This window comes from Somniosus microcephalus, chromosome 16, assembly GCF_052327205.1.
Source record: "Somniosus microcephalus isolate GS21.2 chromosome 16, FLI_Smic_1.0, whole genome shotgun sequence".
Lineage (NCBI taxonomy): Eukaryota > Metazoa > Chordata > Chondrichthyes > Squaliformes > Somniosidae > Somniosus > Somniosus microcephalus.
In genome coordinates, this window is record NC_141002.1 from 81488379 (window position 1) to 81776736 (window position 288358).

A 288358-nucleotide genomic window follows, 5' to 3' on the forward strand; every position below is an offset into this window, starting at 1 on the left:
AGTTGAGTACCTGGGGCATGTGATTGACGCTATTGGCCTGCATAAGGCGCCGTCAAAGGTTAAGGCGATCGTGGAGGCCCCAGCACCCCAGAATGTGAGCCAGTTATGTTCATTTCTGGGGCTACTTAACTACTATGGGAAGTTTATTCCAGACTTAGCAACATTGCTGAAGCCGTTACATCAGTTGCTATGTCAAGGCAAAACATGGAAATGGACTGAACTGTGCAACGAAGCTTTCGCCCAAGCAAAGAAATCATTGCTGAAATCGGAGGTCCTGACACACTTCGACCCAAAGCTACCCGTGCAGCTAGCATGTGATGCATCACCATATGGTGTGGGAGCAGTCATATCCCACATCATGCCTTCGGGTGAAGAGAAACCTATCGCCTTCGCATCACGCACCTTGAACAAGGCCGAGAGTAACTATGCGCAGGTCGAGCGCGAGGCCTTGGGAATCGTTTTTGGAATTCGAAAATTTCATCAGTACCTGTTTGGGAGAAGGTTCACACTCCTGACGGCCCACCGTCCATTGACTTCAATCTTCTGGCCCCACACCGGAATTCCGTCTCTCGCTGCAAGCAGGATGCAAAGGTGGGCTTTACTGTTGTCAGAACACACATACGACATCAAATATCGCAAATCAGACTTGCACGGCAACGCAGACGGTCTCTCGAGGCTACCCTTGCCTGTTACTCCCCCAGAGCCTCGTCAGATAGACATCTTCTACTTTAGACAAGTGGAGGGAGCACCTGTCACTGCAGTTCAGGTGCGAAGGTACACCCGCAACGATCCAGTCCTGTCTGAGGTAATGGACGATGTCATTCGAGGGAGAGCTATAGGAGATTCTCCTAGTTTGAAACCTTACGTTTCAAAAAGAAATGAGCTCTCCGTCCAGGCAGGTTGTCTTCTTTGGAGACGCCGTGTCATCATTCCGCCACCTCTGAGGGAACCTATACTGCAACAACTTCATACAGGCCACAGTGGGATGGTTCGGATGAAGGAAATGGCAAGAAGCTACTTCTGGTGGCCAGGTCTCGATGGGAATATTGAGGAGAAAGCCAAAACATGTTCCCCATGTCAAAGGGTCCGGAATGTTCCACAGCTGGCAACCCCTACACCCCTGGGATTGGCCTGCAGAAGTGTAGCAGCGAGTACATGTGGACTTCGCCGGTCCTTTCGAAGAGAAGATGTTTATGGTGGTTGTAGATGCTCATAGCAAGTGGCCGGAGGTCGCTGTGATGAGGTCTACCACGGCAGAGAAAACAATTGAGAAACTTGGTGAGATGTTCAGCCGTTATGGCTCACTGGAACAACTCGTAAGTGACAACGGTTCACAATTTGTATCACAGGAGTTTGCAACCTTCCTGCATGTGAATGGTGTCCAACACATCAGGTCTGCGCCCTATCATCCCTCTACTAATGGCCAGGCAGAAAGGTTCGTGCAAACTTTGAAGCACGCCTTGAAGGCATCGCACGGTCAGGGCTCAATCCACCAATGTCTGAACAGCTTCCTGTTGTCCTACAGGAACGAGCCGCATGCCACAACCAAAACTTCCCCCGCTTCGCTCATGATGAAGAGGCAGTTGCGGACAAGTTTTGACTTACTCAAACCTCCAAGGGCAGAGCAGGTTGTCCATCGTCAACAACAAGCTCAAGTTGAAAAGAGAGAGAAAAGAGCCAAGGAGAGACGGTTTCATCCGGGAGAGCATGTCCTAGCTCGAAACTACAACACTGGACCGAAATGGGTTCCTGCTACGGTGATCGCGCAAACGGGCCCTGTGTCTTACACGACTGCTGAGGACGTCGTCTGGAGAAGACACACAGATCAACTGTTGCTAGGAGCAGAGACAGCCACAGAGGCTCCAACGGCTGGTTGGCCTGAACTGTTTCCGGATGATACCGCAAACCAGCATCCCTTGCCACAGTGCTCTTCTCCAACACAGGAAGTCAAAGAGACTGTTCCACCTGTGCAAACTCCTGACTTTCAACGGACACAGGCACCTTCTCTATCTAGGCCTGTGTCAATGCCTACTGCTGTGGAAGCCAGCGATGACCGCCGGTTTCCTGTCAGGGAGCGGCGGCCTCCAAAACGCTTGGATCTGTAGGCTTAGCGACTTACCCACAAGACTGGGGCAGAATAAACCCCAGGGTAAAGTCAGGGTTTGAGGCAGTCTACATCTACCCTAGGTTCGTTGAGTGCATTGAAAGTAACTTACCTGTTGAGGAATAATGTGGGCCTTCCATTTAAGAGGGGAGGAAATTTTATGTATTGTGTGTTCTCCTCCCACCTGTGGTGGCGCTGTCACAGGAGATAAATGGTTGGGTGTTCTCGGTTAAGTTTAGCTCTCTTTGTTCGGAACTTTCCAGAACTTCCTTTCCTTCCAATAAAGCACTTCATGTTTGAATCTCTGAGTTCTGAGTCCTAAATTGTGTCTAGGTAGAAAGGTACCGACACAACACAGGGGGCCATTCAAGTGGTGGGTGTAAAAAGGAATGTTGTAATGGTAGGAGACAGTATAGTTAGGGTGATAGATACCGTTCTCTGCAGCCGAGAGCGTCAGTCCCGAATGCTGTGTTGCCTGCCCGGAGCCAGGGCTAAGGACATCTCCTTGGGGCTGGTGTCCTGGTGAATTGAATTAGTAGGGCTGTAGATAGGGCTTTAAACTAAATAGTGGGGGGGAGGGTTCAAGCGAGGGGAAATTTAGAAAGTTAAAGAGAAAGGACAGGGCAGGGTAGCGATATGGGCAATGAAAACCAGAGTGTGACAGGAAGGGACAGAGCGTACAAACTAAGAGTGCACCAGCAGAGTAGGAAAAAATGATAAGACAAAATGAAAGGCTCTTTATCTGAATGCTTGCAGCATTCGTAACACAACTGATGAATTGATGGCACAAATAGAAATAAATGGGTATGATCTAATAGCCATCACAGAGATGTGGTTGCAATGTGACCAAGGCTGGGAACTGAATATACAGGAGTATTTGACATTTCAGAAGGATAGACAGAAAGGAAAAGGAGGTGGGGTAGCTCTGTTAATAAAGGATGAGATCAGTACAAGAGTGAGAAATGATCTTGGCTCAGAAGTTCTGGATGTAGAATCAATTTGGGTGGAGGTAAGAAATAGTAAGGGAAAGAAGGCACTGGTGGGAGTAATCTATAGGCCCCCTAACAGTAGCTACACTATAGGACAGAGTATAAATCAAGAAATAATGGGGGCTTGTAAGAAAGGTACTGCAATAATCGTGGGCAATTTTAATCTTCATATAGATTGGACAAATCAAATTTGCAAAAGCAGCCTTGAGGATGGGTTCATAGAGTGCATTCGGGACAGTTTCTTGGAACAATTCATTGTGGAACTGACCAGAGAACAGGCTATTTTAGACCTGGTAATGTGTAATGAAACAGGATTAATTAATGATCTCCTAGTAAAGGATCCTCTAGGGAAGAGTGATCACAACATGATAGAATTCCACATTCAGTTTGAAGGTGAGAAACTTGGGTCTGAAACTAGAGTATTAAACTTAAATAAAGGCAATTACAAAGGTATGAGGAGAGAGTTGGCTAAAGTGAACTGGGAAAATAGATTAGAAGGTAAGACAGTAGAAAAGCAGTGGCAGACATGTAAAGAGATATTTAATGACTCTCAACAAAGATATATTTCAGTGAGAAAGAATGACTTGAAGAGAAGGATGAGCCAACCATGGCTAACCAAGGAACTTAAGGATGGTATCAAATTGAAAGAGAAGGCATACAATGTTGCAAAGATTAGTTGTAGGCCAGAAGATTGGGAACATTTTAGAAACCACAAAGGATGACTAAAAAAATAATAAATAGGGAGAAAATAGCTTATGAAAGTAAACTAGCAAGAAATATAAATCTGACAGAAAGAGCTTCTACAAGTATATAAAAAGGAAGAGAGTAGCTAAAATAAACATTGGTCCCTTAGAAGACAAGGCTGGGAAAATAATAATGGGAAACAAGGAAATGGCAGAGGCATTGAACAAATATTTTGTATCTGTCTTCATAGTAGAAGACACTAAAAACATCCCAGTAATAGTAGAAAATCAAGGAGCAAAAGGGAGGCAGGAACTTAAAACAAACACTATCACTAGAGAAAAAGTACTAGACAAACTTATGGGTCTAAAGGCTGACAAGTCCCCTGGACATGATGGCCTGCATCCTCGGGTCTTAAAAGAAGTGGCTACAGAGATAGTGGATGCATTGGTTGTAATCTTCCAAAATGTCCTTGACTCTGGAAAAGTCCCTGTGGATTGGAAAACCGCAAATGTAACGCCCTTATTCAAAAAAGGAGGGAGACAGAAAGCAGGAAACTAAAGGCCAGTTAGCCTAACATCTGTCATTGGCAAAATGCTCAAATCCATTATTAAGGAAGTAGTAGAAAATCATAATACAATCAAACAGAGTCAACATGGATTTATGAAAGGGAAATCGCATTTGACAAATCAATTAGAGTTCTTTGAGGAGGTAACGAGCAGGGTGGATAAAGGGGAACCAGTAGATGTAGTGTATTTGGATTTCTAACAGGCATTCGACAAGGTGCCACATAAAAGGTTACTGCATAAGATAGGAGCTCATGGTGTTGGGGGTAACATTAGATTGGATAGAGGATTGGCTATCTAACAGAAAACAGAGTCGGGATAAATGTGTCATTTTCAGGATGGCAATCTGTAACTAGTGGGGTGCCACAGGGATCAATGCTGGGGCCTCAACTATTTTCAATCTATATTAATGACTTGGATGAAGGAAGTGAGTGTATTATAGCCAAATTTGCGGACGATACAAAGATAGGTGGGAAAGCAAGTTGTGAGGAGGACATAAAGAGTAAGAAAAGGGATATAGATAGGTTAAGTGAGAGGGCAAGAATTTGGCAGATGGAGTATAATGTGGGAAAATGTGAAGTTATCCACTTTGGTAGGAAGAATAGAAAAGAAAAATATTATTTAAATGGAGAAAGATAACCGAATGCAACAGTACAGAGGGATGTGAGTGTCCTTGTACATGAAACACAAAAAGTTAACATGCAGGTGCAGAAAGTAGTTAGGAAGGCAAATGGAATGTTGGCCTTTATTTCAAGGGGGATAGAGTATAAATATAGGGAAGTCTTGCTACAACTGTATAGGGCGCTGGTGAGACCACACCTAGAGTACTGCATACAGGTTTGTTCCCCTTATTTAAGGAGGGATATACTTGCATTGGAGGCAGTTCAGAGAAGGTTCACTAGGTTGATTCCTGGGATGAAAGGGTTGTCTTATGAGGAAAGGTTGACCCTGTACTCATTGGAGTTTAGAAGAATGAGAGGTGATCTTATTGAAATATATAAGATTCTGAGGGGGTTGGACAGGGTGGATGCTGAGAGGATGTTTCCCCTTGTCAGGGAATCTAGAACGAGGGGGCATAGTCTCAGAATAAGGGGTCGCCCATTTAAGACGGAGATGAGGAGGAATTTCTTCTCTCAGAGGATCGTGAATCTTTGGAATTCTTTACCCCAGAGAGCTGTGGAAGCGGAGTCATTGAATATATTCAAGGCTGAGATAGACAGACTTTTGAGCGACAGGGGAGTCGAGGGTTATGGGGAGCGGGCAGGAAAGTGGAGTTGAGGCCAAAATCAGATCAGCCATGATCCCATTAAATGGCGGAGCAGGCTCGAGGGGCTGAATGGCCTGCTCCTGCTCCTATTTCTTATGTTCTTATCATTCTATGATTCTATAAATACATAGTCATAGAGTCATAGAGTTATACAGCACGGATAGAGGCCCTTCGGCCCATCGTGTCTGCGCCGGCCATCAAGCCCTGTCTAATCTAATCCCATATTCCAGCATTTGGTCCGTAGCCTTGTATGCTGTGGCATTTCAAGTGCTCATCCAAATGCTTCTTAAATGTTGTGAGGGTTCCTGCCTCCACAACCCTTTCAGGCAGTGAGTTCCAGACTCCAACCACCCTCTGGGTGAAAAAGTTCTTTCTCAAATCCCCTCTAAACCTCCCGCCCTTTACCTTGAATCTATGCCCCCTAGTTATTGACCCCTCTACTAAGGGAAAAAGCTCCTCAGCATCCATCCTATCTATGCCCCTCATAATTTTGTACACCTCAATCATGTCCCCCCTCAGCCTCCTCTGCTCCAAGGAAAACAAACCCAATCTGCCCAGTCTCTCTTCATAGCTGAAGCGCTCCAGCCCTGGTAACATCCTGGTGAACCTCCTCTGCACCCTCTCCAACGCGATCACATCCTTCCTGTAGTGTGGCGACCAGAACTGCACACAGTATTCCAGCTGTGGCCTAACCAGTGTTTTATACAGCTCCATCATAACCTCCTTGCTCTTATATTCAATGCCTCGGCTAATGAAGGCAAGTATCCCATATGCCTTTTTTACCACCTTATCCACCTGTTCCGCCGCCTTCAGGGATCTGTGTACTTGCACACCCAGATCCCTCTGACCCTCTGTCTTGCCTAGGGTCTTACCATTCATTGTGTATTCCCTTGCCTTGTTAGTCCCCCCAAAGTGAATCACCTCGCACTTTTCCGGGTTAAATTCCATTTGCCACTGTTCCGCCCATCTGACCAACCCATCTATATCGTCCTGCAGACTGAGGCTACCCTCCTCGCTATTTACCACCCTACCAATTTTTGTATCATCCGCGAACTCACTGATCATACCTTTTACATTCATATCCAAGTCATTAATGTAGACCACAAACAGCAAGGGACCCAGCACCGATCCCTGTGGTACCCCACTGGCCACAGGCTTCCAGTCACAAAAACAACCTTCGACCATCACCCTCTGCCTTCTGCCATTAAGCCAGTTTTGTATCCAATGTGCCAAGGCACCCTGGATTCCATGGGCTCTTACCTTCTTGACCAGTCTCCTGTGCGGGACTTTATCGAAGGCCTTACTGAAATCCATGTATACCACATCCACTGCGTTACCCTCATCCACACACCTAGTCACCCCCTCAAAAAATTCAATCAAATTAGTCAGACATGATCTTCCCTTGACAAAGCCATGTTGACTATCCCTGATTAATCCTTGCCTCTCCAAGTGGAGACAAATTTTGTCCCTCAGAATTTTTTCCAATAATTTTCCTACCACTGATGTTAGGCTCACTGGCCTGTAGTTCCCCGGTTTTTCCCTACTACCCTTCTTGAATAATGGTACTACATTAGCGGTTCTCCAGTCCTCTGGCACATCCCCTGTGGCCAGAGAGGTCCTGAATATATGTGTTAGAGCCCCCGCAATCTCTTCCTTTGCCTCACACAGCAGCCTGGGATACATTTCATCCGGGCCTGGGGATTTATCCATTTTAAGGCCAGCTAAAACCGCCAATACCTCCTCCCTCTCGATGTTAATATGTTCGAGCATATCACAGTCCCCCCGCCCTATTTCTATGTCTACATCGTCCTTCTCCATAGTGAAAACAGATGCAAAAAATTCATTTAGAACCCCTCCTACATCTTCCGGCTCCACACACAGATTGCCACTTTTGTCCCGAATGGGCCCTATTTTTTCCCTAGTTATCCTCTTACCCTTAATATACTTATAAAACATCTTAGGATTTTCCTTTATTTTGCTCGCCAGTGTTATTTCATGGCCCCTCCTTGATCTCCTAATTTCTTTTTTAAGTATCCCCCTGCACTTTTTGTACTCCTCTAGGGCTTCCTCCGTCTTTAGCCTTTTGTATCTGCCAAAAGCCCTCCTTTTTTTCCTAATCCATTCTCGTATATCCCCTGACATCCAAGGTTCCCTGTGGTTTTTGGAACCACCCTTGACCTTTACGGGAACATGTTGCCATTGTATGATCTCAATCTCCCTTCTGAAAGCCTCCCATTGCTCCGATGCGGATTTTCCTACAAGTAGCTGATCCCAGTCCATTTTGGCCAGATCCTGCCTTATCCTATTAAAATCGGCCTTCCCCCAATTTAGAACCTTTATTTCCGGCCCATCCATGTCCTTTTCCATGACCACCTTAAATCTTACCATATTATGGTCACTGTCACCAAAGTGCTCACCTACTAGCACTTTTTCCACTTGGCCAGCCACATTCCCTAGAATTAGGTCCAGTACCGCCCCCTCTCTTGTAGGACTTTCTACATGCTGGCTCAAAAAGCTCTCCTGGATGCACTTTAAGAATTCTACACCCTCTGAGCCTTTCACACTCTGACTATCCCAGTTAATATTGGGGAAGTTGAAATCCCCCATTATTATTACCCTATTATTTGTACATTTCTCTGAGATTTGCCTACATATCTGTTCCTCTATCTCCCCCTGACTGTTTGGAGGCCTATAGTACACTCCCAGCAAAGTGCTTGCCCCCTTTTTGTTTTTAAGCTCCACCCATATGGCCTCATTAGAGGAACCTGCTAATATATCATCCCTCCTTACTGCAGTAATTGACTCCTTAATTAATATTGCGACACCCCCTCCTCTTATACCTCCCCCTCTGTCTCGCCTGAAGATTCTGTACCCCGGAATATTGAGCTGCCAGTCTTGCCCCTCCCTCAACCATGTCTCCGTGATAGCAACAATATCATACTCCCATGTGTTTATCAACACCTTCAGTTCATCCACCTTATTTGCAAGACTCCTTGCATTAAAATAGATGCCATCCAGCCTTGCCCTTATATGTTTGCCCTGTCTACCAAGCTGACTTGTTTTTTTCTCTATAATTGGCAGCACATCACCCCCTATTTCAGCTCCCCTCTGTATCCCATCCCCCTGCCAAGTTAGTTTAAACCCCCCCCAACAGTGCTAGCAAACCTCCCCGCAAGGATATTTGTCCCGCTCTGGTTCAGGTGCAACCCGTCCGACTTGTACAAGTCCCACCTTTCCCAGAAGCAGGTCTAGTGATCCAGGAAAGTAAAACCCTCCCCCCTACACCAACTCCTTAGCCACGCATTCATCTGCTCTATCCTCCCATTCCTATACTCACTAGCACGTGGCACTGGGAGTAATCCAGAGATTACAACCTTTGAGGTCCTGCTCTTTAATCTGTTACCTAGCTCCATGTTTGAGGAGCAGCAATAAGATACACACAGTGCCAATGTTCCCTTCCAGAATGTCATAGGTAAGAGATTGGATGCTTTTTAGGGCTTGATCTAAGGTAATTGCCATTGAGACAACAGAATAATCACACAAGATTCCATTATACAGGGGCAGTCATCCAAAAATGGCGACTGCAGTGGAATCAATGATTCATGGATATAGCAACATCGAGTAGAATTGTGCTATGGTTGTATTAGACAGGGCTTCATTTTGCTAGGCAGGACTAGTTGATATTAGACAGAGTTTGTGATCATCATTAGAGGAAATTTTGACATTTATTCTGGTCTCGGGCAGATAAATAACAGTATTCAGTGTCCAACAAGTGAAATTTTGCATGGTCTGTGACATCATAAACAGGAAAACAGAATGTTGGCTCTTGGGTTAGTGAACTGTCTGTCTTGACACAGAGGCCACACTATATGTGCGTCTTTCACCCCCTTACACACATACACACACACACAGCATTCTGAGTGTAAAATCATTGACAAACTTTGTATCAGTAGTCCTGGAGAAATGAACGAACCTGTCAGATTAGAGTTCCCCTTGTCTCCTTAATGCACATGGACATGGCGCCCTTGTTAAAATTAACAATCACCCCTGATACCTGGATTGACCCTGTGGTCAAGAAATTGATAGTATTGCTGTCAGTTAAACAGCCATAGGCCTCGCCAATTAAGGTGTCAACATTTGACATAACTCACCTTTATTATGGCCTATAATTGAATGGAGGGTTTTCAAAGGAATTAGCCCTCCTTTATGGTGTTCTTCTGTTTTCTGTCACTGTAGAGAAAGAGTAATGCTATGAATTACATGGTGGATACACATAAGGTCTCAATACTGAGGCAGGAGGTTGGGGCTTGTGAGAAATTCCCTTTCATTGTGAAAGTTGGTGGGTTTGGTTCTATATAATGTATATATGTAACCTCACTCTAGAACGGGTTTCATTAAATACACTGTACCCATTACCACTGGAAAATATGTGCATATCACTCTATGCAGTTTCCATATATAGATTAGCATATCTATTTTCAGCAGATACGTTCCACCATTTTCATCTTAAGCTGTTTAATTCTGTTTCTGCATTGATCTGTTTGTGACTTGTAGATGAGTTAACGACTATGCAAAGATTGCTGTCATCAACAAAGATAACTCAGCATTTGATAGCATGCACCAGGCTACTGCTGAAGGTGAGAAGTATAATGGAGGAATGAATATTTTCTGACATTTTGCAATAAAAAGGCAAGCATTAATTATCATTGTTTATCTAAATGATAATAGAAATTTAAGCTCGGGAAGCTATTCAAGCCTACTTGCCTACGTGGGTCCTCTCTTCCCCATCATAGCTTCCTACTCTAATCCTACTTCCATGCTCTATCCCTGTGCTCTTTAATATTTTTGTTCAAGTATTTATCTAATTCCCTCTTAACTATTGTGATTAACTTGGCTTCAGTAGTCAATTGTGGCAAAGCATTCCTTATGCTTGGACAGGTTGGGTGATTGGGCAGAAGCATGGCAGATGCAGTATAATGTAGATAAATGTGAGGTCATCCACTTTGGTGTCAAAAACAGGAAGGCAGATTATTATCTGAATTGCAATAGATTGAGAGAAGGGGAAGTGCAACGAGACCTGGGTGTCATTGTGCACCAGTCGCTGAAGGTAAGCATGCAAGTGCAGCAGGCGGTTAAGAAGGCAAATGGTATGTTGGCCTTCGTAGCGAGAGGGTTTGAGTACAGGAACAAGGATGTCTTGCTGCAGTTGTACAGGGCCTTGGTGAGACCACATCTTGAGTATTGTGTGCAGTTTTGGTTGCCTTATCTAAGGAAGGATGTTCTTGCCATGGAGGGAGTGCAACAAAGATTCACCAGGCTGATACCTGGGATGGCAGGAATGATGTATGAGGAGAGATTGGGTCGATTGGGCTTATACTCACTGGAGTTTAGAAGAATGAGAGGGGATCTCATTTAAACTTATAAAATTCTAACAGGACTAGACAAACTAAATGTAGGAAGGATGTTCCCGATGGCGGGGGAGTCCAGAACCAGGGGTCACAGTCTAAGAATAAGGGGTAAACCATTTAGGACAGAGATGAGGAGGAATTTTTTCACCCAGAGAGTGGTGAACCTGTGGAATTCTCTACCACAGAAGGCAGTAGAGGCCAATTCATTAAATATATTCAAGAAGGAGTTAGATATATTTCTTAAGGCTAAAGGGATCAAGGGACATGGAGAGAAGGCAGGGTCAGGGTACTGAATTTGGTTGACCAGCCATGATCGCATTGAATGGCGGAGCAGGCTCGAGGGGCCGAATGGCCTACTCCTGCTCCTATCTTCTATGTTTCTATGCAGCTAATTATGTGTGTGAAAAAAATCCATCTAACCTTCCACTTTATGTGCCTGGCACTAATGCTAAGTTGATGTCTTCTTGTTACTGATTCACTGAGCAGTGGAAATAACTTTTCACTTTTCTCTGAAACTCTTCTGTTAACATTTTAGGCTTTATAAATAGGGGCATGGAGTAAAAGTGTTGATACATTTGTACAAGGCAAGGTTTAGGCCACAGTTATAGTACTGCTTGGAGTTTTGGGGGCCCCGTTATAGAAAGTACATTAAAACCATAGAACGTGTACAGTGTAAATTCACCAGGATGAGACCAGGAATAAGAAGCTATACTTATGAGGAGAAACTTGAGATACACTGGAATTATTTCCACTGGAACAGAAAAGGCTGACCTGCATTGGCTCCCCGATCCCCGAATCAATTCAATTATAAAAACCTCAGCCTTATCTTTAAATCCCTCCCTATCTTTGCCATTTCCTTGAGCCTGAAGTCATCCCCCTCCCCCCCCCCCCCCCCCGCCCCTCTCCGAACATTCCATTTCTCTGACTCTGAATTCTTATGAATCCCCTATCCCTTTGCTCAACATTGGCCACAGATCCTTCAGCTGTGTGGATCTTACTTTCTGGAAATTCCTCCCTAAATCTCTTCACTCCTCTTCCTCGCTCTCCTCTAATAAAAACCTCAAAAACTCATCTCTTTGACCAGGCTTTTGGTCACATCTCCTCATCTCTCCTTTCCTGCCCTGGTGATATTTTTCCTTCTGTCTTGTCTGTGAAGCATCTTAGGACCTTTTTTACATGAAAGTTGTTATATATGCAATTTCTTATAGGAACAAAAAAAAGTAAGACTTGCATTTGTATAGCGGCTTTCACAACCTCAAGACGTCCTAAAGCGCTTTACAGCCAATTGGAAGCATGGAGGATTTTGCCACAAGGAGTATTTGAGGCAGACACCACTGCATCTTTTAAAGGAACAGTGGATAAATATTTGAAGCAGAGGCTGGTACAGGGTTGTGGGGAGAGAGCAAGGCAGTGGGGTTCGTTCTGTATTGCTCTACCAAAGAGTCAATTCAGATGAGATGGGGCAAATGACCTCCTTCTGCGCTGTAAAAGTCTACGGTTCTATTTTCACTTAACTTTCTCTGCTCCAGTGAAAACAGCCCCAGTTTCTTTGAGTCTCTCATCATAACCCTATTCTCTCATCTCTGCTATCATCCTAGTGAATCAATATTGCACCTTTTCTACAGTGACAAATATGATTTCTATATAGGATGTTGCCAGAACTGCACACATTATTCTGAAGGGACTGTTCCCTCCGTGACACTCTGGTCCACTTCCCCATCATCCCTAACACCCCACCTTCTGCTGGCTCCTTCTCATGCAAATGCAGAAGATGCAACAGCTGCTCTTTCACCTTCTCCCATACCACCGTCCAGGGCTCCAAACACTCCTTCCCGGCGAGACAGCGATTTACTTGTGCAGAGTAAAACTCTTAAATGAATGATGATTTTGCCAAATAATTTTATTCACGTAACCATTCTATTCTTGTATCAGTGTTAAATGTTGTATCAAGTTTGGCAAGAGAAAGTTGCTCGAGGGTTTGCGTGCTACTAAAACATGGGTAAGTTTTAAGCATCACAAGGTTTGAGCATCTGCACCTAATAAGGCAATTTTCATCACTAAACAAAAGCACTCGTCACATTGATTGCCGAAAGGGGTTGCGCCCTAGCACCTGATGAGATGAAAAACACTCTGAAACATCACTGAATTGGTTACCAGGCAGTTTACACACCTCGACAAAAACATTTGTAAAAATAGCCAAACCCATTGAACGATGCTTGTCGTTATTAATGTGCAAACCGGCCAGCAACTTGAGGCGAGCAAGAGATACCCCGTGAGATGTGAATCGCCACAAGTTGCTTCGCGAAAATGGCATCTTGCCCTTAGCCTCCCCATGAGTTTCATGAATTTGTTGGATTTGCACATTAATTGGCCATCATAACCATACTGTTGGGGAACAGTAATGATAAAGTCTAGTCATTAATAGCTTAAGTACCCTTTTAATGATGTGATAATTATTAATGACTGCCAATTAATCGCTGGCCCAGAAAGTGAACAATGAAAAGTGTGGAGTCTCATTCCTTCAGACAGTGAATTGTTGGAGATTTAAAAAATGCAATATGTTCAATTTTTCCAAAAAAATTCTTGCTTTTCCTTTCTGTTTCCTTTTTCTCTCTCTCTTAATCCAATCTTTCTTTCCCTCTCTTTGTTTCTCTTTCTGTACCTGATCCAGGTGTCAGCTATGGCTCAGTTGGTAGCACACTCGCCTGTGAGTCAGAAGGTTGTGGGTTCACAGTCCCACTCCAGAGACTTGAGCACAAAAATCTAGGCTGACACTTCAGTACAGTGCTGAGGGAGTGCTGCACTGTCGGAGGTGCTGCCTTTCGAATGAGATGTTAAACCAAGGCCCTGTCTGCTCTCTCAGGCGGACGTAAAAGAACCCATGGCACTATTTCAAAGAAGAGCAGGGGAGTTATCCCTGGTATCCTGGCCAATATTTATCCCTCAATCAACATCACTAAAAACAGATTATCTGGTCATTATCACATTGCTGTTTGTGGGACCTTGCTGTGTGCAAATTGGCTGCCACGTTTCCTACATTACAACACTTCAAAAGTACTTAATAGGCTGTAAAGCACTTTGGGATGACCGGTGGTTGTGAAAAGCGCTATCTAAATGCAAGTCCTTCTTTCTTATTTGACCTTGAATTCACCTACTCTAATTCACCCTCCTTCTCAGTCCTTTCCCTGTTTATTTCTCAATCCTTAAATCTCATTGGTTAAGGAGATACACTGTTGGTCCTGTCATTCACCAAGGTCCCAGATGCCCTGTTGCCCTCGCCGTGCCGTGATCAGTTTGCACTTCCAGCAACTTTCAAAGCAAAAATCCTTTGAGCTGAAGGGTGCAGGAAAAAGCCGAACTAACCGGGCACGTTGCGAGATGCCCCGCGCCAGCAAATTCCGGCCAATGATTGGCAAAAAGGGCATAACACAGCATGTTTTGCGAGGCAGTTCAGCACTTAATTTAATAAATCCAGACTTTTGCCATTTATTTAAACATTTTATTCACTTCACAGTTACTCATTTAACAGGGGCAGCTATCGGTGAAAAAGATAGAAAAGGGAGTTGTGCATGAAGATTTTATCCTCCTGTTATTTTATCAGTTATTCCTAGCATACTGTATTTGTTGCTCACGATGCAGTCTCCTCTACATCGGGGTGACCAAACGCAGATTGGGTGATTGCTTTGCTGAACACATCCGTTCTGTCTGCACGTGTGACCCCCTGAGCTCCCAGTCGCTTGCCACTCTGACCTTTCTCTCCTTGGCTCTCTACAGTGTTCCAATGAAGCTCAACACAAGCTCGAGGAACAACAACTCATCTTGCTACAACTCATCTGCAGCCCTCTGGCCTTAGCATTGAGTTTAACAACTTCAAACCTTAACCACGGCTCCCATTTTCTCTCTGACAGCAGGTGCCATGCTAGAATGCATGTACTAGTGCTTCTGAGGATGGGGAAGGTTGTGGGTTGGTGCCTGGGATGGGGATCCCTATTAGTACACAGCTGGTGGAGTGATCTGCACCCCTGATATCTACCTGCTTTTTTCTTCCATTGCACTCACAGGCCACTGGAAACATAGAAACATAGAAGATAGGAGCAGGAGTAGGCCATTCGGCCCCTCGAGCCTGCTCCGCCATTCAATGCGATCATGGCTGATCATCCACATTCAGTACCCTGTCCCTGCTTTCTCCCCATATCACTTGATCCCTTTAGCCTTAAGAAATATATCCAACTCCTTCTTGAATATATTTAATGAATTGGCCTCCACTGCCTTCTGTGGTAGAGAATTCCACAGGTTCACCACTCTCTGGGTGAAGAAATTCCTCCTCATTTCTGTCCTAAATGGCTTACCCCTTATCCTTAGGCTGTGACCCCTGGTTCTGGACTCCCCGACCATCGGGATCATCCTTCCTGCATCCAGTCTGTCCAGTCCCGTCAGAATTTTATAAGTTTCAATGAGATCCCCTCTCATTCTTCTAAACTCCAGCGAGTATAAGCCCAATCGACCCAATCTCTCCTCATACGTCATTCCTGCCATCCCAGGTATCAGCCTGGTGAATCTTCGCTGAACTCCCTCCATGGCAAGAACATCCTTCCTCAGATAAGGCGACCAAAACTGCACACAATACTCAAGATGTGGTCTCACCAAGGCCCTGTACAACTGCAGCAAGACATCCTTGTTCCTGTACTCAAACCCTCTTGCTACGAAGGCCAACATACCATTTGCCTTCTTAACCGCCTGCTGCACCTGCATGCTTACCTTCAGCGACTGGTGCACAAGGACACCCAGGTCTCGTTGCACTTCCCCTTCTCCCAATCTATTGCAATTCAGATAATAATCTGCCTTCCTGTTTTTGACACCAAAGTGGATAACCTCGCATTTATCCACATTATATTGCATCTGCCATGCTTCTGCCCAATCACCCAACCTGTCCAAATCATCCTGGAGTTTCTCGGCATCCTCCTCACAGCACACACGCCCACCCAGCTTTGTGTCGTCTGCAAACTTGGAGATATTACATCTAGTTCCCTTGTCTAGATCATTAATATATATTGTGAATAGCTGGGGTCCAAGGACCGATCCCTGCGGTACCCCACTAGTCACTGCCTGCCACTCGGAAAAAGGCCCGTTTATTCCAACTCTTTGCTTTCTGTCTGCCAACCAGTTCTCTATCCAAGTCAATACCTTGCCCCCAATCCCATGTGCCTTAACTTTACATGCTAATCTCTTATGCGGGACCTTATCGAAAGCCTTTTGAAAGTCCAAATACACCACATCCACTGGTTCTCCCTTATCTATTTTACCAGTTACATCCTCAAAAAATTCCAGTAGATTAGTCAAGCACGATTTACCTTTTGTAAATCCATGTTGACTTTGTCCGATCCTGTCACTGTTTTCCAAGTGCTCTGCTATTACATCTTTTATAACGACATCTCTCCACGGATGCTGCCTGGCCTGCTGAGTATTTCCAGCATTTTCTGTTCTTTTTCTTGTGTATATGGTCATATTTTTTCCCTGCCCCTGTAATCTTGCTCTGTTCCTCTTTCTAAGCTGTTCATCTGTAGTAACATCTTCCAGTTCTGACAAAGGGTCATAAGGCTTCAAACATTAACCATTTTCTTTTCTCCTGACACCCCAGCCCGACCTGCTGAGTGTTTCCAGGATTTTCTGTTTTTACTCCAACCCTTCCTAACATAATATTTACATTCTCCGAGATGTGTATTCAATTGAACAGCTTTTCAGAAGTGTATATTTATTTCTTGTATATTGTACTTAAGTTGCATGGATTTCATTATATAATGTATGACATTATAGAATAAATCTAAAGTGTGCAGACCTCAGATTATGACCATAATGGCTTCTAATGGATAAGTTGCAGCCTAGCCAATAAAATGAAACTTAATGTGAAGCACATCTGTGGTAGCGTCGCAATGATGATTATATTCACTCGGCTTCCATTTAAACAACGGTAGATGAAACAGGAAGCCAAGATAGCACATAACAGGGTCAACAGTACAAGTTCCAGAAATGTTTGACGTCTAGAGAAAGTCATAAGTAAGAAAGTTGAAACAAACATGTCCAGCCAGAAAAACACCCAGTGATTTAAGAAGACTGAGTGCTTGACATTTACGTTGGTAAAAGAACACAATTATAAAAATTGCTCTGTGTAGTTTGGTTGTGTCAGAACCAATACTCTTCTGTAAGGGCACAGAGTGACTTAAACTCCGGAAAGAGAATATTTTCCAATTTCACTCCATAGGTTGCTGACGAATGCTGTGGTATAATTTTACAGCTGCTAGCAGTCCTGTGGTCCTTCACCCAGGCAGGTATTTATCATGTGACTCGACAATGCGTGTTGGCAGGCTATTTGATCTTGGGTCATCATCCAAGGCCCACGCGAACACTCTTCGAAATGGAGTATTTAATCGTTATGAGACATTGGGAGATGGTATTTCTGGATTCTTTTCAAAAAGAATTCTAAGCAACCAAGAAAAAATACACTTTTTTTAAGATCAGTATCTCGTAGTGAGCAATTCATACAAAAAAAATTGTACCTTACTTCTAAAAAAAATCTATTCTATTTATGCCACCATGTTTTAATATTAAGATTGTGTTTCGAAAAAGCATTGTGTGTGATGGGGACATAGAGAAACTGACTCCGAACATGTGTTACAAATGTGTTACAAATGCACATATCTAACACATTCATATCTTTCACCCAAATATACTGTGTCTTCGCATTTGTGTGCTTTCCCCCAACTTCTATCCCAGAAGGGGCCTCCTAAATAATAAACATAGAAACATAGAAGATAGGAGCAGGAGTAGGCCATTCGGCCCCTCGAGCCTGCTCCGCCATTCAATGCGATCATGGCTGATCATCCACATTCAGTACCCTGTCCCTGCTTTCTCCCCATACCCCTTGATCCCTTTAGCCTTAAGAAATATATCCAACTCCTTCTTGAATATATTTAATGAATTGGCCTCTACTGCCTTCTGTGGTAGAGAATTCCACAGGTTCACCACTCTCTGGGTGAAGAAATTCCTCCTCATTTCTGTCCTAAATGGCCTACCCCTTATCCTTAGACTGTGACCCCTGGTTCTGGACTCCCCGACCATCGGGAACATCCTTCCTGCATCTAGTCTGTCCAGTCCTGTCAGAATTTTATAAGTTTCAATGAGATCCCCTCTCATTCTTCTAAACTCCAGCGAGTACAAGCCCAATCGTCCCAATCTCTCCTCATATGTCATTCCTGCCATCCCAGGTATCAGCCTGGTGAATCTTCGCTGAACTCCTTCCATGGCAAGAACATCCTTCCTCAGATAAGGTGACCAAAACTGCACACAATACTCAAGATGTGGTCTCACCAAGGCCCTGTACAACTGCAACAAGACATCCTTGTTCCTGTACTCAAACCCTCTCGCTACGAAGGCCAACATACCATTTGCCTTCTTAACCGCCATGCCCATGTGTTCACTTTGTTGAAGACTCCGAGGAACTCATTTCGTGAGGATGGATGATTAAAAGATGACACTGGATGCAAAAGATATCTGCAGCAACATTGCCCGCCCCCACCTTGATGAATATAAATTTCACATGCATCGCTTAACAAATGCTAAAAATGTACATTTATGGATCGTTTGAACTTGTCAGCCATTTTTGGAGTAGTTATGAGCTTAAAAATCCATGGATTTTGACAGATGAAAGGTTCTTCTGCGCTTTTAAAGGATAAAAATAATGTGCACTTTATTCAATTTGTTGAAATCACCTTCTCAAAGGTTCCAAATAAAATGAGGGAAATAAGGGGTAAGTTTGGTAAACATAATTAATGGCCTTCTTAGTGGACTAATGACCTAACGCTCCTAACTACTGAAGTTCTTGTGTACACCATAGCTTGACATTGAAAAATGACTCTCTTCCCTGCGTTGCTCCGGGGTTTTTCCTTTGTTTTGAGGAGGAGTGCATCTGAAATGTGAACTAAAACTTTTGAATTCAGAAAGATGTGGCAGGAAAAAGAAAACACCTAACAATTTAAGGCTTAGATTCTCCGCCTCGTTAATTGCCCCTAGGGCCAAACATGATGGCAGATAAACAATTAGAAATCAAATCGGTGGCTATTTCTTTGGCATCGTTGCTGATGGGGAAAGTCCCAGAGGGGAAAAGGTGACCCTTTTTTCATTGACCATTACCTGCTTTTTATCCATTTTATGTTAACACAAAAATAACAACACTTGTCAAAAAAGCAATTGAAGAACGTGAGGAACATTGGCAATACACTTCACTCCATTTATTCGGGTGCATTTTCAAACTGAGTCTTGGACATAAAGTGCTTTTTTAACCTATTAACTATTCTGATACTAGTAACACCTATATATAATTGTATAAAGTGTTTGCTGGTCTGTTGTGACTTTTAACATAATTCAGCTGCAGAGGACAGGAAATCAGCTAATTAAAACAGCTCCCTGGATGATTAACTATGTGTCTTTTACAATGCAAGTTTTAAACAGAAAGTAGAGAATGATTGTAATGAAGATAATTGTCTTCCTCCCAATCTTAAGATGTCTGAACTTCTCAAATTATTCTCATACTTGCATGGTCCAATTGATTTGCTTCCTGTTGCCATTAAATAATTGAATAATGATCGTTTTCCTGATAAACAAGACTTTTATTTACCGGCATCCTGTATGCCTAGGAGGCTTAAACATACAAACAACCAACAGTGTACAAAAGTCTGTGTATACCCAAGTTCTGGTCATCAGTTCATCCAGCAAGTGCTGATTAAAACTATTTTGTTTTATGTTACTACAACCCTAAACATAATTTGCTCCATTTATAAAGTTATTTCCCCAACTCTGTGTTCTCACTGCTCATGGGTCTCTACTTAGAACACTGTGTAACTTGGCAGGATATGACAATGTGAATTGCTTGGGAACTTCCTGTGCTCCTCCCCTTCGGGAAGAGCTTGTTGTCTATTAAGTTTCTTCCTATAATAAGCTAAGGTTAGGAACCCACCATGTAGAGAATGGTAGATCCTAATGTTCTGTGGTGGTTCCTTACAGCTCTAGGCCCACCACCTGATTACATGCTTCTAAGTATAACAACAATAAGCAATTCTTCATTGTGGAAGTTGTAAGGCCTAGTTGATCTCTGAATTCTTCGACAAGACACCAATAGGCAGCAGCCAGTATGTTTGAGCAATAGATCAAGATTTATTAAGCATACAGCGTAATATACTTAATATTAGGCGATAGGTTTAATGAGTAGCTCACAGCCCTTGGTCTCTGGAACCTCTCGGACACAGGTAACGTCATCTTAAGTCTGTTCCTTTGTTCTCACAGTACGTCTGTGTAAAGTTGTTCTTTGAGTATTGAGGTTTTAACCCTTTTCTTATCAACAGTTCGTTTGGCCAGTGTCCATATAGCCTCTCCCTGTAATAAGCTAAGGTTAGGAACCCACCATGTGGAGAATGGTAGATCCTAATGTTCTGTGGTGGTTCCTTACAGCTCTAGGCCACCACCTGATTTGATGCTTCTAAGTATAAATTCTTTATTGTGGACGTATAGTCGCTGTTGTTCCAATGGCTGGTGTAGCTCATTTTGTAACACTTCTGAATCAGAAGATTCTGGGTTCAAACGCCTCTCCAGCACTTGAATGCATAATTTTGGTAAACACTCTATTCAAAATAATTCTTCGTGAAGCCATTTGCTGTTTGAAGCCTTTACTTGAACAAATTTGTGAAAAGATATTGCGCTTGGCCTAACATATGAAATCAGATTACATTGGATTGTGAAACCCTTATGGAATCCTCCATTGCTGCCAGGTTCTTCCTGGAATTCTACTTCCTGTGTTACACAGGAAGAAAGGTACGAAGGTCAAATGACCTCTCACAGGAAGAAAGGAACGAAGGTCAAATGACCTCTCACAGGAAGAAAGGAACGAAGGTCAAATGACCTCACACAGGAAGAAAGGAACAAAGGTCAAATGACCTCACACAGGAAGAAAGGAACAAAGGTCAAATGACCTCACACAGGAAGAAAGGAACAAAGGTCAAATGACCTCTGCTTCATACAAACACACTGCTAACACAATAACCACCATCAGAGGGTGCTACTGCATGTAAAAATGTCCATCGGTCCAGAACACTCCCCGTCTGGGGTCGTTAACGACTCCACATAGTCCGAACTCTACTTGTCACTAGAGTCCTCTGGCGACAAAAGAAGAACCACTACAGAGACGGTCCGTCGGTGTCGATGATAGGATGCAGCTTCATTAGACTGCTGTGGGGGGCTAGGTTGCGTTCTGCTATGCACAGTTCCAATCTGGGTATGGTGAGGTCTGGCTGGGGCGCCAACTTGCCTCTATCAAAGACAAAGCCGATTTTGCTTTGTCCTTCTTGAGTGGTGACCTTCAGATAAGCCACGCTTGCAATGGCCTTAGCGGATGCGTCTGCAAAGACACAAAGCTCTTTGAATTGGGCATTTGAGGGAGAGAAAGACGTATAGCAGTGAGGTATTCGGATCTCCTGTAAGTCTTGGAATGAGTCTCTCCATCTGTCCCACTCTGCTTCCATCTCTTCAGGGAGAGGTGAATCCCACTCTTCAGCGTGTGTGGAAAATTTCCCGAGGAGCAGCCTGCCTTGGATGGTGACGGGCTAAGAAGCCGAGAGGGTCGTATAGGCTGTTGACTGTAGAGAGCACTCCTCTACGTGTGAAGGGATTCCTGACATCTAAGACTTGGAACGTGAACGTGTCTGTTGCTATGTTCCACGACACCCTTAGGCTACGCTGTAGGGGGAGGTCATCAGTGAAGAGGTCTAGGTCTTTGACATCCTTAGCACGATCTTCAGGGGGGAATGCCTCCATCACTGCTGGCCTGTTAGAGGCTATCTTATGCAGCCTGAGGTTGGATAGTGCAAGTAGTTCCTGGGCTCGTCCGAGGGTACTGATGGCCTCTGCTTCGGTCGGGAATGACTTCAGTGCATCGTCGATGTAGAACTCTCGTTCGATGAACCCTCTCACATCACTGCCAAAGTCGTTGTCTTCTTCCTTGGCAGCCCTCCTTAGTCCGTATATGGCGACAGCAGGGGATGGGCTATTCCCAAAGACATGGACACACATTCTGTAGTCCACAATGTCTCTGTTGGGGTCGTTGTTGCGATACCACAGGAAGCGGAGGAAGTCTCTGTGGTCTTCTCTCACCACGAAGCAATGAAACATGTGCTGGATATCGGCAGTGATGGCGACGGGCTCTTTCCTGAATCTCATGAGCACTCCCAAGAGGCTGTTGTTAAGATCGGGCCCTGTGAGGAGTACGTCGTTGAGAGAGACTCCCTGGTATGGTGCACTGGAGTCAAACACCACGCGGATCTGTTCCGGCTTTTTGGGGTGATAGACTCCGAAGGAAGGGAGGTACCAACACTCTTGGCCTTCCTGGAGTGGAGGAGCTATCTCTGCATGATCGTTGAAAAGCATTTTCTTGACAAATTCTAGGAAGTGTGCTTTCATCTCTGGCTTCTTCTCTAGTGTGCGACGGAGTGAGTTAAGACGATTATAGGCATACCCCCTGTTCGGCAGCCGTCGTCTGGGGTTCCGGAAGGGTAAGGGTACAACCCAGCTGTTAGAGCTGTCACGAGAGACCTCATTGTCCATAATCTGGAGGAACCTCATGTCGTCGATCGATGGAGCAAGTTTGTGGTCGTTGGCGGTGTGACAGAAGACTGACTGACCCGAGTTCTCTCCAGTGAGCATCATCTGTGTGCTGTCTGCGGAGATCAGTGCCGGGGTTTTCTGAGGCTGAGCCGTATGACTGAACTTCTCTGTCACTCGGATCTGACTACTGCATGGGGTAAGGTAGCTTGGACGACCATTCTCCAAGATGGAAGTCTTGAGTGTGCTCACCTGAGATGGCTTGTGAGTGGCCTTGAGGCACACATCTCCAACAACGACCCAGCCGAGGTCTAGCCTTTGGGCGAAAGGGGCGTCATGTGGACCGTTGATCTGTTCCCTTATCTTATGTACCCTCAGGATGTCTCTTCCCAACAACAGGAGTATGCTTGCATCTGGATCAAGAGGTGGGATCTCGTCTGCAATGCGTCTCAGATGACGGTGATGACGAGCTGCATTCGGAGTGGGAATCTCAGAACGGTTGTCGGGGACTTGATTACATTCGATGAGTGTAGGAAGGGGGAGACTAATCTTCCCGTCGGCTGACTCAACAACGTAACCGCAGGCCCTCCTGCCGGCTGTCTCTGAAAGTCCAGCACACGTCTTCAGCGTGTAAGGCGACGGACTTCCTTTGACCTTGAAGATGTTGAAGAACTCGGATCTTGCTAGAGAACGATTGCTTTGTTCATCTAGTATGGCATACATCTTTTCAGATTCCTGGCGACATCCTGCAGGGTACACATCAACGAGGCATATCTTGGAGCATGCTCTTGCGCTCACTCCTTCTCCACACACCTTGGTGCACCTGGATGTAATCTCCGGACCAATAGCTCCCTCTCTCTCCCCGCCGTGCTCTGAAGCGGGAGGAGGCGTCTCTGACTTCCAAGGAGCTGGGCCTGGGTGGAGTGCTGAAATGTGCCGATCACTTTCACATTCAGTGCATTTTGCATCTACCTTGCAGTTCTTGGCGAGATGGCTCGTGGAAGAGCAGCACTTGAAACATATAGAGTTCTCTTTAAGATATTGTTTCCGATCTTCCAGGGACATCTCCCTGAAGCCTCTGCACTTCTTTAAAGGATGGGGCTTGTTGTGGATAGGGCATTGTTTGCTCATATCCTCAGGTTTCTTCTGAATCTTTGTGTGCTCAGTTGAGGACACTTGCATTTTGTGGACAGATATTGGTGTCTTTCCATGTCTGTCGAACTTGTCTCTTCTGGCAAGTGCTGGGTGGGAGGAGAAGAAGTTGAAGCTGGGGTCATTCCTGGCTTTGGCTTCTTTACGGATGAATTTAATGAACGCAGAGAATGGTGGGAACGCCACATTGTGCTTTAGCTTGAACTTTGATCCAAACGTTATCCACTTCTCCTGCAGGTTAAATGGAAGCTTCTCAATGATGGGACTTACCCCTCTGGAAGTGTCTAAGTATGATAGACCGGGTAGGTAGCCGTCCTGCTTTGCGGCTTCGAGTTCCGACAGCAGATCTCCAAGGTCGCGGAGCTTCTGGGGTTCCTTACTCGTCAACCTCGGAAAGTTCTCCAACCTGTCAAAGAGAGCCCTTTCAATGGCTTCGGGTGGGCCGTAGCTTTCTTCCAGCCTCGCCCAAGCCTTCTTCAACCCCTCTGGCAGCTGTCCCACATTGGCCGCTTTTATCCTGCAGGCCTGTCCGGCGGACTCTGGGCCGAGCCATTTGATAAGGAGGCCGAGCTCTTCTCCTGCCGACAGGTCTAAGCCTGATATGGCATCGTGGAAGCAGGACTTCCAAGCCCGATAATTCTCCGGCCTGTCATCAAACTTAATTAATCCCGAAGTTACCAGCTGGGTGCGTGCAAGGTATTTGGCGAGGTCGTAGGTGCTGGGACCTGTGCCAGGGTTGCCTTGGCTAGGGGCTCTGTTGGGGGTCTCAAGGAACCGAGAGGGGATTTGCCTCTGACTTTCTCTATTCAGCGTCCTATTCCTCTGCACCGTGTCTTCCGTTCTGCTGGGGGAGACTCTGCGGCTTGAGGCACGCCGTCTGCTTTGACCTTGGTTGGCAACTTGTGGCATGTTATACGAAGTGCTTGCGTCTGTAGAGATGTGCGGGCCTCCATCCCTTTCTCCTGTAAACTGTATGTCGGCATGGTCGCTCACGTAATCTATGGTGCGCTGTCGTGGACTCTGCCACGGAACGGGAATTAAAGGTTTGTAAATTGTCTCAGGAACAGCTCCCTCCAAAATTGCCTCGAATACTTGTGTCTCGGCTAATGCAGCATCTATCTCTTTTTGTTGCTGCAGAGCGTCTAATGTGGCCTGGAGACGGGCCTGTTCAGCCTGGCGTTCAACTTGGTGAAGGGCCTGTTCCGCTTGGAGTCGGGTCTGTTCTGCTTGGAATCGGGCCTGTTCTGCTTGGAATCGGGCCTGTTCTGCTTGGGGTTCAGCTTGGAGACGGGCCTGTCTTACTTTTATTTCTATTTCACTGTTCGCATGCGCAGCTCTGGCTTGAGCTGCCACTAGCTTAGCCCGTGCTCTGGCGATAGTCACGCTTATTCTAGAACCACCTGATGACCGTGAACCAGCTTGCGATCTGACGTAACCGGAGCATATAGACCGATTGTCACCTTCTACAGTTTCGTCTGCCTGCTTAAGGTCTTCTCCTCGCTGCAAAGCATTTTCGTTATTATCTTCTGACATGTTGATGTGAGGTAGATGTGCTCTACGAGGTTAAGGCTTACACTGGGTTCCTCATGCTCCGCTCTTCACAGCTAGCCGTATTGCTATCTTTTCACTGATATCTTTTCACTGTACTGGTCTCGCTAGACATGCTCCTATCTAGTTATCCAGCAAGTTAAACACTCTATTCAAAATAATTCTTCGTGAAGCCATTTGCTGTTTGAAGCCTTTACTTGAACAAATTTGTGAAAAGATATTGCGCTTGGCCTAACATATGAAATCAGATTACATTGGATTGTGAAACCCTTATGGAATCCTCCATTACTGCCAGGTTCTTCCTGGAATTCTACTTCCTGTGTTACACAGGAAGAAAGGTACGAAGGTCAAATGACCTCTCACAGGAAGAAAGGTACGAAGGTCAAATGACCTCTCACAGGAAGAAAGGTACGAAGGTCAAATGACCTCTCACAGGAAGAAAGGTACGAAGGTCAAATGACCTCTCACAGGAAGAAAGGAACAAAGGTCAAATGACCTCACACAGGAAGAAAGGAACAAAGGTCAAATGACCTCTGCTTCATACAAACACACTGCTAACACAATAACCACCATCAGAGGGTGCTATTGCATGTAAAAGTGTCCATCGGTCCAGAACAATTACAGTGTAGTACTGAGAGGAGACGGGGGTGGGGTTGGGGGGAAAGAGCAAAGGATGGCAATGGATGGCAAAGGAGCTCCCTAGGGAGCTGCCAGCACAGGAGCCATCTTGAAAAACATTGAAATGTTCCCCTGGCTCTAATGGTGTGTGCATTTTATCCCTAACTGCAAGTTCAAGCTGCAAGGTTAAAGTTACCTGAGCCCACTGCCCATCCCCCGACCATGCCTGTTCTTTGTTCTCAGTGAGCACTGGCTCTTCACTTAAACATAGCTCCCAAATTCCCAGACCTCTCTGCCGTCAAGACTACACTTCTCCACTAGACTAATGATCTCATGACTAGTGGAGCTCGGGGCCAGGGATCGCGAGAATATCAGTGCTAATTTGATCCTGTGAGAGACAACATCATTCATGTCCGAGGCCGGGACCCAGGAACGAGGACGAGCCCAGCAGTGAGATCAAGGCCCAGGACTGGCGCAGTGTGGACCAGCAGCTGGGTCGGGGCCCAGGGAAGGTGTGGCACGGGCCAACAGCGAGGTCGGGAGGACCACAATGCATCCTACGAAACTCAGGCAGAGAGGACCTGTGGGAAGGAGGGAGGAGGACAGTAGGAGTATGTTTGTGTGTGTGTGCTAGGCCATTGTAGCAGAGCCTGGTCTCCAATCGTCTTGGATCCCCTTGCCATTGGACCAAGACCATGCTCTGTCAAGCCCGTGTGGTAGCTGGTGTGCAACGGCCACCCCACGTTAAAAGAATTCACGCACAGGCATCTTCCACCCTTTAACTTGAAGCTCGGGACCTGGAACATCAGGACCCTCATGGACAACCCCAACAGTGACAGACCGGAACGCCGTACTGCTGTCGTTGCCTGGGAGCTCAGACGTTTCGACATTGACATCGCCGTCCTAAGTGAGACCCGCCGGGCAGGGGGAAGGCCAGCTCAAGGAGCAAGGTGGTGGCTACACCTTCTTCTGGAAAGGCAAACCTGAAGAAGAACGCAACCTCCATGGGGTAGGCTTCGCCATAAAAAATGAACTGGTTGGGCGTCTCAGAGACTCCACTAGCGGTATAAACGAGCGCCTCATGACTCTTTGGCTCACCCTAGCCCGAAACCAGTGCGCTATGGTCATCAGCGCGTACGCCCCAACATTGGAAGCCACAGACGAGACCAAAGAGGAATTCTACTCCAGCCTCGAGCAATTCCTGTCTCGAGTCCCAACGGGTGACAAGCTGAAATAACAATAGAAAATGCTGGAAATACTCAGCAGGCCAGGCAGCATCCATGGAGAGAGAAACAGAGTTAACGTTCCAGGTCTGGGACCCTTCATCAGTGACAAGCTGATCTTCCTTGGCGACTTTACTGCCAGAGTTGGAAAGGACACGAACCTCTGGGGAGGTGTGATCGGCAGAGAGGGGGTAAGGAAAACCAGCTCCAACAGTACCCTCCTCCTGTTGAAATGCTTAGAACATGGCCTTGTCATAACCAACACCTTGTTCCGTCAGAGAGACAAGTACAAGGCTTCATGGCAGCACCCTCACGCCAAGCACTGGCATCTGCTGGACTACGTCATCATCCGAGCGAGGGACCCCAAGGACGTCCGCATCACCCACGCCATGACCGGAGCTGATGACTGCTGGACAGACCACTGCCTAATTCGCTCTGTCATCTCCATCAATGTAGCCCCAAAACAACGGCGGCAACAGAAACAATGCCGCAGGAAAATTAACGCTGGAGCACTCAAAGACAGCCCTATTCAGCCTGTGCCTCACAAACAACCTGACGACTCCCAGTGATGCAGAGACACAGAGTGTCCACAGTGCCTGGTCTGCACTCAAGGCCTCCATAATCAGCACCTGTGAAGAGACGCTCGGTCACTCAACCAGGAAACACCAAGACTGGTTTGACGAGAATGACCAGGAGATCCAGGAGCTAATAAGCTGCAAGCGCAAGGCATTCCTGATCTGGAAACAGCAACAGAACTAGAGAGCAAGAAAGCAGCTCTACAGAAGCCTGAAGGCCGAGGTCCAACAAAAAACCCGCGACCTAAAGAACAGATGGTGGGTGGAGAAAGCGCAGGAGATCCAGCAGCTAGCCGACAACCACGACGTGCGTGGATTCTTTAGCGCAGTCAAGACCGCCTACGGCCCAAGCAACCAAGGCCCTACCCCACTGCGGGCCAAGAACGGAGAGGTACTCATCAAGGACAGAGAGGCAGTCAGTGCCTGCTGGAAGGAGCACTTTGAAGATCTCCTTAACCATGACTCTGTCTTCGACATGAGTGTCCTCAACTCCATCCCACAGCAGGCTACCCGCCACCATCTCAGCACAACCCCAGCCCGGCATGAGGTTGAGAAGGCCATCCGACAACTGAAGAACAGCAAGGCCTTGGAGCAGATGGAATCCCTGCCGAAGCACTAAAGCATTGTGGAGAAGAATTACTGGCGCGAATTCATGAACTCATTTCTCTTATCTGGAAGGAGGAGAGCATGCCAGGGGATCTCAGACGCCGTAATTGTGACCATCTTCAAGAAAGGTGACCAGTCCGATTGCGGTAATTACAGAGGAGTTTCCCTGCTTTCTGCCACAGGGAAAGTCATTGCAAGAATCCTCCTCAATTGCCTTCTCCCAGTGGCCGAAGAGCTCCTCCCAGAGTCGCAATGTGGATTCCGCCCACTAAGGGGCACAATGGACATGGTCTTCACCGCACGTCAATTACAAGAGAAATGCAGGGAACAGCACCAACTGCTGTACATGGCCGCCTTTGATCTCGCAAAGGCCTTTGACACTGTCAACCGTGAGGGATTATGGAGTGTCCTCCTCAAATTCGACAGCCCTCAAAAGTTTGTCACCATCCTCCGCCTGCTTCACGACGACATGCAAGCCGTGATCCTGACCAACGGTTCCACCACAGACCCAATTCACGTATGGACCGGGGTCAAGCAAGGCGGTGTCATCGCACCAACGCTCTTCTCGATCTTCCTTGCTGCAATGCTCCATCTCACCCTCAATAAGCTCCCTGCTGGAGTGGAGCTAATTTACAGAACAAACGGGAAACTATTCAACCTCCGTCGCCTCCAGTCCAGATCCAAGGTTGTCCCATCCTCTGTTGTCAAATTACAGTATGCAGACGACGTTTGCGTCTGCGCTCGCTTGGAGGTCGAACTCCAAACCATCGTCAACACCTTCACCGAAGCGTATGAGAGCATAGGCCTTACACTAAACATCCATAAGACAAAGGTCCTCTACCAACCTGCCCCTGCCACATAGTACTGCCCACCGATTATCAAAATCCACGACAAGGCCTTGGACAACGTGGACCACTTTTCATACCTCGGGAGCCTACTGTCAACAAGGGCAGAAGTCGACGACGAAGTCCAACACCGCCTTCAGTGTGCCAGTGCAGCCTTCGGTTGCCTGAGGAAGAGTGTTTGAAGACCAGGACCTCAAACCCGGCACTAAGCTCATGGTCTACAGAGCAGCAGTGATACCTGCTCTGCTGTATGCCTCAGAGGCATGGACCATGTACAGCAGGCACCTCAAAGCACTGGAGAGGTGCCACCAATGCTCCCTCCGCAAGATCCTGCAGATCCATTGGCAGGATAGGCGCACCAACGTCAGTGTTCTTGCTCAGGCCAACATCCCCAGCATCGAAGCTTTGACCACGCTCAATCAGCTCCGATGGATGGGTCATATTGTCCGCATGCCCGATACGAGACTCCCAAAACAAGCACTCTACTCGGAACTCTGACATGGCAAGAGAGCCCCAGGTGGGCAGAGGAAATGCTTCAAGGACACCCTCCAAGCCTCCTTGAAAAAGTGTAACATCCCCACCAACACCTGGGAATCCCTGGCCCAAGACCGCACAAAGTGGAGGAGAAGCATCCGGGAAGGCGCCGAACACCTCAAGTCTCTTCAAGCAAGCGGAAGCCAAGCGCAGGCAGCGCAAGGAGCGCACGTCAACCCAAGCACCCCACCCACCCGCCCCTTCAACCACCGTCTTCCCCACCTGTGACAGAGACTGTAGGTCCCGCATTGGACTCATCAGTCACCTGAGAACTCATTTTTAATGTGGAAGCAAGCCATCCTCAGTTCCGAGGGACTGCCTAAGAAGAAGTAGTACTGAGGGAATGCTGCATTGCCATAGATGCTATCCTTTGGCAGAGATGTTAAACTTAAGGCCCCATCTCCCTGGATGAACACAAAAGATCTCAGGGCACTATTTGAAGAAAAGATGATGTCCCGATCAATATTCCTCTGTCAATCAAAACCACCAAAATGGATTAAATGGGCATTAATCTCATTGCTGCTTCTGGGTATACAGAATCACAGTTGGGATCAGGCTCGTGGCTCTTTCTATACTGCCTCCAATGCCTGAATGTCTCTCTTGTTTCTTGGTAACTAAAACTGGAGACAGTCTTCAAGATGTGGGTGTGATCAGAGCACTATAAAGTTTTGATCACTATCTCCTCTGATTGTTTTGGTTCTGTGGGTCAATATTTTATTGGCTTTGTGAATTGCTGTGCTGCATTGGTTCGACATTGCTCAGAATCCTGCGTCTCTTTCAGCTTCATCCTTAGCTGTTTCAGTACTATTCATGGAGTATTTTTCCTTCCTATGAGTAGCACTTTACGTTTGTCTAGATTAAATTTTATCTGGCATTGTTCTACTTACTTACATATCTCGTTGAACTCTTTCTGTCATTTGTGAGCTGCCTCCTCCGATTTCACCACCCCTCCTCGTTTATTATCATCTGCAAATATGACCACTTTGCATTGAGTTTCTGAATATGGGTCCTTTCTGTAAATTAGAAACATTAATGGATCCAGCAGCAAGTCCTAAGGCACTTCAAACCGTACTCCCAGCCCGCCCAAAAAATACTCTGACGTAACTACTTTCGTTTTCTACCTTTTCAGCTAGTTTCTCGTCCAGCCTCCGGGGTTTATCCCTATCTCTGTAACCTCCTCTACCCTCCGAGATATCTGTCAGTACCCTCATAACGATTGTCAGATTCTCACCAATCTCCTCCCTAATCTCTTTCAGTACTCCGTGATAAATACCATCTGCTGTGGAGGAATTATTTGTTTGAAGCACATTTAACATGTCTCGGATTTCCATCTCATTTATAACAACGTTGTTGATTTTTCTTGGTATACCTTTGCTTGAGAACAGCATTGTGCTCAAGTCTTCCCTTCTGAATAGGATATACGGCACAGAAACAGGCCATTCGGCCCAACCAGTTCATGCTCCACTCGAGCCTCCTCTCGTCCTTCCTCATCCAACTCTGTCCGCGTAACCCTCTATTCCCTTCTCCCTCATGTGCTTGGAGGTAGTTGTCATTTTGAATATTTACTATTTACAGCTCATCCTTAGCTTTGAGCTTGTCTACTTTACAGTGGCTGAACTTCAAAGTAATTGTGAAGCACTCTGGGATGTTTCTGAAAGTCTTGATAAGACACCATTAAAATCAAAATCTGTTAATCCATCTTCAACATTTCTCAGGTAATGTATTGAAATATGATATCTGTACGATTTCTGGATTATCATGCTACAATATGGTATTAGTACTTATCAGCATTTTTCAAAGGAGTATCCCCATTAAAACCTGAATTATAAAGGATAATTGTTTAGGAATTTGCACTCTGTGTGGAGCTTTGCCCGCTGGGAATGCCTAATCAGGGATTCGGGCGTAGAGGTCAGTGGGTCAGGTGGGATTTTCTGACCATTCGTTCAATTTGCAAAATTGCCACCTACTGTCGGAAAGTAAAGAAAAAAGAACTTTTGAACATTATCCCTAGTTTCAATTTGAGCTGGACAGCAACCGTTCCACCTTTTTCTGTGATCGTTAATCAAGGCTGCACTCACATTCTACCCTGGCTGCTTATTTTTTGTTGTTGATTGAATTCATAAACAAATACATTAATTCTGAACAATTAGTCTATTCACAGACCAATCACGAGCTTCCCCTTTTCATTTTGAGACAATCTTACTGAGGCTTAATGTTTTCAACAACTAAAAAGGTGGATTTCTGATCAGTCAGGATTTCATTCAAAATGAAACACTTGAAGTATCTGGCCGTCTACTGTGCTTTCCCCACACGAATTTTCTCCCACTAGCCTGCGCACTGCTGGAGGGGAAATGTGCTCTTGGCATGTTTGTTAATAGATGCTGACATTCTTAATAAATCAGCACTTCCTGGAATTTCTCTAGTTGGGGTTGGTTTTAATAATTCACAAAGATTGCTAACTCACTGGGATATATCTCGGCAAGAAAAATCGAGGCACGATTGTTTTTTTATCCATCTAAAGGCACGTCAGGTTCTCTTATGTTTAAAGGATATTCTGCATATAGAGCCAGGCTGCAACATTAAGCCAGAGGCTCTGATTTCAGAAACTGCGAGAACAAAGGTCAAACAGCTGATAAAATGATCATCCTGAGATTGTCTTACAGCCCATAACGCTTTCATACACATGTGATTTAAGGGTACATTTACACTGCAAGTTTAGCATTGGTATGAAGTCGTTCTGTCTTCGTACTGATCCTAAACTTGTAGAGAGTAATTTTGACTTTGTGCGATATTGTAAAAGCGGTGTTAGCGAATCGACAGTAAATCAGGAGCTTGAATTTCCTCGGGGCCAGAGGTGCACTTCAGACTTGTTCCTTGCAACCGTAGGAAAGTGGGGTGAGACCCGAACGTGCTGGGTCCTAACCTAGGATGTCAATTCCCAACAGGACCTGGGGTGGGCGGAACCTCCATTCAGACAAGACATGGTGCATGACATCGGAGGGGGTGGGGCTGAGGGGAGGGATTACTGACGCTGGCAATTTCCTCTGACCTATCATTGCTGCTGTGTGACCTGGACACTAGAATGAACCTGGCGTGGACCCCCATTAAAATATAAGTTCCATTATTCCTACTGCCACCAACCCCCCCCCCCCCCCCCCCCGCCCAATAAGGGGCTTGAGAGGGTTCTGATACACAAACTTCCCAGCCGGTGGTACTGACTTCAAAATGAGCATCTTGCAAGCATAACTTCCCCATCAACCAGGCACCCAAGCTATGACCATAAATGTGCCCACATATGCGGCCATTAAGAACTTAAGAAATAGGAGCAGGAGTAGGCCATTTGGCCCTTCGAGCCTGCTCTGCCATTCAATGAGATCATGGCAGATCTTCTGCCTCAACTCCATTCACCGGCCCTATCGCCATATCCCTTGATGCCTTTACTAGTCAGAAATCTATCGGCTTCTGTTTTGAATATACCCAATGACTGAGCCTCCACAGCCCTCTGGGGTAGAGAATTCCAAAGATTCACCACCCTCTGTGTGAAGAAATTTCTTCTCATCAGTCCTGAATGGCCTACCCTTTACCCCTGGTTCTAGACACCCCAGCCAAGGGAAACATTCTCCCAGCATCCATCCTATCAAGCTCTGTAATCATTTTGTATGCTTCAATGAGATACCCTCTCATTCTTCTGAATTCAAGAGAATACAGGCCTGGTTCACTCAATCTCTTCTCATACGACAGTCCTGCCATCCCAGGAATCAATCTCGTGAACCTTCGTTGCACTCCCTCTATGGCAAGTATATCCTTCCTTAGGTAAGGAGACCAACATTGTACACAGTACTCCAGGTGTGGTCTCACCAAGACCCTATATAATTGGAGTAAGACTTCTTTACTCCTGTACTCCAATCCTCTTGTAATGAAGACCAGCATACCATTTGCCTTCCTAATGGCTTGCTGCACCTGCACATTCACTTTCAGTGACTCATGTACAAGGACACCCAGGTCCCTTTGAGCATCTGCATTCCCCAATCTTTCACCATTTAGGAAATACTCTGCCTTTTTTTTTCTACCAAAGTGGATAACTTCACATTTATCCACATTATATTCCATCTACCATGTTCTTGCCCACTCACTGAGCCTGTCGAGATCCCCTTGAAGCCTCTTCACATCCTCTTCACAACTGACACTGCCACCTAGCTTTGTATCATCAGCAAATTTGGAAAGGTTACATTTAGTCCCCTCATCCAAATCATTGATTTAGATTGTGAATAGCTGGGGCCCAAGCACCGATCCTTGCGGTACCCCACTAGTCACAGCCTGCCACCCTGAAAAAGACCCGTTTTCTGTCTGTTAACCGATTCTCAATCCATGCTAGTATATTACCCCCAATTCCATGTGCCCTAATTTTGTTCACCAACCTTTTATGTGGGACCTTATCGAAGGCCTTCTGAAAATCCAGATACACCACATCTACCGGTTCCCCTTTGTCTACTCCACTAGTTACATCCTCAAACAGGATTTCCCTTTCATAAATCCATGTTGACTCTACCCAATCTTACTATTAGTTTCTAAGTGCCCAGTTATTGCATCCTTTATAATAGATTCCAGCATTTTCCCAACAACTGATGTGAGGCTAACAGGTCTGTAGTTCCCCGTTTTCTCTCTCCCTCCTTTCTTAAATAATGGGGTTACATTTACTATCCTGCAATCTGCAGGAACCGTTCCAGAATCTATAGAATTTTGGAAGATGACAATCAATGCATCCACTATCCCAATGGCCACCTCTTTCAAAACCCTAGGATGTAGGTCATCCGGTCCTTGGGATTTATTGACTTTTAGTCCCATTAATTTTGCTAGTACTGTTTTTTTACTAATAATAATTTCTTTAAGTTCCTCATTCTCGCCACACCCTTGGTTTTCTCGTATTTCTGGGAGGTTTTTTTGTGTCTTCCTCTGTGAAGACAGAAGCAAAGTATTTATTTAATTTTTCTGCCATTTCCTCATTCCCCATTAAACCAATATATGCTAATTATGTGACCCCCACTTTGACCCCAGCACTCCAGCGGTGTCAGGTGCAGAGGTGGCCTGTACCTACACTTGTGTCAGCAGAATGAGGCCGATGATTGGTCATCACCACCCCCCCAGGTGTCAAAGTCTGAACTGACTTCGAAAACAATCGGAATGCCAATTCCTCCCCCAGGGAGTCTCGTTCCACTTCAGCCTGGTGTCATGTTAGACTCTGACTCCCAATTTAGATGGTATTTAAACTATAACTGCAGAGTGATTGCAGTTTAGTCATTAAGGCTCCTACCCCCCATTTTCCTTTTCGCCCCTCTTTTTTTTTTAACCATACCTCAGTTTTGTTCTAGTTATCTTCTATTGCTCTTCGTGGTGTTGGTAAAAGAGGGAGTGCTACACTGTACAGTATTGTGTAAATGAACAAGAACGTAAAGCAGAGGTCATATCTTAAATACATAGTTAGCTTTTTCACTATCAAACATATTAGGGGTGAAATTGGTCAACGGCAGTAGTGCAAAATAGACTGTTAGTGAATCGAGCCACTGGAAAAGAAAATCGGGCGCATGTGAAAGGGGCCGCTGATTCGCTATTAGCCAGTTTTGTGTTAACTCCCGTTGACCAATTTCACCACCATTAACCCTTAGAATGCTGGTAGGTACAGGATAATTCCAATATATGCCAGGATCAAACATTTAAAGGCTGCTAATCTCCCTCTTATCTATAGGCTGACACTCCCAGTGCAGTACTGACAGAGCGCTGCACTGTCAGAGGTGCCGTCTTTCGGATGAGATGTTAGACCGAGGCCTCATCCGCCCTCTCAGGTGGATGTGGAAGGTGCCACAGCAGTATTTCGAGGAACAGTCGGGGTGGGGGGTGTCCTGGCCAGTATTTATCCCTCAGCCAACAGCACTAAAAGAGATGATCTGGTCATTATCACATTGCTGTTTGTGGGAGCTTGCTGTGCGCAAATTGGCTGCCACGTTTCCTACATTACAATGGTGACTACACTTCAAAAGTACTTCATTGGCTCTAAAGCACGTTGGAACATCCTGAGGTTGTAAAAGGCACTGTATAAACACAAGTTCTTTCTTTCTTACCCTGGATTTCATTGAGCTAATTGAGTTGTGATATTTTAATGGAAGTTTTGATACCTGAGCTTAGATTTCAGATGACTTTTCAGTGAATATGGTGTTCATTAACAATGCTTTAACTGCAGGGAAGAGGCACCTGATTTTCTTTCTCTCTCCTCAGATGTGGTCTCTGTGTAAGCAAATGCTCAGTAACAGCTGAGAGAATGGTTCAGCTTGTTCTGAAAACAGGCTAACTGTACCTAAATCAGGCATTTGTTTTTTCCATGACCTTACCAGAGTTCCCTTCTTCACTTAAATATATTGATGTAAAGAAAATATTTTTAAAAATAGATGCGTAATAAATTCTGTATGCTGGAATTATGCCTATGGATATGTTCTCCTATCAACTAGCTAGTGGTGGTAGTAGTGAAGCCAATCAATACACAATTCCATGTTGTTAACTTACAACGAATGGCAACAGATCCAATTGAAGCTTCCGGAAGCATGTGTCATATGCTGCCAACCCCATTGTTGCTGAAACAATGCCCAAACGTTTGCCACATAAATTTGCCACAGGAGTCTTTAAGAGGTTTGGCACATCTTCAAAGGGTGGGGGAGGGGGGGGGGTCACCATGACTCCTGGGCACCTGTTCGATTAAAGGGCTCATTTGTATGAGGAACCAATCTGGCGGCATAGCACATATCCACTGGTCCATGAGGGAGAATGTCGTCGATACCCATGGCCTCAGAACAGAAAATGTTGCATGAAGGCACAACTGTCAAGTTGAGCTTCAGAATAATTTGTTTTCCCACAGCAATGATATGTTGTTTGCCAATCAACATAGTGGGATCAGGAATTACAATTATAGAGTTATATTGGGTGAAGAATTAAAGGTACACTATTCAGCACTTGGGGACGGCCTATCTAGTGCTATTCAGGAGGTACATTAAGTCACTCAAAATCTTTTTTGTCTAATTCTTTATTAATCAAAACATTTCAGCTACTTGTGTAATTCATGAAAAATGGTCAGATCAGTTGCAGCTGTTTTTATTAAACATTGAACTAGCATTGTTATCGACCTAAATGTAATTCACAATTGAAGACTTGATTACACATAAAAGTGGCTAATCTCACCTGTAATCATTGCCTAGAATAACATTCTGGAAAGCATTTCTTACATCACCCATTACCTGTCCTTTGTAATAACAATCAAAATGTTGTGGTTGTTATCACCAGCATTATTCCTTTAAGACAGGAATATTAATTTTCTTTAAGTATAGTACTTATTGAATTTCACTATAATTTAGATTGTGCAAAATGTTGCCTTCTCAGTTTAAAATTGCATCCACAAAAATCAGTTGCAGTCACGTATGTTTTTAAACTCATAAATCCAAGTTGGAACAATAGCCTCAAATGGCACTCAAACTTGTAAAACTTCTCTACAGCCAAGTTTGCTGATGCTGAGCTGGGTTAGTCATTGGAATGAGTTGTGGTGCAGTGTCCTGTTTTAAGAGGGAGGAGAGAAGGGCCCTATTTACACATTGTTGGATGTAAAGTACTTTAGAATGATTGGAATGAAACACTAATACTGTATGTAATAATATCTACTAACTTCTGCTCACAAAATGACCAGCATGAAATATTAACTTTTAAAAGTTCTTTTGAAATAAGTGTGTGTTAGTTATTTTGTTGTTGAAGATATGATTAAAATCTGGAGCAGAGTTCAAACTTTATATAAGATGACAGTATAGTTGTTTTGGGAGCAGCTAGCGACATTCATAACACGTAATTTACAAAGGGGAAGGGACTCCGAGCGGCACGCATAGTAAAAATGTATTCAACAATGTATTGTTTTGACATCTAGCACATCTATTAGAAGATGGCTTTTATTCATAGTGTAATTTTAACAGAACATTTAAACCTGCACAAGTTTTACTTCCTCTCCCTTTTACTCCTAAAGAGATGAAACATATTTTAACATTAAAAATCTTATATCCCTATCTTCTTATCATACATGTTCCTCTATCACTATGACCACAGTAAAAAAATGAGCTAGAATGTTCCGGTTAAGACCCTCTACCTCCAGAGGAGCAACTTCACTGCAGCCCAACCCGTCCAATCTCGATTTATCACATGTAGTGTTAGAAGCAAGAACCTGCTTTCTTTCTCAGTAATGCAAGAACTGCACTACAAAGCCATGACAAGAATAGTAATATAAGAGTTACTGGTAATTTAGCCAAGCTGCATGTTTTTGCTAAGAGCATGGGCTCCATATGCCATTTCTCCAGCCTATCCACCCTTTCCCAGATAGTACAATCACCTGAGGCTCTGCCCATTATTTTCAGAAGTTAACATGCAGAACAAACCATTCTTTGCTGAACTTCACCTTTTTGGAGTATGCATGAAAGAACTTGCATTTATATAGCGCCTTTCATGACCTCCAAATGTCCCAAAGAGCTTCACAGTCAATGAAGCACTTTTGAAGTGTAGTCACTGTTGTGATCCAGGGAAACGTGGCAGCCAATAAGTCCACAGAAAGGTCCCACAAATAGCAATGAGTTAAATGACCAGATAATCCATTTTAGTAATGTTGGTTGTGGATTAAATATTGGCTTGGACAACTCCCCTGCTCGTCTTCAAATAGGGCCACGGGAACTTTTACATCTACGTGAGAGTGGCCTCGGTTTAATGTCCCATCCAAAGTGTCAGCCTAGATTACATGCTCACGCTTTCAAAGCGAGACTTAGACCCACGACCTTCTGACTCAGAGGTGAGAGTGCTACCATTCAGCCCAGGCTGACACCCAAGTCTCGAAGAAATATTTGACTTGCTCTTCCCATGTCGGAGTAATTTATAAAAGACTTTTTGTGCACTCGGAAACCACCAGGCTTAAACTCGTGACTTCAGTCTTCTTTGCAGCTGTGGCTACATCCACTTTCACCCTGTTGCAGTATCTAACATAATAGAAAAGCATACAAGAAAATATAGCAACAGCACATTTTATGAACAATAGTTATAAAACATCTGTTGTTTATTGTGAGTATTTGTTTTAACACGTTCTTCTTTCCTCTGAAATAGAAATTCCAGCAGCCAAACTATTTACAGCTAAATGTTTACATACATTATATACAGCCCAAAAATGAATTCACGGTGATATATTTCTGCTCAGTATAGCACTTTAAAAATGCACAGAAAATGTTACACTCAACAGGAGGGGTTGAATTTATGATTCTGTTCTTCCTGGTAAAGTATTACAAGAATATCTCGTATGGATACAAAATTGGTATTGTCCTTATAACAGAAATAAATACATTTCTTTTATTTTCATAAATGTACATATATTTTATAGACATCTGGATTTAAAAAAAAACTTCACGAGTTACAATTGCTGTTGATGAATATTTAATTTCTAAAACACATTTTGGATTTTTCTCGTTTCTCTAATTGGATTTTGTAAGGATATTCTACTGAGTCTTTTAGGAGGACGCCTTATTTAGTGTTTTAAAACAATTTTTGATACATATTTATAGTTTAACTGTTACTGAACTACTTAAATTTAGTTTTGGAAAAGTGCAGTTCTCTTTACTAAAGATACAATTCTCAACAAAATAAATCACATAAAATGTACATAATTTAAGTAAATACAAGAATGAATATGCAACCTATTCTGTGATTTGAATGGGTCATTTATCTTAGGCCAGGAAGTTTTTCATCATAATATTACAGAACTGTCAAAAAAAAAATGAAGCAATATCTTCAATATCTAAGCAGAATTAAATTTACAATGTCAAATAATAACATGCTGTAGTGATTTAAAGTCTGGATTTAAGTCCCCTGCCCCAATGGATCACTGTGTAAAAAGATATCACTGAAAGAATGCTGTGCGGAGTTTGGCATTTTGACCCATTAAAATCACAAAATGGAAATTCGGATATGTCCCTTTAAGTGATCAGTTATCAGACGTTTTTAATGCAACATGTTTTCAGAAATGTCTCGAGTCATAAGTGCATGTGGACATGCTTTTGTTGACAGTTCCACCTAATGCGACCAGATAGTTTATGAGCTTGATGGTAGGACACAGGCACTTCAGCTATTTGTACATTGAGTGGGCGAAGGGGGAAAGAGGAAATGAAGGATGCACATCACACACCGTGAGTTGCAGGCGAAGTCACATTTTCTTTCTCCCTCTCTCATACACATATAGCTTGGCAGGAGTGTTGTGTGGTTACACTGCATTGTGTCAGTGGGAGAAGTCTTAAGTATTAGAATTTTTTTCTCTTGTAACAAATCAATAGAATGTTCTTGTATGAGGACAAAGTGTTACTAATTAATTAGATACATCAGTCATAACAATTCGAAATTGAAAATATGTAATGAAAGTGCTGCTGTGAGGTGGCTGTATGTAACAAATCCACGGCAGTCTTTACATTTAAAACCAAGTGCACCCAGGACCTGAGAGAGATTATGCAGCACTTGAGTGGAGTTTGAGGCTATTAGGAGACAAAATGGTAGTAATATCACCTATGCTCAAAATAACTTTTTGTGCTCCTTATCTAATGAGATAAGCTGCATCAAGAGAGCTATTAGCTAATTCAAGAGACTGTGCATTAGGATTTGAAACTACCGTGTATATGAATTTATAGAGGACAAGTATTGCTTGGATCTTCTGGTCTGTAAAGGCTTTTCACATAATTTGGTCTGTCTGCCACATCCTTTGTATCTTAAATGTTTTGGTGGGAAGGGGTCATGCATAAATATGTGTCTTTTTAAAAGAAAAAAAATTGTTTAGAACTATCGGAAGCAAACCAATTTAATCTTGCATGAATTATTTTGTTGGTCCGTCACCATTGCAATCTAATGACAGTGAACAAAAGTTACTGATGACTGTTGACAGGTCTCCATCATCTGGTAAGTGGATGGTGCTGAAATATTGTTTACGGAGTCACAGGATGTGCCAGTGACAGGGCTGCTGCCTGGGCGAGTCACCAGTTCTTGAGTAGAATCACATGACTGTTTCTCGGCATCTTCTGAATTTATAGAGGACAAGCTTCTCTGCTTTGATCTCTTCCATAATCGGCCATGCTTCCTCAGCAGTCCAAGATCATCTTTGAAATGTGGGTTAAAAAGAATGTAAAGCAAGGGATTTAGGCATCCTGGCAATGGTAGAATCACTAGAAGTATTGACTTGATTACTTCTGGACTAATAACCGTGAGGTTCAACAAGGAAGAAAATGACAGGAAAGCCACAGGGCAGTACAGAATACAATTACTGAAGAGCAGCCAGGCAACATGTTTTACCATTGAGCAGTCCCAAAGGCTGTGCAAGTCTCCCTTTTCCAAACCGCAGTAAAGCTTTGTGTAGATTATTGTCATTACAAGGAAGCAAAGAGAGTTCAGCAAGACTAAAGCCACAAGGAAGCCTAAAGTGGATGGTTCCCCAAAGGGTAATGGAAAGCAAAGTGGAGAAATCCCGTAATCTCCGATGTGAAAGAGTGGAAGCATTGCTATGATGGATGCCAGAATCACACAGAAGGTAGCTGCTATCTTGATGCTACCCAGGGTTTTTCCTTGTTTTGTATCACATTTTGTGGATAGACTGCGTTCAACTGCTGCAACTGTAAGTAAGAAAATGGACATCTCCGAAGCAAAAACCGAGAGAAAACCTGCAATTTGACAGCCAACTCCGTTCTCCCACCATGCTCCATATTTTGCAAATCTGCCTAATGTCAACAGATCCACAATTGCCAAAATACCACTATAAACCCCCATTAGAGTGTTAACTACTGACATGAGGCCTATTAAAAGTTTTGGTGGGGAAATAAATGCTGGAGATCCAAAAACTGTTGTTGTGACTAAGCCATTGCAAACAAGAGAGAGCAAAACAATGGTCCACACCCCAAGACGTATCATCCAGCTGCCAAACAGGTGATCACAAGGCTTGAAGGGTCCTAAAATTAAGAAGAACTTAATTAAATTCTGTGAATATGTTACCATTTTCACTCCATATCAAGGAAAATCCACATAGTGGGGGTAAATTTGACTTTCTGTGATAGAGCAAAGAGGGTGATAGCGAATCGGTAGCCCGTTTTATATCTCGCCCGATTGAAGTCAATGGAAATAAAATTTGGGAAAGGTACAAAACGCGCTGCCGATTCACTATCACCTGTTTTACACTACTGCACAAAATCAAAATTACCCCCAAGGAAAATTTAGTTCCAGCATGCCTCTAAAGTGAAACCCTTTTAATAAATGGCAACTTTTCAACCTTTTAATGATCTGTTGTTACAATAAAAGCCCATTTTGCATTTGAATAGAATCAATACAATGAAGCTATCCCTAAAAAAATGTCATAGCTATTAGATTTAAATCATTCCTAGTTTTTCCAAAGTCAGTATAAGATGGGGTATACTGAGTCAGACTAGAGTGCTGAGGAGCATAATTTGTTAAATAAAACATCTAATTATATTAAAAGATCACAAGATGGAGAAGGGTGAGGATGAGACAGACCATTTAGGCTTGGCCTAGCTCACCCATTCCCAACATTTAACTGTTTCTTGAATGATTTTGGGGTATTTGCCTCCAATATGTTAATATGTTACCATTTTCACTCCATATCAAGGAAAATCCACATAGTGGGGGTAAATTTGAAGTCCACTCTACACATTGGTCACTCTTTGTGTGAAGAACTACCTGACATCAGTCCTAAATTTACCTTTTGCTAGTTTGAAGATTTTGCTAATTAAAGGTTTTGGTGGGAAGTGAGAACTATGCTGAGTGTTCCCTCCCGAACCCCAGGGGTGGTGAGGGCAATTGTCCTGCCCCCACCGCTGTTGCGGCTGGGATCATTTGGCTCAGCATAGTCCAGGGGTCAAACCTAGACTTTCCTGGTCTCTGAGATCAGCTGTTCATTTGTGGAGTCATTGAGGGATCCCATACTTTATAAAAAAAAAAAAAAAAATTACAAAATAATTATTTATTCCTTTTGAACAAGATTACAAAATAATGACACATTCCTTTTAACTTACCTGGAGTTGGGGTGCACTGGACAGAATGATGGACTTTAGGATCGTCTTCAAAGTCAATTAACAAATCATCGAGGTCCTGATCATCTGTACATTACATATAGTTCAGCAGTCAGTTATGCATTATATTAATTTTGTCTTATGTGTAAAAACATTCAGTAATTGGACTTCTATTTCGTTAATAGGCAATAACAATTTCAACCATATACTGTAAATGGCTTAAAATGCTTCTTTCTTAAGTTATTGTCAATTGGCAGACTGCTTGTCCGACATACAGTTCTGGATGAGCAAAAATGTTTTCCAATTAAATATTGGGAAAACTGAAGCAATTGTTTTCTGTCCCCACCACAAACTCCGTTCCCTAGCCACTGACTCCATCCCTCTCCCTAACACCTGTCTGAGGCTGAACCACACTGTTCGCAATCTTGGTGTCATATTTGACCCCGAAATGAGCTTCTGACCACATATCCGCAGCATAACAAAGACCGCCTATTTCCACCTCTGTAACATCGCCCGTCTCCGCCCTTGCCTCAGCTCATCCGCTGATGATACCCTCATCTGTTATGTATTGGGTGACGTAATAAAGACTCACTACGCACTTGGTTGTACATAAAGCAAGGCTTTAATCGACTTGTAACAAAACATGGAGGTCTAGTTAGTAGTCACTAGCTTCCTGTTTCCAGACTGTTTCTGGCCAAGCTGGGCCCACGCCCTAGTATTTATACTCCTCGGGCAGAGCCCTCAGCTGGCCGTTCAGTAGTACTTCCTGAGTTACTTCTTGTAGAAGTTGCGATTTATGACATTGGGTGTTCTCCTCCCACCTGCGGTGGCGCTGTCACAGCAGATAAATGGTTGGGGTTGTTCTCTTGGTTAAGTTTAGTTCTCTTTGTTCGGTACTCTCCAGAACCTTCTTTTTGAATAAAGCACTTCATGTTTGAATCTCTGAGTTCTGAGTCCTAAATTGTGTCTAGGTAGAAAGCTACAGACACAACATCATCCATGCCTTTGTTACCTCTAGACTTGATTATTTCAACGCACTCCTGGCTGGCCTCCCACATTCCACCCTACGTAAACTTGAGGTCATCCAAAACTCGGCTGTCCGTGTCCTAACTCGCATCAAGTTCCGTTCGCCCATCACCCCTGTTATCCGCAGCATAACAAAGACCCCTGGCTCCCTGTTAAGCAGCCCCTCGATTTCAAAATTCTCATCCTCATTTTCAAATCCCTCCATGGCCTCGCCCCTTTCTATCTCTGTAATCTCCTTCAGCCCCACAACCACCCACCCGCCCCCAAGATATCTGCACTCCTCTAATTCTGCCCTCTTGGGCATCCCTGATTATACTCGCTCAACCATTGGTGGCCGTGTCTTCTGTTGCCTAGGCCTGAAGCTTTGGAATTCCCTGCCTAAACCTGTCCGCCTTGCTACCTCTCTTTCCTCCTTTAAGACGCTCCTTAAAACCTACCTCTTTGACCAAGCTTTTGGTCACCTGCTCTAATTTATCCTTGTGGATCGGTGTCAAATTTTTTGTCTTATAACACTCCTGTGCAGCGCCTGAGGATGTTTTACTACGTTAAAGGCGCTATATAAATATACGTTGTTGTCGTTGTTGTTTATCTTACAAGTTTTTGCCCCCAACAGCCTTCTCAAATATGCTCCGCGGCTGTAATATCCTTTATATTTTTTAGAGAATGTGTAATCAGTAAGACTAATTGTCTCAATGTATAGTATTAGAATAAAGTAAAATTGTGTGAAATCATGGCAAATTTCCTCATTCATGCCTTGAAAACAAATGAAAAAGTTATAACAAAAGTAAAATACTGCGGTTGCTGGAAATCTGAAATAAAAACAGAAAATGCTGGAAATACTCAGCAGGTCAGGCAGCATCTGTGGAGAGAGAAACAGAGTTAACGCTTCAGGTCGATGGTCTCATCAGAACTGGAAATAGTTAGAGATGTAACAGATTTTAAGCAAGTGCGGGGCAGGGAAAGGGGGGTGGGGATGAAAGAATAAAAGGGAATGTCTGTGATAGGGTGGAAGGCAGGAGAGATTAAATGACGAAAGGGAGGTTAGCATAGGGACAAACAGATTAGAGGTTTAAATGCGTGGCTCAAAGAATGGTGTGGGAGGAAGGGCGTTTCAGTTCATGGGGCACTGGCACCAGTACTGGGGAAAGAGGGAGCTGTTCCGTTGGGATGGGCTCCACTTAAACTGGGCTGGGACCAGTGTCCTGGCGAACCGAATAACTAGGGCAGTAGACAGGACTTTAAACTAATGAGGGAGGGTGGTGGGATGATTTAGGAAAGAGTAAATTTAAAAGCAGCGAGAAAAATGTCAAGGCTGTAGAGCAGAGTCGAGTTTTGGATAAAAATAAGCAGAGTGGGTCAGGAAGGGACAGAGAGAGTAACAAAGCTAATAAGGCATCAGTGACTAAGGTGATATCAGGGAAAAATAGAAATAAGTCAAAGCTAAAGGCACTATATCTGAATGTGCGAAGCATTCGCGACAAAATAGATGAATTAATAGCGCAGATAGAAATTAATAGGTTTGATCTAATAGCCATTGCGGAGATGTGGTTGCAATTTGGCCAAGGTTGGGAACTAAATATTCCAGGACACTTAACTTTTAGAAGAGATAGGCAAAATGGAAAAGGAGGAGGGGTAGTGCAGATAATAAAGGATGGGATAAAGACAGTAGAGAGAAAGGATCTTAGCTCCGAAAATCAAGAAGTAGAATCAGTTTGGGTGGAGTTAAGAAACAGCAAGGGACAGAAAACTTTGGCGGGAGTTGTTTATAGGCCCCCAAACAGTAGTTGTAATGTAGGGCAGAGTATAAATCAGGAAATTAGAGGCGCATGTAACAAGGGTAATACAATAATCAAGGGGGACTTTAATCTACATATAGATTGGGCAAACCAAATTTGCAGTAATAGTGTGGAGGATGAATTCATGGAATGTATGCAAGATAGTTTTCTAGATCTGTATGTTGAGGAACCAACTAGGGAACAGGCTATTTTAGATCTAGTATTGTGCAACGAGAAATGGTTAATTAATAACCTTGTAGTAAAGGGGCCTTTAGGGAAGAGTAACCATAATATGATAGAATTTTATATTGAGTTTGAAAGTGATTTAGTTAAAACCAAAACTAGGGTCTTTAAATCTAAACAAAGCAAACTATGTAGGTATGAGGGCGAGTTGGCTAAGGTAGATTGGGAAACTGCATTAAAAGGTATGACGGTAGAGAAGCAATGGCTAGCATTTAAAGAATTAATACATAATTTACAACAAATATCCATTCCTTTATGGCACAAAAACCCCAGAGGAAAAGAGTCCAACCATGGCTAAGAAGAGAAGTTAAAGGTAGTATTAGATCAAAGGAAGAGGCTTATAATGTTGCCAAAGTGTAGTAAGCTTGAGGATTGGGGGGATATTAGAATTCTGCAAAAGAGGGCCAAGAAATTGATAAAGAAAGGGAAAATAGAATATGTAAGTAAACTAGTGAAAGACATAAAAACAGACTGTAAAAGCTTCTATAGGTATGTAAAAAGGAAAAGATTAGCGAAAGTAAATGTGGGTCCCTTACAGGCTGAGACAGGAGAAATTATAATGGGGAATAAGGAAATGGCAGAGAAATTAAACAAATACTTTGGGCTGAATTTTGCTGGTGCTCAGAGTGCGGGTTTGGAGGTGGTTCCACTGTCAAAATAGCAAAGATTGACAGTGGGTAGGAAACCTGCTGTCAACCCACCTCCATGCGAGTCTCCCAGGTGTCGGGGGAGACAACTGAGATCATTAAATGCCTAGTTAAAAGCCAATTTAATGCTATTTTGAGCCTACCGTGTAATTTTACATGCTCCCCTGCAGGTTACCCCCTGCTCGGGGAACACGCCAGCTCAGCCTGGCGTGAGTTGAGTCTGCTCCGATGTATCTGATTACCTGACAGCTACAGAAGTGGTATAAAGGATACCATGTGCAGCTGTTCAGTTGCAGAGCTCAGAAACTGTTGGTTACTGCATTTGTAAGACATTTGGAGCTTTCTGCAGCTTGCAAGTCTTTAGAGCCAACTCTCCATCCAGTGGCACCTCATTGGAAAAACCTCTCTCACCATTGACAGATCGCATCTGTCATCTCAACTGCAGCTGCCATCTATTCCAGCAACATCGGTGCCCCTGAAAAAAATGTCACCTTGGTCCTCTGAATCCTTCCACGATCAGCCCCAACACCAATATCACCAGGCTCACCAACAACAACACCAACCTTCTCCGCCATCACCTGGTGCTGCAGAGGACACTGGGCATCAGCACCCGACAACATTACTGCCCAGGAGGCCAGCAATGGCATCACCGTGGCTAGATTTACTTCACTTGACACTGTATACCCCGGCTGCCACATGATGCACCAGGTTGACACCATCCCACACCAGCACCATAATGCATCCCTGTTATGTCCAAGCCATTCCCTTCACACTCGTTACAATAGCAGGGGTGGGGGGTGGTGAGGTGGGGTGGGGGAGTTATGTCTCAACATTCATTGGAGCTCACAAACACACTTCTCAAGGTGCGCACTGTTGAATCCGTGAATCTTAAGGTATGGTGTTCTTCAATAAATAGACGGAGACTGCAGATCAACAATCAACAGGTGTTTACTGGATGAGGGTAGTCTAAAAACTAACAGTACAGATGCCTGCTCAAGGCTTATATACAGGTGCGGTCACTGCCGGTACTACAGTATACAGGAGCTGTAAAAGTAGTTCTCTCTTAAAGGTACATACACTACACGCTCAGATCTGTCCAATAAGGGACAGTGTTGAAAATATATATTTTCAATGTTTGACAGCACATTAACAGAAACTTCACATGAACATTGGCTAAACCTCTCAAGTGCCTACCCTTGTGTGTTGTTAGTTGGTATGCTTGCAGTAGGATGAGGGTGAGTGTGAGGGGTGGCCAGTGAGATGGGGAAGTGATAATGTAGATAGAGAGGGATGGGTGGAGGTGCAAGGTAAGTTGGTGTGAGTAAGGATGTGCAGGAGTAGGGTAGGGAAGGCAGAGTGATGGGGATGTGATGAGTGACACAGCAGGGTGAGGTCGAGTGTGGCTTTGCAGTAACGTTTCGTGATCTACTGAGATCACTGAAAGGTTTGCGCCACTGCAGCCAGGGACTCCTGATGACATCCCTGCTTGTGTCCTGTGCAATGTGTGACCAGGCTGTGTTGATCTCCTGGGGAGGTCTCTTCCGCCCATGGGAAGGGAAGAGAACCTCCCTGTGTGCTGTGACTCCCTCCATAAGCATATGGAGGGAGTCATGCGTGAGCCTGGGTGCAGACGTGCACCTTTGTGCAGTGCTCGTCAATGTTTGCAGCACCTCAATGCTGCAGAACACTGACAGCACAACTGTCAAAATCAATGTGGCCGTGGTCTCTTTAAGGAAACCAGTTGATTGACGTGTCATCAAATGATGTCATCAGACCCGCTTCCTATTAATTGGTCGGGAATCCCGCAGGGCAGGCTTAACAAGGCCAATCTATGGAAATTCATTTTCAGAGAGCGACTGCAGACGGGAACAGGACCGGAACCCGCCAACCAGCTCTCCTGCTGCCAACCCGCCTCCGCAGGGAAAATCCTGTCCTTTGTGTCTTCCTGGAAATAATGGAGAAACAAGGGTCTAGCGAGAATGAGGAACTGAAAGAAATTAGTATTAGTATTAGTAAAAAAATAGTACTGGAGTAATTAATTGGACTGAAAGCCGATTAATCCCCTGGACCTCATGGCCTACATCCTAGGGTGTTGAAAGAGGTGGCTATAGAGATAGTGGATGCATTGGCTGTCATCTCCCAAAATTCCATAGATTCTAGAATGGTTCCCGTGGATTGGAAGGTAGCAAATGTAACCCCACTATTTAATAAAGGAGGGAGAGAGAAAACGGGGAACTACAGGCCAGTTAGCCTGACATCAGTAGTAGGGAAAATGTTAGAATCTATTATTAAGGACGTGGTAACAGGGCACTTAGAAAATAATAATAGGATTGGGCGGATTTATGAAAGGGAAATTGTGTTTGCTGAATCTGTTAGAGATTTTTGAGGTTGTAACTAGCAGAATAGATAAGGGGGAACCAGTGGATGTGGTGTATTTGGATTTTCAGAAGGCATTCGATAAGGTGCCACACAAGAGGTTATTAAACAAAATTAGAGCTCATGGGATTGGGGGTAATATACCAGCATGGATTGAGGGTTGGTTAATGGACAGAAAACAGAGAGTAGGAATAAACAGGTCATTTTCGGGTTGGCAGGCTGTAACTAGTAGGGTACTGCAAGGATCAGTGCTTGGGCCTCAGCTATTCACAATCTATATCAATGATTTAGATGAGGGGACCAAATGTAATCTATCCAAGTTTGCTGATGATACAGTGCTTAGTGGGAATGTAAGTTGAGGAGGATGCAAAGAGGCTTCAAGGGGATATAGACAGGCTAAGTGAGTGGGCAAGAACATGGCAAATGGAATATAAAGTGGAGAAATGTGAAATTATCCACTTTGGTAGGAAAAATAGAAAAGCAGAGAATTTTTTAAATGGTGAGAGATTGGGAAATGTTGTTGTTCAGAGGGACCTGGGTGTCCTTGTACACAAATCCTGAAAGTTAACATGCAGGTACAGCAAGCAATTAGGAAAGCAAATGGTATGTTGGCCTTTATTACAAGAGGATTTGAGTATAAGAGTAAAGACGTCTTACTGCAATTATATAGGGCCCTGGTGAGACCACACCTGCAGTATTGTGTGCAGTTTTGGTCTCCTTACCTAAGGAAGGATATACTTGCCATAGAGGGAGTGCAACGAAGGTTCACCAGACTGATTCCTGGGATGGGGGGATTGTCCTATGAGGAGAAATGAGTAGACTAGGCCTATATTCTCTAGAGTTTAGAAGAATGAGAGGTGATCTCATTGAAACATACAAAATTCTTACAGAACTTGACAGGGTAGATACAGGGAGGATGTTTCCCCTGGCTGGGGAGTCTAGAAGCAGGGATCACAGTCTCAGAATAAGGGGTCGGCCATTTAGGACTGAGATGAGGAGAAATATTTTCACTCAGAGGGTGGTGAATCTGTGGAATTTTCTACCCCAGAGGGCTGTGGAGGCTCAGTCGTTGAGTATATTCAAGAAAGAGATCGATGGATTTTTGGATAGTAACGGAATCAAGGTGCAGGAAAGTGGAGTTGAGGTAGAAGATCAGCCATGATCTTAGTGAATGGCGGAGCAGGCTCGAGGGGCAAAATAGCTTATGGAAGGCAAAAGGAGATGGCAATGGGGCAAGTAAAGAAACAAAAGATGGGTCTAGAAGAGGTATAAATGGGAATGGCAGAAAAACTTATAACTATGTGCTTTTAATTTTGCTGCAAGAATAGCTACAATAGACTTAAATTCAATGCTTTTGAGCTAAATTTCTGAACATTTGATTTAGCTTGTATCAATTAAATAGCAAGTAGAATGAATGATGGCATTTAACCATTACCTTGACCAGATAGCATTCCAGCATCCCGTTTATGAGTTTCGTCGTCACTGTTGTTCTCAGCTTTCTCCCACTGATTTGTAAGTTTATAGGAATTTTCACAAGATCCATATCCACAACATTGGTAAGCATATGGCATTTCTAGCACCCTGTCAATTTAATCATCAAAGCTTTAAAGTACAGGAATGGTGATACCTAAAAATCACCACAGAAAGTCTTATTTGGTTTTTTTTGGTCACCTTAGAACATGCGTGGAAACCAATAACCATGTTCAAGTGTCTAAGCTACTGAGAAATCCAAAAAGATAGGCTGCAAACACCCGTGGCTCGGTGGTAGCACTCTCGACTCTGAGTCAGAAGGTTGTGGGTTCAAGTCTCACTCCAGAAACTTGAGCACAAAATCTAGGCTGACGCTCCAGTACAGTGCTGAGCCAGTGGTGTACTATCAGAGCTGCTGTCTTTTGGATAAGACATTGAAACCGAGGTCCCATCTGCCCTCTCAGGTGGACGTAGGAAATCCCATGGCAGTATTTGAAGAAGAGCAGGGGAGTTCTCCCTGGTGACCTGGCCAATATCTATCCCTCAATCAACATCACTAAAACAGATTATCTGGTTATTGCTATTTGAGGGAATCTGCCGTGCGCAAATTGACTGCCATATTTCCTACATTACAACAGTGACCACACTTCAAAAGCACTTTGTGACATCCTGAGGTTGTGAAAGGCTTTATACAAATGCAAGTCTGTCTTTCTTACTTATCTAAGTCCAAAGAACTTGGATGCAGGTTAGGCAAAGGTTTAAGGACCCAAAGGTCTTTATCTGGGTGGTTATATACCCTAATCATTTTACATGTACGAAGAGCTCACTATTTCAGTTAAGAACATAAGAATATAAGGACATAAGAATTAGGAGCAGGAGTCGGCCATACGGCCCCTCGAGCCTACTCCGCCGTTCAATAAGATCATGGCTGATCTTCGACCTCAACTCCACTGTCCTGCCCTATCCCTTGATTCCTCTGGAGTCCAAAAATCTATCGATCTCAGCCTTGAATATACTCAACGACTGAGCATCCACAGTACTTTGGGGCAGAGAATGCTGGTTATTGAACTGAGTTATGGGAGTACAAGGCGTGTTACCCGACTGTGCTTATTTAAAATCAAACTATGTGGGATAAATAGAAAAGCTTACAAAATGTGTGCAACTAAATTACTAGTTCAGTGTCCACATTTCATTCATTGTTTCTTCAGATCACAGTTGCAAGATCCATTATAATTTGTAATGTCAGTGACGCAGACATCAATGTTGAAAGCATTTGAGAATTAAAAATACACAAGTGCATGAAAGTTTTGGAAAGATAAATTCATATCATGGGGGATCATACTATTGTGTTTTTTACAAATGCTTTAATTTGGTCTTCAGTTTTCATGAGTTTCAGTCTTAGAGCAGGATACAGCGATGCACATCTATAACCTACTTTACATGATCATAAATATGAGGACAGATCAAGTGTAAAGTGTCACATTTAACATGCAATCATTGCATTTTTACAGTACAATTTGAAAATCTGTGGATTGGCTTTGATTTTTATGGGGTGTCTCTACAGATTGTTTTCATTATACATATCTTACTCTTGCTCATATACTAGTGCAACAAGACATACCCATCTGGTCAATTCTTGTATAATAAACCACAGCCTTTCTTAATTTGCTTTGCATTGTAAAGCCATCTCTTGGTGACTAAGAATAAAGTGGAAATATTGGGTGTATGCGTGTCCTTACCTCAAGTTATGGAGACTTTCTATTGGCAGCAAATCTTGTAGAGCTTGATTGCCTGTTATTTTCAGATGTGTTAATCCACTTAGTCCAGACACAGGAAGAGACGACAGAAGGTTGAAGGTGAGGTCACTGCATGAAATTAATATGAGTAAGTGAATAGATTACAATTTTGTGTATTAAACTTTGGGAGTAACATCTGCTGTCCCATATCTCCATGTACTTTCCTGTGCATGACACAATTGAGAAATATGAGTGCAAAGAAAATTTGATGTAGCCCAAAACTGCCAGCAGTTTAATGCACAAGTAATATTGCTGAGTGATTCATTCATCACATAGGGCGGCAGTAGTGAAAATGTCATACAACCTAAGTTTACACATTGTATAGAGTGACTCGGTAAGTTCACCTGCTGTATCTGCTGCCTTTATATTGGTGGTCTTTTCATTCAGATTCTGGAAGCCTGACATTGCAGCGTTTATGCTATTAGTTCTGTAGACTGGCAGAAGATTTGGAGAATTGGGCCTCGATTTTCACTGAGCCGTGGAGTCGGGATTGGAGGCGTGCGGGGGGTTAAATTCCTGAAATCGGGGGTCCCAACCCCATCCCGTCCCCAACCCGCCTCCATGCCAGTTTCAAAGGAGGCGGGTACCTGCCCCGCACTGGGACCCGCCTACCCGAGGCGGGAAACGATTAGTGCCAATTAACTGCCTGTTAACAGGTAGTTAACAGACAGTTTTTAGCCTAATCCCTATTTTTAAGCTTGAACTGTGGGAATCCCGACTGCTCCAAACCACGCCAAGTTGGAGGAGTCAGGCCATTGGGTTGAAGGGCTTGGAGGGGTCAAGATGTCGGTGTTCAGGTGAGTGATGTGTGCATGAGTGCAAAGGTAAGTGTGTTTGGTGTGTCTAAAGTGATTAAATAAGTTTTACATACATTTTCTTACCTTTTCAGCCTTCCTTTCTTTAGGTTCGGGGAGTTCCTCATCTCACCGGCACAGAAAGCAGAATGGCCGCGAACTGTCAAAAGTGATAGCCTGCAGCTTTCTGTGCAGGAGAGATTTCTAACTGAGTCTGTGGAGAAGGACTCAGGTTAGAAGTAAGACTGTCAGTGTTTGACAGCTGTGAAACACTGATATTTCATCTGTCAAAACGTCTTGACAGATGAAATTTCAGTCTGTGATGTCACATGTTGCCGGATGGCCCTTAATGGGCCTGCTGAGCCCACCCAGTGGGCTCAACAAGGTCAATCAAGTTAAAATCGCGTGGATTGGCCGCATCTCGATGGAGGCAGGACTACAACCCCGAAAGTTGTAGTCCCACCTCTTTCCCGACTTCTGAATGAAAATCACCCCCTTGGTTTTACCTGGGTCTGTGTGGGTTATTTTCCAAATACAGGATAAGTGGGGAGCCTTGCTCAATTGGAAATTCTGGCACGCACTGCCCATGATTTTCCGACCATTGCTGAAAAATCATTCAGTGAAGCGCCTGAATTTCTGATATGCTCTTCTGGTGAACAAGGCTCTCCGCCAGGACTGAGGACGCATAAAATTTTCCCTCGTAAACCTGCTGTGGGTCTATGGAAAACTGATTCAACAGCAGAGATGTTAGGAGTCAGCTCCTGGAATTAATTTTAAAACAATCTAAAAGGCTCAATAGAGTACAATAAAAGGGGTTGAAAATCCACCATACAAGAAGGAATAGCTCAACAGAGATTCAAGATCACCTCTGGCACAAGTTCAATCAGGATTTAAATGTGATCAATTTAAATTCAGGGCCCTAGTCCTGTGCAAATATAATAATTTAATTGACTGAAAATTTCTTAATTTACAGTATTAAATTAATGCTAAAATGTAGGGAAAAAATATAATTATACATCTTAAAATTGTTCCAAATTATTGTTAGCTAGTAAATATATGAGACTCGGAGACTTACAGTTTGATTAAAGATGGTGAAGAAAGAAATGAGTCTTGATGAATAAATGCAATCTTATTCCAGCCAAGGTCACTGTATGTGGATAGATATATAAAGCAATGAGATGTCACCATCTGTGTGAATTTACACATACATTCCTAAACAGTGCAACAAGCTTACAGTGAACTTAAATGGGGATTGTTTATGCAATTTTTGATAAATCTGTTTTAGATTAAAGAAAAATTACACCACGCTGCATTTTCATTGGGAAATGAAAATATAACTTCCCCTTTATCACACATAATTGAATTTATCATAGATGCATTTAAGGGGAGGCTTGACAAGCATATGAGGGAGAAGGGAATAGAGGGTTATGCTGATAGATTTAGATGAGGAAAGACGGGAGGAGGCTCGAGTGGAGCATAAATACCGGCATGGACTGTGTTAAGTATGTGTATTGTATTGAACAATTAACACAAAGACTTAAACGTATAACTCAAACAGGTCTTTACTGGTTGGAGGTAGGGACTATACATAGGTCTTTACTTCATGCCCACAGGCGGGAACTGAGGGGGATCAGTACCCACAGTACTATTTATACCCCTATGGCCAGGAGTGGTACTGCGTATCACTACGCCCAACAAGTAGTGCAGTCCTGTCCATAGGTTCAAAGTAGCACACATATTACATACACAACATTCCTCCCTTCCTAGCTTTACAGTCATCTCCCCATTTAACATAACGTAATAACATATATACATATATAACTTCAGGTTTACATAACAGAATAACATAGATACATAGATAACTTCATGTCACAACAGATCACAGATTCAGTCTCTGCGGAAAACAGTTCACAGATTCAATCTCTGTGGTGTAGTCGGTTCACGTTGCTGGAGTGACTCATTCAATAGTCCTTCCATGGATTTAACAGTTTGAACTTCCGAACTGAATTGGCTCCGTTCGGAGGGACCACGTGTGTGATCTGGTAGAGGTGATAATGGTTCAGATGGGTCATCTTCTGTTTTTACTTTTCCTTTTCTGCTTCTTGGAGACTCTCTGGGCTCCATTGTCAGCTGCCACAGCTGCCAGCTGCATGCGCAGTTCCTCCTTCTCTTCCTCCTGTTTCCGTCGTAGAGCCAGCTTCTCCCGATGTTCCGTAGACTTTTGGTGCTCCTCCATGATTTCTGCACTTTGGGAGTCGAAGTTATAAGCTGGGCAGGACAGGACATCGTAATATTCGGTGTCGTCCTGAGCTAGACCAGTGAGAGGGTCGTCTATTTCCTCCATACCCAGCTGGACGTTAGCCAGCTCTTGTTCCAAATCCAGACATCTTTCCTGAAGAGACTTCTTCATGTGTACCTCTGCATCCAGCTTTTTCTGGGCTTTCAGCAAGTCGTTTACTAGTGACCTCATTTGTGATTTTAATACTTCAACTTCCTTTGGAGATTGATTGATCGGACTATGCAATCCCTCTACCGGAGCAGCTGTTTCAGCGGTCTGTTGTTCTACGTTGACGTGAGTCAGCGTACTTTTGGCATCCAAGGGCTGCTCTGTTGCAGTCATCTCAGTCTGTGTTGCCACCTCAGCTCTTCCAATAACCTTTGAGAGCTCCGAACCCCTTTCGTTTGAATATTGAAGTTCGTGTTCAAGTTTTTCCCATTTCAGAGTCCTGTCCTTCAGCATATGCAGGAGTTGGCTGACCGTTAACTCCTCTGACATCAGACGTTTTGTGTGCTCCTGCTCCATTTTCTCCATCAGCTGCTTCTGTTGTCTTTCCAGATTCTCCAACTCTATATCAAAGAACTCTTTCGTTGCATTCAACTCTTGCTCAAAACGGCGAAGCATTTGTTCTAATTGCTGTTGTAGTTTGAAATGGAGTTGAGTTCGAGCCCGGTGTCCCTCAGAAATGGGCACATCAGTAGACTTGCCAGACTCAGAATCCACAGTTAAACTATGTTGTTGTTGCTCAGTGGAATTCTGTGCTGAAACTTTGTCTTTTGCACCTGAGTTGGGCTTACCAGAGTCTGGGCCGACTATCTTCACCGAGTTCTCACTCGTTATTGTTTGTAGGAAATGCCAGTCCATATTCATTTTCCTAATCCACTCCCGTCCTAATAGTAGAGGACCTCCTTCAGATATCACATATAAGTCCATTATTTGACTGTCTTCGCCCTTGTGGACCACTGCAACCTCTATTTTCCCGATGGGGTACACTCTTTGCCCCGTGTATGTTTTCAATATAATTCCCGTATCCTGTAGGGGAATATGTTGGAATAACTTTCCGTAATCTTTCTTATTTATGACCGTCAATGCCGATCCAGTGTCCAATTCCAGTTTTACTTGGACTCCTTCTATCTGAAGAGTGACCCAAATTGTCTGGAGGTCTGCACCCTTACCAGCGTTGAGTACTCTTAAGCTAGCCAGTTCATTACAGCTTAAGCTAGCCAGTTCATTACTGCTAGCGTCTGAATCGGACTCCTGTTCGGTCACCTTGTGTACCTTTGCGTATTTTCCTTGCGGTGACTTCTTGTTGCTGGTCTTCTTCCCTGACCTGCATACTCTAGCTATATGTCCAAGCCTACCACAAGTTCTACATTCTTGGTTTCTAAACCAACACTGGTTCTGATCATGCGTTGTCTTTCCACAACGATAACATTTGCCAGAACTCACACCCAATTTGTGTGCACTGAGCTCCGGTGACCGTAGCTGCATTACTGCCGTGCCTCTCGCTGCGGCTTCGTGTGCTGCTGCCATAGTGACCGCCTTCTCAAGCGTCAGCTCATTCTCCTCGAGCAGTCGCTTTTGTGTATCCTGTTTAAATAAACCACACACAAATTTGTCTCGAAGTGCCTCTGTCAGTCCCGTTCCAAACTGGCAATATTTCGCTAATTTACGCAATTCCAGCAAATAATCAGCATTGCTTTCATGCTGTAGCTGCCTTCTGTCGTAAAATTTAAATCGTTCCGCTAGCATCAGCGGCGTGGGGTTTAGATGATCTTTCAGGACAGTAACAATCTCATCGAACGTCTTATCCGTCGGTTCATCTGGTGATAACAGGTGTTTCAATTGCCCGTATGTCTTCGCACCCATTAAATTTAATAATGTTAGTGCTTTATCAGCCTCACGAATTTTATTGGCCTTACAATAATTTTTAACTCGTTCAACATATATGGCCCAATCTTCGATGTCACTATCAAAGTTGCTAATATTCCCGTGTTTAGGCATTGTAGTACTTTATCAGATTTGCAATTTCTCAGATTTTTTTTTTTTTTACTGTTATCCAAGATGGCGGCTTCCCGCTCTTGCCGTCGTCCTCCGCCCACAAAATGGCGGTTTTCCCGCTTCTGCCTTCTTCCCCAGCGGTTTTCCCGTGAAAAATGGCGGCTTTCCCGCGCTTCTCGCTCTCCCCGCCCACTTCAATGGCGGTTTTCCCGCGCTTCTCGTCGCTGACTTTCAGCCCGACTGTGGCTCTTATCTCCTGTGCGATCGCTGGTGCGCCGCCCGCCCGAAACGGTTCTCAGCCCTTATCACCGGTGCGATCGCTGGCCCGCTAAGCGCCTCCCGCTTGAAGCGGCTCCCGGCCTCTGGCTCACCCGCTCGGCGGCTCTTGCTCGCTCCCTCCCAGGCTCTGGCTTACCCGCTCGCGCCCTCCCGGGCTCTGGCTTACCCACGAGGTTATGGAGGCTTCAGGGTCCTAATGCTTGTCGCTTCCAGTCGCTGGAAGCTGTCAGGATTTCTGCTGCCCTTCAGTTTTCAGTGGGGTGTTGAGGATTGGAACCTCTCTTCAACGTCCTGTCTTTGGACGAAGCCGCTGTGGAATAACTGCCGCAGGGTTCGAACCGACTCGTCGCCAGTGTTAAGTATGTGTATTGTATTGAACAATTAACACAAAGACTTAAACGTATAACTCAAACAGGTCTTTACTGGTTGGAGGTAGGGACTATACATAGGTCTTTACTTCATGCCCACAGGCGGGAACTGAGGGGGATCAGTACCCACAGTACTATTTATACCCCTATGGCCAGGAGTGGTACTGCGTATCACTACGCCCAACAAGTAGTGCAGTCCTGTCCATAGGTTCAAAGTAGCACACATATTACATACACAACAGACTGGTTGGGCCGAATGGCCTGTTTCTGTGCCGTATATCCTATGTATCATTGGTGTCAGCTTGATTTAATTGGTTCCTTCTGCGTCAGAAGGTTGTGGATTCAAATCCTACTCTACAGTTTGACCATTTGATCTGACACTAAAGTACTGTGAGAGTGCTGCAATGTTGGAGGTGTCATCCTTCAGTTAAGACATTAAACTGAGGCCCTGTCTGCCTGTTCTGGTGGTTCACATGGACGTCAAAGATCCCTTGCACTATTCAACTAAGAAACTTTCCCATGCATTGGCCAAAAATGTTTTTCTTAACCAACACCACCAAAAATGGATCAACTGGTCATTTGTCACATTACTGTTTGTGGGACCTTGCTGTGTGCAAAATGGCTGCACTATTTGCCTACAGGAGAACAAGTGTCAACTGTGACTGAGTCGGTAGCTCCCTTGCCCCTGAGTCGGAAGGTTGTGGGTTCAAGTCCCACTTCAGAGACTTGAGCACAAAAATCTAGGCTGACACTCCAGTGCAGTGCTGAGGGAGTGCTGCACTGTCAAAGGTGCTGTTTGTCGGATGAGACGTTAAACCCGAGGCCCCGTCTGCTCTCTCAGATGGATGTAAAAGATCCTATGGCACTATTTCGAAGAAGAGCAGTGGAACTATCCCCGGTGTCCTGGCCAATATTCATCCCTCAACCATCATCACTAAAAAAACAGATTATCTGGTCATTATCACATTGCTGTTTGTGGGAGCTTGCTGTGTACAAATTGACTGCCGCATTTCCTACATAACAACAGTGACTACATAAAAAAAAAGTACTTCATTGGCTGTAAAGCACTTTGGGACGCGCGGTGGTCATGAAAGGCGCTATATAAATGCAAGTCCTTCTTTAGAAGTGACTTCAAATTAATTCATTATATATGAAGCACTTTGGGATGCTTCTAAGATACATAATAAGATTTCTTTCTTTTTAGTGTTTATTCTCACTATCCTTTACCATATCTAAATTTATTTTTCAAACATCTGATCAGACTATTGAATTCTGACACAAATTATATGAAATAAACATATTTCGGAGTGGGTTAAAATCCAGTAATGTAAGGCCTCCGATAATGGGGGGGGGGGGGCGAGTTTAAACTGACGACTGCCTGCTTTGAGCTGGAAAAATGGGCGCTTGGCCTCCAAATTTTAGGTGTGGATCTTGCTCGCCCAATGTCTGCTGGAAGTGCGTCTGATGCCATTATGAGTCGGGTGTGTTTTAGTCGTCCAGGGCCCTCACCCAAAACTGGCGGACAGCTAATACATATATATGTAAATGAGGCCTCTGCGCTGTTTCAGAATGCTACTGCCATTTTCAACTTCCTCGGCACTGAACTTCGCCCGTTCTAATGCCCGGCCACAAATCCTGGGCGGAAACAGTCAGGAGGGACGCTGCGCCAGAGTTATTTAAAGGGGTCCTCAGCTGCTGTTAGGTAAGTAACCTGGTTCGTCATTTTAAACTGCTAGAGATCTTTTGTCTCTATTTCTGACTGTGTTGGCTGCTGTAGCAGACTGCAAAATTCTCCAGTGCCTCTATCTCCTTTTCGTAATATGGAGACCAGAACTGTGCATAGTATTCTAAGTGAGTACTGAGGGTGGGGGTGGGGCGGAAGGGGGGCAATGATCCCGTTTAGCTGCGGGTCGCCCGGCCATGCATCTGTTTGAAGCGCCCACGCGGGCTGCTTGCCGGTTTCTCAATTGAAAAACCGCGCATGCGAAGACGTTTGAATGGGCCGCGCAGCCCCTTAGAGGGGCCGTGCGACCCCCAAAAAAAATTAGTGGGAACATTGGAGGGGTTGCAGGTGAAGGAAGGGAAAAGGGAGAGAAAGAGGTTTGCTGCCTTTTGCATTTTGGTTAAAAACATTCACCTATTACGTCTGATGGTTTCGATAAGTACTGGCCACCCTCTGTTAGCTCAGCCAAGTGACCATTCTTAACATGTGAGCCTAGACGGTGAGGGTCAGCAGGCAGTTTAACCAGGAAGGCATCAGCACTGAGAGCAATCCTATCATCAACGTCCACGCACACACATTTTCAGGCAGGGGCCATTGATTGGCGGTCGAGAGATAGCTTTAGAGAAAATAAACACACCAAGTCTCCTAAGCATGTTTGTAATCTGATGCCACAAAAGAAGAACTCTAATTAATAGTTGTTTTAGAAAGACTCGAGAAGTAAAGTTCTTAAGCCCAGTTTTTTTTTAAAATCTGGATTTGTCTACCAGCAGTAGTGCCTAGAAAAAGAAATTGAAAAATTAACTGACAGACCAGTGGTACCACTACCCCACCCTCTTAACAACTACCACCTTTCCATTCAGCCCTGGCAATCGCTTCCTACTGTTGGCACTTGAAGATGGTATAAAATCAGAAACATATTGATGGCTAAACGATATCACGACTGCCAGATAGAAAATCATGTTATTGCTTTCACTGGTATCAATTCTCCCATTGCTGCCAACAAAAAAATTGCTACCAATGCCAGCTGCATAACTCATTCTTGACAGTAATAGGTGGAGTTGGCTTGGCCCTGTGAATGTAATGCTTCAGGGCACACACTTTGTACGTTAGTGCACACTCAAAGCCATTAAAATGACATTTAAAAATCTGTCCTTAAATAAAATTAACACACACCAATTAAAAGGAAAACACAATAAGGTACAGTTTATTCCACTTGTGTAAATTTGTTGCTTGCTAGGCCTCCTAACAGATGAAATAAACTGAGTATTAGCACGGTTTCCCGTTGGATAGCCTCTGTTTATAAATCAACTGTCTCGATTCTTGTACCAAATAAATAGAGTTTCTGTTTCAGTGTTACTAGCTGGTTAGGATGAAAATCTGAGCTCCAATCTTTTATTATTTTGCCTACAGGGAGCAGTGGAGTGCCTCATATAGATAAATGTAAATCTGGAGGTAAAGTTACCAAGTGTTTAATCTCCGTCTGCTTACTAATTGAAAACGTTCATGGCACTTTTTGGAAGTGTTACTACTATTCCAGCTACACGAAGTACTCTGTCACAGGATTGCAGACTTTTGGTGAAGTGCTCTATTTCTGTCAGGCTCTTAAACCGAAGCAGCAGTGAACCCTTACATATTTTTTTTCGATTAGCCGCTGGACTATTTAATTGGGAATAGAGCAATTTTGAACTGATTGTTCCTGTAAACATTCTTTTTCAGAGCTCCCACACTTTGTATTGCATTTCTTTTTTGCAAGGCCCCTGTTGAGCCAAGCAGCTCTCGCTGGGTGTCGTGGGCATCGACTGCTCTGATTGCTCTTGTGTCTGACCCAAGACGGTGCGTGAGAGTGGCCTAATGGAGTAATCTGATGTGATTTTTCCTCTCCTGCCTGACACCTCCAAATGCAGGATGGCTGAGATTGGGAATGTAGCTTAGAATGGGAACTTAGATTGGAAAAAGGGGACCCAATCATCATTTCTCAATTCCATGCCACCATGGAACTAAATTTTAACTTTCTGGTTTCTTCCTTTCATCAAATTCATCAGCAACACCCAACCACCTTGTCTGTGGATATAACGAGACTAGCATTGTGGCAGTCTTGCATCTTCATGCATTCCCTGTAGCCCCATACTTTTGTCATCACACTTTGTGGTCTCAAAGAAAAGCAACAGACTGAAGAGATAGGGAATGTGCAAATCAAAAGTATGGAGAGGGCTACAAAACTACCAATGAGAAACTACTAAAGACTTCTGAAAACAAACATTACTGAATGGCCACTCGGGTGAACTGCAAATTCAGGAAAACAGAAAAAGACCCAATCTAATCACTGACAACATTTTTCGATTTTAAAACGTGGCTGCCATTTTTTCCCTCAGTAACTGAAATTTCTAAGATTAAAATAAGGTTTTAAACAAAATACAAACATCAAAAATTGCAGAGTTCACAATAACACAATTTAATGTGCCCACTATTGTCTTTTGTGTCTTTTAGTGCCTTCATTTTACTTCAAGGCCTCAGTCTATCTCAAATATCTAGGAACATTGGATATTTAATTTCCACTATATGCAGTCTGAGCAAAGTATTCCCGCGTGCAGCAGTAGCTTTCTCTGAGTTAAAGTAGAAAGGCATGTCTTTTTATCATGGGAGGATTCGAGTTTTATTGCTTTTTCCAACAGAATTTGAAACAGGCTTCAGTACGGGCTTGGCGTGTAGCACAGTGGACTTAAGTAATTGGCTTACAAGCATGAGACCCTGAAATTGAATTCCAATAGCTTTCCTCCCATAATAACTCACTAGTCTAAATAGAGAATTTCTTAATTCTATAAAAAGAATTTTTTTTAAAGGGTTTGGGCTTAAGTGGATAGCTTTTTCTAAAAGCAGGCTGTCTTCTGTGCTGAGTCTGTACTGACTCTTTCGAAGAGCAATCCAGTTAGTCCCTCTCCCCCACTCTTTCCTCCTATCCCTGCAATTGTTTCTCCTTCAAGTATTTATCCAATTCCTTTTTGAAGGCTACTGTTGAATCTCTATCCACCACCCTATCAGGCAGTGCAGTCCAAATCCTAACCACTCGTTGCATAAAAATGATTTTCCTCATATACATTATATACATCAATGACTTGGACTTGGGGGTACACACCAACATTTTGAAATGTGCAGATAACACGAAACTTGGAAGTGTAGTAAACAGTGAGTAAGATAGTAATAAACTTCAAGAAGACATAGACGGACACATGGCAGATGAAATTCAATGCAGAGAAGAGTGAGGTGATACATTTTGGTAGGAAGAATGAGGAGAGACAATACAGGCTAAATGGTACAATTTTAAAGGAGGTGCAAGAACAGAGAGACCTGGGGGTGTTTGTGCACAAATCTTTGAAGGTGGCAGGACAGGTTGAGAAGGCTGTTAAGAACGCATATGGGATCCTTGGCTTTATAAATCGAGGCATAGAGTACAAAAGCCAAGAAGTTATGCTAAACCTATATTCAGAGGGGCCTGGGTGTCCTTGTACACGAATCACAGAAAGTTAACATGCAGGTACAACAAGCAATTAGGAAAGCAAATGGTATGTTAGCATTTCTTAAACAAGGATTGGCATACAAGAGTTAAGGGCCTAGAAATTCAGTATAGCCACTTTTGGGGCGGTAAAGTCGGGCGGTCGCTAAAGTTAGCGCCCGCCGGAAAGTGCAGGTCAGTTCGCCGAAATTCAGTAGATTTGGCCAAGAGTTTGGGCGAGCGCTGAAACTGGCGTTGCACTCCTATCTTTAGGCGCTAAGCCGGCGGTGCGGACTGATAACGCCAAGGCCGGGCGCAGCGCAGGTGCGGTCATGTTTTGATTGACAGCAGACACCCTGACGCCGGCCAGCTCTTAAAGGGGGACGGGTCGACTTGGTCTGCAGCCACGCCCTGGATAGTGGAGCCCTGCAGCTAGGCCTGAACACTGCTGGTGGACCCAAATAGCGCCTGAAGCCATGGAGAAGGCCCGTGAACGAGCGCAGCGCTTCTCCCAGCATGCTTTGAGGGTGCTGGTTAGGGGGTTGGAAAGGTACAAAGAGATCTTGTGCCCGGACAGTGGCAAGAAGGCTCCCAGGAGGCAGTACAGGAGAGCCTGGAGGAAAATCGCCCACAGGGTGTCAGTCAACAGCGATGTCCCCAGGACTGGTGACCAATGCCGCAAGAAGTACAACGACCTCACTCGGATGGTCAAGGTGAGTACCCTTTCCAGTGTCCTCCTCATCCTTGCATGTGCACCTCACATTATGGGCAAAGGGACCTCAAAGGCCTAATGGCCAGCCCTCCTCCCGCAGCTATGGCACTGGCATGATCCTCAATAGCACTTTCTGCACTTAACACACTGGCCAAGCTATTCGACCATGGGAGGCAGTGCACACAACAACAGGGCACCACACTGGCCAAGCTATTCGACCATGGGAGGCAGTGCACACAACAACAGGCCACCACACTGGCCAAGCTATTCGACCATGGGAGGCAGTGCACACAACAACAGGCCACCACACTGGCCAAGCTATTCCACCATGGGAGGCAGTGCACACAACAACAGGCCACCGCAATGTACTTAGAGGCCGTCCTTTCTCTTGCAGGCCAAGATGGCCCGGAATTTGAAGAGCCAGAATGTCACCGGGGGAGGCCGTGCCCAGTTCCAGGAGCTCAGTGAGCTGGAGGAGAGCGTGGCTCGACTCATGCGTGGCCGGGTGACTGGCCCTGTTGCCATTGGAGATACCGACCCTGTGCTGCGACCCAATGGTAAGGACATGACCGTTTGGACCTCTCTCGTTCCCCTAGCGCATCAGATCTACATCCTTTGCCACTGTCCGACCAATGCGCTGAATGCCACCACTCATGCCTCCCTCGCTGACGCCCTGTCCTCACTCTAAAGCTACTCTTGTGCCTTCCTGCTTTCAGCTGGTGAGGAGGAGGTCCTTGAAGCTGAGAGTGCCAGTCCCTCGGAAGAGGAGGACGACGAGGACCAACAGGAAGGCGGCACATCGGGCGAAGCCTCATCCGCGCCAGGGGATGGCAATGGAGGGGAGACGTCTTGCCTGGAGGAGAGCCAGGGGGAAGTGCTGCAGGGGGGTGTAGCTCCTGGGCCCAGTGGCGTCCAGGCACGTGGGAAGGGTCAGGCAGAACGGCGGCCTTCTCCCCAGAGGGGGCAAGTGTTGCAGGGGAGGCCAGTTGCTGGGCCCAGTGGCGTCCAGGCACGTGGGAAGGGTCGGGCAGAACGGCGGCCTTCTCCCCAGAGGGAGAGTCCGGCCTCCAGTCCGGAGACGGTCCTCGCCCAGGAGGTGCGCCTCCTAGATGAAATGTCCGCGGATTCTGAGCGCCGCCACAAGGAGTTCATGGGGGTTGTGGGACAGTTGCCTCAGGCCATTGAGTCCCTGGCTCATAGTGTGGCCGCTTTCGGGGACTCACAGGCCAGGGGTGTCGAACAACTCGCGGCAGCACAGGCCAGGGGTGTCGACCAACTCGCGGCAGCACAGGACAGGGGTGTCCAGCAACTCGCGGCAGCACAGGACAGGGGTGTCCAGCAACTCGCGGCAGCGCAGGACGCGAGTCGCGAGTTCATGAGTGGTGCCGTGCAGACACTCACTGATCTGATGCGGGCACAGACCAGGGCAGTTCGGGCACCCACTTCTGCCACACTCGCTGTGTCGCGGAAGCATCGCCAGGGCACCCGCCGCCCTGCTGCAGCACAGCGGTCTGGCCTCCACCAGATTGCTGCGCTTGCTGCACTGCCAGCCCGGCCGAGTGCCAGTGTCTCTGGCGACCAGCGAGCACCTGGCATCAGCCAGCTTGCCCCCATTGCTGCAGCCGCCACTGCAACTCCCCCAGCCAAGGTGCGACGAGCTGCTGCAGAGACTGATGCTGCCCAGCCACAGCTGCAGCAGTCAGCAGCCGGCCCCTCCAGGGCCGGTCCTCGTCTAGGCCGACCCCCAAGGGCATCTGCCGTCACGCATTCTGCCCCTCAGGAGCCTTCCCCCAGCCTTGCAACACCCACAGGGCCCAGGTTGAGGCGGAGCAACAGGTCGGGCAGGGGCCGCACAAGGCTGCACAAGGACTCGCCCTCTCGGCACACCCAGTAGAGTGTGTTGGCAACGTTTTTTTTATATGGGGGTGTTTGTGTTGTGGGGGGGGCTTATTTTGGTAAGGCCGAGGATGAAGGCCAATTGGATGGGCAAGTTTTGTTATTCCTCCCCAGGTTGTGGGAGTGAGATACTTTTGTGACTGTTTTTTGGGGGTCTTGTCTGTTTTTCTGTTTCATGTGGGAAGGGCCCTGAGTTTGTTAAATAAAGCTTTTTATTTATTCAGCTTGTCCAGGTGTCATGTTTCCAGTGGTTGTTGCGTTAAGCGGCTGAGGGCTTGCGGAGCGGCTGCATTCAGGTGTGTTCATTGCCACAATCCATTCCCTGACAGGGGGCCTAGAAGTGTCATTCAATAAGCCGCCGGCGGACGGCCCTTGGACCTTGTGGCTCCCTCCTGGGCTGGTACTCCTCCTCCTCCTCCTCCTCCTCCTCCTCCTCCTCCTCATGGTCCTCCTGCGCGTCCTCCTGAGGTGGTGGTGCTACGTCAGGTGGCAGTGCCTGAGTCCTGCGGATAGCCAGGTTGTGCAGCATGCAGCAAATGACGACGAACTGGGAGACTCTATCCGGCGAATACTGTAGAGATCCGCCGGAGCGATCCAGGCAGCGGAACCGTTGCTTGAGGACGCCAATCGTTTGCTCTATGATGTTCCTTGTGGCTTGATGGCTTTTGTTGTATGCCTCCTCCGCAGGGGTCCTGGGCGCGCGGAGCGGGGTCATGAGCCATGTACACAAAGGGTAGCCCTTGTCCCCAATAAGCCATCCCCTTGGTGGAGGCTGTGCCTCGAACATGTCAGCCACAGTAGTCTGGCGCAGGATAAATGCATCGTGGCTGCTTCCTGGAAAGCGGGCATTGACAGCTAGGATGCGCTGCCTGTGGTCACACACCAGCTGTACATTGAGGGAATGGTAGCCCTTCCGGTTGCGGTAATTCTCGGCATTGTCGATAGGTGCCCGCATAGCCACATGCGTGCAGTCAATGGCGCCCTGCACCATGGGGAAGTCCGCGATCCTGCCAAATCCGACATCACGCTGCTCCTGCCTCTCTAGGGTCATGGGGAAGGAGATGAATTGGTGTCTCCTCGCGAAAAGGGCATCGGTGACCTGCCGGATGCAGCGATGCGCGGCGAACTGGGAGATGTTCGCTATGTCCCCAGCAGCGGCTTGGAAGGAGCCGCTTGTGTAGTGTATGTATCCGTCTACCTTTAAGAAAACCATTGTATGTAACCGTTCACCTTTAAGAGAACTATTTTAGGTGTGGCACTACTTTGTTGGCTTCTGTATACTGTAATACCGACGGTGACCACACCGGTATATAAGTGCTGCGTCAGGATTTATTTGGCAGATTCGCCCTGACCTTCGAATAGTAAAGTCCTGTTTTAAGTTACTCTTGGAGTCTGTGCATTAATTAACTAAACAACCCACAGACTTTACAGTGGCGACGAGTCCGATCGTACCCTGCGGCAACAATACTTCCGAAGCAGTTAACGAGCGTCGAGAAGAGGCAACCGCCCTCGTCGTTCTGCTGGGAGAAAACTCGAGGCTGCAGAACTAGAAAGGAGGAAGAATTTAGAGACAAAGACTTCCATCAGCAACAGGCACTGACTGTCCCTTCTGCCACGGTGAGGAGTGAGCCGATCAGCACGAGAAGCAAGGCGGCCACGATGACTGTGAGTAAGGGAAAGTAAAAAGAATAACCGGAGGATAAGGGCGGTGCACTCGACCACAGTCGAGGGGGAAAGGAGCCGGACAGAAGTCGGGTCCAGAGGCGCTGAGACTGGGGCAGCGTGGAGCAAGGAAGCCGCGGTACAGACAGGCTGGGGGACGCAACGGCGTCGTGAGACAGCTAGACCGCGACCGGCGAAAAAGGCCGGGCAGCGACCGAAGCCACGAAGCGCTGCGACCGGGAACATAGGCGCGGGAAGAGATAAACTCAGCCGCAGCCGGGGAGGGAAGCACCGGACTGCGAGAGGGCTGGGAGGCGCGATTGGGAGCCGAGCGAGCGGGAGAGGCAGAGCCGACCAAGGGAGACTGAGCGAGAGCCAGTCCAGCGGCTGAAACTGTTCTCCGTCAACGGGGTGTACCCAGCGCCGGTAGAGCGACAGAGCCCGAGCAAGGGAGACTGAGCGAGAGCCAGTCCAGCGGCTGAAACTGTTCTCCGTCAACGGGGTGTACCCAGCGCCGGTAGAGCCGAGCGAGCGGGAGAGAGACAGAGCCCGAGCAAGGGGAACTGAGCGAGAGCCAGCCCAGCGGCTGAAACTGTTCGCCGTCAACGGGGTGTACCCAGCGCCGGTTGCCCTGCCGAGAAAAGGGAAAGCACTGAAGCCGACGCGCAGGCTGTGAACCTGAAAGCCAGCGGCCATCGCCCGTGGGGAAAGTGTACCCCTCCCGCCAGGGGAAGAAACGCGGGAAACCGCCATTAGGCGGAGAAGAAGACAGAAGCGGGGAACCGCCATTGAAGTGGGCGGGGAGAGAAGATAAGCGCGGGAAACCGCCATTTTCGCGGGATCCGCCATCTTGAGAAAAAAAAAGAAAATTTAAAGAAATAATCCGTGGTGTTATCAGGAAGAGAGGAAGATGCCTAAGCGTGGTAACATCAACGATTTTAATTCCGAGGTAGAAGACTGGGCCACGTATGTGGAACGCATTGAGATCTATTGTGAGGCCAATAAAATAGAAGAAAATGACAAAGCTATAACCTTGCTAAACTCGATGGGCGCGAAGACATACAGGCTCTTGAAGCATCTACTATCACCGGCTAAACCGGCGGATCAGACTTTCGATGATATTGTGGCTGTTCTGAAGGATCACTTGAACCCCACACTGTTGATGTTGGCGGAACGATTCAAATTCTATGCGAGAACGCAACGGAAAGACGAAAGCAACGCGGAATACTTGGTCGAACTGCGTAGACTAGCGAAATACTGCCAGTTTGGAGGGAATCTGACAGAGGCATTGCGAGACAAGTTCGTGTGCGGATTGGCAAAGGAAGGAACGCAAAAGCGACTACTCGAAGAGAACGACCTTACACTTGACAGGGCTGTCCTTATTGCAGCATCGCACGAAGCCGCAGCGAAGGGAACTGCGGAAATGCAGCTAAAGACAGCGGCACTCAGTGTGGATCAAATTACCTCGACAACAACAAAATGCTTTCGTTGTGGGAAGACAACACACGACCAGAACCAATGCTGGTTTAAGAACCAGGAATGTAGGAAATGTGGCAAACTGGGTCACATAGCTAAGGTATGCCGGTCAGGGAAGAAGACCAACAACCAAAGGACCAACAGCCAAAGGAAGCCATCACAGGAAAAGTACAACAAGGTATACAAGGTGGCTGAGAAGAGTTCAGACGAACAGAATTCGGACTCAGACCCAAACGGCCAGGAGCTGGGTAGTCTGAGAATTCACAATGTGAGTAAGGAAGCTGACCTACAAACTATCTGGGTCATGCTAAAAATAGCTGGAGTCCAAGTGAAAATGGAGTTGGACACTGGATCAGCTCTATCAGTCATAAATCGAAGGGATTACCACCAGCTATTCTCACATATACCCTTAAGGGATACCAAGTTCGTATTGCAGACATACACGGGGCATAAAGTATACCCCATGGGAAAGATAAGAGTCAAGGTGAGAGATAGGGGTAAAGAACACCCAAGAATGAACTTATACGTACTACCTGAGGGAGGACCACCACTTCTAGGACGGGAGTGGATCAAGAAAATAGACATGGAATGGCACTATCTAAAAGCCATAACGAGTGAGGACTCGGTGCAGACAATCAGCTCAGATTCTGAATCGGATGACGATAAGACCAACCCAAATGTGAAAGACAAGGCTAAAATGGACTTGCCGACTAAGGTTGGAAAAACGAAGGCATGCAGAAAGGCTTGTGCTCCAGAGAAGAACAAAGTTTCAGAACAGATCTCCACCGAACAACGACAACATAGTTTGACAGAGAATTCTGAGTCTGTTCAGTTTAAGGACATATCCATGACGGAAGAACACCGAGCTCGGACTCAACTTTATTTCAAATTACGACAACAATTAGAACAATTGAGTTACCGTCTCGTACAAGAGATGAAAACAATGAAAAAGTTCTATGACACCGAATGGGAGAATCTGGAAAGACAACAGAAGCAGCTAGCTCAAGCAGAGAGCGACCATAGAGCCATCGTGACCAATCACCGATCACATCTCCCTTATGATGTTCAGGAGTTAGAATATTTGCAGAAAGAAGCAAATGAAGAGGAATCTTCAGGAAGCCAGGATTTTATTCCAGTTCTTCTCTACGACTCCTTACAAGCAGAGTTTGAGAAGTTGAAGGAACAGTATGAACAGGCCCAGGCTACAATCCTGGAGGGGGTTAACTCGGCAACCTCCGAAAAGCTAGTTTCAGTGGAAGCATATGAGCAACTAAAGGTTGAACATGAGCAAGGAGTCCAAAGGCTGCAGGAAATTCTTGATGAGCTCAAGGCCAAGACAGACTCATCGGTAGAAGTTCCATCCATAGATGAGAAATTAGAGGTGAAAGACATGGCAGAACATGAAAGTCAAGATGTCCAAGAACTCATAAAAATATTGAAGGAAACCCAAGACAAATATGAGGCGGCAATGACCGAGGTTCAACAACTTGAAGAACAGATTCAACTGGGAATTCTTTCAGTGAAAGAAAAGGCAACTGTAAGAAACACAGAGGCTGTAAGAATGGCCCCTGAACATGAGCTAGAGAGCATCAAGGCGCAACTTCTCCGAGCGCTTAAAGCCAAAGTACAAGAGAAAAAAAAGGTGAAAGCATTGGAGGAAAAGGTGGATGAAATGGAGAAGACTCTGATCCACAGGGTCCCCGTGGAAGAGTTAACGGTCAGCCAACTCCTTCATATGCTGAGAGACAAGACTCTGCAATGGGAACCATTTGAACACAAGCTTCAATCTTCAAAGGGAAGGGGTTCGGAGCTCTCAAAAGTTTGGGGAATAGTTGAGGTTGCAACACAGATTTTACGGGGCTGCCGAAAGTACGCTGAATCACGTCAATGTGAACTACAGAATGTTGAAACAGCTGCTCCAGTAGAAGGATTGAATAGCCCGATCAATCAATCCCCGATGGAAGGGGAAGTATTGGAATCACAAATGAGGTCATTAGTGAAGGATTGGCAGGAAACCCAGGAAGAGCGGGATGAATATGAACGCATGAAGAAGTCTCTTCAGGAAAGATGTCTAGGGAGGGAACAACAGTCGGCTAACGTCCAGTTGGGTAAGGAAGAAGTAGCAGGCCCTCTCGCTAGACTAGTTCAGGACGACACCGAATATTACCATGACCTGTTGAGTGACACAGAATATTACGAGGACTTGGTCTGCCCAGCTTGTGATGAAAACTCCCAAAGTGCAGAAATCAGGATGAAGCACTTAAAGTCTAAGGAACATAGGGAGATGGTGGCGCTACAGCTGGCAGCTGATAAGGGAGCCCCGAGAGTCTCCAAGAAGCAGAAAAGAAAAAGACGAAGCAGAAAGTGATAACCATCTAAATCATTATCACTTCTATCAGATCATGTACGTGGGCCCTACGAAGGGAGCCAAATCAGTTGGCAAGTAGGAAAAATTACCAAGGCAGTCCAGCTGTTTGTAAAAGTCAGCACTGCTGGTTCAGCAGGACGGAAGTTCAAGCTGTTAAGTCAAGGGAAAGACTATTGGATGAGTCACGCTAGCAATGTGAACCGGCTACACCACAGAGATGTTGTTCGGGCCGAGTCAAGACCAGAGACTGAATCTGTGAACTGTTCCCGCAGAGACTGAATCTGTAAACTGTTTCCCGCATAGATTATACCTGTGCATTGTTTTACATGAAGTTGAATATATGTTATGTTTAATGGGGGACTAAGTATGTTGTAAGCTAAAAAGGGAGGATTGTAGTGTATGTATCCGTCTACCTTTAAGAAAACCATTGTATGTAACCGTTCACCTTTAAGAGAACTATTTTAGGTGTGGCACTACTTTGTTGGCTTCTGTATACTGTAATACCGACGGTGACCACACCGGTATATAAGTGCTGCGTCAGGATTTATTTGGCAAATTCGCCCTGACCTTTGAATAGTAAAGTCCTGTTTTAAGTTACTCTTGGAGTCTGTGCATTAATTAACTAAACAACCCACAGACTTTACAGCTTGCATAAAAGTTCAGAGCCACCGTGACCTTCACTTCCACCGAGAGAGACGTCCTGCACATCAGCTGTGGACGCAGATCTCTGTGAAGCAGCTGGCAGATCTCTGCAACTACCTCCCTTCTGAAGCGCAGCCTCTTAACACAATGCGCGGCAGTCATGGTGAGATAGGACACCTGCTGCCGGTATTCCCTGAGTGGGTAAGGCCTACGTTGCCGATGCCTGATGGCCCCTCTGCGTCTAGGCATGGCTGGCCCTCTCACACAGCGTCTGCGAGCCCTTCGCACATAATGCTGGAACTGAGGGTTGGAACCCCATACAGCCCCCATAATAAACTTGCAAACAGTTAAATCACAATGATTCAAATTTCCAAGCTCTGGCCAGAAGCCAAAAATACCTCTCCTATGTTGTCCCAAATCAGTAAGCTCTGTTCCTTGGTCTCTGTCCAGAAATCCAAAGCACTGAAGTCATTGCAGCAAAATGGCTGGGCTTTATAGGTCAGTGTAAGTGCCCTTTAATTAGCGCTCCCCGAGGCCCACAGGGCCTCTGTTGCGTTCCACTTCACAGTTCTTAACAGCGCCACGCCCACATTGGCCGGGCGCCACTGAATTTCCGGTTTGGGGCGCACAAACAGCGTTGCACGACGAAATGACGTCATAAGCTGCGCGCGCAGCTGAGCGGGCGCAAACACTTTGCGCCGGTGCTAAATGTCAACTGAAGTTGGGCGTAGGCGCAGATCATTCTGCGCCCGGGCGCTAAGTGCCTAGCGCTGCAAATCTACCCCTCTTATGGCGTTAGCGGCTGGCGAACGCAACTGAATTTCTAGGCCAAGAAGTCTTACTGCAATTATATAGGGCTTTGGTGAGACCATACCTGGAGTACTGTGTACAGTTTTGCTTTCCTTACCTAAAGAAGAATATATTGCTTTAGAGGGAGTGCAACAAAGGTTCACTAGACTGATTTCTGTGCTGGGGGTTGTCTTATGAGGAGAGATTGAGTAGGCTAGGCCTATATCCCCTAGAGTTTAGAGGAATGAGGTGATCTCATTGAAAAGTATAAAATTCTTAAGGGGCTTGACAGGGTAGGTGCAGGGAGGATGTTTCCCCTGGCTGGAGAGTCTAGAACCAGGGGTCATAGTCTCAGGATAAGGGGTCGGCCATTTAGGACTGAGATGAGGAGAAGTTTCTTCACTCAAAGGAATGTGAATCTTTGGAATTCTCTACTCCAGAGGGTTGTGGAGGCTCAGTCGTTGAGTATATTCAAGACAGATCGATAGATTTTTGGATATTAAGGGAACCAAGGGATATGGGGATAGTGCGGGAAGATGCATTTGAGGTAGAAGATAAGCCAAAAGAACCAGAGGCGACATGAGGAAAACCTTTTTTACACAACGAGCGGTTAGGATTTGGAATGCGTTTTGATAGGCTGGTGGATACAGATTCTATAGTAGCCTTCAAAAGGGAATTGGATACTACTTGAAGGAGAAAAAAATTGCAGGGATATAGGGAAAGAGCGGGGGAGTGGGACTAACTGGATTGCTCTTCAAAAGAGCTGGTGCAGACTCGATGGGCAGAATGGCCTCCTTCTGTACTATACAATTCTATGATTCTGTGTCGCCTCTGGTTCTTTTGCCAATCACCTTAAATCTGTGCCCTCTGGTTATCAACCCTTCAGCCATTGGAAAGAGTTTCTCTTTATTTACTCTATCTAAACCCTTTATCTTTTTAAACACCTATCAAATCTCCTGTTAGCCTTCTCTGCTCTAAGGAGAACAACCCCAGCTTCTCCAGTCTATCCATGTAACTGTAATCCTTCATTCCTGGAACCATTCTAGTAAATTTCTTCTGTACCCTCTCCAACGCCTTCATGTCCTTCCTAAAGAATTGGACACAATGGGCCAGTAATTCCGGTCCCAACGTGTGAGTACGGATGGTGTACTCACGCATGGGCCCGTTGGAAGTGCTGGATTTCAGCATGCACAACGCATGCACGGGAAACCGGCATTTCCTCCAAGGGGTTCAGAGGTCCAACGCGTTTCTGCGCGCACGCGTTGAACTTCCTTCTTTTTGACAGGTTTGCCCGTGTGCAAGGGACTCAACTTTTTAGACATATAAAAAGGAGGCGTAAGGACTTGATTCTTGAAGGTAAGTGGTCTATTATTTAAAATTATAAGATTTTTTCCACAGCTTTATTGTTTTTAAGGACGTTACAGTCAGGTAAGTTTATTTTTAGACCCGATTTCTTAAAAAATTATTTTTTTCAAAAATTTGATTAATTGTTTAAAATAGTTTTTTAAAGTTATTTATAGTTTGTTTAATTATTGGGATGTTTTTTAAAATTTTATTTAAAGTTAAACTAGTCTTTTGGGCGCCTGTACTTTTCATGAGTTTGACAGTTCTTACTATCAAACTCATGAATGAAGTTTCCCCTCCCCTGATTGGCTGCACAGTGCTCACCTGATCCCAGCCGGCACATCGCTGGATCAGGCAAGCACATCGCGCCGACATCTGAACCGGGCCAGTGACAGGAATTCCAAGCAGGCCCAGGCTTCAGATGTCAGCGCGCCGGGTGAGTGCACATCGGGGGCTTGCACGCGCGGCAAGCCCCCGATCCTAATTTCTGGGCCAATATTCCAGCTGGGGCCGAACTGGTGCTTTATAATAGGTTATGCAAGAGACACTGATTTATCAGCTTTGGGAGGTAACGGAACGCCATAATTTGCTGAGACCTTTGCGCTGCCCCACAGAGGCACTCGCCGGAAAAGTTGAACAGCTGATCATCATGGCTGCATCCCCCACCCCCCCCAATTAAAATCAATGGCGAGATCGAATTTGCTGAATTAACATCACTGTGATCGCCACAGCCACTTAGAGCATTGCAGAATGATGCTGCAGGGCGCAGAATCAATGCAGTATTCAATCGCTCAGCAGGTTGCGTGAGGGTAACATTTTTACTGACTTGCTCTGGGAACTTCATTGCAATCTTAAACTTCAATTTAGTAATAAAATAAGTGTTTTGACAACCAGGATGTGTTCTGATTTTCCCTTGACTGATGTTATTTTTATATTAATATTTATCGAGCTTGTGCGTTAAGCATGGATTGTAACCGGCAATGAAATAGGGTTAAAGATTGCTCGCAGTTTGGGAGACAACTCTATGCATATGGGTCCCTTCTTAACACCAATTTATATATTTATATTGTTTCAGTACAAACTCATCAATCAAATTAAACCCGACCTGGGTATTCTTTCTGTACACACTGCGATCCATTCCCCACATTATCAGATCAGTGCCATTGCTTCTAAGCACATCCCTGTTAAATAACCTGTTGTTCTGTTCTATGTCGGGCCTTGGTACTTTGAAGTTGAAGAGAATTTTTGTTGTTGCAACAACTTGTATTTATATAGACTTGACCAATGCGCTCCTGGCTGGCCTTCCATCTTCCATAAACTGTGCTCATCCAAACTCTGCTGAATGTATCTTAACTCGCACCAAGTCCCATTCACCCATCACCCCTGTGCTTGCTGACCTACACTGGCTCCCGGTCCGGCAATGCTTCAATTTTAAAATGATCATCCTTGTCTTCAAATCCCTCCATGGCCTCGCCCCTCCCTATCTCTGTAACCTCCTCTAGCCCTACAAGCCTTCCAGATCTCTACGCTCCTCCAATTCTGGCATCTTGCGCATCCTCGATTTTAATTGCTCCACCATTAGTGGTCGTGCTTTCAGTTGCCTTGCCCTAAGCTCTGGAATTCCCTCCCTAAACCTCTCCGCCTCTCTACCTCTCTCACATCCTTAAGATACTCCCAAAACCTACCTCTTCGACCAAGCTTTTGGTCATCAGTCCTGATATCTCCTTCTGTGGCTCGGAGTCAAGTTTTGATTGATAACGCTCTTGTGAAGCACTTTGGGACATTTTGCTATGTTAAAGGTGCTATTTAAATGCAAGTTGTTGTTTTTTTTTAGCTCCTTTATGGTAGAAAAATGTCCCAAGACGCTTTGCATACATGAAATCAGAGATCTGGAAGTGTGATCTAGGGGTTTGTGAACATGGGAGGGTTGTCAGGATCTGAGAATGTGGGGAAGTCTTGGGGGGGAGTCCTGGCTACCAGGACTGGGGAGGGGGTGATCCAGAAGTAGTAAGGGGTAGGATCTAGCAGCCCATGAGAATGTGGCGAGAACTGTCTTTAGCCCCTTTTGGACCATCGGGCACTCCTCCCCACTGCGTTTCTACATGTCAGCCTCCACCTTTGACCCCTCTGTGGGCCATTTGGTGGCTCACTAACCAGCCACCCCCCGCGTGCCCCGCCCCCCCACAACTGCTTTCCCCACTACCAGCCATTTCATTCTTAAAGCACTTAGTGCATGATTAGTGTGTTTGCTGCATTATAAGAAAAAACAAAAGGTTTGCATTTATATAGCACCTTTCACAACCCCAGGACATCCCAAAGTGCTTCATAGCCAATGAAGTACTTTTGAATTGTAGTCACTGTTGTAACATAGGAAACACAACATCCAACTTGCACACAGTAAGGTCCCACAAACATGATTGAAATAAGTGACCAGATCATAGGTTTTGGGTGTTGGTTGAGGGATAAAGGCTGGCTAGGACATGGGAGATGAAGATGCCAAACCTCGGGCCGTCTGGCTCGCTGGCAGCAGCCAGATGGTTAAGTCCTGGGGTGCGTTAGAGCGAGCAACGTTGGGGGGAGTGGTGGGGTGAGCACTCCTGCTCCTCCGGGCTCCACAGGAATGTTTTTGGAACATTTAAATTTGACAAAGACTTGCCTCATGTTGGCGGCCGCAGGGGCAGCTGAAGAATGCCGAGTGAGGCAGGCCCAATCCCTGCTCCACTCGCCGTAAACAAATTATCCAGAGGGGTCCTTCAACAGGCGTTGGCTCTCTAATTAACACATGCAAGGGGCTAACGCCTGTTTCAAGCGGTCGCCCGGGGTGCTTATGAAACGAACCCGGCGAATTTAGCAGTGGCCCGAACGTATGCGCAGGTTGGGTGTGGGTTGTCCCACTGCTAAATCTGTCGGCGTTTCACGCATTGTTCGCCCAAAAGATAGGCTCAACACATACCAGATTCTGCCCCAGAATGTGCAAACCAATTTCTCAAGCTGCATACCTGCAAAGCAATGTGTTTGTATTTTTGAAAATGTGACGCAAGTTTAAGATCAAACCTCATTTTGGAAAAAAAAATTGAATGCCTCGATCCAGCATTTTATAAGTAGCTTTATCTATTATAAGATTAAAATTTATTCAGGATATAAAAAAATTATATATTTGGTTTAAAAACAGAAAATGCTGGAAATACTCAGTAGGTCAGCCAGCATCTGTGGAGAGAGAAACAGAGTCAACGCTTCAGATCGATGATCTTTTCTCAGATCTGAAACGTTAACTCTGTTTCTCTTTCCATAGATGCTGCCTGACCTGCTGAGTATTTCCAGCATTTTCTGTTTTTATTTCCGATTTCCAGCATCCGCAGTATTTCTGCTTCTGCTTATACATATTTGGTAAATTTAATTCATCTTTTTGCTCACTTACATCCAAAGTAAAACTGTAATTTTATTACAGGAAACTTTCGATTTACCAGCACCTAAATAACTGGAAATCTTGGTTAACCGGCAAAATTCAGGAGTACGTTCAGTTAAGTTTTACTTCATATTACTTGCCTTCCTCGATCTGTTGCTATGCAATCGGGTGTGGCTGCAGCTGTTGCTAAACTACAGAGACGCTTGGAACTTGTGGCCATTGTTCTGCACCTGTTACTAAGCAACAGGGTTTGTTGCTTTATACGGAGCTCTCAGCTCTCCGTATCTTTTACTATAGCTCTCGGTTATCCAGAATTTTTGATGAACCGGCACCACGTCGGTCCCGTCGGTGCCGGATAAAAAAAAGTTTCCTGTAATGGTATTAAAACCAATCTATCACAGAGCTGAAACAAAACACGTGGGGTACTCACAGTGATCGCAGGGCAGTGAGCTGTCGGAAAGTGTCACGTTGGATTTCAGGAATTTTGTTGTGATGCAGGTCACTGAAAATGGAAACAGACAGCAAAATAAAGTTTAAAACGCAGTCTCTCTATTGATGGGAACAGAATTTATGAGTGGATTTTCCTTACATGTGCCATCAGTTAACAGATGAACCCTTAACTCAGGTTTGCTACAAAGAAGCACAAAACAATTTTCTATCACCATAGGCTTTGAACTTACAGCTTCTGAAGCTTTTGGCAGCCAAAGAAACTTGGGAGTTCCTCGATCCAGTTGTAAGACAGATCTCTGTTAAGCACAAGAACACACAATTAAAAAAAAAAGTTTTTGTTTCGTCAACTAGGCGGCTGACTCGTCATCTTGGAGCCATCTCAAGCGCATAGACACAGTTCGCACATAATAGATGGGCACACAATCAGAATGTTTTTTTTTAATGGGCAGATGACGTACTTTGAAATCACCACAGCAAGTAATCCGGTAACATTGAAATTTACAATTCCACTCTTGGGCAAAAGTGGCAGCCAGTTTTACGTTTTTCCCAATTTTCATTTCCCTTGTGTTCAGTGGAAATTCGTCATTGACTTCAATGGAAATGAAAATAGAGAGAGATGTAAATGGGCTGTCGAGTTGCTATCTGCTATTTTACACTATCGCGTGAAGATAAAATTACCCACCCCGGTTTCTCTATTTGGTAATGAGTGGACGACAGTTTTGCTAATGTTCTCTGCTCTCTCCAGAAACCATGGACTTTTGCTGAGAGATAGGGGTACGAATTTATTTTGGGCGGTCGCCAACGTTCCCTTTAAGCTGCCCGGCCGCGCAGCTGTCTGGAGCTCCCGCGCAGGCCGCTTGCCGGCGTTACAATAGGAAAAACCCCGCATGCGCGGGAATTTGATTGGGTAGTGCAGCCCGTTAAAGGGGCCGTGCACCCCCCAAAAAAATTAAAGGGAACATTGGCGGTTGCGCAAAACGGGCAACAGTGCCGTTTACACTCCGCCTGATTTTCTTTTCCGTTGAAGTCAATGATGAATTTATACCCCACAATTCCACAATCATCCGCAGCCCGCCAGTAATTTGCCCAAGTTCCCATACTTCTGCAAGGCAGTTGAAGGCTTGATGGCAACTATCTCTTTAAAAGGTTGTCCATGAATTCAGTTCTTTAGTACCGAAACTTCCAGGCAAGACACATAGTTTACTTGTTCCAAGGTCATTAACACAGTACTAAAACAGGATTAAGAAATGCTAATGCATTTTGATGAAGAGCTCTCGAAGGCATTCTAATTTGTGAAACTCTTTAAAACATTTAAGGTTTTGTCTGCTTAATTCTAATTCCAGGAATTATTAATAGGCTGTGTGCAATGGTTGAGTCATTTATAACTTACAAGACTTGCAAGTTAGGTAACTGCTTGCAAACAGTGCTTGGAAGAGAGGCAATTCGTGTTCCGGTCAGAGTCCTGATAACACAAAAGATGTTACTCTTGATAAGTTTATTATCCGATCAGTTTTTTTCTTATAAATATATTTTGAAGTATCAGTTAACATTGTTTAAAGTTTGATAGTGGAAAACGTACAGGCTTTCTAGGCTTATGGTTCCAGTAAGATCAGGAAATTCAGTTATTTCTGTGGCTCCATTGAGTGAGCTAGAAAGAGAAATGGGATTGATATTTAAGAAACTAAGAGATTTTTGGCCTATAAATCTTTCACAAGATCTCAATGATATGAGGGCTTCATTTTACAGATATACTTACAGCATACGTAACTCGGGTAGATTTTGAAAAGCAGACTTTCCAACAAACTGAATGGGATTGTCGTAGAAATGACTGCAAAGAAAAAGACACTTTAATCATATCTATGCTTTCAACTGTGTGTCTTTGGAATGGTTGTTGGCTCAAGAACTTCAGGTTGCGAGCTTTCAACTCATGTTTGACTTCGGTCAGCCCAACTTAGACTAGTAATGAGTTGCAAAGTTTAACACAGGGCTAAATAAAGCTTGTTCAGTGTTGTTAATTTGATATTTTACACCTTGTGTTTATGATTTTTTACTTCTATTAACTTCATATTTTTAATGAAACTACTTAGTATATCCTTAATGTATTAGGCATGTTCTATACTATAATTTCCTAAACCCCCAATCTGTAACAAGCAATAGGCTAAGAGCTGTGAGCTCGCACCTCTGCTGCCCCAGCCTACTTTGTGATCAATTCGACTACACGCAGACTATGCACGGATCTTTGCAGTGCAATCTTTTGTCCATTTACAATACATGATATAACTCTGCCATACAGAAAAAAATGACTCAAGCACTACACATGGCCTTTCAAGATAGCAGGAAACCAATGACCGTTAAATGATTCTAGAGTCTAATGTTCTGTCCTCTATTTTGTTTGACCTCCTCCAAAATGTCTCTCCTTGCCCTGTTCTCTTGAGTGTGGTGACTCATGCTGAAGTACAATTCCACAGGTGTCAATGGGTTGGCAGTAGCTTATCCAAGTGGTCGTTATCTGCGAGCCCGGACAGGAAGTGACAGGCTATTTGACCACTGAGGGCTCGCACTTTCTGTCCTCACCTAAATCTTGAGCTACGAGAGGCCAGTGTGAAAGGCCTGAAGAGTGTGGAATTTGGCTTCAGTGGGAGTGGTTGGGACATAAGTACTAAAGATTTCATTTATACCTTTTAATTTTAATGTTTTTTCATTTACTATATTTTAGCTGTTTAATACAAGGAGCAGTTTAAAGTTGTTTATTTTGGTATCTTAACTATGAGTTGGTTTGAGGTGGTATTAGATAACTAAGAAAGGTGTGATTAGTTATTCTCTGATTGGCACCTCTTTTCTGTGGTACTTGGGTTATTATGCAAGTTAAGACGGTATAACTTTCAGCTGAGTAGCACCAGCTCAATCTCAAGCTGCAAGAGGCCAGAAGAATGTGAAATTCTGCCACAACAGGAGTTCAGCCTTAAGGTGCCTTTGGACAAGAATTTTTGACGTTCAGGTTAACACTGCAGGTGTTTTTTAAGTTAGACACAAATGGAATGCAGTACAGAGAACGATTGTGTCGGCCATTGGGGATTCTCAGTGCATCCAAGGGCAACATAGTTGCAATAAGTGATGGAAAATTGAGGGCTGAATATTACCAACCTTGGCGGGTGACGCCGGTGGCGGGTCCCGGCCTTGCTGCTGGCTCCAGCCCGCTGTCCAAAATGGTTTTCCCCTGATTGGGCTTGTTAAGTCCGCCCAGTGTGTTTGCTGGCCAACTGAAGGAAGTGGGTCTGATGACGTCATTTGATGATGCGTCATCAATCGGTTTCCTTAAAGGGACCATGCGCAAATTTATTTTGACATTTGTGCTGTCAGCGTTCTACAGCATTGAGGTGCTGCAAACACGGACAAGCACTGCACAGAGGCAGAGGGCTGCACCCAGGCTCTCCCTTGACTCCTTCCATATGCTTAAAGAGGAGGTCACAGCACGCAGGGAGATAAGAATATAAGCAATAGGAGCAGGAGTAGGCCATTCGGCCCCTCGAGCTTGCCCCACCATTCAATAAGATCATGGCTGATCTTCCACCTCAACTCCACTTTCCTGCACTATCCCCATATCCCTTGATTTGCTTAATATCCCAAAATCTATCGATCTCTGTCTTGAATATACTCAATGACTGAGCCTCCACAGCTCTCTGGGGTAGAGAAATCCAAAGATTCACCACCCTCTGAGTGAAGAAATTTCTCCTCATGGGCAGAAGACACCTCCCCAGGAGACCAACGCTGCCTAATTGCAAATTGCACAGGAGGACACAAGCAGGGATGTCTTCAAGAGGACCAGGCTGCAGTGGCGCAAACCTTTCAATGATCTCAGTAGATCACAAAACGTTAGTACAAAGCCACACTCAACCTCATCCTGCTGTGCCACTCATCACATCCCCATCACTCTGCATTCCCTACCCTACTCATGCACATCCTTACTCACACCAACTTACCTTGGATCTCCACCCATCCCTCTCTATCTACATTATCACATCCCCATCCCACTAGCCGCCCCTCACACTCACCCTCATCCTAGTGCAATCATACCAACTAACAACACACAAGGGTAGGCACTTGGGTGTTTTATGCAATGTTCATGTGAAGTTTCTGTTAATGTGGTGTCAAACATTGAAATCTTTATTTTCAACACTTTACGTTCTTGGACAGATTTGTGTGCACCTTTGGAAGTGGCTTAGTGAGTTGCAGTGAAGGGTGAGACATAACGGTACCCCTGCAATGGTCATGAGTGTGAAAGGAATGGCTTGGGTATTGTAGGGATGCTTTATGGTGATGGTGTGGGGTGGTGCCAACCTGGTGCATCATGTGGCAGCCAGGGTGTACATCGTCAAATGAGGTAAGTTTGGCCATGGTGAGGCCATTCCTGGCGTCTCAGGCAGCAATGTAGTTGGGTGCTGATGCCCTCTGTTCTGTGCAGCATCAGTTGATTGCGGAGAAGGTTGGTGTGGTTGTTGGTGCTGCTGGTGTGCTTGGTGATGCTGGTGTTGCGACTGATCGTGATCAGATTCTGAGGACCAAGGTGAGACAGTATAAACCGTATCCATTTTGATGTAATAGATGGCAGGTGAACTTAAGATGACAGAAGTGATCAGTCAATAGTGAGAGAGGTTGTTCCAATGAGGTGGCACTACATAGAGAGTTTGCTCCAAACACTTGCAACCTGCATAAAGCTCAACCTGTCTTCCAAATACAGCAAGCAACAGCTTCTGAGCTTTGAAAGTGAACAGCTGTGAGATGGGAGCTTTTATAGCACATTTGTAGCTGTCAAGTAATGAGATGATTCCATGACCATTCAACTCCCGCCCTGCTTACCTGACGTGATCCCCGAGCAGCGTGGACCCCGTGGGTGACCTGGTAAACTCTGAAGGTGAGTTGAAAATAGTTCTTAATGCTCTGTTAACAAGGTCATAATGACCTTAATTGCCTCCCCCACCACTGCGTGTTGGGTCTGCTCAGCGCTGACAAACCCGACATTTGGGAAAGGCACCTGGCGGCGGGTTGACAGTGGCGTCCTGACCCGCTGTCAAAAAAAAAACATTTTCCCGCCCGACCCACCGATTGTGCCCGCTAACCCCCCCCCCCCCCCGGAAAAAGTTCCCCCGAGTCTCTGGAGCAGAGGAACTCTGTGCTTAAGCAACAATTGGCTGAACGCCGCAGCATCAGAGAGGACGAAGGGTTTCTGGAGTGTGGTTACCCAAGAGCTGGACAATTCAGGACATAATGTAGAAAGAGAGAGGTGGGTAACCATCTTCAAAGGAAGCAGATGGAGACAGGACTCACAGGTGAAGGGAACATTTGAGCTACTCGAATTATCTAATAGTTACTTAGTCCTGGACAAGCATGTGGTGGACAGTGACAGCAACTCAGAGGAGGTTGGTCTTGAGCAATGTAGAAGCACTGTGAAACAAGGGACTACCCAAGGTAGTCTAGAGAGTCATAATAGCGAGTGATTCGCTAGTCAGGGGTATAGATAGCCCTTTTTTTTCCCAGTTGTGACTGGGAGTCCCAAATGCTACATTGGCTCCTTGATGCCAGGCTGAAGGACAGCTTGGAATGGTTGGAAAAACTTATGGAAAGGAAGGCAGAGTAGCAAAAAGTAATGGCCCACGTTGAAACCAATAACATGGATGTGGGTACATTTGAAGTCTTGCAGAAGGAGTTAAAGGAGGTAGGCACTAGACTGAAAAATAAGACCTCAAGGGTGGTCATCTCCAGATTGCTTCTTGTGCCATATTCTGGGCAGGTTAAGGAGAGGAAAATAAGAAAAGTTAATGCGCGGCTATAGGCCTGGTGCAGGAGGGAAGGGTTCACAGTCTTGGGCCATTAAAGTACTATCTGGAACAAGGGAAGGTTACCCCAAAGAGATGGCCTTCACCTGAACTGAAATAGTGCCAATGTCCTTGCGGAGAGGGTAGCTATATCAGTGGGAGAGGATTTAAACTAATAGGGCTGGGAGTGTGGTGGGGTGGGGGGTGTGTGTGTGGGGGTGGGGGGGCGGTCTAGGTCCAAGACTCGAAAGGAAAGCCAGATTAATAAAGCTATTGGATTGCAGGCAGAGGGCTTAGCTGAAATAAACAGTCAGAAAATATAATCAGAGGTGAAAGGAAAAGATGCAGGTTATAAGATAGCGAGATATAGAAGGATTGCTGTAAAAATGAGAAAAGTAGGAAAAATGAATAAGCATCAACATTCTAAAAATAATTGGAGTGAGGTTTGAGAGAATATCAGAAATTCTCGGAAATTCTCTCCGTAATTTTCCGTCCACTAATGAGCCAGGAGTGCAAATTCATAAAATGACTCCAGCGAAAACTGTTAATTTGGCTATTTAAGAAGTGAAAAAAAACTGTAACAGAAACCTAGACAGTAGTGATTTTCATAAAATTACATCCCAGCCCCCACCCCCTGAGAATTTAGTGTATAAAAGTAAACTTTGAAAGAAAACTTACATTGTTAGAAGTGACGGATTGCCAGCAAATGCATGTTCAGGGATCGACTGTATGTTGTTGCTATGAAACCCCCTAAAAGGTAATTTACATCAAATAAGCAATGGCATACAATACTCCAGACTTCCAAAAACTTTAATTGTATCATCATAATCGCAGAAAGTTCGCTCTTTCTTTCATACTGTGGGTATTCACCCGTTAACCCATAAGCACGGGATAACTTTATTTTAGGATCTTAGGGGGCTAAATTCGGTTGATTTGTGCCTCCCGTTAGCGCCCTAATAACGGGGCGCAAATCAACTAGCGCCTGGGCGTGGCGCCACTAACGCCTCCTGCAGAATTCAGCGGGAGGTTAGTGGCGCTAACTGTTAACGCCTCACAGCGCCATGCGCAGTGCCCCGGCTGTAATATTAGATGGCGCCCCCCGACTTACCGCCGGACACTATGCCCGCCGGGGTCAGGGGGGGCCTGCCTGCGGCCGGGGCGGCGCTAGTTAAAGGGGAGTTGGTGGGCGGCCATTTTTGTTGCTGGCCGCCAGCCAGCACCTGCCCCCGTTGCTGTCTCCGGCCCCCGTGACGCCTCCCCCGCGAGGTGCCGGCTGCTCTCCGTGAGCCCGGCACTCCTCTTGAGTGCCGGGCTCATTTGCCGGCACTCCCAATCCCTGGTGGCTCAGCTGGGCGCCGGGATGCGCTGCGCCAGGCCCCTCCCCTTTAATAAGGGGAGGAAGGCCTGCAGTACCGCGTGACACTGCGGTATGTAGCACCGCGATACTGGCTCACAGCGCCCCAGGAGGGACGCGGGTTGCTTCCAGTAGCGCCCTCCTCCCTCCCGGGGTGCGACCTGGGAAAATCGGCCGCGGGGCCGCTAACTTTTTTGGGGTGGCGAAGGTAGCGCCCCAATTTTTACCCCTTAGCCTTTTAAGAATCGGAGTGACAGCTGCCACCGAACTGGAAGCTGCGCAGAAGCGTACTGCGCACTCCAACAACCGCAAGCATGATGTTTCAGCTTTTGTTCTGATTTGAACTGCTGCCATAGGAATATTATTTCTCTCCCTTAGTAAAATTTGCTTCTAACAGCAACAGTAACTTACATTTCCAAAGTACCATTAACGTGAGCGAAAGAGCCCAAGGTGGTGATCGGTCCTGAGCAGGATAAGGAGGGAAATTGGGGGAGGTGGCCAAAGGAGTGCTTGAGAAGGCTTTAAGGAGACAGTTGAAAGTGGGGAGAGGTGTAGAAAGGAGAAGGAACTTGGGTAGAAAGTCCCAGGGTGTAGGAGCAAGATTGCTGAAGGTTCTGCCAAAAACTGATGGTGGGACAGAGGGAAGGGTTGATTGCACAGTAGGCAGAACTGGATGCGGGCTGGAGGAGGCTGCAGAGGTAGGGTGCAGCAAGGCTGCAGAGGGATTTATAAATGAGGACAAAGGTTTGGAAGTTGAAGTGCTGAGGGCTGGAGAGCTAATGGAGATTGCCAAAGATGGGAGTGATAGGTATGCAGTGGAGTTGCAGTGGGCTGCCAATGAGGACATCGGAAAAGGCAAATCCAGAGGTGACAAAGGCATGGGGGAAAAATTCAGTATCGCCCTGTTTGGGGCGCCATTATCGGCCGTGCGCAAAGTTTAGCGCCTGGCGCTAATTATCGCCTCCGACGGCAAACTTGGCTTTTATCGCCCCTGCAGGTGATTGGAGCGCTAAATCAGGCGCTTCACACCTGTTTTAAGGCGCAAAGGCCGAGGAGCGAGGCGCTACCTCAGAGCGCTGGCGAATCAAGGAAGGGCAAATCAAAATGAACCTGCAAAGTGCTGCTCAGTACTCAAAACTCCTTCACACAGCGTTGAATCGCTCCAGAAGTCTCTCTCTCTCTCTCTCTCTCAGAATGCGTGGTGCAAAAATGTCACCAACAAAAAAAGGCAGGAAGCGGTCGCCTTTAAATAGCGCTCCCCCAGTCCCTTTCTGACTGCAAAACGCTCCCCTCAACCTGTCGTTGCTAGCGGCAGGCAGCGGCACTCAATATCCGGTCCGGGGCTCTACCGGGGCGTTGCGCACTCGACTGACGCCATGATCTGCCGGCGCAGTAGATCGTGGCGGTAGTGTTTAGCGGCGTCGCAAAATGTCTAGTTAATTTTGCGAATGGCGCAAACATCGCCGCGCCCGGGTGCTAGTTGCTTTGCGCCCCATTAGCGCCCTCTTAAGGCGCTAATGGGAGGTGCAAACAATTGAATTTCCCCCCCCCATAGTTCCTTCTCCTATTGTTTTTTCTTTTGTGTGCTGGTTTCAACACTTCTCGTAATACCGATTCACATGAAAAACAAAGTCACTGTTTGAAATAGAAGACCTGGAAACCTTGTTTTGAAATGGAAGTATTATTTCTCTCATTTTCTCTCTAGTCACCCTGATCTCCCGAGGCCATGCCTCACCTGTTGACAACCTGCTTCTGCCAATGCGACTTTGGGTCAGCGGCCTGGAGGCCTGCCAGAACAGTCTCTGGATGATTTTACAGCTATTTTTCCTTTTGCCTTTTGTGAAAGGAACCTGACCTTTGCTCAGCACCTCCCTCACTTCTGTGCTACTGCAATTCAATGCTCCAACATGGCATTGTTTTGTACCAGCTAAAAAAAACCCAAATCTTAACGTTTTGATTCATAGCAAGTCCTGCCTTCTAGATTTGTCTGGGAGCCAGAAAATCTTTAACTATTACCTAACATCACAACCATTACCAATCTACTTCTCCACTGGCGGTTTCATAGTCTGCAAATTTTGTAGTCACTTCCAAGGGAAGGTCAAAGCAAAAAATGTTTTGAAAAAAATACAGTAACAGATCAAAGATCAAATTGCCGAAATATTGACTGTCATCACAGCAGAGTCTTTAAATGCAGCAACGGTATCCCATTCAGTCATTTTCTCTTCTGACTTCCATTTCCACTTCCAAGATCAGAATCCGTATTATCAGATTCTGTGCCTGGAGCTACATATTAGAAGTCATTTTACATACCAAAGAAAATGCCAACTATAAGAGCAGAACTGGCCTGGTTGCTGCGTGTAGCAATATCAGGAATGGCCCCAAAGTTCACCGGGCACAATCCGAACAACACTGACCCCCAGTGTTGGGCGCCAGTGGGATGGCACCTCGTTTGCATGGAATCGGAGGGTAGCAGTGCCACTTGGAGCACTTTTTTGGTGCTGCCTGCCCCATGCTCCAGGAAACTTGGGGGTAGCTGCCCACCTGTGGTAGGGGGAATGCCCAGCCCTCCCCTCCGCCCTCCCCTCCACAGACACGCACATACACACACACACACACATATACACACACATATACACACACACACACACACACACACATATACACACACATATACACACACACACACACACACATATACACGCACACACACACACACACATATACACGCACACATACACACACACACACACACATATATACACAGACGTATACACACACATATACATAGATACACACACATATACACACACACATACATACACGCACACATACACACACAAATACACACACACACACACACATACACATATACATACACACATACGCACACACACATACATATACAAACACACATACATATACACACACATATATACATATACACACATATATACATATACACACACATACATATACACACACACATATACATACATACACACACACATACACACACACACATATATACACACACTCACACACACACATACACACACACACTCATACACACACTCATACACACACACACATACACACACACACATACATACACACACACACACACACATATATACACACACACACACACGTACACACACACTATGTGAGCTATGGGGGCGGTTTGTGGTGGTTGGAGGTGAATGTGGCCACCAGATGGAGACAAAATCCCCCTCTCACTCCAATTCAGGTGAAGGCCACACCCACCTCCAACACACCTGAGGCAAATCTACCCATTAGCTCAGCAGTTCAAAAGGCAAACGAGTGCATCCCTTCAGGGCCTTTTGGGGGCCAGGGCCAGGGCAAGGGCAAGGGCAAGGGCAAGGGCAGAACCAGTACCAGTACCTGAGGCCTTTTGAGGCCAGTACTGGATGACAAAGCCAAGACTGCCTTCCTAACCGAGAGCTGGATATGATCCCTGGACCAGCTGAGAAAGATCCAGTGGTAAAGTAACCCTGGCTTATTGTTTTTGGAGGAAATTGATTTGAGGTAAAGCAACCCTGGCTTATTGTTTTTGGAGGAAATTGATTTAAGGACTGCCTTCCTACCCACCCGGGGCGGGTGATGGTTTTGTTCTTCATTTTCTTTCTGAACGTCATATGTTTTGGATTGTGCCAGATGTGAACCTTGTTTCCCTGTTTTCTGAAAATAAAACACAGCTAACTGCTGTTTTTCATAGACCAATCTTGTGACTGTGCATACACATACACGCGCGCACACGTGCATACACATACACATGCGCACACGTACATACACGCGCGCATACACATACACGCGCGCATACACATACACGCGCGCACACGTGCATACACATACACGCGCGCACACGTGCATACACATACACGCGCGCACACGTGCATACACGTACACGCGCGTACACATACACGCGCGCACACGTACACATACACGCGCACACGTACACACATACATGCGCGCACACGTACACATATGCGCGCACACGTATGTGCGCACACGTATAAGCGCATGCGCACACGTATATGCGCACACGCACGCACATGTGCACACGCACACGTGTACACACACACGTGTACACACACACAAACACAAACACACACACGTATACACACACACAAACACAAACACACACACGTATACACACACGTATACACACACAGACAGACATGCATACACGTGTACACACACGTATACACACACACGTGTACACACACACACACGTGTACACACACACACACGTGTACACACACACACGTGTACACACACACACGTGTACACACACGTGTACACACACGTGTACACACGTGTACATACGTACACGCACACGCGTACATGTACACACGCACACGCACACATGTACACACGCACACGCACACATGTACACGCACACGTACACACACACACGTGTACACACACACACACGTGTACACACACACACACACGTGTACACACACACACACGTGTACACACACACACACACACGTGTACACACACACACACACACACGTGTACACACACACACACACACACGTGTACACACACACACACGTGGGTGTACACACACACACGCGTGTGTACACACACGCATGTGTGCACACACACGCATGTGTGCACACACACGCGTGTGTACACACACGCGTGTGTACACACGCGCGCGCACACACGCGTGCACACATACGTGTGTGTACACACGCGTGTGTACACACACGCGTGTGTACACACACGCGTGTGTACACACACGCGTGTGTACACACACGCGTGTGTACACACACGCATGTGTGCACGCGTGTGTACACACGCGTGTGTGTACACACGCGTGTGTGTGCACACATGCGTGTGTGTGCACACATGCGTACACACGTATGTGTGCACGCGTGTGTGCGCGCGCGTGTACACACGCGTGTGTGCACACGCGTGTGTGTGTGTACACACGCGTGTGTGTGCACACATGCGTGTGTGTGCACACATGCGTGTGTGTGTGTGTACACCCACGTGTGTGTGTGTGTACACGTGTGTGTGTGTGCACGCGTGTGTGTGTGCACGCGTGTGTGTGCACGCGTGTGTGTACACGCGTGTGTGTGCACGCGTGTGTGTGCACGCGTGTGTGTGTGCACGCGTGTACGCACGCGTGTGTGTACACACGCGTGTGTGTGCACACATGCGTGTGTGTGCACACATGCGTGTGTGTACACACGCGTGTGTACACACGCGTGTGTACACACGCGTGTGTGTGTGTACACCCACGTGTGTGTGTGTGTGTACACGCGTGTGTGTGCACGCGTGTGTGTGTGCACGCGTGTGTGTGCACGCGTGTGTGTACACGCGTGTGTGTGCACGCGTGTGTGTGCGCACGCGTGTGTGTGTGCACGCGTGTGTGTACACGCGTGTGTGCACGTGTGTGTGTACACGCGTGTGTGTGTGTACGCGTGTGTGCACACACACACGTGTGTGTACACACACACACACACGTGTGCGTACACACACACACACACACGTGTGCGTACACACACACACACACACACACGTGTGCGTACACACACACACACACACGTGTGCGTACACACACACGTGTGCGTACACACACACACACGTGTGCGTACACACACACACGTGTGCGTACACACACACACGTGTGCGTACACACACACACACACACACACACGTGTGCGTACACACACACACACACGTGTGCGTACACACACACACACACACGTGTGCGTACACACACACACACGTGTGCGTACACACACACACACGTGTGCGTACACACACACACACGTGTGCGTACACACACACACACGTGTGCGTACACACACACACACGTGTGCGTACACACACACACACGTGTGCGTACACACACACACGTGTGCGTACACACACACACACGTGTGCGTACACACACACACGTGTGCGTACACACACACACGTGTGCGTACACACACACACGCGTGTGCGTACACACACACACACGTGTGCGTACACACACACACGCGTGTGCGTACACACACACACGCGTGTGCGTACACACACACACGCGTGTGCGTACACACACACACGCGTGTGCGTACACACACACACGCGTGCGCGCACGCGTGCACGCACGCGTGCACGCACGCGTGCACACGCGCGCACACACGCGTACACACACACACGCGTACACACACGCGTACACACACACGCGTACACACACGCGTACACACACGCGTACACACACGCGTACACACACGTGTACACACACGCGTACACACACGTGTACACACACACGTACACACACACGTGTACACACACACGTGTACACACACACGTACACACACACGTGTACACACACACACACACACGTGTACACACATGTGTGTGTACACCCACACACACGTGTACACACACACACGTGGGTGTACACACACACACACGTGGGTGTACACACACACACACGTGGGTGTACACACACACACACGTGTGTGTACACGTGGGTGTACACCCACACACACGTGGGTGTACACCCACACACACGTGGGTGTACACCCACACACACGTGGGTGTACACCCACACACACGTGGGTGTACACCCACACACACGTGGGTGTACACCCACACACACGTGGGTGTACACCCACACACACGTGGGTGTACACCCACACACACGTGGGTGTACACCCACACACACGTGGGTGTACACCCACACACACGTGGGTGTACACACACACACACGTGGGTGTACACACACACACACGTGGGTGTACACACACACACACGTGTACACACACACGTGTACACACACGTGTACACACACACACACGTGTACACACACGTGTACACACACACACACGTGTACACACACACACACGTGTACACACACACACACGTGTACACACACACACACACACACACGTGTACACACACGTGTACACACACACACACGTGTACACACACGTGTACACACACACACGTGTACACACACACGAGTACACACACACGTGTGTACACACACACGTGTACACACACACACACACGTGTACACACACACACGTGTACACACATGTACACACACACGTGTACACACACGTGTACACACACGTGTACACACACACACGTGTACACACACACACGTGCACACACACACACGTGTACACACATGCGTACACACACACACACGTGCGTACACACACACACGTGTACACACACACACGCGTACACGCACGTGTACACACGCGTACACACACGTACACACACACGCCTACACGCACGTGTACACGCGTACACACACACACGCGTACACACACACGCGTACACACGCGTACACACACACACGCGTACACACACGCGTACACACACACACACGTACACACACACACACGTGTACACACACACGTGTGTACACACACACACGTGTACACACACACACGTGTGTACACACACACACACACGTGTGTACACACACACACACACGTGTGTACACACACACACACACGTGTGTACACACACACACACGTGTACACACACACACGTGTACACACACACACGTGTACACACACACACGTGTGTACACACACACACACGTGTGTACACACACACACGTGTGTACACACACACACGTGTACACACACACACACGTGTGTACACACACACACACGTGTGTACACACACACACACGTGTGTACACACACACACACGTGTGTACACACACACACACGTGTGTACACACACACGTGTACACACACGTGTACGCACACGTGTGTGTGTACACACACACGTGTACGCACACGTGTGTGTGTGTACACACACACACGTGTGTACACACACACGTGCACACACACACACGTGTGTACACACACACGTGCACACACACACACGTGTACACACACACACGTGTACGCACACGTGTACACACACGTGTACGCACACGTGTACGCACACGTGTACGCACACGTGTACACACGCACACGTGTACACACGCACGTGTACACGCACACGCACACGTACACACGCACACACACACGTGTACACAGTGTACACACACGTGTACAGTGTACACACACGTGTACACAGTGTACACACGTGTACACAGTGTACACACGTGTACACAGTGTACACACACACACGTGTACACACACACACGTGTACACACACACACGTGTACACACACACACACACTCGTGTACACACACACACTCGTGTACACACACACACACACTCGTGTACACACACACACTCGTGTACACACACACACTCGTGTACACACACACTCGTGTACACACACACACTCGTGTAGACACACGTGTAGACACACGTGTACACACACGTGTACACACACGTGTACACACACGTGTACACACACGTGTACACACACACACGTGTACACACACACACGTGCACACACACACACGTGTACACACACACACGTGTACACACACGCGTACACACACACACGCGTACACACACACACACGTGTACACACACACGTACACACACGTGTACACACACGCGTACACGCACGTGTACACACGTGTACACACACACACGTACACACACGCGTACACACACGTGTACACACACACGCGTACACACACGCGTACACACACACGTACACACACACGCGTACACACACACGCACACGCGTACACACACACACACGCGTACACACACACGCGTACACACACACACGCGTACACACACACACACGCGTACACACACACGCGTACACACACACGCGTACACACACACGCGTACACACACACGCGTACACACACACACGTGTGTACACACACACACACACGTGTGTACACACACACACACACACGTGTGTACACACACACACACACGTGTGTACACACACACACACACGTGTGTACACACACACACGTGTGTGTACACACACACACACACACGTGTGTGTACACACACACACACGTGTGTGTACACACACACACGTGTGTACACACACACACGTGTGTGTACACACACGTGTGTGTACACACACACACGTGTGTACACACACACACGTGTGTGTACACACACACACACACGTGTGTGTACACACACACACACGTGTGTGTACACACACACACGTGTGTGTGTGTGTGTGTACACACACACACACACACGTGTGTGTACACACACACACACACGTGTGTGTACACACACACACACGTGTGTGTACACACACACACACACGTGTGTGTACACACACACACACACGTGTGTGTACACACACACACACACGTGTGTGTACACACACACACACACGTGTGTGTACACACACACACACGTGTGTGTACACACACACACACGTGTGTGTACACACACACACGTGTGTACACACACGTGTGTACACACACACACACACGTGTGTGTACACACACACACACGTGTGTGTACACACACACACACGTGTGTACACACACACACACGTGTGTACACACACACGTGTGTACACACACACGTGTGTACGCGCGCACACGTGTGTACGCGCGCACACGTGTGTACGCGCGCACACGTGTGTACGCGCGCACACGTGTGTACGCGCGCACACGTGTGTACGCGCGCACACGTGTGTACGCGCGCACACGTGTGTACGCGCGCACGCGCGTACACGCGCACGCGCGTACACGCACACGCGCACGCGTACACGTACACGCACACACGTGTACACACACGTACGCACACACGCACACACGTGTACACACGTACGCACACACGTACACACGTGTACACACGTACGCACACACGTGTACACACGTACGCACACACGTACACACGTGTACACACGTACGCACACGTACACACGTGTACACACGTACGCACACGTACACACGTGTACACACGTACGCACACACGTACACGTGTACACACACGTGTACGCACACACGTGTATGTACACACACACACGTGTGCGCACACACGTGTACACACACACGTGTGCGCACACACACGTGTACACACACACACACACACGTGTACACACACACACACGTGTGCGCACACGTGTGTACACACACACACACACACACGTGTACACACACACACGTGTGCGCACACGTGTGTACACACACACACACGTGTACACACACACGTGTACACACACACACACACGTGTGCGCACACACACGTGTACACACACACACACGTGTGCGCACACGTGTACACACACACACGTGTACACACACACGTGTACACACACACACGTGTACACACACACACACACGTGTACACACACACGTGTACACACACACACACGTGCACACACACACACACACGTGCACACACGTGTACACACACACACACGTGCACACACACACACACGTGCACACACACACACACACGTGTACACACACACACACGTGTACACACACACGTGTACACACACACACACACGTGTACACACACACGTACACACACACACACACACGTACACACACACACACGTGTACACACACACACACGTGTACACACACACACACACGTGTACACACACACACACGTGTACACACACACACACGTGTACACACACGTGTACACACACGTGTACACACACACATATATGCACACACACACATACGTATACATACACGTACACACACACACGTGTACACACACATACGTATACACACACACACATGTATGCACACACACACACACGTGTACACACACACACACGTGTACACACATAGGCGTGGACACGCACATACATGTGTACACACACGTATGCACACACACACACACGTATACCCCCCCCCCCCCCAGCCACGGTTCTGATAATAAGAAAAGCAAAAACTGCGCTCTCTCAATGGATGAAGCTGCCTTTGGAGGTAGATGAGGGTGGGATGGCCAACTCCATTTTGATTGTTTTGGTGATGAAGCTGCATCTACTTGCTTAATTGCATTGGGTACTTACAGCTCTTTAAGATTTGCTAACGCCTTTATAGCAACAGGAAATTCATCCAGATTGTTGTAGTTCAAATCTCTGTATTAGACAACAAATATTAGGAAATGTAAAAAAGTTCACTTGCAGTTGTGATCTGAATGAATTCATAGTGGCACATATTTACACGGTCGAACAGTTAATGCTTTGCGTACTTCATTTCACTTACAACTTTTAACACATATGTAATGTCACAATAACAATCACACAATTTTTTAGTAGAATTAAAGGAATGGATGAACTTTTATAATTTAAAAAAAAATCTGGCTGTCTTTTGAAAAACGGAGGTAACTTTTTAAAATCTTGTTGCATTAAACTAGTCATATTTCAAAAGGTTAAACAAGTTTTAATGGGAACCAGACTATAAATATATTTAGCATTCCCCTGTTTATATTGTGGTTGGATTCCACTACGCATGCATTGTTTTTAAGCTGTGGTTTGCGACTTTATATCCTGGTTTTTGCATGTTCCCCAGTGACTGAGAAATCTCCGTGCGTGTCATAGAAACATAGAAACATAGAAGATAGGAGCTGAAGTAGGCCATTCGGCCCTTCGAGCCTGCTCCGCCATTCAATGAGATCATGGCTGATCATCCAAATTCAGTACCCTGTCCCTGCCTTCTCCCCATATCCCTTGATCCCTTTAGCCTTAAGAAATATATCCAACTCCTTCTTGAATATATTTAATGAACTGGCCTCCACCGCCCTCTGTGGTAGAGAATTCCACAGGTTCACCACTCTCTGGGTGAAGAAATTCCTCCTCATTTCAGTCCTAAATGGCTTACCCCTTATCCTTAGACTATGACCCCTGGTTCTGGACTCCCCGGCCATCAGAAACATCCTTCCTGCATCTAGTCTGTCCAGGCCTGACAGAATTTTATAGGTTTCGATGAGACCAGCAAGCAGAAAACTGCACTACTGGCTTATAAGACCAAGCTGAACCGCTGAGCCCTTCAGTGACCTGGAAGGTAAGGTGAGCTCTCCCTCCAGTGGCATTTTTCCAATTGCCACCCAGCGAAGTGCAGTCTCCGAGACACTGGCAATACCACCTCTTCAGATGGATCTCAATGCCTCTGAAGGAATCAATGGGGGTGAATTTCCACAGGGGTTCTCCCGATCATCTGCTGTAACATCAGCGGAAGAGCCACAGAAAGCCCGGACAAAATGGTATCAATCCTGTTCTGACGGATGAGCAGGAGAACCCTTGCAGAAATTCACCCTCAATCACTCTAGTCCCCCAGTTTTATTTCTTATACTCTGTGCATTAACAGACACACGCTTTCATTTGGATTCCCTTGGATTTGTAATTTTGCCCTTTTTGCTTTCTACATCCTGATTTCTTTTTCACTGTCGTGTCCTCTTTAACCTTTTTCAGCCTTTTTTTTACCTTTTTATTACCAATACACCTAAAGCTTACTTTCCTCTCTGTGCAGGCTGCTCTACTCCTTTGCTTTGTCCCTTCATTATCATAATAGTTTAAACCCTCGCCCACACCTCTCATTAATCTTCAGGCGAGGTCATTCGTCCTAGCTCTGTTCAAGTGTAGGGAATCCCATCAATGCCGTTCACTCCTGCCCCAGAAATGGTTCCAATGCGCCAGGAATCTGAGCCCTTTCCTTCGGCTCTATGCCACGAGCTATGCATTTACCTTCCTAATCTGCCTTTCCCATAATCACAAGGTTGCTACCTTTTGAGGCCTTGCTTCTTAGTCTATCTCCTCACTCCAGGAAATCTCTTTTACAGGATCGGAATCCTATTCCTCTCTAGGCCATTGGATTTGACATGAACTGTGACTTCCAGCTGATTACCCCTCTCTTTCCAAGAGCTTCTGCACCAACTCTGTTACCTTCCTTACTCTGGGACTTAATATGCTATTCGGGACTCAGGTTTAGAGTTATAGAAGCAACTATTGGATGAGATGTTAAATCGAGGCCCCATCTGCCCGCGCAGGTGGACGTAAAGGATCTAATGGCACTATTCGTAGGAGAGTTCTCCCAGTAATCCGGTTAACAGTTATCCCTTAACCAACAGCAGTAAATTAGATTATCTGGTCATTTATCTCATTGCAGTTTGTGGGACCTTGCTGTGTGCAATTTGGCTGCCTCATTTCCTTCTATTACAATGACTACACTTTTTTTTTAAAAAGTACATCATTGGCTGTGAAGTGCTTTGGGGCATTCTGAGGTCAGGAAATGTGCTATATAGACTCAGATACTTTCTGTCTTTCACTATTGAATCTCCCATTACCACTACAATCTTATATTTAACTCTTTTCTCCCCCACCCAGATAATCACTTACTTTCCAGTGCCGTGGCATTGCTCCGTGTTCCTGTCTCCATTTGTGGTATCCAACACTGCATACCTAATAGACAGCTTCAGATCCCCAGGGGTTTCCTGTATTGCCTCTGCCTGACACTCCCCCGATTTACTGGATGGTCACCCACTTCCCTTCCTCTGCCTCGTATTCTGCTCTAACTGTAAAGAGATCACTTCCTACAAAGTGTAGCCATGATGCGGAGATGCCGGTGTTGGACTGGGGTGGACAAATGTGAGAAGTCGCACAACACCAGGTTATAGTCCAACAGCTTTATTTGAAATCAGAAGCTTTCAGAGCGCTGCTCCTTCGTCAGGTTCACCAAAAGCTTGTGATTTCAAATAAAGCTGTTGGACTATAACCTGGTGTTGTGCGACTTCTCACATTTGTCCTACAAAGTGTGTTCTCGGAACCCTTCCATGTAATGCACAGTGTCTCCTATTGTTCCTCAATCTCAGTAACTTTGTGCTTGAGTGAGTCCATCTGGAGGCAGTTCTTACACCTGTGTTTGTCTTGGACAATGAAGGTTCCAGAAGCTCCCACATCTTGCAAATATTGCATTACACAAGTTTCCACTGTCCTGCCACAATAAATGGACTCAAAGAACTTAGTAACTTCAATAACTGAAAATAATTTCAGGCTAACTACTCTTCAGTGCCAAACTCCAGTTCAGGACAGTATTAATGAGCTATATTTCTATGTTCTGGTGCTTTTTCAATGAATCAATCAATTGTCTGTATTTTGCTGTTCGCTCAAAGCAGACGACACATCTCATCCTTCCTTGCAGCAGTGATGAATGCAACACTACCAGTTGATTTTGTTTTCTAACAACTTGTGAAAACAATAGCAAGTGCAAATAAGTTGTCATTGTTTACATCCAGCACTTGTAGGATTGGTTCAAGAAAACGAATTTCCATTGGAATACTGGCACATGCACAGGCCTGCTATGAAAGTGTGAGAGGAGCCATTTTGTTTCACTCCATATCGGCAAATACATCACTGGTCAACTTTCTGCATTGCTTGTGGATTTCTGTTCCCACAAACATAAAATTGAATTAATTTTATTGACAGACTCACATATTTATAGCTAGAGATGTCCTTATGATATTTAAATAAAATGTTTTATTTGTTTTATGGGATGTGGGCATTGCTGACAAGGCCAGCATTTATTGCCCATCCCTAATTGCTCTTGAGAAGGTGGTGGTGAGCCGCCTTCTTGAACCGCTGCAGTCCATATGGTGAAGGTACTCCCACAGTGCTGTTAGGTAGGGAGTTCCAGGATTTTGACCCTGCGAAGATGAAGGATCGGCGATATACTTCTAAGGTGTGTGACTTGGAGGTGGCGGTGTTCCCATGCGCCTGCTGCCTTTGTCCTTATAGGTGGAAGAGGTCATGGGTTTGGGAGGTGCTGCCAAAGAAGCCTTGACGAGTTGCTGCAGTGCATCTTGTAGATGGTACACGCTGCAGCCATGGTACGCTGATGGTGGAGGGGGTGAATGTTTAAGGTGGTGGATGGAGTGCCAATCAAGCGGGCTGCTTTGTCCTGGATGGTGTCGAGCTTCTTGAGTGTTGTTGGAGCTGCACTCATCCAGGCAAGTGGAGAGTATTTCATCACACTCCTTACTTGTGCCTTGTAGATGGTGGAAAGGCTTTGGGGAGTCAGGAGGTGAGACACTCACCGTAGAATACCTAGCCTCTGACCTGCTCTTGTTGCCACAGTATTTATATGACTGGTCCAGTTAAGTTTCTGGTCAATGGTGGCCCCCAGGATGTTGATGGTGGGGGAATGTCAAGGGGCAGTGGTTAGACTCTCGCTTGTTGGAGATAGTCATTGCCTGGCACTTGTGTGGCGCGAATTTTACCTGCCGCTTTTCAGCCCAAGCCTGAACGTCGTCCAGGTCTTGTTGTATATGAATCTTTCATATAAAATATTGTAGAGGCCATGCATTATAAAGGCAGAATTAATGGTCACAGATGAATGTATCAACTGTTCTGTTAGGCTCTTTGGTCTTTTGCTTCATGAATGTGCAGAGAAGTCTTCAGTTGCTTTTAATTATGTTCGTGGGATGGTTTCAGAAACAAGCATTGAAGCCAACATGTGAAAAGTTCTGCAGTTTCTGTTGTACATATGTTGCCTAAATAGACCAAACATCTAAAATATTTAGCACCGAACTTAGATCACAGTTAAATTGTACTGTCATAGTTGGCAAACATTTTTATGTTTGCTTATCTGCTAGTGGGGGGGAGTAATTAAACACCACAAATAGATGATTGAACAGTATAACATATCTACAAATTTTAAATCTGTATATAGTTTTCATATCATGTGTTCTCATGAAATGCCCATCATTGCTGGCATGTGTTTGCTTTCAAATGGAAGAACAAAATCATTAGAAATACTTTGGTGGCTGTATTTCATTTTATTTAAGATATTTTGATCCTTCAGTGATCTTTGAGTCTTTTCTCTGAATTTCAACGTGTTTTTTATACTGTGAAAACATTCAAAAAGGAGAAACAAATCAGAGGTCAACTTACAAAGTTTCTAGGCTGTGGAGGCCATCAAAGCATTTCTTTCCCAGGGAGTGGATTCGATTGTTATGGAGATGCCTGCAGGGTAACGTTAATGGCACAGTCAGGAAAAGACAATGCACACAGCAGGCTTAAACAAACTTTTTCACTGGTTGCAAAGCAAGGACCTTGTGCCTCAATCATTCCAAACACTCATTTCATGCAGGTCATGCAAAGGCTAGCCATAATATAAATGTTAGTTACTACAGCAATGTATAGATGTTCAAAATTGGTTTCACACAGGTTGAAAATGAAGCCAGGTTTGTGTTAAACCTTCACTCCTTGTCAAGAAGATTCAATTTGTACATGACCTCCCTCAGTTTGCACAGTGGCTCAAATTCTGCTCAGACTCTTTATGGTATCAAATTACCAACTTGACATATGTGGGTCGTTTTCATTCCTTTTGAAACATGTCAGAAGATTCACATCAGGCATTGCTGTTTCACAGCCGAGGTTGAATCAGATGTCAAAAGGGTGTGAGTTTTCACTGCAAACCAGGATTAGATTGCTAATGTCATTTATCTTTCAGCTTCCAGTTGTGATGAATGATCTACACCCAAAAAGTTAACCTTTTTTAGCCCTCTCTTTACAAACCCTAATGGACCTGCTATGTGCGTCCAGCATTTTGAATTGATTTTCTTTATTATTTATAGGACTAGACTGCATTTATTTTTTTATTGCAAATCACTAAGCAGTGTGGATGAGCAGCTGTAGGGATTCAATGTCGGAAAGCTGCAATGGCTTCGATGAGAGATATTTTGAATGTAGGTGTAGCATCAACTTAAAAAGTGAATCTCATTATCAGCATTCAATTTAAACATTAAAAAATGTTGATTAACTTTAGAAGAAGATTTTAAGAAAAAGTCAAAAATAGACCATCAAAGCTCATTTTTCTAGTATTAAACCTCCTCCAACCAAATATCCAATTGCATTTCAAACACCTCTAGTATCTTTGGTGCTACAAGCTTCCATGATAGAATATTCTAAATGTTTATAATCCTTTGAGTCAGGATTTTTTCTTAATAGCTGTGTTACATTTAAATTAATGAAAAGTAATTTTATGTTCTCTAGTCCTACCTACCTGACTTTGAAGCAATATTTTGGATTCACGTTATCTATACAATAATATTTCATATACCTTGCTGGAGTCTTCTTTAATCTTCTCTCTATACTTTTCTCATAGAGCTTCATTTTTTGTTTTGCTTTTTCAACTGTTTCTGTATAAATTGTGAGTTTTAATATCAAGAGAAGTGTCCTGGAGGAGTTTCTAAACCCACCAGTTTGATAGAGCTGAACCTGTTATTCTAGGATGTATTAAAAGATTTAAGGAATATTTTTACAACCTGTTTGTAACTCCAATGCAATTAAAATCCCAAGTTCCCAGGGCCTCTGGTACTGCTCCCCTCAAAAGAGATGGACTATACTTTTTAAGGTGTATTTTCTATTTCCTTCCTTCCCCAAGCTTTCTTCACAACATTCCTTAGATAACATGGCTTGCAGGCAACATCTACCAGTGCTGCTCTGTTGACGCCGTACTGCTATCGTTGCCCAGGAGCTCAGACGTTTCAACCACCATCTGCCCCACCTGTGACAGAGACTGTAGGTCCCGCATTGGACTCATCAGTCACCGGAGAACTCATTTTTAATGTGGAAGCAAGTCATCCTCGGTTCCAAGGGACTGCCAAAGAAGTAGTTTGGGATAGAAGTAGCTCTAAATGCAAATTTGAATGGCTTTGTTAATGCAGTCCTGTTCAATTCCTACATGCTATCCTAATAAAGCTGTTCACTCATTTACCTAGCAATTCCATACAGGTAAATTGTTAAAATTAGCACTGAAGTTAAATTCGTTTCTATCTCTAAGTGACAGCGCTCTCAGTGATATGAGAGTGGTTGGAATGACTCGCTCTTCTCCGATGTTTCCTTCTCCCTGAGGGAAATGACATTGCCACTAATCAATACTTTCCCTTTCCGCCCAGCCAAACTCAGGATCTTGCTATGAGTGAAATGAACCGCCTTGTACATTCCAAGATATAGCTGGTTGGAACACCGAGAAAAAACCCTCAAAGTTTTGTTATGCCAATCCAGAGACTTTTTAGTGCAATTGTAACGTATTTTGTATTTCAATTTTGACACAAGTCATGGGCTTTAGGTGCTCTTTGGGGAGAATGCTATTTTAGGAACTTCAAAATGTCTACAAACAAATTTGTGTGTTTGCACAAGGAATGGAATTGATACCTGACATGAATCAGTCATTCATGAAAGAAAGACTTATGAAACAGTACTGAGCAGCCTGCGGGTGGCGCTGTCCAGGGCAAGTATAAATACTCGGGCACAGGCCCAGCTTGCGCAGGACATTCTTAACAGGAACTAGTGATGGACACAACTAGACCTCCATGTTGTAAAACAGTTGATTAAAGCTTTGTTTAATGCTTAGACCAAGGGGGAGAAATTGGGTGAGTAGCGCCACCTGTTAGCGCCTAAAGAGGCAGTCAGTGGCAGTAGCGCCACTGGCTGCGCCTCCCGCGATATTCAGCAGGGGTGCTAATGGTGGCGTTAGCCTTTTGCGCTGTGCCGCCACCGATGACGTCATCGGTGTGCGCAGCGCCCCATTTGCGCCCCGATCGCGATATTTGGTAGCGAATGCCGCTGTAGCGCAGTTCGCTACCCGCGCCCGGTTCACGGGGCCTTGCTGCACCAGCAGAGGCGCAAGTTAAGGTGGAGGTGCGGGGCGGCCGCTTTTATGGCGGCCGCCTGCCAGCACCTCTGTCCCCGGCCTCCTGGTCCCCCCCCCCCCCGCGGCATTGCCGGCTGTTTCCCGAGAGCCCAGCACTTCTCCTTGGTGCCGGGCTCTTTTGCCGGCACTCGCGATCGGGGCTCGTGCTGCTGCAGGCCCCTCCCCCTTAACAGTGGGAGGAAGGCCTGCAGTACCGCAGCGTGCCGTGCTGCAGCGTGTGGCGCTGCGGCACGTAGCGCTGCGAAATTCACTTTCAGCGCCCTAAGAGGGACACGGAGCGCCTCGAGCCATGCCCCGTCTCCCTCTAGGGGCACTTCAACTGAATTTGCGGCGATCGCGGCGCAAATTCCAGCGCCCAGGCGAACTTTGCGCCGGATGGGCGCCTCAGGCCAATTTCTAGGCCCAAGTGCCTAGTAGTTTTCTTACATCAATACCTAGCTGGAAAGGCTTTGGTGGAGTTAAAGATTTACGTAGTGACATTCTCAGGCAGCACAGTGGTGCAGCACAGTCTGGTACCAATGCACAATGCAATGAAATGGTGGGACACTGAGCTCATTGTACCAGCTCCATCACCATCAGGAGGTGCAGGGCACAATTCATAGGGAGACTTGTTCTAAGGCTGCTGTCGCACACCTTCTAATGGGTGGGTAGTTTGGACTGGGTAACGTGCTTGACCTTTCAGCTAAGTTGATGCATGGCTCAGGGAGATAAATGAGGGAGTTTACCTTTGAATATGAAAAAGTGGCAATCTTCATAAATGATATATCAATACAACTCATTACCTGCAGATTGTAAATATTGCACAGGTTATAGGAGATTCATACTGCTGTTACTTAGTTGTAAACATAGGAACAGGGGTAGGCCATTCAGCCCCTCAAGCCTGTTCTGCCATTCAACTAGATACTGGCTGATCGCGACCTCAACTCCATTTTCTCCATGTCCCTTGATACCTTTACCTAACAAAAATCTATCAATGTCAGTGTTGAAAATTTCAATTGACTCAGCATCCACAGTCTTTTTGGGGGAGAGAATTCCAGATTCCCACTACCCTTTGTGTGAAGTAATGATATTGCCGGCCTAGCTTTAATTTTAAGTTTATGCCCCCTTGAGAATCTGCGCTGTCCAAGGCCAATATATCTTTCCTGAGGTGCAGTGGCCAATCTGAATCCAGATGGGGTCTGACCAAGTTATCACTCTATATAACAATTGGTTTTGTTTCTTATAATATGATTCCTTTTAATGCTATGTGATCAGAAGATGAGAGAAATCATCAGCCCCTTTTAAATCCCATCCAAAGGACCGGATGTTTCATTCTTTAACCCTTGCGCCCAATAGTTAATAAAGCCGTCAGAGCATAAGTAGGAATATGTAATTCAGAATTCAGAAGCAGTGCTGCATCTGACCACATAAACTACACCAGGTTTATCTGCTAAAACAAAATACTGCAGATTTTGGAAATCTGAAATATAAACAGAAAATACTGGAAAACACTCAGCCAGCATTTGTGGAGAGCGTTTCAGGTCGATGGCCTCTCGTCAGACCCGCTTTCTGGACTTCACTGAAATGCCCTATGGTTGACTAGAATACTGACGCACACACATAGACAAGGGATTGGAGGGCTGCAGGCACCTTTAGAATTGAATGCCAATATGAGTCATATGCTTCAGGAGAGAAGAGTTGAGGGGTAAATAAAAGCACAAAACCAGACTATGGCATGATTATGCAGATACTGTACAGGGCTAGAAATTCGCCTCCTGTTAACGCCTCCGGGGGGGGGGGGGGGGCGGGGGCTACTGGCTTTGCGACCGGGCACGGCGAGAGTACCGACACCCGCAAAATCCCCGTCGTGGTTTGCGGCGGCGGTAACCCCTAGCGCCACGATCTCCTGGAGATCATGACGTCATCGTGCTGCATAGCGCCCCAGACCCGAAATTCGGTTCCGCCTCCGTAGCATCGCCGGGCAACAACACCGACAGCTGCAGGAGGCATTGTCAGGGAGGCCGGGGGCTTGGGGAGTATTTAAAGGTGATGATGGTTGTATGAAAAAAAAAATTCTTAATGCCTTATGTCCATTTTTCAGCATTTTCTTGGGCCGCGATCGATCAGCCCTGCGCTCTGCTAGAGTGCTTGGGGCTGATCGTGTTGGATCGCGGCTGCCGTCGGCGATGAGGGACCTCATTTCAATGGAGTGCCTGCAGCGATGGCCCTTCCCTTTATGGAAGGGAAGGGCCCTCCGTTCCCGATAGCGCTGCCCTCGACATTGGGCAGTGCTGCACCGCTACCGCCCCTCTTGCTGGTATTAGCGCTCCAAGGGATGTGGTAGCACTTGATTTAGCGCTCACTTCCTTCCTGGACCATTAACAGCCAATTTACTGGAAGCTGACAATCATTAGTACCTGGCGCTAAGTTTTCAAGACCATTTCTACCCCTGTGTGTTGAAATACTCCTCCAATATAGATTTTTGTCTGAGGGAGAATGATCTCTTTCCCTCTCAGCTGCTCTTAGGGAGATACTATTCTTTCAATGGATTAAACCGACCTGCTATAATGTGATATTTCAGTTTATCCTACTTTTAGGGCCTGATTTTGTGGCTTGTGTGGGAAATGGTTGGATTCCCTCGAATGTGGGGTTCTGACACACAAAAAAATGTGTCAGCCAGCGCCACGCAATTTTCCCTCAAGTGGCCAATTAATTCCCAGCGTGTGGGCAGCCTTGCTAATTGTCCATTTCCAGTCAGGAAGCCCCACAGTATGATGTCATCATTCGTGGTGCTTTCAAGGTCCACAGCAAGCATTGCTTCCTCTGTTGGCTTCCAAACGAACCATACAGGATGGCAGAGGAGCCTGCAGCAGCTGTGGCCAGTGCCAGACCCCGAGCTGCCTCCAAATTCGACGAAGCTTCACTGCAGGCATTATTGGATGGGGTTAGGGCCCACAGGGAGGTCCTCTTCCCTAGGTCAGGCAGGATGAGGCCTCCCACTGAGACCAAGGCTGCATGGATGCAGGTGTCAGCAGATGTCAACTCGAATGTGCATGTAACCTTGGCATCACATCTCTAACTCCTTCCTCTACTCCCCCACAGGACCATCCAGAGCCCCCGTCCTCACTGTGGAGGAGGAAGAGGCTGTGCAGCCAGACTTCTCAGAGGAAGCTCCAACCTCTGAGGGCGCAGCGTCAGCAGAAGTAAGCGCACCCAGCACCAGCGCAGACACTCACACCTCGGGGGGACCTTCGGGACATAGAGTAGTGTTGTCACCTGGTGCTTCACGGCTCACAAGTGAGCCTCAGCAGATTCTGGAGACAGGGACAGCAGTGAAGAGTCCTTGTCGGAGGGCACAGGACTCTGCCAACTCAGCTCAGCTGCACTGCATGTCGACCCTCTGCCTCTGGGTCCATCCGCAAGAGAAGAGGTGATGGATCTCCATGCACAGATGCAGGAGTCTCTGGCAGGTTTTGTCTCCAGGGTCGCTGCGAGTGTGGAACGAATGGAGGAGTCCATAGCGACCATGAGCAGAGCCTTTGTGGAGTCATTGGCGCATGAACGCATCACCATGGAAAGGTTGGCAACCTCCATGGAGGAGATAACTCGCCAGGGTACGGAAAACATGGTGAGTGCTCATAAGAGAATGACATCTCTTGAGCAGCGTTGGCCATCTATTGAACAGAGAAACCAGACCTTCATGGAAGTCCTTCTGAGTAGGACTGCCAGTGCAGAAATGGGTCCCCATGGCCCCCTAAAGCGCAGCAAGGTGCTCTCAAGGCACTTCCAAGCGCTGGCCCCTTCTGGCCTGTGCAGCTTCAGGTGAGTGAGCAGCAGCCTGGTGCTCATCCTGCTGTTCCTGGTTCTGCTGCTGCCGCCTCTGCTGCTGGAGATCCTCTAATGGCAAGAAGGGAAGGAAAAAAAGGCATCCCATGCTTCTCGTAGATGCCTCCGCTGAGGAAGCGCTGAGTGAGGGTGGCGAGAGGGGCTTCCCAGGAGATCACATTGCAGAAGTGTGTGAGGCTCCAACCTTCCACAGCTGTGCCCAAGCCTTGAAGAAGTAGCCCCAAACCTGCAACAAGGTCCTTCAACACACAAATGCTGTCCCTTTAAATCGCAGCTTTCCCGAATGACCTGCAGCTGAGAGCAAGCAAGCCGGCAAGCTTCACGCCAGGTTTCATCAGCGGGGTTCCCCGCAGGCGTGTTTAGCGTGGGGAACCCCTGAAAGTCGCAACGGCCCCTGAAAATTGGCTTAAACAAGGTAATAAGTGGTAATTAGTGTTCCAACGGCCAGTCCCGCCAGTGGCGGGCAGGACTGATTCGAGTCGGAGAGAAACGGCGGTCCGAAAGTCGGACAGGGCGGGGAATCAGGCTGGGGGGTCGTGACCCGCTTTTTCGGCGATTTTCAGCCCTCGGCCGCATGAAAAGCCACCCGACGGCTGCCAGAAAATCGGGGCCTTAATGTCTATGTTGGAACTATCTGCACAGGAGCGTACGTTGACTTTTGAGCAAATCATCTTCCTGGGGACAATCTGACATTGATAGTCCCAAAAAGCTGATCCTACTAGTCAGCAAGCACAGAAAAGTCATGAAACTCCTTATCAAAGGATTGAAACTTGCTTTTTTCCCCCATAATCAGCAACAGAAGCAATGTGACCAAGTTTAGTGAAGTAAGTGGGCCACATGTCTTGGAATAACTGCCATTTACTTCCTGTTGACATACAGTTTAATAGTCATCTTCAAGACAGCTGCAGATCTCTCAGTTGTGACTTAGTACTACTCAACAAGCTTAATGCCTTATAAACGTTAGAAATTTTACTGAAAACCATCTATCTATCTATATATATATATATAAAGCAGTATGTCTGTCTGTCTGTCCGTCTGCTATACACTCAAAAGTTATAGAGCATACCTACACATATGTTATATCAAAAGAAAGCTGATGATCAGGGGAGTGTCATAGGCATTTTTACTTTTTGGTCAGACAAAAATTGTTTGGACAGTATACAAAAAAGTTCAAAAATCCGCTCATTAGCAGTTGACCAATCCTACTGCTCATTAGCGTTGAATGACGTGATGGTTGACCAATCCTACAGTTCAATGACCTGATAGTTGACCAATCGGTGCATCACGGGCGGGACCTAATCCTGCAGCATCCCGAAACTTCGCCGCCATTTTTTCCCCTGCTTTTCCTCAACAGCGAGCGGGGCAGCTGCGATGGCCCGCCGGAGCGGGAGGTGAGTTGGGGTCACTCGGGCCGGGCCTCACAACCGCTCAGCCCGAGACACAGAGCAGGGGAGCGGCAGTGGGCGGCCGTCAACCGCGCGGCCCTCTAAACTGCCCTGGCAACGCCGGGCCCCCCCTGCTAGTTAGATATAAAATGAACATGGTCCACTGTGTCTGCAGCAACACTAGAAATTTCAAGCAACATGCCACACTTTGAAATGTTGGAGTTCAAGCTTGTATATAAGACCAGCAGCTTAAATTAAAGCTCTGATACTACATGATGTAATGGGGAACTAATATCAACACAGTTAGTTGATATACTCTAGTGATTGTTATGTCAGGGACACCATTACTCATTCAAGCCCCAACAATTGTTTCACATGGTTCCATGGCACTGTGACATTACATCATAAATCAATACAGGAAAAACCCCCCACGGGGACACAAACTCTCGCTCAACAAAGGTCTTATTGATAAGGCATCTTAAAATACTGGAAATTGTCACCTGTACACAATACATTGGTGGAAAGGGCTGCAGTTAGGGTTGGCTGCAGCTTGGCATAACATTGCAGAAAAATGTGGGTACACGTCATCTACTGTTCAATGGTATGAAAGACTAACCCTTAAACATTAGTTTAAGAGATCAAAATCATTACTGTTGAGTCAAAATAGCTTCCAGAAACCTCAATTGCTACTGATTCAGAGAGTGACTTCAGATCATGGAATCACCCCTATTACCCATTAGCGAGTACCTTAATGTTCAGTTCAGTGATGAAAAGCTAGTGATGGAAATATTTTTTTCAGGAATCATTTGTGACGCTTTCTAATACTTGAGGTTGTGCTAATAAATGGGGGAAAATGTATTTAAGCTTAAAAATATTTGTACGTATCAGGCTGTACTCAAACTTTGCTTTCAGATGTCCTAGGCATGCAGATTTGGGTGAACGCTGCCATTTCTGAATGTGCCCATACAGCAAAGAAGTTACACTTGGCAACACAAAGCTCATTACTGATGATGCCACTTCCTGTTTAGCTGTAAGCAAGCTTTTCAGTAACAGGACCTAACTATCCCTGGACATTTTCTCACGAAATGGTAAGGAATTTAAGTTTTTTAAACACATGATTTCAATAGGTAACAGTCCATAATGCTAACTGAGTAGTATTATAAGGTAACATGCAGAGTGAAAAAAATATATAGAGGCTGAAGTTAAATGGCAATATCCATATTTATTTTAGCAGGTAGATCTTTACAAGATTCTCCTAATAAAATGTTTGCAAATCATCCAAACCAAATTAAAACCATTTTGATTCATATGTAGTGTTGGATTAAACCTCTGCATAGCACAACAATTTTGGTAGCCACAAGTGTATTGAACTGCCCTTATTTGAATGAGGAAAGCTCATCGACCTGAAACGTTAACTCTGTTTCGCTCTTCACAGATGCTGCCTGACCTGCTGAGTATCTCCAACATTTTCTGTTTATATTTCTCATTCAGGCTGTTTAGATTGCCAAAAGACAGGTCAAATAATTTCTTCATTTCACTGTACTCTCAGGGCTGCCATTATTTATTTATTCAAAAATATTACCACATCCATACAGAAATATCTTATTTATCTTCACACGCATCTTCCAACAGTGAAAACAAAGCAAAATTACTTACAGAACTACCAAACTGGAAAGGTTCCCAAATGCATAGTCTGGGATATGAGGAATTCTGTTCAGGGCCAAGGTCATGGCCTGTAGGCACGGTAAACTGCTCAGAGCTTTGACTGGAATATCTGTCAGAGCGTTGTCATCTAGCCAGAGGTGTCTAAGTGAAACCAACCCGTTGAAACAGTTTGGTGGCACGACAGAGATATGGTTGGCATCCAGTCGCCTAGGGAGTAAAACGAGTTGAGATTTATTCTCGAAGGGTTTGTGTCAAATAAACTCTATGGTATTTTGCAATATTTTGTCAACAGTAGATTCATTTTAACAGAATATGCTGCATTTTTGAACAGTTCTCTTTTGCCGCTTGTACAATTCGCATAGTGATGGACACTGTTTACATAAACACCCTTAAAGTCATTTGGGAGAGACTGTCAACACAGCTGAATTGGGATATGAACACTCAACCCAAGCATAACCCTTATCAGAGCCTACTTTATTTCAAATATAATATACTAGATTATTATCTCCTTGTATGTACTGAACTAATATTGCATAAAATTCTGTATTTACTTATTGGATGCCCTTCATTCCATCCAGCCACACACAATGGACTATCCTGTGTACATAGACTGATGATATGTATGCTTAAATTGTTAACAACTTCAATAATGCAGATTTTAATAATTCAAAGGGTTATAAATAATATTTGGACAGATTTTTCTTTAAAATATTATTGCAATATAATGCTTCCCCATTTTGAAAAGTGCAAAAAGGAAACATAACACTCGCAGGGTGATTGTGACAGATATAACTCATAATTTACAGAAAAATAGGTAAACAAAATAAAGATTTGACGTTTTTGCTTTTAGATAAATAAATATTTCCTTACTGTGAGACTATTAGTTAAGTCTGGTTCAGTACTCATTACGAAATCTAGTATGGCCTGCCCTCTTGTTGGTTCTAGAACATATTGCCCCTGAAAACTATCTTGAATGCACTCAAGAAATTCACCACCTTTTTGACTTGAGCTACTCTGCTCTTCCCAATCTATATGAAAATTAAAGTCTCCCATTAAAACAACTTTGCTCTTGCTACAAGCCTCTCTAATCTCTGAATTAATACATTCTGCCACTTCATTGCTGCTATCAGAAGGCCTGTAGACAACTCTAATTACAGTTTTAAGTCCTCTCTTATTCCTCAAATCTAACCATAGAGTCTCTGCTGATTGTTTTCCCATACCTATATCCTCTCTTACTAATACTGGAATAGTATCTTTAATTCATAAGGCTACCTCTCCTCCTCTTCCAGTTTCCCTATCCTTCGTAAAGACCTTATAACCTGGAATATTTAACTCCCAACCATGGCCAGCTTGCAGCCAGGTCTCGGTAATGGCCACCACGTCACATGCTCTAAGCTGCATTTGAGCCTCTAATTCCCTCACTTTATTTCTCATACTCAGTCTGTTTATTTTTAGTTTTTAGAGACTAGCGCATGGAATTAATCAAACATATCTGGGAAAGAAAACATTTTGGACTGCAGTTTTACTGCAAAAATCAAACCTTTAATATCCAGCTCAATCGGCGAAGTCACCATATGAAAATAGGTGAGTATTTTCATGGCACATGGATTTTAAGGTCAATACAACAACAACTTGTATTTATATAGCGCCTGTAACGTAGTAAAACATCCCAAGGCACTTCACAGGAGTATTATAAGACAAAAAAATGATACCGAACCACATAAGGAGAAATTAGGGCAGGTGACCAAAAGCTTGGTCAAAGAGGTAGGTTTTAAGGAGCGTCTTCAAGGAGGAAAGAGAGGTGGAGAGGTTTAGGCAGGGAATTCCAGAGCTTAGGGCCCAGGCAACAGAAGGCACGGCCACCAAAGATTGAACGATTATAATCAGGGATGCTCAAGAGGGCAGAATTAGAGAAGCGTAGATATCTCGGGTGGGGGGGGGGGGTTGTGGGGCTGAAGATTACAGAGATAGGAAGGGGCGAGGCAAGGAGGGATTTGAAAACAAGGATGAGAATTTTGAAATCGAGGCGTTGCTTAACCGGGAGTTTTAATTAATGAGGCTACTTCTCCTCCTCTTCCAGATTCCCTATCCTTGCTAAAGACCTTATAACCTGGAATATTTAACTTCCAATCATGACCAGCTTGCAGCCAGGTCTCAGTAATTAAGGCTTATTGGGGGAGAAATTCAGTAGCGCCCAGGAAGGGATGCTAACTTTAGAGAAGTTGGAAGTTTAGCGCCAGGCGCTAATCAATCTCACTGCCCGCTAAATTCAGTCTCGGCGCTCAAAGAATGCAGGGGAGCGCTAAATCAGGCGCTAATGATGCAGGTGAGTGGCGTTAGGCTCTAAGTGATAAGGAATATGAGGTGTTGTGTAATCGGGAGTGAGCATTGGCGCAGGCGCCTTCCAGCCATTAAAGGGGAGGGTCACTGGAGTCTGCACACCAGCCCTCGGTGATTCGGGGAGCGCAGAACGGCGATATGCTGTGGGATGAAATGCAAATTCCTTTAATAGCCCGCAATACTCTGGGGACTAAGCAGCCTTTATTTGGCTGTAGATGCATCCTGCGCTCTCTGCCACTCATAACTGACCTCTGGAACGGAAGTTCCTTGACAGCTGGGGCGCATCCCTTTAAGTAGCGCCCCGCCAGCCGGTTGGTTCACGCCTCTGCTCCCTGGCGCAGTCAGCGCGAGGTGGTAAGGTGCTACTGAAGTCTGCAGATCAGGCGCCATTGCACGCTTGCTGACGTCACGATCTGCATGGCAAAAGGGACTGAGGCGCTAACTGTTATCGCCGGCGCTACGGGACTGGCGAATTTACTGAGCGCCCCGTTAGCGCCCCCGCCAGGCGCTAACTGGGGCGCTAACCTACTGAATTTCAGCCGATCGTGTTCAATTCTATCCTGGAAAGCATTTCTTTGGGATAATTGAGTCAATGAATGCTCCAGTGAGAAGTGGAACAGGAATGAATAAAATAAATGTACAGAAATAAACAAAAACAGGAAACAGCATATAGAAAAAAAAAATCACTGAACTGGATTCTAAAGATGGACATAGTAATATCGCAATTAAGACATTAGTAAAAAGATAAATGTGGGCTTGATTAAGAGATACAGTATTAACAAAGAGAAAAGCCAAGTAGATTTGGATAGGCTAGCCATGCACTCATGACTGTCCAGCAACACCATGTATTGCAATACTCAGCCTAAAATCCTCATGTCGTTCTCATCTTGTATATTCATTCAAGACAGAAATGTGAGTACATTCACAATTTTAAAAAAAAGTAAGTTAATGTGTGTTGATGTTGGCTTACCTTTAATATGTTTTTACAATAAGAGAAGGGGAATGGAACGTTTTGTAATCATGTTTTGTCAGATATACAGCAGGTTTGACATTGATCAGAAATCTGGTACCATACAACAAGAAAGATTCTGGATTTTCCTCTTCCTGGTACATATGGTACACAAATTTTTAATTTTCTCTGGAATCTGCTATTTCTTTAAATAATTTTGACAAATGCCAACTTTGAGTTAGTTCAGCCATTGTGTGTTTTGATCCCATGGGATGCAGATCTAAATCGATAATTATCCTGATCAATTAGAACATTGGAATTAACCCAGAGTGCTGAAGCCAATTATTTCTGGTCTGTATGGCTCAGTTACACTTCACTGGACATTTAGGCATATGTGCTGACTTGTGTGCAATGTTGGGGGCACAGAACTGAGAGAGATTCAACAAGTAAGTGTCACAGATAGCTTTCTCAGTGCAGTGCTGAACTCCGTTGCATAGCTAGGGTACCAGGCCGGAGAAACTCAACTTGCAGTCGGATAAGACTAATCCTAATGTGCGGTGTATCAGGCAAACTTACAGACACAGCAGTTGCTAAGACCTTATCAGTCGTGGCAGTAGGCTGAGGCAGGAGCATGTCAAGCACTTGTTAGACTGTCAGCACCACTGGGGTGCCCTAAAAGACTGGAGCATGCTCAGATCAAATATTCTAGCCTGTCAGCAAGTACTGTGAGAAAATGGCTGGTCAATGCAAAAAAAAGGTGGTCTTCACAAGTTTTGTGTTAAGGGGGAGATCAATTAATTAGCGCTTGGTGCACAGATTACAGTATTGGGTGTGGATTACACCTTTCAAATTGCTTCATGAGTCCTCCAAGTTAGGAGAGCTGATGAGTGTTTCTTTTAAACTTCAATCTGATTATATTTATCAACTAACCAGAAAGCTAATATCTGGCCTTGGAAAAATAAAGATCAACTTCTGAAATAATCATTTCTATCTGTAAACAATTTGGGGGAAAAATTCAGTTGTTTGTGCCTCCCGTTAGCGCTTTAAGAGGGCGCTAATGGGGCGCAAAGCAACTAGCGCCCAGGCGCAGCGATGTTTGCGCCGTTTGCGAAATTAACTAGACATTTTGCGGCGGCGCTAAACACTACCGCCACGATCTCCTGCGCCGGCAGATTGTGACATCAGTCGAGTGCGCAACGCCCCGTTAGTGCCCCAGACTGGATATTGAGTGGCGCCCCCTGCCTTACCGCCTGCCGCTAGCAACAACAGGTTGAGGGGAGCGTTACACTGTCAGAAAGGGACTGGGGGCGCACTAGTTAAAGGCGACCGCTTCCTGCCTTTTTTGTCGGTGACATTTTAGCACCACGCATTCTGAGAGAGAGAGAGAGAGAGAGAGACTTCTGGAGAGATTCAACGCTGTGTGAAGGAGTTTTGAGTACTGAGCAGCACTTTGCAGGTTTATTTTGATTTGCCCTTCCTTGCTTCGCCAGCGCTCTGAGGTAACGCCTCACTCCTCGGCCTTTGCGTCTTAAGACAGCTGTGACGCGCCTGATTTAGCGCTCCAATCACCTCCAGGGGCGATAAAAGCCAAGTTTGCTGTTGGAGGCGATAATTAGCACCAGGCGCTAAACTTTGCGCACGGCCGATAATGGCGCCCCAAATGGGGCGATACTGAATTTTTCCCCCTTTATGTTTTTGATGTGCTCACCAATGATTTTACATATTAATATTTTTCTCCTAACTGCTGTCAACACAGGAACTGCTGTGCCCCTGGGAAGCTTTTTCTAATCAATATTGCAACAACATCACATGGAGCGTCAAAGGTCATTGTGACATGGCCCACTGTAGAATGTGTTTTTCCTTTATAACTAATAAATAACTAATAATCAAGATATTGAGCTTTTATTTCAGATTTTTTTCCCATTAAAAAAACTCAGCTGTTTGCACAGAAACAAATATTCCCAGACACCCTCATTAGCCAGAGTTTGTTCTGTTCAATTGGGGTTGGGGCAAAACTGGTTTGAGGTTTGCATTAAACACTCGAGTTTGCAGTATACTCATTGCAGAAATACGGCCACCAGAATGTCCTAGAATTAACAATAAGTGGCTTGAAATGGAGTTACAGGGCTTTTTTTAATATATGGAACACAATATGATTACCAGCTTTTATCAGTTTGAAAAGGATCTTGATAGAACACAAGGCTAGAAATGACTGTCTAAAGGGATCAAGGGATATGAGGAGAAGGCAGGGACAGGGTACTGAGTTTGGATGATCAGCCATGATCTCATTGAATGGTGGAGTAGGCTCGAGGGGCCGAATGGCCTACTCCTGCTCCTATCTTCTATGTTTCTATGTTTCTATGACTGTTGCCACAATTAATGGACAGACATTTTTCACATTTCTGTGATAGTCCTCTCTCTGCTATTGTAATACGGGCAGTAATCTGTTTATTTTAAATGGGTTAAAACCTCTGCTAAACTAATGGGGAGAGGAATGTCATACGAATGTGCTAAGTATTCATCTGCGAATATCACCAGCAGTAACTACTAGGCTACAGTGTGGATCTGAACGGCAGGAAGCAGAACTGAACATACCCTTGCATTCGTGAGTGACTGAACTAATGGTCGATTTTATTCTCAAACATATTAGTCTAATTCTGAAGTACAATGTTTCTCTAAACTTTGCTATTGTACTAGTAACTTTAAAGTTCCGCTTCATTCATTGAAAACAGCAGAAGCTTTAGATCAAGGCAAATTAGGTAATTGTCCACATCAGTTAATACAGTCTAAAAGTAAAAAGATTGTGTGAAGCATTTTGAGACACTTTGATGACATGATAAGGCACTATGGCCTAGAAATTGGGTATAGCCCGGCTTGAGGCGTTAGAACTGGCGCTGCGCAAAGTTTATAGCCAGACGGAACTTATCGCCGCCTGGCGCGATATTGGGTTGCATCGCCCCTAAAGGTGATTGAGGCGCGAATTCAGGCGTTACACGGGACTCCTAAGGTGCTAAACTTCCGGCGCAACCCAATATCGGAGCGGACGGGCTCAGCGCAGGTGCTCTCAATTACCGATGACTACGAGACTTCCAGGCGCCGGCTAGCTCTTAAAGGGGTGGGTCAGTCAGCTTCAGCATCCACACTCTGCGCCTTGCAGGCCTCAGAATCAGCGCAGGCCCTTCTCTGGCGATAAAAACTTGGACCAGATGGAGAAGGTGAGACAGAGAGCAGAGCGCTTCACCAATGAGGCTCTGGAGCAATTGGTGGCCGCAGTGGAGCGCCGGCGAGATGTTCTCTACCCAGACAATGGCAGGAGGCCGAATCATAAGGACTACCGACGAGCTTGGAGGGATGTATGCCAGAGGGTCAACTCCAGCAGCATGGTGATCAGGAGCCCTGTCCAATGCAGAGAGAAATTCAACGACCTCACTCGGGTCGTGAGGGTGGGTGTTGTTCCTGCAAACTTCTGCATCCCTTCATTTGCACCTGACTTTATGGCTACAGGGTGGCCTGTGCCCCATTGGCCATCTGCCAGCAAGCACCCATGGCCCTTTCTGGGCACACACATGCACATTTGACTCAGGGCGTCATGTAAGGGCTCTTGCACCATGGGGGGCATGAGATGATCACTCAGGGCATCAGGTAACATAACTTCCCCTCCTTTCCCCTGCAGTCCATGCTGGCGAGGATTGGCAAAGACCAGCTTCGCACCGGTGGAGGACCTCCACAAGTGGTCACTCTCACGGATCTCGAGGAGAGAGTCCGCCAGATTCTTGGAGGACGTCTGAATGGTCCTGTAACCACTGCAGCTACCGACCCCATTGCCGACAGCGATGGTAAGGTTCTCACCTCTTACAACTGTCTCCTTCTACTTGTTCCCCCCGCCAGCATGCTTTCTCGCTGTGGACCCATGTCATAGCCTTGCCGCAATCGGGCATCCCTTGCTGCGAACCTGTCCTTTTGCTAAAGCCACTCTTCCACCTCCCTGCTTTCAGATGCTGCATCACCAGCTCGGGAGCAGGGCCCTCAAGCTGCCAGTGCCAGTGCCTCCGAAGGCTCAATGAGAAAATTACTGTCCAACAGAAGGTCAGCAACTCTTTCCAGCAACGATCAGGATGGCCAGCCCAAATGGCTGCAGCTTTTATACTAGTGCTGTCCCCTTTAAATAGCACCCCCCGAGTCCGAGAAGGGCCTGGGAATGCTCTATCCAACTGTCACTAATAGCGCCAGGCGGAAAGGTTGCGGGCGCCACCGAATATCCGGTCCGGGGCGCAAAAATGGCGTTGCACACTGAAATGACGTCATGATCTGCCTGCGCCCGCGGGTGCGCGCAAAGAGTTAGCACCGGCGCTAAAATCATACTCAATATGGGAGGTGGCGCTATATTCACAGCGCCCGCCTGAAAATTGGGTAACGCCCCAATTCTCGGGCTCTTTAGGCGCTAATCGCTGGCGCTACCAAACAAATTTCTAGGCCTATATAATTAAGTATTTCTTCTTTTCAGTGCAAATGTGTCAGATGTTTGTGGCTTCAAGAACCACTGAGGACTTAGGGTCTGAAGTTCCACTGGGGACAAAGCATCGCTGCAAGTTTTTTCCCCCAGGGAATTCTTTGTTCCCTGGCACGGAGAGGAGAGCTCTCCGAGTTTTCCGAGGTCTCCTCATTCCCACAGTACCGGTACACTCCCAGAGTTGCTTGCTTCACATGCTGGCTGGGACGGGATGGTGGAAGTTCCTGGGAAAAAGCACAAACCTTCAGGTCTGGCTTCTTAAACCAGCACCTGTGCTTCTTGTTTGCTGGAAAATGCTTCATTTTGTTTCTTCTGCTGAGCAATGTGTGGGATGAGCCAGGAATCTGACAGTTCCTAGGGGGAGGGTGGAGCAACTCCCTTTGCTGAGAGAGCCCAAGAGGTCATGCTGACAGAGGTGATGGCAAGGAGGGTTGCCAATCTTGGCTGTGAGGGACACCTCGTCAGAAAGCAGCAGTTATGGTGGTCCAAGAGGAGGAGGCAGAGCAGGTGAACGTGGGTCTTGCAGCAAAGATGAGGAAGAAATTCAACACATCGAAGAAGCTTGCCAAGGCAATTGACTGTTGTTCGTATCTCTGAACAACGTCCTGAAATGGCAGGTCGGCAACACACGCACGCACAAACGTTCCTCTCAACCTATTGAATACTCTCACAGGAAGCTTCCTTATGTAGTGTATGTAACCGTTCCACCTTTAAGAGAACTATTTTAAGAGTTGCACTACTTTATCTTGGCTGCTGTATACTGTAATACTGGCGGTGACCACACCGGTATATAAGTGCTGTGTAATGATTTATTGGGCAGTTCCGCCCTGACCTTCAACCAGTAAAGTCCTGTTAAAGTTTACTCTTGTGGTCTGTGTAGTAATTCGCAATATAACACACAGACTTAACAGTGGCGACGAGTTCGATCTTACCCTGCGGCAGAGATACATCCAAGGCAGTTTAACGGGCGTCGAGAAGAGGCATCCGCCCTCGTCATTCTGCTGAGAGAAGACTCGAGTCTGCAGAGCAAGGAAGAAGGAAGAATTCTGACACGAAGCCTTCCATCAGCAATAGGCAGTGATCGTCCCTTCTATCACGGTGGTGAGTGAGCCGATCAGCCACGAGAAGCAAGTCGGCCACGTTGACTGTGAGTAGGGGAAAAAATTAAAAAAAACGGAGGATATAAGGGCGGAGAACTCGACCACGGCCGGGGAAAGGAGCCGGACAGAAGTCGGGGTCAGAGGCGCTGAGACTGGGGCAGCGTAGGGCACGGAAGCCGCGGTGCAGGCAAACGCAGCCGGTGTGAGAGACCGGGCTACAAGCGGGAACGCAGCCGGTGTGAGAGACCGGGCTACAAGCGGGAACGCAGCCGGTGTGAGAGACCGGGCTACAAGCGGGAACGCAGCCGGTGTGAGAGACCGGGCTACAAGCGGGAACGCAGCCGGAGAGAGAGACCGGGCTACAAGCGGGCTGGGAGATGCAACAGCGTCGAGAGACAGCTCGACTGCGACCGGTGAAAAAGGCCGGGCAGCTACCGAGGCCGCGAGGCGCTGCGACCGGGATCGTAAGGCGCGGGAGGAAATTTTTTAAAAAACCACGGAGAACTCAGCCGCAGCCGGGGGAGGGAAAGGACCGGACTGCGAGAGGGGCTGGGAGGCACGATTGAAAACCGCTGAGGGAGAGACAGAGCCCAAGCGAGCGGGAGAGCGAGGGAGACCGAGCGAGCGAGGGAGAACGAGACCGAGCGAGCGAGGGAGAACGAGACCGAGCGAGGGAGACCGAGCGCGGGAAACCGCCATTTTTGGAAAAAAAAAAGTTAAAGAAAAAATTCGTTGTTGTTTCTCAAAAAGATTGCGAAGATGCCTAAGCGTGGTAACATCAACGATTTCGATCCCGATGTGGAAGATTGGGCCACGTATGTAGAACGCATAGAGATATATTGTAAGGCAAATAAAATATCAAATGATGATAAAGCACTAACCTTACTAAACTCAATGGGTGCGAAGACATACGGGCTATTGAAGCATCTTCTATCACCAGCTAAACCGGCGGATCAGACTTTCGCTAATATTGTTGCTGTCCTGAAGGATCATTTGAACCCCACACCGCTGATGTTAGCGGAACGATTTAAATTTTATGCGAGAACGCAACTGAAAGAGGAAAGCAACGCGGAGTACTTGGTTGAACTGCGTAGACTAGCGAAATACTGTCAGTTTGGGGAAAATCTGACAGAGGCACTGAGAGACAAGTTCGTGTGTGGATTGTCGAAGGAAGGAACACAAAAGCGACTGCTCGAAGAGAACGATCTTACACTTGATAAGGCTGTCATTGCAGCATCGCACGAAGCCGCCGCGAGAGGCACTACGGAAATGCAGCTGAAGGCAGCGGTACTCAGCGTGGATCAAATGGCTTTGGGTACAACGAAATGTTATCGTTGTGGGAAGACAACACACGATCAGAACCAATGCTGGTTTAAAAACCAGGAATGTAGAAAATGTGGCAAGCTTGGGCACATAGCTAAAGTATGCCGGTCAGGAAAGAAGGCCAGCAACAAAAAAAAGTCACCGCAGGAAAAGTGCAGCAAGGTACACAAGGTGGCTGAGAAGAGTTCGGATGAACAGAATTCGGATTCAGACTCCAACAGCAAGGAACTGGGTAGTCTGAGAATTCACAATGTGAGTAAGGAAGCTGACCGACAAACTATCTGGGTCGCACTGCAGATAGCAGGAGTCCACGTGAAGATGGACTTGGACACCGGATCGGCGTTGACGGTCATGAATAAACAAGATTACAAAAAGTTATTCACACATATTCCCCTACGGGATACGAAGATAGTATTGCAAACATACACGGGGCAAAGAGTATACCCCATCGGAAAGATAAAAGTCAAGGTGAGACACAAGGCAAAGAACACCAAGGAATGGACTTATATGTACTACCTGAGGGAGGTCCACCACTTCTGGGATGGGAGTGGATCAGGAAAATAAATATGGACTGGCACTCCCTAAAAGCAATAACGGTAGATTCCGGAAAGAAAAATGTCAAACCTGCACGATTGTCCAGAATATTGGATGAGGGCATATGCAACAGTGACCGTGACAAAGCAGAGAGTGAGAACTCGGTGAAGACAATCAGCTCAGACTCTGGAACTGATGATGGTAAGACCAGCCCATGTGCAAAAGACAAGTCTAAAATGGACTTGCAGACTAATAATGGAAAAACGAAGGAGTGCATAAATGCTTCAGAAGAGAACAAAGTATCAGAACAGATTTCCACTGAACAACAACAACATAGTTTGACAGAGAATTCTGAGTCTGTCCAGCCTACAGACATGCACAATTCTGAGGAACACCGGGCTCGAACTCAACTCAATTTCAAACTACAACAGCAATTGGAACAAATGATTCGCCGTTTTGAGCAAGAGATGAATGCAAAGAAAAAGTTCTTTGACACAGAGTGGGAGAATCTGGAAAGACAGCTGAAGCAGCTGATTGAGAAAATGGAACAGGAACACACAAACCATCTGCGCGAGGAGGCCAAACGAATCAAAGCTGAGCAAGAAAGGGAATATGTCGAATTCATCGATCAGTTGAAAGCTAAGAAGAAAGAGCACCCTTTTGTGAGCAGTGTCAGCAGTAATAAGCCACTCAGGGAATTGGGGGCAGAGGCAAAAACTGAAGATGCTGCAGAGATCAAGTTTGTTGCTGAAAGCGCTACTTCCAGAGCTTTGCTTCGAATTAAAGAATTGCCAGTTAAAATTGTGAAACCCTTGAGAGAGAAGATTGACATGGAGAAACATCGTGTCATTTTCGAATGCAAGGTTTCCAGGTCAAATGCTGCTGTCAAGTGGTATTACAAAGACAAAGAGATTCATCCCAGTAATAAATATGAGATTGTGAGTGAAGATGTGTACAGGAAGCTTGTTATTAATAATGTCGCTTTTGAAGATGAAGGCAACTACATGTGCGACGCCATAGATGACCAAAGCACAGCAAAGTTATATGTAGAAGAGCAATCAATTGCCATCATTAAACCCATATGTGGTGTGGAAGTGTCAGAGCCAAGTGACGCCATTTTTGAGTGTGAGCTTTCAGTTGCTGACGTGAAGTCTCCAAAATGGATACTAAATGGTGAAATTCTTCATGCTTCTGAAGATGTGGACATTGAACATCGTGGCACTATTCATCGTCTCACTCTGAAAAAAAACAACTTGTAAGATGACCGGCTTGCTGCAGTTTATTGCAGGGAAATCAAAATCTGAGGCAAGGCTGACTATTAAAGAGCCTCCGTCAAAGGTAGTCAAAGAACTACAGAACATTACAGTGGAAGAGAAGCATTCTGCTACTTTGAACTGTGAGTTTACACTTACTCCCAAGATGGTCAGATGGTACAAAAACCAGAGCTTAATCGAATCTTCTGACCGTTACAAATTTAAACAAAATAAGAATGTGATAGAACTTACCATTACAAATCTCACACCCAAAGACTCTGGTGAATATAGCTGCAAATCAAGTAATGCACAGACCGCAGCCACACTCACAGTTGAAGCTCCAAAAATAGAAATAATAAACCATTTGGAAGACGTAGATGCTGAGGAGGACAGCAATCTAGTATATTCATGTGAGTTGTCCCATGATGATGAAGATGATGACTCATCTGAACCATTATCACCCCTTCCAGGTCACGCACGTGGTCCCTCTGAACTGAGCCAAATCAGTCTGGAAGTAGGAAAACTTCCCAAGGTACTTGAGCCTTTAGAAGTCAGCAAGGCTGGTTCTGAAGTTACGAAAGTTCAAGCTGTTAAGTCCAGTGAAGGACTATTGGATGAGTCACCCCAGCAACGTGAACCTACTACACCACCGAGGCGTTATCCGGACCGAGTCAGGAAGCGCAGGAGGCGCCTCCGCAGAGACTGAATCTGTGCACTGTTTCCGCAGAGACTGAATCTGTGAACTGTTTCCCGCAGAGACTGAATCTGTGAATTGTTTTTACATGAAGTTGGATATATATGTTATGATGTTATGTTTAATGGGGAATAGGTATATTGTAAGCTAAAAAGGGAGGATTGTAGTGTATGTAACCGTTCCACCTTTAAGAGAACTATTGTATGTAACCGTTCCACCTTTAAGAGAACTATTTTAAGAGTTGCACTACTTTATCTTGGCTGCTGTATACTGTAATACCGGCGGTGACCACACCGGTATATAAGCGCTGTGTAATGATTTATTGAGCAGTTCCGCCCTGACCTTCAACCAGTAAAGTCCTGTTAAAGTTTACTCTTGTGGTCTGTGTAGTAATTCGCAATATAACACACAGACTTAACACCTTATCTGTGTAGATGCCTTTGCTCGCTCTAACCTGAACAAAAGGCACTCCGTATTCACTGATGACACAGCCCTCATCTTCCCTGCAAACCTCATACTGCTGTCACTGGTGGAGAGTGCAACCATGACAGAATCCCCAATACCCACTTGCATGCTGCATGTTTCTGCGCTCGTGTTTTGGGAAGCATAATGGCTGGTTGCATAGCTGTGGCAGGGCTCAGGATATAATCAGCACTTCAACAATCTGGTCACGATTGCAGGAAGAGGAAGCCCGCCACAGAGGAAGAACTTACATTTCTATAGCGCCTTCCATGACCACAGGACGTCCCAAAGCGCTTTACAGCCAATGAAGTACTTTTTGAAGTGTAGTCACTGTTGTAATGTAGGAAACACAGCAGCCAATTTGCGCACAGCAAGCTCCCACAAACAGCAATGAGATATTGACCAGATAATCTGTTTTACTAATGTTCATTGAGGGATAAATATTGGCCAGGACACTGGAAGAACTCCCCTGCTCTACTTTGAAATAGTGCCACGTGATCTTTTACGTCCACTTGAGAGGGCAGACAGGGCCTCGGTTTAATGTCTCATCCGAAAGACGCAATCTCCAACAGTACAGCACTCCCCCAGCAGCATGCACCTCCAACACAGTCTCGGCAGAAAACCTGTGGCAGTGCATTTAAAATGTAAAATTGGTGCAAGACCTCTGACCTCCCAGCTTTCCACCCCCGCTGCATCTGGCGCATGGAAATGCAATTTCAGCCACACAATTTAGTCTGACATTTCGATGTAGTACTGAGGGCTGCCTTTCAGTTGAGAAGTTGAACTGAGACCATGGCTGCTTGCTCAGGTGGACGTAAAAGATCTCACGGCATGATTCAAAGAAGAATCAGGAGTTCTCCTGGTGACCTGGCCAATATTCTTCCCTTATCTGACAACATCAAAAACATCTAGTCATACATTCATTTGCTGTTTTTGAGATGTTGCTGTTGGTTGTAAAATACTTTGGATTGTCCTGAGGATGTATTAAGGCGCTATATAAATTCATTTTTTTCCTTTTAACTTCTGCTTTTGTTGGGCTTGTTAACTCTGGTCTTTTGAAGAATTTTACATGAGAATATGAAGTCTTATCATCTGTCCATCTGAGAGTTACTATTCATGCAAGAGAAATGGATAGGAGTGGAATTTGGCCCCATTATTATTAACCAAATGTTGGGAAGTGTGAATAAAATACTTTCTATACTAGTTATTCACACCACAATTTATTTTACTATAAAACCACTTTCCCAAAATATACGGTGCCCGAGTCTGTTTTCTTTCATCAGTTCAGATGGTGACTCTACGAAGTACTTGCTAATTTTTCCAAAGTACATAATTTAAACAAGATATGGTAGCACACTTTGGGTTGGCTGCTGGATCTCACCTATTATCACAACCTTAATTGATGGGTATGGTAATGTAGGGGTTAAAGTGCCCTCCTGTTCCTTCCGTCCGCTGAATCTAGACTCCTTTGCATCCCTGCCTCCCTACCCGCCACCATTGGTGGAAGCGCTTTTGGTCATCTTGTAACTGTAGAACTCCCTCCCTAAATCCCTCACGCTTGCTACCTCCTTCCCTACCTTCAAAAAAGTCTTCTCAAAACCAATCACTTTGAGCAATTTTTCATCCACCTGTCCGAACTCCCCCGTAATGTTTTGGCAGTTGTTGCTTTCCTCCTCTCATTGGAACTTTTTAATCTATGTTAAAGGCGCAATATAAATGCTCATTATTAAAATCACGAAGCCAGGGTAACTTTAACTTTTATCATCGGGCAAGACACGGGGTATAGTGAATGGGCGGCCTGTTCTACACCTTGCCTAGTTTATTTTTTCAGTAACTTCAATGGTAAAGAAAATTGGACGAGGTGTAAAACAACGATAAAAGTTAAAACTGCCTCCACGGAGTGTGTTTTCAAACCTATGATTTGTGTACTCACTGAGCCACTGGGGAGCTGTGAGCTTTTATCTTCATTTTAATGATAGATTGTTAAAAAACAGATCATGAAAAATTTAGATGAAAAATGTACTTTCCTCTGCCTTTACTTTAGTGTTTTGTCACCCCTACAGAATATTCCGGACAGTTGCAACTGGTGGCGGCCAAACCTTCTAAAGCAGTTTTGTAGAAAAATGGCCATTGATTTCACATCTATATGTGAGGTATCATATGTTGTTTCTAGGATAAAGCATTGGTAGTGAAGCTTATTCCACACCATTGGAAGTGGGGTGGTTTGGTGGGAGAATTCTAACCTTGCCCTAGCCGCACCCCCACCCCCACCCCCCCCACCCCCCCGCCCCACCAGCTGAGCAGGAATGGTGCGTGGGAGGCATTTACTTTGGGCAAATCAACTTACCAGCCTGAGGTCACTCTGTTCCTGCCCGTAGTCATTTTCTCCACCAATCCTTGGGCTTGCCCTACCCCAGCCCCCTCTCTCCCTCACAACACTTACCTAATGCCAAGGACTACTCGTATTTCAAAGGGGTTGGAGTATAAAAGCAGGGAAGTCCTGCTACAACTGTACAGGGTGTCGGTGAGACCACACCTTGAGTACTGCATACAGATCTGGTCTCCTTATTTAAGGAAGGATATACTTGCATTGGAGGCAGTTCAGAGACGATCCACTAGGTTAATTCCAGAGATGAGGGGGTTGAATTATGAGGAAAGGTTGAGCAGGCTGGGCCTATACTCATTGGAATTTAGAAGAATGAGAGGTGATCTTATCGAAACATATAAGATACTGAGGGGGCTCGACAGGGTAGATGCAGAGAGGATGTTTCCCCTCGTGGGGAAATCTAGAACGCAGGGGCACAGTTTTAGAATAAAGGGACGCCTTTTTAGAACTGAGATGAGGAGCAATTTCTTCTTTCAGAGGGCCGTAAATCTGTGGAATTCTCTGCCCCAGAGAACTGTGGAGGCTGGGACATTAAATGCATTTAAGGTGGAGATAGACACATTTTTGCAAGGTAAGGGAGTGAAGGGCTATGGGGAGTGGGCGGGGAAGTGGCTTTGAGCCCAAGATCAGCCATGATCTTATTGAATGGCGGAGCAGGCTCGAGGGGCCGAGTGGCCTATTCCGGCTCCTATTCCTTAGGTTCTTATGACTGTTCCCTTAGGACCATGGTGATGTCCGGCTCCTTCCCCAATTAACATTCCCACCCTAAGGCTTCAGTGCCATTCCCGTTGGCTTCGGGCAGGAGACAGATATCCAATATTAAAATAAGGCCTGGGAGTTAAAATTGGCCTGGCCTCGCTCCGTTCTCTTCTTCCCGGTGCGCCACCCTCTTCAGGTCCCCCAAATTCTGATCCCGCGCCGAGTCAAAGCCCACCCCAAAATAGCTAGTAAATTCAGATCACGCCATGTGCTTGTAACCAGTCCCTGCCTCCATTACTACTAATATCTCACTTTCAGACCCCTCTCCGCTTCATTCTGAGTAAATTCAAGTGTTTAAAGGCTGAGTTTCATGGTATGGTAGGCCCAAGGAATAAGGTAAAAAGGAGTGGATTTTGAAGCTCAGTGTCGAAGTACTATCAGAGATCAAAGTTTTTGTATAGTAACTCACATGCCAAAATGGGAAAATGCAATTTTCAGAACAAAACAAGTCAAGGTTCCAACAGTGAACTGGTGAGAATGACTACAGTTAGCAGAATTGAACCCCCCTTCAGTAACATACAAATTTAGACTTATGAACGATATAGACCAAGAATTTCCTTGGAGCTACTCCTGCTTCACTGCCATAACTTCGTCAGAAGTGCTGTTGAAACCCCATTTAGGTGTGTGTAAATGGGGGTTCCACTGCCATCTGGCAAAGGTACAGTGGCAGAGTGGCAGGAGCCGGCCATAGATTATTCTGGATATACTTCAGCTGCATTATGCAATTAACTACTCGTATTGTATCAAATTTAGAGGGAGAATGAAAGAGAAACAAAACAAAAGAGGAGGTCACCTTCTAGTAGCTCTGTGGATGGATGCAATGGCTGGTGTGGTACTGACCCATATAGACCAGCAAGGACCCACACTTGCTCCATGGTTAGTACTGAGTTAGCTGACTGCTGATCTCAGCCATGGAGAGAGCTGTGGGGCTACAATTAGCCTCGGTGTCTCCAGGCTTGTGAGAGCAAAAGAAAATCAGCTTCGGGTTCCTGATCCTCATCACTGGAAAGTGCATGTGAGTGACATTAGATAAAGGACAGATGGGCTTGTCAATGGTGTACCCTACAATCCAGTAGCCAACTAACACAAACACATGACGAATGGCCACTTCGGCACAGTACCAGGGGGACTACTGGAGATGTATCCAAGCATGAATCAGTGCCTTTTGGGAGAGAGAGGGAGAAAAAAAATTGAGGAGGAAAAGAACAAATAAAAAGTAAAGACTAAAGCATTAATTTTTAAAATTGCTTTTTAGACTTATAAAATCAGTGCAGTCTCCTCAAACAGCTGAAGAAAGGCATTGCTCTGAAGGTTATAGGGGAAATTAATTTCTGTAAAACATCAAGTAATACACATTACCTAATAAACAGAACTGAGACCGTCCCTTGTTCAGTGTATGATATAACTGCACTATACGGCTCAATGTACCTTGGTGATTACTCAGTTGTAAACTGTGATATTACACTTTCCTTGGGAGTACAATTATGCTTTATTTAATTTTTAAAAAAAGCTTTTCAAAGAAACAGGGAACTTTGCTCCTTATCGTTTTACTCCTGTTATTCTAGAGGCCAATTAAGTCGCTGAAGTAAAACTGTGGGTGTGTTATTTAATCATTATTTTCTAACCAAGAAGGTGAGATATGACCAAACTCCTGCTGCGTTCCAATTGGGCTTGCTGTTCCATGACAGGCATTACATACACTCCACTGCAATTTAAAACTTGGAAGAGATTGAGCAGGAAATTAAGCTGCACAGACTCAATAATTTACTTCGTACTCAAATGACACAATTAAAGTGTTTTATAAGGACATTCAGAAAATGATTGAATAGCTACACTTTTATCTTGTACAGGCCATTATGTTCAGATATATTACAATGGGAAAATGTTTTATAGGACTTGCTTGGCCAGTTCAGTTAATAGTGCATAAATGATGTAGTGGATTTCCAGAAATGATTTTTCTTGTTTTTCTGCAGTATTTATTAAAACAACCCACTGCAGGATTTAGTTTCCAATATTTAAAGTTTTGTGTTAAGCTTGTGTAAAATTTTGTTCTATTGGAATCACAAGTCTTTGAGCCCTCCGGAACTGCTGGCAAACAAACAAAAATGTCTTCTTTTCATTGCTGCTAAATGTACCTGTTGTACTAGAGTTTTTGTAATGCGACTTAAAAGGGGCAAAATTCGATGGCCCCTGAAAACAGGCGCGGGGATTGCGATGCGCGATTAACCCGCGCCTGTTGCTTCCGATGCAGGCGGCACGCCAACTTCGTGCTGCCTGCGAATTTGCATGATGGCTGCATGCACTCAACGTGCTGTTGAGTGGCTGCGCGCCTCAGCAGGGACCCAAGTTTGTGCGAGGCTAGCACCACTTAAAGCCAGCCTGCACCACTTAAAGCCAGCCTGCACCACTTAAAAGGGAGGCGCATTCTGGCTGGAGCAGGTGCTGGAACTGTTTGTGGAAGAGAGTCTGAGCAGGAAGAAGAGTGAATTATGGCGCAGCAGAGGAGAGACTGTGCTCCAAGGTTGTCTGATGTTGTACTGGAGACCTTGGCGGAGGAGGTGGAGAGGAGGAGAGAGGTTCTCTGTCTACAGGGGGCTAGGAGGCCTTCCAGACAAACTCTGCAAAGGCAGTGGGAGCAGATAGCGGTGGCAGCCAATGCCAGGAGTCAAGTCCCGAGGACCTGGACGTAGTGCCACAAGAAGTTCAATGATCTCGCATGAGTGGTCCAGGTCAGTAAATTCATCTTCAAATGCCATATCCCACCAATTGCACCACAACTCTCACATACTGCTCAATGCACCACACACTCATCACTCACCTACCAACAATCTCTATCAATCAGGACTCATACCTCACAATCATAGCTTCACCTCACCCTCACACACTTAGCCCTGCTGCAAGCCTCACACCCACATTTCACAGCTTGCACACAATGTCAACACACTAGGCCTAGAGCTGCTCGAGGTCACCCTCCAAGGCCATCCGCAGTCTCCCCCACTGAAAGTCAGCAGCCTTCCACCAGCCACTGGGGTAGCACTGCGTAGGAGCACTAGGACAGGCAAAGGCACACGGAAGACAGGCACTAAAGAAATGCACAAAGCTGATCAGTTGATGTGTGTATGCAGTAGGGCATGGTTTGATTTATAAATTTGGTTTGGAACGTTTATTTTGTGTTGACTTTTATTTTCACATTGTGGTCAAAAGGATGCTGTGATGGTCAGTGACAGAGGGAAGGTAAGGTGTGGGACTGTTGGTGAATGTGGAATTGGGGCTGGATTTACTGGTATCAGTCGGATGAGTTGTTCACGGACAGCCCGGACAGAAAAGGGCTGTCTAGGTTGCCTCCTCCCTTCCTCCTGCTTCTCAGCTGGTGGCAATCACTGTGTCCTCATGATGGTGAGGTTGTGCAGCATGCAGCAGACCACCATGAATCTTGACACATGCTCTGCATGAATACTGCAGGGCTCCTCCAGTTTCAACATGCCAATGGTGTGCTCTATCACATTTCGTTGTATGCATGCTGCCCACATGGGCATGGGTTGCACACTGGAGTCATGAACCATGTCATGAAAGGATAGCCCTTGTCGCCCAATAGCCACCCTCTGGTTTGTTGTGGTGGCTCAAATGCAGACGGGACAGAGGACTGCTGCAGAATAAAGGCATCATGACTGTTGCCAGAATATTGGGCATTGACCTGCATGATATGCTGCGTATGTTCGCACATCAGCTGGACGTTGAGGGAGTGGACATCCTCAGAATTGACATGCGGCGTCCGCAAAGCAATGTGCGTGCAGTCAATGCAACCCTGCACCATGGGGAAGCCTGCAATCCTCGTGAAACCGCGTGCTCGCTCCGCCTGCTGCTCTCTAGCAAGAAAGAATGAAATGCATTCAGCTCTCTTGGAATACAGAGTCTCCGTGACTTCCCTTATGCAACAGTGGACAGCAAACTGCGAGATGTTACAAATATTGCCTGCTCCAGCCTGGAAGCAGCCCGATGCATAAAAGTTCATGGCCATGGTCACCTTCGCAGGCACTGGCAATGTGGCCCTCGCCCTGCTCTGAGGTTGCAGTTGTGGCTGCAGCAGGTGGCAGATTTCAGTGAGGACGCCTTTATTGAAATGACATCTCACACACTGTTCCTTGCTGAGGTTCAGGTAGGTGAATTGCTTCCTGAACACCCTGGGTGGATATGGCCTCCTGCTGAGAGCCCTTCGCCCCCTCCTCTTCCTCCCTCTGCCAGCAGCCTGCCCTGCTCTGTGTCACCTCTGCGCATTCTCCCTGTCATGCGCTATTTAAAGGGATTATCAACTACTTACTGCTACTGCGGACTGCAGTGGTTCAAGGCGGCGGCTCACCACCACCTTCTCAAGGGCAACTCGGGATGGGCAATAAATGCTGGCCTTGCCAGCGACACCCACATCACATGAACAAATTTTAAAAAAATGTAGTACAAGGGGAAGGCCTATTACTGCACCCATGTCTGGGAGCAAGTGGTTTGTGCAGAATCCTTGTAGTCAGGATAAAGTCCTTCACCATGTATCACAGCACTCCCTGTAGACTTTAGCAACTATAAAGAACTCTAGAAACCACCAAACACTTCTACAATCACAGCAACAGTTAGTAGAAGTCAATCAGCAACTAACCTGTAAGTAGTTGATAATCCCTTTAAATAGCGCCTGTGGGGGGGTCCTTCCTGCTGCTGAACGCGTGTTCAGCTGTGCGTGTTTAAGAAAGGGTGTTAGCTGGAGCGTTGAGCTCCAAAATGGCAGCGCTTGTGTCAAATCAGCGTTACACATGGATAGACGTCACGATCCGCCTACTCCGCATACTTCCGGCAGACGCTACCTGCGCGCACCCTTACGCTCTCACCAAGATGGTGCCTGATGCGGCTTGCACCAGAAGTGTTTGCGTGCTGCAGACACCATTTTGGAGCCAAAACGGCACTCAGATTGCCAAAAATATGGGTGCTAAGGAGACGAATTTTGCAGCCAGACACACCTTCACCCAGCAACGCCACAGTTATGAATATATGCTGCTTTATTTTGGCAAGTGTGCCTTTAAGCCAGTCAGATACATCGATGGGATATTGTCAGCTGAGAAGGATTGTGGGGAATTGGAATGCTTTTCCATTTTAAGCATGAAATCCAGAAAAGTTATAGCATGGACCACAGCAGAGTAATAGCTGCTTCTACTCTGCCCTAACAATGTATCTTTACCCTAGCCTCAGGCAAGCACTCCTATTGATGATATTTTAGTTTTTCTCTGTCAATCATCCTTGTGGCTGGCCCCTGAGTAAACAAATGAAAAATTAGTGCAGCTACAGTCTAATTATGGGTACTTTTGTGGTGTGGAATCATGTCCACAAGGATAAAACTGAGTTGACGTCGCTCAACCACACTTTATTTAGGACGTTTACATTTTGACAAGGAGACATCTGTCCATCCTTCTTAGCTGGATTCAGACCCAAGCTCCAGAGGTATAAATTGCTAAATTACTGCCCTGCCCATTTGCTGGGGTTCAATTTCTATACATGAAGTGGGACAAATACGTTAACTGTAACAAAATAACAGCTGAATTATGATATAAATGATGGCCTCCTCCAATAGCTCCATGAGTAAACACATGCACCTGGTATAGCACTGAGCCAAATAAAAACAGAAAATGCTGGAGACACTCAGCAGGTCAGGCAGCATCTGTGAAGAGAGAAACAGAGTTAATGTTTCAGGTCGATGACCTTTCGTCAGAACTGGAAAAATGCAGGAAATGGAACAGATTTTAAAGCAAGTTTAGGGGCTGGGAAATGGGGGAGGGGATGGAAGAACAAAAGGGAAGGTCTGTGATAGGATAGAAGGCGGGAGAAGTAAAGAGGCATTAAGAGATATTCAAGGCAAAAGGAGATGGTAATGGGACAGGTTAAGAAACAAAGGATGGCTCTAGATGACATGTAAATTGCGCTGGCAGAATGGAAGACAGCTGCCATGTGGGAGAGAAGAACAAAAGGCACAAACAAAAAGTGTGGATAAAAAATATATACATGATAGGGGCCGAGGTTATGATCTGAAATTGTTGAACTCTATGTTGAGTCCAGAGGGCTGTAGAGTGCCTCATCGAAAGATGAGGTGCTGTTCCTCGAGCTTACGCTGAGCTTCCGTGGAACAATGCAAGAGGCCGAGGACGGTGAGGTCTGAGTGGGTGTGGTGTGAAGAATTAAAGTGACAGGCGACCGGAAGCTCGGGGTCCCCCATTCAGTCCGTAAGTTTGCAGATGATACAAAAATTGGCCGTGTGGTTGATAATGAAGAAGAAAGCTGCAGACTGCAGGAGGATATCAATGGATTGGTCAGGTGGGCAGAACAGTGGCAAATGGAATTCAATCTGGAGAAGTGTGAGATAATGCATTTGGGGAGGGTTAACAAGGCAAGGGAATACACAATAAATGGTAGGACACTGAGAAGTGTAGAGGAGCAGAGGGACCTTGGTGTGTATGTCCACAGATCCCTGAAAGTAACAGGACAGGTAGATAAGGTGGTTAAGAAGGCATACGGGATACTTGCCTTTATTAGCCGAGGCATAGAATATAAGGGCAGAGAGGTTATGCTTGAACTGTATCAAACACTAGTTAGGCGTCAGCTAGAGTACTGCGTGCAGTTCTGGTCACCACATTACAGGAAAGATGTGATTGCACTGGAGAGGGTTCAGAGGAGATTACAGGAAGGATGTGATCGCACTAGAGAGGGTACAGAGGAGATTACAGGAAGGATGTGATCGCACTAGAGAGGGTTCAGAGGAGATTTACCAGGATGTTGCCTGGACTGGAGAATTTTAGCTATGAGGAAAGATTGGATAGGCTGGGGTTGTTTTCTTTGGAACAGAGGAGGCTGAGGGGAGACTTGATTGAGGTGTATAAAATTATGAGGGGCCTAGATAGAGTGGATAGGAAGGAACTATTTCCCTTAACAGAAGGGTCAATAACAAGGGGGCATAGATTTAAAGTAATTGCTCGGAAGTTTAGAGGGGATTTGAGGAGAAATGTTTTCACCCAGAGGGTGGTGGGGATCTGGAACTCATTGCTTGCAAGGGTGGTAGAGGCAGAAACCCTCATCACATTTAAAAAGTACTTGGATATGCACTTGAAGTGCCGTAACCTACAAGGCTGCAGACCAAGTGCTGGAAAGTGGGATTAGGCTGGATAGCTCTTTGTCGGCCGGCACGGACAAGATGGGCCGAATGGCCGCCTTCTGTGCTGTAAATTCCTATTATTCTATGAAAAGTCTTGGGCCTAGAAATTCAGTTGGTTGCGCCAGCAGTTAGCGCCTTAAGAGAAGTGAATTTCGGGCGCTATGCGTGTAGCGCCCGGGTGCAGCGCAGTTTGCGCCTCGCCCCAAATTAAGTGGACCCTTAGCGCCGGCGTAAAGTTTAGCGCCCGCCCGGCTGCGCGCGCAGAAAATGACATCACATCCTTGTGCAACGCCCTTTGCGCGCCCCGATTCCAAACTTCAGTCGGACCGCCCCATTGTGCGGCTGGCGGCCAGAGCGTTTGTAAAATGGAACGCAACACAGCCGACGCGGGCCCCGGGGAGCGCAAATTAAAGGGCACGTACCCTGCAGTATAAAGGGCAGCCATTTTGCAGCAAACACTCTTGTGCAACGGATTTCTGGACACACAACAAGGAGGAGAGCTAACTGGTTTCGTGCAGCAATAGCTCAGGTATTTTTGGACTCAGGCCAAAGCGCTGCAAGTGCCCTGTTGGAAATTTGACTGTTTGCCAGCATTTGATGGGGGCTGCATGGGGTGCCAACGCGGAGTTTCAGCGCCATGTGCGTAGGGCTCGCAGACGCGGGGTCAGAGGGGCAGCCCTGGCTAGAGGCAGAGGGGGCAACAGGCGTCGGCAACATAGGCCTTACCCAGTCAGGGTATACCGCCAGCAGCGCTCCTACCTCACCATGAGTGGCGCGCGATGTGTAAGAAGGCTGAGATTCCGAAAGGAGGTGGTTGCAGAGATCTGCCACCTGCTTCGCAGAGATCTGCGTCCAAAGCTCAGGTGCAGGACGTCTCTGTCGGTGGAAGTGAAGGTGACGGTGGCATTGAACTTCTATGCCACCGGCTCCTTCCAATCCGCTGTTGGGGACATAGCGAACATATCCCAGTTCGGCGTGCATCGCTGCATCCGCCAGGTGACCGATGCCCTTTTCAGAAGGAGACGCCAATTCATCTCCTTCCCCATGGCCCTGGAGAGCCAGCATCAGCGTGCAGTGGGATTTGCTAGACTCGCGGCCTTCCCCTTGGTGCAGGGCGCCATTGACTGTACGCATGTGGCTTTGCGGGCACCTCTGGAACATGGCGAGCAGTATCGCAACCGGAAGGGCTACCATTCTCTCAATGTGCAGCTGGTGTGTGACCACAAGCAGCGCATCCTGGCTGTCAATGCCTGCTTTCCAGGCAGCTGCCACGATGCCTTTATCCTGCGGCAGAGTACTGTGCATGACATGTTCGAGGCACAGCCTCCCCCAAGAGGATGGCTACTCGGGGACAAAGGCTATCCTTTGTGTACCTGGCTCATAACCCCGCTCCGCGCGCCCAGGACCGCTGCTGAAGAGGCATACAACGAGAGCCATCAAAGGAGCAGAAACATCATCGAGCAAACTATTGGGGTCCTCAAGCAGCGGTTCCGCTGCCTTGATCGTTCCGGCGGATCTCTGCAGTATTCGCCGCAACGGGTCTCCCAATTTGTCGTAGTTTGCTGCATGCTACACAACCTGGCTCTCCGCAGGATTCAGGCACTGCCACCTGACGTTGGACCACCACCTCAGGAGGAGGAGCAGGAGGAGGAGGAGGAGGAGGAGTACGTTCCCAGGAGGGAGCGACAAGGTCCAAGGGCCGTCCGTCGCCAGCTTATTGAACGTAACTTCTAAGCCCCGTCAGGGAATGCCTTGTGGCCATGAAGCAAGATGAATGCAGCCGCTCCGCAAGCCCTCAGCCGGCGAAGGCAACAAAGACTAACAAGAACAACCATGGACACTGTCTGAATAAAGATAAATTTATATTTGACAAAAATGAAACCCCTTCCCACATGAATCCCAAAAACAATCAACGGCCCCCACAAAAAGTGCAACAAACGACTCACTCCCACAACCTGGGGAGGAGTAACTCCACATTTGAACAAACCAGGCCTCAACCTCGGCCGTAACGCAAAAAACATACCCATAAACAAAACAACCATGGGCAAAATAAAGATGTCCACCGCCATATAAAATGAAAGCTGGCCACACCCTCTACTTAGTGGCCCGCGAGGGCGAGACCTTGTCCAGCCTTTTGGCGCCCCTGCCCGGCCTGCTGCTCCTCCGCAAGCTCTGCCTAGTGGCTGCTGCGAGGCTGGGGGAAGGCGCCCGAGGGTCAGATGTCCTTCCGCCAGATGGCCTTGGGGGATGGCCTACACGGGCTTTGGGCCTCGAGGGGCCGGCTGTTGATTGGCGCACATGTGCATGGCCACCATCAGCTCCAGCCGCTTGCCGTTGACGCTCCACTGGGGGAGTGGCGGCGACGGATGGCGCAATGTGGGCAAGCTGGCGTATTGGAGTCGCTGGCTGGTGATGTCGCACGCTGGCACTCGCCCGGGCACGCACTGCACGATCCGCACCAATCAGCCGAAGGGCAGATCGCTGTGCTGCTGCAGCGCGGCGGGTGTCCTGGTGATGCCTGGCTGAGGCAGCACGTGTGGCAGCAGTGAGTGCCCCTGTTGCCCTGGTCTGCGCCCGCATCACATCCGCCACTGACTTGACGGCATCAGCCAGCGACTCCATCGCCGGAGGCATCCGTTCCACTACCTCCATCATCATCCGGCCACTCTCGGCATTTGATGCCCCAAACTCCCGCACACTGGTCGCCAGCGACTCGATGACCTCAGGCATCCGTCCCACCACCTGCATGAGCTCTGTGTGGTGGCGGTCCGAATCCTCGGCCATTTGGTCCAGCTGGCGCACCTCCTCCGAGGTGAAGGTGGCCGGACTGGAGGCGGGACTCTCCCGCTGGGGAGCAGGGGTCCGAGCTAGGCGACCCTTGGCACGTTGCTGGCGCCGAATGTCCGCAGCAACTGCACTCCCCTCCGATCCTTCCCCCCTCTGGGGGGAAGGCTGCGGCCCACCCGCAGCCCTCCTGGGTGGCTGGACGCCACTGGTCCCAGCAGCTGCACTCCCCTCCGAAAGTTGCTCCAGGCTCTCGTCCAGGGAAGACGTGTCCAACACTTCGCCCTCTGCTGCGGGACCCGAGTCCTCCCCTGATGGTCCGGGTTGCTCTTCCTCCTCCTCCTCCTCCTGTTCGGATGGGCTGTCACTGGCAGCTTCAGGGAGCTCTTCGTCACCAGCTGAAAGCAGGAAGGCACAAGAGTAGCTTCAGAGTGAGGAGAGGGCGTCAGCGAGGGAGTCATGACTGGTGGCATTCAGCGCATTGGTGGCACAGTGGCAAAGGAGGTAGCTCGGATGCGCAAGTGTGACGAGAGAGGGCCAAAAGGCGAGGTCCTTACCATTGCCGGGCAGCGGAGGGTCGGCTTCTCCGCACACTCTGGGCACAATCACGCGGCCTCCCATGAGGCCACTCACGCGCTCCTCCAGGGGAGTGAGCTTCTGGAACTTGGTGCGGCCTCCCCCAGTGATGTCGCGGCGCTTGCGATTATTCGCAAGTTTAGCCTGCAAGAGAAAGGACGGGCTCTAAGTGCGGTGTGTAGCCGTGACGTAGTGTGCACTGCCTCTCATGGTGGAATAGCTTGGCCAGAGTGTAGCCCTGATCTAGTGTGCACTGCCTCCCATGGTGGAATAGCTTGGCCAGTGTGTAAAGTGCAGAATGTGCAATTGATGCTCATGGCTGTCCCAAAGCTGCTGGCTGAGGGCTGCCCATTAGGCCTTTCAGGTCCCTTTGCCCATCATGTCAGGTGTACATGCAAGAATGAGGAGGAGAGTGGAAAGGGTACTCACCCTGACAATCCTGGTCAGGTCATTGTATTTCTTGCGACATTGCACCTTGTCCCTGGTGGCGATCTCCCTCCAGGATTTGGTGTAGACGCGGTGGGTGGGATTCCTGCCATTGTCTGGGAACAAGATCCTGCGCCTCTTCTCCAATGCTGTCAGCATGATATCCAGATCATGCTCTGAGAAGCGCAGGGCACGCTCACGGGCCTCATCATGCGTTGCCATGGCTCCTTGGCCTCAGCAGCAGTGTTGAGGCCTAGTTTGAAAGCTGCAGTGTGCAGGGCGTGGCAGCAGACCAAATCGTCCCTTCCCCCTTTAAGAGCTGGCCGGCGCCACGGGGTCTGCTGTCAATCAAAAAATGACCGCACCCGCGCTGCGCCCCGCCTCGGCGCTATCCCTCTGCACCGCCGGCTTAGCGCCTAAAGATAGTCGTGTAACGCCTCTTTTAGCGCTCCAGCAACCTCTTAGGGCGAAGCAACTGAATTTCGGCGAAGGGGGCACAACTTTGGGGCGGGTGCTAAAGTCGGGCGGGCGCTAACGTTAGCGCCCCAAAAATGGCAAAACTGAATTTCTAGGCCACGATGATTCACAGTGATAACGATGGCAACTTCTAGCGACGAAGTGTATTATGACATTCTCCCACATTGATGAACAAGAAACAGGAAAAAAATCATCACACGTAGCCTGTCTGTATAAATATATTAATCCATTGGCAAGCTGATTATTACAGATGAACTTTCGCACAGGTTAAGTTGTGTTGCAGGCTTGCTCGTTTATGGATTTCAGCAGACAAAAAGGTCACAGGAATGTTGGCGATGAACTCAGAAAAAATGATCTGACCTTTTGTAGCCCAGACATCTTTGATGCACTTTTGAGATGAAGTGCTATCCTGACTCAGTGGGTAACGGCATCACCTGGTGTGGTAATGACACAGCAACAACTAACATTTACATAGCGCCTTTTAATGTACTAAAACGTCCCAAGGCGTTTATACAGAGCAGGAAAGTCTCGAGTTCAATCCCTAATCTACATTCAGTTCACCAAACTCAGATGGAGTGATAGCAGCAGCCATACCATTAACTTCAGGTCGCAGAGCTAGGAAGGGGGACAATCATTCGGGCTTCCTGTTCATCATTTCTATCCAGCGATCCTGCTGGAAAATTTCTATGTGCGGACAATGGGTGAGGGCAGGATCAGGCTGAGCTGTAATGTCCCCCCCATCCCCCCAGATAGAATAGTCTAACTGTCACACATAGAGAATGATCACTCGGGAAAGCAAGAGATGGTAGTCAACACCCATGGAACAATACACCCAAGATTCAGTACCTTCAGAAGGAGATTGGTGAATTATGCATTGAAAAGCAAGCCAAATTCTTGGTAGTAAAACATCAAGTTGTTAGTCAACGCCCTTTTGTGCAGCATTCAGAGACTGGTGAGCAGTACCTATGTGATTTAAGTGCACCCATGTGGAACTCTGCTTTCTGCAAATACAAATATGAGTAGGTAGTGAAGTGCAACTGTCTGCTCACATCTTCATAAAAACAGATCCAATTGCATTTATGCTGTAATAAAATTGAAACTAGTGATATTTTACCATTTGAGGCACATCAGGAACGTAGACATTTATAGACACTTGTTGATGGTAACCAAGACAGTGCCACTACGAGTCTTTGACCTTTTCATATAATGGTGGTAATAAAAGATTTCTTCTCTTCTGTAATCCGTGGCAGGGAATTACTAGCATGGCTCAGAAAAAGGGATTGTTTGGCCGAACTACTGACCAGCCCCTCTGATTTTCTCCATTGTATCACAGTACTATCCAGCGACTGTGTAGAGGGGGGGGGGGTGAGAAGATTAAGGCTTAGAACCTGGCCTTTCTTTGCTTTCTTACTTCCTGGGATTTCTCACCATTTACATGGTTGCTGCTCTTAGTGGTACAAATCTACAGCCGTGTCTGGTGACAATTCTTCTCCCTCAAAGAACAGAAATACTTTTTGCTCAGGAGGACCTTCTGTGCTTCTCACTGCACTGCATGGCCACTCAAAACAGAGCACTCCTTCGATACTTGTTGGCAGCACCAGGAGGACAAGATAGGATAACGGTGATTGTCCTGTTTCAAGGTATAACATTCCCATGTTATATTCTTTCGTTTAAATTGTAGCAAGATCAGAGCTCTGTGATTTAAAAAATGGAAGATATGGCTGCTGCTTCTGTCAAATTTTTCTCATGTCCTTTTAGCTTGAGAGCTTCTAGGGAAAGTGAATATATTCCTCTTGCTAAAGACGTTGCATGTTGCCATATTTAAACTGGTTTTTGTTAACGACATTCTGGAAGGGGTTTTCGTTGCCTTTGTGTGTGGGTTTTTGGGGGGTGGGTGTTGGGGAGTACTAGAACAGGGGAATGTAATAATCCTGTTCTGTTCTAGCTTAAAGGATGGCTGACCTCAGTTTATTTTGGGCTTTATATTACTTGCAGACAGATCCCTATCAGGACACAATGGGCTTGATTAATTCTTCAGACAACGTGCAAGAATGCTGCTGTGGTAAAGAGACAGGGATGATATTGCTCAAGACTGTAACAGCAGGAGATATCCAGCTGGCAAAGCTGTTGTCTCAAAGTTGGCACCTATATGACGGGATAAACCTTGCGATTGCTGCTCATCTTCAGTTCACTTGCATCAACCATATTCCCAGGTTGACACAGCAAGACAGAACTCTGAGCACCATGACATGTGTTCATATAGAAAGCTAATCAAAAGGCTGAGATGAAAGAACTCATTAATAAAAATCGTAAGAACCTTGAAACACTGCATTATTTTGGTGTCAGAAAATAATTAAAAGTATCCGACAATGTTAAGTATTGTATTGTGATTTTGTCTGCTGGTTTAACTTGCATCTTTTTTTAATTTGTTTTTATGGGATGTGGGCGTCACTGGCAAGGCCAGCATTTATTGCCCATCTCTAATTGCCCTTGAGCAGCTGGTGGTGAGCCGCCTTCTTGAACCGCTACAGTCCATGTGGTGAAGGTACTCCCACAGTGCTGTTCGGGAGGAAGTTCCATGATTTTGACCCAGCGACGATGAAGGATCGGCGACATACTTCTAAGTCAGGATGATGTGTGACTTGGAGGGGAACTTGGAGGTGGTGGTGTTCCCATGTGCCTGCTGCCCTTGTCCTTCTAGGTGGAAGAGATCGCGGGTTACGGAGGTGCTGCAGAAGAAGCCTTGGTGAGTTGCTGCAGTGCATCTTGTAGATGGTACACACTGCAGCCACGGTGCGCCGGTGGTGGAGGGAGTGGATGTTTATGGTGGTAGAGGGGTGCCAATCAAGCGGGCCGCTTTGTCCTGGATGGTGTCGAGCTTCTTGACTGTTGTTGGAGGTGCACTCATCCAGGCAAGTGGAGAGTATTCCATCACACTCCTTACTTGTGCCTTGTAGATGGTAGAAAGGCTTTGGGGAGCCAGGAGGTGAGACAGTTGCTGCAGAATACCCAGCCTCTGACCTGCTCTTGTTACCACAGTATTTATGTGGCTGGTCCAGTTAAGTTTCTGGTCAATGGTGACCCCCAGGATGTTGATGGTGGGGGATTCGGTGATAGTAATGCCATTGAATGTCAAGGGGTGGTGTTTAGACTCTCGCATGTTGGAGATAGTCATTGCCTGGCACTTCTGTGGCGCGAATGTTACCTGCCACTTAGCCCAAGCCTGAAATTCATCCAGGTCTTGTTGCATGTGGGCATGGACTGCTTCATTATCTGAGGAGTTGTGAATGGCAGTCATCAGCGAACATCCCCATTTCTGACCTTATGTTGGAAGGAACATCATTGATGAAGCAGCTGAAGATGGTTGGGCCTAGGACACTGCCCTGAGGAACTCCTGCAGCGATGTCCTGGGGCTGTGATGATTGACCTTCAATCACCACAATCATATTCCTTTGCGCTAGGTATGACTCCGGCCAGTGGAGAGTTTTCCCCCTGATTCCCATTGACTTCAGTTTTACTAGGGCTCCTTGATGCCACACTCGGTCAAATGCTGCCTTGATGTCAAAGGCAGTCACTCTCACCTCAACTCTGGAGTTCAACTCCTTTGTCCATGTTTGGACCAAGGCTATAATGAGGTCGGCAGCTGAGTGGTCTTGGCGGAACCCAAACTGAGCATCAGTGAGTAGGTTATTGGTGAGTAAGTGCTGCTTAATAGCACTTTCAATGGCACCTTCCATCACTTTGCGGATGATTGAGAGTAGGCTGATGGGGTGGTAATTGGCCGGGTTGTAGCTGTGTTGTAGCTGTACTGGAACAGCTTGGCTAGAGGCGCGGCTAGTTCTGGAGCACAAGTCTTCAGCACAATAGCCGGGATGTTGTCGGCCTTTGCTGTATCCAGTGTGCTCAGCCGTTTATTGATATCATGTGGAGTGAATCGAGCAGCGGCGGCGGACCTGTGAGGAGCAGCGAGGCGGCGGCGGTGATTTTAAGCGAGGCGGTGCAGGTAGGCCCCACAGCGGCGGCGGCAGAGCCGTGAGGAGTGGCGAGGCAGCGGCGGTGATTTAAAGTGAGGCAGAGCAGGTAGGCCCCACAACAGCGGCGGCGGACCTGTGAGGAGCGGCGAGGCGGCGGCAGTGATTTAAAGCGAGGCGGAGCAGGTAGGCCCCACAGCAGTGGCGGCGGCGGCGGACCTGTGAGGAGCGGCGAGGCACGGCGGTGATATAAAGAGGCGAGGAGCAGGTAGGCCCCACAGCGGCGAGGCGGCGGCGGTGATATAAAGAGGCGAGGAGCAGGTAGGCCCTACAGCGGTGAGACGGCGGCGGTGATATAAAGAGGCGAGGAGCAGGTAGGTTTACCAATCTCCAAGCTCAGAGGGAGGGAGAGAAGTAAAAAGTAGTTGAAGTGTGACGTCACCAGAAAGCAGGTAAGTGGTTGGTTGGTGAGTATTTCTCTCTTTCTCCTTTTTTTCCAAACTTAATTTTTGTGGTTTATAGTTTATAGGGTTTCTGTGGTGTAGCAGGGACTGCTGGTAAACCAGGGCCCTTCAGTATATCATTTAATTGTAGTGTAATTGGTGGGATTGATTTGATTTAATTTAATTTGAATTAATTAAAGGGTAAGTCATGGCAGGACAGCTCAGCCCCGTGGTATGCTCCTCCTGCGCTACGTGGGAAATAAGGGACACTTCCTGTGTCCCTGACGACCATATGTGTGGGAAGCGTATCCAGCTGCAGCTACTGACAGACCGCATTGCGGCGCTGGAGCTGTGAGTGGATACATACTGGAGCATTCGCGATGCTGAGGACATCGTAGAAAGCACGTTTAGGGAGTTGGTCACACCGCAGGTAAAGGCTGCACAGGCAGGAAGAGAATGGGTGACCACCAGGCAGAGTAGTAGGCGTAGGCAGGTAGTGCAGGGGTCCCCTGTGAACATCCCCCTCTCAAACAGATATACCACTTTGGATATTGTTGGGGAGGATGGCTTATCAGGGGAAGGCAGCAGCAGCCAACTTCCTGGCTCCGTGGGTGGTTCTGCTGCACAGGACGGGAGGAAAAAGAGTGGGAGAGCTATAGTAATAGGGGATTCTATTGTAAGGGGAATAGATAGGCGTTTCTGCGTCCGCAAACATGACTCCAGGATGGTATGTTGCCTCCCTGGTGCAAGGGTCAAGGATGTCTCAGAACGGCTGCAGAACATTTTGGAAGGGGAGGGTGAACAGCCAGTTGTCGTGGTGCATATAGGTACCAACGATATAGGTAAAAAATGGGATGCGGTCCTAAAGGCTGACTATAGGGAGTTAGGAGGTAAATTTTAAAAATAGGACCTCAAAGGTAGTAATCTCAGGGTTGCTACCAGTGCCACGTGCTAGTCAGAGTAGAAATAGAAGGCTATTTCAGATGAATACGTGGCTAGATGAATGATGTAAGGGGGAGGGATTCAAATTCCTGGGACATTGGAACCGGTTCTGGGGGAGGTGGGACCAGTACAAGCCGGACGGTTTGCACCTGGGCAGGACCGGGACCGATGTCCTAGGGGGAGTGTTTGCTAGTGCTCTAGGGGAGGGTTTAACCTAAAATGGCAGGGGGTTGGGAACCTGAGCAGGGAGACAGAGGCAAGGGAAACGAGGATAGAAGCAAAAGACAGGAAGGAGAAAAACAAAGGTGGCTGTCAGAGAAATCAAGGGTTTAAATCAAACATGGCCACAGTAAATAATAATTTTAAAACGTGTAAGAGTGTTAAAAAAACAAGCCTGAAGGCCTTGTGTCTTAATGCGAGGAGCATTCATAATAAGGTGGATGAATTAGCTGTGCAAATAGAGGTAAACGGATATGATATGATTGGGATTACGGAAACATGGCTCCAGTGTGACCAAGGTTGGTAACTCAACATCCAGGGGTATTCAATATTCAGGAAAGATAGGCAAAAAGGAAAAGGAGGTGGGGTAGCATTGCTGGTTAAAGAGGGGATTAACACAATTGAAAGGAAGGATATTAGCTCTGATGATGTGGAATCTGTATGGGTAGAACTGAGAAATACCAAAGGGCAGAAAACGTTAGTGGGAGTGGTATACAGACCTCCAAACAGTAATGCAGAGGTTGGGGATGGCATTAAACAGGAAATTAGAGATGCGTGCAATAAGGGCACAGCAGTTATCATGGGTGACTTTAACCTACATATAGATTGGGCTAACCAAATTAGTAACAATACTGTGGAGGAGGAATTCCTGGAGTGTATATGGGATGGATCCCTGGACCAATATGTCGAGGAACCAACTAGAGATCAGGCCATCTTAGACTGGGTATTATGTAATGAGAAAGGATTAATTAGCAATCTTGTTGTGCGAGGCCCCTTGGGTCAGAGCGATCATAATATGATCGAATTCTTCATTAAGATGGAGAGTGAAGTAGTTGACTCATAGACTAGGGTCCTGAATTTAAATAAAGGAAACTACGATGGTATGAGGTGCGAGTTGGGTAGGATTGATTGGGGAATGTTACTCAAAGGGTTCAGGGTGGCTAGGCAATGGCAAACATTCAAAGATTGCATGGATGAACTACAGAATTTGTTCATCCCTGTTTGGCATGAAAATAAAACAAAAAAGGTGACTCAACCGTGGCTAACAAGGGAAATTAGGGATAGCATAAAATCCAAGGAGAAGACATATAAATTGGCCAGAAAAAGCAGTAAACCTGAGGATTGGGAGCAGTTTAGGATTCAGCAAAGAAGGACAAAGGGATTAATTAAGAGGGGGAAAATAGAGTATGAGAGTAAGCTTTCAGGGAACATAAAAACTAACTGTAAAAGCTTTTACAGATATGTGAAGAGAAAAAGATTGGTGAAGTCAAGCGTAGGTCCCTTGCAGTCAGAATCAGGGGAATTTATAATGGGGAACAAAGAAATGGCAGACCAATTAAATACATACTCTTCACAAAGGAGGACACAAATAACCTCCCAGAGATGTCGGGAAACATAGGCCTAGAAATTCAGTGGCCTGCGCCACCAGTTTGCGCCCAAAGAGGGCTTTTGCGCCACTGTCCAAACCTACCGCGATATTTAGCGGGGCGCTAATGGCGGCGTTAGCCTGTAGCGCTGCGCCGCCACCGATGACATCATCGGTGTGCGCAGCGCCCCGCTATTGCCCCGCTGGCCATATTTGGTCGCAGCCGCCTCCTCCGCGCCGGCCGCAAACAGCGACCGGTACACAGGGGCCTACCTGTGCCGGTAGTGGGGCGAGTTAAGGTGGAGGTGCGGCCGGCCGCTTTTTCGGCGGCCGCCTGCCCGCACCTCCGTCCCCGACCTCCTACACCCTCCCCCCGTGGCATTGCCGGCTGTTTCCAGAGAGCCCGGCACTTCTCCTTGGTGCCGGGCTCATTTGCGGGCACTCGCGAGCTGGGATCGCGCTGTTGCAGGCACCTCCCCCTTAAGAGTGAGAGGAAGGCCTGCAGTACCGCAGGCTGCCGTGCCGCAGCGGGTGGCGCTGCGGCACTTTGCATGCCGATATTCAGTTTCAGCGCCCCAAGCGGGGCGCCGAAACCCTTGTTTAGCGGCCGGCTTCCACTTGGGGCGCTGAAACTGAATATCCCGCTGGCGCAAGTGGCTCCGCGCGCAGCGGTAATTCCGGCGCCCAGGCGAGCTGGGCGCCCCAAACTGAATTTCTAGGCCATAGGGTCTAATGAGAGGGAGGAACTGAAAAAAATCAGTATTTGTAGGGAAATGGTATTAGGGAAATTGACAGGATTGAAGGCCAATAAATCCCCAGGGCCTGATAATCTACATCCTAGGGTACTTAAGGAAGTGGCCCTAGAAATAGTAGCTGCATTGCTGGTCATCTTCCAAAATTCTATAGACTCTGGAACAGTTCCTATGGATTGGAGGGTAGCTAATGTTACCCCACTATTCAAAAAAGGTGGTAGAGAGAAAATGTGGCATTATAGATCGGTAAGCCTGACATCGGTAGTGGGGAAAATGCTAGAGTCCATTATAAAAGATGTAATAGCAGAGCACTTGGAAAACAGTGACAGGATCGGACAAAGTCAACATGGATTTCCAAAAGGTAAATCGTGCTTGACTAATCTACTGGAATTTTTTGAGGATGTAACTGGTAGAATAGATAAGGGAGAACCAGTGGATGTGGTGTATTTGGGCTTTCAGAAGGCTTTCGATAAGGTCCCGCATAAGAGATTAGCGTGTAAAGTTAAGGCACATGGGATTGTGGGCAAGGTACTGACTTGGATAAAGAACTGGTTGGCAGACAGGAAGCAAAGAGTTGGAATAAACTGCTCTTTTTCCAAATGGCAGGCAGTGACTAGTGGGGTACTGCAGGGATCGGTCCTAGGACCCCAGCTATTCACAATGGCCCAGAAATTCGGGTCGGGGGCTTCCCGCGGGTGCAAGCCCCCGACCTGCACTTACCTACCGCGCCGGCCGTTGAGCTGTGGGCCCGCGTGGGATTCTGATCCTGGGCCTGCTCCAACTGCCGGCGCACAGTGCTTGCATATCCCAGGAGTGCAGTTAGTCCGATGCGTCCCCTGGGATCACGTGGGCCATGGAGAGCCAATGGTAGCAGGGAATGCTTCATTCATAAGTTTGACAGGAAGACCTGTCAAACTTACAAATACTATAAGCCCCAAAACATCACTAAATCTTCAAATAAATTTTAAAAAACCATCACATTTTTAAAATAAAGTATAAATTACATGAAATAACAATTTTAAACAATAATTTAAATTTTTGAAAAAATTAATTACATTTTCTAACGGGGCTAAAAATAAACTTAACTTTCTTTAAAGTATTTAAAAATAATAAACCCGTGGAAAAAATGTTTTAATTTTAATTAATTCACCACTTACCTTGTAAAAAGCAGGCCTTACACCTGCTTTTCAAAAGTGTAACTCCTGGAGACTTACCCTCCCGGGAAAACCTGTATAAAAAACGTAATTTCAATGCGCACGCGCTGCCTCTCCTGCGCACGCGTTCGAACTCTGAACCCCTTCTTTCAGGGGAATGGAAGTGCCGGTTTCCCGCGCATGCGCAGTGCATGCATGCAACCGGCACTTCCATTGGGCTTATGGGTGAGTACCCCATGCGTACTCACCCGTGGAGACCCGAATTTCTGGGCTATTATATATAAATGATCTAGACGAGGGAACTAGATATATTGGGCTGAAAATTCAGTAGGGTTAGCGCCCCATTTGAGGCGCTAGAGGGCCTAGCGCCGGAGTTATGGCCGGTTTGTAAATTCAGTGGGGCCCTGCCATCGGCGTTAGACCGGTTGCGCTGCGCCGGCACCGATGACGTCATCGGTGTGCGCAGCGTCCCGGTTGCCGTGGTGACGGGCCCCAACGCCGAAATTGAGTTGCGGCCGCCTCGCCCGTGGCAGCCGCAACTAACGATGTTTCAGCAGAGTCCTACGCGAGTTAGCGCCGGCGCATTAAGGTCGCGCGGCGGCCGGCCGCTTTCCCGCCGGCCGCCTGCCCGCACCTCCCTCCCCGAACTCCTCCACCCCCCCCCCCCCCCCCGCGGAACAGATGCGTCTGGCCTGCGAGCCCGGCACTTCTCCGAGGTGCCGGGCTCATTTTTTTCAAGATTTTAGCGGCCAGCGGGCGGGTGCAGGCAGCTCCTCCTTAACTGAAGGAGGAGGCCTGCACTTCCCCAGCCTGCCGCACCACATCGGGTGCCGCAGCGCCGGAATTGCGCCGCAATGCGGCAGTCAGCGCCCATTTCGAGGCGCTGACACCCTCCTGTAGCGCCGGCAGCCATTTGGGCGCGGCGCTACTGAATTTTTGGCGCGCGCAGGGGGACTTAGCGCCGGCGCTAAATTTCCGGCGCTAAAGCCCTGGCGCGGCGCCAACTGAATTTCTAGGCCATTATCTCCAAGTTTGCAGACAACACAAAGCTGGGTGGGCGTGTGTGTTGTGAAGAGGATGCCGAGAAACTCCAGTATGATTTGGACAGGTTGGGTGATTGGGCAGAAGCATGGCAGATGCAGTATAATGTGGATAAATGCGAGGTTATCCACTTTGGTGGCAAAAACAGGAAGGCAAATTATTATCTGAACGGCAATAGATTGGGAGAAGGGGAAGTGCAACGAGACTTGGGTGTCCTTGTGCACCAGTCGCTGAAGGTAAGCATGCAGGTGCAGCAGGCAGTTAAGAAGGCAAATGGTATTTTGGCCTTCGTAGCGAGAGGGTTCGAGTACAAGAACAAGGATGTCTTGCTGCAGTTGTACAGGGCCTTGGTGAGACCACATCTTGAGTATTGTGTGCAGTTTTGGTCGCCTTATCTGAGGAAGGATGTTCTTGCCATGGAGGGAGTGCAGCGAAGATTCACCAGACTGATACCTGGGATGGCAGGAATGACGTATGAAGAGAGATTGGGTCGATTGGGCTTATACTTGCTGGAGTTTAGAAGAATGAGAGGGGATCTCATTGAAACTTATAAAATTCTAACAGGACTAGACAGACTGGATGCAGGAAGGATGTTCCTGATGGCTGGGGAATCCAGAACCAGGGGTCACAGTCTAAGGATAAGTGGTAAGCCATTTAGGACAGAGATGAGGAGGAATTTCTTCATCCAGAGAGTGGTGAACCTATGGAATTCTCTACAAGAGAAGGCAATGGAGGCCATTTCATTAAATATATTCAAGAAGGAGTTGGATATATTTCTTAAGGCTAAAGGGATCAAGGGATATGGGGAGAAGGCAGGGACAGGGTACTGAATTTGGATGATCAGCCATGATCTCATTGAATGGCGGAGCAGGCTTGAGGGGCCGAATGGCCTACTCCTGCTCCTATCTTCTATGTTTCTATGAATTGGCTGAAAAGACTGGCTTCTGTGATGGTGGGGACCACAGGAGGAGGCTGATATGTATCATCCACTTGGTACTTCTGGCTGAAGATGGTTGCAAACGCTTCAGCTGTGTCTTTTGCACTCACGTGCTGTGCTCTACCATCATTGAGAATGGGGATATTCATGGAGCCTCCTCCTCCCATTGGTTGTTTCATGGTCCACCACCATTCACGACTGGATGTGGCAGGACTGCAGAGCTTTGATCTGATCCGTTGATTGTGGGATCACTTAGCCCTGTCTATAGCATGCTGCTTCCGCTTTTTAACATGCATGTAATCCTGTGTTGCAGCTTCCCCAGATTGGCTACTCAATTTTTTTTTTTTTAGGTACGCCTGGTGCTGCTCCTGGCATGCTCTTCTACACTCCTTATTGAACCAGGGTTGGTCCCCTGGCTTGATGGTAATGGTAGAGTGAGGGATATGCCGGGCCATGAGGTTACAGATTGTGGTGGAATACAATTCTGCTGCTGCTGATGGCCCACAGCACCTCATGGATGCCCTGTTTTGAGCTGCTAGATCTGTTCTGAATCTATCCCATTTAGCACAGTGGTAGTGCCACACAACACGATGGAGCGTATCCTCAGTGTGAAGGCGGGACTTCGTCTCCACAATGACTGTGCGGTGGTCACTGCTACCAATACTGTCATGGACAGATGCATCTGCGACAGGTAGATTGGTGAGGGCGAGGTCAAGTAGGTTTTTCCCTCGTGTTGGTTCTCTCACCAGCTGTCGCAGGCCCAGACTGGCAGCTATATCCTTCAGGACTCGGCCAGCTCGGTCAGTAGTGGTGCTACCGAGCCACTCTTGGTGATGGACATTGAAGTCCCCCACCCAGAGTACATTCTGTGCCCTTGCTACTCTCAGTGCTTCCTCCAAATGGTGTTCAACATGGAGGAGTACTGATTCAACAGCTGAGGAAGGGCAGTAGGTGGTAATCAGCAGGAGGTTTCCTTGCCCATGCTTGATCTGAAGCCATGAGACTTCATGGGGTCTCCCAGGGCCACTTCTTCCTGGCTGTATACCACGGTGCCGCCACCCCTGGTGGGTCTGTCCTGCCGGTGGGACAGGACGTACCCAGGGATGGTGATGGAGGAGTTTGGGACATTGGCTGAAAGGTATGATTCTGTGAGTATGACTATGTCAGGCTGTTGCTGGACTAGTCTGTGGGACAGCTCTCCCAATGTTGGCACAAGTCCCTAGATGTTGGTGAGGAGGACTTTGCAGGGTTGACTGGGCTGGGTGTGCCGTTGCCGTGTCCGTAGCCGGTGCCGAGGTTGATGCCGGGTGGTCCGTCCGGTTTCATTCTTATTATTTTGTTTTGTAGTGGTTTGTTACAACTGAGTGACTTGCTAGGCCATTTCAGAGGGCAGTTAAGAGTCAACCACATTGCTGTAGGTCTGTAGTCACATGTAGGCCAGACCGGGTAAGGACGGCAGATTTCCTTCCCTAAAGGACATTAGTGAACCAGATGGGTTATTACGACAATCCGATAGTTTCATGGTTACTATTACTGATACTAGTAATTATTCCAGATTTTTTTAATTATCTGAATTTAAATTCCCCAGATGCCGTGGTGAGATCATGTCTCTGGATCATTAGTTTAGGCCTCTGGATTACTAGCCCAGTGACATTACCACTACGCTACCATTCCCTTGTGTATATTTTCTTGTTAAAAAAAAAACGCAATTTGAGTCTTATCCTGAAATGTATCGTCTGTCCATGTGATGTTTTTCAAAGCGATCCAGTTGCCATTTTATCCTATTTCCAGTACAACCCAGTGGTTAAACAGTTAGTTCATCAGCCCTGAGTCACGCTACACCCATTCACGACATGCAGAAGCACACGTTTTCGATCATAAGAGGTGTGAGCCTACTTAGGTTGCTGCCTTTTGCAATGGCGTGAGTACAGAATGTTGGGAGCTGGCTTGAATTTTCTAACAGAAACTTACTGCCAATAAAAAATGTAAATTCCACCCCTGTTATATCTATTTAATAGATCTATTGAGGGACATATATGTTCCACTGGAAGTTAATGTGAGCTGTGCTCCCACATTGAAACTGAAATGATTCAGAATAAAAGATGTTAAAAAGATATCACTGCTTCCATTTTATAGCACATAAAATATAAATACATAGCAAATGGAAACCCTTATATACAATTTCCACTGATGGAGGATCATTATCCTATTAATTTTTCGGAATCAGTGCAAGTTCTGCAACAGTTCGATGAAGGGCCTCTATCCAAAACATTAATCTATCCTTTCCCTTTTGAGATGCTGACGGGCGTCCGTCTAACTATATTTCCAGAAACTTCTGTTTTTATTTTAGATTTCCAGCTTTTGCATTTTTCTCCCTGGGGTTATTTGTACAACAAAATCTGATCTTTGGTTGCTCCTTTATTACTGATGTGCAAACCACGAAGACATTTTTTTGTGTGCACTCGTGCTACTTACAGATTTTATTGGCTGGCCTTAGTGTAAATCTCATGGGTGTGACTTTTATACCGAGGTGACCAATGCACCAGAGTTTAGTCGGGTAGCTGCGGAATGTGACACCTGGTGAATGTGGGATTATTACACTGTACAGAGCATGAAACTAAATCTCAGCACATCTTTACCTGATCAGAGCGCAACCCAATTCCAAATGAACAAAAGAAGTCTAGTCTTCTTTCTCTAAGGAGTTACTCTAGCCAATAGTACACATTCTGTGCTGCCCTTTATCATTCTATCTCAGTGTCTGCTGGCCAGCTGCTGTAACGTTCCTATTGACGAATGCATTTCATTTTCTGGTCACTGGATACCAGTCTCTAGACCCGGCAGCTTTATTTACTTTGGTTCAACAGGGAGAGACTTCAGGTTACAAAAGAACTAGAAGTGAAGCTGTCATGTCATTTAGAACCAAGTTCTGTTTAACATGCATCAGAGTTCGAAAATTCAACAATGATCCCTTTGTTTTACTGGAGTTATCTTTGAACAGAAGATACCTTGAATAATTTGACCATGAACGGCCGCAGACAAGGGGAGATGACTGCTTTCTTTTGTACAATAAACTTTGACAAGAGGCACCCAATATAAAATGCTGCTTTAGGAGTTCAGTCTAATTTATCTGAAACTAAACCTCTGCAGAAACTGGAGTGATTGTTTCAACCTACCTGAAAATAAAATAGTATTGAAGATTTTTTTCTCCCTCTCGCTTTTTGCTCCCCTTCTCCTCTTCTGAAAGCACGGACTCCTTCCTAGAGTATGGTTCCATGGGCACCAGGCACCCGGCCAAAGTGGTCTTTCTTCATATGTGAGTGCCAGTGGGCTGTTTGATCAGTGGCATCCCATCTAGGTCTCCCTCATCATCAAGTGATGGCCACATCTGTGCACTTCCAATAGGATTACTATCAAGACTGGGATCCCCCTCCCTAACTGATCTGTAACATTTGACCCCTTGTGACCCCACCTCATTGTTCTTTGATGTAATGTTTTCCTGACTGACCTGTTTGGACACCATTCACACCTTTGATTGCTGTGATTATCTCTCTGCCGAGGTGTGATAAATGGCAGTTAGAAAGATTACCTGTAAACATCTGACATTATTCTCTGACTATATAAGCTGTGTCTTTATGCATCTCTCCACTTCACCTGACGAAGGAGCAGCACTCTGAAAGCTTGTGACTTCAAATAAAGCTGTTGGACTATAACCTGGTGTTGTGCAACTTCTTATATTTGTCCACCCCAGTCCAACTCCGGCATCTCCACACCATGGCTAACTGAAGACTGGAGAGGTCAATCTCCGAGGTTCCCCAGCTTCCCCCACTTGAGACCAACTAACTCCATGTAGACCTAAGCCTGGAATCTTCCGGTGCTACATTCAGCAGCTGCTGAGCTGAACGTCGATGCCTTAGTTACTCACTCTTCAACTAGCTGAGCCCTTTCCTTCCTCTATCGTAGCACCAACATAAACTATTGGATTCCCCCTCCCCCCCTTTCCTTTGCTAGTTTTGCCCTCCACTTCTGAAGGCAGTGACTCGTGCTGGGTTACGGTTCTTCTGGTATCTTGCTTCAGTGGCAATGCTTTGTGTGTGAGGCTGGTAAACCAGAGTCAGTAGGATCATCACAGCCATGACCTATCCTGTCCTCACTTGCACCTGTATTTGTCTTTGTTATTTTAAGCTCAATAGTGAGAATTGTGCTAGTACTTCAGATCTCTCTTTTAATGATTGATACACCCCTCCTCATGACCATAATTTCATTTACTGCACAAAGTATCTTCTTTAATTTTAATAGTGATTTTAGCAGTTTTGCGGAAAGCTACGTCATATTTCATTCGGATCAGATGAATGGAGTTTTATAATCGTTGTTGGAAATGAATTCAACACAAAGCGAGCGCACCCACCTTACCATTATACTAGTTCTTTTATTTTAAAAATCTTGCTATATACATCAACTGTAAATGAATTTTACATAGTGACGGACAAAGGTTTTCCTGTGTTAAACTTGTATTAAATTGTATTTAAAAAATGAAGTGCAATTAATATTCTCCATTGTGAAAAGATAAAGAATTGATTTTGATAAGTCCAATTAGAATATGTTGATGATCATGGCTGTCCTCAGGATTGGCAAGAAATGCAATATTCTGGAGCTCTTTTGCAATTTTATACCTCTAGGCGCACGCACACACACTTCCATTAATTAGTGTTAGCAATGCTTATGTAACTTGGTAAATGGTTTGAGAATTCCACCATTACTGTAGCAGGAGGCCCAAACACAGATGTGGGTTTTAAATAATACATCACTTATTATTCTTAGTCTGAACTCATTCACCTCTGTACTGCTGTTTTCCACCTTGCTGACATTTTGATTGTATTTTTATAAATTTGTTCCATTCATTTGTCTCCAAGAATAAAGCACAGCCTGAATATCAATGCTGTAAAACTCCATGGTGGAGAGGAAAGTTCAGATCTTATTTTGTTTACTGTGTTTTTAATTACGAACCAAGGTTTGCCAGTTGTACCAAAATGCAAGGAACTGTGTGTACTTAAAACAGCTACAATCTACAGTGTTTAAAACCCAAGTCTGGCATTACTTACTGATTTATACTGATAATAAATAAATGTAACTTCTCTCTTATCCTTTTCAACCTTGGTGTTTTCCTGCACTGAATCTTGGGCTTTCACCCACACTTTCATATACAAATCAGGTACCGTAGACTGGATTTACCCTACCTCTTTGTTTCTCTTCCTCTTGTACATTCGTGTACACATACACACCATGCTTCATTTGAAAGAGAGGGTTGTCAACGATCACAAACCCTGGGTGCGAGATTTTTAGTTGTCTATCAGCCACACATGGCTGGTGTTGCCTCGAAAATCTTGTTAGATACTACAGTTGTGGAGATGTGAAACTATCTGATGATAGTGATAATTTTGTAGCACATTTTACCCACATGAGAAAGCTTTCAAACAAAGATAGCAGTATGAAAACATTTGTTAAATAGCAACAAACCACCAAAGCTACCAGTAATCATGTGTGCGCCTGAAGCGATGTGTGACATGCCTCTGATGAATTATCTGCAATTTCCTATTCTTTTATCAAGCCTGAACATTACCTTGTTTCCTTTTCTGTCCTTTATCTTGCTCCCCCACCCTTGCAAGTACCATCTACGGTGAAAACGCACTTAGCTTATGAGCCCGAGGGATAGAAAGAAGAAAGACTTATATATTTATATGTTGCCTCGTCATATCGCTCAGAAATGTTTTGAAATGTGCAATGACTATCGTTAGTTAAGCAAATGCACCAGCCATTTTACACACAGTAAGATCCCATAAATGATAACGACAACAAAAACTTACATTTATATTGCGCTTTTAGCATATTAAAACATCACAAGGTGCTTCACAAGGAGTATAATCAGACAAAAAGTGACAGGGAGCCAAAGAAGGAGACATTAGGACAGGTGACCTAACCCTCAGTCAAAGAGGTAGGTTTTAAGCAGCGTCTTAAAAAGAGGAGAGATGATTGGCCATTTAATCTGTTGTTTGGTAGCATTGGTTGAGGAAGGAATGTTGAGAACGGGCAGCTCTTTTTTTTGAATAGTGGGGTCTTTAAACATCCACCTGAATTAGTACAACAGACAGACAGGCTCAACAGAAAATGCTGGAAAAACTCAGCAGGTCAGGCAACATCCGTGGAGAGAAATTTGAGTTGACGTTTTGGGTTGAACCCTTCTTCAAAACTGGAAAGAAAAGAAACTAGATCGAAGGCAGGGCTGCGATCGGACAAAAGAATAAAAGAAACAAAAGAAGTAAAAGAGATTAGAAGCTAGACGAGATGGTAATAGGCTGGGATTAGGTGTAAAGTGTACTGGCAGGGCAAAAGATAGCTGCCAGGTGTGAGAGAGAAACAAAAGGAAAGGGGGGGGGGGGGGTGGGGGAAAGGAGTGGAACAATTACAAGAGAAAATGAAATGGGGGCCGAGCTTATGATCTGAAATTGTTGAACTCGATATTGAGTTCGGAAGGCTGCAGAGTGCCTAATCGGAAGATGAGGTGCTGTTCCTCGAGTTTACGTTGAGCTTCCGTGGAACAATACAAGAGGCCAAGGACGGTGAGGTCCGAGTGGGAATGGAGCGGTGAATTAAAATGACAGGCGACCGGAAGCTCGGGGTCACCCTTACGGACTGAACGGAGGTGAACAGACAGGCTCGCTCAGTTGAAGGATTGTGGCTTTAATCACGCAGTCCTGCCCTGGAGAGTTAGCCTATGCTTGTCCTGGAATGGCTAGTGAGCCAAGCTGACAGGCCTTGCAGTACATTTCCCTGCGCTTGCTTGAGGTACTGCAACCACTGCTCCGGAGAGCCAAGTGAACAAGTCGGATATCCTATTTTGGCTGGCTCAGTTTTGTGAATTTAAAGACATGCTTGTGCTGTTATAGTGAAAATAATAGAAATATTTCATAGTTGTGGAGGACTCTGGGTAAATGAAGCTGCCATTACTGCCGCCTGATGGAAGCGGCCAAGCTGGCATCTCACATCAAAAAAAAAATCTCAATTGATATTTTGTTGGAAGGAATGGGATTGCTTCAAAGCCACAGGGCATGATGGGCAAAGGAAGCTGCCATTAATGTAATCTGAAGTCAATGAATAAGGTTTTCTTTTCAAAAGTTTAATGGCTTGAGAGAATATCTATATATTTCTGGTCCTGTTGCATATTCGCTCCAGCCTAGGTTAATTCCATGTTGGAGCACCACTCCCACTATTAAAATGAACTGAAGGATTATGAAATCTAATGCGATTTACCAGGAAAAATGTTGCTGAACACATGGCTTCAATAGAACTGAATATCAAGCGGGGTGTATAACAGGCGGCCGAGCAACCACATCGAGCTATTCGGGTGCCTCAGAGTAAGGGACTTGGGCTCCCCATCTGCTGTCCACTGAGGTTCTGATCCCACTGACATTTCCGAATGTCAACTGGAGGCCAAACATTCTCCACGGAGAGGGAGGTGAAAATAATCGGAAGCAGAGTTACTTGTGGTTGGTTTCCGAGTGATGTTGGTGACGGCTTGGAAACTGGTCGCCAGCTTTCTCAGCCAGCACTGGTATCTGGCACGGTGGAACAAAGATGGAGTGGAGGAGAAAATATTTTGATTTTGGTGCAGAATGGTACTTGGGTACACCTCATTAATAGGATTCAGTGGCAAAGTTGGAGCAGCACTGCAGACTAGTTTTCTGTTCCATCACTTACTTTGACGCATTTGCTCGACATTATTCAGTACTACAGAGTCTGTACTTACAGCGACTGGAGACTCTGCAAGTTCTGTAGTGCCTCTTCAGGAACCTCCCCCAGCCGGTTGTTCTGCAACATGCTATTTATTCGGAAAAAGAAAACGGAACTGGTCAGAGCATCGAAATTTAAGTATCCCACAGTTGTGTGCTGTTTCCTCAAGTTACGTTTCATAATAAGTTTATTTTTTATTGCAGTTTAAATTACAGTTTTAGATTTTGAATCCAAAAAGCAGAAATCCATAAAGATTAATTAATGGAAAATATTTCTTTGGCAGATGCCACAAACAAGTTTTATGGGAATGAGAATTTTATGTTGAATTTTGTATATCTAACTTGTTTTTTGTCTGCGAAGTGGTGACAGAGTGAATTCAGCAGCAAGTTAAAGCTTGCAATCTGGTTTTAAAGACTATGACGAACTTCACAGCAACTGTATAACCCAATCTGCTAATTTGTTCTCTTGTACAAAAACTAAATCCAGCTCGTCGAGGCATTCCTGAGAAAACTCTCACGCATTTACACCATCTATTGATATTATCTTGCAAAATAGCGTTTTGATTTCACTCACTAATGCCTGTGCTGTGCCGAGAAGTTAAACAAGGCACTGGCACCAAAAAGGTTTCTGGTGTGAACCGGTATTGAAACAAGTGAGAGCAATGGTTGGTGCATTATTTATAAAACGCACTTTTATAAAATACAAAAAGTATTTGCCACAGGTGCTAATCTTAACTTTTAATTGGCAGTCGAATGTCAGAACTGAACATCATTCAGACTAGAGAAAATTAGCAATTTTGCAAGCAGGCATTTAAGTTGGGAGGGAGAATTGCTGTTTAAATACAGTATCAAGGTGAAGATTAGCAGGAGACCGAAGTCATCAGACCAATCATACTGTCAAAGTCACTTGTCCAAAGCTAAATGTAATGGCCCTGGTCTTTGAACTAGCCTGAATTGTTAATGTCTAAAGGTATTTGATAGACAAAGTTTAATATCCAATACTGATGTACATTTTACATCGTTTGCAAAGTTTGGTACTTGAGCTGACCACCAGCAAGAAGTACCCTTCGCCAAGGTATTACTGAGCTATGCGGACTAACAACATTTCAACTCTCTCTGTTCTAAAATCCCTTTTTAAAATGATGGTGCTATTGCAGGCAGCCTTTCAATTTCCACCAACTGAAAGCAGCTATCTATTCTCTCAGTTTGTGTCAACCAGTAGAAATTGATTACAGAAGCTAGTGCTATCTTCCTATCCTCCTTCCCTGGACTAGTCATTTAAATGATTAACAAAAGCATGGCTAAATGTATCACCTAATGTGGTGCTGAAACACACAAACCAGGAAAGACCCAGATTTGATTCCTGGGTTTGTGCTGGGTTAGCAGATAGTGCTGCAAAGCCTCAGTTCCCCTGAGTTTATTGGAGTACAATAAAATAATTGGGAATCCAATGGGGTTGGAAGGGAAGGAACATCAGAATTAAATCAACTAATGCTGTCTAAATCATGCCTCCTGTTTTGTGACTGGAGAAGGAGACAAGGTTGCAGGGGGGAACATATCTAAAATAAAAGGAGATTTATTTCACAAACATTTTGCAACGAAACACATCCCTCTGGGGAGAATGATTAAACAGTCTATCTCTTCATACTATTGTTACTTTGCACACCAACAGGAATTGAACAGCTGAGTGAGAGGCAGGTTGAGGTTGTATTCCTCTCTCATCACTGTAAAGTAGGTCCGTCAGAACTCTGCATGTACACTTAAAAGCACTTGAGGTCATCGCTGGCCTCTGACATGCCTACTGATTGAGAAGATGGAACAGAAGTGTTAGCTCTTTTTTAAAATTAATATAAACAGCATGGTGATGCAAAATACTCCCCAGATTTCAGCCCCGGCTTAGTGGTAGCATTTACTTCTAAGTCAGAAAGTTATGGGTTCAAGACCCACTCCAGAGACTGAAGCACATAATCTATGCTGACATTTCAATTCAGCGCTGAGGGAGTGCTGCACTGTCGGAGGTGCCGTCTTTCAGATGAAATGTTAAACCAAGGCTCGCCTACCCTTTCAGGTGCATGTAAAAGATCCCATGGCACTATTCAAAGTAGAGCAAGAGAATTCTTCCAATGTCCTGGCCACCATTTGTCCCTCAACCAATATCATTAAATCAAATTATCCAGTCATTTATCGCATTGCTGTTTCTGGGACCTTGCAGTGCTCAAAATGGCTGCCACATTTCCATACATTGCAACAGTGCCTACAATTCAAAAGTCATGAATTGACTGTGAAATAGATAAGGGAGAACCAGTGGATGTGGTGTATCTGGACTTTCAGAAGGCTTTCGATAAGGTCCCGCATAAGAGATTAGTGTGTAAAGTTAAGGTACATGGGATTGGGGGCAAGGTATTGACTTGGATAGAGAAATAGTTGGCAGACAGAAAGCAAAGAATTGGAATAAACGGGTCTTTTTCCGAGTGGCAGGCAGTGACTAGTGGGGTACCGCAGGGATCGGTCCTTGGACCCCAGCTATTCACAATATATATTAATGATCTAGACAAAGTAACTAGATGTAATATCTTCAAATTTGCAGACGACACAAAGCTGGGTGGGTGTGTATGCTGTGAGGAGGATGCCGAGAAACTCCAGTATGATTTGGACAGGTTGGGTGATTGGGCAAAAACATGGCAGATGCAATATAACGTGGATAAATATGAGGTTATCCACGTTGGTGGCAAAAACAGGAAGACAGATTATTATCTGAATGGCAATAGATTGGGAGAAGGGGAAGTGCAACGAGACCTGGGTGTCCTTGTGCACCAGTCGCTGAAGGTAAGCATGCAGGTGCAGCAGGCGGTTAAGAAGGCAAATGGTATGTTGGCCTTCGTAGCGAGAGGCTTTGAGTACAGGAACAAGGATGTCTTGCTGCAGTTGTACAGGGCCTTGGTGAGACCACATCTTGAGTATTGTGTGCAGTTTTGGTCACCTTATCTGAGGAAGGATGTTCTTGCCATGGAAGGAGTTCAGCGAAGATTCACCAGGCTGATACCTGGGATGGCAGGAATGATGTATGAGGAGAGATTGGGATGATTGGGCTTGTACTCGCTGGAGTTTAGAAGAATGAGAGGGGATCTTATTGAAACTTATAAAATTCTGACAGGACTGGACAGACTAGATGCAGGAAGGATGTTCCCGATGGTCGGGGAGTCCAGAACCAGGGGTCACAGTCTAAGGATAAGGGGTAGGCCATTTAGGACAGAAATGAGGAGGAATTTCTTCACCCAGAGAGTGGTGAACCTGTGGAATTCTCTACCACAGAAAGCAGTAGAGGCCAATTCATTAAATATATTCAAGAAGGAGTTGGATATATTTCTTAAGGCTAAAGGGATCAAGGGGTATGGGGAGAAAGCAGGGACCGGGTACTGAATTTGGATGATTAGCCATGATCGCATTGAATGGCGGAGCGGGCTCGAGGGGCTGAATGGCCTACTCCTGCTCCTATCTTCTATGTTTCTATGAAGTACTTTTGGACATCCTGAGGTTGTGAAAGACTCTGTATAAATGCAAGTTCTTTCTCTTTGTTAGCTTAAACATTGTTGTTAAAGAATAGCTTATGCACCTGTTCCTGGCACGAACTGAAAATGAGGTGAGATCCCTTATTGGAGGTGCTCACTTATCCCAATACAGGCCTCTGCTGACAGCTTTATAATGCACTTGGCACCAGCATGACCATAGTGGATTTTCATTTCCACAGCAATCTTTAATACTCCAATATGGGCAGTTTACTGACATGATAAGACCTTTAGAATCATTGTCATGCTTTTGTTGTTGGCACTGTGGGAGGCTTTAAATTTCACTATACAGGACCTGCACTCACTGCTTGCCTTAGACAATCGACAGCTAGATCTGAAAGTGCCAACCATTACATTCATCGTCAATCTTGACTGAAAATTGAATCATAAGTAGACATTTTCCAGCATAAATTGTTTGTTCCATTACAGTTTATTATTTAAACTTATCGTACAGCAAATTCATTCTTGGGATAGGTGATCCTAAAAGTATATTTTAATTCTGTTTTCTTGCATTCGCTCCCTGACCATAAATGATATTGTTTTCTTTCACCACATAAGTTGGTAAACTTGGCTAAAAGCATTTAGTTTCATAAACACCTTTTAGTGGGCTAAGATGATCAGTCAGCTATTATAAGGTCCTGCCAAGATTCCTCCTTCAACCGATTTGTGGATCTTTCTGTAGGCAAAGATTTTCTGCATCAACCTGCATAACAACAGTTACTGCAATTCAAAATGATGAATTGTATGCGACTCATTTTGGAATATATTTCAGAGAGGTAATAAGGTACTATATAAACACGTCTATTTTTTTCCTCCTTTCTGTTTTCTCTACTAAGAGCTGTATTGAAAACTGATAACGCTTAACTCACCTGTGACTAGCAGCAATGGAAAGTCAACCCAATGATTAGTTTAGCCAGTTTTGTGATGGCTTCAAGAGATCACACCAGTACTTGGATCAGGATTATTTCCCCCCCTAGCATTTCTCCAGGTTGCTCAAAGTTTGAACAGTTCTCAAAGTGCAGCCCACTTCACGACCGGATGCCTCTATTGAACAATTCTCTTCACACCTTACCCCCATTTCCTTTGCAGAAACCAAATACATTCTCTGTCAAGAACTATTTGCTTGACAAAGACCTTTTTATTTATCTCTCTGGGGAGTATATGTACTAAACTTCTCTGTCCCTAGGCAATATGGATTACTTTTTATTCAGGCGAAACAAACACTTTCTTAATAGGCAGGGCGACGATGATTAATGAACAAAGCTCAAATTACAACACTTTCTCTCAGCTTCAAATAGCCTCTGGAAGAAAATACACTGCATTACATGCTCTTTCACATTGAAATTTTGTGGCTAAGCACTAATTTACTGCTTTATTATAAAATGCCCTGTTGTACCCTATAACAGTTCCAGACGTATACAGTGAAATTAGAGATTTCAGACATCTGAAAAGTTCCCAAGAAATAAAATCAGCAGTTTGGTATCAATATAGTGCTGTGTCACTTAACAGACAGATTTTTAAACTTAAAACAATCTTTAATACATTTTCCCAAATGTGATCGTCATTTCTATGTGATATTTTCATCCACTTTTACAAGGGCAATGTTCATATAAGCCTTTCTTTTTAAAGTCATTCATGGAATGTGGGCATCGCTGGCAAGGCCAGCATTTATTGCCCATCCCCAATTGCCCACAAGAAGGTGGCGGTGAGCCGTCTTATTGAACCGCTGTAGTCCGTGTGGGGAAGGTACTCACAGTGCTGTTAGGGAGGGAGTTCCCGGGTATTAACCCAGCATTGATGAAGGAACGGCGATGTATTTCCAAGTCAGGATGGTGTGTGACTTGGAGGGGAACTTGCAGATGCGCCTGCTGCCCTTGTCCTTCTAGGTGGTAGAGGTCGTGGGTTTGGGAGGTGCTGTCGAAGAAGCCTTGGCGAGTTGCTGCAGTGCATCTTGTAGATGGTACACACTGCAGCCATGGTGCGCTGGTGGCGAAGGGAGTGAATGTTTAAGGTGGTGGATGGGGTGCCAATCAAGCGAGCTTCTTGAGTGTTGCTGGAGCTGCACTCATCCAGACAAGTCAGGATTATTCCATCACACTCCTGACTTGTGCCTTGTAGATGGTGGAAAGACTATGGGGAGTCAGGTGGTAAGTCACTCGCCACAGAATACCCAGCCTCTGACCTGCTCTTGTAGCCACAGTATATGTGGCTGGTCCAGATAAGTTTCTGGTTAATGTTGACGGCGGGGGATTCAGCAATGGTAATCCCGTTGAATGTCAAGGGGAGGTGGCTAGACACTCTCTTGTTGGAGATGGTCATTGCCTAACACTTGTGTGACGCAAATGTTACTTGCCACTTATCATCCCAGGCCTGAATGTTGTCCAGGTCTTGCTGTATGCAGGCATGGACTACTTCATTATCTGAGGAGTTGCGAATGGCACTGAACACTGTGCAATCATGAACAAACATCCCCACTTCTGACCTCCTGATGGAGGGAAAGTCATTGATGAAGCAGCTGAAGATGGTTGGGCCCAGGGCACTGCCCTGAGGAACTCCTGCAGCGATGTTCTGGGGCTGAGATGATTGGCCTCCAACAACCACAACCATCTTCCTTTGTGCTAGGTATGACTCCAGCCAGTGGAGAATTTTTCCCCTGATTCCCATTGACTTCAGTTTTACTAGATGCCACACTCGGTCAAATGCTGCCTTGATGTCAAGGGCAGTCACTCTCACCTTACCTCTGGAATTCAGCTCTTTTGTCCATGTTTGGACCAAGGCTGTAATGAGGTCGGGAGCTGAGTGGTCCTGGCAGAACCCAAACTGAGCATTGGTGAGCAGGTCTCCTCAGCCTCCTACACTGTTCCAATGATGCTCAATGTAAGCTCGAGGAGCAGCATCTCATGTTTTGATTAGTCATTTTACAGCCATCCAGACTCAACATAGAGTTCAACAATTTCAGATCATAACCTCTGCCCCCATTTTGTCAGGAAGCAGCTGTTGATGATGCTGCATATTCCCATTTACACCTCTTCTAGACCCATCTTTTGTTTCTTTACTTGTCCCATTACCATCCCCTTGCACCATCATTCCTTTTATCATTCAGTCTCTTCTGCCTTCCACCCTATCACCCTATCGCAAACCTTCCTTTTTGCTCTTTCCTCCCCTCCCCCTTTCCCTGCATCTGTACTTGCTTAAAACCTGTTACATCTGTAACATTTTCCAGTTCTGATGAAAGATCATCGACTTGAAACGTTGGCCCGGAACATATGGGGCCTATGACGGGGACAGCGTACACCTTTGTAAGTGCTGTGAAAGGCCCCGCAAGTTCTGGGTTTCTGCGTGCGATGCGCATGCACAAAAACCCAGAACTTGCGATCTGTCAAGTTTTGCCTTGACAGATCCACCGCATCCGCTGTAAATTCACTTTTGCTGGTGCAGATTTGGGCTATTTGCCGAACTATTGCCCAGCAAATACCCACGAAACCCTTACGCCTGGTAAAGGCAGGCATAAGGCCTTTTTTTTTTACCAGCATAAGGGTTAAAATAAATGTTAAAATAAAATGTTTTAAATGATTTCAACATTTACTTGGATTTAAAATTAGTTTAGGTCAATTTTAGTCCTGGTTAAAAATGTTTAAATTTATTTTTCAAAAAAATAAAATTTTTATTTTAAATGTTTAAAGGGTATTGTAATTAAATAAAAATTAAATTTTTTATTCAAAAATTAAGTGCTGTGAAATTTTATTTTTTAGGTGATTTCTATTATGCTTGGTTGGCCTGGTGCACGTGATCCCAGGGACGCGAGTGAACCGCATGCACCCAGGGATACATGGGCCTTTACACAGGCCTACACCTGCAGGCCCAGGACTGCAAGAGTCCAAAGCTCTGGAGACAAGGCAAGTGTGTCGTTTTCTTGCGGTTCGGGGGCGTACGCGAGCAGCAAGCCTCTGACTGCAATTTCCAGGCCATGAACTCTGTTTCTCTCTCCACAGATGCTGCCTGACCTGCTGAGTATTTCCAGCATTCTCTGTTTTTTATTTCTGATTTCCAGCATCCGCAGAATTTTGCTTTTATAATCAGCGAGCAGGCTGTTGGTGAGTAAGTGTCGCTAATAGCACTGTCGACGATACCTTCCATCACTTTGCTGATGATTGAGAGTAGGCTGATGGCGGTGGGGGGGGGAGGGTACTTGGCCAGATTGGATTTGTCCTGCTTTTTGTGGACAGGACATACTTGGACAATGTCCAAGGTAGATTATCATTTATAATGCTAGTTAACTGTAACAATGAATAAACTGTAAAAGAGTAGGTACCTTAATTCAATCACATTACAGAACATAATATTAATCCTGAAAGTATCAGTCAATAAAAATCAGCATTGCTTATCCTGTATTTACCTCTGCAGTATTGGGTTTGAACTCTGGGCTTAGACAGACCAAAATGGCCTATTTCTTGTCCTGTACTGCATATTCCTATGCAGCAGGTTCTGTGATGGTCAGACATGTCCATACTTTTTGGAATGTAAATTTTTTTGGTGAAAGGTAAATTGGTAATGAGACACAAATTCTTGCAGCTAAACCTTTTATGCACAGCAGTTTAAATTGAGTTGATTGGGAGCAGTTTCCTAATGACCAAGCTTAATTCAAACAATGTGAACGCCTTAGGAATCTGCACACAATGTTCTGCCGGACTTAACATATTTGCTGCTTTTTTTTAATGCTTCAAAAATTCTCATTACCTAAACTACAAAAGTTTTCAAATAAAGGAAGAGTTTACTTACAGGACTTTAAGATTGTAAAGACCGGCAAATGCTCCCATGGGGATGTGTGTCAAGTCATTTCCTGCAAGTCGCCTGCAGGGTGAAAGTATAATCAAACACATTTTCTTCATGTGGGATTCATTTAGAAACTAAGAAATACAATGCAAATATACAAAAATAAGAATTTCCATTAAAAAGCCATACAGACGGCAGGGAACATATCGCTTTTCATTACATTTTGTCACATTAATTGCTTCTAGCAAATAAAACAAAAAGTATAGCATTATGCACTCACAAAACTGCATTATGTACTTTTATTAGCTATTAAAGGAAATTAAATTCATAGAGATTACAATTTTACGTTCTAAAATGCAATAACAGAAATCATGCGGTGAAGTCAGTGATGGTTGAAACAAACAACATAATGATCAGTTAGTTAATGTACTTCCACCATTCATTAATATACGTTGAACACAACAACTGCTATAAAGTTTGCTGGTTTTACTGCTATGGACATAGAGGAACTGTTGTCTATTGACATGGCATGAAGCAATAGGTTTTTACATCAATTTCTTCTTCGGGGGCGTGCAAGTCACAGTCTATATTAATAAAAGCACCATTGTTGTTGGAGAGCAATATGCTGTTGGCCTATAGCTTTTTAGGACAATTGCTTCCTTTATTAGACTGAAGAGTCTCCCAAGTATGTCTTTTAGTAATAGCTAGCTTCTTTCTTGCACTGTGGAGTCAATCCCACAACACAACTTCAAACAATTACATAAATGTCGATTCTGGCTGGGGACCATCTATGCTGGTTTAGGTAAGGTCTATGTAGGCCACTGTACCTCAAATGGAGCGATCCAGTCCCAAGCACTGACAACCTTCACTTTGATGAGCATGAAAAAAATGACCAATATATTATATTTACAATATTTTATATATATGAGAGAGAGAGAGAAATATAAAATAGGGACCTAAAAAAAGGAAAATAAAAACAACTTCTGCTTGAAGGAAATAAGTATTAAACAGCTCACGTGGTCAGATTCCCTCATGGCTGTCACAATACAGTAACCACTCATGCCCTGTTAATTTACGGACAAATGATAGTACTCTGCAGTGAATGCATTAATGAATCTACATGCTGCAGGTAGTTAGATAAGTGACTGAGATAATGTAATGAAAATACTAATGTGCTGAGTACACAGAGCTCTCTCTCTCTTCTCTTTATGTCACCATGCAATGGCCTGGATTTTGCCATTCACTATGCTGACAGCGGCCCAGACTTTTCACGGGCTTTTGAGTGGCAACTTACTGCCATCGGGCATCTGATACAGCGCGGCGCCCTCTACAGGGGCTCTATGGTGTGAGCGAGCCGGGCAAGCAACAGCGTGTCTCTTCAACCAATCAGATTGAAGAATCCTCACTGAGACACGCAGGGCTGGACTTTCATGGGGAAGGCGGGTTGGGGGCAGGGGGGCTCAGAGGCGGGCGGGAAACCCGGGCGAACGGGTTTCCCATAGGCCCTGCTGACTTTAACGGCAGGGTCTGATTGAATCTGAAGCCTTAGTTTCCCACCGGGCGGGTAGGCCTGCGGCACTAGGCCACACAGAGGAGGGAGGGATCAGGCGGGGGTCGGTCTCCAGAGGATTGGCTCCAGAGGATCGGTGGAGGGTGGGGGGGGGGGGGGGGTGGAGAGGAAGATCAGGGCCTGCAGAGGATCGGTGAGGGGGGGGGGGGTGGAGAGGAAGATCAGAGCCTCCAGAGGATCGGTGGGGGGGCGGGGAGGAAGATCGGGGCCGGCTTCAGGATGATCGGGTCCGGCCTCAGGATGATTGGGTGGGGGAAAGAAGATCGGGTCCTCAGGATGATCGGGTGGGGTGGGGGGATAAAGGAAGATTGGGGCCGGCCTCAGGATCATCAGTGGGGTGGGGGGCCCAGGAAGGCAATCGGAGGCCCCGTGAGGGGGTCTCCGATCGCGGTGGGTGGGCTAGGCAGGTACCCTAGATCCAGGAGGTAGGTGTAAAGGCACTTACCCCCTGGATGCAGCAGTCTTCGCCTTGCTGTAAGTGCCGGGTTTTACGAAGTGTGTAAAACCCAACCAGCTACAGTTAAAACCAAAATTGAGGTTAACGGAGAGGCTTCCAGCCTCATTAAAATATTTAAATTGATATCCCACCTCCTGGCAGTGGGTTGGCTGCCCGCCTCCAATAAAACCGGAAGTGGGCGGGTTGGAAGCGGGTTCAGGTCGGGATTCCGATTTTTAACAATTTAACTACCCCCCACAACCCAAACCCACCCATTTTTTTAGGTTAAAATTCCCCCCAGAGTCTAAACCAGGAGGTATATATATTAGATTTAAATCATGTACAAAAAGCAAAATAAACAGAGGGAAAGAAAGATGGGATTAAGAGACAGAGAGAGATAAAAGGAATAGAAAGAAAAAGTTAAAAAAAAAATAATTTTAATTTTTAAAAATCTCCAACACTAATTAAATTCTGAAGGAATGAAACTCCACACTTTTAAAATTACATTTTCAGTGCCAGAGAGGTTGTTTGGCAGTAATTATGACTTATCACACCATTATAAATTCACGTACGCCTGAATGCACCAGCCCTAACTTTTTCTGACATGTTTAGTGGGTAACTAGTGGGTAAATATAGCAACTTCACACCCTTACATTGATTTCGATGCCGCGCCTCTCAGCAATGTACCAGTATAGTGCAGCCTGTGGAGGGGCAGGGTAATGCAGACCGCAACTTCCAGATTTCCACGTTTAACTGCGCCGGTGTGTACTCTGGAAGTTGTCCGATTTAATCCATAATAATGGTGATGCTGTTAGCCTCACTGTTCTTCTTAAGGCAAAATCCATTGTGTTTCCACCTCATTCCTGTCTTTAGTGGTGTCTGGAAATTTTCTTTGGAGACTTCGGTCAGCTGGAAGAATTTATTCACGGCGCAGCATATAGGAATAAACTGGAAATCCAATTCATCATGTCTAATCCTAAATGTGAGAGTCTGTGCACACTGGGGATTAGACACTTAAATATTTTTCCTTTCCCCAGTGTTTATGAATGTTAATTTTTTTCAGTCTCTGTCTTGGATCATCGGTTCTGTTATAAATTCCAGTAGCTAGGCCGGAGGGGCTATACGTACTTTTATTTCAAGGCTGCATTCCTGCGGTTGGGGTCCATTTCTCAGCCATTAGTTGGGAGACAGACGTGTTGATGTGTCTGCTGGTGGTTTGACTTTATTTAGCTGTTTGTGAATTGACTGGTTGCGAATGTCAATGGGCCAGATTTCCTGTGTACATGTTAAATCAGTGTTTTTTCCCTGTAGATTTTGTGTTGTTTTATTAGTAGCTGTTCCCAGATCCTCAGAATGCAGTTAGGCTACAGCTACCAATTTCAGTAACTAAAGTATCCATTCATACCTTCTTTATACTGCCTGGCTGTGATTTGGACTGTCAGATCCAGGAGAAAGCTCTGCATATGCACAGAGCTCCACACCCAACCATTTTATTTTAAATATATTGGGAGTGCTGGCAAGAGCATCCACATTCAGCGCATTTAAATAAGTTCTGGGTACATTTATATAATGTGCAGCAGTTCTTCAGAACTTCTGACGCTTTCGTGAACCTGGTTTGACATTTTACTGGTGCTCTACTCTGTGCAGTTTTAAACCCAAGTGGTGTGAGTCAGCATCTTCTAGAAGGTCTCGCCTTGCTCCCATTTGGAGTTAGGATGAACATTCACGTTATCTCACTCACTTATCTACGTGTCTGCACCATGTAAATCCATCGTCACTGCAGCGTAGTATGTTTGGGACCCATCATTCGCCCAGGTGTGAGTAGGGCATTTAAGTCAACGATAATGGACATTTACTGTATCGTCATAACCATGAAGGACTTCGACTGTATGAACTCTTTAATACGTATTTCCTTCACAGTGCTTGTGCTTTATACTTTGCTTCCTCTCCATTGAAGAGATCGCAAAGTCTCTGAAAAATGGATTCAGGCAAGAATATTTTTTTGTGGACTTTATGGGATTTTTCTGGAGGGTATTTTCCCCGTTATGGGATCGCCCTGTGCAGATACGTGAAAGACAGGTTTGTTAAAACTCCAGCAAACGCATGGCAGTTGGCTGTGACAAAAGAACTATCCATCATCCAGTATGTATTGGGTTCGCCTGACAGTCCTGGAAAAGGGAAGGGGGCCATTGAACCTGATTAGAAAAGCCATTCTAATATGCAAAAGCACTTCTCACCTCCATCTCAGAAGAGAAGCAGAACAATGAACCCACTAGTTCATCCAGCCAGGAGGGAGCCAGTTTTCCCAACACAAAGACCGAAAGATATGTCCCAGACTTAGGGCCATTAATCCAATATGCATGGGTCCAAGGATGACTCATCACAGATTAAGCACCGGAGTGCTCAGAAGCAAATGGATTTTATAGATTGGCGGGAAAAGGTAGGGGAAGCCAAACCCCTATAAAGACAGACTCTTTTACCACCACTCGCTCGCTCTCTCTCTCGCTCCTGCTCCAACAAGACAAGAAGTACCAGAGAAGCCGACAAGCAGAGCGATCGAAACCGGGGTAAGCATAGTCTCTCAGAAGTGAAGTTTTTGGGCTATTCTGAGGGTGGGAGCTTCGTTTCAGCCAGGCGAAAGGGGTTTATGCGACTGGGTAATTCGTTGGTAGGGGTGGAATCAGCGTCCACCATAGTAATAAGGGAATTACTGCTTGTTATAGTCCCCAGTTGTGTACTGTATGTATGTTGATTGTAATCTTGATTTTATTCTCCACAGGGATTGTGATTTTGTTTAGTAGTGCATATTTTAGCCAGTGTATGTTAGACCAAATAAATACAAGTTTGATTTTTCACCGAAGCATTCCTGTCCAGGACTTATTTCATTTACACTCTGAATAATAATAATTCCCGGGTATAGAACTTTCGTAAGGTGGGGGCGATTCGAACCGTCCATCTAGCAATTGGGCTAGGATCAAAACCGTTTACATCTCTTGGTGACCAGCGGCAGGATCTGGGTTAAAAGAGTGTAAAAAAACACCTACACCATAAATATCAAGTGGCTATTTTTAAACTGTAACTTTAACATTGCTGCAAAGTAGTAAAGGCAAATTTTGCAGTATAAAAACACCTTTGTAGTTCCTACATTACAACAGTGACTAAACTTCAAAAAGTACTTCATTGGCTGTAAAGCGCTTTGGGATGTCCGGTGGTCGTGAAAGGCGCTATATAAATGCAAGTCTTTCTTTCTATGTTAGAGGTTTAATTTTGTGTTTCTCTGTGGCACAGGTCTTATCATTTTACACTTAAAATACCGTATCAATATCACGCCCTGTCTTTCTTTGACTATTATAATTTTGCGGGTATACATTCAATTTAAATGGATTTCATGATTCAGTCATGGTACAATCCTGACTGCTGCGCCAGTACTAAGCAGTTTTGCATTGAGCCGAGTTCTTGACACCATTTTATGAAGTTAGAAAAGAGTAATAAATCATAGTCCTGTCACAATTTGAATGACAATAATGTTCATGGGGGCAATTTTAAGCTATCCCACCTGGTGAGAAACGGATGGGGTCAGATCGACTGTCCATTTTACACTCTGCCCATTTTACTTCCCATTGAGTTCTTTAAATTTATCTTCCTTCAAGTGCTAGCCTAACTAAATACACAAAATCAGCAGGAAATTCAAAACTGGTGGTGCTTAGACAGGATATTTCGCATGGTGATATGCTAATTGCAAACTTATTTGCGAGCTTTATTCTGTTAATGATTTCTTAGATTAAAAGAAATAATTGCATTTATATAGCACCTTTCAGGACCTCAGGACGTCCAAAAATGATTTACAGCCAATGAAATATTTTTGAAGTGTAGTCACAGTTGAAATGTAGGAAATGTGGCAGCCAATTTGCGCACAGCAAGGTCCCACAAACAGCAATGTGATAATCACCAGTTAATCTGTTTTGCAGTTCTGTTAATGGTCATTGACCTGAAACATTAACTCTGTTTCTCTCTCCACAGATGCTGCCTGACCTGCTGAGTATTTTCAGCATTTTCTGTTTTTATTTCAGATTACCAGCATCCGCAGTATTTTGCTTTTGTAATCTGTTTTAGTGATATTGGTTGATGGTTAAAGGTTGGCCAGGACTCCCCTACTCCGAGGAGTCAGCAATTTTATGGCCTATAGTTTGCTGTAGCAGGGCAATGAGCGGCATCCTCTGTTAGTTAGACTTGCCCTTACCCGTTTAATCCCGACGATATTTTGCGTCGCAAATTGCTGAAAGTGCGATTTGATAACGGCACAGTGAGGGAAACCGGATATCTGGGACCCGAGTAAACAGGGCAAGCAACTGTGTATTTCCTTAACCAATCAGATTGAAGGGTTGTGGAATTAACAGCACAAGGACTGAGAAGGAAGTGTAAATTAGAATGGGTGAATTCAATGTCGAATCAGGTACAGAAAGAGAAATAAAGAGCAGGAAATAAACATTGGTGGAATGAGACTCCAAGCTTGTCATAAGTTAATTTTCAGTGCTAGAGAGGTTCATTGGCAGTAATGAAAACTTAGCACATTGTTAAGAGAATCTCCGACAGCTAATCCTGCCTCGACCTGAAACATTAACTCTGTTTCTCTCTCCACGGATGTTGCCTGGCCTGCTGAGTTTTTCCAGCTATTTCTGTTGTTATTTCAGATTTCCAGCATCCGCAGTATTTTGCTATCGTATTAATTAAATGTGTGCAGACCTTAAATGGCTCCAAGACTGGCTCACTTCAGACCAGCTCTAACTTACTGTGGTGAGATTAGTTTGCATCAACTGCGCAAATACAGCAACTTCACGCCGTTCATTGCATTTCAATGGCGAGCCAGATGACAAGATGCAATTTTCGTGAAGCTAACGGCAACTCGGACAGCAAATTTTGGCCTTAAGTTGCTGTAGCATTTGCGAATAAATAACGGTGAGCGCCGTTAGCCTCACTTACTATTTTGACAGCAAATTATGAGCCAATGTTGTAACCTGAATTTTGGATGTTGTATGTTGATCATTGGGGCTCATTCTCAGTTTCAAATTTGATTTCCATCACAATCTGTGCACTGAATTTAGTAGAGCATTTACTGATATAATTTAGATGTACATTATGTTGGCTCTGGGTTTACAGGAGTTAGCTCAGATTTATTCCTCTCGTTCATTTTGATGCTATATTTTTGCATGATTCATCAGATCATGAATCTGATTTTCCTCTGGCCAAAATTAACTGCACAAATTCAATAAAGCATGTTGAGATTAGAATATCTGGATTACTATAATACCAGTTTAAAACTAGTGTAACAAAATAACTTAGAATATCACAATTAGATATCATAATTTAGAATGTCAATCATTTGGAGAATCTCCCCCACTTAATTTCTGAAATACTGCAATAAATTAGATGCAATTATTGTTTAAGTATCTCGAGAATCTGAATTCAATAGAGATGTCAATGTCTGACGTTGGTGAGTTGCAATTTCTTTTAACATTAAAATCTCATTTTACGTAGGTGGCAGGGAAGGGAATGGATGGATGGTTTAATGATCCAGGTGAGCTTGGAGAGTTACAGTCTTACAGATACGTATTTTAAAATGAAAAGAAGTAGGAGCACATGGTACTGGAGTTTCAGTTCAGCTTCCAGTGCAAGCTGGTAACTTCAATTCATATGGCAGCCAATAGCACTTCAAGCACAAAAGTTGGACCAAAATAAGATATGTATTTCAACAGTGCCTTTAACAGTAAAATGTCCCAAGGTGCTTCACAGGAGTATTAAAAAAAAATCTGATACCGAGCCACATAAGGAGGAATTAGGGCAGGTGACCAAAAGCTTGGTCAAAGAGGTAGGTTTTAAGGAGCGTCTTAAAGGAGGAAAGAGAGGTAGCGAGGTGGACAGGTTTAGGCAGGGAATTCCAGAGCTTAGAGCCTAGGCAACAGAAGACACGGCCACCAAAGGTTGAGCGATTATAATCAGGGATGCTCAAGACGCCAGAATTAGAGTAGCGCAGATATCTCGGGGGGTTGTGGGGCTGAAGGAGTTTACAGAGATAGGGAGGGGCGAGGCCATGGAGGGATTTGAAAACAAGGATGTGAATTTTGAAATTGAGGCGTTGCTTAACCAGGAGCTAGTGTAGGTCAGCGAGCACAGGGGTGATGGGTGAACAGGACTTGGTGAGAGTTAGGACACAGGCAGCCGAGTTTTGGATGACCTCAAGTTTACGTAGGGTAGAATGTGCGAGGCCAGCCAGGAGTGCGTTGGAATAGTCAAGTTTAGAGGTAACGAAGGCATGAATGAGGGTTTCAGCAGCGGATGAGTGGAGACAAGGGCGGAGATGGGCGATGTCACGGAGGTGGAAATAGGCGGTCTTAGTTATGCTGCGGATATGTGATCAGAAACCCAATTCAGGGTCAAATATGACACCAAGATTGCGAACAATGTGGTCGTTAGGAGTCATTAGACACTGATCAACTGTGGACTTAGAAAATAACCACACAGATGATGGCCGACCGCAGACTTGCCTGAGACAAGGAGAGAGTCCCTTCTTATCACAATTCTCATCGCTCCTAAAGCTAGACTACAGAGGCAAGTGAAGACAGAGGGCTATCCTCATCTGTATCTGCTCCTGTGCTGTAATGCAGAGTAAAGAGACCGTTTTCAGAGACCAATGTTAGGTACTGGAAGAGTGAAAAAAAAATTCTTACAAAAATGTTTGGTTAATAGATTTGCGAAAAAAATTATTTGGGTACGTAAGGGTGCAGTTAGACCGCTACTTTCACTCTGATGCAAAACATTTTGGCCTGCACATTTTGACATGAAAATGGCAGTATAACTCTGGAGCCAGCACCTGGAGGAAGAAATATGGGGCAGATTTCCACGGCCTCCGCCAGGCAGGAACGAGGCAGCAGTGGGCCATTAATGGCAGTGCATCACTTACTGTCCCGCTCCTGCTCCCGGTACGGCTGCCATCATTTTCTCCGGGGTCTTCATGAGGCCAATTTGTAATAGGCAATATCAGGGTCCGACACTAGTTGTAGAACCCCAGTGCAATTTTTGAAGTAACCATGGGTGGAGTGTGCACTGCGTACGCATGAATGCTCCTCCTGACCCCGTCCGGGCCGACCCCTTGCAATTGCCTCTCCCAATCCACAGTGGAGCCACTGGAATTCCCGCCTCCCTCTGGCCAGCAAGCTGCCTGTGAGCACCCAAAACGCTGCGGTGACTATGGAAACGAGGCCTGGCCCTCAGAATGGCTCAAGCCTCTCCGCTGGGACTTCATGCGTGTGGCGCAAGCACTCCTCCCACTCCCTGCCTGAAGTTTGCCCATAGTTAAAATCGACCCCAATAAAGTCAGTGGTGTATTGAGAAGCCTGTACACAGTGAATTAGTGGTATTGGCTGGCATATTTGTGAATCAGATTTTATTCTTGAACACTTATTTTTGGATTCATTCTGCCATGTTGGTGCTGCTGGCAAGGCCGGCATTTACTGCCCAGCCCTAGTTTCTCCTTTTGATACAACTTAGTGGCTTGCTGGCCACATCAGAGAGCAGTTAAGAGTCAACCATGTTGGACTAGAGTCACTGGGCCAGATCATGTAAGGAGGACAAGTCCCCAACCCTGAAGGACATTAGTGACATTTAGCTTTATGGTAATTTTTTTTTTTTTTTTGCTGGTATTAGCTGTGGTTTTTTGAAAAAACTAAATTCAAATTCTCAAACTGGTGGGTTTGAACTCACATTTTCCAGATTATTAGTCCAGGCCTCTGAATTACTAAGTCAGTGACAAGCTCTACGCCCGTTGTACTCTGTGTAGGTATTTTGTGGGCAAAATACCAAAAGGTCCAAGATACAGTACAGACAACTTGACAAGTTTAAACTTGACATATTTACTTCTGACAAAACCACTTGAATATTAGGTCAGTTTGCGGAAGACTTTTAAAAAAAAACATAAAAGAGAGCTATGAGTAACCCACTACCACATCCTGGAATATTGGTACGGTATAAGAAATGTTCACTAGCAAAACAATTTAGCACACCTATTCCTTAGTTGCACCAGGAATGCATGTCGACTCCAGTGTAATTCCCTGAAGAGGTAGCATATACGTTTTAAAAAAAGAAACCGTTGTAACAGTCTATTCACAGTTATTGGTCTCCGAGGCAAAATACTCTTTAATCAAGTTGAAGTAATTCGACTCTGTCCCAGCTGCGATGAAATGTTTAAATTATCAGAACAAGATCTGAAATCAGCAACAGATTTAGACCACATGAGGCCAGCTGTTGGCAGAATATTACATAAGCCATTAATTTGATAAGTATAGTAATGGGGGCGTTAATTCTGTGAGGGAGAATTTGTGGAAGACACTGCTCTTTGTTCTGATTGAAGTAAAGCACACACTAATTAAAATGAATTAACCATGTAAGTACAGTTGAAATTGTTTAACTTGCACTGAAATAAAACAAATATTCAATTTATATTCCCTTATGAAACTAAGAATTTCCTTCAATTGAAAAACCTGACGCCTTTTTTCTTGCAGTCACTGAGACAAAACATGCTCCAAGGAACTGGCTGTACCGTTATTTCAAATTATTTATACCATAAGTCTGGTCCATGTAAAAGTGTAACACTGGTGAACAACCTCTAAAGACACTTTTACCTTACTGGTTTGGTACCAGGAGTGTGATGCTCAAACCACCTTTGTATTGTGCTGCCCTGGTGTTTTATTGTGCTACCATGGTGTTTTATTGTCACCATTCTTCCTGTCGGCTTCTTAGAAGCCGATTTGTAAAATTGAGACATGTGCGCAATGCTGTCATGACACACGGCTGCAGACATTTCTAACATGGATCATCATCAGGCTGGCTTTGAGAAACACCGATAAATCACCCCTATGCAGTGCCGATAATGTATTGATTACGAGCTTCATCTCTCCCTTTATTAAATATTGTCTGCTGGATAATTTGGCTCTAACAAACACAAGTACACTAATCACTCAAAAGTAGGTCTATGGCCGTCAGGGGCTTTCAAAATGTATCTGTTTTCCCTGCTGAAATAAAATGTAGTTTTATTACCGACTATATTGTTGAGTCAATATTAATATCAAATAATCACTTGTATAAATAAATAACCAAGAATTAGTTGACTTAAACACAGATGAAGCCAGGTAGCAACATCACCATGAGGGCTGCTGTGGTTTAAAGAGAAAGCCCATCACCAGCTTCTCAGAACAACTCGGGATGGGCAATAAATGCAGCCTTGCACACATCCCAAGAACAAAGATTTAATTAGATGTAATTAGTTTGATTACATAAAAGAGGCCCCACTAGGGTGGGGAACAGAAATGATGGCAGTGGCATAAGATATACTTGGTATATTTGCCTGTATAACAACTGCACTTCAAAACTAATTAATTGAATCTGAAGTGCTTTGGGATGTCTGGAGAGATATCATGAGGACCCATATATCTTGCCTGAATCAAAAGGTTGTGGGTTTAAGTCCCACTCCAGAGACTTGAGCACATAATCTAGGGGGACACTTCAGTACAGTACCGAGGAGTGCTACACTGTCTGAGGTGCCGTCTTTCGGATCAGACTTTAAACAGAGACCTTGTCTGCCCTCTCTGGTACAGGTAAAAGATCCCATGGCACTATTCAAAGAAGAGCAGGGGAGTCCTCCTGATGTCCAGGCCAATATTTATCCCTCAACCAACATCTAATGCTGGACATTTGTTTTATTGCTGTTTATGGGACCTTGCTGTGCTCAAATTGGCTGCCATGTTGCCTACATTATAATAGTGCCTACACTTCAAAAGTGCTTCATTGGTTGCAAAGCGCTTTGGAACATCCTGAGGTAGTGAAAGGCACTATATAAATACAAGTCTTTTTAATTTCCTTCTTTATATAAATGCAAGTTTATTCATTTGTTTTTTTTCTCTCTTTCTCGTTAATAACTTCTGAATTCAATCTATAAAGAAATCCTCAGTTTTGTTGTTTCCTGTTCTAGATTATGTTTGACGCATTTACTTAATTTGTGGGGTGATTCTGGAGCCATTCTGTGATATTTGGCGAATGAGTTTTAAGGCACATTTACACTACAACAGTCATGTCGCTTTGCACTGACACTAAAGATTTGTCGCGGAAATCCGGAGTTAGGACTTGACCTAGTTCTGGAGTGACGCAGAGCGAGACTCCCTCTTACACAGGGAATCTTCCTTGGGCTGGAATTGTAGTAAAACATTCGAGTTGGTGCAAAGTGAAAGCGTTTCTCACTGATGCACGGATACTGTTGTAGTGCTCCAGTTCTCATCTGGCGTCCACGCACACATTTCCAGCAGGTGTAGCCAAACACCCCTAGATAACTATACAGTAAAGCAAGACTAAGTGAGCAATTATATTAGCCTCAGAGGACTGTTATCTTTTGATGATGAAGGAGACATTTTAAGAGAGGGATATGCAAGATAAAAACAAAACCAGGTGTGAAATCAGATCTCTATCCTGTCACCCTGGAAGCAGAGAAAGTCATAAATGATCTTTATCAGGAATGTCTGAAGCAATAAACACCTCTTGCGCTGATTAAGTTTTGAAACCATAGGCCAAGGAAGTTAATCAAAGTGCAAGGGCAATCTATTGGCATAACATGCCAACAATGAAGCACACTAGTTTTTGACAGAGGTTTAAAAATGTTTTTAAAAAAGCACAAATACAGTCCTTGCTACAGTTGGAGAAACCGCTGGCAGGTGATACTGGTATGTGGAACAAGATAAGATATGGTTTTCGACCAGGAGTAGAAGGACATTAGACACTGATCAGCTCTGAAGAGTATGGGATTAGAAAATAACAGTACAGGTTAAGAGAAAAGATTCCTTGCAGTTCATGGGGAAGATTTTCCTCCTTGGCACAATCTTTGGTGGAGCGGGATTTCTGCATATCTCTTTGCATCTCTGACCGTGGCTGATTTCCTGGGGTCTGGGTAATTTAAGGGTGGATGCTGGGGTCCTTTATGGTGCTGCCTCAGACGGGTGAGGGAAATTGCTGTAGCACCTTGTCGCAGTGTAGCACCTTGTCGCAGTGTAGCACCTTGTCGCAGTGTAGCATGGCTGATGGTGCTGGCTGATGATCATCATTTCTTTTTAACTTTGGATTTTAAATATGCCACTTAGACTAATCCAATCAATCAATCAAACTGCTATTGATTGCCTTAACCAAAACGGCCATTTAAAATTTAAGCTCCCACAGCCCATAATAATCGGGACTCCAGGAATGCATTGGCAGTTTCCAGAGGCAGCAGACAGCAGCTGGCAGCCATTGAAAAGAGAAGGCTGAGGGGTGACCGAACAGATGTCTTTAAAATTATGAAAGGTTTTGATAGAGTAGATACAGAGAGAGTGTTTCCACTTGTGGGGAAGAGCAAAACTAGAGGCCATCAATATAAGATAGTCACCAAGAAATCAAATGGAGAATTCAGAAGAAACTAGAGAGAGTGGTGAGAATGTGGAACTCGCTACCACAGGGAGTGGTTGAAGCAAATAACAGACACTTTTAAGGGGAGGCTAGATAAGCATATGTGGTAGAAGGGAATAGAGGGTTATGCTGATGGAGTTAGATGAGGAAAGACAGGAGGAGGCTCGAGTGGAGCATAAACGCCGGCATGGACTGGTTGGGCCAAATGGTCTATTTTTGTGCCATATATCCTATGTAATGAAATCCATTATGGGGTATCTTGTACAAGTGGTCATTTTCACTCAATGGCTAGTGTGGCAGGCTATCCGACCTGACTGGCAATACAGCCAAGTCTGCTCCGGTTCTCATCTGGTGTCCAGACACACATTTCCAGCAGCGGTAGCCAAACAGTGGTCAGGTGCAGGAGACCCTGACCAACTTCCCCCTCCCTGGCTCAGGTGTGGAGAGTCACTGCGACAGCCCTACTGCCACCCCGGTGGAGTGTGTTCAGATGGAGTGAACCTTGTCCCTATGATTCAGCCACTCACTACATAAACTGGCTTGGCCATCGGGGCAGTTGAAATACAGATTTAGTAACGTGATTTGTACCAGGAATAGATTCTCTTAAAGCCAAGTCATGGGGATAGCTGGAAATTTCAGCTGGAGATATTAAGGATAGATGCAAAATATGGAATGCTGGCATCACTTTCCATAAAGCAATGTGCCATCAATACTCGGAGGCCACAGCTCATTCAAGTCTGCCGAACGTAGCAGAGATCTGCGAACTAATAGAAAATCCTATCATCACTAGCTGGCATCCTCTGTGCTTTCTACAATCCAAGGAAATCTAAAAAGGCCTTCAGTCGGAACTGCTTTACAATTCCTCTGTGTGTCTGCATATAGATTTACCTTTAATGTACCTGCAGACCGTACCAATCCAGTTTGAGTTTAATTCTTTTTATGTTTAAATGTGAGTTTGTGGAACAGGTGTTATTTGAAGTTCGTAAGCGATTTGCTCCAAAGTTTATTATTCAAAGAAACAAAAGCTACCAGCTCTTCTGAATGAATACTTGCTGGTATCCATTTCGTTGCTTTCCTTAGAACACCTGTCTTAGGCTTTAAACAATAATTGTGGTAAAAATACACCAACTGGATTATATTCCACGATACACTAAGCCACTCTTTGTTTGAAAACGCCCACCTTCCACATTTTTTTTATGGAAGTTGGGCATTCAGTATAAAGCAATCCTAAATCTATCATTTCTGGCAAGATTTTCTACTTCAGCTGCCAATCCCTACTCGCGCCAGTCTTTTGCCAATAAACCAGACTAACAGTTTCAGGCTGTTAATTCAACCGTTATTGTTCAAGCGCTGCCTTGGCTAGGACTTGTGTATCTGACGAAAGAGAAGCCATTCATCAAATGAACTTGTATATAGCTGGTAAAATAGTAACTTCCACCAGCTAACTGCATTTTTTTAATTTCTTCAATTTAGCTTTGCTATGAAACATGTCGATTATTTGATTTGGTGGTGCTGTAGTTTTGTATTCTCATGTGGTACCTGGTTACCTACAGAGAAGGTGGAACGGATGTTCACTGGAACCAAGTAAGATGGCAGTGTTGGTAGATGCTATAGGATTCTGATAAAATACAGCACTGTCAGTTCTGTGAGCTCAGTTTTGCAGCTGAAGATTTTTATCTTACCACTGAAATGTAGACTGATGAAATCGGAGGCCACCCAGAGATTGAGTTCCTAACTATCTCTATGTGCAGTGCACACATCTGTAAGTTTGTTTAGTATGTACTGTAATAGGACTTTCTCTACATACATTTTTCACTCACTTCATTTACTTCTGTGGCTATAGTGCAGGCGGTGCCCAAGCTTTTGGTCTTTGAGGGCTGCAGAGGCATATACTATGGAGCCTTGGGGGCCTCATTTAGTTCCGGAGATTGGGTGGGATCACAGTGCTGAATGACAGAAAATCCAGTTGGTCAGGCCTACCATTGCCTCACCACCTCACGCCAGGATTTACCTCAACTCACCCACCCTTGAACTGCCACTAGCCGTCCCTTCCCCACCCACTGCATGCACATGGCAGAAGGGCGTTTGGGACCAAAAACCATTACACTCCTGTTCGCCCCAGTTACCTCCGCTTCCCAGGCCTGCCATGGGGAAGGTAACGGTTGAGGATCCCTTGAAGTATTTCTGGAACAGGCTGCCTCCTGACTTATACCGCCCATGGCTGGTGGGCAGGAGCAGGAACTGCCGGTAGTCAGGCGGGCAGAGATGAAAATGGTGTTGGGGGTGTAAATGGCATCACTGGACCCCTATTTACATGTTTGCACGAGGCACCTGTTTCCGACGGGAGCTCTGGCTGCCACGATTCAAGTTCGCCTGAAAATCAGAATGGACATCAGTGCAGCGGTAAGTTGGCAGGGCTAGCAACCATTTCATCTTGGCCCCACTACCGCAGTGAGGTGAAAATCACTTCTCCATTACTTTGTTTTAAAGTTACAATTGCATTTCTGGCTTAGGTTAACATTGCATTTTTGGTTTGGATTGGCATCTTTGCCCACATATAGAAAGTTGTGCTTGCATCCTTACGTGGCTGCATTAGATCCTCTGGTCAATAGCTATCTGTTTGAGAATAAAATGAAGAGGTTACTCTTCATGGCTCACTGGATAAAGACGATGGCCTAGAAATTCACTATGGCCCCGCCAGCTGCCTAGCGCCCAAAAGTTAGCGCTGGGCGGGAAGCCTATAGCGATCGTCAGATATTCATTGTTAGCGCCCCAATTCGGAAGCGGGCGCTATACCAGGGTGTGCCCGCCTCCGCTTGGTGCGCTGACACTGAATATCAGCGCTCTTGGCGCCGCTGCGCCAGGCTGCGGTACTGCAGGCCTCCTCCTTCTCTTAAGGGGGAGCTGCCTGCAATGGGGAGATCGCCGCTGGATAGTGCCGGCAAATGAGCCCGGCACCACGGAGAAGTGCCGGGCTCGCGGAAAGCAGCCGGCAATGCCGCGGGGGGGGTGGTGGAGGAGGCCGGGGAAGGAGGTGCGGGCAGGCGGCCGCCGCAAAAGCGGCCGGCCGCACCTTCCGCTTTAAAGCGCCCCACTAAGGCAGCAGGATGGCCCCGTTTTCTGGTCGCTGTTTGCGGCCGCTTCGGAGGAGGCGGCCGCAACTAAATATGGGGATTGGCGCGGTTTTGGGGCGGAACCGGGGCACTGCGCACACCGATGACGTCATTGGTGCCGGCGCAGCGCTAACGGCTACCGCCGCCAATACCGCTGCACTGAATATCTGCGCAAACTCATTTTTGGCGCAAAATCACCCTTTAGGCGTTAACTGGGCGCAAAGCTGGCAGCGCCTTAATGAATTTCTAGGCGTGGTGTGGTACTGAGCCATGCCGATCAGTAAGGCTACAGGTTCCGTGCTTCTTCTGTACTGTTAACTGATCTCGGGTTGGATGGTGATGGAAGCACTACAGTTGGTCTCAGTGTCACTAAGGGGTGGGGTGGGGTGGGTGGGGTTTATCATCCAACGTCACCGTCCAGTGACCCTGCTGGGAGGTGCATGTGGCTGCACAGTGGTTAAGGATGGGATCTAGCTCAGCCACATCTCCCATGACTGAACAGCTTGCCAACAGTCACAATCTAAATTGACTGCTGAAGTATGGCTACTTGGGTGACAGCTGCTAGCACCTATGAATCTTTATCTGAGTGTGAGTCAGCACCTTCAAGGGAGGAGAAGGGGACAAATTTGGGGGGGAAAGTTTAATAAATTATTTGCAATGAAACATGGTCTTAATTGTTTGGTTTATGGGTTTATGATGGATTCATTTAACATAAGAATTAGGAGCAGGAGTAGGCCATACGGCCCCTCGAGCCTGCTCCGCCATTCAATAAGATCATGGCTGATCTTCGACCTCAACTCCTCTTTGCAGCACTATCCCCATATCCCATTTTCATTTGGAGTATGGATTTACTGTTAGTCATTGCTCTGAAGCATTACTTGTTTCAAGTAACTTTTCTCCATTTTCTAAACACCAATAATTATCTCAAGCCAACTGTTTTGTAATTCTTAGAACCAATGTGTGATACATATATTCCACTTAAGACCAACAGTAGCATCGAAATACTTACAGCTCCTCTAGGAAGTGGATATTGAAAAGGCCATTCTGGGGCAGTTCAGTAATGTTGTTCATGCTGAGATCTCTAGGAGAGAAAAATGAAGTGGAGATTGTGTTAATCGATGATACAACATTCACACTCGGCTATTTACAATGAGCTTGTTAACTTACAATTACTCTGAACACGTCCAGCAATTGAGTGTCTCATTATTTTAAAAACTCAGACAAATAGGATTTAATGCTAGAACATCCTAGATGCTGGAGTTGCTTGAATGTCAAGTTTGATCAAATGGCAATTACATTATTCTGGCTGCAGAAAGAAAGCACAGATAATATCCTGAAATTTATTTCGGTAAAGAAGCAATTCGCAGCATATCCTATTGTGAAAAATGAAACAATGATCGACAGTAATTAACTTTATAACTAGAAATGCTTTTTTGTATATTCGACAAATCCTGTTAAGTAAGCCTGTATAAACAATTTATTTATTTTCCATGGCTGTTTATGAATTAAGCAAGCGAAATGAGGCACACAGCAAGGTTGTAATGTGATCCAGTTATATACCACATTTCCTGATGGGCATCCACACTAGTTCCTGGTACAGGAAATTAATATCCCTGTGGCCTGCGCATTGCAGAATTTAATCAAATGCCATATAAGGTGAATTTACAGTTTATAGGTTTAACACCATTTTTGCTCACTTCACTACTTTAAATAGCTTTCCCATGCTTCTAGTGTATCCATTAGGCTTTATCTCAGGTTATGGGATTACCACCGATAAACGCAGGGAACCTGACCAAAAGTAAATGTCTCTTTGGCAATGCATTACTTTGGCAACATTAAATAAATTTAAAATGGAGATAGACATTTTCCTAGCAGATAAGGGAATTAGGGTTACGAGGAGAGGGCAGGGAAGTGGACGTGAGTCTAGGTTCAGATCAGCCATGATCCTATTGAATGGCGGAGCAGGCCCGAGGGGCCGTATGGCCTACTCCTGCTCCTATTTCTTATGCGGTCTCTTTTAGATGCTGAAACTGTTTCATATTGAGAACTGAAAAGTTCAGCCTCAGGCTCAGTAACAGTAATGATTCTGATTTTCTGGTAGAAATAAACAAGACCAATTGTTCAGAAATATGAGATCTAAGATGTTTAAAGGCAAAGATAAAAACACTTTTGATGTGTGATTGGCTTGGAAAGCTGAAATATCTGTTCAAAAATTAAAATATTGCGATAAACATAGTAAATATGGTCCCAGATGATAACTGCAGATGGAAGTGCTTTAAATCAGCAGCATCATTAATTTAAGGGTTAAACTAAGCTTTATTTGCTCTGTTTCTATGAGCTGTTGCTATGTTTGGTATTCTTGCCATCTTTTGACATTATCTGAAGATGCATCCAATTTGCACACTATAATTTTCCAAATTCTTTTCTCGTATGATGTACTAATGACTTCCAGGATAGTCTGCAGAAGACAAGCAGCCCACGGACAATTACTGCCTAAAAAGATTTCAAATATAAACAGTGCTCCTACAAGTCTCTCTTGGGCAGGTGCAATCAACCACCTAAAATATTCCTGTTGTCTCAGATCAATGGAATGAAATACCTTTGTGAAAACGATAGGAAGTTCACTAATAGGAGAGCTGTCAAAAGAATCTCCAATTCTGTGCAGCATGACTTTGCCTTTCGCTTATCACACAGACTGCAGACAGCTGTCAGATGTTTTGACTGCACATTGCAGGAAATCTATGCCAAAGTTTAACTGGTCGAGTAAAATCCTTGACAATATCGTCAAAAGTTAATGGAAATCAACTTCTGACTGAATGAAACTTTTATTATCAGCACCACTGATCACTGCCAGTACCCACAGTTTTACAAAGCACACTATGTGCTTTTATTACTGATATTTGCCTCTTAAGAAAGAAGAGTAAACCTTGGAATTCAGTATATTGGAATGCATACATGCAGTTATCATTTTATGTTTAAATAAATACTCAAACATTTCAGATATTTTCAACAGCTTACAAACTGTTTATGATTACTGCAACCATATAAAGAAAATCAGCCAGATTAAATAGCTGGAACATTATAAAGTGTTTTAAAACACATGGCCTAGAAATTCGGTGGGCCGCGCCACCAGTTAGCGCCCAAAGCGGGCACTTAGTGGCTTTAGCGCCACTGGCCACGCCCCCCGTGAAATTTAGCGGGGCGCTAATGGCGGCGTTAGCCTGTAGCGCTGCGCCGCCACCGATGACGTAATCGGTGTGCGCAGCGCCCCGCTACTGCCCCGATTGCGATATTGGGTCGCGCCCCCCGTTGTAATGCAGGTCGCAATCTGCGACCGGTTCAGGGGGGCCGACCTGCGGCGGTAGTGGCGCTAATTAAAGGGGAGGTGCGGGGCGGCCATTTTTTTTGCTGGCCACCTGCCAGCACCTCCTCGTGCCGCTGTCCCCGGCCTCCTGAGCCCCCCCCCCCCCCCCCCCCCGGGCAGTGCCGGCTGTGTCCCAAGAGTCCAGCACCTCGCCTCGGTGCTGGGCTCTTTTGCCAGCACTCACGATCTCTGATCGCGCTGGTGCAGGCCCCTCCCCTTTAAGAAGGGAAGGAAGGCCAGCAGTACCGCAGCGCGCTGTGCCGCAGCGTGTGGCGCTGCAGCATGTTGCGCTGCGATATTCAGTTTCAGTGCCCCAAGAGGGATGCGGGGCACCTCGAGCAGTGCCCCGCTTCCGTTTGGGGCGCTGAAACTGAATATCGCGCTGGCGCAATCGGCTCCTTCCGGGGCGGAACTTCCGGCGCCCAGGCGAATTTCTAGGCCAATTTGTATAATGCTATCTTCTTCCAGTGAAATAGTAAAATTTTCCTAACTGTCCTTGAGTATAAGGCCACCAGTGCAGTTTGCAATCAGAACCTAGCTGTAGTCAATGAAGTGGAAAATCATTCAAAATAATTAGCACGCCTTATAAATAAATGATTCCAAAGAATGGATACCTTTACAGGGTTTGAATCCCAAGATAAGATTACTGCTTTTTACTGACCGCCCCCGCCCCCCCAGCACAGTAAAATTTCTTTACTCTATAGAATGCGTATTATAGGTTTTTAGCCATTTTAGGTCTTTTTTGGCAGTGGCGTATATTAAAGCAGTTACTAATGGGCAATACTTGCCATGTAAAGAAAAGGAAAGTATGTAGCACAATGGTGATATAATCTGCAAAGTTATCGAGTATTAATCAACGACAGATTCCCAAGAAGTTATGGTCACTGTTTCGGTAATATTTTCACCTTTTCAGTAAATGCCTTTTGGAACTTTCACTATTTAAATATGTAAGTTTCTAATAGAAACATATAAAATTGATGAGAAAAGTTCATCAGGCCCATCAATGTTCACCCTATCTGTTAGGCATATAACTTTGTGCAGCACTTTCCCTCACCATTAGTAATGTTAACTCCTGAGGGGAAGAGAAAAAGAAACGGAAAAAAAAACTGGCCAATTTCGGGAAAGCACTCTGGGAAATTCTCTCTCAGCTCCCTAAGGCAATCAAGCAAGAGACCATGATTACCCATGATTATCCATTCGCAATTCCTCAGATAATGAAGCAGTGTCCGCATGCAACAAAACCTGGACAACATCCAGGCTTGGGGTGATAAGTGGCTCGAAACATTCGCACAAAACAAGTGCCAGGCAATAGCCATCTCCAACTAGAGAGCCTAACCACCTCCCCATGACATTCAATGGCATTACTGCCGCCGAATCCCCTGCCATTAACATCCTCAGGGTCACCATTAACCAGAAACTCAACTCGACCAGCCATATAGGTACTGTGGCTACAAGAGCAGGTCAGAGGCTGGGTATTCTGTGGAAAGTGGCTCACCGTCTTACTCCCCAAAGCCTCTCCAACACTGGCAAGACACGTCACGTATGCGATGGAATATTCTCCACTTGACTGGATGCGTGCAGCTGCAACAGCACTCCAAAAGCTTGACATCATCCAGGCCAAAGCAGTCCGCTTGATCAGCACCCCATCCACCACCTTAAACATTCACTCCCTCCACCATCAGCCGACCATGGCAGCAGTGTGCACTATCTATAGTATGCACCGCTGCATTTCGGCACCACCTCCCAAACTCCACCACCTAGAAGGACAAGGGCAGCAGGTGCATGGGAGCACCATCACCTCCAAGTTACACACCATTCCAACTGGTTCCTTCATCGTCGCTGGGTCAAAATCCTGGAACTCCCTCCCTAACAGTACTGTGGGAGTACCTTCACCACACGGACTGCAGCAGTTCAAGCAGGTGGCTCACCACCACCTTCTCAAGGGCAACTAGAGATGGGCAATAAATGCTGGCTTTGCCAGTGACGACCATATCCCGAGAATGAATAAAACTAAAATGATGCATCACTAGATATAAGTAAATAATCACCACCCCCCTCCCCCCCACACTCACAATCCCCCCCCCCGACACTCATCACCCACCCCCCACACTCACACTCATCACCCACACCCACACCCATCACCCACCCACACTCACACTCCCCACCCCACACACCCCCACACATAGAAACATAGAAGATAGGAGCAGGAGTAGGCCATTCGGCCCCTCGAGCCTGCTCCACCATTCAATGCGATCATGGCTGATCATCTAAATTCAGTACACGGTCCCTGCTTTCTCCCCATACCCCTTGATACCTTTAGCCTTAAGAAATATATCCAACTCCTTCTTGAATATATTTAATGTATTGGCCTCTACTGCCTTCTGTGGTAGAGAATTCCACAGGTTCACCACTCTCTGGGTGAAGAAATTCCTCCTCATCTCAGTCCTAAATGGCCTACCCCTTATCTTTAGACTGTGACCCCTGGTTCTGGACACCCCAAACATCGGGAACATCCTTCCTGCATCTAGTCTGTCCAGTCCTGTCAGAATTTTATAAGTTTCAATGAGATCCCCTCATTCTTCTAAACTCCAGCGCGTACAAGCCCAATCGACCCAATCTCTCCTCATAAGTCATTCCTGCCATCCCAGGTATCAGCCTGGTGAATCTTCGCTGAACTCCTTCCATGGCAAGAACATCCTTCCTCAGATAAGGCGACCAAAACTGCACACAATACTCAAGATATGGTCTCACCAAGGCCCTGTATAACTGCAGCAAGACATCCTTGATCCTGTACTCAAACCCTCTCGCTACGAAGGCCAACATGCCATTTGCCTTCTTAACCGCCTGCTGCACCTGCATGCTTACCTTCAGCGACTGGTGCACAAGGACACCCAGGTCTCGTTGCACTTCCCCTTCTCCCAATCTATTGCCAGATAATAATCTGCCTTCCTGTTTTTGCCACCAAAGTGGATAACCTCACATTTATCCACGTTATATTGCAACTGCCATGCTTCTGCCCAATCACCCAACCTGTCCAAATCATCCTGGAGTTTCTCGGCATCCTCCTCACAGCACACACACCCACCCAGCTTTGTGTCGTCTGCAAATTTGGAGATATTACATCTAGGTCCCTCGTCCAGATCATTAATATATATTGTGAATAGCTGGGGTCCTAGCACCGATCCCTGCGGTACCCCACTAGTCACTGCCTGCCACTCAGAAAAAGACCCATTTATTCCAACTTTTTGCTTCCTATCTGCCAACCAGTTCTCTATCCAAGTCAGTACCTTGCCCCCAATCCCATGTGCTCTAACTTTACATGCTAATCTCTTATGCGGGACCTTATCGAAAGCCTTCTGAAAGTCCAAATACACCACATCCACTGGTTCTCCCTTATCTATTTTACCAGTTACATCCTCAAAAAATTCAAGTAGATTAGTCAAGCACACTCACACTCCACCCCCACACTCACTCCCCCCCACTCCCACACACCCACACTTTCCCCCCACACACCCACCCCCCACTCCCCACCCACCCCCCACCCTCCCTCACACTCCCCACCCTCCCCCACTCGCTACACACCACACACCACACACACACAATGTTCCTATGTCTTTTAGGAACATCGGACTGTACAAGAACCTGACAAAGACATTTTTATCCATTGAGCCATTTCCAAGGATCACGGACATTCTATCCCACTTTATTTCTCAATACCTTCAATCGTCTTGTCGGCCAACAATTTATCCATCACCCTCGCAAAATGTATCCATCCTCCATTTGCACTTCCTTGCTATTCCATATATTCCCTACATATTCGCCACTTTCATGGCTGAGATTACATGGCTGTGGGTGGGGATGGAAGTGTTTAGTTATGATGCTTCAAGCATCATGAGTGTGAAGCATTATGAGTGTGGGGCAGGCTTGATAGACTAGTTGGTCTTTTCCTGCCTGCCATTTCCATATGTTCTTTAAAGTTGAACGATGGCATAGTGGCATAGTGGTTAGCACTGTTGCCTCACAGCGCCAGAGACCCGGGTTCGAATCCGGCCTCGGGCGACTGTCTGTGTGGAGTTTGCACATTCTCCCCGTGTTAGTGTGGGTTTTCTCCGGGTGCTCCGGTTTCCTCCCACAGTCCAAAGATGTGCGGGTTAGGTTGATTGGCTATGATAAATTGACCCTTAGTGTTAGGGGGATTAAATACGTTGGGTTACAGGGATAGGGTGGGATATGTGTTGGTGTAGGGGTTACGGGGATCGGGTGGGATATGTGTCGGTGCAGGCTCGATGGGCCGAAATGGCCTCTATCTGCTCTGTGATAAGTGGAGTCTTTGTTATAGAATAATGAACTCAGTGACTTCTAAAGGAATAAAGTTGTGATTTTTAAAAAAAAGTTTACTAAAAAGTGTCAGAATGAGACTTTTCTCTATATTGCTGCATTTGAACCAAATTACTGTGCTGAGCTAACTTTGATACTAAAGTGTGGCAATGCTAATCATGTGCTGTATTCTAATTGTTTCATACAGTGATGTATTTTTAGGTTAGTCTATTTTACATGCAGCCATTTGGCACAGAATATAATTCTATTGAGAAAATAAGTCCCAATTTATGAACCATTCTTTATGCCATTCTAGAGTGGAGTGCAAGTTGGCACACAGCAACAATTGACTGCATCATCTGACCAATTTCTGAACAGTAAATTGGTGCAAACTAGGAACATAAGGAGGCCATTGAGCCCCTCGAGCCTGTTCCGCCATTCAATGAGATCGTGGCTGATCTGCGACTTAACTCCATATACCTGCTTTTGACCCATATCCCTTAATACCTTTGGTTAACAAAAAGCTATCAATCTTTGATTTAAAATTAACAATTGATCTAGCATCAACTGCCATTTGCAGAAGAGAGTTCCAAACTAATTTCACTCCTGAAAGGTCTGGCTCTAATTTTTAGGCTATGCCCCCTAGTCCTAGAATCCCCAACCAGCAGAAATAGTTTCTCTCTATCTCCCCAATCTGTTTCCCTTAATAGCGTGAAGATTTCGATCAGATCGCCCCTTAACCTTCTAAATTCTAGGAAATACAACCCTAATTTGTGTAGTCTCTCCTCGTAACTTAACCCTTGAAGTCCGGGTATCATTCTGGTAAACCTACGGCTGCACTCCCTCCAAGACCAATATATCCTTCCTATAAGTTGTGGCTCACAGTACTCCAGGTGTGGTCTAACCAGGGTTTTGTATAGCTGCAGCATAACTTCTACCCCCTTGTATTCTAGTCCTCTAGATATAAAGGCTGTATTCCATTAGCCTTTTTGATAATTTTCTGTACCTATTCATGACATTTTAATGATCGATGTACCTGGACCCCAAGTCTTTTTGGACCTCTGCTGTTTTTAAGCTTTTCACCATTTAGAAAGTACCCTGTTCTAGCCATTTTTTAGGTCCAAAGTGGATGACCTCACATTTGCCTACATTGAAATCCATTTGCCACAGTTTTGCCCATTCACTTAATCTGTTGATATCCCTTTGTAATTTTATGTTTTATCTACACTGCCTGCAATGCTGCCCATCTTTGTGTCATCGGCAAATTTGGATCAGGTCAAAGGTGTAAGCGAGTCTTGATGCTGCTTCTCTTTATCTTATTTTTTTTCTCCATTTTTCTTCCTTCTTCTCCTGAAGGTTGTGTCTCATGCTGGGGTACAGTTCCACAGGTCCTTTCTGGTACTTCATGTGTGAGCATACAGAATGAGTATTGGTAGGCTAACTCAGCACCGAGCAAAGATCCAGCCTGTCACCTTCCTAGTGTCTGGCTTAGTACTACACCAAGTGATGCATTTACCCACTTAGCCTTTGGGAAAGCTCTATCGGTATCTTTATATTGCCATCTACTTTACCTGCTACAAAACAGTCAATAAAATTAACCTTTCCTAACTCTCAACTGTGGCTACTCATATTTCCCCAGCTTCTTGCACTAAGAGAGGGCGGTCATTGAGGTATACAAGGTACTTAGTGGATTAGAAAAGGTTACTCCAGAGCTCTATTTCAAGTTAAACCACAACTACAAGACAGGGAACATAAGTATAAGCTGGTAAAAGGCAAGTTCAGGGCTGATGGCAACTTTGACACTCGGACCAGAGTCAGAAGTTTGGGGGTTCAAGCCCCACTCCAGAGACTTGAACACCTAATTTAAGTTGAGATTTCAGTGCAGTACTGAGGGAGTGCTGCACTGTTGGAGGTGTCGTCTTTTGGATGTGACATTAAATCAAAGCCCCATCTGCCCTCTTAGGTGGACGTCAAAGATCCTATGGCACTATTCAAAGAAGGGCAGGGGAATTCTCCTGGTATCTGGCCAACATTTATTCCTCAACCAACACCACAAAAAACAGATTGCAGTATCTGGATATTTATCTTCTTGCTATTTGTGGGACTTTGCTTGTGCAAATTGGCTGCTGTGTTTCCCTACATTACAACAATAACTACACTTCAAAAGTATTTCATTGGCTGTAAAGCACTTTGGCACATACTGAAGACGTGAAAGGCACTCTATAAATGCAAGTTCCTCCTGATCGCAGGAAGAACTTCTTCACACAAAGGGTGATCAATATCTGGAATTGTCTTCTGGTTAGGGTTGTGGAGGCAAAAAGTCGAATCATTCAAGAGGCAACCAAATGTTGTAATTGATGGGTGGGGGGGAAGGGGGGGGAACATAGGTTTCTATGGAATGACAAGAAAGATGAGCATCAACTGTACTAAATTTGTTATCTTTTTGATTGGCTGTATGACGGATTTTCATTAACCTGACTTATTCAAATATGCAATTAGAAATGTTCTTATACATACAGGTTTAAAGAACTGCAATATCTCATTTGTGGTCCCACCAGGATGGAATTGAGACCTCGTCTGAGGAATATGGTCCAGCAGATAGTGAAAGCTGATATGGTTTTGGTTCTCTGAGCTGTGGATAGCTGCTGACTGTCAATAGTGACAACAAAGGAGAGCATGGATAAAGGCAAAGGATATCAAGCTTTATGAACTTTACCTATGGGGATGAAGTAACAATGTGAAAGATTTACATATGTGCATGCATGCTGCCCTACACTCCATCTAAACTTTGCATCCGATTGGGAATGGACATATAGCTTCACACATTTTTTGTCAACCTAGCCTATAGAAAGCAACATGTGACAAACAAAAATATGCTAATGTATAAATGCATCATTAATACATATTGATGTTTAATCAAAAACTCCTTCGTGTCAATGTGGCTGTGAAGATTTGTGAAGTAATTACTTACTCCATGTCTCAGGATTTTGAAAATGTACTAATACTGTGATGCATTTTTCAGAAAATTAGACACATCAACACCAGATATGTTATTGTTTAATGGTCTCATGTAAATCCCAACAACTTTCAGCCGGTCCACTTGGAGAACAACTGGAGCACAATCAACCCTTTGTGTGCCTCACCCTATAACAAATCACAGAACAGCACTGATGTTCCAGTCAGAGGAGTATTCAAATCTGCTGTACATTTATCACTCACTGAACTGTTCCTTAGTTACCTTGGCACTCACGAACAGGCAATATTCAGTAAATCAGCAAACAATAGAAGATTTTTCAACAATGTACCGAGTCCTTCATTGGATATTCAATGCTGAATGAGCGTCAGCAACACCCAGGCTGGATAGTGATTAAAAGAAACATAGTTTTTCTCTATTTATCCATTTTTCCCTTGTTATGCAGAAGTTTTCTGATTCTGTTTTTCCAGGCTTGATGTTAGGGCTGCATTAACGTTTTAGGATTGATGATTGTGAGTTTTGTTTTTAAAATGCCTACCATCGTAAAGTCCAAAATTAGGGATGAAATTAGTAAACACTTAGAAAGGCATGAGTTAATCGTGGATAGTCAATGTGGATTTAGAAAGGCACAGTTATGCTCGACTAATTGAATTGATTTTTGAGTAAAATCACAGAGTATATACATAGAGGGAATGGGGTAGATGTTATATATATATATATTTTTTTCCAGAAGATATTTGGCAAGGAGCCACATAAGAGGATTGTTGTGAAAATTAAAGCACAGAGTAAAGGGAATGTAGTTGCATGGAGAGGGAGGTGACTGGGGGACAGAAAGAGTAGGGGTAAGTGGATATTCTATGAGTTGGTGGGATCTTGCTAGTGGTACACCCCAGGGATCTGCACTGGGACCTCTTCTTTAGCATTTATATGAATGATTTGGGCATATGCACAGGGGGAATGATATTAAGGTTTGCTGATGATACCAAATTAGGGTGCATAGCAAACTATCAGGAAGAAGCAGGAGATTTAGGTGGGCATAATCTGGTTAAAAGAGCAGGCAGATAGAGTTCAATGTGAAGTAGTACATTTTGAGTAAAAGAACAGTGAAAGGAAGTATACCCTAAATAACAAGCGACCCAGGGCGGTAGATGCATAGATTTTTAAAGATATTAATGCAGATATAAAAGACTATAAAAATGCAAATGCAATTCTGGGTTTATACATAGGGGCATTGAAACAAAAGAAAGAAAGTGATGTTCATTTTGTCCTGTACATTGGTTGGGCCACAGTCGAAGTATTGCGTGTGGTTTTTTGAGATATTAGAGCCACGGAAAGGGTACAGTGAAAAAAAAAGCCATTGAGGCAAAGACTATAGCATAATTTAACAGGTAATTGGATAAGTATTTGAAAAGAAAGAACATAAAAAGATGTGGGGAAATGAGATTAGATAACTGCAAGTGAAGTGCTAGCACTGGCACAGGTGCAATAGGCGCAACAGCCTCCATTTATGCTGCGATTTGAATGATGACATCATCTGGACATTATTCATGTAGCCTTTATTATAAACATATGAAAAATCAAAGACAAGCGTTGGATAGTAACCAAATAGAGTTTGGTGTGTTAGTCAGGCATGTATTGCATGGATGGTTAATCATTTCAGGAAATAATTTTGGCATTCAGTATGGCCAAGGCTCCAGTAGGGGGAGCAGGACAAACAAACAATTACTAGGCGGGAGTAAGAAAGATCAAAGATCAAATTAAAAAGCAGTGTAGGCAACGTGCCAATAGAACTGAAACAAACTTCTGCTTGATTGGGAATGGTGTTGTGAATGAGGTCATTCTACAGAAGAAATTTGGTATCAAAATTACTTTTTTTTTTAAGAACTTAAGTTTGAGGTCTTATATCAAGAATGCAGGCAAATAACTATTGCATTAACATGGGTGCCACCTCCTTAACTTTCCAACAAGATAAATGAATGCAAGCAGAATATAGCTGTAACTCTGACTGCGATAGTGTAGTTATTGTGCATCATAAACAAATCGTAAGGTGTCAATCATTGACTGTCATTAATTACTATGTGAAGAGATTGTCAAATACAATATTACGCACACTGAGGTCACATATAAACTCTGAATTTGCCAAGAGTCTGTCAGCTGTATGGAGCCTCATTGCTGGAGGCTGCTAGTCAAAAACCTGGCCCGATTTTGTGCACTGATTCGTGATGCACCTAATTTTCCATATTGAGATTTTAGGATGAGCTATAAGACTATTCTGCAGGCATGCGCAAGCCTCGTTTAAATAAAAGATTTATGCAAATCAGGAGCCGTACTGAATTTTATGATGTCAGGCAAGGCTCTGGCCTCAGCATGTATCTCACCCATACAAAATGGGTGTATGACTGGAAAACTAGCCTTGCATGCTTTGGAGCAAGGTTGCTGTTGTTTCATTGACTGTTGAAGTCTTGTTTGCAGTGAGTGTTTTTCAGATTGTGCAGTGAACATCTTGCTTACTTTAACTGATCTCAACATTTTTGTTGAAACCCTCAGTTTGTTAAGATATGCTTTCCTAGAGCCATGACAATTTCTGCTGTAGTACAAGTTATACAAAGAGCTGTGAAAGGTTACTACAGCATTAAACTTCTATACAGTATGATTGTTCCAGGCCACTGCATGGGGCTATCTGCCAGGTAAGCCAGTTTAAGAACATAAGAACTTAAGAATTAGGAACAGGAGTAGGCCATATGGCCCCTTGAGCCTGCTCTGCCATTCAATAAGATCAGGGCTGAATTTCTACATCAACTCCACATTCCTGCCCGATCCCCATATCCCTTGATTCCTTAGAGTCCAAAAATCTATCGATTACAGTATTGAATATACTCAACAGCTGAACATCCACAGCCCTCTGGGAGAGAATTCCAAAGATTCACAACCTTCTGAGTGAAGAAATTTCTCCTCATCTCAGTCTTAAATAGCTAATACCTTATCCTGAGACTATGGCCTCTAGTTCTAGACTCTCCAGCCAGGGGAAAACAACCTCTCAGCATCTACCCAGTCAAGTCCTCTAAGAATTTTATACATTTCAATCAGATCACCTCTCATTCTTAACTCCAGAGAATATAGGCCCATTCTACTCAATCTCTCCTCATAGGACAGTCCTTTCACCCCAGGAATCAATCTAGTGAACCTTCGTTGCACCCCTTCTAAGGCAATTATAACCTTCCTTAGGTAAGGAGACCAAAACTGTGCACAGTACTCCAGGTGTGGTCTCACCAATGCCCTGTATAATTGCAGCAAGGCTTGCTTACTCTTATACAGCAAGTGGCAAACCCCTTGCAATAAAGGCCAACATACCACTTGCCTTCCAAATTGCTTGCTGTACCTGCATGTTAACTTTGTGATTCATGTACAAGGTCACCCAAATCCCTCTGAATCCCAACATTTATTAGTCTCTCATCTTTTAAAAATATTCTGCTTTTTCATCCTTCCTACCAAAGTGGATAATTTCAAACTTCCCCACATTATACTCCATCTGCCACCTTCTTGGCCAATCACTTAATTAGTCTATATCGCTTTGCAGTTCATTCCTGTGTAATGCATGTAACTGACGCTGTGTTTGTCAGGGAAACACCTTCATCCCTTTTCCACTTGAAAGGAGACACCAAATGGAGAGAATTCAGAATTTTACCGTCTGGCATCACTCGAAGCAAAGAGGCGGTTGCGATTTTCAGGCCCTGGTCTCATTTACATCGGGCCGCTGAGCTGCAGGGCCTCAAACGGATTAGATTGGAGTCACATGCAGGACAACTGGGTAGGGCTAGCAGGTTACCTTCCCCCAAGTCTGGTGTATTTTTATTGGTATCTTTGCCAATGATGGAGACTGTTCCCTACATTCATTAGAGAATGGTGACCAAAATATAACAGGCACCATAAACCTTAGTTTAAAAAAAAGGAATAGGAATACCAAGATGAAGCTGCCTTTCGAACTAACATACACATTTTTTTTTTTACAAAGTGAGTTGTTGTGATCTGGAATGCAATGCCTGAAAGAAAATTGGATAAATAACTGAAGGGAAAATATTTGCAGCGCTACGGGGTGGGATTAACTGAATAGCTCTACCAAAGAGCTGGTACAGGCATGATGGGCCGAATGGCCTCCTTTGTTGCTGTATCATTCTATGATGCTATAATTCATACAAGTCTCCAAGGACAACACCCTACTGTCCAGTAAGGCCCCGGAGGTAAATAATCCAATATTAAAGCTGTGTATTGTTCATATTGTAAAAATCTAGCGTCAAAATGTCCTACCAGAGACAATTCCTAGTCTGTGTGCTCAATACAAACGTAATGTGAAATTAAAAAATACATATTATTAGTCTCATAAATGAATCGATGTGTTCTGAATGTGATGCATGAACAACAGCTCCCCTTAAGTTTATTCAGTGAGTCGTTGAGCTACACATAAAGGTCTAGATTAGATCTGTGGTTGTGCTGTTAGTCTCTGCTGATTGTTCTGGATGGGAGGCGAAAACCCAAAATCGTCACTGTTGCTTGTTATTTAGCCAACTTTGCTGGAAATGTGCATGCGTGGACATCAGATGAGGACAGAATTGGGATTTGCTCTAAAGCCCCGCCATGGAGAATTGCTGGTAAATACACACTCCTGAAGCTCACACATAATTGCTACTTGGGCAAGAATCAATGCTTTTATAAAAGAGGAGGTGAGGGGAAATATTGGTGAGATAAATAGAACTAAACATGTATATAAATCACATTGTAATGGAGAATATGCCTTCCCTCAAACCACAATTATGAAGCAAAGCAAAAAATAACTAATAGCGGGAACAGAGTAGCTTGGGTCATATAAACACTGTAATGACTGGAGTATGAAATAAATGTGTGCCTCAGTCAATATGCACTTCATAAGTAGTATTATAATAATACATTAAAAAACAAATATGGCTAACTATTGAGAGATGTCCTCTGCAAAGGTATCATAAACCCAATGTATTCCACATGAATACATTTATTTCTCAACCAACATCGCAAAAACAGATTATCAGGTCATTGTCTCGTTGCTGTTTGTGGGACCTTGCTGTGCACAAATTGGCTGCCGCGTTTCCTACATTACAACAGCGACTACACTTCGAAAGTACTTCATTGGCTGTAAAGCGCTTTCAGGTTGTGAAAGGCGCTATATAAATGCAAGTCTTTCTTTTGATTAATCCACTATGTAACCTGAATGCAGTATGTAGCCTGAAAAATTCAGTATTATTGAGAACAGCGAAATGTTCTCCATTGAATAAGTTATAGAAAAATGTTCTTCGAATCAACAGTCTCAGAATTATAAACCAGTAGATTTAGGTCAGGGGAAAAAAAGACATTCCATATTGGCTCTCAAAGCAGCTTTTTCTGGTTCTTGTTGAATACAACATTTAACAAAGGTATTCCCTGTGTCCCATTCTGTCAGACTAAACGAGTTCAGAGTCTTTTTAAAGGCCTACCCACAAGTACAGAGGCATTTTTTGTGGAAACAATTGTATTCAGTTCTCATGGTTACTAACAAAAGCAGATTGGCACATTCTATTTCATTCAGCTGTTTTAAAAGAGGGCCTTACCCTCCCTTTTCCATAGCCACGCGCTTCACGATTCTTTCTTCTGAAGGGAAGCAATGAAAGATGTGGGCAAAAGAAAAAAAAAACAGGAGCTAACAGAGATCCTTCCAATGTCTTCTCTTCTTTAGTGGGAGGGCTTGCCTTAAAATCCTTTTCAATGGCACATTGAAGACTTTGAAAGAATAAATGGCATTTGCCAACCACCCGTAAATCCTTAAAACTGTTTCTGCAAATAGCCCCCAAATCAGTGCCCCTGGCATTTTCCATTAATCTGTGCATAAGGCAACTGAAGACTTTTTCAAAGCAAAGATAATGCAGAGATTAAAAGGTCTATTCAGAAGGAAAGGCTTCAGCATTCACCTTGTGTACACAGCCATTTCACAAGCAGTATTCATAGGTTGTTATTTCAGCTCTGCATTTGTGCAGTTGAACAAGCAGAGATGCCTTACGAAGGCTGGTTGAGACATTTTCAAGTAAGTTACTGAAACCTGGTCCTGCTGCCTACCAGGGTTGATTTTTTTCCCTGTCAAAATGTAATCACTCATAACGAGTGAGTTTATATAAATAACTTAACCAGCTCAAGCCATTTTATTGTTAGTATTGTTCTTATAAGGTAACAGCTTCCCCCTCCCAGACTATGCGATGGGCGAGAAGCGTAAATCTCAAACCAGTTTGACTGGTTCCGGTAACTACACAGTGCCTTTTTATAACAGTAAATAGTCATACTGCAACATGTTTTTGTAAAGTGACAAAACTATAGAAAAGCTCAATTGATTTAGCAGAAATTCCTACATAAAATCTTCTTTAAAATGTGTTTAAAAGCTGAATCCAGAACTTTGATCCAACTGACAATACAAGACCTCAACAGGTTTAATATTTTCTATTCATAAAGCTCAGAAGTTGTATTCTTCCAGTTTAAAATTGTTAATTTTGGTGGGGTGGGGGGGCAGATAAAATGTTTTAGTGGGTATTATATATCAATAGAATATATAAACCGAAAGCAAGAAACGTTTCAATAAATCAAGGTGCCTATCTCTTCTGTGTTAATGATGATATAAAGAGCTGTAATTTTTGTAACATGCTGGGATTGGACAAGTTTGCTACAACTACCTATGTGAAATGCGGAATGCACTTATTTGCTATTCCACCATTATATCCTCACAGTACTAGGCTTGCTGCGGTTATTTTGTCAGTATTAGCTTGTCACTCATCACCTTTAAGTCTTTCTATTATTGTCTCTGCAATAATTAAAGTATTCTAAACAATTCCCCACTTTTGTTTATACTTTAATATGATGAACGGTAGATTTCTTAATAGACATGGCATTGCTGTGTGGCAATTGTCAATCATTTTCAACCCACATTAAGGACATGCAGTGCCCAGACAATTGTTGTCTACAGTGACGGAGACTTTTGACCAAAAACCACAATAAACCCCCATGGACAAAGAATTTATAACGTGATTAAGGGTATAATCTAATCTCTGATGACCATTGTAAATTATTTGACCTTTACTTTCATGGTTTATGGGGTCATCTGAATCCCTGCAATCACTCTCTGGTGGCAAGAAAAGAACAGATGAGCCAAATCAGAACCACCTCCACGTCTCTCCCTCAAGTCTCTCTCTCTTTTTCTCTCGCTCTCTCACACACAATCTCATTCTCCATCTCACAACAACAGCTTGCATTTATATAGCACCTTTCACTTAGAAAAACATCAAGATGTTTCAGAGCAGCAAAGAAAGTCTCTCTCACACATTGCAGACAGAGGTGACTGGAGAAGTCCATCACAAGATTACTAATGTGAAGAAATCTTTATCATTACCCTTTCGTCAGTGATATTTTACATAGATGTGAGAAAAAAAAGTCACCACTCCTCATAAGGAGTTCCTAAGTCTTAAATTTATTTCCCGTCAATCTTTCCACCCTAGCACTACTTTTTTCCAGTTTTCCATCATGCTTTACATATGTTTCCACGCCCAGTCGTCCAGATTTGCCAGGATCCATTCCTTTACTCTCCAGCCTCCACTGGCTCCCTATTCCCCAGTACATTGATTTAAGAATTCTCATCCTTTTTCACAAATTGCTATACGGCTTTGCTCCAGCCCTACATTCCAGCTAGCTCTTCTCTTCTGATCTGGTCTTTTGTGTATCCGCCTGTCCCTCTGCTTCACCATTGGTGGTGGAGCGAGCCTTTGGCTTAATGATGGCATTCCACCTCTGAATCAGAAGGTACAGGGTTCGAAGCCCGCACTAGACAGTCCTGGCGAGTGGAGACCAAAGCTCGGACTCTGAATTCTGGGTTGACGTCTAGCAGGACACAGGAGTCTGGTGGGTGTGGGTGGCCCCTTCTCATCGCATGGGTTGTGGGAACCCACAAACCCCTCCCACTGTATAGGACTAACCACCCTAGCGGCTGGTATAAAGCTGGTTATGGCCTATCAGACTGTTAATCAGCATGTGAATCCTTCCACTATTCCTCATGGGAAGAGGGTGTAGATATGAAGAAAACAACAACCGTTGGTGCCAGAGTTTCAGTTATTATGACCTAACTTGTTCTTAAAGCCCTGTGCCTATCCACATCTCTCCCCACTTTCAAAAACCTCCTTAAAAACTTACTTTGCCTACATCTTCAGCCCCAAATTCCTGTTGTGTCCGATTCCCTCCCCCCACCACTTTTGAAAGGTGCCGTAGGAGATTTTATTACCTAAAAAGGTGCAAGTTATTATTAATTACAAGGAAACAAAAGGGTGGCCGACTACACTATCAGACTTAAGACATGTTTAAACTGGAGCTGGTGTAAAACAAAATAGATGTGATCATTGTACCACAGCATTCTTCAACTTCAATCCAGACTAAGTACTATGAAAATCACTTTACTGAACAAGTCAGTAAATTGCAATGCATTTCTTATAATGATGTAATCAGAAGGCTTGTAATATATGGTCACTGACGTCACCCATCAATTTCAGTGACCTCTGAATAGTGATAAGCTTCTGAACAGCTTCCAGAAGTGAAATAGTAAAACTCCGCACAGAAAACAACTCTACAGGAAATATTAACTTTAATTAAACATTGATATATTTACTGCATTTTAAAACTATGAAAAGTAAAATAAGAGAGGGTAGACAATCAAGGGCTGAAGAGGCAAATCTAGTTGTAGAGCCTGACTATAGTGGAGATATTAGGCGAGATTTTACTGATCCTTGTCGCTGGGAGCGCCCATTTCCCTATAATCATAGACTCAGAATGGTTACTGCACAGAAGGAGGCCATTTGGCCCATCGAGCCTGTGCTGGCTCTCCAAGAACACTTCAGCTAGTCCCACTCCCCCGCCCTTTCCCCTAGCCCTGCAAAAAACATTTTTCCTTCAAGTACTTATCTAATTCCCTTTTGAAAGCCACGATTGAATCTGCCTCCACCACCCTTTCAGGCAGTGCATTCCAGATCAGAAACACTCGCTGCGTAAAAAAGTTTTTCCTTAAGCCGCTGTTGGTTCTTTTGCCAATCACCGCAAATCTGTTTTCTCTGGTTCTCGACCCTTCCACCAATGGGAGCAGTTTCTCTCTAACTACTCTGTCTAGACCCATCATGATTTTGAACACCTCTATCAAATCTCCTCTCAACCTTCTCTGCTCCAAGGTCCTGCATGCAAAGGTCAGGATAAAGGGCCAGAGACCCTTTTTGTTGGGTCTCCACCTGTTTTACATTCTCCCTGGATTACCAGGGCTTCTAGGGAGGGACGGGGTGTGGGTGGTGCAGGCACAGGCACTGAATGGGGCCTGTAGCTACTTCAAGTGTACACCCATCACAGAATGGCTAATGGGGGGCAAGACAGGAAAACCTTTCCTATTCATTAAATGTTGAGAGTTTTTGCAAACGATGATGGTAGTGAGAATGTAGCTGTACTAGAGAAGGATGTGGAACAACAGTTAGAGATAACTCTAGAAAAGGAATTTCCTCCTTTAAGATGCTCCTTAAAACCTACCTCTTTTTGGTCACCTGCCCTAATTTCGACTTGTGGCTCGGTGTCAAATGTTTTGTTTTATAATACTCGGTGAAGCGCCTTGGGACGTTTTACTACGTTAACGGCGCTATATAAATACAGGTTGTTGTTGTTGATTCTGAAAAACATTATGAAAATTTAGATGGATAAGTCCCTGATGGCAGGCACCCTAGGCTGCGAATGGATGCCAGAGGGGGCATAGCAGAAGCTCTGGCCACAGTTTTTTTTTATATTCTCTTTAGATTTGCAAATTGTGTTGGGGTAGCCAACGTAACACCTCTGAAGGCCAAGACGTGACTTAACTGAGGTTTAAAATTATGAAGGGTTCTGACAAAGTGAATCGGCAAAAACGATTTCCTCTGGTTGGGAAGTCAGTGACGAGGAGTCAATTTAAAATTGCCACCAAGAGCCCGATGAGAGACATTGGGAGAAATACCTTTACACGAAGGGTTATTAGAGCGTGAAATCTGCCACAAGGAGTAAGTGGGTCAGTTACGATTGCATCTTTTAAGAGGAAAGTGGACAGGCATTTGAGGCAAAGGAAGATGTTGGGGAGAGCAGGGCAATGAGATTGGTTTTGGATTGCTCTCGCAAAAAGCCAGCAAAGACACGATGATGGTTTCCTTCTGTGCTGCAAGCTTCTATAGTTCTGTGCACTTGCCTGGTGTGAACGCATTCCTTCAGCTGCAAATTACAGCGACTTTCAATGAAAGCCAGCAGCTAATTTGCAGCAAAAGGCCAACTGGAAGGCCTGAACAACTGCAGCTTGAAGCCATGAACTTGACCTTTGTAGACTTTTCGTAGCAACTAAAAGTACAACACACAATTGTTCCACATACATACACTACTCCACTTTAGTAAGAGGTACAGAGAAGCTCATTTGTGAGCTATGTTGTGCATTCTGATTACCAAATTGTGAAAAAAAATCATTTAGAACATTTTCTTCATTTTTCAGCCTTGTATTACTTCTAGATTCCTGGTGGCATTCAATTTCACATCTAGTCAAGGCGTCCAGTACCTTGCTTACATGGCAACTGCTGCATGAATGTTAAACAGGCTATACCGCCAGTACGTTTCAGGACAAGAACCGCACGTTTCTTGTAATGCAGAGCGAAAAGTTAAATCCTTCAGATATTGGAAATTCTGCTCCACAGCAAGTCAATCAGACTCCGTGTTAATATGGTGTCTATTCATCTTGAACAGATGGTAATATAGTACAATGCCAAATTAGCAGTTGCTGTGCAAATGAGCCAAACATAACCAAAACAACACTTCTAATATGCAATCCCCACAGAGTGTATGGAGTCTAAAAAGCATTTGTTTTATACGGTGCGCGATAGACACAAGGGCCAATACATTTGCTCAAATCCTGATCAGTTACATTAATGAGCATGATTAATTTCAAAACCTACTATCAAGCCAACTTTAATCTCTCCTGGTATTTTGCTCAATTCATCATGTCAGCCTGTGCCTTTATCCCTTTCTGACAGGAAAAACAACCAGCTTAGGTCAAGGCTGAACTCTCCATTTCCCGGAAACAAAACCTGCGACTTCACTTTTCTCTGCTGCCTGCTTAGTTTATTATTTTTTAAAAAGACAACACAGAAGATAATTTATACAAGTTTTAGAAAGCAGACAAATAAAATGTTTTTTTCCAGCATGTTGTCATGTATGTAAAAGTCAAAGCATTAAAGAAAAATTACGAGGCACTTTCTCTGTTTTGAAATGACGCAAGAGCTGAAGAAACTCAATGCGCATTGACAAGTGTTTACACACATGTAATCTAATTATCACAGTTGGTTATTGATGCAACAGAAAACATTTGGCCAAATAAACCTGCATTTCAGCCAACACTAATATAACCGCTCTTTATTTTGAGAGTCACCAATCAGGAGAGACAGCACAGAGGATGCCATTCCAATAGTCTTTGCTTGTGGTTCTGATTTCAAAGCAGCAGCGACTGTGGATGAGTTCGAGAGAAAGGTTGTGCTCCCACCATTACTATTCCTGCCCTCTCTCTCTCTACTCTATTCAGGCAACATAAAAGCATTACATAGCTAACTACTAGCCTATAGTAAAATTAGTTTATCTTTTAGATCAAAAGAAAATTAGGCAGACCATGGCTGATTAGAATGCAACAGTAAAATTACCACACTTTCTATTCCACCCCTTTTCTCAAAGAAATGAGTCTAGTGTCAGATATGTAAGTATTTCCCACGACCAGGCTGGACTCTGTTTCTAACCGACATAGCCAGCAGGACAATGGTTCTTATACAGTGACCAAAGTTCCTTAGTTCAGCCATTGTGCAACGAGAACTACTAACTTCTTTACTAACATTTCATGAAACATCAAGATTTACATATTTTTTCTAATTGCATTTTTTTCCCTGAATGTGAACAAGTTTTATCTGACTAAAGTTAAATGCCTTCTTTATTCCATCAGTAGAGCATGGGCTAAAGTATGGTGCTGTATAGAAGACGCTGACACTCGAGACTTAACAAACCTTAGTGGGTTTTTTGCTTAAAAGGCAAACAACAAAGCATAATATTAATGCAATTTTGATCTGACCATATTAATACATTTCCACTTCGATTGTACTGCAAATTCCCAAAGTTTTCAAAACAGTTAAAATATAAATTAACCTCTATTCTGCATTTAAACACTAACTTACTTCTACACTTACGATACTGTTGGGCATTAAGAAAACTATACCTTGTTAAATTACTTGGTGGTAAATTGAATACATTTTAACTAAGGCACACTTTATTTGCATTTTACAAACGGTCTCAATTTCTCATACATGCATAAAGACACTGTTGCTGTTTTTATTTATATGTAATTACTATGAATTAACTGTAAATCTCATATTTAGCTCCATTTAACGAGCAGATTGCAGCTGCCCATTTGAAAGTTTAATCGTTGCCTTCTTTCACTTCAGTTGGCACAATACAAAACAGCTATTGAATTTTCTTTTAACGCCACTGCCAATGCCCAGCCGACTTTTTAGCAAACCGATCAAGCGGAATAACAATGCAGCTGCAACATTTCATGGCATCGTCAGAGGGTCTCCCTTTCAGGCCAAAGCTGTTAATTAGGAACCAGAGAATGCAACTCTGCCAGCACTTTTTCTTTCGGCAATTACACATTCGCAATTGCATTTTTAGCAGGAAAATAAATCCTAGTAAATGGACAGGATTGTCATTTGTCACACCAGTGTTTGGGCACAGTCTTTTGTGTGCATTTAATTCTTCTCTGATCAATAGCTATTTGGCAGTGTTGTCACAAGGAAACATTATTTTCTGCTATTTGCAGTAGGGTTCCCCCCCCCCCTCTGTAATGATTTTTCTCCGGGCTAGTTTATACAATTTATATGGAATATACCAGTTAATTGAAGTGAAATAATTTATTTCTGTTGAACAATTTAGCTGCAAAAGAAATAGAAATATAATATTTAAGGTGATAGTTCACATTACATTTTCAGTCAAGACTACAAAGGTATATTTTTCAACAGCAATTTACTGTCAATCTCTCATTTTTGTAAATGTAAAATTCTTTCAATACTCACTCCATAATTGTGCAAACTGTCCCATTTTCAAAGGCAACGGCATGATGTCATTACCTTTAAACCCCTCAGTCAAACTTAAAAGCACAGAATAAAGTCATAAAGTTAGTGCCGCTGGGAATTAGTCAAGCTTGCTAGCTTTCCCAGCAAGAGGTTGCACTGGTGGATGTACTAACCTTGCCAATATCCATTAATCCCACTAAAGAAAGGAAGAAAGAAGCTCTAATTGTTGATTCAATGTTAATGAATTGAATACACAACTAAGGCTACCAGCGGAGACTATTAAGCTGTAAAACAAACACAGTTAGGTGAACTACACATCACTGTGTTTCTGTAGTGTTCAATAAAATTCATGAGCTGCTGAAACTGTGCTCAGTGAAGAATTTAGTTCTCCAACAGTCAAAATCTGAGCCAGGGAATAGAGTTGCACCTCAATTCCTTCAATATTGACTGTGTTGAAAATATTCAGCCTCCCTTAACTTAGATCTTAACTAGATCGTTTCACGTGTATGCCATATTTGTAAGAATAGAGATCTTCTTGACCATATTGCTGACAAATACATATTTCAATTTAAGAAAGATGTGCAACTTATGGCTTAATATATTTTAAATGTTTTCCCTATCTTTTACACAATTAAACATCTTCTGTGTAACCTGGAATTACAATATAGAAGAAATTAAACAATGATTTTAATTGAGTTTAACATATCACTTGCGGAACATAAGCAAACACTAAATAGATTTACAATAACCTAAAGCCAATGTATAATAAGAACTTTTAGAGGAACGCGTATTGTTGACAAAACAAAGAGTTCAATGAGGAAATGGAAATATAGGGTATGATATTCACATATAAACATGGTATAATTACACCACATTTAAAAATGGAAAACTATTTTTTTTAAACTTCATTTTTATTAAGTATAGGAGTGGGAAATCTGTAATTGTATGTATTGCATCCAAGAGCACCCTTAACTAGTTTGCATGCTTCATGGCTTTCAACTTACAGTTCTCAATCTTAAAACACAGGTATGAATCAATTGATCTATAATTATATGTTTTGCTGATTTACTTTCTTATCAAGTTGTTCACCTCCTCTCCTTGCTCCTTCACTGGGGTATACATTTCAAAACACTCCTAAAGTCCAATAGATCATTATTCATGTGTAAACATGAAAGTGTCAGCAGGCTATTTAGTCATGAGCGCATCAAAGCCAAGTCTAACACTGTCTTCACCTAGGCCTACAGGTACGCACTCCCAACAGGGACTGTTGATAATAATCCGAAGTGCGAACCCTGTTGGAAGTGTGCATGTGTGGGCACCACGTGAGGAGGGGCTCAGGCCCATTAATGATACCCTCATGATCAAATAGCCTGCCAACACTCACTGTTTATGTTCACATGTGATGAATGTCCACAGAGACAAGCTAGTGGATGGCAAGAGGTGCACGTGGAACCATTAGTAGCAGAAAGGATAAATGGAAGGAAAGCTGGCATTAAAAGGTAGCAAGTTTTTCTCAAAAAACATACCCTTTAGTGCTCAAAACTGCCAACACAATCCATTCGCTAAAGTTAGTATTTCCTGCTAATAGATGCAGGTAATGTGGCAAAAACCACGATTCCAGGATAAAAGTCAGTAAACCAACAATTGATGGAAGATAGTATGTCTGTTTGTATTTATTGTTACTGGACTATTATACAATGATGGATGAACATTAATAAATCTATTCTGTACTTAACAAGCACCAATCAATGTTAATTAATTAATTATTGGAGTCTTGTTTAATTAGCTTAAAACAGCATATCAGAAATGATTTCTATCATTCCAAGTAGTGTGTTGAAGTTTATGTGTATGCCCCACATCAAACAATGACTGCCAAAGGAACACTGATTGGTTTATGTTAAATCTTGAGGAGAATGAGCACTTTTCTTTTTAGAAGTGTGAATTACAGATAACATTACAATTGACCAGCTCATCAACGGGGTCCACGCTGCTTGGGATCACGTCTGTTAAGCTGGGCGGGCGTTGAATGGTCATGGATTCATCCCATTACTTGACAGCTGCAAATGTGCTATAAAAGCTTCCATCTCACAGCTGTTCACTTTCCAAGCTCAGAAGCTGTTGCTTACTGCATTTGGAAGACAGATTGAGCTTTATGCAGGTTGCAAGTGTTTGAAGCAAACTCTCTATCCAGTGTCACTTCATTGGAACAACCTCTCTCACCATTGAGAGATTGCTTCCGTCATCTCAAGTTCACTTGCCATTTATTCCATCAGCATGAGTACGGTTTATACTCTCAGCTTGGTCCTCAGAATCTGACCATGATCAGCCGCAACACCAGGCACACCAGCAGCACCAACCTTCTCCGCAATGAACTGATGCTGCACAGGACACAGGGCATCAGCACCCAATTACATTGCTGCCTGGGATGCCAGGAATGGCCTCACCATGGCCAAATTTACTTCATTTGATGCTGCACATCCTGGCTGGCAGGTTGGCACCACCTCACACTCATCAGCATTGTGGGGGGTACCATTATGTCTCACCATTCACTGCAACTCACTAAGCCACTTCCAAAAAGGTGCACACAAATCTGTCCAAGAACTGAAAGTGTTGAAAATAAAGATTTCAATGTTTGACAGCACATTAACAGAAACTTCATATGAACATTGGCTAAAACACACAAGTGCCTACACTTGTGTGTTGTTAGTTGGTATGATTGGACTAGGATGAGGGTGCGTGTGAGTGTGAGGGGTGGCTAGTGAGATGGGGAAGTGATAATGTAGATAGAGAGGGATGGGTGGAGGTGCAAGGTAAGTTGATGCAAGTAAGGATGTGCAGGAGTAGGGTGGGGAAGGCAGAGTGATAGGGATGTGATGAGAGGCATAGCAGGATGAGGTTGAGTGTGGCTTTGCAGTAACGTTTCGTGATCTACTGAGATCATTGAAAGGTTTGCGCCACTGCAGCCTGATCCTCCTGACAACATCCCTGTTTGTGTCCTCCTGGGCAATGTGCAACCAGGCTGCGTTGGTCTCCTGGGGAGGTGTCTTCCGCCTATTGGAAGGGAAGAGAACATTCCTGTTTGCTGTGACTCCTTCCATAAGCATATAAAAGGGAGTCATGGGAGAGCTCGGGTGCAGCCATGCACCTTTGTGCAGTGCTCGTCATTGTTTGCAGCACCTCCATGCTGTAGAACACTGACAGCACAACTGTCAAAGTAAATTTGCGGATGGTCCCTTTAAGGAAACCGGCTGATTATGTGCCATCAAATTACGTTATCAGACCCGCTTCCTGCAATTGGCCAGCAAATGCGCTGGACGTGCTTAACAAGCCCAATCAAGGGAAATTCATTTCAGAGGCCAGGATGGAGCCAGCAGCGGGGTCGGGACCCTCCATGGACCCGCCCAGGTAGGGGAAATCGCGGCCAAAAGTACTGGAAGTGGAATGTCGGGGTTAATGAATATATAATCAGAAGGGGATAGATTTGAGTGCTGAACTGTAGATCATTACTAATCAGGTGTTTAACTGACTGGCTTATAAAGATGGTAAAACTAAGCACTAAATAATAGACACCACAAAACCAATATGGACATTTATTTCTGTAAGAGATCATGATCTACATTACAATATGGACTAAAGCTACTAGTGAGAGTTTAATATAACATTGGATGTTGTGCTGATGTTGCACCAAACTAGGTCCATATTGACAAAATAGTAATAAAGTCTAATGCAAGTTGAATAATATGACTTATGCCCACCTCAGCATCACCAAAGTCTTCATTTTGTCCATTTCGGAGAGGAATACAATGTATGATGTGTCCTGCATTTAGTAGCTTGGGATTTTTTTTGTCATTGTAATATAAAATCGTTCTAATGTGTCTTCATTTTTTTTTAAATTTTTTATAAAAGGAATTTTAAATGCAGATCCATCCCTGATGATTGTGACTTCACCCCTCTCCCAATCAAAATAATGCACCACAGTGATGAGTAATATCACAACAGCACTTGTCAAGTATTTATGCTCATGATAAACCTTCACCAACACAAGCAATTGGTGCAAAGTACGATTTGTGCCAGTTCAAACAGAAATATAAGTGCTTTGGAAAAATGCAGCTGTAGATATAAACACTGGAATGTTCAGTTATGACTGCAATAAAAGGCAAGCTTTTATTTGCAAGTATTGCTTTAGCAGATAATCAATGCATGCAATACAATGATCGCATATCTGTGTTTTAAGTTATTTGATGTGTGTATGTAAAGATAATTAAATCACCACGGTCACCGCAATCAATAATTGGCTTAGTTGGCAAGGTAGAAATTCTGCTTAGAAACCAAATTCTGACGAGGTGTTCAGTCAATAGATTTCTTGGACAAAAGAATGAAAACATCCATACAGAAGCCCCCAGACTAGCTCCTGGTATGTTAAAAGAGCAGTAATTAACCTACTAAAATAGTGAATCCTAATTCGGATAAACAGCTTTCAGGAAGTTCCTTCAGAGCCAGAACTACAGCAGTGTAATGTCCCATCCCTGTCACAGTCATCCATTTTTTTTAACCAATTGTACGAGTGTAGCAGCTGATTAACAGTCGCATTGAGGAGGAAAATGAATGATGAAGATGGCAAGTGCTTCAGAGAAAAGCAGGGGTGGGGGTGGGAACTCGAGGCAGCTCTGTGGAGGAAGACTACTGAATTCGGGCTACTGTTACCCTCCCAGAGGCTATGTCTGGCTTCTTTAATGCTCATTGTGAGTCTTGGCAATCAGTGGTGGCAGTCAATCATGGGGTAACCATGAACCTGTCCTCACTTGCGTACATGTGCATTTCTAGCAGGGGTCACTAGATAACGGTCAGAATGGGAACACTTGTCTCTTCTCCTCTTCCTAACCCATGGGCACTAAGGCCAATTGTAGCACTCCTATGGTTTCCTGGCTGAGACTGACTTGCCCAGCACAGACCAGGATTGTACCAGAGACCGCCCTAGTACTTAGGCTCAGCTACTTGATGAATAAACTCATTTAGCCACTGGAGGATTATTTAAAATTTAATCCGTACTGATGACACTGAGTACCTTGCTGGATGTCAAGCCAGTATTCAGAGACTCTTGTCTCCATTCGCTGTCTGGAGTAGAACTCGAACTCATAACCTTCCGACCCAGTGGCAGGTATACCACCACTGAGCCAAGGCTCCCTCCCTTAATAGAACCATTAACCATGACAGGGCTAGACAGACTGGATGCAGGGAGGATCTTTCCCCTGGCTGGGGAGGGTCTAGAACGAGGGGTCACAGTCTCAGGATACGGGGTAGGACATTTAGGACTGAGATGAGGAGAAATTTCTTCACTCAGAAGGTGGTGAACCTGTGGAATTCGCTACCACAGAAGGCTGTGGAGGCCAAGTCACTGAATATATTTAAGAAGGAGATAGATTTCTAGACACATCAAGGGTATGGGGAGAGAGCAGGAATATGGTATTGAGATAGAGGATCATATTGAATGGCAGAGCAGGCTCGAAGGGCCGAATGGCTTACTCCTGCTCCTATGTTTCTATGTTTCAAAGTAACTGGGTTAATGAACTGGGAATGTCATACATTAAGCATTCATACTCTGATATGGCAAATAGTAATTTTAGGCTCCAGTTATCAGTGTATGTACATAGTGAAATTTTAAAGATGAAAATTAGCTACACAAGGCACTGGGTCAGTTCAAAAAGTCTGATGAGATTGATCGGTTCAAACAATGTTCAGCTTGGAAAGACAAAGCACTGCTGCATAGAAGGCACAAATCCAGCGTCTATACAGTAAACTCATAAATGTACAGTATTTATGTTTGCTGTAAATGACATATGATAAAACTTAGTTCCGATCAGTGGAAATTTAAACATTTGCACTAATCTGCAGAGGAGATCAGTGACCACAGACAGCCTGCTGTATGATTCATTAGGCAGCTCTTTAGAAACATGTCAACTTTTGAAGATGTGCAGTTCCCCATCTTCAGTTCACATCATTCTTTATCTTTTTAAAAAATTGTCATTCTGCTATCGGGATAGAGCTGCATAGATCTCTTCCCTCACACCCCAATTTTCTCCACTCCTCTTGGTGCTAAAATTCAGTTCTGCAGCTGCTAACAACCCGCTGATACCTAACTCAAGTGGCGCTATTCAATATTGAGCCTTGACAGCGGGTATCAGTGGGCTATTTGGCCATTGAGAGCATCACAGCGGAACTGATTATTTACACCTGACAATTCACATGGACGCTTTCCAGTGGGAATGATGGGATAACAATCAGGGATAAAAAAAAAAGCCTTAATAACTGAAAATGCTGGAAAAACTCAGCAGGCCAGGCAACATCCGTGGAGAGAAATTAGAGTTGACGTTTCAGGTCTAACCCTTTTTCAAAACTGGAAATCCATTCCAGTTTTGAAAAAGGGTTAGACCCGAAACGTCAACTCTAATTTCTCTCCATGGATGTTGCCTGGCCTGCTGAGTTTTTCCAGCATTTTCTGTTGTTATTTCGGATTTCCAGCATCTGCAGTATTTTGCCATCGTAAAAAAAAGCCTTGGCTGATTTTTTCCCCTTTCCTTAGTTTAGTGTCAGCTGTGGCTCATAGAAACATAGAGATAGGAACAGGAGTAGGCCATTCGGCCCTTCGAGCCTGCTCCGCCATTCAATGAGATCATGGCTGATCTTCGTCTGAGATCATAGCTGATCTTACCAGTTCAGTACCCCGTCCCCGCCTTTTCTCCGTAACCCTTAATCCCCTTAGCCTTCAGAAATATATCCAATTCTCTCTTGAAAATATTTATTGAATTAGCCTTCACAGCCCTCTGTGGCAGGGAATTCCACAGGCTCACCACTCTTTGAGTGAAGAAATTCTTCCTCATCTCTGTTTTAAATGATTTGCCCGCTATTTTTAGACTGTGGCCCCTGGTTCTGTGCTCCCCGGCCATTGGAAACATTCTCTCTGAATTCAGCCTGTCCAGGCCTGCCATAATTTTATATGTTTCGATGAGATCCCCTCTCAATCTTCTAAACTCCAGTGAGTACAAGCCCAAACTATTTAATCTCTCTTCGTAGGTCATTCCCGCCATTCCAGGTATCAGCCTGGTGAATCGCCGTTGCACTCCCTCCATGGCAAGAACATCCTTCCGCAGATGTGGCGACCAAAACTGTACACAATACTCCAGATGTGGTCTCACCAGCACCTTGTACAGCTGTAGTAAGGTATCCCTATTCCTATACTCGAACCCCCTTGATATGAAGGCCAACATACCATTTGCCTTCTTGATCGCCTGTTGCACCTGCATGCTCTCCTTCAGTGACTGGTGCACAAGAACACCCAGGTCCCTCTGCACTTCCCCATCTCCCAATCTATTGCCATTTAGATAATAATCTACCCTCCTGTTTTTACCCCCAAAGTGGATAACCTCGCATTTATCCACATTATAGTGCATCTGCCACGTATCTGCCCATTCCCCCAACCTGTCCAAATCGCACTGTAGCCTCCTGACATCCTCATCAGAGCCCACCCCTCCTCCTAGTTTAGTGTCGTCAGCGAATTTGGAAATATTGCATCCAATTCCCTGATCCAGATCATTTATATATATTGTGAACAGCTGGGGTCCCAGGACAGATCCTTGCGGCTCAGTGGGTAGCACTCTCACCTGAGTCAGAAGGTTGTAGGTTCAAGTCCCACTCCAGGGACTTGAGCACAAAAATCTAGGCTGACACTCCAGTGCAGTGCTGAGGGAGCGCTGCACTGTCGGAGGTGACGTCTTTCGGATGAGACGTTAAACCGAGGCACCGTCTGCTCTCAGGTGAATGTAAAAGATCCCATGGCACTATTTCGAAGTAGAGCAGGGGAATTATCATCGGTGTCCTGGCTAATATTTACCCCTCAATTAACATAACAAAAAACAGATTATCTGGTCATTATCACATTGCCGTTTGTGGGAGCTTGCTGTGCGCAAATTGGCTGCCGCATTTCCCACATTACAACAGTGACTCCACTTCAAAAGTACTTCATTGGCTGTAAAGCACTTTGGGACATCCGGTGGTCATGAAATGCGCTATATAAATGCAAGTCTTTCTTTCTTTCTAACGGTAACACCCCAACTGCTGTGCCAGTTAAAATAACTAGTAGCAATTGAAGCTGGGAACTTCTAGGGGATGATTTTTCTGCCCCTGACCCCCACCCTGGTATCGGAGGGGAACGGTGCATGCTCAGGAGTGCTGGGATTTCCTGTCCTGGAACACGACTGGGAGGCACCTCAGCTCTGTAAAAGTACGGATCGTCTTTAATAAAGTTCAAAAACTCAAAACTGTGGCAGCTGTTCAAATCCTTTATGTGCCATTTCATGCTTTTAGCTTCTGGAAGATTGAACTACAGATGCAATTGATTTAAAAGCATTAATTTTGTTCATATTAATTATTTCTTATCTGTTAATGGCTGCTAAAAAGTACATTTTGCTTAGACAACGGGTTACAATTCAGTCCAAAATGCACAATTGACTTCTACATATAACTATTACTGACAAGAAACTTTGTCTAATTGGAAAGCATCTTTTTTTACTACCTTTCCACTTGCAGGTGGCTATTGGGTTTGTGCCTCGTAGCACCAAGGACAAGGTAAGTGAGCTGTCGGCGGGGACAGCAGCCCCCACGTCAGGTGCTGCCACTTTGTTTCCAGTGTTCTATGTCCAGCAAGTACACTCCTGACAGTGAACTGCAGTATGGCATGTGACAGTCAGCTTTCCAAAGTGTTAGTCATAGGAACATAAGAATTGTTAGTTCGCCTTCTACCATCCTGGTAGTCACAGGATACGATAATGGAGTTGTTGACTTATCATACAAATCAATCGCCATCAAGTCTAAAACAGACCCAGAAATGAGGCAAGGAAAACCCCCAGTGGTGGAGAGCTTTGGGAACCATAGGAGGAATCAGTGACTTTGATCCTAAGTATGCTACACTTACCACATGTCATGTCTTAAATCACTCATATTCTGTATCTCGAAATGTTATTTTCTGAAAGTAAACTATCTAATTTGCATTTGAATGAATCAATACTAACTGCTTCCACCGTCTTCCTAGGTAGTCTGTTCCATAGATTGACCACTTGCTCACTTTTCCACGGATTTGTTTTGCATTTACCCCGTCAAGCGCAGGCCGTGTCTCTGGTTCTACTGTTCTGGACAAGGTGAAACAGCTTGTCGTAGTCGACATTATCTAGTCCCTTTAGAATTCTACAAACAGCGATCATATCACCTCTCAACCTTCTCTTTTCCAGTGAGAACATGCCCAGCCTTGGTTCAGTGGCAGCACTCTTACCCCAGAACCAGCAGGTTGTGAATTCAAGATCCACTCCAGAGACTTGAGTAATCCAGGCTGACATTTCAGTATGAGAGAGTGTTGCACTGTTGGAGGGGCTGTCTTTTAGATAAGATATTAAAGCAACGCCCTCTCTGCCTGCTTAGGTGGGTGTAAAAGATCCTGTGGCACTAGAAGAACAGCAGGAAAGGTATGCTGGTCAACATTAATCTCTCCACCAAAAACTGTGAATTGGTCATTTACCTCATTGCTGCTTGCAGGATCTTGCTGTGTGCAAACTGGCTGCTGTGGTTGCCTAACTTACAATCGTAACTACATTGTGGAAATAATTCAGTGGCTGCAAAACACTGGAACGTCTCGAGGATGTGAAAGGCGCTATATAAATACAACTTCTTTTCCCCCTTTATTTTCATTACACAGATTTAATACAATGTCCCCAGAAAGTAGACATGGGATGTTGCTTTAGAGTAATGTTTCCCCAAACGTGTGAAGTTTGGTAGAAGTGAAGGGAAAAAAAACATTTTTCTGGGCTTCAGTTTAGATAAAAAGTAGATTTTAGAACGGTTAGGAATCACACTTTCTCCATATTTGTTTCTAAATTTAAGTCAGTGTCGATTCTTACTCTTATATATCCATCACATGGGGCTTTTTCATGTTTTAAATTCTACTTCCCATTGAATAAAAGGCCATCTCCTTTGCTTCAACGTGACCCGAAGGTTCTTGTTTCCGGCTGATGCCACATTGAAAGGATTTCCCTACAAGGGATGAGGAGAAAGCTGCTGCTGTCTCACAGCTGGTTAACAGCGAGGAGGGATGAACTCACCAGGCTCCTAGGGCAGCCTGTTCAATGTGATCCACACCTTCACTGCTGGAACCAGGCTGCCTTCATCAGCCCAATTGTCACCCAGTGCTCCAAATAACCAACCACAATGTCATCCTCCCCAACCTGCAGTCTTCCATTGTTTGGTCCAAGCACAGGACCTTATGCTTTCCCTGTCTGCCTGTCCATCAAACAGAGACAGGAGATAATGTGTAACATTATTCACCATATGAACTGAATCCTTTTCCGAGAACAACTGGCTTCTTGTGTGAGAATTCTTAGTTGTTTAGTATTTGAAGGAGAGGACGCCTTAAGGCGATTAAATTCTCTCAACACAAATGTTAATACAATTCATATCGCGACGCTGCTTCAGAAAGTTGTATTTAAACAAGAACATACACAACGCAGGACTGTGTGTGTTATCTTGTTAGTGACGGGCAGGATTCTATCTGAGGCATGTCATATTAGATATAAACTGCTGTGTTGTTGATTTATTTCGGCAGAATCTGATTGTAAGCACATTAGTTCACCTTAGTGTGCATCCTTTACAATTGTTCAATAGAAAATATCATCTTACCACAAAAAATTACGGTGCAATAGTAAGCGTATGAATCACAATGTGCTATTTGATTCCGAAAGGACAAACTATTTGATCTGTTGTTTTTGCATTCTCAAATGAAGTTTAGGAGGCATCGGTCAACACCTAGTAAAAAAACAGCTGCCCAGGAACTGGCTTTAATCGATTGATTTCTGAATCACACTCACATGGACGTAGACTACGGGAATGTTCCCTTTCAGATTCCTGGAATGGTAACGATAACATCCAACATGAATACAGTACGAGGGGAGAAATAGCAGCATGCGACGTCAGTCGACTTAAAAAAAATAATCAGCTATCCCCCCCGCCCCCCAACATCTACACACAGCAGCGAGGCTATTTGTAAAGCGCTGCACAGAGTATACACACAATAGTGCCCTTGCAAGTTGCTTCACTGAATGGGAAATGTGCAAGGGCTGTGAGAAGCTCAGGCTTCCCTCCACCTGTGGGTAAACTTTGTGCTGCGCTGTTCGCCGTCGACGGTCGTTATTACAGAACCGACCCATACAGATATAGAAAAAAAAACTCAATAGAGCCCAGAGCTGGGAGCGCTCTTCAAGATCACCTGAAAAGAACGGGTCTTATTCAGACCCAGGCAGAATTTATCGTCATTTATTCACACTATATTGGAAGCCGCAATCAAGTAATTTGATCACGAGAATAAACTGGTGAAAATTGAACTTAGACCAGAAGTATTTTTCTCAGAGAAAGTGTGATACAAGTCTGGAATAAACTGCCAGTAGAGTGGTAGAAATGCAGTCTCAAGGGATTTAAAACAGTTGGGATGCTGGGCTGGGAAAGCTGCGATACCAGAGGGTCGAGCAGCGGTGGGCAATGGGCTTTTTCTCCTCCTTGACTTTCCTAATGTTTAACATCACAGTTCTGAAGTTTATGGCGTGTGACTGGCCGACTGTTCTTTGCCTGTTTCGGTCGATTGAAGGCGGCTTTGTTTCAGGAAGCTTCGCCCCTGATGTTCCACGTTTCTGTGCGTGTCTGGCGCTGAATTCTGAAGGAGCCGCTTGAATGTCTCCAATGAGGTGGAAAAGATGATTATTTTGAGCTTCTGTTCTGCCCAGGCCGGTGGCTTTCTCGGCCAGTCTCTGTGAAAGTGATATGTGAAGACTGGGAACAGCCACCCGCCTCCGTCCACTCCCCTTTCCCCGGCACTGCTGCCTCGTGAAAGCAATGCTTAGGGAAATTAATTTTAAAGTCATAAAATATATCCCATTATTACACTTAAAACTAAAAAAGTATGGTTATTGTAACGACACAATAGAGTTCGTGAAGGTTGACTCGGTTTCAATATTAATGTAACCTTATTTCTAGCCTGCTACCTAGAGGGTTTTAATGTATACATGAATATTATGGGTTATAGACCCTCAGTGCTGAGATCAGATATTGTAATCCCTAAGTATGCTTACAGTTGTGATACATTGACTATTAAGCTACGAAAACAAAGCCTCTAAATTGCCAGATCTCACTTTAGCATCGCAGCTTCACTTTGCCGGAGTCAGTTCCTCAGTTATGTTTTTCATTTCCTGTTTATTTTCGTTCAATTTCGGAGACTACGCTCAGCTAAACAATTACGGCTAATCGTGTAACGTTATATGGCCGCGGTTGAGCAAGAAAATGTTTCAAGGCCAAAACTGGACTTATAAAGTTCCCGACTGTTCCGATTGCGAAATCGGCGTTATCTCGCAAGCATTGAGTTTTACATTGCGCCTGTTCACACCAAACAGGTCAACATGCAGAGGCAACTATTCAAAGATTACCGAGCACTGCAGTCCCTGCTCGGGCAGTGTGTCTGGGACAAGTTAGGCAAGCGCAGCGTCTTTTGGATTCCCATTTAAAGCCGATATTGCATCTTTTTGAGGTACGCGGCAACATTTTGCACCGCACTTCGCAACTTGTCAGTGAAAGTGCGCCTGGGTCAACCAGCCCTCCAGTTTCATAGAATCATACAGCGCCGAGGAAGGCCATTCGGCCCCTCGTGTCTGTCCCGGCTCTTTGAGAGAGTTATCCAATTACTCCTTCTCCAAAGCCCTGCAAATGTTTGTCCTTTTCAAGTATATATCCAATTGCCCGTTGAAAGTTACTATTGAATCTGCTTCCACCACCAGTTTAGTTAGTGCATTCCAATACTTTGGAACATGTTCGACAGCACAAATCATTCAATGCGGATGGACGCGAATGATTCGTATCCCGTGCCCCAACGAACGAACTCAGTTAGGAATCCCACAGCTAAGCTACTTTGTCACTATCAAAGAGTGGGTGCCAAATAGCACATCTTCTGACTGTCAGCAGAGAACAGCGAAGACTTTAAAACGAAGGTATATAATGTACCCTTTTGTATGCAGCGTGCATTCGACGCTAAATTGCCGCCAAACCGTCAGGTGACATGCACGGATTGTTCACAGATCCAATGATCGTGGTCTGGGATGTCCCCATCGTTTGGTTTTTACCTCCTTGCAGTGTCTCCGCGCGCGATTATACAGCAGCCCGTGAGAGAATCCAAAGTCAGCAAATAAGAGCTCAGCCCTGTGGACCTCTCTGTCCTCACATTTGCTTACAGGTGTAATGATTCTTCGTCCCTCGCTGCTGCTTTGGCTACGAGTTATTGATATTTTAGTGTTTTGGCGCCATGAATGAGACGACTGCAAATAAACACGAGTTATGGTGATTGGAACTTGAGAATTGGGCTGCAGTAAGTTATTTATAATATAGAATGGCCTATATAGCAAGTTATTTATAGTGTAGGACGGCTTATAGCAAGTTACTTATAGTATAGAATGGGTTATATAACAAGTTACTTATGGTATAGAATGGGCTATAGTAAGTTACTTATAGTATAGAATGGGTTATATAGCAAGTTACTTATAGTATAGAACGGCTTATATTAAGTTACTTATGGTATAGAATGGGCTATAGTAATATCCTTATCTGATACCTCCACTTTGTGATGCATACTTTAACACATCATGGGGACGATGAGCTACTTTAATGGTTAATTCATTAAATGTCTGACAGTATTACACAGGGAGCCCAGTCTGGGGCACTGGGGCATCAGATGGATTCGTAGACTTACAGGTAGGAAGTGAAGACGCTGAGGTTTGCAGGGATCGCCGCCAGCCCCAGATCCGAGCAGTCCACCCGCACCAGGACGCCGTCCTCTTCGCACCGACAGGGCGCCGGGCAGCCGCTCTCCCTGGCCTGGCCAGCCTGGGCCAGGAGCGCCGCGCAGCAGGGGAAGAACAGGGGCCTCAGTAGCAGGAGCAGGGACGGGCCGAGCAGCCTCATGTCTGGGTGCAGTCGGAGACGGGGCGCTGGCTGGCTGTCACTCGGGCGCAGTCCCGCATCCCGCAGAAGCAGCTCAAACTCCGGAGCTGCAGCCGCCGCGGTCCCTTTAAATAAGACGCCCCGCCTCCCGGCCGGCTCGCCCCGCCCACCCGCGACGTCACCGCCAGGCGCGCGCACCCCACCCCGGGTCTTTGGCAAAGGGCGACAGCGCGCACGCGTGCTTGGACCCTGCTGTCACCCGCGAGCCCCGGGGCGACTGTCAATCACTGCTGCAAACACCCGCCCCACCCCCCCCACCCCACCAACCATAACCCTCGTTCCACCCTGCACAGCCAACTTGGCAACTCCGACCCAATGCAAACGTTCGTCCCCAGATGCAAACCTCAGCACACACGAAATGCAATTCCTAAATAAAACAGATGCAACTCCTTAAGACGGAATACACAGCCCCGAAAACGTGAGCGATTCTTAAACACACAAAAACACTTGGCAACTGTTCAAAAGATGCAACCCTCCAATGCATGCAGGAAAGAGCACCTGCAAAGCCATAGCCAACGCTTCAAAAGGCACAAACCATGATCCCCACAGGTTATGGGAATCATTTAAAGTACATGACAGTCTCCCAATAAACACAGAACTCCCCCAAAAGCCCGTGAAGGCATAATTTTAACAACGACTTGCATTTAGATAGCAGTAAGAGGTTGTTCGGGGAGTGGGTATGAAGTAAGGAGTGGGATTCGGGGGGAGGGCGGCGGAGAAGACCTAAGGCATGGTGGGATAACTCCTCGGAGGTTTTTGAAGGGAGGGAGAGTGGTAGCAATGCAGAGTAGGTTTGGAGGTGCAAAGGGCAGCGTCTAAAGAGTTAAAGGTCAGTAGAAACTCCCAACTTTTGTCCCAGCACCCTAAATACACAAAGCACGATGAAATGACAAGCCCTCTAAAGCACATGCTACCCCAAAGCACAGAACTTAACACAATACTTAGAAACAGTCTCCAAAAGACACAACCACCTCAAAACTTGTTTACCCCAAATAAACCTCCAAAACAAAGGGCAAAATACTCAACAAATGGAACATACAGCAAAAACGTATGCCAACCACCGCCTCCCCCCCCACACGCCCCCATTCCCCATCCCAGAAAACATACACAACTTATGTTATAACCTGTGTCAGCCGTGGCTATCTCACTTCTGAGTCAGAAGGTCGTGGGTTCAAGTTCCACTCCAGGGCTGTGATTTCGCCTACCTGGGCGGCTTCCAGGCAGGAGAGGGTGGCGACGGGGGATGACCCCGCTGCTGCGTTAATCCTGGGGGAAAAAGATCTTCCCCTAATGGGCCTTGTTAGGCCCGCCCTGCGCATTCCCCAGCCCAATTAAAAGGTGACATCACCGGATGACGCGATTCTTGCCGGTATATTTTATCCCTCTCTCTCTATCTACATTATCAGGTCCCCATCTTACTATGCACTGCTCACACTCAGCCTCATCGTAATGCAATGACAGCAACAAACAACACAAAAGGAGGCAACTTGGTATTGGCACCCCACTCCATCAAAGTCTCCCTGTAAAGCTCTATCCCATTCCATTCCGTACACTCATTCCATCACTCTCACTCAACCTTCTCTTCTTTCCCTCCTTGCAGGAAAAGAGAGCCTCCTGCCTCTGAGGGTGCAGCATCACCTCAGACAATGCAACCCAGCACCAGCGCAGAAACGCAAACCTCGGTGTGTTCGTTGCGAGATAGAGTAGTGTTGCCACCTGGTGCCTCACAGATCACAAGTGAGCAAGATCAGATGGTGGAGACAGGGACAGCAGCGGAAACTCCTCGTCAGAGGGCGCAGGAGTCTCCTAGCTCTGCTCAGCTGCATGCAGATGCTGAGCCTCGGGGGCCACCCAGGAAGAGGGCGATCCTGGAGCTGCAGGAACAAGTGCAGGAGGCTCTGACTGGTTTCTTGACCGTGGTGACTGTGAGTGTGCAGAGAATGGAGGAGTCCATCTCAAACATGAGCAACACCGTGGCGCAGTCACTGGTGCTGAGCCCCCTCCTCTACTCCCTCTTCACCCACGACTGTGTGGCTGTTCATGGTTCCAACACCATCATCAAGTTTGTGGATGATACCACGGTGGTAGGCCAGATCACCAACAACGATGAGTCAGCCTACAGGGAGGAGGTCCAGCATCTCGTGAAGTGGTGCGCCGATAACAACCTGGCCCTCAACATCAAGAAAACCAAAGAAATCATTGTGGACTTCAGGAAGTCTAAAGGCGGAAGTCACACCCCCATCCACATCCATGGGGCTGTGGTGGAAAGGGTGGACAGCTTTAAGTTCCTCCGAGTCCACATCACGGAAGACCTCTCCTGGTCCCTCAATACCTCCTCTCTGGTGAAGAAGGCCCAGCAGCGCCTATATTTCCTAAGGAGGCTGAAGGGATGTAACCTGTCACCCCTGATCCTCTCTAACTTTTACCGCTGCACAATAGAGAGCATCCTGACGAACTGTATCACAGTATGGTATGGCAGCTGTAGCGACTATGACCGGAAAGCCCTGCAGCGGGTAGTCAAAACTGCCCAACGCATTACCGGCACCCGGCTACCGACCATAGAGCACATATACCAGAAACGCTGTTTACGGAGGTCACGGACCATCATCAAAGACCCTACCCACCCCAGCCACAGTCTGTTCACCCTCCTGCCATCTGGGAGATGCTACAGATGCATTCGCACCTGAACGACCAGATTTAGGAACAGCTTCTTTCCCAGGGCTGTCATCCTACTGAACTCCACAAATAAACTCTAAAGCCTGCACATCTGCCAATGCACTTTATTATGTTTATGTTAATGTATTACAAGCCAAATGAATGTTGAATGTTTAAATGTCTTAATCTAAATGTACACTCTCGGGAGCCACAAGCCTACATTTCGTTGTACTGCACTTGTGCACTAACAATGGCAATAAAGTTGATTATGATTATGATTAGCTTCCTTCATGGATAGGATGGCCACCTGCATGGAGGAGTCACAGCGCCAGTTGCATGAGAACATGGTTTCACTCCAAAATAGATGGACAGCTATGGAGGATAGATGGGCATCTATGGAGGAGAGAAACCAGAGGTTCATAGACGTCCTTTGTAGGAGGGATGTCAGTATAGATGTGGTCCCTCATGGCCCCTATGAAGGGCAGCAAGGTGCTCTCCACTACTTGCTAGCAGGGAAGTGCGGGTGGCCCATGAGAGGGATGATGGTGGGAGGGGACATGGAAGTGGGGGCTCCTCTTCAAGCACTCAGACTTCACCCTCTTGCCAATCCCTCGGTCAGAGCCCCAGATGCCTTCCCAGACAGTGATGGCCGAGTCTGCCCCTGCACAGTTGCAGGAGCAGCAGACTTTGGCGGGGCCCTCACAGGCTGCAAAACCCAAAGGACGACCGCCAGAGACTTCTAAGCAGGTGCAGCAGGGAGGTGAGGAGGCTGCCTCTACCTCTGTTGAAGCCACAGGGTTAGCACCGTGTAGAAGCACCTGGAAAAGAAAGTTCCATGCAAGTAGTCACAAGGGTAGTCACTTGGGTGTCTTTTTAATTATCACTGTCATCTTTATATTATATGAAATAGTTGTAATAAATCATTTATTTGTCACACTTTACAGTCATTGCCAAATGTGTGTGCTCAAATGGAAGTGGCAGAGTGAACACTCAGGGCTCATTTCACATCCAGCAATGGTGGTGAGACTGTAAACAAGGGACTAGTCATTGTTTGACTGCTCTATGGTGTTGGTGTGGGGTGATGCCAACCTGCGCATGCCTGTGGCAGCCACATGTCTGAGCTGCATAAAGTTAGTTAAATATGGCACTGATTAGGGCATCCCTGGCATGATGGGCAGCAATGTGCTCACATATTGGTTGCAATGGCACCGCCGGCTCCTCCAGGTCTTTGTCATCCTCTTTTTCAAACTCATGGTGCTCTTCCTCGTCCTCCTTCTCCGATGAGGCTGTGCGCTCTGCACCGTCTTCCTCATCCAGTGCTAATCCTCGCTGCCGCGCTATGTTGTGGAGGGCGCAGCAGACCACGACTATTCTGGAGACCCTGGCTGGTGTGTACTGAAGGGCTCCTCCAGATCTGTCGAGGCATCTGAAGCACATTTTCAGCAAGCCTATTGTTTGTTCTATGACACTTCTCGTCCAGATGTGGCTTTGATTATATCGTCCCTCAGTCTCATTTGTTGGTCTCCTCAAAGGTGTCATGAGCCACGTCTTCAGGGGATAGCCCTTGTCTCCAAGCAGCCAGCCAGAAAGACTGTTTGGCGGAGCGAAGAGCTGAGGGAAGGTGGAGTGGCGCAGGATGTAAGAGTCATGGCAGCTGCAGCTGCCAGGGAACATGGCGCACACATGGATGATAATCTTCCTATGGTTGCAGACCAGCTGCATGTTGAGGGAGTGCAAACACTTGCGATTGACAAATACTATGGGGTTCTGATGGGGTTCCCTCTTGGCCACATGTGTGCAGTTGAGAGCCCGTTCATTGACACCGGCTTCACCAGTGGAAAAATGGAGATAATTGGCGGACTTGTTAAAGAGGGTAGTGGTGAGCTGTGTGATGCATCTGTGGGCGGCTGACTGTGAGCTGCCGCAAATGTCTGCTGCAGATACCTGGAAGGAGCCTGAGCCAAAGAAGTTGAGACAAAGGGTGACTTTGACAGCCACTGGTAAGGGGTGTCCACCCCTTCCTCTGGGCTGCAGGTTTTGCTCCAGCAATGTGCAAATGTCGGTGACGACCTGGTGTGATAGCCTGAGCCTTCTTTGGCACTGCTGCTCCATCATGTTGAGGAAGCTCATCCTCTGCCTGTATACCCTGCGTTGGGGGTGTCGCCTCTGGCATGGTGGAGCCCTGCGCTGATGCCCTCTGTCCTGTGCAGCATCAGGTGGTTGGGGAGAAGGTTGGCACTCTTGTTGTTGTTGCTGCTGCTGCTGTTGCGGCTGATCATCATCAGATTCTGAGGACCAAGGTGAGAGAGCATAAATCGAGCCCATTGTGATGTTAGATATGGCAGCTGTAGTTGAGATGACAGAAGCAATCTGTCAATGGTGAGATAGGTTGTTCCAAGGAGGTGACAGTGGATAGAGAGATTACTCCAAACACTTCAAACTGCATAAAGCTCCAAATACTGAAAGCTCCAGCTTCTGAGATTGGAAAGTGAACAGCTGTGAAATGGTGGCTTTTATAACACTTTTGCAGCTGTCACCTATTCAGCAAACCCGCTTCTGAACAAGCCCTCTGAGCGCCGGCAAAATCCAGCCCCAGAGACTTGAGCACAAAATTCTAGGCTGACACTCCAGTGCAGTGCTGAGGGAGTGCTGCACTGTCAGAGGTTGACTATCTGCAGTCAAGAACAGAAGCTGAAAAATGGCACACAATTAATATGTACTGAAGAGTCACTGATTCATTTGATCATCATTGATCAAACACAACAACAACAACCTGTATTTATATAGCGCCTTTAACGTAGTAAAACATCCCAAGGCGCTGCACAGTATTTTAAGACAAAAAATTTGACACCGAGCCACCTAAGGATAAATTCAGGCAGGTGACCAAAAGCTTGGTCAAAGAGGTAGGTTTTAAGGAGCGTCTTAGAGGAGGAAAGAGAGGTAGTGAGGCGGAGAGGTTTAGGCAGGGAATTCCAGAGCTTAGGGCCTAGGCAACAGAAGGCACGGCCACCAAAGGTTGAGCGATTATAATCAGGGATGCTCAAGAGGCCAGAATTAGAGGAGCGCAGATATCTCGGGGGGGTTGTGGGGCTGAAGGAAATTACAGAGATAGGGAGGGGTGAGTCCATGGAGGGATTTGAAAACAAGGATGAGAATTTTGAAATCGAGGTGCTGCTTAACCGGGAGCCAATGTAAGTCAGTGAGCACAGGGGAGATGGGTGAACGGGACTTGGTGCGAGTTAGGACAGGGGCAGCCGAGTTTTGGATCACCTTAAGTTTACGTAGGGTGGAATGTGGGAGGCCAGCCAGGAGTGCATTGGAATAGTCAAGTCTAGAGGTAACAAAGGCATGGATGAGGGTTTCAGCAGCGGATGAACTGAGACAAGTGATGCTACGGAGGTAGAAGTAGGTGGTCTTTGTGATGCTGCAGGTATGTGATCGGAAGCTCATTTCAGGGTCAAATATGACACCAAGGTTGTGAACAGTGTGGTTCAGCCTCAGACAGATGTTAGGGAGAGGGATGGAGTCAGTGGCTAGGGAACGGAGTTTGTGGCGGGGACCGAAAACAATGGCTTTGGTCTTCCCAATATTTAATTGGAGAAAATTTTTGCTCATCCAGAACTGTATGCCAGACAAGCAGTCTGACAATTTAGACACTGTGGAGGGTTCGAGAGAAGAGGTAGTAAGGTAGAGCTGGGTGTCATCAGCGTACATGTGGAAACTGATGCTGTGTTTTCAGATGATATCATCAAGGGACAACATGTAGATGAGAAATAGGAGGGGGCCAAGGATAGATCCTTGGAGGACACCAGAGGTAACCACGTGGGAGCAGGAAGAGAAGCTGTTGCAGGTGATTCTCTGGTTACGATTAGATAGATAAGAATGGAACCAGGCGAGTGCAGTCCCAACAAGCTTTACAACGGTGGAGAGGCGTTGGAGAAGGATGGCGTGGTCAACCATATCAAAGGCTGCAGACAGGTCAAGAAGGATGAGGAGGGATAGTTTCTTCTTCTTCTTAGGCAGCCGAGGATGACTTGCTTCCACATTAAAAATGAGTTCTCAGGTGACTGATGAGTCCAATGTGGGATCTACAGTCTCTGTCACGGGTGGGGCAGACGATGGTTGAAGGGACGGGTGGGTGGGGTGCTTGGGTTGACGTGCGCTCCTTCCGCTGCTGGCGCTTGGCTCACCCTAGCCCGGAACCACTGCGCTACAGTCATCAGTGCGTACGCCCCAACACTGGAAGCCAGGGATAGTTTACCTTTGTCACAGTCACAAAGGATGACATTTGTGACTTTGATGAGAGCCGCTTTGGTATTGTGGCAAGGGCGGAAACCTGATTGGAGGGATTCAAACTTGGAATTGCGGGAAAGATGGGCACGGATTTGGGAGGCAACAACACGTTCAAGGACTTTGGAGAGGAAAGGGAGGTTGGAGATGGGGCAGTAGTTTGCAAGGATGGAGGGGTCAAAGGTTTTTTTTTGCTTACATTGTTAGTAATGTTAAACCAAGACTCCGTCTGCTCTTTCAAGTGGACCTAAACGACCCCATGGCATTATTTCACAGACGAGCAAGAGAGTTATCCCCGGTGTCCTAGCCATTATTTATCCCTCAATCAACGAATTATCTGGTTCTTATCACATTGCTGTTTGTGGGAGCTTACTGTGTGCAAATCGGCTGCAGCGTTTCCTACAATACAACAGTGACTACACTTCAAAAGTATTTAATTGGCTGTAAAACGCTTTGATACGTCCTGAGATCGCGAATGGCGCTGTATAAATGCAAGTCTTACTTTTTGAACACATTACTGCAAGTTTCCAAAGCTTGAACGTTTGTTAGTATTTCCATAACATCTGCGAAAGCCATTAGAATCTGAAATGCTGCTGGAATGAGGTTCACTGTTTCCTTTAGAAATGTAGCTGTCAAGCTAATCTTTCATTAAAATACATGTAACAGTTCGGCACCAATCCAGTTTATGCCGGGAAAAGCGTTTGAGAATACCTCAGAAAATGGACAGAAGTGTTTTCCAAACTTATTAAAAGTTCCACAGACATTTGAAGCTCCGCGATTGGTTTGAGCCTTGCAGGATGTTAATGTCCTCGAATAATCCATATCCACTTTTCATAACACAATATAATGAAATTAATCAGATATAAAAATAATATAAACGTTCATATTGTTAATTACGCAGTACAACTGCAATAAGAAAACTTTTATGATCAACGGCCTTTGGCACGAGTTGCTTTTTATTAGCGCTCCGTCACATTTGAGATGGAATGTTATAGTAACTGAGGAGTAAAATATCAATAGCAATTCATTGCTAATTGATGCATGTGACTATTATCGCCAATACTTGTTGCATTAATTAGACTCTGAGCATCAGTGAAAATAATAGATTTCTTCTACCGTGTTGAGAATGCCAGGCAAGCCTTAGTCTTCTCTTTTTAACCCTTAATGTTACAATTAACTCTCTGGCTCACTGTAAAAACAAGGATTAATAAGGGATCGATGGCAGGGACGATGAAGGGAAAGGTAGGAGCAGCTATGGATCTGGCTGGAAGCCTACAGTGTTTTGGGAGTCGGGAGTTGGGGGTGGGATCGAAAACTGAAATTGAGCGAGTGGGGAGAAAGGGCTGAAGCAGGCGAGGAGGCCAGGAACGGAGAAGGAAGGGCATTTTGAGGTTTTGAATTTTGATAAAAGAGAGGGATCTCAGGGGACTCTCCAAGATACAGAGTGGGCGAGAAGGGGAATCGTGGAAACATGGAGCAGGATTGCTGAGGGAAACTTGGAGACAGGGAGGCTGGAAGACAAGAATCTCGGAGACATGAAATAGACTGGAGGTCGACCCTAGCCACGTGGAGTAAAAAGAATGAAAGAAAGACTTGCATTTCTATAGCGCCTTTCACGACCACCGGACGTCTCAAAGCGCTTTACAGCCAATTAAGTACTTTTGGAGTGTAGTCACTGTTGTAATGGAGCAGTCGGGGGAATGAACCAATCTATCAAATTCATTGCGAGGACTCCCCCCCCCCCCCCCCCGAAAACCGTTCAGAGCAATGCTAAGTTCTCACACTGTTTACAAAGTAAAATGTTATCCAGCAAGAGGGTGTACCGGTTACCGGAGAGATACTGGAGTGAGGGGGCACAGAGAGATCTTTGGGACCTGGTATTTGATAATCTCACTATTCCGGTTGAATTATTGAATTCATATTTAACCAATGTGTAAAATGAAGTAATTATTTTACCAGTATATTATATAAAGTCCATAGGTCGTTTCGTGAAAAGTAAACCGCTTCAGCAATTTTCTCCCCAGGCCAACACAAAGGGGAATTTGAACCTAAGATTATAGCCCAGCTACTAAGTAGATAATAAAAAAGTAACATGACGAGAAAACGTAGCAGGTTGATTAGCATCTGTAAGTAGGAAAGTGTGATAGAAATGAAATTCTTTGTCTAGTTTTGGTTTGCAGTACATATTCATCACAATATAACCCCATCACAGTGCATATCCATCACAATGCATATCCATCACAGTGCATATCCATCACAGTATATGTCTATCACAATGCATATCCATCACAGTGCATATCCATCACAGTGCATATCCATCTTAAAAACCGACTGCAGTTCAGATTCGTGTACCAAGCTTATGCGATACAGCGGTGCAAGTTCCCTCAACGGAATGTAAATAGCAGTGGTGTGATTGGTTCTGTCTGTATCCGACTGGCAGTCCCTTTTTAAATTTTGAGTGGCGGGTATTCAAAATCCAGGAAGTCCTAGTAATTCTTTTCTGGAATAAATACAAAAAGAGCTGTTGTGTTCCAAATGAGAAAGTCTGTTTAAAATCTCAGAGAAGGACCTGATCAGTGCGGAACTCATGAGAGAGAACTTTCAATTGCAATTTCCGAGAACCAGCTTAGATTAATTAGGCTCCCAGAGTGGTAAGGGATTTCAGGAAAAGAAACATTCTTGTTTAAAAGTTCTTTACTAAGAATTATTTTAATTCTTAAGTTGAGTTTTTTTTATTATTTAGTCTACTGAAGGAGTTAGGTGGCAGGATGTCTACTATAAATGTAAAACTATCATAGAATCACAAAGCACAGTAGGAGACCCATCGGCCCATCGTGCTCCCTGAAAGAGCTCTCCAATTAGACTCACTCCCCTGCTCATTCCCCATAGCCCTGCTAATGTTTCTTTTTGTATGCTATGACTGTTGCTCCTGTGCGTGTTGATCTTTAGTAAAATACATTAGCTTGATATTTTAAACTCAACGCCAGGTTTGATGTGAAACTCTAGTGCTCTTGAAGACTGAAATGAAATCTTACGCAGGCATTGGATAAGCCCAGAAGCTAAAGGCAATTACCAGGCAACGTTTCTTGTTCGTTTTGGGGGCTTGTTACTGACGCCATACCAAGACCTTAAAGCAAAAACAGACATTCTGGAAGGTATAGATCGTTGGGACTCACCCATAAGAGTGATGTAAGATATCAGAGCCAGAACAATCTATGGTAAGAAAGTTAGAAAAGACCCCAAAAATAACCACAAGAATTTGTTATTTGCTTATTTATTGGATGAAATTAGCCCTTTCTGTCATGTTAGTTAAAATAATGGGTATCCATCTATTGTTATCAACAATAAAAACGTTCCATTTAAAAGCGACATTGGAGTAATTCTTTAAAATCACGGCAGCAGATTTGATCAACTTATCATTAATATTGATTATAAACGTCTAACAAACACAAAGGCTCACGACGCGACTAATGGTGCACGGATTTAAACAAAAGTCCATCGGTTCCATCTTAAACTAAGCCACAGAAGCTCCAGTAAGTGTTCGCCCAGCACAAGAAGCCGTTGCAAATATATACCTTGGGAATGGGTATAGTACAGTCTTAAACCTCAAAATTAGAGAGGAAACGAAGACTAAAACACACACACACACAAAGGGTTTCTAATAAATTGAAAGACCCTCACAAGTAATTTTGGGGCGATTGCAGAAATTCTACTGCATTTGTTCCATTTCTACGGACTGGTAAAATGTTGGACAATTCTTGGCAATGTTTGTCATTAAGGAAAACTGAAATCTGCTTTACGCTGAAATATACTATTAGTGATTTTTTAATGGAATGGATACACTTTATCGGTCCGGAACCAGTACATCAACAATGATTTCCAATAATTTTATATTCGTTCCCTTCCTAGGGAAAAAGCCATCCTGCAATTATTCCGAAATGTATCACTCTGTCAAAACATTTTAACCTTGATTCCTGTCATTACAGCATTTCCGAAATAAATGTACTGAATATAAAACGAAGTTTACTTTTCTTTCCTTCTTAACACTGCCGGTGAGGATGTGATTCACAGCCAGGTGCTGGATGCTCTATGTAGCTTGCAATTCCCCGCTGTTACAGGAAATTTCCACAACCTATCAGTTATGAAGTAAAAGAGGTAGGCTTTTCTTCACTGGATGACTGATGCCCTTTGCTTTCGGTGATTTATTCCCGCTAATTATAAGGTTTTGGCAGACAAAGATTTTGCAGCTGGTGTATCATTACCAGGATTAGTCAGTATTTTTGTTTTGCGAGATGTAATTTGTGGTTCTCACCGGAGATGACACAACTCTGATTTAAAGCACGGGGGGTGGTGGGTGGGTTTGAGTTCAGGAAATGGGCCGAGAGCGAACAGGTAGGAGGTGAGTGCTCGTCTTCTTCTGGAATGCATTCCAAGGGCTTGGACAATGGAAAAAGTCCTGTAGCATTGTGGAGCTTGTTTAAAGAAATAGTCCGGCTCCTTTGTGACTTGTCCTTTCAGATCGTCAAAGAACTCTTGTGTTTTCACACGGCTTGAAATAATAAAATCACCTGGTGGGGCCCATTAAAAGTTGACATTGGGAATTTAACCTCGACGAATGTGTTCAAAGGCGAGCAGTAATAAGGGATCTCCTTAAATTGTAATAACTATTACCTCAAACAGCTGTACACTCAGGATTGCTTTGAGGTTAAAACTGTTACGAAATATTTAAACGATATTCTCACCATGATCTTATTTCATTTTATAAAACTGATGGAATTTGAATTCATGCTAATTATTGGCGTCTTCAGTAACACACTAACGATCTCCCAGGTTATGATCATTGTCTATTTCAAACCATTGGGCATATAGACACTTCACACGCAACACCAAGAATCTAATTAAACATCCACCGACAACGAAGCCATTCCGATCGCTCCCAGTCCTACTAAGAGTTGAAGTGCAGCTGACAGGAGAGGGAGTCGTGCGGCATCCCCGCCCCCTCCAACTGCATCAGGCCAAGTAACCTTTAGAAACCAACTTTACCGAGAAAACACTGGCCAGACATTGCTGGATGTTAATGTTAATGTTAATTAATGTTCACAGCGAGTTCACAGCGCTCGCCGTTAAAAAATCCAGCAATTTGTGGTGAAGCAGAGATACGACACGAGTTCCGATTTTCAGTTGCTGAACGATTTGTTCAATTTGCCTCCACAAAAACCAAAAAATATATAACCTCACCCTGAGCCTCCCCATTGAAGTTCTGCACTCCTGCAAGTTGTAAATCGTTTAGAGATTTTTTTTTAAACTTTTGATTTGTCTTGGCTGTATTTTTGTGCCAGTCTTGCCATCCACACTCCGGCAATAGTTTTCAGGATGCAAAGCTGTTTTGAGACTCAGAAATGCAAATTAGATAGATTTCTTCCAGAAAGTAACGTTTTGGGATACAAGTGTAGCATGCTTATGAGGAATAGGTGACTTTGGACCTACCATTCCCAAAGCTCTCCACCACTGGGATTTTCCTCGCCTCATTCCTGGGTCTGTTGTAGAAGTATTGACAGAGATTGATTGGTATAAGTCAACAACTCCGTTATTGTTGTATCATGCGACTACCAGGATGGCAGAAGATGAACTAGATGGATCTTTGTCGTTTTCTTCTAGCAATTCCTCTGTTCCACTATTCCTGTTCATGATGATCAAAGTGGTTCAATACTTCATGGTTCAAGAATTATTGTACATTTTGCACACCTACACTGCTATTCACTTAACTTCTCAAGAACCAATACAACAATTTCCAAAACACAACCAGGTTATAATGTCTTCTCCTTCTGCTTGTTCTTTGAATTTTTTTCTTACTTTTCCTTTCTGTGTCCTCTCTTAATCCACACTCTTTTCCTCTCTTTGTAACTCTTTCTGTTTCTAATTTGACTCTAATTTACCCTATTTACTTCTCCGTCATTCATTCTGTTTCTTTCTCTATCCTTTTGTTTCATTGGTTAAGGAGATAGACCATTGGACACGACAATCATGAGGCCCCAGATGCAACGTTAACATCGTTGCTCCGTTATCAATTCACAATTCCAGCAATTTGTAGCGCAAATATCGTGTGATCTGAAAGGTGAGATAAAAAAAAAGTCCAATTCATGTCACTCGCTGTGAGATGCGCCGCTCCAGCAATTTCTGGGCCATTATCTTTAACGGACTATAAAAACGATATTTGCATGATGGTGTTTCCAGTGCGAAGCTTTAACTCCACAATACTCCTTCCAAGTTCTTTGGCAGAAAGCCCTCTGTTATAGGGAGTTAATATATGTGTATATTCGTAGGCAACCTCCCTTGGCACTGCACACAGTGAGTCAAAGACCACATGAAGTCCTCAGGTGAAGTGGGGTTAGAGGGTTAGTGGGATTACGGGATAATTGAGCCAGGTTGTTCAGCTGTAATTGTGTCTTCATTTGAAAATAATACATTCTGTTAGTTTTTATATTGCTGTTTTTATATTGGTGTTATAATTTCTAATGTCCACATTTATAATGGAAATTGCTTTTTTTTTTATTCGTTCACGGCATGTGGGCATTGCTGGCAAGGCCAGCATTTATTGCCCAGCCCTAGTTGTCCTTGAGTGGCTTGTTAGGCCATTTCAGAGGGCAGTTAAGAGTCAACCACATTGCTGGGTCTGGAGTCACATATAGGCCAGACCAGGTAAGGATGGCAGATTTCCTTCCCTAAAGGACATTAGTGAACCAGATGGGTTTTTATGATAATCCGGTAGTTTCATGGTCCCCATTACTGATACTAGCCTTTTATTCCAGATTTATTTAATTAACTGAATTTAAATTCCCCAGCTGCCGTGGTGGGATTTGAATTTTTGGGGGCAATTTTGTGAATGGAGGTGGGTTGGAGGCGGGACTGCTGCTTGTCAGGCTTCAGTCCCGCCTCCATCTAGTTGTGGCCAATCCACGCTATTTTCCCTTGATTGACCTTGTTAAGCCCACCCAGTGGGTTTAGCAGGCCAATTAAGTGAAAGCCGGTTGCAGAGCACGTCAACGTATGACGTGTCATCTGTCAAAAATTGACAGATAAATTGTCATCGTTTGACAGCTCCGTGAAGCTGTCAAACAGTGACAATCTCTGCAGTTTGATGAGGTCTTACATACAAGACCTCATCAACCTTCTTTCTTTTACAGAATTGAGATGTTTGTTGCATCTGAGAATGCAATGGCCATCTCTCATCTGCAACACGGAGGTCCGAGACTCTTCGTATAGAAACCGACTGAAGCCTGCAGGAAGAAACAAAGGTAAGTACACTTTTATTAACACTTTGCACTTACCTCAGATACTCACCTCTACACTCTTGCACCCATCACTTACCTTCACACCACACTTTTGCACCCCCCCCCACCAACCCCCGCAGACCCAGTACTCGCCTCGTTGAGCTGGCGGGTTTTGGAGCCTTCAGCAAGCCCACACTTGAGGGCAAAAAGGGGATAATCCTATTTTCTGCCTGTTAACTACCTGTTACCAGGCAGTTAATAGGCTTTAATATCTTCCCGCCTCCAAGGAGATGGGACCCGGTGCAGGATGGCAACCCGCCTCCTGGGAAGATGGCATGGTGGTGGGTTGGGCACCCGCCCCCAAATTCTGCCATTTTCCCGGCAGTCCTGCCTCCATACCCACCACCTCAGGGCTGAGAAAATTGGCCCATTTGTCTCTGGATTATTAGTCCAGGCCTCTAGATTATTAGTCCAGTAACATTACGGCAGCACGGTGGCATAGTGGTTAGCACTGTTGCCTCACAGCGCCAGAGACCCGGGTTCGAATCCGGCCTCGGGCGACTGTTTGTGTGGAGTTTGCACATTCTCCCCGTGTTTGCGTGGGTTTTCTCCGGGTGCTCCGGTTTCCTCCCACAGTCCAAAGATGTGCGGGTTAGGTTGATTGGCTATGATAAATTGACCCTTAGTGTTAGGGGGTTAAATACATGGGGTTACAGGGATAGGGTGGGATATGTGTTGGTGTAGGGGTTACGGGGATCGGGTGGGATATGTGTCGGTGTAGGCTCGATGGGCCGAAATGGCCTCTATCTGCACTGTGGGGTTTCTGTGATTCTGTGATTACCGCTAGAATCTTGTTATGCTGTAATTACACCTTCCCAGTGATGGCACTGCAGTGCATCCACTAGTGGGAGGGTGTAACTACAGCACTGCAAATTTACATAGGCAGTTTCCATTATAGATCTGGAAATAGAAATTTATAATGGAAACAGTTGATAAGTGCATGCAGATGTAAGCTCACATGGGAACTATTCTTAACAACTCCCGATATTATAATAAGATGCATTTAGCATGCTGTAAAAATTATTTATGATTCAAGACAAGTTGTGGCAAAATAATTAGATAAAAATAGTTTTAAACCGTTGAAGTTCAAAGGTGAAACTTGTAATAAAGTTGCACAATGCAGCTTAAAGGGAAGGGTGCCTTTTCTTGATGTGGGTGGAAAAAAAAACATTTTGCTAGCTCAAACTTCTGTCACATGTCTTTCCTTTGCAGGTTTGGTGGTTAAAAGCTTAGCTATGCTAAATATATTTACTTGCTGAGAGAGAAAGAATCTAGAGGTAGAGATAGAAAGAGAGAGAGAGAGAGAACACTGGCTGGCTAATTTAGAAATTATGACAGGAACACAAAATTGATGAAGGGAAGCAGAAACAGCAAATAAACTACAAAAATAATAAGGCAACTATATCACATATACCAGAGGAATTCTGAACGTATTCTGGCCCAATGATGTCAGTTGGATTTACAGGGCATATTCGAAATAAAACCTGCCAAGTTAGAACCAAAGCAACAAAAACTGCCAACGCTTAAGTCAGACCTTCATGTTTATGCCAAAGAGTAGGAGTGACTGTGGCTGCACTTGAACACCCTGCATCAATCCAAAACTTCCACACTGAATACTGGGAGCAAAACTTTAGATGCCCAAAAATTCGGGTCCCAATGCGTGAGTACGCACGGGGTACTCACGCGTAGACCCGATGGAAGTGCCGGATTCCTGCATGCACTGCGCATGCGCGGGAAACCGGCACTTCCGATCCTCTGAACGAAGAGGTTCAGAGATCGAACGCGTGCGCGCGGGAGTCTGCGCGTGCGCTTTGAACTTACCCTCACGGAAAAACCTGTAAAAAAAAACGTAAGTCTTTAGATTTTAGAAATGTAAAAACCAGGCGTAAAGCCTGCATTTTACAAGGTAAGTGGTCAATTAATTAAAATTAAAACATTATTTCCACAGGTTTATTATTTTTAAATACTTTAAAGCAAGGTAAGTTTATTTTTAGCCCCTTTTTTTATAAAATTATTTTTTTCAAAAATTTAAATTATTGTTTAAAATAGTTATTTAATGTAATTTATAGTTTATGTAAAAAGTGTGACGTTTAAAAAAAAATTATTTGAAGGTTTATTGTTATTTTGGGGCCCGTATATTCATAAGTTTAGACAGGTCTTCTTGTCAATCTTATGAATGGGCTTTTCCCTCCTCTGATTGGCTGCCCATGGCTCACGTGATCCCAGGGGATGCATCGCACTAACTACGCCCCTGGGACATGCAAGCACAGCGCGCCGGTAGCTGGGCCAGGCCCCGCAGCGGAATTCCACGGGAGTCCAGAGCTCAACTGCCGGCACGCAAGGTAAGTGCAGCCCCCGACCCGAATTTCTGGGCCATTCTTGCCTGTGGAACTTGCTGTTGGAAGTGTTGTCATCTGGAACTCTATTTGTAGAAGTTCAAATGCAGAGTCAGCCAATTAAAATGAAAATAAGAATGTTAAGAGGGTGGTTAGCGGGGTAATGTGAGACCTGTAAAAATGCAGTAAGATGCTAATGGGAGAAAAGCTGAGATGAGCAGAAGACAGTTAATAAAGTAAATGATTGCTTTCTCCAAGTCATCAACTAGGACAAAAATTAGCATGGCTATCCAAAAAAAGAATGAACAGCTATGACTTAAATGATATGGACGTCCTAGACAGGCTAAATGTTGTTAACCAAACACTTTCTCAGAGATGGGAGTTGCGAGCAGTTGATACTCATTCTGAATGAGTCAATGAACAGTGACTTCAGTAAATGTGTTGTACTACAGCTGTAGGTGACTTGCTGTCATGTTTGGGCTTCAGTAGGACTGCCACAAACATTAATAAATGCAATCCAGCTTCCAGCTTACATGTGAACAACAATACTTAAAAAAAAAATCTACACCTACATTATAACATTTCAAAACTGAGATTGATAGATTTTTGATAGGCAAGTGTATTAAGGGCTACAGAACCAAGATGGAGTTAAGATACAGATCAGCCACGATCTAATTGAATGGCAGATCAGGCTCGAGGGGCTGAATGGCCTTCTCCTGTTCCTATGTTCCTATTTGGTGTCGTATCTCTGGCCACAGGTAACAGCAGTTCAGAAAGAAAATGAGTGAGGGAGACAAAAAATAAATGTGCTTACATCAAATAACCTTGTCATTTGTTACAGAAGAGGAGATAGAGTGTGCAAGAGAGACAGACTAAAGGCACATTTCACTGTGAGATGGTGCTAGCCATCTTGCTCGTATTTCAAAGTTTGGGGTGAGTGGGATTCTTCGGAGTTAACAGAAGTGGTCAAATTTTATGGCTCTTCAGAGAAGGACACATAAGGGATGATTTTAACTTGCTGAAATTGGTGTTAATGTGGTCAGTAATCTTACTTCCCCATCAAGGCCAATGTTGTGGCCGTCAATGTTTGAAGGGGCCTTCCCATGGGTGACTGGAGAACACTCCTCTTTCAGGTGGTATGTTTCTTTACTATGCAAATTGGGTTTCTAGGCTATAGTTAGGAACCCGATTACAATTTTAAGGGACACTTGGGAAGAATGTACGCCATGCATGTTCCGCCCATAAGTCCTGGCATTGAGCAACCTAACCAGCGGTCTTAAAGGCACTGACATGAATCTTGTCATTCATGTGGAAATGACTTATGAAATAATAATGGGCGGCCTGCTGGTGGCGCTGTCCAGGGAGAGTATAAATACTTAGGCATGGACCCAGCTTGCTCAGGACATTCTTTAACAGGAACTAGTAAAGGACACAACTAGATCTCCATGTTGAAAAACAGTTGATTAAAGCTTTGTTTAACGCTTAGACCAAGTGCCTAGTAGTTTTCTTACGTCAGGCACCATTGTTGGCTGCTCCAAAAATGTCCCCAAACCATTTTCCAAGTTGAAATACTGCCGATGAGCTGCAGGCCCCACTGTCTCTCACTAGCTTACAGTTGGCACAAAATACGGCAGCCACCAACCGGCCTGTAACATTTGCATATTGAATTATCATTGGCCCGCAGGCATCTGTAAGGAATACCTATTATATTCACATGTGATCACATGCTGAGTTGTCATTGGCCTGTAGGCATCTGTAAGGGGTCCTAACTCCATCTTGTCCCCACTGTGCTGTATGATTGAGATCACAGACCTGATGCTTCATAAAAGAGTTTAAACTGTAATACTCCGTTGTCCTGCAATTTATTATTTTTGTACAAAGTGTGCAAAACAAGACATGGTGTCAGAACAGGGATATGAAATGGACATCATTGGAGCTCCCTTACCCTGAATGAATTGGGAATCTTTGAACTTACCTAGAGAATGGAGCAAGTTCAAGCAACACGTGGAGTTGATGTTCTCGGGTCCACTGAAAAGCAAAGGGGAGGAAAAAAGATGCAGCTACCTACTCCCATGCATCGAAGAAAAAGGGAGAGACATTTTTAACACATGGTCTCTCACCGCAGCTGAAGCAAAGGTACTGAAAGGTTATTTTGACCATTTTGAAGCATATGTGATGCCCAAGACAAATACGATATTCGCTAGGTACAAGTTTCAGGAGAAAGTACAAGGAGCTAGTGAGTCGTTTGAACAGTTCGTGACTGAGTTAAAACTACTGGTAAAAGACTGTGGCCTAGAAATTCAGTAGCGTTCGCCAGCCGTTAACGCCTTAAGAGGGGTAGATTTCCAGCGCTAGGCACTTACCACCCGGGCGCAGTCCGATCTGCGCCTACGCCCAACTTCAGTTGACATTTAGCGCCGGCGCAAAGTGTTTGCGCCCGCTCAGCTGCGCGTGCAGCTTATGACGTCATTTCGTCGTGCAACGCTGTTTGTGCGCCCCAAACCGGAAATTCAGTGGCGCCCGCCCAATGTGGGCGTGGCGCTGTTAAGAACTGTGAACTGGAACGCAGCAGAGGCCCTGCGGGCCTCGAGGAGCGCTAATTAAAGGGCACTTAGACTGAACTATAAAGGCCAGCCATTTTGCTGCAATGACTTTAGTGCTTTGGATTTCTGGACAGAGACCAAGGAACAGACCTTACTGATTTGGGACAACATAGGAGAGGTATTTTTGGCTTCTGGCCAGAGCTTGGAAATTAGACTCATTGTGATTTCACTGTTTGCAAGTTTATTATGGGGGCTGCATGGGGTTCCAACCCTCAGTTCCAGCATTATGTGCGAAGGGCTCGCAGACGCTGTGTGAGAGGGCCAGCTATGCCTAGACGCAGAGGGGCCATCAGGCGTCGGCAACGTAGGCCTTACCCACTCAGGGAATACCGGCAGCAGGTGTCCTATCTCACCATGACTGCCGCGCATTGTGTTAAGAGGCTGCGCTTCAGAAGGGAGGTGGTTGCAGAGATCTGCCAGCTGCTTCACAGAGATCTGCGTCCACAGCTGATGTGCAGGACATCTCTGTCGGTGGAAGTGAAGGTCACGGTGGCTCTGAACTTTTATGCAAGCGGCTCCTTCCAAGCCGCTGCTGGGGACATAGCGAACATCTCCCAGTTCGCCGTGCATCGCTGCATCCGGCAGGTCACCGATGCCCTTTTCGCAAGGAGACACCAATTCATCTCCTTCCCCATGACCCTAGAGAGGCAGGAGCAGCGTGCAGTCGGATTTGCCAGGATCGCCAACTTCCCCATGGTGCAGGGCGCCATTGACTGCACGCATGTGGCTATGCGGGCACCTATCGACAATGCCGAGGATTACCGCAACCGGAAGGGCTACCATTCCCTCAATGTACAGCTGGTGTGTGACCACAGGCAGCGCATCCTAGCTGTCAATGCCCGCTTTCCAGGAAGCAGCCACGATGCATTTATCCTGCGCAAGACTACTGTGGCTGACATGTTCGAGGCACAGCCTCCACCAAGGGGATGGCTTATTGGGGACAAGGGCTACCCTTTGTGTACATGGCTCATGACCCCGCTCCGCGCGCCCAGGACCCCTGCGGAGGAGGCATACAACGAAAGCCATCAAGCCACAAGGAACATCATAGAGCAAACGATTGGCGTCCTCAAGCAACGGTTCCGCTGCCTGGATCGTTCCGGCGGATCTCTACAGTATTCGCCGGATAGAGTCTCCCAGTTCGTCGTCGTTTGCTGCATGCTGCACAACCTGGCTATCTGCAGGACTCAGGCACTGCCACCTCGCGTTGGACCACCACCTCAGGAGGACGAGCAGGAGGACCATGAGGAGGAGGAGGAGGAGGAGTACCAGCCCAGGAGGGAGCCACAAGGTCCAAGGGCCATCCGCCGGCAGCTTATTGAACGACACTTCTAGGCCCCCTGTCAGGGAATGGCTTGTGGCAATGAACGCACCTGAATGCAGCCGCTCCGCAAGCCCTCAGCCGGTTAACGCAACAACCACTTGAAACATGACACCTGGACAAGCTGAATAAATAAAAAGCTTTATTTAACAAACTCAGGGCCCTTCCCACATGAAACAGAAAAACAGACAAGACCCCCAAAAAACAGTCAAAAACATATCTCACTCCCACAACCTGGGGAGGAATAACAAAAATTGTCCTTCCAATTGGCCTTCATCCTCAGCCTTACCAAAATAAGCCCCCCCCCCTCCAGAACACAAACACGGCCATATAAAAAAAACAGTTGGCAACACACTCTACTTGGTGTGCCGAGAGGGCGAGTCCTTGTGCAGGCTTCTCCGGCCCCTGCCCGACCTGTTGCTCCACCTCAACCTGGGCCCTGTGGGTGTTGCAAGGCTGGGGGAAGGCTCCTGAGGGGCACAATGCGTGACGGCAGATGCCCTTGGGGGTCGGCCTAGACGAGGTCCGGCCCTGGAGGGGCCGGCTGGTGACTGCTGCAGCTGTGGCTGGCCAGCATCAGTCTCTCCAGCAGCTCGTCGCACCTTGGCTGGGGGACTGGCAGTGGCAGCTGCAGCAATGGGGGCAAGCTGGCTGATGCCAGGCGCTCGCTGGTCACCAGAGACACTGGCACTCGGCCAGCCTGGCACTACAGCAAGCGCAGCAATCTGGTGAAGGCCAGACCGCTGTGCTGCAGCAGGGCGGCGGGTGCCCTGGCAATGCTTCCGTGACACAGCGAGTGTGGCAGAAGTGAGTGCGCGAACTGCCCTGGTCTGTGCCCGCATCAGATCAGCCAGTGTCTGGACGGCACCACTCATGAACTCGCGACTCGCGTCCTGTGCTGCCGCGAGTTGGTCGACACCCCTGGCCTGTGCTGCCGCGAGTTGCTCGACACCCCTGGCCTGTGAGTCCCCGAAATTGGCCACACTATGAGCCAGGGACTTATTGGCCTGAGGCAACTGTCCCACAACCCCCATTAACTCGTTGTGGCGCCGCTCCGAGGCCGCGGACATTTCATCAAGGAGGCGCACCTCCTGGGCGAGGACTGTCTCCGGACTGGAGGGCGGACTCTCCCTCTGGGGAGAAGGCTGCCGTGCTGCCCGACCCTTCCCGCGTGCCTGGATGCCACTGGGCCCAGCAACTGCCCTCCCCTGCAACACTTCCCCCCTCTGGGGAGAAGGCAGCCGTGCTGCCCGACCCTTCCCGCGTGCCTGGTCGCCACTGGGCCCAGGAGCTACACCCCCCTGCAACACTTCCCCCTGGCTCTCCCCCAGGCAAGACGTGTCCCCTCCATTGCCATCCCCTGGCGCGGATGAGGGTTCCCCCGATGTGCCGCCTTCCTCTCGGTCCTCGTCGTCCTCCTCTTCCGAGCGACTGGCACTCTCAGCTTCAGGGACCTCCTCCTCACCAGCTGAAAGCAGGAAGGCACAAGAGTAGCTTTAGAGTGAGGACAGGGCGTCAGCGAGGGAGGCACGAGTGGTGCCATTATGCGCATTGGTGGGACAGTGGCAAAGGATGTAGATCTGAAGCGCAAGGGGAACCAGAGAGGTCCAAACGGTCATGTCCTTACCATTGGATCCCAGCACAGGGTCGGCATCTCCAATAGCAACGGGGCCAGTCGCCCGGCCACGCACGAGTCGAGCCACGCTCTCCTCCAGCTGACTGAGCTGCTGGAACTGGGGACGGCCTCCCCCGGTGACAGTCTGGCTCTTCAAATTCCGTGCCAGCTTGGCCTGCAAGAGAAAGGACGGCCTCTAAGTACAGTGTGGTGCCCTGTTGTTGTGTGCACTGCCTCCCATGGTCGAATAGCTTGGCCAGTGTGTCAAGTGCAGAGAGTGCTATTGATGATCATGCCAGTGCCATAGCTGCGGGAGGAGGGCTGGCCATTAGGCCTTTGAGGTCCCTTTGCCCATAATGTGAGGTGCACATGCAAGGATGAGGAGGACACTGGAAAGGGTACTCACCCTGACCAACCGACTGAGGTCGTTGTACTTCTTGCGGCATTGGTCAGCAGTCCTGGGGACATCGCTGTTGGCTGACACCCTCAGGGCGATTTCCCTCCAGGCTCTCCTGTACTGCCTCCTGGGAGCCTTCTTGCCACTGTCCGGGCACAAGATCTCTCTGTTCTTTTCCAACCCCCTAAGCAGCACCCTCAAAGCATGCTCTGAGAAGCGCTGCGCTCGTTCACGGGCCTTCTGCATGGCTTCAGGCGCTATTTGGGTCCACCAGCAGTGTTCAGGCCTAGCTGCAGGGCTCCACTATCCAGGGCGTGGCTGCAGACAAAGTCGACCCTTCCCCCTTTAAGAGCTGGCCGGCGTCAGGGTGTCTGCTGTCAATCAAAACATGACCGCACCTGCGCTGCGCCCGGCCTCGGCGTTATCAGTCCGCACCGCTGGCTTAGCGCCTAAAGATAGGAGTGCAACGCCAGTTTCAGCGCTCGCCCAAACTCCTTGGCCAAAGCTACTGAATTTCGGCGAAGTGGCCTCCACTTTCCGGCGTTAGCGCCCGCCCGACTTTACCGCCCCAAAAGTGGCTATACTGAATTTCTAGGCCTGTGTATATGCAGATAAAGATGAGATGGTCAGAGGCTGCATCATGTTTGGAATACATTCAGCTAAAGTGAGAGAGAAACTTTTGAATGTTGGGTCCGGGCTAACGCTGGACAAAGCTATGGACATCGCTAGATCGCATGAGATAGCCCAAGCACAGTTGAAAACCATAACCGGCACCACAAGCAGCTCACGTGAACAGACAGTTCACGCAGTTAATTGACACACACCAAAGAACACAGCCCAGAGAGCGTGTTTCAGAACAGAAAGAGTTCTAAAAATGAGCGACACAGACATAAAACGCTTCAAAAACTGTGGATATTGTGGAAACAACTGGCATGGAGAAAAGGATTACTGCCCTGCCAATGGAAGGCAATGCGCTAAATGTGGTAAACGGAATCACTTTGCTATAGTTTGCAGGATTGTTTTTGGAAAAACAGTACACACAGTGAGTGACAGCCAAATGCCAGATAGAGAGCCAAATGCAGAGGAACTGTTTATTGATTCTGTGTCACAGAAAAAACAGATTTCAGAGACTGAGCAAGCCTTTGCCGATATTGAGATAGGAAAAAAGGGCAAAGAGCTTAAGTTTAAACTAGACACTGGATCTCAGGTTAACATAATTCCTCTGAGTGAGTATCACAGCTTGAAGGATGAGTGTGAGCTACAGCCCACCTCACGCAGACTGACCAGCTATGGGGGTGAGCAGCTCATTGTAAAAGGCACATGCACGATGAAATGCAAGTACAAAGAAAGCGACATGATGTTGAACTTTTACATTGTTGATATTCAAGCACCTCCAGTGCTAGGTCTAAAGGCATGTTTCGACATGGACCTCGTCAAGCTAGTGCTATCATTGACAGCATCAGTTGAGAAGCAGACAGTCATGGAGGAGTTTGCTGACGTTTTCAAAGGAATTGGACTATTCCCAGGTGAATGCACTATTCACCTTGACCCAGCAGCAACCCCTGTGGTTTGCCCACCGAGAAGGATACCCCTTGCTCTATGTAGTCACCTGAAGGAGGAGCTGCAGAGCATGAAGAATACAGAAATCATCGTCCGGGAAACAGAACCGACAGAGTGGGTCAATGCGTTAGTAGTGGTTGAGAAACCACGTACAGGCAAGCTCAGAGTCTGTCTCGACCCCAGAGATTTGAACAAGGCTATCAAATGCCCTCACTACCCTCTACCAACGCTAGATGACATCACACCCAAGCTAGTGGGAGCATGTTACTTCAGTGTAATGGATGCACGATCAGGATACTGGACTATCAAGCTCACAGAAGAGTCATCTAAGCTAACAATGTTCAACACACCATTTGGACGCTACCGATTTCTGCATTTACCATTTGGTCTTATCTCAGCTCAGGATGAATTCCAGTGGGAGATCGACAAAACCTATGAAGGCCTCGATGGGGTAGTCGCAATCGTAGATGACATCCTCATCTATGGCAGGAATAGAGAGGAACATGACAGGAACATCCGTGTGATGCTACAAAGATCACGGGAGAAAGGTATCCAGCTCAACCCCGAGAAAAGCATAATCGGATCCACCGAGATCAGTTATTTCGGGCATCGCCTCTCAACTGATGGCATTAAGCCGGATCCAGAGAAAATCTCCGCCATCAAGAAGATGGAGCCGCTGAAGAACCGCGCAGAACTAGAGACAGTACTAGGCATGGTTAACTACTTAGCCAAGATTGCCCCGAGCCTCTCCGAAATCAACGCACCCATGCGTCAGTTGCTCAAACAATCCAATGAGTTCCTGTGGGACAAACAACATGACACAGTATTTCAGAAAATGAAAGACCTAATCACCAGAGAACCAGGACCAGTTCTTGCCTACTTCGACCCCAACAAAGAGCTCAGACTACAAGTGGACGCGTCAAAGTACGGACTAGGTGCAGTATTACTGCAAGAAGGAAAGCCCATCGGCTACGCTTCCAGATCTCTCTCAGACAGTGAAATCAACTATGCTCAAATCGAGAAAGAGCTATATGCAATTCTGTTTGGATGTAAGCGTTTCCACCAGTATGTCTATGGCCGACCAGCCATTGTGGAATCTGACCACAAGCCCCTCGAGTCAATCATGAGGAAATCACGAGCCACAGCCCCACCAAGGCTACAGAGAATGATCCTTCAGCTACAGAAGTACGACTTCACAATCATTCACCGTCCAGGCAAAGACATTCCTGTCGCAGACATGCTCTCCAGAAAGTCTCTTAGCTACCAGGACAGCAGTCTCAGTGAAGGCATGGATGTGCAGGTGCACAACAGCTTACTTGTGAGTGACTCAAAACTGAAGGAGATCCAAGCAGGAACAGAGAAAGATGCACAACTCACACTGCTGAGCAAAGTCATACATGAAGGATGGCCTGAGGAAAGGAGGAAATGCCCTCAGAGCATATCTGAATTCTGGAACCACAGAGATGAACTGTCACAAATCAACGGAATCATCTTCAAAGGGGAGAAAATCATCATTCCTACCAGTCTCAGAGAAGAGATGTTGACAAAAATTCATGCTGGACATATGGGCATGGAAAAATGCAAACAAAGAGCACGTGACATTATGTTTTGGCCTGGAATGTGCAAACACATTGAGGACATTGTCGGAAAATGTTCCATTTGTCTAGAACGCCGCCCATCAAACAACTTCAAGTCACCAGCACAGCTGTGGATGAGCCGTAGACTTCGCTCAATCCTTCCAAGCACCAACCAGCAGCTGCAGCCAGAGGTCATCAGCTGCAAGCAAGTACATGCAAAATGTGTACAGAGACAGCCACACCAAAAGAGATACTATGACAGGTCAGCTAGACTACTGCCGCCGCTGCACAATGGAGAATCCATCAGAATCCAGGAGCATGACTACTGGAAGCCAGCAGTCATCATCCAGCCAACTGACACTGAGCGATTGTATCACGTCCGCACCCCAGAAGGACAGGTGTACCGCCGCAATCGCAGGCACCTCCTGAACACCAAGGAACAACACCATCATTCCGACGAGAGGATCAGTTCAACAGTGTGATGAACAGAGCAATACACAAAACACATCATACTTACCTGAACCTAAACCTGAACCTGATTTGTTGACCAATTCAGGAGCATGCTCAGTTCCATGCCACACAAGGTCGGGACGAGAGGTCAAGCCTAGAGTTATCCTTGACTTGTGAACTGTCAAAGGGTGTAGGCGGATCGCTGCCCTAAAAAAAACTGTACATCGTTACTGAAACGTTGAGATGTTTTCAGTGCTAGTTAAATGCTGAGTTTACTTATATATTTATGCTACCGAGAACATTATGTAGAAGAAAGGTTTAAAAGTAATGCATTGTGGCAGTTCCACCGGGTGTCCCTTACTATGTATATACATAATTCCCTTTAACTTACCTTTGTATGTACATAACTTACCTGTTTGGGCCGTTGCCCCTTTAACTTACCTGTTAGGGCCGTTGCCCCTTTAAGAATGCGGCATGATGCGCTGACGTCACGTCGCACATCACGTGATGCACCCGCAGCGGCCGCCGGCCCGGCTTGGCCTCCCGTAATGGTCGCCGGCACAGCGGGCCTACTGCGCCCGCGACTTCGGCTGCATCGGCCAGCTGCAGTGCCGGGTGCCTCTCGCTCCCGCGACTTCGGCCGCAACGGCCAGCCACAGCAACACGCCGACACAACGGCGCAGGTCATGTGACCGCCCAAGCGCAGGCAAACGCGCTAACATCACGATGCGGTCACGTGACCACCCAAGCGCGGGAAAACGCGGCCGAGCGTGATGACGTCATCACGCTCTCCACAGGACTGCGGACTCAGTCCTCATGGCGTCCCCGCTGGGGAAAGACCTACCGTACGGCTCTCCTGCAACTATCTCACTTACCTGCTGTATTTCATCTGTTCTTGTAAATAAACAACTTCTAGATTGTTCTCCTGAAGTCGAACTCGATTATTTAGTAGTCATTCGTCCAATACCTACCTAGGTGAACACGAACTGCTACATTGGTGACCCAACGACGTGAGGACGAACTGCTACAGCATAATAGCAAAATACTGCAGATGTTGGAAATCCGAAATAACAACAGAAAATGCTGGAAAAACTCAGCAAGTCAGGCAACATCCGTGGAGAGAAATTTGAGTTGACGTTTCGGGTTTGACCCTTCTTCAAAACTGGAGAGAAAAGGAACTAGATCGAAGGCAGGGCTGCGATCGGACAAAAGAATAAAAGAACCAAAAGAAGTAAAAGAGATTAGAAGCTAGACGAGATGGTAATAGGCTGTGATTAGGTGTAAAGTGTACTGGCAGGGCAAAAGATAGCTGCCAGGTGTGAGAGAGAAACAAAAGGAAAGGGGGGGGGGGAAAGGAAAGGAGTGGAAAAATATAAGTGAAAATGAAATAGGGGCCGAGGTTATGATCTGAAATTGTTGAACTCGATATTGAGACCGGAAGGCTGCAGAGTGCCTAAAGAAAAATGTTATCACATTTGCATATTGAATTATCATTGGCCCACGGGCATCTGTAAGGAATACCTATTATATTCAAAAGTGATCACATGCTGAGTTGTCTTTTGCCTGTAGGCATCTGTAAGGTGTCCTAACTCCATCTTGTCCCCACTGTGCTGTATGATTGAGATCACAGACCTGATGCTTCATAAAAGAGTTTAAACTGTAATACTCCGTTGTCCTGCAATTTATTATTTTTGTACAAAGTGTGCAAAACAAGACACGGCCCAAGCTTGCCCTCCTCTCCGCTTCGCTTCACTTCTTCCTCTCCAGTGTTTATCTACAGGCTGCCTCAGCATCCAAGCAACCCTGTTTTGTGCCGTCTTTAAGCTGGTGAAAGACAGTGTGGCCTGCAGCTCATCGGCGGCACAGAAGTGAAGCCTGGGCTTTGAAATGACTCAGGCCTCCCGCCGGCAGAAACGGGTGGGCTGCTGGTGTGCTCTGCCGGTCAGCAGCTCGAAAGTTAACATCTATCTCATAGGGTTTTCCATTGGCCTGAAACCAAATCCAGGTTGACACTCCAGTGCAGTACTGAGGGAGTGCTCCACCGTCAGAGGTGCTGTCTTTCAGATGAGAAGTTAAACCGAGGCCCCGTCTGCCCTCACAGGAGGACGTAAAAGATCCCAACATGAAAAAAAACCACAATGGCTCAGAAATTCGGGTCGGAGGCTTCCCGCGGGTGCAAGCCTCCAACCTGTACTTACCTAGCGCGCCGGCCATTGAGCTGTGGGCCTGCGTGGGATTCCAATCCTGGGCCTCCTCCAACTGCCGGCGTGCAGTGCTTGCGTATCCCAGGGGCGCAGTTAGTTCGATGCGTCCCCTGGGATCACGTGGGCCATGGAGAGCCAATGGTAGCAGGGAAATGCCCTTTCATAAAATTGACAGGAAGAGCTGTCAAAACTATAAATACTATAAGCCCCAAACCATAACTAAAACTTCAAATACATTTAAAAAAAAATCACATTTTTAAAATAACTATAAATTACATTAAATTATTTTAAACAATAAATTAAATTTTTGAAAAAATTAATTACATTTTCTAACGGGGCTAAAAATAAACTTACCTTTCTTTAAAGTATTTAAAAATAATAAACCTGTGGAAAAAAATGTTTTAATTTTAATGAATTCACCACTTACCTTGTTAAAAGCAGGCCTTGCTGGAGACTTACCCTCCTGGAGAACCCTGCAAAAAAAAGTAAGTTCGATGCGCACGCGCTGCCTCTCCGGCACACGCGTTCCACCTGTCAACCCCTTCCTTTAAGGGAACGGAAGTTCCAGTTTCCCGCGCATGCGCAGTGCATGTACGAAACCGGCACTTTCAATGGGCCTACGGGTGAGTACCCAACGCGTACTCGCGTGTGGGGACCCGAATTTCTGGGTCAATATATCAGTGTCGTCCGATAGGATTTGCTGTGACAATGGCGACACTGTTTTAGCCACATGCACTAATTTTAGTAGAAAATGCCTTACACACACTCGCACAATACAGGTAAATGTATTTCACATGTATACTTACTTAACCAACATCTACCACCATTCAGCAACCAAGCAAATAAAGCACACACAACGATCAACAAACACTCGCACACTCTACTTTTCGTCTTACCATTTTACCAACAAAAACACAAAAAGGTTAAAGTACACATGCGAACGCCGTATGAATGTGAGCATTGAAATCTCATGCCCAATGACGGTGTCTATTACTCATTTTCTATTTACTAATTGGAAATGCAATTAGCCACATATGGATTCCCAATTAGCCACATGTAGATAGTCACTCATGTATTGAACGACACCGCAATAAAGCAAAGGCAGAAAAATTCTTAAACTGAAAGAAATCCCACAAAACACCACCCACACCCCCGAACCCCATGGAAAATGGGTTTCATTGTGCAGACATGACCCATGGGGTTGGCACAGTGTTTGGGATCCCCAGTCCTAACTTCTGAAAGGCAGTGCCAGCTACCCAAATGAAAACTATTCTTTCATTGCAAAAATGTTTTTAATATGTACACAGCAAAAAAAGTGCGCTCATCAGTAAACTCTGAAAACTTAGGACAGATTGGCAGAAATATGATAACCTCACAGACTCTGTTTCATCCTCCCTTTGAACCGCTCCCCAGGTTCCAGGATTGCTAGTTTGAAAACCTTTATTCTTATCATCTAAAATATTAGGGCTGTCATAATTTTCAATTAGAGGTGCAATTGTACACAAAAGAATATTAGCACTTTATTGCCTCACTGCAGTGAGTATTTATAAAACCCATAACCACATCAAACACAGTCCACAGAAATTGTAATCTTTATAAAATTATTAGCTTTAATCCCAAACCTCATTTGGATTCTTGTGCAGAATTTAAACAATTATAATGCCGGTTTGTGAACCAGTGTATGCGAACAGTTAAACTCGTGCAGCTGGCGAAGAAATGCTTTTTCTACTCAATCAAATGGGAAGCGTCCTTCAGATTTTCTCTATTCCAATATTTTTCTCTTGCTTTTAACATAAGAACATAAGAAATAGGAGCAGGAGTCGGCCATTTGGCCCCTCGAGCCTGCTCCGCCATTCAATAAGATCATGGCTGATCTTCTACCTCATCTCCACTTTCCTGCACTATCCCCATATCCCTTGATTCCCTTAATATTCAAAAATCTATCGGTCTCTTTCTTGAATATAGTCAATGACTGAGCCTCCACAGCCCTCTGGGGTAGAGAATTCCAAAGATTCACCACCCTCTGAGAGAAGAAATTTCTCCTCATCTCAGTCCTAAATGGCCGACCCCTTATTCTGAGACTGTGACCCCTGGTTCTAGACTCCCCAGCCAGGGGAAACAGCCTCCCAGCATCTACCCTGTCAAGCCCTGTAAGAATTTTGTATGTTTCAATGAGATCTCATTCTTCTAAACTCTAGAGAATATAGGCCTAGTCTACTCAATCTCTCCTCATAGGACAATCCCCCCCATCCCAGGAATCAGTCTGGTGAACCTTTGTTGCACTTCCTCTATAGCAAGTATATCCTTCCTTAGGTAAGGAGACCGAAACTGCACACAGTACTCCATGTGTGGTCTCACCAAGGCCCGATATAATTGCAGTAAGACGTCTTTACTCTTATACTCAAATCCTCTTGTAATAAAGGCCAATATACCATTTGCTTTCCTAATTGCTTGCTGTACCTGCATGTTAACTTTCAGTGATTTGTGTACAAGGACACCCAGGTCCCTCTGAACATCAACATTTCCCAATCTCTCACCATTTAAAAAATACTCTGCTTTTCTCATTTTCCAACCAAGTGGATAACATCACATTTCTCCACATTATATTCCATTTGCCATGTTCTTGCCCACTCACTTAGCCTGTCCATATCCCCTTGAAGCCTCTTTGCATCCTCCTCACAACTTACATTCCCACCCAGCTTTATATCATCAGCAAACTTGGATATATTACATTTGGTCCCCTCATCCAAATCATTGATGTAGATTGTGAATAGCTGAGGCCCAAGCACTGATCCTTGTGGTACCCCACTAGTTACAGCCTGCCAACCTGAAAATGACCCGTTTATTCCTACTCTCTATTTTCTGTCCGTTAACCAATCCTCAATCCATCCTAGTATATTACCCCCAATCCCATGAGCCCTAATTTTATTTAATAACCTCTTGTGTGGCACCTTATCAAATGCCTTCTGAAAATCCAAATACACCACATCCACTGGTTCCCCCTTAACTATTCTGTTAGTTACAACCTCAAAAAACAGATTCGTCAAACACGATTTCCCTTTCATAATGCATGTTGACTCTGCCCAATCCTATTATTATTTTCTAAGTGCCCTGTTACCACGTCCTTAATAATAGATTCTAGCATTTTCCCTACTACTGATGTCAGGCTAACTGGTCTGTCGTTCCCCGTTTTCTCTCTCCCTCCTTTCTTAAATAGTGGGGTTACATTTGCTACCTTCCAATCTGTGGGAACCATTCCAGAATCTATGGAATTTTGGAAAATGACAGCCAATGCATCCACTATCTTTATAGCCACCTCTTTCAAAACCCATGTCCATTCCACGTTGTTTACAGGCTAACAAAACAGGGTGGGGCTGGCAAAGTCAGCAAGGTGAATCGTGTTCCTGCTTTTGTTATTCATTTGCAGAATCCTTTTGATTACTGATAAAAAGTTGTAAAACAGGCATCGAAAATATACACCATCTGTTTATTGACATTTAGTACAAAGCAGGCACTGTCCTCCCAAGTTTCTATTTCCAGGAGTTAACAATATCCTCTTTGTTGAACAAAACTTTACTACGTGGTTTATTAAAAAATGTAACTAATCAAAAGTACATCAGAACCTTAAATATACGCCAGCTTTTAAAAACACACATATTTGGGAATAGAGCTTATGAAGAATGTTTATATAGTTTATTAAAAAAACAAGCAGTGTTTCCATTACTGATGTAGGTCTATCAAACATATTATTTTCATTAATTTATTGAATTTATGGAATATAGCAGTTGGAATTTGAATGGCAATACCAATCTTTTTTTAAAAGTTCCCTATTTTACAAATGGACACAGTTGACGACCCGGTGGGGCTACACATTAAAATATATTATTTTGTTGCTTATATTTATCTTGATGGTCGAAGTGGAGCAAGGACTAACCATGTTCAGTTTTAACCCACTGCAGTAATTGTAGCAGACCTGAAACACTTACCCAGTGCTGCCACCTACTGGGAAAGGAGCAAATGAATAATCAGCCGAGGTTCCCACTTACAAATGCTGGAACGTGAAATAAAAACGGAAAATGCTGATATACTCTGCTAACACTTGGAAGGATAAAAGGTGGATGAGCGTTTCAGTAAACCCTTTGTCAGAACTGGAATCTGGAAGATAAGTGAGCCCCTTCTACAGGACTGAACAAAACAAGGAGTAGAGTGGGGGGAGGGAACAACAAGTAGAAGTGAAGATAAAAACAGAAAATGCTGGAAATACTCAGCAGGTCAGGCAACATCTGTGGAGAGAGAAACAGAGTTCAGGGGGGCATTTTTCCCAGCCCTGAGGAGGCGGGTTTGGAGGCGGGACAGTTGGTAAAATTGCAAAAATTGAGGGCGGGTTCGGAACCCGCCTCTGCGCAACTTTGCCAGAGGCGGGCTTCAGGAGTGCAATATGGTCCCACCTCCAAAAGGCGGGATAGGCAGTTAAGACCCTTAACAAGCGCTTAAGGGCCTCTGTAATCCTATTTTGCCAGGCCTTTGTTATTTTGCCACATTTACAGTGTGTTGCACGCCGCTCCTAAACCACGCTGGCTAATCCTGGCGGGTTAACAAGTGGGTGGCCTCCTCACAGCTGCAGCTCCACCATAAAAACGGAACTTTCAACGGGGATGAGTTGCAGGTGGCAGAACTTTTGTTGCACAGGTCTCCGAGCACTTTTTCCAGGCCTACTGAAGTCAGAGGGGGTGCAGCTGAGATCTATCGACTTTGGGACCTCCTGGGAAAACCCGCTCCCCACTTGGACTGAGCACTTTCCCAATGGAGGGATCTACCAGCAGCATGGGAAACATTTATTTCCTTTCAACGTGGACCTCGGATTCAGACGAGGAGCAGCCATGGCAGCAGCAGAACCAGGCAGCTCAGCAGCAGGAGCGCCAACCTGCTGCTCATCCACCCGATGGCAGCACGTCGCCTCAGGAGATACCCTCCTCTCAGGGTTTACAGACAGAGGATAAGCTTCCTCAACATGAGTGAGCAGCAGTGCCAAAGGAGGATGAGATTTTCGCGAGAGGTTGTCGGAGACATCTGCGCACTGCTGCACCAACACCTGGAGCCCAGAGGATCCAGTGGACACCCCTTGCCAGTTTCTGTCAAAATCACCACCGCACTCAACTTCTTTGCTTCAGGCTCCTTCCAGGGATCATCAGCAGACATCAGCGGCATCTCCCAGTCGGCCGCCTGTCTTGTTTTGCACACTTTGTACAAAAATAATAAATTGCAGGACAACGGAGTATTACAGTTTAAACTATTTAATGAAGCATCAGGTCTGTTCTGACTCACAGCAGCACAGCACCGTGTGGACAAGATGGAGTCAGGACCCTGGGTCCTCTAAAACAATAGCAGTCCTTACAGATGCCTGCAGGCCAATGACAACTCAGCATGTGATCACGTGAATATAATAGGTATTCCTTACAGATGCCTGCGGGCCAATGATAAATCAATATGCAAATGTTACATCCCCTTTTAAAAGTAAAATGTTATGCATTACTTTTGAACTTTTCTTCAACATAATGTTCTCAGTAGCATCAACATATAAGTAAACTCAACATTTAACTAGCACTGAAAACATCTCAACGTTTCAATAATGATGTACAGTTTTTTTTAGGGCAGCGATCCGCCTACACCCTTTTGACAGTGTACAAGTCAAGGATAACTCTAGGCTTGACCTCTCGTCCCGACCTTGTGTGGTATGGAACTGATCCTCTCGTCGTAATGACGGTGTTGTTCCTTGGTGTTCAGGAGGTGCCTGCGATTGCGGCGGTAGACCTGTCCTTCTGGGGTGCGGACGTGATACAATCGCTCAGTGTCAGCTGGCTGGATGACGACTGCTGGCTTCCGGTAGTTATGCTCCTGGATTCTGACGGATTCTCCATTGTGCAGCGGTGGCAGTAGTCTAGCTGACCTGTCATAGTGTCTCTTTTGGTGTTCCTGTCTCTGTACACGTTTTGCATGCACTTGCTTGCAGCTGACGACCTGCCAGGGCCTGTCTGGGATACGGTGAGGTATCATGGGCTCTTTGACATTTGATGGGCGGCGTTCTAGACAAATGGAACATTTTCCGACAATGTCCTCAATGTGTTTGCACATTCCAGGCCAAAACATAATGTCACATGCTCTTTGTTTGCATTTTTCCATGCCCATATGTCCAGCATGAATTTTTGTCAACATCTCTTCTCTGAGACTGGTAGGAATGATGATTTTCTCCCCTTTGAAGATGATTCCGTTGATTTGTGACAGTTCATCTCTGGTTCCAGAATTCAGATATGCTCTGAGGGCATTTCCTCCTTTCCTCAGGCCATCCTTCATGTATGACTTTGCTCAGCAGTGTGAGTTGTGCATCTTTCTCTGTTCCTGCTCGGATCTCCTTCAGTTTTGAGTCACTCACAGGTAAGCTGTTGTACACCTGCACATCCATGCCTTCACTTAGGCTGCTGTCCTGGTAGCTAAGAGACTTTCTGGAGAGCGTGTCTGTGACAGGAATGTCTTTGCCTGGACGGTGAATGATTGTGAAGTCATACTTCTGTAGCTGAAGGATCATTCTCTGTAGCCTTGGTGGGGCTGCGGCTAGTGGTTTCCTCATGATTGACTCGAGGGGCTTGTGGTCGGATTCCACAATGACTTGTCAGCCATAGACGTACTGGTGGAAACGCTTACATCCAAACAGAATTGCATATAGCTCTTTCTCGATTTGAGCATAGTTGATTTCACTGTCTGTGAGAGATTTGGAAGCGTAACTGATGGGCTTTCCTTCTTGCAGTAATACTGCGCCTAGTCCGTACTTTGACGCGTCCACTTGTAGTCTGAGCTCTTTGTTGGGGTCGAAGTAGGCAAGAACTGGTCCTGGTTCTCTGGTGATTAGGTCTTTCATTTTCTGAAATACTGTGTCGTGTTGTTTGTCCCAAAGGAACTCATTGGATTGTTTCAGCAACTGACGCATGGGTGCGTTGATTTCGGAGAGGCTTGGGGCAAACTTGGCTAAGTAGTTAACCATGCCTAGTACTGTCTCTAGCTCTGCGCGGTTCTTCGGCGGCTCCATCTTCTTGCTGGCGGAGATTTTCTCTGGATCCGGCTTAATGCCATCAGTTGAGAGGCGATGCCCGAAATAACTGATCTCGGTGGATCTGATTATGCTTTTCTCGGGGATGAGCCGGATACCTTTTTCCCGTGATCTTTGTAGCATCGCACGGAGGTTCCTGTCATGTTCCTCTCTATTCCTGCCATAGATGATGATGTCATCTACGATTGCGACTACTCCGTCGAGGCCTTCATAGGTTTCGTCAATCTTCCACTGGAATTCATCCTGAGCTGAGATAAGACCAAATGGTAAACGCAGAAATTGGTAGCATCCAAATGGTGTGTTGAACGTTGTTAGCTTAGATGACTCTTCCGTGAGCTTGATAGTCCAGTATCCTGATCGTGCGTCCATTACACTGAAGTAACGTGCTCCCACTAGCTTGGGTGTGATGTCATGTAGCGTTGGTAGAGGGTGGTGATGGCGTTTGATAGCCTTGTTCAAATCTCTGGGGTCGAGACAGACTCTGAGCTTGCCTGTACGTGGTTTCTCAACCATTACTAACGCGTTGACCCACTCTGTCGGTTCTGTTTCCCGGACAATGATTTCTGTATTCTCCATGCTCTGCAGCTCCTCCTTCAGGCAACTACTTAGAGCAAGGGGTAGCCTTCTCGGTGGGCAAACCATAGGGGTTGCTGCTGGGTCAAGGTGAATAGTGCATTCACCTGGGAATAGTCCAATTCCTTTGAAAATGTCAGCAAACTCCTCCATGACTGTCTGCTTATCAACTGGTGCTGTCAATGATAGCACTAGCTTGACGAGGTCCATGTCTAAACATGCTTTTAGACCTAGCACTGGAAGTGCTCGAGTGTCAATAATGTAAAAGTCCAACATCATGTCGCTTTCTTTGTACTTGCATTTCATCACGCATGTGCCTTTTACAATGAGCTGCTCACCCCCATAGCCGGTCAGTCTGCATGAGGTGGGCTGTAGCTCACACTCATCCTTCAAGCTGTGATCCTCACTCAGAGGAATTACTTTAACCTGAGATCCAGTGTCTAGTTTAAACTTAAGCTCTTTGCCCTGTTTTCCTATCTCAATATCGGCATAGGCTTGCTCAGTCTCTGAAATCTGTTTTTTCTGTGACACAGAATCAATAAACAGTTCCTCTGCATTTGGCTTTCTATCTGGCATTTGGCTGTCACTCACTGTGTGTACTGTTTTTCCAAAAACAGTCCTGCAAACTTTAGCAAAGTGGTTCCGTTTACCACATTTAGTACATTGCTTTCCTTTGGCAGGGTAGTACTCCTTTTCTCCATGCCAGTTGTTTCCACAATATCCACAGTTTTTGACGCGTTTTATGTCTGTGTCGCCCATTTTTAGAACTTTCGCTGTTCTTTCTGTTCTGAAACACGCTCTCTGGGCAGTGTTCTTTGGTGTGTATCTATTAACTGTGTATCTGTTCACTCGAGTTTCTCATGGCACCGGTTATGGTTTTCAACTGTGCTTGGGCTATCTCGTGCGATCTAGCTATGTCTATAGCTTTGTCCAGCATTAGCCCGGACCCAACATTCAAAAGTTTCTCTCTCACTTTAGCTGAATGTATTCCAAACACGATGCGGTCTCTGATCATCTCATCTTTATCTGAATATACACAGTCTTTTACCAGCAGTTTTAACTCAGTCACGAACTGTTCAAACGACTCACTAGCTCCTTGTACTTTCTCCTGAAACTTGTACCTAGCGAATATCGTATTTGTCTTGGGCATCACATATGCTTCAAAACAGTCAAAATAACTTTTCAGTACCTTTGCTTCATCTGCGGTGAGAGACCATGTGTTAAAAATGTCTCTCCCTTTTTCTCCGATCCACAGGAGTAGGTAGCTGCATCTTTCTTCCTCCCCTTTGCTTTTCAGTGGACCCAAAAACATTAACTCCACGTGTTGATTGAACTTGCACCATTCTCTATGTAAGTTCAAAGATTCCCAATTCATTCGAGGTAAGGGAGCTCCAACGATGTCCATTTCAAATCCCTGTTCTGACACCATGTCTTGTTTTGCACACTTTGTACAAAAATAATAAATTGCAGGACAACGGAGTATTACAGTTTAAACTATTTAATGAAGCATCAGGTCTGTTCTGACTCACAGCAGCACAGCACCGTGTGGACAAGATGGAGTCAGGACCCTGGGTCCTCTAAAACAATAGCAGTCCTTACAGATGCCTGCAGGCCAATGACAACTCAGCATGTGATCACGTGAATATAATAGGTATTCCTTACAGATGCCTGCGGGCCAGTGATAAATCAATATGCAAATGTTACATCGCCCACTGTTGCATCACACAGTTTACTGAGGCCCTCTTTGCAAAGGTGCACAATTACATCAACTTTTCAACTGATTAAGCAAGTATAACTGTGCGTGCGGTTATTTCGCAAATATGGCAGTCTTGCCAATGGTGCAGGGCGTCATAGACTGCACACATGTGGCCCTGAGCGCACCCCATCAAAACCCAGCTATTTTTGTCAACTGCAAGGCCTTCCACTCCCTTAACGTACAGCTGGTGCGTAACCACAAGGAGGAGATTTTGCATGTTTGCGCCAAGTCCTGTGACAGTTGCCATGATTCGATCATCCTGCGGCAGTCTAGTGTGCCTCCGCTCTTCAAACCACCAAACCAACTTAAAGGATGGCTACTTGGTGACGAGGGCTACCCCCTGAGGATGTGGCTAATGACGCCGATCAGGAGGCCAGCTAACAAGGCTGAGGAGCGCTACAACGCCAGCCACATTTTGACCAGGTCCATCATCGAACAGACCATCAGCTTGCTGAAGATGCAATTCAGATGCCTTGACCGATCAGGTGGCGCCCTGCAGTACTCAGCAGCCAGGCTCTCCAGAATGGCCGTGGTCTGCTGTGCGCTGCACAACATCGCATAGCATCGTGGCTTGCAGCTTCCTGAGGAGCAGGTGGCTCAGTACATAGCCTCCTCAGATGAAGAGGAGGAGGAGAAGAATGATGACCGAGCAGAGGCGCATCAACCAGCAGCAGCACACGCGAGTACATTGCTGGCCGAATGCAAGGGATGCACTCATCATGGCCAGATTTGCTTAGGATGCCCATTCTAGCACATGTGCTTGGCTCCTTCTTAGCACAAGGTACACAATGGACATGACTCTCTGGCTTCCTCTCACTCTGACCACCAACCTGACCAAGCAAGTCTCGCTGAGGCCGCAATATGGAACTTCCAAAACCGGAATCACAGAGGCCATAACGTCAACAGTTTGCCATCACCAGAGTTTAATACATTCACAAAGGGATGGTATTTAATTATTAAACACAAAAAAAAACCACCCAAGGGACTGCTCATGTGACTAATTGTGCTTTATCTTCCTCTTACGCGTGCTCCTACGTGGTGCTTCCCCTGTGGCTTCAGCAGAAGTGGAGGCCCCTTACTCACTTTCATGCTGCCCCTGCTTCGACACCTTTGGCGGGCATCCTCTGGGTTTGTGAGCCTGCGAGGGCTCGCCAAAAGTCTGCTCCTCCTGCGGTTGTGCAGGGGCTGAGACGCCCATCTCAGTTGGGTGAGGACTCTGGTGGGGCTCTGACCGAGGGCAACGCAGGGGCATGGAAGTGTGAGCGCTTGGAGAGGAGCCCCCACTTCCTTGTTCTCCGCCACCAACATCCCTCTCATGGGTCAGCCCCACCTCAGCGCTAGCAAGTGGCTTGACAGCACCTTGCTGCACATCAGGGGGGCCATGAGGACCTGTGTCTGCACTGGCAGTCCTACTGCTGAGGACTTCCATGAAGCTCTGGTCTCTCTGATCAATAGCTGGCCATCGCTCCTCCAGAGTTGTCAGTCTATTCTGAACATTGACCATGTTTTCAACACTCTGGTGACTTATCTCCTCCATGGTCCTGGCCATCGTCTGCAGAGAGGCTGCCATCGATACCACAGAGGTAGCCAACCTTTCCGAGGAGATGCACTTGTGCGCCAATGACTCCACAAAGGTTCTGCTCATATTCGAGTTGGACTCCTCCATCCTCTCCACACATGCAGTGACCCTGGAGACAAAAGCTGCCAGAGACTCCTGCACCTCTTCCTGGAGTTCCAGCACCGCTCTCCTTCTGGATGGACCCGGAGGCACAGGATCGACATGCAGCTGAGCAGAGCTAGGAGAGTCCTGCGACCTCTGACGAGGACTCTCCACTGCTGTCCCTGTCTCCACCACCTGCTGATGCTTACTTGTGAGCTGTTATACACCAGGTGATAACACTACTCTATCTCCCAAAGGTCCCACCGAGGTGTGCGTGTCTGTGCTGGTGCTGGGTGCACCTACATCTGCTGACGCTGCATCCTCAAAGGTTGCAGGTTCCTCTGAGGAGTCTCCCGCCTCAGGCTCTTCCTCCTGGACAGTGGTGAGGGGGGCTGTTGATGGTCCTGTGAGGGAGTAAAGGAATGAGTTAGAGATGTGACGGTAGTGTGGCAAGCAGATGATCAATTGCCATTCCATAAATGTACATTCGCAGCCATTTTAGTGACTCCTGCAATGTAAGAGAGAGAAGCAAGACTATTCTGTCACCAGCTTGCTCTTCTGCACCCGTCTGTCCATCCCCCACTTCCACCTCCACTTCAGCGCCAACGATTTCCAGGGCCGCCTCTTCAACATTGGCCAAATGGGCGAGGGAAGGTGGCCCTCCTCCAGTCTTCGCCCTTTCCCTTTTATTGTGGGCTATCTTTTCCTGCAATGAGGGAGACAAGTGGAGTTTGAGTGCGAATGATGGAGTGAGTGTAGAGAGTCCAGAGCATAGATGCTTAGAAGGAGACATAGATGGAGTGAGGTTCCATTTCTAAGGGCCCTCCCTATGTGTTGTTAGTCGTTGTCATTGCACAACGTTGATAGGGAGTGTGAGGGCAACATAGTCGAATAGTGAAGTGATTGGGTTCATAGAGTGAGAGGGATGGTTAAGGGTGCAAGGGTTGTCAGGGTAAAGTGGGATGTGGAGGAGGAGGTTGACAATGCAGAGTGCTGGTGATGAGAGGAGAAGGGGAGCAGAATGAGGGTCAAGCTGATGGTATACTCACTTTAGCTGATCTTACAAGGTCATTGAACCTCTTGTGGCACGGCAGCCATGTTCTGCTGCACACAGACCTGGAGGTTACATCCCGTGCCAGCTGCACCCAGACAGCCTTGGTTTGTGTGGGAGGCTTCTTCCTCCCAGGTGAGGGGAAGAGCACCTCCTTGCTAGCTCTCGCCCCCTCAACCAGAATACTCAGAGGCTCATCGGAGAATCTCGGGGAGGCCTTGGCTCTCGAGTTGGCCATCACTTCTCAGCACTAAAGTGTTCAGCTTCCACAAAACAGCAGTGAAATGTGCCAAGGCAGCAAGCAGCCCTTAAATGAAACTGCATAAGTGGCGTCAGCAGAGGCGAGTTTCAGTCCCAAAAGAGTAATTGGCCCAGGGGAACCCACACGCCTGGAATTAATTGGGCAATTAGGGGGAAATCCCAACTTTTTCCCCACCTGACAGTGGAGGCGGGTTCGGAACCCACCGCCCCAAACTGCCTCCAATGGGAAACTCGCGCCCAAGGTATCAGGTCGATGAGCTTTGAAAAAGTGAAGAGTTAGGCACTCTAACACTATCACAATCAATCTGGTAATGGGTTTAATACTTTGTGAACAGGTTCTTAAAACAGCTGGAAAGAGGTGAAAAAGTGCTAGATGATACGCAAAGAGCCATCTCAAGTCAGTCAGTAAAAATGCACTAGAAAGATATAAGGGGTGTAACAGCAGCTCCGAATGTGAAGGAATGAAGTGGAAGATGGATGGGAAAAACAGGCAGGAAGATAGGTGAGACAACCGAAGTCTGAAGTTATTAAAGGTAGTGTTAATCACTCCACCATTGGTGGCCGTGCTTTCAGCTGCCTAGGCCCTAAGCTCTGGAATTCCCTCCCTAAACCTCTCCGCCTCTCGACCTCTCCTTCCTCCTTTAAGACGCTCCTTAAAACCTACCTCTTTGACCAAGCTTTTGGTCATCTGCCCCAATATCTCCTTATGTGGCTCGGTGTCAAATTGTGTTTGATAACGCTCCGGTGATGCGCCTTGGGACGTTTTACTACATTAAAGGCGCTCCACAAATGCAAGTTGTAGTTGTTGTTTCGCCCAGAGGGCTGCAGCGTGCTAAGGATGAAGATATCACCAGTTGCCTTGAGGCTACACCCATAACGTTTAGATGCTGAGGCAGCTGCATTTTCTGTTTCATTCCAATTTATATTTTGCAGCATTTTGGCAGTCAGTTGTCATTAGATAGAAGTAATGATATTTCCGATGAAAGTATTTTCTGCAAAATAAAATGTCCTCGTGAATACCTTGACTTTATTCACTTGTTTAAGTAAGCGAAGAACGCTGCTTATTCACTCCAACAACTATATGGCCCATGGATCCCAGGGATGCAGCCTGTGTGGAAACGTACCTGGGATCACGCAGGCCTGGTCCTCCGATCAGGAAACAGATTATCCTTCATTCATTTAAATTACAGTACTACATTACTTCAGCCTTTAAAATACAGGAAACTCTCAATTTACCGGCACCTAAATAACCGGCAAAATTCAGGAGTAGGTTCAGGTAAGTTTTACTTCATATTAGTGGCCATTCCTGGATCTGTGGCCATGTAACCGGGGTTCCTGCACCTGTTGCTATGCAACAGGGATGCCTGGATCTGTGGCCGTGTATGGGGCTCTCGTACCTCTCTGTAATCCGGACTTTTTGATAAACCGGCACCACGCCGGTCCTGTTGGTGTCGGATAAAAAAGAGTTTCCTGTACATACAGATTGAACTTTTATTGTGGGAATCCAATTCATTATTCAGGATTCCCACTTCTAATCAAATACTGTGCGCTGTGCAGAAAGTTAGCAAATGTAAACTTTATTTTTTTTTAAATTGCAGCTTTAACTTGCACTATTGCTTCTCATTAAAGCTTTTAGGCCTAGAAATTCAGTTGTTTGCGCCAGCCGCTAGCGCCTTAGGAGGAGATGTGGGGCGCTAGGCGTCTAGCGGCCGGGCGCTGCGCGATCTGCGCCTCTCCCCAACTTCAGTAAAGATTTAGCGGCGGCGCAAAGCCTTTGCGCGCACTCACTGCGCGCGCAGATCCTGACGTCATTTCATCGTGCAACGCCCTTTGTGCGCCCCAAACCGGAAATTCAGTGGCGCCGGCCTATTGCGCGCCTGGCACCCCTAGCGACTGGTAGAGAGGAACGGTTCCCAGTCGCTGCGGGGCGCGGGGGGCGCTAATTAAAGGGCACTCCTCCTGCAGTAGAAATGGCAGCCATTTAGCAACACTCCTTCTTTGTGAGAGACGGATCTTTGCAGAGAGACAAAGGTAGAGAGCTTTCTGGTTTGGCTCAACACTCACACAGGTACTTGTGGCTTCAGGCCACAGCTTTACACTTGTCTTTAACTTCAGAGCCATAGCATTGATTGGAAACATATAATGGGGGCTGCAATGGGTGCAAACGTTGGCCTTCTCCATTGCATTCAAAGGGCTCAGAGACGCCGTGAGAGAGTGGCAGTCATGGCCAGAGGGAGAAGGGGCAACAGGCGTCGGCTAAGGAGGCCTTACCCACCCAGGGTATACCGCCAGCAGTTCTCATATCTGAACATGTCTGACGAGCAGTGTGTTTGGAGGCTGCGATTCCGAAGGGCGGTGGTCACTGAGATCTGCCACCTGCTTCACGGAGATCTGCAGCCACAGCTGAGGAGCAGGACGTCTCTGTCGGTGGCAGTGAAGGTGACGGTGTCTCTCAACTTCTATGCCACCGGCTCCTTCCAATCCGCTGCTGGGGACATTTCCAACATCTCCCAGTTTGCCGTACATTGCTGCATCCGCCAGGTGACCAATGCCCTTTTCAGAAGGAGACGTCAGTTCATCTCCTTCTCCATGGCCCTTGTCAAGCAGCAACAGCGTGCAATGGGCTTTGCAGCATTAGCGGGCTTCCCCATGGTGCAGGGCGCCATTGACTGGACGCATGTGGCTTTGCGGGCACCTCTAGAGCATGCCGAGGATTACCGCAACCGGAAGGGCTACCATTCGCTCAACGTGCAGTTGGTGTGTGACCACAGGCAGATCATCCTAGCTGTCAATGCCCACTTTCCAGGCAGCAGCCACGATGCCTTCATCCTGCGCCAGACTTCTGTGGCAGACATATTCCAGGCCCAGCCTCACCCACGAGGATGGCTTCTCGGGGACAAAGGCTATCCTTTGTGCACCTGGCTGATGACCCCGCTCCGTGCGCCCAGCACCCCTGCTGAAGAGGGATACAATGACAGCCATCAAGCAACCAGGAACCTCATTGAGCAAACAATCGGCGTCCTGAAGCAATGGTTCTGCTGTCTGGATCGTTCCGGAGGAGCCCTACAGTACTCGCCTGAGCGAGTCTCCCATTTCGTGGTTGTGTGCTGCATGCTGCACAACCTGGCTATCCGCAGGACTCAGCCACTGCCACCAGACATTGGAGGACCACCAGAGGAGGAGGAGGAGGACCAGCACAGGAGGGAGGCAGAAAGTGCAAGGGCCGCCCGTCGGCGGCTTATTGAACGTCGGTTCTAGGCCCCCTCTCAGGGAATGGCTGGCACAAGATGAATGTAGCCGCTCCACAAGCCCTCAGCCGAGCAGGGCAACCAGGACTTCCAAAAGAAAGCATGGCCAGTGCGATTTAAGAACATTTATTACTTTGATACCTCTGTGCCCTTCCCACATAACAAACTAATGGAGAGAAGCCCCCCACAAAAACACAAATCGAGCAGTCTCGGCCTTTCAAAAAACACAAATACACCAGTCTCGGCCTTTCAAAAAAACAAATCCACCCTCCCCCTTTAAGAGCTCACCGGCGCCAGAGTGTCTGCCGTCAATCAGCAACTCGCCGCACCTGCGCTGCGCCCGCCCTCGGGGGTTTCGCCCCGGGCCGCCGGCTTAGCGCCTAATGATAGTCATGCATCGCCTGTTTTTGCACAGCAGCAACCTCTTGGGGCGATGCCACTGAATATCGGCGAAGGTGGGGCGAAGTTGCGCCGGGTGCAAACTTTAGCGGCCGCCCGGCTGTAGCGCCCCAAACGTGGCTATACTGAATTTCTAGGCCTTAATGTTCCTGGATGTCATTTAATTAAAAAAAAAAAGCATTTTTTTCCATTTCGGGTATCCCCTTACACTGTGGAAACAGGGCCTGTGCCGTAAAATTTTCGTACGTAGTTGGTGGGCAATTAGCCCAACTCTGCGCCAGCAATTAGGTTTTCGGTGGCTATGCAGATCGTCTGTCAACACGCACATTGACAGACCGCAAGTTCGGGATTCAGCGCACGCGCAAGCGGAAGTCCAGAACTTGCAGTGGTTTTCAAAGGCGGTATGACAGCGTACTCAGAGTACACCATCATACCCACCGCAAAATCCGGGCCATTATTTTCCTGGAGGTGGATAGAAAACATTGATGCCCTGTACCACACTTCCTCCCAACCAGTCACATGTGGATGTAAGGACATTCCCAGAAATTCGGGTCGGAGGCTTCCCGCGGGTGCAAGCCACCGACCTGCACTTACCTAGCACGCCGGCCGTTGTGCTGTGGGCCCGCGTGGGATTCCGACCCTGGGCCTGCTCCAGCTGCCGGCGCGCAGTGCTTGCGTATCCCAGGGGCGCAGTTAGTTCGATGCGTCCCCTGGGATCATGTGGGCCATGGAGAGCCAATCGTAGCAGGGAATCTGTATTCATAGATTTGACAGGAAGAGCTGTCAAATCTATGATTAGAGTTCAGCTCCAAAACAACTAAAACTTCAAATACATTTTTTTTCAAATCACATTTTTAAAATAACTATAAATTACATAAAATAACTATTTTAAACAATAATTTAAATTTTTGAAAATATTAATTCATTTTTAGAGGGGCTACAAATAAACTTAACTTTCTTTAAAGTATTTAAAAATAATAAACCTGTGGAAAAATGTTTTAATTTTACTTAATTCACCACTTACTTTGTTAAAAGCAGGCCTTGCGACTGCTTTTTAAAAGCATAGCTCCTGGAGACTTACCCTCCCGGAGAAATCGGGAAAAAAACGGAAGTTCCAGGCGTACGCGCTGCCTCTCCGGCGCACGCGTTCGACCTGTGAACCCCTTCCTTTAAGGGAACGGAAGTTCCGGTTTCCCGCGCATGCGCAGTGCATGCACGAAACCGGCACTTTCATTGGGCCTAGGCGTGAGTACCCAGCACATACTCACACGTGGGGACCCGAATTTCTGGCCCATAGACTTGGCTTGCACTAAACCCACAGATGTTGCAGACAAATGTTTTATTCTGTTTGGCACAGGGTACTATAAATTAGTTTTGAGCCTTTCAGATTGAAGCAGGCCGGATGGTGGCAAGGGGTCAAAGCCTGCGACTCAGAAGGGATCATAGCCTTGTGCAACCCAAGTGCACTGAAATAATTCGGCAAAATGATATACGTGGCTCCAGCACTGTACAAGTGTGCAGGCTGTAACAGGAGACAGAAAGTCAATTTATCCTTTTTAATACTGCAAGAGCTTCTCAACTTTCAAAAGTTTATGCAAAAACGTTACTCCAGATCTCAAAAGAATAAAGCGCCAGAAGTTTTATTTTAGAATATGTTGCACATTCCTACCATTAACCATGAATAATAATTAAGTTGTAGTGGTATTAAGAAAACAATTACATGAAACAACATTGTTTTTCTTTCTGAGTTTTGGTGAAAGTATTGAGTTTCTCGTCTTTTATGAATCCTGTAAGACAATTTTCACATGAAACATTATCTATCTAGAAGTTTTACATAGCACACGTCCCTCTATCAGCCACAGTGTTAGAGGACAGGCAAATGTATGTGTTCTTACTTATAATTTACTCCTCAAATCAATAGGGTTTGCAACATTGAATGCCAGATGTATTAAGTATACAGAGAAACATACACTTAAAGCAGTACTTACGACCAAGCCAGTGAGATTAGTCAATGGATTCAAATGCGTTACAGTTCCGAGCTCGGTATACAGGTTGTAGACCTTCGAGTCCCATTTATCTGTTCTAACACACACTTTTTATACCTTTTTCTTACCCCTTCTATGTGACAATCCACACGTTTCCACATTTTCAAAAGGCTTTTGATAAGGTACCACACGGTAGGCTCATGACAAAGATTAGGGCATGTGGAGTCAGGGGCCAAATAGCTGAATGGATAGCAAATTGGCTAAATAATAGAAAGCAGAGAGTAGGGGTAAAGGGCAGTTATTCAGATTGGAGGAAGGTAGAAAGCGGTGTTCCACAAGGATCAGTGCTGGGGCCACTGTTATTCATAATTTACATTAATGATTTGAATTAGGAACAAGCAACTCAATATCAAAATTTGCAGATGATACCAAACTGGTAAATAGCCAACACTGAGGAAGAATGCAACATAATGCAAGAAGACATTAGAAAGCTTGCTATCTGGGCAGTTAAGTAGCCAATGAACTTTAACATAGATAAATGTGAGGTGATGCACTTTGGAAAAACAGAAACATCACCTACACCTTAGAAAATAAGAAACTGTATAGGGTAGACGAGCAAAGGGATCTATGGGATACAGTGGAACAAACCCTGGCCAGGCCGCACTGCACTTAGAGTACTGTGCACAGTTCTGGTCCCCATACGATAAAAAGGACATAGAAGCACTGGAGAAAGTACAAAAAAAGATGTACAAGGATGGTACCAGAACTGAGCAATTACAGCGAAGAATGAACAGGTTGGGGCTTTTTTTCTGTAGAAAAGAGAGGATGTAGAGGAGATCTGATAAAGGTCTTTAAAATTATGAATGGGTTGGAGAGGGTAGATGTCGAGAGAATGTTTCCAGTTGCACAGGACTTGAGGGTTCACCTTTTTTAATTTCATGGGAAGTGGCTTCTCAAACAATATTACACATTTATTTTTCATGGAGAAGACGTTGAGTAGATTGTTGGTTCTCCTCTTGTATGTTTCTGCAGTAAGCTTATTTCAACAGCTTTGTGCCTGGCATTATGTCTTGAACATGCCCTTGTTACCATCTCCCAGTTGTGCTTACACTGAGACACCAAAATGATTTGCACAGACACTTCTTGACAAGGCTTGTCTTATGCAATAGTTCATTTTGCTTCAGGAGAACTAAAAATACTGTAGTAATAATGGTGGTAACTTTAACCTTCAAAAATGGGTGGGTTTGGGTTGGGTGGGATGTTAAAATGTAAAAAAATCTCATACCCGAACCCAACCCACCTTATACCGCCCACAACCAGTTTTAACGGAGGCGGGACAGGGGGCGGGTGACCCACCCACTCCCAGGAGGCGGATCACTCATTTAAATATTTTATTGAGGCTGCGTGCCTCAGATTTTATCTGAGTTCCAGCTTTAACACTGACCGGCTGGTTTCCCGGGCCCCAGGAAACCCGGCAGCTTAAGGGAGGCGAGGACTTCTGCATGGAAGAGGTAAATGCTTTTCCAACACTGCTTGTGGACCAGGAGGAGCAGGAATGCTTCCCCCCACCGGCTCACCAAGCAAACATGTTTCCCACTCCCCATGATCGGACCACCCCTGTGATCAGATATCCCCCCACGATCACTGACCCCCACTGTGGGATCACCGACTGCCCCCCTCCCCACGATTACTGACCCCCCCCCGCGATTACTGACCACCCCCCCATGATCACTGACCCCCCCCACCCCGCGATCACTGACCCCCTCCCGCGATCACTCCCCCCACCCCCACGATCACTGACCCCACCGCGGGATCACCAACCCCCCCACGATCACTGGCTCACCGATCCTGCCCCTGCTCTCTCTCCAACCCCCCGCAATCACCTCCCCCCACCACCCCCCCATCGTGATCTCTATCCCGATCAGTACAAACCTACCTGCTCCTGGGCTGCTGCCTCTTCTGCAGCTTTCCTCGCCCGACAGGGAGCCAAGCCTGTCAATCAGGCTGGGTTCTGGGCAGGGTACCTGTTAATAAAACACTAACACTGTGTGCTAGGTCATCTCCTTGCACCCTATTCTCATGTCTTTGTTAGTACCAATTTTAAGCTGTGGGATATCGCTGTGGGGTGATTGATTTTCTCGTATTCCCTCTGAGCATCTGACCCCATATCCTCTCCATCACAAAGACCGTCTACTTCCACCTCAATACCATTGTCCGTCTCCGCCCTTGCCTCATCCCATCTGCTGCAGAAACACTTACCCATGCTTTTATCACCTCCAGACTCAATCAATACTCTCCAGGCCGGCCTCCCATCCTCCACCCTCTGAAAATTTCTGCTCATCCAAAACTCTGCGGTCCACATCTTATCCTGCGTCAAATCCTGCTCACCCATCATCCCTGTGCTCGTTGACCTGCGCTGGCTCCTGATCCCCCCCAAAGCCTCCAATTTAAAATGATCATCCTCGTGTTGAAATCCCTTCCTGGCCTCGCCATCTCGGTTACCTCCTCCAGCCCTAGAATTCCCCAAGAACTATGCATTCTTCCAACTCTGGTCTCTGTGCCTCCTTTACTGCCTTTGTCCCACTATTGGCAGTTATGCCATCAGCCATTTAAGCCCTGGGCTCTGGAATTCTCCTTCTAAACCTCCTCTCCATCTTTAAGACTATTTTAAAAACCTAACTCCTTGACCAAGCTTTTAGGCATCACTTCTTTGGCTGGGTGTCAATTTTTGTCTGATCACTAATGACATTTTTCTACATTAAAGGCATTATATAATAAGAACATAAGAAATAGGAGCAGGAGTAGGGCATACGGCCCCTCGGGCCTGCTCCGCCATTCAATAGGATCATGGCTGATCTGAATCTAGACTCACGTCCACTTCCCTGCCCGCTCCCCGTAACCCCTAATTCCCTTATCTGCTAGGAAAATGTCTATCTCCATTTTAAATTTATTTAATGTCGCAGCTTCCACAGCTCTCTGGGGTAGCAAATTCCATAGATTTACTACCCTCTGAGTGAAGAAGTTTCTCCTCATCTCAGTTTTGAAAGGGCAGCCCCTTATTCTAAGATTATGCCCCCTAGTTCTAGTCTCACCCATCAGTGGAAACATCCTCACCGCATCCACCCGATCAAGCCCCCTCACAATCTTATATGTTTCGATAAGATCGCCTCTCATTCTTCTGAACTCCAATGAGTACAGTCCCAACCTACTCAACCTTTCCTCATACGTCAACCCCCTCATCTCTGGAATCAACCGAGTGAACCTTCTCTGAACCGCCTCGAGAGCAAGTATATTCTTAAATATGGAAACCAAAACTGCACGCAGTATTCCAGGTGTGGCCTCGCCAATACCCTGTATAACTGCAGCAAGACTTCCCTGTTTTTATACTCCATCCCCCTTGCAATAAAAGCTAAGATTCCATTGGCCTTCCTGATCACCTGCTGCACCTGCATACTAACTTTTTGTGTTTCATGCACCAGGATCCCCAGATCCCTTTGTACTGTAGCACTTTGCAGTTTCTCTCCATTTAGATAATAACTTGCTCTTTGATTTTTTCTGCCAAAGTGCATAACCTCACACTTTCCAACATTATATTGCATCTGCCAAATCTCTGCCCACTCATTTAGCCTGTCTATGTCCTTTTGCAGGTTTTTTATGTCCTCCTCACTCACTGCTTTCCCTCCCATCTTTGTATCGTCGGCAAACTTGAATATGTTGCACTCGGTCCCTTCCTCCAAATCGTTAATATAGATTGTAAAGAGTTGGGGTCCCAGCACTGACCCCTGCGGAACACCACTAGTTACTGATTGCCAGCCCGAGAATGAACCATTTATCCCAACTCTTTGTTTTCTGTTAGATAGCCAATCTTCCACCCATGCCAGTATATTACCCCCAATCCCGTGATTTTTTATCTTGATCAGTAATCTTTTGTGTGGAACCTTGTCAAATGCCTTTTGGAAGTCCAAATACACTACATCCACTGGTTCCCCTTTATCCACCCTGTATGTTACATCCTCAAAGAATTCCAGCAAATTTGTCAAACATGACTTCCCCTTTGTAAAACCAAGCTGACTCTGTCCTATTAAATTATGTTTATCCAAATGCTCTGTTACTGTATCCTTAATAATGGACTCCAACATTTTGCCAACCACAGATGTTAGGCTAACTGGTCTATAGTTTCCAGCTTTTTGTCTACTTCCCTTCTTAAATAAGGGTGTTACATTAGCAGTTTTCCAATCTGCCGGGACCTTTCCTGAGTCCAGGGAGTTCTGGAAAATGATCACCAATGCATCCACAATCCCTACCGCCACTTCTCTCAAGACCCTAGGATGTAGGCCATCAGGTCCGGGGGATTTATCCGCATTAAGTCCCATTATTTTACTGAGTACCATCTCCTTAGTGATTTTAATCGTGTTTAGCTCCTCCCCCCCCCATTGCCCCCTGTTTGTCCAGTGTTGGGATATTTTTAGTGTCCTCTACTGTAAAGACTGATACAAAATATTTGTTCTGCGTCTTTGCCATCTCCATGTTCCCCACCACTAGTTTCCCAGTCCCATCCTTTAAGGGACCAACGTTCACTTTAGCCAACCGTTTTCTTTTTATATAGCTGTAGAAACTCTTGCTATCTGTTTTTATATTTTTTGCTAGTTTACTTTCATAATCTATCTTCCCTTTCTTAATTAATCTTTTAGTTATTGTTTGCTGGCTTTTAAATGCTTCCCAATCTTCTATCCTCCCACTAGATTTGGCTAATTTATATGCCCTTGTTTTCAGTCGGATACTATCCTTTATTACTTTACTTAGCCACGGATGGCTGTCTTTTCTTTTACTCCCCTTTTTCCTCAGTGGAATATATTTATCTTGAAAGATGTGAAATATCTCCTTGAATGTAGACCACTGCTCTTGTACCGTCTTACACTTTAATCTGTTTTCCCAGTCCACTTTAGTCAATTCTACTTTCATACCTTCATAGTCTCCTTTATTTAAGCTTAGTACGCTGGTTTGAGATCCAACTCTCTCACCCTCCAACTGAATTTGGAATTCAACCATATTATGGTCACTCATTCCAAGGGAATCCTTTACTAGGACATTTTTTATTAATCCTGTCTCATCACACAGGACCAGATCTAAGATTGCCTGCCTCCTGGTTGGTTCAGTTACATACTGCTCAAGGAACCCGTCCCTAATACACTCTATGAACTCTTCCTCAATGCTGCCATGCCCAATTTGATTAGTCCAGTCAATATGAAAGTTAAAATCCCCCATGATTGTAGCTGTTCCCTTATTACAAGCCCCAACTACTTCCTGGTTTATACTCCGACCAACAGAGTTGCAACTGTTAGGAGGCCTATAGACTACGCCCACTAGTGACTTTTTCCCCTTATTATTCCTTATCTCCACCCAAACTGTTTCACGATCCTGATCCTTTGACCCAATATCATTTCTGACTATTGCAGTGATTCCATCCTCGATTAACATAGCAACCCCACCTCCCTTTCCTTCCTGTCTGTCCTTCCTAATTGTCAAATACCCTTTTATGTTTAGTTCCCATTCATTATTATCTTGCAGCCATGTTTCTGTAATGGCCACCAGATCATACCCATGTGTAGTTATTTGCACTGTCAACTCGTCAATTTTGTTACGAATGCTGCGTGCATTCAGATAAAGAACTTTCAAATATGTTTTCTGACAATTTATTCCTGCTTTTACCCCTTTTACTACTTTACCTTGATCATTATACATTCTGTCCCTTCCTGACACACTCTGGTTTTTAATTCCCCCACTGCTACCTTGCTCTATTGCCTTCTCCGCTGTCATTTTTATTTTTCGCTCTCTTAAAACCTCCCCCCCATTAATTAGTTTAAAGCCCTCTCTACAGCCCTAGTTATTCGATTCACCAGGGTTCTAGTCCCAGCACTGGCCAAGTGAAGTCCGTCACAAGGGAACAGCTCTCGCCTGTCCCAGTACTGATGCCAGTGTCCCAGGAAGCAAAACCCAGTCTTTGAGCCACGCATTTAACTCTGATTTTATTTACCCTAGCCAAATTTGCACGTAGCTCAGGTAGTAATCCAGAGATTATTACCCTTGTGGTTCTGCTTTATAATTTGGCCCCTAGCTGCTCAAACTCCCTCAGCAGAACCTCCTTCCTTGTCCTATCTATGTCGTTGGTACCAACATGGACCACGACAACTGGATCCTCCCCCTCCCACTCCAAGTTTCTCTCCAGCCCAGAGGAGATGTCCTTAACCCTGGCACCGGGCAGGCAACACAGCCTTCGGGACTCTCGCTCTCGGCTGCAAAGAACTCTATCTATCCCCCTAACGATACTATCCCCTACCACTACAAAATTTCTTTTAACTCCCCCCACTTGAATGGCCCCCCGCTCCATGGTGCTGTGGCCAGGTTGCTCATCCTCCCCACAGTCCCTGTTCCCATCCTCACAGGGAGTAAGAGCCTCAAACCTGTTGGACAAGAGCAAGGGCTGCGGCTCCTCCAACACTACCTCCTGGATCCCCGTACCTGCCTCACTTCTAGTCACATCATCCTGACCCTGGCCACGGACTACATCTGAATTAATTAATCTAATTGGTGTGACTACCTCCTGATACACAGAGTCCAGGTAACTCTCCCCCTCCCTGATGTGTCTCAGTGTTTGAAGCTCGGACTCCAGTTCTTCACCACGGAGCCGGAATTCCTCGAGCAGCCAACACTTACTGCAAATGTGATCACCGTGAGCATCAATGGTGTCCACCAGCTCCCACATATTGCAGCAGCAACACATCACCTGATCTCCCATTCTATGTAATTAATTAAATTTATTAATATTATTTTTAAATACCCTCTGCCCCGATTCTAGATGATGAATATCGCACCTTAGAAAGTATAAACCACAGAGTTTAAGCTTAAAAATAGAGAAATACTTACCCGCTTTCTGGTGACGTCACACTTGGATTACTTTTTACCTCTCTCCTTCCCTCTGACTTCGGAGACTGGTACGCCTTACAAGCTTCCCACTCATGCCTCCCGCCGACACCCGCGGTCTGAGGCCTTACCTGGGTCTCTGAAGCCTTTTTAAGCTTCCCGCTCGCGCCTCCCGCCGACACCTGTGGTCTGAGGCCTTACCTGGGTCTCTGGGGCCTTTTTAAGATTCCCTCTCGCGCCTCCCGCCGACACCCGTGGTCTGAGGCCATACCTGGGTCTCTGGAGCCTTTTCAAGCTTCCCGCTCGCGCCTCCCGCCGACACCCGCGGTCTGAGGCCTTACCTGGGTCTCTGAAGCCTTTTTAAGCTTCCCGCTCGCGCCTCCCGCCGACACCCGCGGTCTGAGGCCTTACCTGGGTCTCTGAAGCCTTTTTAAGCTTCCCGCTTGCGCCTCCCGCCGACACCCGCGGTCTGAGGCCTTACCTGGGTCTCTGAAGCCTTTTCAATCTTCCCGCTCGTGCCTCCCGCCGACACCCGCGGTCTGAGGCCTTACCTGGGTCTCTGAAGCCTTTTTAAGCTTCCCGCTCGCACCTCCCGCCGACACCCGCGGTCTGAGGCCTTACCTGGGTCTCTGAAGCCTTTTTAAGCTTCCCACTCGCGCCTCCCGCCGACACAAATTGGTGAAAGATGCAGCCTCTACTTGCCAACTTTCCCAATGACAAGCCAGAGACTGGGAATTTATTATAGGGGGAATTGCAGACACAGCGCCATGTTGTATCATCCTGTGGCAGACATATGCTGTACCACCTTATCGTTAGTCACTTGTTTACTTGCTGCACTCTCAACTAATACTTGTGGTTGCAGCACTTGAAGTTTTGAATGTTTTCACCAGTGGTCACTGAGAGAATGACATAACCTCAACAGAAGGGGGATTTTAAGCATACACGCATTACAATGTAGTGAATCTAATCATCCCCGAGCCCATTAAGTTAATACTGTGCAGCCATGTGTCTTTAGCTGCATCAATAAGGTTAATGGAAAAAGTCCCAGCGCTCATTAACAGGATGTAGACTGGAGTTAAAGAAATACAGTAAACATGAAAAGCAATTACCAAATGGCAACTAACTTAATCACTGCTAACAATGACTGGATCTGACCAGATTCTTGCTCTTAGTAATTCATAAAGTACAAATATTAAATTAATTAATTAACAATTGATTTCTAAACATATTTTTTCCCCTCTTAATTTGCTTTTATGCTTTGTTTAATTTGTGCTGTACCAATTGGATTTGCCACTGAAAGTTAATTGACAAAGCTCTCAGGTACCTTTATTCTATAAAACAGGAAATCGTCCTGCAAAAATGTGTTGTTTGCACGTAACATAAATTGAAAAGGTCATGTTGCTCTTCCCTTTTCCAAAACAGTGAGCATTCTCCTTTAAATGAATACATTAACAGTCATTTACTTCTTGTCCTCATTCATTTTTTTTCCTTCCCATCTTCTCCTGAAGGCATCGAAGGCTGGCTGGGGTATTTTTCCAAAAAGAGTGGAGGTCCTTTGATACCCTGATTTGTGTTAGTAAGCTATTCAACCACAGGGTCTATCACATCCCACATCGAACCTGTCCTCACCTAATGTCCACACTTGTAGAATTCCAGCAGGAGTCACTATACAGTGGTCAGGAACGGGAACCTTGGGAAATGTTCCCCTTTCTGAATCCAGGAATGTTGAAAACAAGTGTAGTGCCCCGACTGCCACCTCAGCATAGGCAAGGGATCGAGTAGAATGGGCATCAAATGTATCCTCCTCTATAGTTAACTCATCTAGATTCATACATGCCACTTTGATGAGGTACCCTAAGGCTGACAGCTCCTTTGGAAATGGCCTTAAGCAAGAATCAGAGCTTCTAGGAGAGAGGGCAAGAAAATTGGGGGAACCCAATTAAAGAAAAACATGAAAAAAAATCAGCAACAGTTGTAATTTTAAAGACTAGCACACCAAAAGGTACAAAGTACTTTACTGTGGTCTTAGTTCTTTAATCTGCTCACAGTAAGGTGCAATTTTATTTGTCAGCCATTTTGTTGAGTTTACCCACCCTTTTATTTATTTTATAATTGAACTGCTGGTTAATTTTATAACTTTTTTGCCTTCAACTCTATGGGAAAACATTTCCTCGCTACTCCAGGTTTAGCAAAATGCATTTATAATTTTACTACCTACGATGCGGAGGAAATCACCCCCCTTTATCATTAATCAGTTCCTGCAGAATTTCTTTCAAATCTGATTGATCTGACTAACAGCTTGTGGCCACAAGATGTCATGCCAGAGCACCATAGTTCTCACTGCATTAGTTTGGGCTGCAGAATGAATGTAAATTGATCGCCGTAATGATTCAACTACATTTATAAATTAATATCAAGTTAGAATAAACCAAAATTTGGTAGGAGTGAAAATAAGATCCATTTTATTTTAACTGTAACCTTAATACAGATCATATTACTATGACAACCATCATGCTGGAAGTGCTTTGGAAAGCAAGAAAAGTTGAAATTGAGGACACACTTTACAAATGTACAATATTTCCCAGTTATCTGAACAGTTATCATCAGAGCAGAGTTTTTTAAGCTACCAGGTGAGTAAAGGAATTATTAGTGATTTATGAACGTATTTGTAATAATTATTAAGAAGAAAGAAAGATTTTGCATTGCGTCTTTCACATCCTCAGAACATAGGATATACGGCACTGAAACAGGCCATTCGGCCCAACCAGTCCATGCCGGTGTTTATGCTCCACTCGAGGCTCCTCCCGTCTTTCCTCATCTAAATCTATCAGCGTAACCCTCTATTCCATTCTCCCTCATATGCTTGTCCAGCCTCCCCTTAAATGCATCTATACGATTTGCTTCAACCACTCCCTGTGGTAGTGAGTTCCACATTCTCACCACTCTCCGGGTAAAGAAGTTTCTTCTGAATTCCCTATTTGATTTCTTGGTGACTATCTTATGTTGACGGCCTTTAGTTATTCTCTCTGTATCCACTCTATCAAAACCTTTCATCATTTTAAAGACCTCTATTAGGTCACCCCTCAGCCTTTTTTCAAGAGAAGAGACCCAGCCTGTTCATCCTTTTCTGATATGTATACCCTCGCATTTCTGATATCATCCTTGTAAACCTTCTCTGCACCCTCTCCAGTGCCTCTATATCCTTTTTATAATATGGCGACCAGAACTGCATGCAGTACTCTAAGTGTGGTCTAACCAAGGTTCGATACAGGTTTAACATAACTTCCCTACTTTTCAATTCTATTCCTCTAGAAATAAATGCTTGTTTTTTTTTAAATGGCCTTGCTAACCTGTGTCGCTACTTTTAGTGATTTGTGTATTTGTACTCCGAGATCCCTTTGCTCCTCTACCCTACCTAGACTCGCGCCCTCCAAGTGATAAGTGACCTCCCTATTCTTCCTACCAAAATGTAATACCTCACATTTATCTGTGTTGAACTTCATTTGCCAATTATTTGCCCATTCTGCAAGTTTATTAATGTCCTCCTGTAATTTTCTGCAGTCCCCCCCAATTTGGTATCATCTGCAAATTTAGAAATTGTTTTTGTGATTCCAAAGTCTAAATCGTTAATATAAATTGTGAATAACAGTGGTCCCAGCATTGATCCTTGTGGAACACCACTACCCACCTTCTGCCACTGTGAATAGCTACCCTTTACTCCTACTCTCTGCTTTCTGTCCTGAAGCCAGCTAACTATCCATTCTGCTACTTGTCCCCTGACTCTGCATTCTCTGACCTTGTTCATCAGTCTATTATGGGGTACCTTATTGAAGGCCTTTTGAAAATCTAGATAAATTACATCTACTGCATTACCATTGTCTACTCTCTCAGTTACCTCTTCAAAAAATTCAATAAAGTTGGTCAAGAAAGATTTTCCCTTTTGAAATCCATGCTGACTATTCATTATTATAATTTTCATTTCTAGATGTTCTTCTATTTTCTCCTTTAATAGGGATTCCATTATTTTTCCTACCACCGATGTTAAACTGACAGGTCTATAATTCCCTGGGCATGTTCTATCCCCCTGTTTAAATATAGGTATTACGTTAGCTATCCGCCAGTCCTCTGGCACGACGCCTTTTTCTAATGAATTATTAAATATGTGTAGTAATGCCTCTGCTATCTCTTCCCTAGATTCTTTTAAAATGCAGGGATGCAATCCATCTGGACCAGGGGTTTTATCCTCTTTGAATTTGATTAGTTTATTTAATATATCCCCTTTTAAAATTTTAAATGCAATTATCTCATTACTCATCTCATCATTCAATGTCATGTCCACCTGTTCTATCCCCCTGGTAAATACCAAAGCGAAATAATGATTTAATATTTCTACCATCTCCCTTTTGTTACCTGTGGTATTGCCCAGTCTATCCCTTAATGGCCCTATTCCCATCCCCACCTTCCTTTTTTTATTGATGTGCCTGTAAAATATTTTATTACTTTGTTTATGTTACTTGATAATTTAATTTCATAGTTCCTCTTTACCTTCCTAATTGTTTTTTTGACTTCTCTCCTAATCCCTTCATATTTTCTCTTATCATGCACTCCTCTGTTGTCTATGTACTTAGTGTATGCCTCTTTCCTTACCCTCAATTGTTCCCTTATGTCTTTATTCATCCATGGAGTCTCATTAGTGTTTAGTTTGTTCTTTCCTTTTAGCAGAATATATTGTTCCTGCACTCGGTTGAACACTGTTTTAAATATTTCCCATTGTCATTCTACATCGTTGTTTGCCAATATTGTTGCCCATTTTATCTTCCCATTTCAAAACACTTCACAACCAATGAATTAATTTTTGAAGTGCTGTTACTGTTGTTTTAGAGGAAAAAGGAATAGCCAATTTACACAAAGCTAGGTCCCACAAATAACAAATGAGTTAAATGACTCGTTGATGTGTTTTTTAAAATGGTGTTGGTTGTGGGATAAATCTTGGCCAGGACACTGGGTGAAACTCCTTGTTCCTCTTCAAATAATGTGTGATTTTTTATATTCCCCTGAAAGAGAATATTTCTCATTTGAGTATTTACGAATGCTTTGTAAAACGACCATAAACAGCGGCAACACATAATGCTGAAGAGATTTCTCTGAGGCTTTTTCAGAATCTCTTTCAGTGCAAGGATCTGTAAGAGAATGTTTTGAATAGATTGTCTCCTTATTCTCACCCCGCCGCTCCCCCACCCCCCTGCACCCCCCTCACACACATACTCTTACATACACAGGGCTTTTTAAAATATAAACCCATGAGACTTAGAAAGATGATCTATTAGCATGATAAAAATATGATTTGTTAAGACAGACCGCTCCACATGACAGCAATCTCCAAATCATTGTCCTGACTATATTCTGAGCTAACTGCAATGACTGGAAAACAGGAACATGTTTACAGTGTGTGGTAAACCACTGTATTGTATATTGCCACCTCTGGGTGGCGCTGTGTATGGAGGCATGCCTCAGCTGACTCCACCCACCACTGTGTGGGTTTCGTTCAGACTTGTTCAGTCACTCATGAAGAAGCATGGTCTCTTCTTAGCTAATAAAAGCCTTATTCATCTCTTCTTTCGACTCATCATCTCTTCTTCGACTCATCACCTTTTATGAAGTAATTGATAAGCGTATCAATTTTATTAGCTAAAAGTTAAATGGCGACACCTGAGGAGCAACAACAGCTACGGATACAGCAGACATTGCTGAGAGCCCTCAGACCACCACGCCTGGACCTCGACCCTCAAGATGTGGGTGCATCAGCCAAGTTTGAACACTGGCTGAGCTGCTTTGAATCCTTCCTCGCAATCTCACAGGTTACAGAGGAGGATCACAAACTGAAAATTTTGACCGCCCAGGTGAGCCATCAAGTATATATGCTAATCCGGGACTCTAATACGTACGTGGCGGCCCTCGAGCTACTAAAAGGGCAATATACGCGCCCAGTGAACACAATTTACGCCCGACACCTCTTGGGATCCCGCAGGCAGCAACCGGGAGAATCGGTAGGGGCATTTGCACGGGCGCTACTGGCACTCTGCAGAGACTGCGATTGTAAAGCGGTAACGGCTGTGGAGCACGCGCAGGGACTCGCCTGTGATGCCTTCGTCAGGGGCCTCCAGTCAGACCACACCCGGCAGAGACTGCTAGAAAGCAAGGAACCCGACCTGAAGACGGCCATTGCCCTTGCGCTCTCGTTAGAGGAGGCCCACCGAAACCTCGAGGCATACCCCCGTAACGGCGCCGAGACATGGCAATCGAAACCGTGGGACACGGGACCGCCGCCCCCGGCACCAACCGCTGCAGCGACCCAACCGAGACAGCAGCCTCCGGTAAGAACTGCTTCGATGCCCAGTAACCAGGCCCAAAAATGCTATTTCTGTGGCCAGTTAAAACATCCCAGAGCGCACTGCCCAGCTAAGACAGCTACCTGCTCGGGCTGCGGGAAGAAAGGCCATTACGCTAACGCCTGCAAGGGGAAGCCAGCCAGCAGCGCAGCGTGCGGGCCGTGGGAGCAGCCATCTTATCCGCCATTTTGTGTACCCCCGGCCGCATGGCATCCGCCGCCATCGTATCCAACGCACTCAACCGCCATTTCGTCACCGGAACCGACCACCGTCTCGGCGGATGACTATAGTGACTCACTAAGCCACATACTGGCCTCCGTGACGCTGGATCAAGGCCACCCTCACCATCTATCCAGCTCCATGATGGATATCGCGGTAAACGGCCGCGCCACCAGTTGCCTGATCGACAGCGGGAGCACAGAGAGTTTCGTCCACCCCGACACGGTACGTAGCCACTCCCTCACGATTCTGCCAACGCACCATCGCATTTCTATGGCGTCCAAGTCCCAGTCAATGGACATCAGCGGCTACTGTGTGGTGACCCTGTCAGTAGGGGGCACTGAATATCAAAAATTTAAACTGCTAGTCCTGCCCCGTCTTTGCGCTGCCGTCCTGCTAGGGTTGGATTTTCAGTGCCACCTTAAGAGTGTCACACTAGCATACGGTGGACCCCTCCCCCCACTCACAGTCTGCAACCAACAACTTTTAAATCGCCCGCTGCAAACCACCTGCAGCCTTTCCACATTAAAAGTCCCCCCCCCTCCCCTGTTCGCTAACCTCACCCGCGACTGTAAACCCATCGCTACCAAAAGCAGGCGGTACAGTGCCGGGGACAGAGCTTTTATCAGCTCTGAGGTGGAGCGGCTCTTGAAGGAGGGCATTATCGAAGGTAGCACTAGCCCCTGGCGAGCCCAGGTTGTAGTCGTTAAAACCACTGCAAAACGCCGCATGGTAATCGACTACAGCCAAACCATAAACCGGTACACCCAGCTGGACGCGTACCCCCTCCCTCGCATATCTGATATGGTCAATCAGATTGCGCAATACAAAGTATTCTCCACCATCGACCTTAAGTCAGCGTACCACCAGCTGCCCATCCGCCATGAGGACCGCCAGTATACTGCCTTCGAGGCAAACGGCCGCCTCTACCACTTCCTTAGGGTCCCCTTCGGCGTCACCAACGGGGTTTCGGTCTTCCAAAGGGAGATGGACCGAATGGTTGACCAGAACGCGCTGCGGGCAACCTTCCCCTATTTGGATAACGTCACCATCTGCGGCCACGACCAGCAGGACCACGACGTTAATCTAGCAAATTTCCTCCGTACGGCCCAACGGCTGAACCTAACGTACAATAAGGAAAAATGTATGTTTCACACCAAGCGCCTGGCCATCCTCGGCTGCGTGGTGGAGAACGGAGTCATCGGGCCCGACCCCGACAGAATGCGCCCCCTAATGGAGCTACCCCTTCCCCACTGCCAAAAAGCACTGAAGAGATGCCTGGGGTTTTTCTCCTACTACGCCCAGTGGGTGCCCCTCTATGCAGACAAAGCCAGGCCCCTCATCAAAGCCACCTCCTTCCCCCTGACACCAGAGGCGTGTGCAGCCTTCACTCTTATCAAGAACGATATCGCGAAGGCCGCAATGCACGCGGTGGATGAGTCCATCCCCTTCCAAGTGGAGAGCGATGCCTCCGACTTCGCCCTAGCCGCGACCCTTAACCAGGCGGGCAGACCCGTGGCCTTTTTCTCAAGGACCCTCCAGGGCCCCGAGACGAGACACTCCTCCGTCGAAAAGGAGGCCCAGGCTATTGTAGAAGCGGTGCGTCACTGGAGGCATTACCTGTCCGGGAAACGATTTACCCTGCTCACTGACCAGCGTTCAGTAGCTTTTATGTTTAATAATAAGCAGAGGGGTAAAATCAAGAACGACAAGATCTTGAGGTGGAGAATCGAACTCTCCACCTACAATTATGATATCTTGTATCGGCCAGGGAAACTCAATGAGCCCCCAGATGCCCTATCACGTGGTACATGCGCCAACGCGCAGAGTGATAGGCTGCAGTCCCTCCACAATGACCTCTGCCACCCGGGGGTCACCAGGTTTTTCCATTTTATCAAATCCCGTAACCTGCCCTACTCCATCGAGGAGGTCAGGACCATGACCAAGAGCTGCCAAATCTGCGCCGAGTGCAAACCGCACTTCTATAGGCCGGACAGAGCAAGCCTGATCAAGGCCACCCGCCCCTTCGAACGCCTGAGCGTCGATTTTAAAGGGCCCCTCCCCTCCGCTGACCGCAATGTGTACTTCCTCAACATAGTTGATGAGTACTCCCGTTTCCCCTTTGCCATCCCTTGCCCAGACATGACCAGTACCACGGTCATCAAGTGTCTGAATGACATCTTCGCTCTGTTCGGGTTCCCCAGCTATATACATAGCGACAGGGGCTCATCGTTCATGAGCGACGAACTTCGGCAGTACCTGCTAACAAGAGGTATCGCCACGAGCAGGACCACCAGTTACAACCCCCGGGGGAACGGCCAGGTGGAAAGGGAGAACGCGACGGTTTGGAAGGCAGTCCTCTTAGCACTAAAATCTAAGGGCCTTCCGACCTCCCGCTGGCAGGAGGTCCTCCCTGCAGCGCTTCACTCCATTCGGTCACTGCTTTGTACTGCCACTAATGCGACCCCTCATGAGAAAATGTTCGTTTTCCCCCGGAAGTCTACATCGGGAACCTCGCTACCGGCATGGTTGACTTCTCCTGGGCCCGTCCTACTGCGGAGGCACGTGAGGACGCATAAAACGGACCCCCTGGTCGAGCGGGTGCACCTCCTACACGCCAACCCCCAGTATGCCTGGGTGACATACCCAGACGGGCGGGAGGACACGGTCTCCATACGAGATCTCGCACCCTCGGGTACCCCTGAATTACCACCGTTATCCCCCTTACCACCGTTATCCCCCTTACCACTGTTATCCCCCACCACCCCTCCCAACCCAACCCCTGCAGACGGCATGCCAAAGCCCCAGGAATCTTCGCCAACCACCCAGACACCAGACCCGACGTCGGATGCTGCAACACCACCGCCGCCACCACGACGATCAGGACGTCAGACAAGGCCTCCTGATAGACTTAACTTGTAGTACCCTTCACCCCGCCGGACTTCACATTAAACAAGGGGTGAATGTGGTAAACCACTGTATTGTATATTGCCACCTCTGGGTGGCGCTGTGTATGGAGGCATGCCTCAGCTGACTCCACCCACCACTGTGTGGGTTTCGTTCAGACTTGTTCAGTCACTCATGAAGAAGCATGGTCTCTTCTTAGCTAATAAAAGCCTTATTCATCTCTTCTTTCGACTCATCATCTCTTCTTCGACTCATCACCTTTTATGAAGTAATTGATAAGCGTATCACAGTGTTTACTAAATTAGCTGCAATTCAAGGAGACTGCAAGTATGAAGAAAAATTGTCCTGAAATGATTGTTCTGCGGTAGGAGCTAAATTGTGTTCTCCCAAGGTTGCCAATTGCATTAACATTATGACATGTGGCACCCAGACTATTTAATAGTGCAGTGGCCAAATGCCTTTGTTTAACTTGCTGTCAAAATAATGGTGAGGCTAATGTTGCTCGCCATTATTTATGTGTAAGTGCCACAGCGGCTTCAGGCCAGGGCAGATTAAACCCGAAAATCCAAAAGTTGCTGCCTGAGATGTGCCGCTCCGCTGTTAGCATCGCCAAAACGGCACCTCTGCCTCGCCACTGAAATGCATCAAATGGCGTGAAGTTGCTGTATTTGCCCGGTAGATAGGAACTAAACTTGCCACAGAAAGTTAGAGCTGGGCTGAAGTGATGCGAGGAGCCAGTCTTGGAGAAATTTAAGGTTGCCACATATTTAATTAAGCCAGGATTAGCTGTCAGAGATTCTCTTAATGATGTGCTAAATGTTAATTACTGCCAATGAACCGCACTGGCACTGAAAATTAACTATTACAAACGTGGAGACTCGTTCCTTCAGGTTTTAATGGTTGGAGATTTTTTTAAATGTAAAATTTTTTTTTTTTTAAACTTTTCCTTTCTGTCTCTTTTTTCCCTCACTTAATCCAATCTTTCTTTCCCTCTCATTATTTCTCTTTCTGCACCTGATTTGGCATTGAATTCACCCTCTCTAATTTACACTACCTTCTCAGTTCTTGCGCTGTTACTTTCACAATTCTTCAATCTGATTGGTTAAGGAGGTACACAGTTGCTTGCCCGGTTCACTCTGGACCCAGATGTCTGTCTTCCCTCACTGCGACGTTATCAGCTCGCACTTTCAGCAAATTGTACCGCAAAATATCGTCGAGATTAAATGGGCAAGGGCAAGTCTAACTAACATCGGGCACCGTTCGTTGCCCGGCTACAGCAAATTATGGGCCAGTGTATTTACACTGACTAAAGCAGTCCAATATCCTTGTAGACACAAGAACCATTGTAAATCATTACATTAATTACATCATTTACAATTTGTAAAGCAGATTTAAACTATATTGATTTCTAGTAGCCCAGGTTTTAATAATTTCATCTCTATTTCTAGCAAAATCATAATAAAATGAATGATGGTGTTCATAGAGGTTGTTTGGGAACTTTTTATTGCATGGCTGAAAGACTGGTGTGGGAAGGAAGGGTTCCATTTCATGTGAGACCAGCACCAATACTGGGGCAGGAATGAGCTGTACCACTGGATGGACTCCATCGGAACCAGAGTGGGACCAGTGTCCTAGCAGAAAGGATAAATTGGGCTGTCAATAGGACTTTAAACTAGTAAGGCAGGGGGAGGGATCCGGTGAAAATAACATAAGTCTGAAGATAAAAGAGATAGGAGATGAGAGTAAAGGTCAGACCAAGGCAGGGAACAAAAGCAACATAAACGGTCAGGAAACAAACAGTTATAAAACAGAAGTATGAAAGGACTTTAAAAAATAAAGTAATAGGAGCAACTATTAAAGACAAATTAAGCTGCCCGTACAGCAATGGACACAACATCCAAAATAAAACTGGGGAACTGGAGGCAATAATCTGTCCCAAGGGACCAGATGTAGTAGGAATAACTGAAACATGGCTACATAAAGAATAGGACTGGCAACTAACTATTGCAGGTTATAACCTAATCAGAAAGGATAGGGAAGGAAGAGGGGGGGGGGTAGCTGTATTAATTAGAGAGAACATAATGGCAGTTGAAAAATGGGACATAACCAACAGAAGGTAAGAAACAGAATCCATATTGATTGAAATAAAAGATAAGAAAGGTTCAATCATGCAAATAGGAGTATACTACAGACCACCTAATAGTGGAAAGGAAGTGGAGGAAGAAATATGTAAGCAAATATGTGAAATGAGTAAAGGACATAGAATAATCATGGGAGATTTTAACTACCCCCAAATAAACTTCGCAAGCTGATTTCATTAAAATCGGATATCAACATCTGATCCTGCTGGAAGCGGCTCCAGAACCCGTCCACCACGCAACCCGACTCCAACCCACCTCGGGAATTAAAATCGAGCCCTAAGGGGGTGATTTTGCCAATGGAGGTGCGTTGGAGGCGGGACTGCTGCTTGTCAGGTTGTCAAGTTTTAGTCCTGCCTCCATCGACTTGTGGCCAACCCACGCTATTTTCCTTTGATTGACCTTGTTAAGCCCAACCAGCGGGCTTAGCAGGCCAATTAAGGGGAAGCCAGTTACAGGGAACGTCAGCGTATGACGTTTCATCGGACAAACATTTTTGACAGATGAATTGTCATCGTTTCACAGCTCTGTGAAGCTGTCAATCACTGACATTCTCTGTTGTTTGATGAGTTCTTGTATTCAAGACCCATCAAACCTCTTTCGTGAGCAGAAATTAGATGGTTGTTGCATCGGAGAATGCAGCAGCCATCTGTCATCTCTGCCGATGAGATGCGAGACGCTCCGCATCCCCAACTGTAGAAGCCTGCAGGAAGAAACAAAGGTAAGTAAACATTTTCTATCACTTTCCACTCACCTCACACACTTACCTCTCCACACTTGCACCCATCACTTACCTCCACAGCGCACTTTTGAACACCTCCGATCCCCGCAGACACACTGCTCACCTGGCGGGGTTTCCCAACATCGGGAAGCCCGTGCCTCTGGTGGAAAAATGGGGATAATCCTCTTAACTTCCTGTTAACAGGCAGTTAAGTGGCTGTAATCCCCTTCCTGCCTCCAGGAGACGGGACCCGGCGCGGGTCGGCTATCCGCCTTCTGGGAAGATGGCACGGGGGCGGGTTGGGGGCGGGATGGGTGCCCGCCCCCAGATTCTGCCATTTTCCCGGCAGTCCTGCCTTCAAAGCCACCTCCCCAGGGCTGGCAAAATCCAGCCCTAATTGTCTAAATGTGGTTGAGGAACAGAGGGATCTGTGTGTACAGATACAGAAATCACTAAAAATAGAGACGCAGGTTAATAATGCCATAAAAAAGCAAGCAAAGCACCGGGAGTCATTTCTAGAGGGATAGAATTGAAAAGCAGAGAAGTTATTTTAAACTTGTATCGAACCTTGGTTAGACCACACTTGGAGTACTGCGAACAATTCTGGTCTCTATATTATAAAAAGGACACGGAGGCACTGGTAAAGGTGCAAAAAATATTTACTAGAATGATACCAGAACTGAGGTTATACCCATCAGGAAAGATTAAACAGGCTGGTCTCTTTTCTCTAGAAAAAAGCCTGAGGAGTTATCTTATAGATTAAGATTATGAAAGGGTTTGATAGGGTAGATATAGAGATGTTTCCACTTGCGGGTGAGACCAGAGCTAGGGGCCATAAATATAAGAATAGTCACTAATAAATCCACTAGGGAATTCAGGAGAAACTTTTTTACCCAAAGAGTGGTTAGAATGTGGAACTCGCTACCACGAGGAGTAGTTGAGGCGAATAGCATAGATGGATGCATTTAAGGAGAAGCTATATAAGCACATGAGGGAGAAAGGAATAGAAGGATATATTGATGGGGTTAGATGAGGGAGGGTGTGAGGAGGCTGGTGTGGAGCATAAACACCGGCATAGACCTGTTGGGCCGAATGGCCTGTTTCTGTGCTGTAAATACTTTGCAATACTTTGTACTGTAATGACAAAAGCAATACTTTGGATGATTTGCATTCAATTTTTTAAGATAAAAGATCTGGCATATTTTAAGGCGGTGTAAAGTGAGTTCTGTTAGTGTTGCGCTTTGTTCTTCTAGCAGGCTGCTTAAAATTCCAGGATCATGTATTTTACAGTTACAAGGCAGGCGTTTGTGTGCAGCATAGATTAATACACATTATTCATTTTGGAAGTGTGGTTACTGACAATTACTACTTAGGATGGTGGCTACGTTTAGTAACTACAGGAGCTTATTCGAAGGTGCATATGTGAATTCCATCCTTATGCTGGATTACAATGTTGCAGAATTTGTATTGGTGGGAAGATTGCATTCCACTGAATAATTTTATAGATATATTTCTTAACAGTAAAGATGATGGGGGAGAAATTGGGTATCGCCCATTTTGGGGCGCTAATATCAGCCGGACGCAAAGTTTAGCGCCCAGCGCTAATTATCGCCTCCGACTTAAAAATTCTCCTCTATCGCCCCGGAGGTGATTTGAGCGCCAGATCAGGCGCTACACACCTCTCTTAAGGCGCTAACGTCGGGGAGCGAGGCGTTAGCTCAGAACACTACTGAAGCTCAGGTGATGCCAGTAACCATGGAAGCCAGACAGACTGGCGCCATCCAGTTCTTAAAGGGGAGGGACCATCTTGCTGGCCAACCACTCCCTGCTCATTGCAGCCTTGAATCTCGGCCTGGAGCGACCTCTAAAGCAATTGTGTTGGAAGCACTAATGGATAGGCCCAGGGAAAAAGCTCAGCGCTTAGGAACATCAAAAGTGGTGGCGAGGGCCAAAACTCCTTAGGACGGTGTTAAATCTCTCCAGACGTCTCTATCCCTCTCAACCTGCGTGTACCAAAAATTTTGCCGACAAGAAAAGGCAGGAAGCGGCCGCCTTTAAATAGTGCTCCCCCAGCCCCTTCCCGACTGCAAAACATTCTCCTCTATCTGTCATTGCTAGCGGCAGGCAGAAAGGCAGGGGGCGCGACTCAATATCCGGTCCTGGGCGCTACTGGGGCGTTGCACACTCGACTGACATCACGATCTGCGGGTGCAGGAGATCGTGGCGGTAGTGTTTAGCACCGCCGCATAACGACGGGTCAATTTCACGAGTGGCGCTAAAATTGCTGCTCTTGGGCACCAAGTTCCTAGGGCACCGTTAGCCCCCCACCCCCCGGAGGTGCTAACCAACCGAATTTTTCCCCCGTTTAAAAAAAAAAAACTTATTTCTACCTTTTTGAGTGAGCTGGACTCTGTAATGGCATCAAGGGTGAGAAATCCTGAATTTGAATAACTTGGCAAACCAGAGTAGCAATCAACTTGAAAAAAATCCAAAGATTTCCTATTACTACATACTTCCACTAGTTTTCAGAATAATGGAGCTTTCACCAACTGCAATGAAATCATTTTAACAGATGTCTTAAAGCAAATTTAAAAAGAGAGAAAAATGCATTACAAGACAAAAACGAAACTTTAATGGGGAAAAGTGAGAAGACCAATAGGATCAATTCATACATTTCAAACTATAAAGGAGAAAAATTAAATAACATAATTGTCCTGCACAATTTAAGCTTTCTAACAACAATCTTCCTTTCCCTCTAGTGTCCATAGATAAGAATTATGAAGCAATCAAAAAGACTGAAAGTTCTTATGTTCATATAAAATTGGTACTTATCAACTTGGGCTCAGACTTAATTTATTTTCAGATAAACTGTTGGAACAAAATGAATGATGTAATAGCATTGCATTTGACTATAATTAAAAATAACAACTTTATGTGCCGATACTTTTCTGTAAATGAATGTGCCCAAGAAACTAGGTTTATTTTATGGTTT

The 288358-nt window shown here is 45.5% G+C and overlaps 1 protein-coding gene and 1 non-coding gene across 2 annotated transcripts; both read right to left on the reverse strand.

Annotated features, from left to right (window-relative positions):
* Window positions 1-39214: 39214 nt before the first annotated feature.
* On the reverse strand, window positions 39215-219754 carry LOC147106329 (leucine-rich repeat-containing G protein-coupled receptor 5-like). The gene is made up of 18 exons (XM_086009333.1): window positions 219450-219754; window positions 182798-182869; window positions 165198-165269; window positions 156870-156941; window positions 110482-110697; window positions 100849-100920; window positions 95974-96042; window positions 84374-84445; window positions 79639-79710; window positions 79462-79530; window positions 79273-79344; window positions 78113-78178; window positions 77863-77934; window positions 54074-54145; window positions 52148-52273; window positions 50374-50519; window positions 42875-42958; window positions 39215-41797 (listed from the first exon to the last, which is right to left on the reverse strand). The coding sequence occupies exons 1-18, from the start codon at window positions 219659-219661 to the stop codon at window positions 40704-40706; spliced, it is 2730 nt and encodes a 909-aa protein (XP_085865459.1). The 5' UTR covers window positions 219662-219754; the 3' UTR covers window positions 39215-40703.
* Window positions 94131-94317, reverse strand: LOC147106330 (small nucleolar RNA ZL1). Its single transcript, XR_015081491.1, has one exon. It is a non-coding gene; the product is annotated as a small nucleolar RNA ZL1 (small nucleolar RNA).
* Window positions 219755-288358: the final 68604 nt, after the last annotated feature.

Excerpts from the sequence above, each read along its gene's own strand:
- LOC147106329 (XM_086009333.1), bottom strand. The coding sequence starts at position 219,661 with ATGAGGCTGCTCGGCCCGTCCCTGCTCCTGCTACTGAGGCCCCTGTTC. Across the intron at positions 78,179-79,272 it reads TTACCTAACTTGCAAGTCTT|AGATCTGTCTTACAACTGGA; the intron begins GTAAGTTATAAA and ends TGTGCTTAACAG. Across the intron at positions 52,274-54,073 it reads TCACCATCTTTAATCAAACT|TGACCTCACCTTCAACCTTC; the intron begins GTAAGTCTCCGA and ends AATTTCATGCAG.